General features: G+C 35.6%; 1 protein-coding gene and 1 long non-coding RNA gene across 8 annotated transcripts; one reads left to right on the forward strand and one right to left on the reverse strand.

Annotated features, from left to right (window-relative positions):
* The first annotated feature begins 127,752 nt into the window (after nucleotides 1-127,752).
* LOC147915212 (uncharacterized) lies at nucleotides 127,753-233,464 on the forward strand. Of its 7 annotated transcripts, XR_015554509.1 has the most exons (8): nucleotides 127,787-127,911; nucleotides 172,318-172,383; nucleotides 193,149-193,263; nucleotides 214,387-214,438; nucleotides 216,688-216,805; nucleotides 220,383-220,519; nucleotides 230,444-230,553; nucleotides 232,942-233,464. XR_015554509.1 is itself a non-coding variant. In XM_087440080.1 (5 exons), exons 1-5 carry the CDS (start codon nucleotides 127,802-127,804, stop codon nucleotides 220,442-220,444), a joined length of 408 nt encoding a protein of 135 aa, XP_087296206.1. In that variant the 5' UTR covers nucleotides 127,753-127,801; the 3' UTR covers nucleotides 220,445-221,074. The 7 variants fall into 7 exon arrangements, 4 of the variants coding, with proteins under 4 accessions (XP_087296206.1, XP_087296207.1, XP_087296208.1 ...); XR_015554508.1 differs by lacking the exon at nucleotides 193,149-193,263 and having other exon boundaries at nucleotides 127,753-127,911; XM_087440080.1 differs by lacking the exons at nucleotides 193,149-193,263; nucleotides 230,444-230,553; nucleotides 232,942-233,464 and having other exon boundaries at nucleotides 127,753-127,911; nucleotides 220,383-221,074.
* On the reverse strand, nucleotides 205,454-228,736 carry LOC147915213 (uncharacterized). The gene is made up of 3 exons (XR_015554511.1): nucleotides 228,384-228,736; nucleotides 218,410-218,509; nucleotides 205,454-205,620 (listed from the first exon to the last, which is right to left on the reverse strand). It is a non-coding gene; the product is annotated as an uncharacterized LOC147915213 (long non-coding RNA).
* Nucleotides 233,465-288,358: the final 54,894 nt, after the last annotated feature.

Raw genomic sequence — 288,358 nt, forward strand, 5'->3', positions numbered from 1 at the left:
CTAAAAATATCAAGCAATTATAACAGCAAATGGAGAATTATGGCAGGGAATATGAAAAATGGTGGGAATGAAGAAAAAAGCTGGGGACAAAGAGGCACTACAGGCATCTTATTCTAAAGAGAGCCATGAGCAAATGTGGCCAGATACCCCAGTCTTAGTAAGGGTCTCAAATCCAAAATATTTGGATGCTACTAGACAAAAATATTACTAGTACATTTATTTATCTTCCCCAAATGGTCAAAGATCTAGAAACTGTACCATGTGGACATAGTTGAAGAAGGGTGGATCCTTGGTCTATAAAAGAGGACTTTCATGAACACAGTAGTGGTATTTAAATTTTTTGAAGTTCTGTCTAATGAAAAGGGTATTAAACTGTCCATGCAACTATAGTGAAAACTAGGAGAAATAAGTGGGCCTAGAAGAGAGATGCTTCCTAGATATAAATATAAAAGAGGCAGAAAGTAAGCAACCCAGTCACTGGGAGTGTTCAAAGAGAGGGAGGAAGACCAGTATTGGGGCCCAAATGCCAGGACGCCTTCCACACAATGAATAATGGAAAGTTCATCCAAATAACACTGAAGACCTTTCCCACAAAGATTCTATGATTCGTGGCACAAAGTGAAGGACATGCGTAGCTCACCTGGCAGTGGACAGTCGAAATGGACAGTGGAACATAAAACAACTGGGTTAAGGGATCAAGTGGACTGTTCCTTCCCTTCTACTGAAATCATACCGTTCTTTAAGATCTGTTTTAGATCCATTTCTTCCAGGAACATTTCGGTTCCCAAGCTGACCTGCAATTATCTTAAGAACATTTACTGTGATGTATTGGTTAGGCCTCAGATACATCTTTTAGGGCCTTAACTTTCTTGTCTGTGAATGCTTACCAAACTCATTACCACTTACATTCAATTTGTCCTAATGATCTATCACATTCTGTTTCATGTGTTTCCACCTCACTCTCATAATACTTATCACAGTTCATTTTAATTAGTTATTTACACGTCTACCTCCTCCACAGGACCGGGAATGCTTTCAGAGCAAGAACATTGTTTTGTTATTATTATATGCTCCATGCCTAGACTGTGCAAGTCACCTTGAAGGTATCCAGTAAATATTGGTAGATTAACTGAATTAATGCATATGTAAATGAGTAAATAAATAAGAATATCATATATGAATAAATAAGAGTGGTACACTTAAGGGCTGAGATCATGTCTTATATTTCATGGTGCCACATAGCTCTTGTTCATTTGTGTAACATATTACAAATACTAAATATTGCTGCATGCTATAGTTTAATTAAGTCTTTAGCTTATTTACATTGTGTCACACTGCAGCATCATGTTATATATTACATTATGTTTTGATTTATATGCTTTATTGGTACACCTATATAAAGAGAAGCAAATTTAGAGTATATCATCTATAAAATTATTATAATTTATAGTCTGCAAAATCTTGAAACCTATTATCTTCCAGGCTACCATGTAAAGAACTCTAGAAATATACATCTACATGGAAAAAAATTAAAAATCATGTGACCTTGACTCTAATGGATATTTCATATGAGTAGAAAGTTACACTAAAAACAGAAAAGAGAAAAGGCAAGAAAGAAATTACTTTCATCATATCACTCACTGGTCACTCATTCAACAAACTTTTATCAAATATCCACTCTATAAAAAGCCCTATAGCAGCTGCTAAGGCTCTGAAGATAAGACTTTCTCTTTTCCTTTTCCTTAGGTAAAAATAGCAATAGTAAGGACTAACATTTATTTAGTACTTTTTTTTTTTGCCAGTCATTGTGCCAAGCTCCAAATATAAATCATCTCACAAAATTTTCACAGCAATTGAATAAAGAAAAGTATCCCTGTGTTACAGATGAGGGAACCGAGGCTCAGAGAGATGAGTGACATGCCCAATGTCCCACACTGGTAAAGGGTGTGGTTAGGATCCGCACTGGGGCAGGCTGGCTCTGCAGCTGCCTCCACAGAACACCCTAGTGAATCCAGTTAGGGCTCACCCTCCTTCTCTAGGGAGCCCCTCTGTCCAGAGCCCCTGTCTCCCCTGAAGAACCTGCCATAACTAAGCCTTGTTTAAATATATTTCATTGGATGATATACCTGAAGTTTCATTTTTTAAAATTATAAAGAACAAAGTGTCACAAGGGTTTCCAAGGACACTCTTTCTCCCTTCTCTCCCCCTATACCTGAGCACTCCTCCACTCCTTCCCAAGGTTTCACTTGGACTTGGAGCCCTTGTACCGGGTTCTGTTAGAGGGGCTGTTACTCTCCAGCAGAGGTAGTTTAATAAGAACTGGGTATGGCAAAATATCATATGTGCTGAAGTCCCGCCCGGCCACTTGCTGGCTCTGTAAATTGTCACGTAACTTGACCCAGCCTTTTGTTCTAATCTGTGAACAGAGCAGGAAGTGTCTATTGATGATAAAAAGCATCAGCCTCATTTAAGACATCTGGTGACAATGTCATGTGGTAACATCAGTGCTAGAAAATTCTCTGATGGGAAGTCTTGCTGAAGATAGCATTCATTCATTCGCGGCTGATGTCTAGTCATTATGCCATAAGCCAAAACTGGTGATTAAAATATTGAACTACTTCCTGGAAAGTAAATAGTTGCTTCTCTGGGTCCTGAGTGCCTCTCTGCTTCCCAGTATCCCCTCTCTCTGTCTATCCCCAGACCTCCATACTTCTCTCCTCAGACTTGCCTACTGTCCAGAAAATAACAGGTAATGCCTGCCCTAGCAGAACCCTCCAGAATCCTGCTCCAGTTCCACAGCTTACATCCTTTCCAACTAAACAGAACTCTTGCTATACTGGTTGTAAATTAGTTTAAAAAATACTCTTGCTTTTAACAAATACTTCTTGAGCATACTAAGTACCTCTTAGAATGAGACATACATGGCCCTGTCTGAGAATGAAAGGTCTCTGTTTAACCTTTCAGAAAAGAGAACCAGTTTCAAAGAAATAAGGAGCACTGCTGGCAACTGTTGTAGGACATGATTATATGTCTGACTTTAGAAAGAGCTGAGAGTCATCAGTATGCTACACAATTTTCTTCACTGTTGATACTGTTCTCTCCACCACCTAAGTGGCTTAGGCTTAATGAGAATTGGGGATTTAAGCACTCAGTTTTATTCTTTACTATAAGGTATAAATTGTTTATGTTCTTCTGAATAGTTTGTGAACCCACAGGAAGCCTTGGCACCTGCATTCCCATTGACATTTGGTCCGCGCTGAATGTTGCATGTGCGGCAAAGCCATTTATCACTTTACAGCAATTTTCCCCTCACCTTAGTCACTAATGACTCATTACCGATCTATTATGGTCCAGCTATTCAACTTCTTTATGGCAAAAGCTTGTATTTCATTTTCAAAAAATCTGTGCTTTGAATTTAAACCAGAGGAGCCATTGATGTACAGATGCAGAATATGCTTGAGTAAGCTTTCAGATGGGAAATATTTTTCTGCAACATAAAACTTGTTTCATTACAGGAAAGTGAAATGTTGACACCCAGAAATCAACTGATCAGAATCTTAGTCCTTAACAGATTACCATATCAAGTGTAAGTATACAGGAGAGAACAATTTGAGCAGAAGACAAAGCGAGTCCAAAAACTTGTGATATTAATAGTGAAATCTATTTTATAGTTAATACTATATTCACCTAATGGACAGTAAATTATACACTGAGAAATGAACTCTGTTGGGAACACTGAAGCCAGGTAGAAGAACCTAGAGATTGAGTCTGCCATTCATAGAAGTGTCTATAGAAGATCCAAATACTAATGTACTTATCATAATTGACTAGTTTATTGTAATCCTGCATAGAATTTGTAAAAGCCATCTTCCCTGCAGCTCAAAGAAGTTACAATTCTAATTACTTTCACAAGATTTTATGCATTAAAATAGTTTTCTCCATCAAATTTGGTAATTACTCTACATAATCATGAATTTAACTATAGCGCAAATACACAAGTAGATTAATTTCTGTGTGTTACCTCATAGGGCTCTCTGTGGCTGTGAAGTTGAGTGGACACTAAAGTTGCACTAAGCAAGGGGTTTGTTTGTAAATGTAAATTAAGCATAAAACAAGTTTAAACATGATGTCAGTCATCACTCTTCCCTCAATATGTATTGACTCCTTCCTGCAACTTTTCAATGAAAAGAATACAAAATCAGAAAAATCTCAGTGACATACATAAGAGTGAGAATAACAAACTAGCAGAGCCCAGAAAGATATTTGATAGTTGAAAATAAGGAAGAAGTATATAAGGGAACACAGATTAGATTGAATTCATTCCAAAACATACTGAAACTTATCTCTACCTAACACTGAAGAAACCAAAGTTTACTTTTCTGATACATACTTTTTGTGACAGCTTCCTTCCTGAAAAGAGCCTTTCATAGAATTGGTAAATATTAGAGACTTAAAGATTGCTACTTTTTTAGACTGTTTCATAGCTCTTCTCTCCCCTGAGTAATGAGTTTGCTTTTACCATTTCTCCTAAGTTGCTAAATGACATTTAGGATGTGATTTAAAGTATCCAAATTTTGTGATTGATAAAGAACATATACTCCAAAAAAATTCAGGGAAAAATAGGAAGAAAATACTTTACATAAGACAAAAAAAAAATTACTTAAAATCAATTAATAAATAATTCAATTCTAATTACTTTCAAAAGATTCATGAAATAGTTTTCCTTTTTTTTTTTGAGGAAGATTGGCCCTGCACTAACATCTGTTGCCAATTCTTCCTCTTTTTCTTCCCAAAGCCCCAGTACATAGTTGCATATCATCGTTGTAGAGCTGTAGCTCTTCTATGTGGGATGCCGCCTCAGCATGGCTTGATGAGCAGTGAGTAGGTCCATGCCCAGGATCCGAACAGGCAAACCCCAGGCTGCCGAAGTGGGACACATGAACTTAACCGCTCTGCCACCAGGCTAGCCCCTATGAAATCATCTTATAAAACAAGCATTGAGTTCTAACTCTACCACTTAATACATAATGTTTACTTCTTTAGCATCTATTTGTGATGCAGGGTGAATTAAACAATCAGCATTCATTGACCAGTTATTGTAGGCTGGTCACTAATAATGTCTAAAGCAATTTGTTAGAGTCAAATTACATGATCAGCTTCTGAGAAGTTTAAAATATAAATGGTGAGAAGACACAAAAGGTAATAAATAACAATAATTCAAGACCACGTAACTGATTTTGTAGTCTGAGCTTAATGATATTATAGGTTTTCAGAAAACAGAGAGCTTGAATTAGGATGAAGAACTCAAGCAAAAAAAGAAAAGAAAGAAAGAAAGAAAAGGAAAAAGAGACCCTCGTAGAGTAAGTGGAGCATATAAAGCCAGAATTAAGTACTGAAAAATGAGACAATGTTGACAAGCAGTAGGAATGCAGGAAGAATTTCAAGGGCAAGTCCGCTCCAAAATGGTAAATGACCAAGTGCACAGCTGGAAAAAAGTAGAGCACATGCATAGGACACGGGGGAGAGAAATCTGAAGAAACTGAAGTCTTTAAAGGGATGTTGACTTAAGAGAGAGATTTTGGTGTCTGCAGCAACATAGGCCAGCTGGAAACAGAAAAAAAAATAAAAGGTACTGATGGAACATACTAAGAAAGCTAATGTGCTTGGAGAGGCTGAACCATTTGCAAGGTACTAGATGTTTGAATGCATAGCATTGGCAAAGGCAAAGCAAGTGCAGCCATTATTTTGAGAGCCTGTGTGGCATTAAAGAGAAACAAATGCTCCAACTTAACATGTGATAGAAAATAGCAGAGGATCTCACAGAGCATGGTACCTTTAAGACAAATGCTTAAAAATGCACTATCCCAAGAAATCTATCCATTAATGTGTGGACTCCAACCAGGTGAACCAGGGTAAAGAGAAAGTAGAAACCACTCCAACTTCAGAGAACAAACGTGGTGTTAATGCCCTAGCAAAACCAGTCTCTAATCTCAGCAAGGTACTGGAATGCTAACAAGAAAAATCAAAGTATAAACTCTAGTAATTGGCAGAGAACATGAAGAGAAAGGACAAAGGCAGACAAATAGATAACCCTGAGATAGATTTTGTTTGCAGATACATTTAATTTAGCCTACTCAGTGTTTTAAGCAAATATTTACTGAATTCCTAACATTTAGAAATTAGAATAATTAATATTGTGAAGAAAAAACCCTGGAATTCTAGCTTTGCAAAAACCCAATTGTAACATTGGGATTATATTCCTGAATGGCAAGCAGCATGCCTTATTTCAGTAGGGCAACTTGTTTTGAATTCACCAGAGAATTCAGTCCCAATTTCATCTACTGAATACAGTTATGTTACCTGCCTGGCTCCTACATCCACCAACATTTGGGATCCCCGGTTTAAAACAGCAGTCTTCAAGCTGAGATCTACAACCTCTAGGGTTCACAAAAATTTTCCAATGTGTACATGGGTATGCATGGTTTTAAGAGAATCAAATTTCAAATCTTTAACACACATATATTCTCTTAAAATTTATCTGCCTAAGAACACTTCTGGTGGAGGCAACCGGCTTGTTTTCTTTCTCTTCACAAGTGTCCAACCCTACTTCTCATTTATTTCAAATCTTACTATGTTGCATTGCCCCAGGATGTCAAAGCCTCTAGGTCAACAAACTATGGGGGAAATTCATAGTATTGATATCAGTAATGTCTGCTATCGACCAAATAGGACAAACCATATATAGAGCCTCACATCTTTGCTAATCTTAATAACTTGAAACATGGCTTTAGAAATGATGCGTTTTGACTAGTGTTGGAATTTTCTGAATTCAAATAGTTTGTAGAGGGGAACTTAAGGAATATGAAAATTTTCATTTATCTTTATTGCCTCCTTACTCTGCACTAACTCTCTCCAATTGTTGTTGAAAAATGCAGTTTTATTGAAGAGAGACTCAAAGCAAAGCACTGATAAGAAATATTGATGAAAGCATTGCCTCTTTTCATTCAGGCAACAAATTTATGGTAAGGTTCCATGCTTTTACTGAGCTAGCCATTCATCCATTCATTTTAGGATTAAAATTCAGAAGTCAAATGGCTATCTCAGAGATTGATTTGTGTTGAAACTTGAAGTCATATTTTTCCTGGTAAAAACTTAATCTGATTTAGAAGGTTTTTTTTAAGGAGAAATGCCTTTGTCATTGAAGTTATAAGATAGACATTATTTTACAGATAGAATCAACCAAATCCAAAGACACAATGTCACAATAAGAATATTTTTAAAGCATGTGTTAATATAGAAGCATTTCATCAAATAATATTATACTCAATGTATTCATGAAATTTCTATTTTCCCAGCCCTTTTGGCTACTTTAACTAAAAGGATTATAGATATTTTAGCTAATAATCATTTGATAAGATTTAATAAAGTATTTTCACTACTTCTAAATAATTAAGAAAGGACTAACACATTCTTTTACAAACTAGCAGATTCCAAATCTTTAATTTTAAAAAAATGAAGAAAAAAAACCTGAGTCATGTATTGATAGATAATGAAAATATGATAACATATCACAATTTGACTTTGGGAATATAACTCAGAAGGAGTTCAAAGGATCTATAACAGTGCTATACCAATATTTCTTCCATTTCTATCAACTTAGTTATGTGAAGTTATTTCCTCAAACTTATATCTGTAAAATAAAAATAGGAATAGAAGTGATGCCACATAATGTCCCATATTAGTGGTAATATCCATATAGATATCTATAGATATGTAATCTAATTGAAAAATAAGACATAATCCTTTACATTTTAACTCTAACTTTGCATTATTTGTAATAATTATGAATGTAAACACAACATATATTTACAAAGTTATAATAAATATGCATTGATAATAATCATAATGAAAATACAATCCAAATTTTTTAACATTGATCCTATAGTAATATGAAATTTCTAAAATGAATTAAATTTAAATATATACCTATATTGTTGACATAGAGAAGTATGATAGGTGATCAACAAAACACTTTCAAGCATAAACGTATTAATATAGTTGGTAAATTCTGAATGCAGAAAATGGAATGGAAATGTGAATTTAAGGAGAAAAGGGAACATTGATAAATTCATACTCTTGTTTATTTATTTTTTAAATTGATGATATTAGGTATCAGATTGATATAGTATTTTGATTGAAATATATACATTTACTAGAGTGACATAAAAGTTTTATTTTCTAATGGCAATATTTACATAATGTAGGAAATTACACCTTTTCATACTATTTAAACTTGTAATGAAAGCTTTTTAGACCCCAATTCACAAATAAATGAGGGTGTGTATAATTTTTCACAAACTTTTCTGGAGGTATACAAGGAATAACAGTAGAAGATTACTTGTTGAGAGAAAATTGAGATTGGAAAGTTTCATTGGCTACCAAATCTCCTTCCTGATAAGGTAGTTAAAGGATTTTTAGCTGCCTGGCCTTCTCATATGGGAGTCTTAGGCGTTGATATATAATACTTCCTAATCTGGTCATAAATGAATTAGAAAATTAGGCAGGACTGAATTTTTGTGAGAGGTCCAGCTGTGAAAGCCTGGGGAATGCAGATAATTGAAGTGGATAAAAGCAACATGAAAATATTTAGGATCAGATTGTAGGGAAGTCTGAAAATCAAGCAGAGAATTTTTGATTAATTTTAAATAAAATGTCTACGAGTATTCTAAGTTAGCTACCTCAAAAGAATGTTAAGGAGAAAAAAAATAAAACTCAGAGTAAAGATATATATTTGGAGTAAATAATCTAAATGCTAGGTGAAATAACAGAATTAAACAATCCAGATATTATTGAATGATGGTAATGGATAACATCAAAATACTAAGATGTTAAGGTTGTACTAACAATTTGCAATCAACAGTTAATTTTACTATTATTGTTGATAGCCAAATTATTTCATTCTAATTTAAAGCATTAGGAGTAGATTGTGCTGGATAATACATAATATAGTATCTTTAAAACTTTATAGAATACATTCACACATCCCTTAACACAGGGATACTGAGAAATGCCTTGTTAGGTGATTGCATCATTGTGCAAACATCATAGAGTGTACTTACACAAACCTAGATGGTATAGCCTACTACACACCTAGGCTATATGGTACTAATCTTAGAGAATCATCACCATATATGCAGTCTGTCATTGACTGAAATGTCATTATGAGGCTCATGACTGTATTAAAAAAACTTTAAATCCTGATACTTAGTCAAAATCAATATTAGCTCAAATTTACTGACTGCTTGCTACAGACCAGGCACTATTCTAAATATTTACCTGTATTAACTCATATTAGTAACTCATTACCTTTTCCAGTCAACCCTCTGAGAATGGTACTATTATTAGTATTATGTTAATGATTTTTTAAAAACTGAGGCACAGTTCATGAAGACTGAATCGAAAGAAAAAGAAAATGCCTAAATCAGATAACTTCTTTTTCATTCAATTCATAAGACAGGAAAGCTTAAAATCTGTAGCTTTTTAGAACTGAAAGATAAATTCAAGTGTTTTAGCACAGAATCTCATTTTATTAATGTAGCAACTGAGCACTGTGCCTCGGCTAAAAGCAAGACCACAATTAGATACAAGATCTCCCAAACTCTTCATCCATTGCCTTAATGTAACCACATATTTCATTACTAATATGACAAAAATAATAATAATGTCAAAAATTTGCTTCCAGAAGTATATTATCAAAGGGTAGCTTTGAGAATTAAATTGGTTAATCCATATAAAACACTTAGAAGAGTGCCTGGTATATAATTAGCACTCAATCAATTTGAACTAATATTGTTGTGTAGACTAATGATTAATTTTATTTCATCTTTATTTCATTTCTTTTTCAATTCTCATATTTCTTTCATGTTGTTCCATCAACTTTAGGCTTTACATTTTTTTAAAGATAAAATTAGTTACATAAATTCTCTAAGCCTAAAATTCTTTGTTTAATGACTTAAAAATACAATTATTCAAAATTGTTTTTGTACTGTTAAAAGTTGGAAATGTATGATGTTTGCATGCACTGACCCTGTATTTCTGTCAATCAATAAATTGTGTCTAAACAATCTAATGATGTTTTGAACATAGCCATCATGTTGTATGCCTAATAATATACGCAGGATTGAAGTTAACCTTGAAACCATAATATATATTAACTTCCTTTTTCTCCTGGCATAAGATCCTTTTCTAGTGCACAATTCATTTTTAGTGCAGTGCTGCTAAAAACGATAGGTTAGGAGATCTGGGGAAAGAGGGACTACATACTCTAGGAATTTATCAGTCTCAGGGGGAGGGTGAATTTATAGTTTAAGAAAGTCCTCAACTCCAAACCAAATGTGTCCTCAGAGAGCACACTCCTAGTCATACCCATTAAGAACCTGACCCTAAGGAAAAAAGATTAATACTGAGGCTAAATAGGAATCTGGGGCTATGTTGTGTATATTTGTTAGAAAAAAAAAACATAGTAGAATGATTAATATTGAATAAATTAATGAGACATTTTAGAACAATACCCAGATAAAAATGAAAATCTTTAAGATAAATTTAAAATTTATGGGTTTGGAGTACTCAATAAGAAAACACCCAAATATTTGTAAACATTCAGAATTTCATCTGAAAATTTCTACTCTTCCAGATGGTTAGCATCATAAAACACAGATCCTCAGCTCCTTTAAATCTTTTGGGGGAGGAGGGGAACAAGTGGTTTATAGGGAGAAACTGATGTCATATCTATAATATTTTTTAGCATCATATCTTCAATTTCTACTCCATCTCCATTTATTAATTATTCTCTGATGGAAAATAGTGGTTTGTACTCACGTTTATTAAGAGTTTTCTAGAAGATTCCATGTAAGAAATAAAAAATTCCACAAGTAATTATGTGGATTTTTTTTCCCACTATGAGTTCACAGTTTGTGCTACATAAATCTAGAGTATATCATTTTAGCATTTACATAATTGACATTTACCACAGTTGTTAAATATTCAGTTAAAATGTTCACAGTACAGTCTTGTCAGCTTGAAAACTATTGGACTCCAGGTGCTGCTTGTGGGAATTTATGTTTTCAGTAAAATGTCCTCCCACATGAGCAGCTGTGTTTTGTCAAGAAGTTTCAAATCCATAATATTCAGTTCCTTCTTCTCTTCTTACATTCTACATGCACTCACATTCAGATACCAAAATATATGTCTGAGAAAGAAGAGATATGGAGAGATAGAGAGGGAGGAAAAGAGAAAGGGAAAAGGAAAGAGGAGGAAGGCAGAGAGGAGGAGAGGGAGAGAGAAAAACAAAAAAGACCGTGATCCACTCAGAACATTTTCTCGTGAGCTGTTCATAAACCTCATGTGGACAAGGAACTAATGACACTGGTTATTTTCATCCCCATGAGATATTATTGCATCATTTGGAAATTTTAAGGATTATGAGAGATTTTTCTTAATTTAAATCAGAACAGTTCAGACCACTTCTTTGAGCTTAACTCAACCGAACAATTAAATATTTATATTAAAATATAAGACCCTAAAGAATTTAATTTGTCTTACTACAGCCATTACTAACTCAAGTCACGTAATCCTCATCTTCAAGATGAGAACACTTGCACGTCTTCATGTTAAGCAGGGTGTTCTCTCCTCCTCTTATGATCTTGGCAGCCTGCTTCTATTTAACATTTTCTCTCTTTTTTAAATTTTGTTTCCACTCTACACATGACAGTGACAAGTAAATACTGAAGTTTTAAAAAATACTCAACACTTATTTTTATCAAAAAATTTAATAAGAGGCTTTCTAGTTAAAGAAGATAGAATGAAGGTACACATTTATATTTCTTCTATCCCCAAAACCCTATTAAATTGATAGTAAATGAGGTTTAAATTTTTTTTAAGTCACAAAGTACCTAAAAGAACAGAGCAAACAGGAGAGGAGATATCAAAACAATTTTAAGAGCTGTAGAACAGATTTATGAATGGTAACTTAACATACCCAAGGAAGCCCAATCTTAAAGCTCCCTTCTAAAGCCACGGTGTTGACAATAAAGCAACTCAGTTTACACTGCAGAGACTTAAAGGCTCAGGGATTGTTAGCATCTGGTATCTCTCAGAAAAAGAGGGTGAGAGTGAGGCTAAATTAAATCAGGATAGTTTGAAAGTTTGTTTAAGAAGTAGTCAGACCCCTAAAGTCTCTCCCCTACTCTACACTGCCAGGCAATTTCTCTTCCTTTACACTATCAGAAATCTGGAGTTTTATTCGCCACTATTTTCTATCAATAAAAGTATTGCATCTGTGTGAAAAGAACGAGATGCCAAATAAAGCAACACAGATTTAAAAAAACCTCTGACAAATTAATAATTTTATAGTATTAATGAAAGGAAAAAAGAATAGTTGAAGAATCTTCCAGAAAAGAGAGCAAAGGACATGGAAAATTAGGAAAGTAAGGATAAAAGTTTTAAAGAACTATTTCAGATGTTCCAAATAGAAATAACAGAAGTTCCAGAAAGATGAACTAAAATGGAAGAGAGAAAAATATGAGATGTTAAAATGTCTAAGAACTGAGAGACATGAATTTCCAGATTATGAGAGATCACTGATTGCCCAGCAAAATAAACATAAAAAGGTCAATATCAATACTTATCATCCTAAAATTTTAGAGCACACAGAATAAACTATTCTAAAAGTTTTTAGAGAGAACTAGTAATATCAGTTGTTAATACACAGGATCTGTAGCCAGAATGACTTGAAATTTTTCAACAGCAACACTAGAAGCTAAAGAAAATGAAGTAAAGCTTTCAAAATTCTGAGGAAAAATAATTTCCACCCAGAATTATATATCCAAACAAATTATCTATTAGATATAAAGGTAAACTAAGGACATTTTCAGTATGTAAAATCCTCCCAAAATTACCTATGTCACTTTTGTCAAGACTTAGAAAAATTTTGAGTGTAATTGTTTAGGTTTAAGTTTTATTTACCTAACAACCTTCTTAAACTGTGGAAAAAATGAAGTCAAATTACTTATGTAAAACATACTTTTCCCTTACATGTAAGCATAAACCAACAATCACATATCATTATATATTTCAGAATTATCACTAAATGATAAAAAAATAAATAAAAACTGACCTAGGGTAAAGAAAATGATGCCCATGACATAAATACAATGAGGTATGGATGAAAAATTGAAAACAAAATTGGGGGACTTATTTCTAAAATTAAGGAAGAGTTGAATTTTCCGAAATTGAAAGGGCCCACCTTAATTTAGGGAAAGCTCATCAAAGTCATCTATGCTGAGACAAATAATTATTTCAAGGATAAAGAACTTCTCTAACATTTAGAGACAGAAATAAGGAGAGTCATACCTCAGAGTCCTCCAGAGCCGTGATGACCCAGAGTAAATCTCTGGAGACAATGGAGCAACTACGGTAAAATTATGAAGGCCCAAGGAAGACGAAGAAAGGTGTGCCCATCCAAATGCGTTCAAGTGTGGAGGAATCAGGCAGACATTTGCAAACATAAAAGACTTTTTAGATATAACTACTAGGAAAATCTAGGCAATTCAAGGAAAAAATGATAAGCCATGATAAAAGACCAATGATCATCATTGAAATCATTCAAATATAAAACTATATTAAATGTGGTTACAGACATTGACTGTCATATACCGTATATATACGTATTTGTTATACACACACACACACACACACACACACACACAAGTCATAATAAGAAAAATTGGGAGACAGATAGAAAATATTAGAAAATGGGATTCTATTAATTTTCTCAACTTTCTTGGTGGAGAATCAACAAAATATTGAATAAACCTGAAAAGAAATAAAAATCTAATTAGTCATTTGTTGTTATAGAAGAAATGTCAGAAAAAATAATGAAACCAAGGTTAATGAGAGAGGGAGGATAGAAGAAAGTGAAAATGAGCTACTCTTCTTATTTTTCATAACATACAAATACTGTATAACTTAAAATCAGAGAAAATGTGCATATTGTATCTATATTTGCATCAATATCTATCTACATAGATTAAAATAACTACTAAAATAACTAACACAGTCAAAATGTATTTATATAGCTATCCGTCTATATCTATATCTTTTTATCTATGTTGGCAGATAAATATTTATTTGGAGGAATGAAACAAAACTTTTAACAGATATTATTTTGGGGAGAAGACATGGCGAGTGAATAGCTTTTCATTTTTGTTTTATACTTTTTGTACTATTGGAATTTTTTTTTCTCCCCAAAGCCCCATAGTTGTATGTCATAGCTGTACATCGTTTTAGTGGCTCTATGTGGCACACTGCCTCAGCATGGCTTGATGAGCCATTAGTAGGGCTGCACCCAGGATCCAAACCAGGGAACTCTTGGCTGCTGAAGTGGAGTGTGCGAACTTAACTGCTACACCACCAGGCTGGCCCCTATTGGAATTTTTCAAACATATGCATTTCTAGAAGTTTAAAAAATATTGATATGCATTTTTTTACTGGGGAATTCTGGACCCGTATTTGTTAGTTTTAGGCTCAGCAACATGTAACAAAACAAAATTAAAATAAAAGCAAACAAACAAACAAAATAAATAATCGATGAACAAGTTAGTGTTTTCTCTCTCAAGGCATTTTAATCCAGGCATTCTATTCCAGAACCGGGGTTCATTCTAGCTTGATATTCCAACATGATTTTCTCAAACTGGGCCATTATATCTAAATTCCAGATGAGGAAAGAGGTAAATAAAGAACCAATCATTCCTGTTTAAGAATAATTTCCAGAAAAACTTTTAAAGAAAAAAAAGATCTTCTTACCTCTTACTTGTCAAAATTTAGTAGCCATAACTGCAGGGGAAGCTGGAAATATATCCCTACCTGGATACTTTGCTTCCCTAAGTATATATATTTTTAACTTCCTAAGGCGAAGGGATGATATTGGGATAAAAACTAGCCATCTTTGCCAAAGAGCCTTATAATTTGTTCTTTATTTTTTTATGGATTTACAAACTTCACAGTATTCTGTTTAAATATACAATAAAAGGTATAGAAAATGCTTATAATAAACTGTTCAATGAAAAAGAAAAAGCATTAACTATATCTATGCTATGTTTAATAATATGTAAAAATTGTGTCTGCAAATGGACAATGGCTGAAATATTAACGTGGAAAAAGGAAAACCTCTGTAATTGCTGGGGTGATGAGGTTGTGAATTTTTTCCCCTCTCTTTTTTTTCAATTAAAGTTAATGTTCTACAATAAATATTTTTTAACATTTGGTCAGGAGCAGTTGAAACAAGAAAGAAGGGACCTTGAAATTTCATATTTTGACCTTTGCAATAAGATTTTTGGAGGCAGTGATCATTAGAACACTTGGACAATTGAGGGTCTTCAAATGAGCCAAGGAAAGAGTATTACACATTATGCACTTTATTTTATTTTATTCTTTTAAATTTTGTCTTGCAGTTGTGAGCAGTTGATGTTTTAGTGGGAGTTTAGAAGGCATTATCCAAATCATTTTTGCTCTTAAAAGGTTGCTGATAAATTAATTATCAGTAAATAAAGGTCTTTCTAACTATATAAACCAGAAATCTTTTTTCTTCTTTACTGGTTTGGAAAGAAACTTCTGTAATTTCAAGGGCCCCCAGAATCTGCCTTTCCCATCAGGTAAGTATAAAAGATGTTAATGTTGTTCACCAACATCTGACCTCTGTCACCTTCCAGGACGTGGGAAGATATATACTCCCTCTCTCTGAGGTGGGACAGGGCCAGCCATGTAACTAATTTTGGCTGATGATCTGTAGGTGGAAGCCATGTACCTCACTTTCTGACTGGAAAAAATTGCCAGAGACTCTACAGTCTCTCTTCCCCTGCGGTGGTGAATGTGAAAGACTTTACCAAGTGCCTGATGAGCAAAGCCCCCAGCAGCCCTACTGGACATGTGGACCAGATGAGAAATAAACCTTTGCTGTATTTAGCCACTGAGAATATGGGGCTATTTGTGCCCACGGCCTAACCCACCCTGTCCTGATATGAGTCTTAATATATAAATCAAGAACTATGTTGAGGTTGAAGTTTGTAAAGCCTGAGGAGACTAGGTTTCTCTTCTGCACATTAAATTTCAAGTTATCTACAGCAATTGCTAAATCAGAACTGTGTTTTTCTTTTTTTCACAGGAAGCATTGTGAATGTTACAATTTTAAATAGATTCATGAATGTCCCTTGTTATACGATCTTGAACTCCACTTTCATTAAAATTCACTGATTATTTTCCTGGTACAAAATATTATTATCAAACAATCTTAAAACAGAAAATGTCAACTATGATTTGCATTTTTAATATTTTTCTTAGATGTTTGAATTTTAGCAACATGGAGTTAGAAGGGTCAGTTTTAGCTTTAAACAATTATATTTTTATATGTGTATGTCTAAGTCTATACATGTGTGTTTGTATACAATTTGGGTCTAATATAATAGTAAAATACACCAGGCTTTAGGTGTGTGATTTGTTGAGTTCTGACAATTTGGTAACTGTGATCACCATCCAAAAAAAGATAAGAACATTTCATCATCTCAGAATATTCCCTTTTGCCCTTTCTGGTCAATCTCCCTCTTTCATTCTCTAGGAAATCACTTTCTAGTTTCTAATATGATACATTAATTTTGCCTGCTCTTAAATTTTATATGAATAGAACCAAAGAGATTGAATTCTTTTGGTCCTGGTTTCTATACTTGACATGATGTTTTTGCAATGATCTATGTTGTTGCATTTAGTGCATTCATTTTAACTGCTGAATAATATTCTATTGTATGGATTTTCCATGGTTTGTTTAAGCTTTTTTTGTTGATGGATATTTGGGATTATCTCCAGTTTTCAACTATTATGAATAAGGCTGCTATAAAGGTTTTTGTACAAGTCTTTTTTGGCAAAATATGATTTCACATATCTTGAGTAAGTAAGTGTGAAATTGCTGGATCATAATGTAGAGATATATTTAACTGCAAACAGTTCTATAAAGTGATTGTACCATTGTCATACATGTTATGGGTTGAATCGTGTACCTCCAAAATTCATATGTTGAGTCCTAACCTCCAGAACCTCAATATGACCTTCTTTAGAAATAGGATTGTTGCAGATGTAATTAGTTAAGTTAAAATGAAGTCATTAGGATGGGCCCTAATCCAATATGATTAGTATCCTTATCAAAAGGAGGAATTTGGAAACAGACACATGTACAGAGGGAGAATACCAAGTAAACACAAAGACAGCCGTCTATCTATAAGCCAAAGACAGAGGCCTGGAAGAGATCCTTCCCCCACAGCCCTCAGAAGGAACCAACCCTGCCAACACCTTGACTCCACACTTCTAGTGTCTAGAATTGTGCGACAAAAGATTTCTATGGTTTAAGCCATCTGCTTTGCACTACTTTGTTACGACAGCCCTAGCCAACTAGTACAATACCCATCAGCAATATTTGGGAGTTCCATGTGGCCCACAGGCTTGATAACATTTCGTATCATTAGTTGGGTTTTTTTTCCCTTTGGTTAGCCTTTCTAGAGGTCTGGATAGTATCTTGTTGTTGCTTTATTTTGCATTTCCTCAATGACTAAAGATGTTGACTATCTGTTCATATATTTATTGCCCATTCACTTTCCTCTTGTGAAGTGTTTCTTCAAGTCTTTTGCCACTTTTTTTACTGGGTTATTCATCTTTTTATCATTTATTTGTAGGACAATGTACATATTCTGAACATAAGTTCTTCTGGAAATCTACATATTCTAAATATATTTCACAGTGTATGGATTATCTTTTAAGTTGTCTTTTGATGAGGAAATCTCTAAATGTTGATAAAATATAATTTATCATTTTTTTCTTTTAGTATTGGTGCTTTTTGTATCCTGTCCAATAATTTTTACCTATTAAATACATACATTTTCCTAATATTAGATGTCACTTTTTGCATGTCTGGGAGGTGAGCTATATGGAGCCTCTGCCAAGCCTAATTCTGTCTTGATAAAGGTTAATATTAAGATGTGCCAGAAAACTAAAATATAAATTTTTTTTAAATTTCTTGAGAAACTACTTTATATTCAATTTACTTGATGCCTTCTTTTCAGAGTAAATTTAACCTTAAACTTTTAATGCCAAAATCAATTTCAAGAATTAATTTCAAAATGACTGATATTATGGATGGATTTATATATAAGATTTCTTCTTTCTTTCTTACTAGAAAGCAGCAAATGGTTTCTTTTAAAGCAATTCGATCCCATCTTTTTTTACGTAAAGTTTTTATAGAGTTTGCCATATACAATTTTGGCAACTAGGATAACGAGAAAGACACTTTTTCACCTAAGTACAATTTTATAAGTATTAAAATTTTACTGTGAAAAATGTGGTTTGACTATAACATAAGAAGAAAAACTCAGGTTTTAAAGTCTGAATTACTTTTTATTACGATTCATTTATGTTTTCTCACTAACCTGTACAAGTAAGCAGTCCCAGAACATTTCAAAAAGAAAATGGTAATAGGATAGACAATGTATAAAATCTTAATAAGATCAGATATCTTAAACAAATAAGTCAAAGATAAGTCACAATATGCAAACTTGTTGGATAATGATTTATACAAACTCACTGACACTACCAAAAGGCAAGTGTTTTGGGTTACATAAAATTCTCCTTCCTATTTTGGTGATTTATGTTAATTCATGTGATTGACAGTTTGAGAATATAAAATTTACTCTGGAAAGAAGATCTAGCTTCAGCTCTGGACTTTGTCATTACCTCCAGCCATTGAAAACATAAAATCTGATGCCTCTTTACAAGGTAATGTAAATATGGGCAATTTGGTGCCTAGGAAACGAAGCCCCCATAAATATTTACTACTTTAGTGTCCCAGTAGATTAATTCTCTTTTAACTATAGTTAATCAACATAGGTATGTAATTTCTACCATAAATAGTATGCTTACAAACTTTTTTCCCCTGAAACAATTTTCCCTTACCTCCTTACCTCCCTTCCCTATCTGGGCCTTGGCTGCCTTCAGATGATTCTGTTCTTTAAGCCCAGTTTCTTCTAAACAGTCTCCTCAGGCTATTTTTAGAAGAGGCAGCACATCTAGATTAGCCTGAGTTGCCCAGAAGCAAAGTCTGAAGCCTGGGCTTACCACTGCATCAGGGAGTGCATCGCTCTAGAGCCTGCGTTAGGGAAAAGGGGAGTGAAACAGGGAAGGAGGGAGAGCCAGTACAAGAGTGTCCTGCAAAGTTGGCTACCACTTTTAAGCACCACTGATTGCTTGATCTCATTGGGATTGTCTTCTAAGAAAATATAAAGACCACTACTTATTATGATAGCAGGGAAGGAAGAAGGAATAATTTACCCTCCCATCTCTTATTCTACCGTCAGAAGTTCATTTGTGGAGCATTAATTTCCCCTCACTTCCAAGTTGTAGGCCCTGAGTAGGACCCCAGATATCTCACACTTCAGCATCAACACGTAAGCCCCAGGTCAGGGAACAAGAGGTGTGTGGTGTGTGCACGGGGTGAGACATGTTTTGCTGATGTGACACTTTTTGAAGACTACCCAGAGTCAGCTAATGAACAACAACAGCAAGGATGGGAACAGTGGCCAAAAGTGCCAGAAACAGGTGATGCAGAAAGGATAGAAAGTAGCATAGAAGAGGTATCTGATACAGCATCAAAGCAAATTAATATTTTAAAAGGAACTCAAATTATAGTTACTTCCAGGGCATGAAAAGCCGTGAGGTTTACTTCCCCCAGGTTATATTTCTAGAGATAATCCTTAACATTCTCTTAGACTAATTTCTCTTCCAAACTGGGATTGTGTACTCCTCCTCAGAGAATTCATTTCATCAAAAAGTCTGACGATTACAAGCAGATGAATTCAATAAAACCCTCAGTCAAAATTATCTTCAGTCAGATCGGGTAAAGTCTAATTTGGTTTGTGTGCTCTGATATGCATCAATCTGTTTATAGTATTTTGGCAAAAAGTTTGTGGAGCCATTGACAGTCTTTGGTGACACAGGCCATGCGGAAGCAAGCATACTCCACCGTGGCAGTGGAATGAATAAAAGACAATGTAGCTTACAGAGGTAGGCAAAACTTAAGAGCCGGATTTGGGAAAAGGGTCTTAGGCATTTTCACTCTGAACTTGTTTGAGAAAATCTGAATGTCAATACTCAGAAGGGAAATAGAAATGAAAGACTCATTCTTCAGAAAAATATTTGGGTTAGAGGTGTAGACTTAGTACCATCTGTGTAGGTAACAATTGAGGCTAAGAAGATGAGTGCTGTCTCTACTGGAAAGCAGAAAGAAAGAGAAAGAGAACTTGAGAAGTGTCATTATTTAGGGGATAGAAAGGAGATGAAAATCAATTAAAAAATTTTAAAAAATAGGGGTAAAAAAGTGGTTAACTCTGATAGAATAGCCTCATGAAGCTGAATGAAGAAAGGATTTCAAGGAAGAAATGTAAATAACTTAGGAATAGTGTTACTGTGTCAAAGAATACTGTATGAGAGATATGATGTGGTTTTATATATATTTTTATGTTACCCAGAATCAGAACAACCTTTCTACTTTGAGGTTATCCTCAACTGTGTATGCCTGAACGGAAGATAGTACTAAATCAGAAGAAGCCAGTTAAACCTTTTCCCTGCTTTGTGACTCACCAGAGTGTGGATACTCAGACTCTGATAATTAAATGCTCATTCCTCCAGATTTGAATCTTGAAAAGGTGACCAAATGATATGGGTATATGGAGTCATTTTTTACGTGATATTGGCAATCAGGGCTATGAGAGATCAGCAGTGGAGACAGTGATAAGTACTCAGTGGCATTAGTGCCAGCAGTAATCTCTTCACCAGACTGTTCCTCACACATGATATTGGCTCTCTTTAGGAACTGCTACCTAGATGCTCTTGGTAGTTGCCCAGTATCTGAGCCTGGTTTTCTAACCTTCTGTGAATATTATGAGCTACCACATACCCTTTCAGCAAATTCCTTTCCTGCTTCAGTTTAAAAAAATATACTGGAAACTATTATAGTCATTCTGTTGAGGCAAGATGGACTCCCACCTAAAATTTAATCTTATATCAAAACTGATGACACCACAAACACACACTCACCAAGAAGATATGAAAAGCTTTACCTACTCACGTTAAGAAGCTGGCTGACGAGAGCAGCGCTGGCTCCCAAGCTGGTCAGAAAATGGTTTTAGAGAGCTAGGAAAGGAGACTGGCTTGACTTCATGGTGATTAGGGGTAGTTGGTTTGATAAAGGCCTCAGTTGCATGGTTTGGCCTTGCAGGTGCCAAAGGAAGTAGCATATGGGCTTTATATGGGCTTGCCTCAATGTGGGGTGGGAGGGACAGGGGAGTGAGGGGCTTTAAAGCTATTAGCAGCCAAACATCAAAACTGGAGCTAGACTTGTTATTAGAGGAACTATTATAAATTAACCCAGACCAAATCAACCAGACCAAAATTATAATGAATACTTTTTATTTATTTTTTTTTTTGTGAGGAGGATCAGCCCTGAGCTAACATCCATGCCAATCCTCCTCTTTTTGCTGAGGAAGACGGGCTCTGAGCTAACATCTATAGCCAGTCCTCCTCCTTTTTTTCCCCAAAGCCTCAGTAAATAGTTGTATGTTATAGTTGCACATCCTCCTAGTTGCTGTATGTGGGATGCCACCCCAGCATGGCCCGACAAGCGGTGCATGGGTACGCGCCTGGGATCTGAATCCGGGCCACCAGTAGCGGAGCACATGCACTTAACCGCTAAGCCACAGGGCCGGCCCCCAATGAATACTTTTTAAGGGAGTAAAAAGTAATGTTGCCTCGTTAAGAAAAACTGAACACATTTATCTAAAATGTGGTGAATGGAAAATTCAGATGCTTTTGAATTAGATATGAATTAAATTCTGATCCTCCCTGCATTAGCTAAGTAATCTTGTGCTAGTTATTTAATCTCTTTAAGCTTTAGTTTCATCATCCGTAAAAAAGGTATCTGCCAGTCTTGACAGGGTCACGTGAGCAGATCTTGTTTTAAACCAGGATTCACAATAGCAGCATCGTCCAATATTAAGAATGTCATCTCAAGAGTCGCAGGGCCTTTGTTAAAATCCCTTCCCTACCATTTCCCAACTCAATAAACTTGGGTAAAGAATCAGTTTCCTTATCTAAAACGGGGTAACAATGGTACCATTAAAAACACTGTTTGAGGAATGAATGTGGTCATATATTTGTTTCAGAATAAGAATTCATTCACTAAATATCAGTTGTTACTATCCTACCCACCAAATGGATCCAACTCCACCATGCATTGACAAAGACAGCAGAGTTTACTGAAGATACTGTGGGAATATGTGACCAGGTTTCACCTTACCCACACACAAAAAGCCTACTCAAATTGCCTATTTCATGCCTGCTTCTTCTCCATTAAGATTTTTTTCTATACCACTCATTTGTCCCTTTCTCTTCTACAGACACTAAAATCATCCCATGAATTGATTATTCTTATTCTCTATGAATAGTTCTTATTCTCTACTCCAATACTGTAATCAATCAAATAAAAGACCAGAGGTCATCATTGCATTGAAAATTTATCCTCTAACATGCTCATGGGAGAAGGTCCTATTTGCTACCACACTGCTAATGACTTACCATATTATTAACTCAACAAAGCATGTGTCTGTATGAAAGGTCATACGTTTCCTAAGAAAATGATATGTCTAAATAGTGTTTCATAGGAATTATTATACTTGCCTCATGAGTTTGTGGAGAGGATTTAACTAGGTAATTTCTGTAAAGAATCTACTACAGTACCTTGCTCATAATAGGTGAAAAATCTATATTAGTAATTCATATTAGTTACTCCTATTTGTGCTGTTAAGAATCTATTCCATATTTCTCAGGATAGTGTTTAATCTTATAATGATTTTGACATTTTTAAATCCTATTTGTTAAAAGTTATTTCTTATTTGTGAAGCTGGTTTGTTCAAGTTCAAATGCCAAATCAAATTTTATGCAATTGAAGGCAAAGTGAAAAAATAATTCCTTTAAAACCATAGCGAGGCGACTCTAGACTGATAAAATACACCATTTTCCTGGACTTTTAAAATCTTCATTAGTGTTTCAACTTTTCTTTTTCTCGTTAGATCTATGAAATATAAATTAACTTGGAAAAGAGAGAGAAAATTCTCTGCTTTTACACCATAGAAAATATTCTAAGATTCTAAAATGCTTAGTTCATTTCTTTGTCCAATAGATATTATTTTTATGCCTCCCAGAGCCTCTAAGTAAAAACTGCAAAGCATATTTAATTTATTAGCCTTTACACGTTTTGTGGGCATCTTTGCTTATTTATGGTTTTAAAAAATTGAGCAATGTTCAGTAATATTTTGGCAAAAATTTAAAATATTATAACCTCCTCCCCCAACAAAACAAAAAAATGTTAGATTTGCACATTCCCTTGCTGATGGTTTCTAGATCTCTACTATTAATGATATTGAAATTGAAGAATCCTAAATAAAATCCCATAGTCCTTTTCTCTCTCAAAGTACCAAGGCAGACTTGGGTCAAATGAGAGAAAAAGGGCAGCAAAGATTCTTGCGTTACCAACTTACCAAAATGCACTATCTCATCCACCTCAGGAAGAAAAAATAAAAGGTCCAGGTTATTTTTAAAAGGAAATACTATTGATATTGACACACAAGCCTCTTGGATCAAACCTGGAGTGCACATGCAAGAAGGTTAAAGCTTTGACAAGAGGTGGATAAAGGACGAGTATTGGTGGGTGATTCTTACCCTGAAACCCATTTCTTGAACATACATCCAATCACTCTAGTGCTACATTTCTGCACACTCAGTAAATTTCTACACTTTTGTCAGAGGAAAAGTTCTATGTTAAGGATATTGGTGAGGAGGAAGGGTTTTCTCAGCCTGGTTAATCTAGGTTGAAAGATAAAAATCTATAAACAAAGGTACTAAAAAAACCAAAAGCAACATGACTATTTACTGAGCAAGCAATCAAGAAGAGCAACAAGTGGCACATAAATATATTCACCCAGTGCCAAAGGAACGTGTGAGTCATTACTAAGTGCTAGAGCAATGTGTGTTAGACTCAGAAGTTACCGAGTAAGTATTTGTTGAATTTAATTGCATGGATATCTTCCTAAATTGCTTTGATCCCGATTTGGAAAGTGAGATCTATTTCTTCACAAATAGGACAGGGGAGCAACTCTTGACATGGTTAATATGAGTCCAGAATAGCTGATGGTTTTTCAGTGAGGCTGACTGAAAAATACTTAATGAATCCTAAGTCAAAGGTGACATCAGTCAATAGAAGGAAATCTCTGAATTCTGGGATGGCTTGATGGCAAAAAGACTTCCGAGGTACAGAAAATGTCCCTTTTACCAAGAAGTCACCATATGTACAGCAGAGCCAGGGGCTATGCACATCAGCCAAGGAGTGCCTGCTTCACACCGTGGGGACCCATTGTGCTTAGAGACATGGACATTCCAAGCTCCATTTCACACATCCTGCATTATGTAGCAGCTATGAAATTTTGGAAATCGACTCTGTTCTGCTCAGTAGTGTGACTTGATTAGTCTATTTATTCCTCTTGCCTGCATTTGGCTCAGATGTATACTGATTTAAGCCACTGTCAGCCAGTAAAATGTGTAGCGCTTTTGCCAGTGGAGCCATAGCAATTTGTGTGAGTCACAGTTTCTCTCTTCCTAGAGGTGAGCGCGGGAGCACGTCGCCTGCGTTGCTGCAGTAGCCATCCTGCAACCACAAAGCAAGTCACCCAATGACAAAGCCAACACAAGGAGGAGAGCGAAACGGAATCCAGACAACCCCAAAGAAATGGAGTCAGAGCCACAATTATGTGACTCCAGAAAACTCCTGTGGTTTAGGCCAGGTTGAGAGGAGTTTCTGCTATTCACAGGAGAAAGCATCCTGATACAAGATGCTACGGGGTAGCTCTTCCTCTGCCTGCCTCTGAGAGGCCAGTGTGCTGGAACACACAGAGAACTGGGCAGGACGTGGAGAACTGACCTGAGCCCAGTCTTTCATCTGCTGTCTCTAAGACTTGAATCAGTCACTTCATCTTCCGAACTTCAAATTTGTTGTTTGCTAAAAATGATGAGAACAATGATGAGTCAATGAAAGGACTTTGAGACAACTAAATAGTTTGTGTATTATAGCAGTGATTTTCAAAATTGAAAACATTAAATAGACATAAGCTCTTTTTGTCAGGCATGGCTAGATTTGCAGCCTTCGAATGCTGATTTTCCCCACATCTGAGTCCACTTGGTTCCCAACTGTAGAATCAGCCCCTTTTCTATCTCTGCCATCAGTGAAACATCCTTGCCCCTAAAATGAAGCAAGATGGCAATCTCTAGTTTAGGGGAAACAAAGTGGGGACTGAGTAGAAGAGAATTTAGCCTGAAAACCAATAACAATTTAATTGTCAAAATTAAATTGCCATAAGATTTATCAAAAATCAAAGATATATGTCTTCTCTGGAAAAAGACAATAAAGATCTGTCCCCTGGACCTACATGCAATGACCCCCTGGAGTCAAGGAGAGCTGCCACCATCCCATGGGGCATGCACTCTGGAGTTCACTTCCATTCCCATCATGTCCTGCTGTCTTGCACCTGGCCATTTCACTCAATTTTTTGCCTTTGGTTCTATAGACTTTAATTTTAGTACCGTGCTCCAACCCAATAGGGACTAATGCTAGAAATCAGCGACCTATATGCTAATATTATTTTGCTCTTTGCTTCGCAAATCTGATTTGGGAGCTTTTGCCCTATACCTGCAATCCCATTCCCACTTTACACCCTGGTTTATTGGATATTGTTTTGTACCCCTGGCCCCACGTTTCTACCATGGTAATTTGCCATGTGCATGTATATTCTAGGCCTTAATATTGCTAATTCCACCTTCCTCTCCAGAGACTGGAGCCTCTCTCTGAATTCCAGTTATGTGTTGTTATAAGTTCCTAATACTACTGCCTACATGCATGCTTCTTTGAAGTCTAAAATTTCCTGCTTTTAGATTCCCCAGAGTTATTCTCCATATAGTAGTAGGGGTCCCCCTCCCCCAAGTTAATGTTATTATATCACAACATACATGACCACATGGCAGAGCTGCCTGTCAGAGGAAGAACGCTGCCCACTGCAGCTCATGTTTTCTGCTTGTGTGAACTCCCATTTTCTATGCCTTTAGAACAGTCTCGTTCAGATTTGGCCACAGCCAAACCCTACATAACAATGTATTTGGAATTTCAAATCACTTAATTCCAATACTCTCTCACCAGAATTCCTAAAATCTGTCTCCTGTTTTGCATCTTTATGTATCTTCATGAGACCTAAGTAATTTTCAAAGGTTATGGCTAGCTGGTCAAAGTGTTAAGTTGCCCTGCCATTTTGGAGATGACTTACAAAGAGTGAGACAAAAAACTATAACAGTATAAAGCAGAAATATCATGATGTAAATGTCTAGCTGTTTCATCTGAAGAATGATGGGAGTCAGAATGACAATGCCCTGTTTATCACATTTCTTGACTTCCTGGAGTTCAGTGCAGATTTTCCTCATAGCATAGGAGACTGTAGCCTGTAGCATGGTATGCTTAAATTTATTTATTTCTTTGTGCTTCATTCTTTCAATTATTTTGAGTTACATTAAAATTTGATATGAATTTCAATAATCTGAACCTAAGAATGAGAATTGATTGAAATAAGGTCATTGTTATTGTTTTGAGTTTTTCCCCTATTTTATTTTCTTAAATATAAACATCACCGTTACTATACACCCATTTTTATGTTTTACATAATTTTGAGAAGTCTGAAATAGTAATTAATTATGTTTTATTGCATAGCTTAGTGTGAATTCTTTTTATTTTATCTTAGGCCAGATATATGAAGTTAGAAGGATAGATTGTTATTCTGAGAATTTTGGGTTTCTATATCAAATTTATCATACTCCCACAATCATTTTATAGCTTACTTTTGAGCTTTATTGTGTAATGACTTCATGTTTGTTAATAATTTACAGTATGTGTTATAAGACTATCAGCAGAATTGAAACTAATATTTTTGTTTTATAGAATTTAGAACACTTTAAAGAGGTAACCTAAAAATCAATGGATATCAGTGGATTATAAAAGGAGATATTTGAATTAGTATTTTAAAAGTCTGATGAAGGTTATCTTATCATTTGACAAAATAAACATTTTGTTTCAACAAAAGAAGAGACAATTTTGAGAATGTTTGAAACATTCAGATTGATATTTATATTGATGTTTGGAACTTAACATTTGCAGTAAGTTGAATAGATACCTGAATTATCATTCTTATTGAAATATCTGAAATAATTGAAATATGTAAATGGATAGATATAGATAAGTAGATGTGTGTGTGTGTGTGTGTATTTTTTTAAATGAATTGCTGAACATTTAAAATAATGACTCTATAGATCCCAGAAATAAAATGAATACAGGAAACTTAGAAGGCATTGACAAGCCAAAGCCATGTTTCTGCCAAAACCTGGAAACCTTAAGCATCTAATTTGGGGACTACACAGGATATTGAGAACAAGATCAAGAGCCTTTTCCCAATATTAGAAATATAATAAAATACCCCATCATAAAGCTGAGACCTGGAGTAACTACAGTCTCAGTATAAGGATGAATGAGAAATAAATCCCACTTTGAAGAACAATCATCAGTCATGAACCTGGTATTGAGTTAATGGGGTAAGATATTCCCTGGGAATTTGCACCACAGATTCATTATTTTGAGAGGTTTTCATCCAAATTCACACTAATTATGTGGTCTGGAAAACATCACAGATTTTGATGTAAAGTGCCACCTCATTGGCTAGCGGGAACAAGACAAGTGCTCTCTAGAGAAAACGTGCTTCAATCTACTCTTTAGAAAAATTCCACAAAGTTCTAAGGAAAATGGTCAGGCAGCTCATCTTCCATTTCTCAAGCATTCCATGAAACAATGCCCCATGAATCAAAGCTAACAGACAGGGTAGAGAAAAGTTTATAATCTCACATCAAAATCAAGCATAAGATTTACCAAAAACAGAATATAACTATGTATAATGTTTTGAAAACTAAAAGAGAAAAAAATGATATGCATCAAGAGGAAACAAATCAGCTTTGCCAAATAACAAAATAGAACTTTTAGAAATAAATAATTTAAATTAAAAACTTTATGAATGAATTAAACAATAAATTAAACACAGCTAAAAGAGAGTTAATGGAAAGAAGACAGAGCAAAATCAGTTATGCAGAATGCAATCCAGAGAAACAAAGCTAAGGTAAATATGAAAGACACGATAAGAAGCGTCAAGATAGAGTTTGGTCTAACATATATCTCTTTGGAGTTCCGAAAGCTATAACAGAGAGAAAACATGAGACAATAAGTAAAAAATTAGGAGGATCATTCCTTAAATGTTTCTGTAATTGTGAAAAAAGGAAAAAAACACCATGAATCCTCATATCTAGAAAGCGCCTCAAATTGCTGGTAAAATAAAAGGAAAAATTCCCCACCTAGCAATGTCATAGTGTAACTGCAGAACACACACATAAAAATGAAAGCTATTCTGACACAGAGAGTGAGAAAGAAAGAGAGATTTTAAAAGTAACCAGAGACAAACTGTAAATCATCTAGAATAAAACAATTAGACCGATAACTCTTTTCTCAGCAGGAACAATAGAAGCCAGAATACAATGGAATCATTGTTCTGATTCCAAACAAACAAGAAAATCTATCACATAGTTCTATGTAATGACAGAAAACAACTGTCAACATAAATTCTATGCATAGTTATGTGGAGTCACTGAAATGAATTGCCAAGATCCCTCTTCAGAAATAAAGGACTTATTACAGAAGCACCTGAGAATGCTTCGGGAAGACAGCTTGGAACTCTTAGCCCTCTTGGGGCATTGTCTCAGCTGGCAAAAGCTGCTTTACTGAGGTCGTGTCACCAACTAATTGCCCCAAGGAACTCAAGGGTGGGTTTGAGAAGCATTTAACTGTTTTTCCAAATTGTTTTTTTTCTTTTTATTATGTTAAGTAGATGCAATCACCAGCCACCCTGAAACAGCCTCACCACAAGAGCTATGCCCATGACCTTTGCCTTATTTTTAACGCTAAGACCTCTCCAGGAGGAGCTTGGGCCTTATTACCATAACCCAAAGTGTGTGTGGAAGCATTTCCCCAACTGAGCCTGCGCAAGTGAATACCCACCTCTCCCTTTTGAATATTCATTCTCCATCTGAAATAAAAGGTCCTGGCTTCCCTTTATTTGGGGAGGTATGACATTGGAAATGATTCTGCATGACATCCTATTTGCTGCAAATATACTTTAGCTTGTGTGATAGCTAATTCTGGTGGAGAGTCTGATTTAACTCCCCAGAAGGCAAACCCACTTTGGTTTTGGTAACAGTCACAGCTTCTTTCTCATGCAGAACATAGCCAATGCCAGAGTTCAAAGGCTCGGTATTCTGGTCCAATGAGAAATAGCTCTGAGGGGACATTCCATCATCTGAATTTCCTGTAAGGTTGACTGAAGCCTCCATTGAAGCTTGACTTCTCCCATTCCTTGATCCTATTTTCTTCCCTTTCCTTCCAGGTGTTAATCCCAAAAATTCCTAATACTATTTCATGGCTTTCCGTATATCAGGGTTTGTTTCTTGGGCAACTCAACCCAGGACAATAGTGAAATTATATTTCAAGAAAGAGGATGAAATAAAAATCCTTCTCAGAAGAATAAATTGTACCACCAAAAGACACACATTAAATGAAATTCTAAGGTATGTATTTAGGAAGAAGAAGAATGTTCTCAGATGAAAGATTGAAAATTTAAGAATGAAAAATGACTACAAATGTTGTAAATAATAAAGTAAGTATACTTACTTACAGTATAAATCAATGATACTTACAGTATAAATCAATGTTAACAATATCTAATTTTTGGGTTGAAAACAGATTAGAACTATAATACTGAACAACAGAATAAAAATTGGAAGAGGATAACTGAAATATTTTATATTATATTTTTATTCTTTCAAACAGAAGTTGAAGATGCTGATTAACTTTAGACTTTATTAATATTACTGTTCAAAACATTATTAAAATTATAGACATGAAGAACATAATTCTCCTCTCTAAAAGAATAAAGGAAAAAATGTAATAAACAAAAAATAATACCTTAAAAATTGAAACCAAGAAAAGGGCAAGATTAGAAGAAGAAAGCAACAAAGAAGTAAAAAACTTGAAAGAATATATTATATGATAGAAATAAGTCCAAATATATCTAAAATATCATAGTAAATTCAATAGACTATCCAATTAAAGACTGTTAGACTGGATTTTAAGAAAAAAACAATATCTGTTGTTTCAAGAAGCATAAGGACATTGAACAAATTGAAGTCACATGAGCAGTGAGCCATACCAAACAAATATCACCAAATGAATGGTTGTGTAGCTCTATTAACAATAATCAAACAGATTTTAACTAAAGCTTTGCTCAAAATAAAGGCAGAGGGATATAAACATAAAAGAATCAATTCCACAGGATAATAAAACAATTTTAAACATTTTAAAATAAAAATGAATTAAACAGATAACCTCAAATAAAGTAAAATAAGCATTAAAGAACAACTCTACATCAGTAATTAATTGATAAGGTGGAAAAATGGAAAGGATAGAGAAGATTTGAACAGCGTAATTAACGTTTGATCTAAAACGTATAGAAGTTTTTATTCAAGGTCACACAATTTTTTTATTAAGACATTATTTTTTGAGAGTAATTTCAAGTTCACAACAAAATTGAGGGAAAGGTACAGAGATTTCCCATATACTCCCTGCACTTATATGCGCACAGCCTTCCCCAGAGGAGGTGTATTATCAACAGATGTTGATAATACATCTCCCACCAGAATGGTACATTTGCTACAAATGATGCATCGACATTGACGCATCAGAGTCACCCAAAGTCCATAGTTTACATTACTGTCCATTCTTGTTGTGCATTCTATGGGTCTATGGGTTTGAAAAAAAATGTTTTTAATGACATTTATTCATCAATATGGTATCATATAGAGTATTTTTGCTACCCTAAAAATCCTCTTTGCTCTGCTCTGCCTATTCATCTCCCTCTAGCCCCAGTGCTTGGCAACCACTGCTCTCTTTACTGTCTCCATAGTTTTGCCTTTTCCAGAATGTCATGTAGTTGGAATGATACAACATGTAGTCATTTCAGATTGGCTTCTTTTAGTTAGGAATATGCATTTAAGGTTCTTCCCATGTCTTTTCATGGCTTGATAGTTCATTTCTTTTTAGAAATTTCTTCTTAGAAATTTTCTTGCCTTGGGCGGGCCCCGCGGCTTAGCGGTTAAGTGCTCGTGCTCCGCTACTGGCGGCCCGGGTTCAGATCCTGAGCCCACACCGACACACCGCTTCTCTGGTCATGCTGAGGCTGCGTCCCACATGCAGCAACTAGAAGGATGTGCAACTATGACATACAACTATCTACTGGGGCTCTGGGGGAACAAAAGGAGGAGGATTGGCAATAGATGTTAGCTCAGAGCCCGTCTTCCTCAGCAAAAAGAGGAGGATTGGCATGGATGTTAGCTCAGGGCTGATCTTCCTCACAAAAAAAAAAAATTAATAAATTAAAAAAAAAAAAGAAATTTTCTTGCCTTTTTAGCACTGAATAATATTCCATTGTCTGAATGTACCACAGTTTTTTTATCCATTCCCCAACTGAAGGACATTTTGATTGCTTGCAAATTTTGACAATTATGAATAAAGCTGTTATAAATGTCCATGTGCAGGTTTTTATGTGGACATGAGTTTTCAACTACTTGGAGTAAATACTAAGGAGCAGGATTGCTAGATCCTATGGTAAGGGTATGTTTAGTTTTGCAAGACACCTCCAGACTGTCTTCCAAAGTGGTTGTACCATTTGGCATTCCAACCAGCAATGAATGAAAGTGCCTGTTACTCCATATCCTCAGCAGCATTTTGTATCATCAATACACAAATCATTATTCTGGAGCATAAAGTATGCCCAACCAAGATGCCAACACAAAAAGACAAATTTGAGATTTCTACATGGTGTGGTGTGGGAAAAAATATCATTGTAGAATAAACAGCTCCTACAATTTAATAACTAATGGTAACTCATGAAATGATTTTTCTGATGGTTTAAACATACCCCTTCAGTCCAATTTAGCTTTTACCTTATTCACTGTCTACATTATCTTTGTGTCTTTATTTCTTAGATGCCCCTGTTTACTCTCAAAATCAGGTGTCATCTCTTGACACTGCCAAGGTTGAAAATGTTCTGCACTTCTTTGGACAAGAAAAATTCCTCAGATGATCCACTTTCTCTTAATGTTAGGTTGAATTAGTTATTTAAATGATAAAAAGTAATTAAAACTAAAAAGTTAAATAATGGCTTTTGGAGATGGGTGAAAGTTTTGTTACTACTAAATTCAAGCAAACTAAACATAGTTAGCCGGGAACTAAACTGGACACTGATAATGCAGGAGTGAATAAACTTGGTCCCTACTATTGGATTTTGACACTTCAAGGTTGAGAATAAATCTGGGGATAGAATTGCCTAAGAGTGAATGCCAGAAAGAAATAGTCCCAAGAATTAATCAAAGCAGGAAGGATGCTTACCTAAGGGAACCTAGGATACCAGAAGTGTTTTCTAAACTATCATAAATAATAGCATGGAAAATGGAACCAAGCTTCATAAATACAGAGTGAAGTGAAAATAAAGGCTAAATAATGAGCAGTGTGTTTCGTGTTAGCTGCATTTCTGAATTTAAGTGAAAAACAAGTTGCTTTCAAATGTGGTAATCCCCAGTATGCCTCCGGGGCCAGCATGGTGGATTAAAGGAACAGTTCATCTCTGAAATCTATTTCAGTTATCATCAAGTATTTTACAATTTCTTATGTATTTGTTCAATGCAAAATGTTCGAGCATTATTGCTGTATGCAAAGCCACATAAGGCATAAAAAAGAGAGCCTACCCCTTAGGATGTATTTACTCAAGTTGAAAAGACTCTATACCCCACACTGGGAGTAAACAGTTTTTTGATTCAGAACCAGAAAGAATCAACTGTGAAGACCTAGTGAGTCATCCTGAAGGCAGCTCCTAAATAGGCCTTACTGATTTTAGAGTCTGGATTCGTGGAGGGACTAAAACCATCAAGGAGCTGGAGATGAGGAAACAAATGAGGTTTTTGATGAATGAGAGAAAGAAACTTGACTTTCTGTTAGTATTGAATCCTATAGAACAAAGGTTTCAAGTCATTTGTGAATCACAGGATCATGGAACAGAGCACTTCTAAGGATGACCTTTAAGGAGATGGATGGGATGTTCCTGTTTTGAATGGTCAACAAGGTCCATGCCTTGAAAGATAGAAAAAAGCCACTTGTAGCTGAACTTGGCAAGAGGCAGCAGAGAAGCCAGCATAGCCCTCTGGCTCGGGCTGAAAGGTCAGGAATTAAAACCTGACGGCTTATTTTGCTTAGCATAGTGTCCTCCAGGTTCATTCATGTTGTCGCATATGGCAGGATTGTTTTCTTTCTCAGGGCTAAATAATATCCCATTGTATATCTACATATACCACATTTTCTTTATTCTTTCATCCATTGATGGACACTTAGGTTGCTTCCATATCTTGGCTACTGTGAATAATGCTGCAATGAATATGAATATGAGAATACAGTTGTCTTCAAAATCCTCATTTCAATTTTTTTTGGGTATATACCCAGAACTGATATTGCTGGATCATATGGTAGTTCTCTTTTTAATTTTTTGAGGAACTTTCATACTGTTTTTCATAGTGGTTGCACCATTTTCATTCCCACCAACAGTGCATAAGTGTTCTAATTTTTCCATGTCCTTGCCAACACTTGTTATCTTCTATTTTTTTTGATAATAGCCATCCTAATAGGTATGAGGTGATATCTCATTGTGGTTTTGATTCTCATTTCCCTGATTATTAGTGATGTTGAGCATCTTTTCATATGCCTGCTGGCCATTTGTGTTTCTTCTTTGGAGAACTGTCTATTCAAATCTTTTGCCATTTTTAGTTGGGTTATTTGTCACAAAAACAAATATTGCGTAATTCCACTTATATGAGGAAACATATAAGTGGAATGGAAACATAGTCAAACTCATGGAAACATAAAGTAGAATAGTGGTTGCCAGGGGATGTGGGGAGAAGTAAATGCAGAGTTGCTATTCAACAGGTATAAAGTTGCAGTTACACAAGATGACTAAGTTCTAGAGATCAGTTGTAAAACATTGTGCCTATAGTAACAATACTATATTGTGCACTTAAAAATGTTTTGAGAGTAGATCTCATGTTGTGTGTTCTTACCACAATTAAAAAAAAAAAAATCACACTTCAGATGGACCATCAGCACCGAGTTTGTTTGATAGCAGCATGCATGACTGCAGGGAAAAGGCAGCTGCAGTGACAATATCTGATGAACCCTAGTGTCTCCAAAAAGTCCCTCTTGTGTAGACCTAAGGACGGGTCAAAATAACTGACACTGTATTTCTCTTCTATTTTTGAGAATTGGTGCCCAAGTTGGATTTACTTTGGTTTCAAAACAGACCTTCTCAATTGAGTTTCCATGACAGAATTTCTCTAATGTCTGAGGCATCCATTGTGTATAATAAATTATCTTTTATGCATGTAGAATGGCACTAGCTATGTACCTTCCTTGGGAGAACTGAAAAAATAGTGGTGCTTAATGTTCTCAGAACTCTGTTGAGAAAAGCTGTTCTAGAGTCATGAATAAATATGACATGTGCTACACTCCAAGTGTTGTACCAAAGTTCACATATGTAGCATGTATTTGAACACATGGAGATGGTGAATATCCGAGACTACGTCAGGAACACTAGTTCTTCAGTTTTACTGAATCATAACACACATTTAGAGTTATGGTGAAAGACATACAAGACTTTTAAACTGGGTGAAAAAATTTGGCCATCATCCATTAGATGATTATGAGTATTTTAAGTTTTTTGAGAAGGATGTCAGGATGCTCCTTTAAAGCGTATAATCCCATTTCACTGCAGCTGCTTCTGTTTTCTCCTTTTTGGCAGACTCCTCCATATTCCCTTACAAACTCTGCTATATAGCCACAGAGAAATCAATTACAAGAATCTTCTCACTTTGGAAAAATCCTGTGCTTGCCTTAATATAATATTGTACAGGCTAATACAACTGGACACAATTGAGGGTAACTTACTCTAAAGTTCTTATAATTCAAAATTACTTATATAGGCTCCTTGAGGTACCTACTGCACTAATTCTCCATGTGTGACTAATTCTCTGCTTGGTGACTTCAAGCAGGTGACAGACTTGTCAAAGAATCTAACTGTGAATTTAGGCTGATTTCACCTGTATTGATTCCTTACCTACAGTTTATCTCTGGGGAGATGGCATGGTTCTTAAGCAATACTCCAAGTTAGGCAATGGCCCTTAGGTCTTCTAGACTTCACGCAGAATAGAGAAATAATGGGATCAGAGCTCAACTTTAGGAAGATCACTTTGATGTAAACTGGAGGAAGAATGACTACAGATGGGGAGAGTTAGGAGGCATTTACGCTTCAATCAGGGAGACAGGGGCTGGGATTATAAAAATACAAGAGATGGTGAATGCTTTTCCATAAGGAATTTATAATCAAGTTAAGGACACAAAATATATATTCAAACAAATTAGTGAATAATATGTCTTAAAATGGAACAGCTCACATATTTAATAATCCTTCAAGAGCAAAATTTTAATTCCTGTGACTAAAAGAAATAATTTAGAATGCACTGTCATGGTCTAAAACAATCTAATTCTCTCTTTTTACTCTAGAAATCAAGATACAAAACAACTTATTGATCTAGGTAACATGGCTAAATTGATGAATTTGTACGATGTGAATTATTTTCCTTTGTGAGAACAACATATCTTTTCTTTGTGTTCCTTCTTTTTTGTTGTTTCTGTTTTTTAAATTTTCTTTCCAGAAATTGTTTTCCAATGTCAATGAAGAGTCAATGCTATTGCTAGTTCTGGTCAAATTTGATAAAAATAAGAAAATTCATATGAATTGGAAAATGGACTGGCTTCTCTATTTCTTTTGCTCTTTGACCCCGTCTTTATCGGGTTAGGCATGGTGCTGGAAATTTGCAAGTTTCCCATATGCTGCAAGAACCCTGAAGTTCCGAGTGCCAACATATTTTGGTTGGCATTAAAATGTCACAGTATCCCAGCACAGTGGGACTTTCCATTCCTTTATTAACTCGTTATCTGCAGGCAGTACTGATGGTGAATTTGCTCACAAACAATCTAATAGTGTAATTAAAAAATATTTAAGGAGTTTAAAATGAAATTAAGCAGCAAATAAGAAAACTTTCTAATTTGGTCCATTTTAAATGAATAAATGAAAACTCCCCCCATCTTAAATAAAATGGTATTTGAAGTTAAATGGGAAATTTGGTATAGAAATAACATTTTATGGTAAACAACTTTATACTCAGCCAAGTAAATATATGTATGTGTCCCCAAAAGGAAACAGTGAATGAATATAATGCATTTAATTCAAAGCAAAGATAACTTCAGACAAAGATGATTTAATAGACTTTAAATAGCCATTCACTGTTTCATTTATGCTGGTGAAGTTTTAAGAATCTATTGTTGTATAGATTCCGGGATCCTGGGGTGCTAGGTAAACTATAAGTACCAAGTTAATTTCTGGTTGAAAGCCAAGAACCAGATTAAAGAGGGAAGAGAGACTCAGCTTGAATGTCCCTCTTGTCAGAATAAGCACTGTGTCTGTTCCTCAGAGGCCCTGAACATCAGTAGAGACAGTCCTGGGAGGGTCTTCGGCAAATTGTACATACATGCTGATCTTCCACAGAAGCCCTCACTTGACTGTCACAAAGGATCTCTTGACCCCAAGAGATGGCTGGCCTTGGTGAGTCACAGCGTTGTCTCTCTGGTTATATCAACCTTCATCACCCACAAATTCCACCCCAACTCTAAGAAACAGAGTTTCCCAGTTAATTTTCATAATGATACCTCATAAAAAGGATCAGATGATTTTTTATTTCAGATCTTCTTATACTGATATCTTTCTAATGAAATTAAACCCTGAGTAAAAGTTGCATCAATATTAAAATTTAAATATATACTCTACTTCCTCTTAAAGTACAAACTAATCAGCTTACTAGAAAGGAAAGTACTCAGGCCAGTCAGTATTTTATACGAGAATCTATCAGGCTGCAGAAATAGTCAGCAACAATTTACCATGGTTATACTATAAATCACTGCTAAATATATCTGTTAAGAGCAAACGTATAATTTACAATTTTCATTATTTTTTATCACTATTTCACCATGTAAAATTTTTAGTCTAAATTACATGAGTTCCTTATAGATAGCTTGATATTGATCCAGAGACAAAATTTGTACATTAAAACTGCTAAATCAAAATCAGTAGAAATGGTATATGTTGTTTTTTTAAATTCTCCTTTAAAAATATGCATTTCTTTTTCTTCAAACCACAGATTTAGTAGAATGGTTTAATGGTCCTCAACCACAGAAAGGAGATAGTCTTCTAAATGTGAATAATGTGGTTTTAGAATAAAAATTAGCATAATTTCATAATTACCTAATTGTAGCAAGAAATAATTCAAGAACAACACAAAAATAAAAAGAAAATTTTTATTTTGGACATACAAATGACACATAGTCATTTAATTGACTTGTAACTAGCAAAATTCTAGCAAATCAAATTATTTCATTATCTGTAAGTATATTTTGAAAAACTTTATCTTGGCAACTTGACAAAGTTACATGGCTTTAAATTTTTGTTTGAGGGCACTTTATTAAGGTAATTTATGTGATCATTTATAACCTCAATTTTTTTCTGATGTCTAATTATTATTGCAAGATTTATATCAAGTAATAATGTACTAGAAGTATTTCTTGAAAGAATCAAGTCATACATTCCTCAAAGCTTCTCACTCCCACCCCCATCTTAGTGTGAATGTAAAATATGTGTATTTCGCATCCTTTAGTTCATTTTAGAATGGCCTCTGCAGAATTGATGATGCCTCTAACCGGCTCTAAACAATGCTATAAGACACTATATTTATTTTATATTATATATTTTTACAGTAATTAAGCTATCGCTGGCAGTATAACAAGTTACATAAAATCTTCTTGACAAACTATAGGAATTAATTCTCTAAAAACACACTACCAGGAAAAGTTGGATTATCTTAAACAACTGGTTTATGTTGATCATCTATATGCACTAAGAATCTTTTAACTGAATGTGTTTACCTCTTTACTTTAGCTGTAGTCACCCTGAGCAAGAACACAGGACTTTATAGTAAAGATTTTCTGTACTAACCTTTCTTTTGGACTTATCATATGATGATGTCATGTTGTTTTTCCTAATCTCATGGAATTATCATGTTAGTTTTTCTTAATCCCAAGGAATTGTATGTAATCGCTCTGTAAACTCTTCCAAATCCCATGATTTTAATCGCAAAATTTAAAAAATATATATTTACAGCCTTATTGAGATATAATTGATGCACAATTTACTGCTCATATCTAAAGTGTGCAATTTGATAGGTTTTAAATTATGTATACACCAGTGAAACTGTGACCATGATTGAGATAGTGAACATATCTATCATCCCCAAAAGTTTCTTCATGTGCATTGGTAACCCTCCCTCTGTCTCTGATCTGATCCCCCAACATCCCTAGTCAACCACTTATCCATTTTCTGTCATTATGCATTTCCTGGAGTTTTATATAAATGAGATCCCATAGTAAATATTTTATATTGTATCTTTCATGCAACATGATAATTTAGAGATTCATATTGCAATAGTTGCTCTCTTTTATTCCTGAATAGTATTTCATTGGATGGATATATCAGAATTTTTTCTTGATTTATCTGTTGGTATTCATTTGAATTTTTTCCAATTTGAGACTATGACAATAAAACTGCTGTGAATATCCATGCACAGATCTCTATATAAACATACCTTTTTATTTCTCTTGGGTGATGACTTTGGAGTAGAATGGCTGGGACATATGGTAGTTCTAGGTTGGACTATTTAAGAAAATGTCAAACTATTTTCCAAAGTAGCTATCCCATTTTGCATTCCCATCACCACGCATGAGAATTTCAGTTCTCCACATCTTTGTCAACACTTAGTATGTTCAGTGTTTTTAATTTTAGCCACCTATAAAGTGAGTAGTAGTAAATAGTTAAGCTTTAATTTCCATTTTCTTAATGACTAATGATGTTCAGCATCTTTCCATGTGCTTATTTGCCACCCATAAATCTTTGGTTAAATGTTCAAATCTTTTGCCTATTTCTTAATTAGGTTGTTTGTTATCTTATTATAGAGTTTTAAGATTTCTCTTTAAATACATTTAGATTCTGAATATTAGTCCTTTAGCAGACATATGCTTTGCAAATAGTTTATCCCTATCTATGAGTTATCTTTTATTCTCTTAACAATGTCTTTCAAAGAGCAGAAGTTTTTTACTTTTGTTGAAGTGTGATTTATTAACTTTTTTCCCTTTATACATCATTTTTTCTGTCATATCTAAGAAATCTTTGCCTAACCCAAGATCATACAGATTTTCTCTTATGTTTACTTCTAGAAGTTTTATAGTTTTGCTTTTTACATTTAAGGTTATGAACCATTTTAATATATTTTCAGACGGTGCAAGATAAGGATTGAAGTTTATTCTTTGCACATGAATATCCAATTGTTCCGGCATCATATTTTTGGAGACTGTCATTTCTCCATAGAATTTCCTATTCACCTTTTTTTGAAATTAGTTGTTCATATATGTGTGAGTCTATCTCTGGACTCTTTGTTTCATTGATCTATTTGTCTATCTTGATGTCAATACCACACCATTTAATTATGGTAACTTTATGATAATTCTCAAAATAAAGTAGGGTTAGTCCTCCGCTTGCTGAGATTTTGATTGATACTACACTGAATATATAGATAAGTTTGGAAGGAATTGGCATCCTAACAATAGTCATCTGATTTTTCTTTCCATTAATTTAAATTTTCTCTAATTCATCTGTACTATGTATTCTCTTCATTGTACTGGTTTTACACTTTTTTTTTTCAGATTTATCCCTAAGTAGTTCGTTTTTTGGATGCTATTAAAATGGCATTGATTTTTAAATTTCAATATCTGATGGTTCATTGCTAATATATGGATAATACAGTAAATTTTTGTATATTAATCTTACATCCTGTAATCTTGCTAACTTCACTTAGTAGTTCTAGTGGTTTTTTGTAGATTCTATCAGATTTTCTACCTTCTTGCTTTTAACTCCAGCCAACCTGCTCAAGCACCATATAGTCAGCACCAGATCAAACGAGCTACGGGTGTCTCACACACGTACACAATAAACATTATCAGGAGTCTTTGGCTTCATTCACACCTTTTTGTTTTTAACCTAGAAAACCATTTTATTCTGGGATATGACTCTTAAGTACTTAATTTTCAATCCCATTCTAGTTTTATCCTTGTTCCTTTGAACTAATGAAAAATCTCACTTCTCGGGTTGCTAACATTATTCGATATGCATGTCCCAGTTTAATTCATTTTATGCCAGTTCTGGGTAATAACTCTTAGTCAATTTTTAGTCTCTGTTTTTTGTTTTGTTCTGTTTTGTTTGTAGAGGGCTTGCTACCGTGCTTAAAGGGAAATCTAACCCAACATTAGGCCAAACAAAATACTCTCCAAATGTCTACAATGTTCAACAGACCCTATTTATAAATTATTTATCTCAGAAATATTCTGCCTTTACTCACCTGAACTATCATCACCCAGAAAGTGAAGGCATATTGGCATCAACATCTCTGCCTTGTGGCTTGCTGGGCTTTATCAGACGGATTTGTCTAACTAGGCAGGTGTTCTCTTCTCACTACTGCTTAGCATTTTTTCTGAAAATAAGTGTTTGGTCAACATTTCTGGATGGAAAATATTGATTAATTTTAGTCTTCCTGTTGAGTTAGTGACAGGACTAAACAAAAATAAGTCTTAAAGAACAAGAAGCATGAGAGGATGATAGCTGAGAGAACCAAAGAAATGTGAAAGTAAATAAGAGATCATCTACTGACATAGAGCATATAAAACATCACGGTTTGTGTTGGAAAGAGGTGTTGAAAATCAGTTCACACAGAAGTTAAAGGCTAGGAATCAACGTAAGAGTGGAGAGAATGAAGATGAGAGTCACATCAGGGTTGAAGTTTAAAACGTAAGACATTACAGGGCTATAATCAAAGCTTTAAGATAAATATTAATATAATTTCTGTGAAGATAAGTGCTTCTCTGAACTAAATTCATAGATATATGTAAGGGTGTAAGGTAGATTGACATAATTTATTTAAATAATTCAAGATTACAATTTTTAAGCCTCTTAAAAATACAAATAATCTTTTGCTTTTATTTTTTTCTTTGTATTTTGATTGATGAAAACTCCAGTGTGAAACTTCTGCTTCTGGCCAAGATAGAATAATAAGGACTGAATTTATGCTTCTGCCTGAAGATAGAATAATAAGGACTGAATTTATGCTTCTGCCTGAAACAAACTTTGAAAAAACAACATGCAAATAAAATAAGAAACAATGATGTTTAGGTCACTGGACATTGGGCATCAGAGGACTACTGAGAGATGGGAAACAAATAAGATAAGTCCAACAAATGCTCCAATTCTTACTACCTGGGGCAGTTTCCAAACTGTGTGCAGGTAGGGATGATCCAGGCAGAGTTTGGTAGTCTCCCTCAGCTGAGAAGAGGGAGCTGGGAGCCCAGGAAGACCAAGGTGGCCAATTCATGGGAAAGAGCAGTACCAGAAGGTAGAGAGCTGCCAGGAAGAGAAGTCCAGAGATCTGCAGGGGGTGCTCGCTGATATTTAGCCGAGTACTGGCTAGTACATGAGTTGAGGACACTATTTAAGTGAAGAAAAACCCTGAGAGGCTTAGTGAGAACAACCTTGGAGCTCACACAGGTTCAGGCAGGGTGCCTGTCCCTACTATCCATAACAGAAAACCTAATAATTCATGGGCATCAGGTAGAGTAAGCAGAAAGGTCCTGCCACAGAAGTGGGCAAAATTAGCCCTAGACTGAATGCTGCTCGAATCCTGCCTGACAAAGTTTAAAAACAAGACCTAAATAAAACAAGAACTTTACAAGTAATTGAAACTTGTCCAAAAACAAAGCTAAATAATATTATTTATAGATATACAAAAATATTTAACTTTTAACAAGATAAAATTCAAAATGTCTGACATCCAATCAAAAAATCACCAAGAATAAAAAGGAGCAGGAAAATAAGATCCATAATTAGGGAAAAAAAATAGATCAATCCACAACAACCCAGAAATTATGTAGATGATAAAATTAATAATGAAGACTTGAATCATTATTATAACTGTATTCCATATGTTAGAGACGCTGGTGAAGAGACATGGAAGATATATATTTCAAAAAATGGAGCTTCTAGATAGGAAAAATACTATGTCTAAGATATATACTGTGATGAATTAACAGGAGATTGGACAATGCAGAAGAAAATACCAGTAAACTTGATGACATAACAATAGAAACTACCCAAAATGAAACAGAGAAAAAATAGTCAACAAACAAGTGATCAAAAATAGAGCGTCAGTAAGCTTAGAGACACCATCAAGAAGCTAAATATATATGCAATTGAAATCCTCAAAGGAGAAGAAAGGGGCAACTGAAAAAATAATGGAAGAAATAACGGTCAAGTTTTTTTCAAATGCAGTGAAAACTATCAACCCAGAGATTCAAGCAGAAGAAACAGGAAGAAAACTGCATTAAGGCATATCATAATAAAATTTCTCAAAATCAGTGATAAACGGAAAATCTTGAAAGCACAAGAGAAAGAAGATACGTCGCAAAAAGAGGAACAAAGATAAGAATGACAACAGATTTCTCATCAGAAAGAATACAAACCAGAAGGTAGTTACTTTACTATAAAGTAATTAAAGGAAAAAAACCACCTAGTAGAACAGATAACTATACCCGGCAATATGTCTTTCAAAAGCAAGAGCAAAATAAAGACATTCTCAGAAATACAAAAGCAGAAAGATTTCAACACCAGTAGAATTGCACTACAAAAAATGTTATAGGAAGTCTACTTCCCCACATAGGAATAAAGAACACCAGAAATGGTAATTACATGGGTAAATAAAAAGATATTTTGCTTCTTATTATTATTTAAAACTCTTAAAAGATCACTGAGTGAGCCTGGCACAGGGAATGTTAAGTGACCACTAATGGGCATGAGATTTCTCTGTAAAAGGATGAAAATGTTCTAAAACTGGATTATGGTGATGGTTGCACAAATAAACCCACACATATGTGGTCAATTAATTTATGACAAAGGAACTAAGAATATACAAGGGGAAAGGACAGTCTCTTCAATAAATAATGCTGGGAAAATTGGACAGCCACATGCAAAAGAATGAAACTAGACAACTATCTTACCTCTTACACAAAAATTAACTTAAAATGGATTAAAGACTTGAATATAAGACCAAAACCAATAAAACTCCTAGAAGAGAACACAGGCAGTAAGCTCCTTGACATTGATGTTAGTGATATCTTTTTGGATCTGACTCCAGAAGCAATGGCAACAAAAGCAAAATAAACAAGTGGAACTACTTTAAACTAAAAAGCTTCTGCACAGTGAAGGGAGGGAACCATCAACAAAGTAAAAATGCAACCTACTGAATGGGAGAAGATATTTGCAAAACATATATCCAATAAGGGGTTAATATCCAAGATACATAATAAACTCATACAACTCAATAAGAAAAAAACAAACAATTCAATTAAAAAATGGGCAGAGGCTCTGAATAGACATTTTTCCAAAGAAGACATTTATATGGCCAACAGGGACATAAAAAGATGCTCAACACCACTAATCTTCAGGGAAATGCAAATCAAAACCACAATAAGATGTCACCTCACACCTGTTAGAATGGCTATTATCAAAAGGATAAGAAAAAACAAGTGTTGGAGAACACATGGAGGAAAAGGAACACTTGTGCACTGTTGGTGGGAGTGTAAATTGGTTCAGCCGCTATGGAAAATAGCATGAAAACAGTTGTAAAAATAGAACTACCATATGATCCAGCAATTCCACTTTTGAGTATTTATCCGAAAAAACGTAAACACTCATCCAAAAATATATATGCACTCTTATGTTTATTGCAGCATTATTTACAATAGTCAAGATATGGAAACAACCTACGTGTCCATGAATGGACGAATGGATAAAGAAAATGTGGTGTGTGTATATATATAATAATATAAATATTACTCAGCCATAAAAAAGACTGAAATCTTACCATTTGTGACAACATGGATGGATCTCGAGAGTGTTATGCTAAGTGAAATAAGTCAGACAGAGAAGGACAAATACCATATGATTTCACTTATATCTGGAATAAAAAAAAATGAACAAACAAAACAAAACTCACAGATACAGAGAACAGATTGGTGGTTGGCAGAGGGGAGGGGGATTAGGTGGTGGGTGAAATGAATGAAGAGGATCAAGAAGTACAAAACTTCCAGTTATAAAATAAATAAGTCATGAGGATGTAGTGTACAGCATGGGGACTATAGTCAATAGTATCGTGCTGCCAATTTGAAAGTTGCTTAAAAAGTAAATTTTAAAAGTTCTCATTACAAGAAAAAAAATGTAAATTTGTATGGTGACAGATGGTAAATAGACTTAATTTCTCAATGTATACAAATGTTGAATCATTATGTTGTACCCTTGAAACTAATATAATGTTGTTTCAATTATACTTCAATTAAAAAAGTAAATAGATTTTTTTAAAGAAAAAGAAGAAAGAATCCAGAAAAAAGAAAGATCAAGTGAAATCAATAGTAAGCAGAAGAAAGGAAAGGGGCAGTTTTGTGGGATGAGGTCTTAACCTGCGGGATCTGATACTGTCTTCAAGTAGAGAGTGTCAGAATTGAGTTCAAGTTAGAACACTCAGCTGATGTCGCAGAATTGCTTGATGTGTGTAAAACCCACACATCTGGTCACAGAAGTGTTGTGTCTGAGTAGTGTAGGAGAAGCATGGGAGTGATTTTCCTTAGCAACCACCTATTAATTTTGATGAAGACACTAAGTGAAGAATGGAAGGCAGTTCAGAGTAAAGGCAGCTTAGCCTAGGATCTCTGGACTCAAACTGCCTGGCCTTGAATCCTGGCATGGCCACACATTGGCTGCATCACCTTGAGAAAATTACTTAACATCTCTGTGTCTCAATTTTGTCTGTAAAATGTGGATAGTATCAGCACCTACCCCAAAAGATCACTCTAAGGATTTAGTAGCTGTAAAGCACTAAGAACATGCCTAGTACTCTTAGAGAGCACTATCTGCTTGTTAAGTAAATATATTAGAAATCACCACATTGATTCCCAAGATTTTCATTAAAATTTTATTTCCATATTTTGCTCTAATCCTATTTTCATTGTCATTTTGTTCAAATATATTTAAGGGATGTGTCTCTTGAAATATTAGAAAAGAGAAATGTATTACAATCATTTGACTCCTAAAAATGCACATCAAATGGGCATGTCGTGTTATTTTAGGACAATCAACAATGAGATAGATGACGAACTGGAAAATGAAAACAGTTGTTTCGGTGACCAACAAAGTTTAAGGCTCCACAGAGTACAGAGTGTTCAAACAAGCTTTACAAATGAATCGGAAAAAAGGAGGTGGAATGTGCTCAACAAAGATAGATATATGAAGATCAGGATTTTCTTTCTATATTTTTCAGAGTTTGTTTTGTATTATTTTTTCCCATAAAAAATAAAAACATGCTTTTAACATTTTGGCTTATTGTAAAAGATTTTTGAATAGCACAATTAAAAATTTTTAGTCATAAAGGCATATAAAACAATGTATAAACACACTTATGAACCACTTAGTATGTAATCAAGAGATCCAAAGCAGAGGGATTCTATTTAAATTGAAATACCAGGAGTAGAAATAGAAAATAAATAGAAAAAATAAAAATCATTTATTTTAATATAAAAGGATTTCTTACCTCTTAATTATTCAGAAATAAAAGACAAAATATTTTCCAAAGTGTAATACATTAAAATTCAAAGAATTCTCAATGTTCCATGGAGGTACAGAATCAAAAGAAACTTCTCAGATTAGAAAATACAGATTTTCTCTGATAATCCTTCACATAATTTCTGCCCTTAATCATTCTCCTCTCTTCTTTAATTGGGTTGGATCTTAGAGGGTTTTCAGAAGGGCCTCATAAAATTAGATCGACTGATAAAATTAGATCAACATTGTTGCCTATTACAATTAACAGTATTAAATCTACAAACACCTCAAACACTTAGAAGAGTGAGAAGAAAAAGGGTCCTTAAAACTGCAGTTGGGCTCTGTATATCTTAAACATTTAATGTATATTTTAACTATGGCTGTTACTCATGCAAAATATTTTAATTTGACAATATTATTTTATTCTTATTTTTAATAAATTATTAGAGGGGCCAACCAGATGGCATAGTGATTAAGTTTGTGTGCTCCACTTCAGTGGCCCAGGGCTCGAGGGTTCACATCCCAGGCGCAGACCTACACACTGCACATCAAGCCATGGTGTGGCAGTGTCCCACATACAAAATAGAGGAAGATGGGCACAGATGTTAGCTCGGCGACCATCTTCCTCAAGTAAAAAGAGGAGGATTGGCAATGGATGTTAGCTCAGGACCAATCTTCCTCACCAAAAAACAAAAAATAAATAAAAAATAAATTATTAGATACATATATTTATACATGTATATGTCTTAAGAACAAATTGACTATTTTATTTCAGATAGTTATTTCTTTTGTAGCAGTTTCATTTCCCAAATAAATATAATAGTTTTTGTATAATTTTGAAAATGAAAAAATAAAGGAAACATTAACACATTGCAGATTGCAAAATAAGCAGGTAATAAATATAAATGTACTCAAATTAGACTGTATATTAGTGTTCTAAAAACTACTGAACTTTGAGTGATTGTATTCTGGTTATTTAACTTTTTCAAAATTACCAGCATTAAGATGATGCACTTTTTCCCTTGTTCTGTTGTCCTAATATAGCAGACGCCCCCCAAAAATCCAATGAGAACTCTTAATTAACTCAATAATTGCATATCAGCCCTTCACTCCAAAACTACTTCTTCCTGAGACGACTCCTTCTGAAAATAGCGATCACACAGCAGGAAATCTTGTTGACTGTATTCTTCTCTTTACTTTTAAGCTTTCTCTAACAATTAACTGGTAAGTCCGACTGATTTTATTCCATTGTAACTGCTAAAATAAGATTCCACTTGAACAATCTAACATAAGATTTCACGTATATATTCATGAGATCCTGTTTCAATAGTGCAAATCTTTCAATGATAATTCTATATGTATGTGACTTACATGAAAGGCTTTCCACAGCGTGGCATTGACCTATCTTGGCAGGCTTTATTTATTTATTTATTTTTGGTGAGGAAGATCGGCCCTGAGCTAACATCTGTTGCCAATCTTCCTCTTTTTGCTGAGGAAGGTTAGCCCTGAGCTAACATCTGTGCCCATCTTCCTCTATTTTGTATGTGGGATGCCGCCACAGCACAGCTTGATGAGTGGTGTGTAGGTCCATGCCCGGGATCCGAACCTGGGAATCCCTGGCTGCTGAAGCAGAGTGCATACACTTAACCATCATGCCACTGGGCCAGCCCCTATCTTTGAAGTTTTTTGTGTTGTTTTTTTTTTTTTGAGGAAGATTGGCCCTGAGCTAACAACTGTTGCCAATCTTCCTCTTTTTCTTTTTTCTCCCCAAAGTCCCAGTATATATTTGTATATCCTAGTTATAGGTCCTGCTAGTCTTCTATGTGGGATGTTGCCTCAGCAAGGCATGATGAGCGGTGAGTAGGTCTGTGCCCAGGATCCGAATCTGCAAACCCTGGGCCACCGAAGCAGAACTCGTGAACTTAACCGCTATGCCACCAGGCAGGTCCCTATCTTTGCAGTTTTAATTCCCACTGTTACTCCAGGAAAAACTGTGTGACCAGCCAAATATATATATATATTTTTATATATATATATATGGATATTTATGGATATATATACCTGTATCCATGTATATCTCCATCAAACCTGATCTACACACTTCCTTCTCTCTTCTGTTCTTCTAGAAGAACTAAAAGAAAATCTATATATGTATAGCCTGAAATATTGGTCATTACCAATTATTCATTTTTACATCACATTTTTGCTACAGTTTTGTGTATTTGTATTAGAACTGGTTGCTCCATACCATGCATTTGCCCCAAGAGGTGAAAAGGTAATTCAAAAGAAATTGGAACTCTAGCAGAGGCAGCTAGGAGAAGCAAGTATACCTCCTTCTCCCAGGCCCATCTTTTTTTCCTCCCTGTTTCATAATGATCAGAAATTCTGGTGGAGATGCTGCATGAGTCACACATTCTCAATATAACATAAAAGTTTTCCATTTCTAAAGCAAAATTCTTCAAATAAAAACAAATTTTTATACTAATTTATATTCTGCATATTTCATAATTTTCTTTTTTTCTTTGACATTTGAGTTATTTCCAGTTAAGAGTTATTATAAATAAAGCTACTGTGAACATTTGTACGAGTTTTTGAGTGTTCTTTTCCCATTATAAATACCTAGGTGCTGAATGAATGGGACACATGACAGCTGTATGTTTTCACTTTTAAAGAAACCACCATCCTGTTTTCCAAACAGAATCAATGATCTCACATCTCTTCTAGCAGTGGATGAAAGTAACAGTCCACATTTTCAATGACACTTGTGTTCACTCTTACTTTTTAATTTTTCTAAGTGTTTTGTCTTCCGAAAATTGAGATTGTTATGAAGATTAAATGAGATGTTTTTAACACACATACTATATCTGAATCAAATAAATGGCAGTCATTGTAGATACTACTTTTGTTTTTTTTTCAGAAAAATTGTTTATTTTCCCCAATTCTGTAACCCCAACACATCAACATAGTGGTGATTTTTGCATATAAGTAATCAATAAGTGTTTGTTGCCTATTGAGGCAATGGGTTATAGAGGGTAAAGAAGAGTATGAGAAGGTTCCTCAAAGCGACAATAATGACACCAGAGCATCTGCCCAAACGTGGAGACACGGAGATTATGGGGAGAAGGATGAGACAACACTCCTTTCAATAGTACAACTGGGGTCTCACCCTCATGCTTGGTTCAGTACTATGCTTTTTTTTACGTTTAAAAAAATTTTAGCTTTATTGAGGTATAATTGACATATAAAATTATAAGATATTTAAAGTGTACATTATGGATATTTGATATACATATACATTGTGAAAATATTCCCCAACTAGTTAATTTTCACATCCATTATCTCACATATTTATCTTTTTTTTTTTTTTGGTGGGAACATTTAAGTTCTATCCTCTTACCAAATTTCAATTGCAAAATATAGTGTTATCAACTATAGTCATCATGTTATATATTAGATTCTCAGACCTCACTCAATGTATAGCTGCAAGTTTGTACTCTTTTACCAACCTCTCCTATGTACCCCACCCTCAGCCCCTGGCAATGCTTTTCTACTCTCTGTTTCTATGAGTCTGACTTTTTTTCTTTTTTTTTTTAGATTCCACATAGGTGATACCATGCAGTGTTTGTCTTTCTCTGTCTGGCTTATTTTACTTAACATAAAGCCCTCAATGTCCATCTGTCCATCCACATTATCCTCGAAATGACAGGATGACAGGATTTATTTCTTTTTCACAGCTGAATAATATTCCATTATATATATGTGTATATATATATATATACACATATATATATCACATTTTCTTTTCTCATTCATCTGTTGATGGACACTTAAGTTATTTCCATATCTTGGCTATTGTAAATAATGCTGCAATGAACATGGGAGTGCAGATATCTCTTCAATATGCTGCTTTCATTTCCTTTGGTTATAAACCTAGAAGTGGAATTGCTAGATCATATGGTAAGTCTATTTTTAATTTTTTGAGGATCTCCCACACTACTTTCCATAGTAGCTGCAGCAATTTACATTCCTACCAACAGTGCTCAAGTGTTTCCTTTTCTCCACATCCTTGCCAACACTTGTTTATCTCTTGTCTTTTTGATGATGGCTATTGTAATAGGTGTGAAATGATATCTGATTGTGGTTTTTATTTGCATTTACCTGATGATTAGTAATGTTGAGCACTTTTCATGTACCCATTGGCCATTTGTATGTCTTCTTTGGAAAAGTATCTATTCAGTTCCTCTGCTGACTTTTTGATAGGATTATTTGTTTTGTTTTTCACAGTTGAGTTGTATGAGTTCTTTACGTATTTTGGATATTAACCCCTTATCAGATATATAATTTGCAAATATTTTCTCCCATTCCATAGGTTGCTTTTTCACTTTTGATGATGGTTTCCTTTGCTATGCACAAGCTTTTTGGTTTGATGCAGTCCCACTTGTTTATTTTTGCATTTGCTGCCTTTGTTTTTGGTCAAATCCAAAAAATCATTGCCAAGACCAATCTCAAGGAGATTACCACCTATGTTTTCTTTTAGGAGTTTTATGGTTTCAGGTCTTACGTCCAAGTCTTTAATCCATTTTGACTTCATTTTTGTATATGGTATAACATATGGGTCCAGTTTCACTCTCTTGCATTTGGCTATCCATTTTTCCCAGCACCATTTATTGAAGAGACTGTCCTTTCCCCATTGTATATTCTTGGCTTCTTTGTCATAAATTAATTGACATATATGCATGGGTTTATTTCTGGGATCTCTATACTGTTACATTGATCTATGTGTCTGTATTTATGCCAATACCACAATATTTTGATGACTATAGGTTTGTAATATAATTTGAAGTCAAGAAGTGTGACGCCTCCAGCTTTGTGCTTCTTTCTCAAGATGCTTTGGTTATTGGGGGACGTTTGTGGTTTCATGCATATTTAGGATTTTTTTTTTATTTCTATTAGGATTTTTTCACCTAATAATGTAACAAATATTTCCCTTTACATTTAAATTTTTTCATAAACTTAGGTTAAAAATATATATAATGATCTATCTTACCTAAATAGTCTTTATTAATGGAAATGGAGATGTTTCTAAAGCCTTACTATAATAACTATTCTGAATAGTATCTTTGGGCATAATTTCACTCTAGAAATAAAATTAATGAGTAAAGGAATGTAAAAAATTTTAAGACAGACCTATCTTACAGAATCTTCCTCCAAATAACTTACTGACTTGAGAAATAAATGCTCCCAGTCTGGAAAATTTACATTGGTCATGCTTTCAAATAATTTTCACACAATTATGTGCAGATTTTCTGTCTGTTCCTCTGAGATAACAGATAAGCATCTTTCTCTAACAAATTCCTTGAAAGTCCTTGCACCCTGCTAGAAACTATTAGAGAGAGGCTTGAGGAGAGGCAAATATGTGTGGCAAAGCTGTGGTTCTTGGTATTAGTAGTTTTAGCAATGACTCTTAAAAATTTTAAAAACTGGCTTCCAGCATATTAAAAACAAAATCCCACTTTTTCTGAAACTTTTATAGGTTTTCAGGCATTTTCATATTATATTTATCATTTAAGCAAATTAAAATTGCATAAGTGTAGTCAGGAGTAAATTTTTTAGCTCTGAATTTAAAGAAAACAAACAAAAGAATAATTCTTTGAGCAGTTGAAACTTGTTACAGTACTGTCGAATATATATTGTACTGCTACAACATACAGTAACTGCTATAGCACAAAAGCAATAAAAATTGCTATATTAATACCAAGCATCAAAGGTTCATGTGAAAAAACCAGACTAGCATTCAAGATACAAAGAATCAGGAGTATTTTTTTTTTTTTTTTTTGGTGAGGAAGATTGTCCCTGAGCTAACTTCTGTGCCAATCTTCCTCTATTTTGTATGTGGGACACCCCAACAGCATGGCTTGATGAGCAGTGTGTAGGTCCGCTCCCAGGATCCAGGCCCACAAACCCCGGGCCACCAAAGCAGAGAGCACAAACTTAACCACTACACTATAGGGCCGGCCCCTGAATCAGGACTATTTTTAAGGGATCACCTGAAATGTAGGAAGCAAAGAAGTGCCAGGGATTATCCCGGTTGGAGCCAGGAGTCATTGGGTTATAGATGGTAGTCAAAACCCAAGATGGGGAAGAGAGAAACAAAGCAAAATGTACAGTTAGTAACAAAAGAAGCTGGTAACAAACAGAACCCAGGGAACACCCACATTCAAGAAGGGCTAGCAGCGTAACAGCAGCAACAGAGACCAAAGATAAATCTTAGAGTCAGAGAGAAAACCCAGAAAGTTTGGTGGATGTGGTTGGTTATCTACACAGAACACATTTCTCCTTTCCAGTAGAATTGTGCCTTCTATCCTGGTAATCCTCTTTCACCCCCATGAAGGCCTCATGTTGTCAGTGGAATCCATCCCAAGCACATTCAGGGCTGGGCCTTGATTCTGAGCAGTTATTTATTCCCTTCCTTGACTTTGCATTAGAATCACCTGGAAATTTTTTTAAAAATAGCAATACCCAGGGTCCATCCCAGAGATTATGTTTTAATTGATAAGTAAGAACCCAGGACCTCTTATGTTGTTAATCCCTCTTCCCTTGGGAGCTCTTAAAAAATTCCAGTTTGGGACAAATCACCAATTAACTCTATCAGCACTTCTGAATGTGAGAATGAGATGCAGGCATTTTTTTTAACAAAACTCTCCAGAGGAATCTAATCTACGGAAGAGCTGAAAACAACTGCTCTAAAGTACAATTTCATCCCCCTTTATAGGGATCAGTTTAGAAAAGGATATATAACCAAAATTAGCCAAAAAATTACAAAGGGAAATTGTCAGTAGGTGGGGAAAAAGAAAAGATCTGTCTTAGGAGAAATATCCTCTAGAGCCAGGCTGTCCTATATCATAGTCACTGGCCACATGTGGGTATTGAGTACTTGAAATGTGGCTAGTACAACTAAGAAATGGAATTTTCCATTTTGTTTAATTTGAATTAATTGTAATTTAAATTGAAAAACTGATACTCAATTTCATTATTGGAAAACTTTTAAATATATTTGAAAAAAACTTTGGAGTGTGAGTCTACTTTCTCAACTGTGTATTTTATGAAATATACAACAAGTGTTTCTGATGAAAATTTGGTGTCCAAATTGAGATATTCAATACAAATCAGATTGCCGAGATTTAGCATGAGAGGGGGAATGTAAGCTATCTCAATGATTTGTTTATGTAGAGTATATGCTGGAATAAGACTACTTTAAATATATTAGGTTAAATAAAATATATTATTAAAATGAATTTCACCTGGTTCTATTTACTCTTTTAAACGTGGTTTCTAGAAAATTTTGTGTGTGTGTGTGTGAGGAAGGTCAGCCCTGAGCTAACATCTGCCAGTCCTCCTCTTTTTACTGAGGAAGACTGGCTCTGAGCTAACATCCGTGCTGATCTTCCTCCACTTTATGTGGGATGCTGCCACAGCATGGCCTGAGAAGCAGCGTGTCGGTGCGCGCCCGAGATCTGAACCCGGGCCACCAGCAGTGGAGCGTGCGCATTTAACCGCTACGCCACGGGGCCAGCCCCTAGAAAATTTTAATTACACATGTATTTTCCATGATATTTCCTGGACAGCGCTGGCTAGATATGAGTGAGGTTAAGGCATGCAGCTGCCACAGCCCTCTTGCTACCAGAGTAAGGATAAAAATCACAAGGTATGAGAAAGCCAAGCTGAGACAGAGGTATGGAACAAGAGCCCTGGTGGAAACCTACTGATTTTGCCAGGCTGCCAGACATTTTCAGTTATTTCTCCATCCTTTCTGTATTAGTTATCTATTGCCACTTGACAAGTTACCCCAAATTTAATGGTTAAAACAATAGGCAGTTATTATTTACAGTTTCTGTGGGGCCGGAATCTAGATGTGCCTTAGCTAGGTGCTTCTGCTTCATGGTCTCTCACAAGGCTGTTATCAAAGGGTCAGCCAGGGCTGTGGTCTCATCTGATGGCTTGGCTGGGGGAGGATCTGCTTCCAAGGTCACTCCTACCTTGTCAAGAGTCAGTTCTTCATGGGCTATTGGCCAAGAGCCTCAGCTCCCCACTGGCTATTGGCCAGAGGCCTCCCTTAGTTCCTTGCTACATGGGCCCCCTCCATAGGGCAGCTCACAACATGGCAGGTGATTTCCTCAAGCAAGAGAGAAAACTCAAGATAGAGGTCACTATCTTTTTACAACCTAATTCCTGAAGGGATAGTCCATTACTTTTGTTATATTTGATTCATTTAAAGTGAGTCACTCACTCCAGTCCATACTAAAGGAGAGTGATTATATAAAGGCATGAATATTAGACGGTTAGAACCATCAGGGATCATCTTAGAGGCTGCCTACCACGCTGCTTCGTGTATTCCATCCCCAACCTCAGAGGTAACCACTACACTAAAGTTGGTTAAGTATTATTTACAGGCAAGTATTTATATTTTTATGTCAAATTAATGATTCATAAATAATATATATTATTGGTTTTTTAAGTTATATACATTATATATAATTATTATCATATATCCACTTACTATTAATATATATAATAACATATATATCCACTGGCTCTTCCCCTTCAACGTTACATGTTTAAGTTACATCCATGTTGATACTGATACTGGATGATCTAGTTCATATAATTCACCTGCTAAATAATTCATTTATGAATAAGCCACAGTTAATTTATGCAGTCACCTACTAAGGAATACTTAGGGTTTGTTTATTTTGTCACATTTATTCTCCTACAAACAGCTCTACGATAGACACTTTTCTACATGGTCTCTGTGCATATATGGGAGAGTCTCTCTAGACCTGGGATTACCAGGATATAAAGTATATGCAACTTCAAATTTATTAGATATTGCAAAATCGCTTTCCAAAAGTTATGCTAATTTGTGGTTTTGCCAGCAAAGTATATGAGTTCTTGTTTCACCAGCACTTGAATTTATTGAATTTAACTACATTTTTCCATTTTGATGGCTATAAACTCACATTTTATTGTGGCTTTAGTTTGCATCTCCCTGATTACTCATGAGGTTGTGCACATTCAGCTCACTTTTATACGTGAATTTTTGTATTCAGAGTCCCTTCTCTGAGGCTTATTGTCTATATACTTTGTCGTTTTTCTAATCAGTTCTTTGTGTTTCTTCTTACTCAGTCATTAGAGATTTCTAATGTATTCTTGATACAAACCCTTTATCCAATATATGGGTGATAAGTATTTCCTTCCAATATATGACTTGTCTTATTTTTAAGTTTTTTACATGTCAATTCATGTCAATTAAATTTTAATGTGTGAAATTTATTGCAATATTTCTTTTATGGTTTGTAGTTTTTTATCTTGTTTAAGGAAATATTCCTACCCTAAATTCATAAAAATATTCTGATTTTTGCTTTCCTCTTTGTCACTCAATTATCTAATTGAAAAAATGTTTGTGTTCTGGTTGTTTGCATCCACTGTTTCTAGGCATTTAGTAGCAGGAGAATTTTCAGATTTGTGTCAGTCTTTTTTCTTACCTGAATCAGAGACAGTCCATGTTAATCTTTAAACTATTGCATGATATTTTTTATCACTTGTAGTAAAAAACATCCTTAATGAAACAAGAGACAAAAATGCATAAAATTTAATAAAGGATAGACTATTCGACAATTTAAAGTGCTACAGAAAGCTCAAGAAATATAAAGTTAAAATGTGTTCATTTGATTTGTCATTGGTGATAAGAAGTCCAGGGAGTAGTTTAGATAGAAACAAGATGTTGATGAGTCAAAAACTGTACCAGTCATTAGTGCCATTCTCTGAATATTTCCACCTCTCAGTGTCCCAGGATCTCGGTGAGATTGCAATTCCTGGCCCCATTGTGGTCTCCATCTGACTAGTTTAGGCCAATGAGTTGTGAGGGGAAGTCACATGTATTCCCTTCAGGTGGAATATCACTTTGTAGCATCCAGTGCAATCTTCCCTCCACCACGGCAACCACCAAGTTTCATGGTGTGTTCCTTCATCTGGATGAGTCCGGCAGTGAGGAGACTTGCATGAGGGAAAGTGAATCTTGCTCATTATAAGCTGCGGGGATTTTGGAATTTATCACCACAGCATATCCTACCCTATCCTGATAGTACATAAATTGACACAAAACGTGTAAACGTATGCCCATAGCATAAGGATGGGGTATATTACGCTGTATAACAAATAATGGGATAACGCAGCAGCTTTATACAACTAAGTTTCATTTTTCTCTCATGCTACATGTCCAACACGAGTTAACTGTGAGCTCTGCTCCACATTTTCCTCACTCTAGGCCCCAGGCCAACAGAGCAGTCACTATCTGGAATATTGCCAGTGCTAGGGTACAGGATAAAAGTAGGTGGCAAAACACACCCAGCCTCTTTAAGCCTGAATATGACACATGTCAATTCCACATATATATATATTTTTTACTTTGGGTTCCTCAGAAGTAGCCCCGGAGCTAATGGTTCATATGAAAGTAATATAAGTAATGTTCACAGCTAAAACCAGTAAGAGAGTGGGAAAGTGGGACTGAAAGGAAAGGAAGCCAAGAAATGTTGCAATATCAAGCAAAGCCCCCAGAAATTTTGGCTCCATCATCAGAGTAGCTCTGGAGACTGGGCAAGTCAAATCTGAAACTTGTCCTGACCAGGGGGGCACAGAACCTGCATTAATGTACCCTGCTATTTGTCAGTTACTTTTTTAGGGTTTCCACTGTGCTGATATAAAATTCCAGGCTTTTTGGGCTCCAGCAGCCCAAAGAGAGTCACAGACCTGGATTTTGGCAGTGAAAACACACAAGTCTTTGTGCACTAAAATGGCAAAGGGATACTAGGGGATAGGAAGGCACTGACAGCTCTGATATGCATTTCAATGCAAGGCACAGCACACCTAAGTTACTGAGGCAAAGAAGTGCAATCCTATCATATTAGTAGGAGGAGGAACTGACAATAGTCAGTGAATGGCACCCATCACAGCGACAATGAAATGGGAGATCAAACGGGAAGACTTAGAACTGAAGCTTTCTTGGAGAAACATTACTGGATAACTAGCTGTTTCCAAGGGACAGTGGAAGGGAGAAGGGAAGAAGAGGTGATAGAAGGAGAGTAAAGAAGAAAGATGAAAAAAGCACAGGTTGAAGACTGAAAGTGGTTTTTGTTTTTTTTTTACATTAAAAGTCTTTGAGAATACGTAAATGCTGATATATACAGTCAATATGGAAGGTGAGTTTGAAGGTGTAGGTAAGAAGAGATAATAGATGAGATAAAGTTTTCCAGGAAACACAAGAGAATGAAGTCAACTGATAGGTGAAAACTTTATTTTCAGCAAGGTGAAAAGAAACCATTTACTTAAGTGAGAAAACAATAGTAAGAGGGATTGGAAATACAAATACACCTGCAGACATGGGGCTGGGGAAGCAAGGAAGAGCTCTAGGGCTGGCCTCCCTTTTCTCTCTGAAATAAAATCAAGTCATCTCCTGAGAGGGTGGAAGAGGAAGAGGAGGGAACGGGGCGGTAGAGGAGAGGTGAGTTTGGAGTAACCACAGAGGGAAGAGTGAGAGGGGTGCCCCTAGGTTTGTGATGAACTGCACATGGGAACAATGAGGGACAAAAGAGGGCCCAGACATGAGTCTGAAATGGAATCGACCCCCAGGCACTGAGCAGATCTGGTGCTGTTGTGGAGAAGGGTATTACTGCAGGGTGGAGCACAGCATTGCAAGAGGGAAAATGGATTCGGGCTTTTGGCCAGAAAATGATTAAAGTGAGTTATTGTCCAGCGTCATCCTGTAAGGAAAAGACAAGTTAAGAGAGGGCTGGAAGATAGGGACATACAGAGTGTTAAGGGTTTGATCAGCCTGAGTAGAACTAATGGCGTAAGAGGCCCATAAGGCAAGAAATTGTAAACACACATAGTATCGAAACTTTGAATTTTAGGGATTCTGCTTTCAGAGTGATAACAAGATTAAGTGTATGGCATTAAGTTATGGTCAAGAAATTACGAGGTTAGGGTAGGGTGTTAGGCACTTTATTCACATGTAGAACTTGATTTGGTTAGTGAGATGACAAGGAGATCAGACATAATGTTGTAATTTTGGAGCATACTATTCTGTACTGCAAAATGCACAGAGTCAATTGTTGAGACACCACTGTTGGAGTCCTGGATCTCTAGAATTCAGTGTCTGAAACTACAAATTGTGATTAATCTTATGTGCCCTACCTACTTCACTAGTTGTTATTACTAATGATATTCTTTCTCTTGAGAATTATATGCAATAATGAATGTGATCTTATCTAATACATAAAGTGTTAGGCAAATATTATGCTGCCTAGCTAGATTGTATACTCAAACTTTCACATAACAGCAAGCATAGTAGAGCAAATCAGAGCTGTCCAATGCGTGCTAAGTTGAATTGAGCCAATATTTGAAAATGCCAGATATCTTTGCTCTTGTTCAAATACAGTGTGATTAGAGAAAAAGAGGTAGTTGGCCTCAGATCATATGGTATTGATCAACGTTCTCCTTAGAGAAACAAGAATAATTTGATGTAAGTTACTATCTGTCTTTACCTAGGAAATACAATTGAAGAGTCAGCAGGAAAACCAAATTGCAACTCCATTTAAGTAACAAGACACAGCAGGGTATTGTATTGTCACATTAAACACCCTGAAGTGAGTTAATATGATTATAATGTGGCTTCTCTAAACAAACCAATTATAGTACGCACAGGTAATAAATTATCATCAGTATTAGTATATGAAGCTTAATCTTGCGTTTTCTGTTTATATATATATACATACATGAAAATTTAAAGTGCATTACCATAAAATATAAACAATCTTATTTTACTGTTTTACGGTTCACTCAACTAGAAATGTTTTACTCTTCGTTGAATTTTAATTCTCTCATTCACTTATATATAATACTTATCAATTAAGACTATATGAGGGGGTTCAAATATGATACATGCTATATATGTGGTCCATATGTGTGTTATGATTGTTTTGTTAAAAGAAGTCACATTATAACCAGTGAGTGTTAACTCACTGGTGGGGGAAGAGGGGATTCTAAAATGACAATAGCCCAGCCTGCTGTGTCTTAATAGTTAAAAGGAGATGTCTTCAAGGAGTTTATAATCTCATAGGGGAAAAAACATAATCAGAACAATAACTCAAATACCAGGGAAAAAAATGTTTTAAGCTCCACAGGGAGATAGAACTGGAGTGTACACATGGAGAATTAGGGGAGGGAGAAATAGCATTTCTTTGGAAGAATGAGAGAAACTTCCTAGAGAACAGAATATTTCAAATTTACCGTGAAGGAAAAGCAAAATTTCCACAGCCATAAATGAGAAGAGTCGTTAAGAGAGGTAGAGTATACAGTTAAGATAGTGCTGAACAAGTTCATTATGTAACAAGTATCCCCTTTTACATTATTTTAGACTAAAATAAAATGGGAGCATCTTCACCTTTCTTTCTATGAATACATGCATACATAATTTTCAATCCACTTTCCAAGAAAAATTCACTGAGCATTGACTGTGTTCCATACACAACGGAGAGAGATCAGGGTGACGTGACTTAACTATGTTAGTGATAAAAAAGGGAAGTAATTAGGTTTATAATCTATTTAAAGTTAAAACCGATCGGCTTTGCTGATGGACTAGAAGAGTGTAAGAGGAAAAGTCAAAAATAACTATAAGATTTTGACTTGACCAACTGAATGAATGCTGCTGCTGTTTACTAAGAAGGATGACAGGGACAGCAATCAAGAATTCGTAGACCTTTGGCCGGCCCCGTGGCTTAGTGGTTAAGTGAGTGCACTCCGCTGCTGGTGGTCCGGGTTCGGATCCCAGGCACGCACAGACGCACCGCTTTCTCTGGCCATGCTGAGGCCGCATCCCACATACAGCAACTAGAGGGATGTGCAGCTATGACATACAACTATCTACTGGGGCTTTGGGGGGAAAAAATAAATAAATAAAATCTTTAAAAAAAAAAAAGAATTCGTAGACCTGTTAGTCTAAGACACACAGGACCTCTCTCTTACGAAAAAATGCTATCACAAATGTTTTCCGACATAGAGATTTTTCCATACTTAGGGGGCTGTAGACTTGAATGGGTCCATCTTTTTACCTCTCATGAACTTGGAAGTGAAGTGGGTTGGTTCTTACACCTTCACTGCCTGACCATTGAAAGAATCCACCTCTCTTCAGTCTCAGTACGATTCCTACACTAGCAATAAGGCAAGTCAGCAGGCACCATTTCTCAATATTTGTTGCACCACATAAAAAGATATTGACCAAACTTCTTGGAAATCCCTCCCCTCAGATCTGAGTAGGGAGACCAGCCATGTTTTCCCCTTTCTTGCAGCTCTACAGGGAGTGACAGCCTCTTTCACAAAAGTTTTCTTGACAAAAGGTGACTTCCTTTCTCTCCTCAATTATCAAACCAATTTGGTCCCTCTCACACCTCAGAGGAAACTGGTACTCTCATTTTGAGAACTTGGCCTTGGGAAATTTAATAATTTTGTTTTCCACACGATGCTTTCTATATTGTAAGTGCTGAACAATTCAGGAATCTGTAAGAGCAGGAAAATACTGGTAACAGTGTGCACTGGGTTTATCCCTTTGTTTTCACAAAAAGCAAATACCTTTAAATAGATCTCTATTTAAAATTTTATATCATTAATTGTTTACCAACTAAATTAATCACCCTAGTTCATATAGTAAGCAAATTATTACTTCCTCCTCCATGAAGAATCACTAGAATTCACTGTTGCAGGCATAGCTGTGGCTTTGGCCTCCAGTTCTATCTTCCTTTTTCATATCTGGAGTTGATTATCATCTTGGCCTATGATTTTCTGATGTACTCACCATTACCCCTCCAACAAACACACACACACACACACACACACACATACACACATTCACACAAACAAACCAAAACCAAAACCAAAAAATAAACCCTATTACTGGTTTAATCAAAGAACCTCAACTTGGTGAGATTTATTTTTCCAGTAACTGCTATCAAGTGTGCTTTTTTGAATCACCCTTTCCAATGGGTTTGATATCCCCTTAACAATATATCTTAGTTGTATAAAATTTTAGTTATATTAAGAAGCTTGGACTTACTCTTAAACCTAGGAGAAAGTATTTGTGAGTGTTAAGCTAAGGAGAGACATAACATACTTAGTGTGTTGGAAAAATTACTCTGAGTCAACATAGAGAAAGAATAGGCCTGGAAATACTAAAAAATACTAGTTAAGAGACCTTTTATGTTGTCACAGGGAAAAAATTTTGTTATCTGAATTAAAAATGTGACAGAGGAAATGGAGATAAATGGAAGTTTTTAAAATAAAATTAGGAAAAAGGATCAGCAGGAATTCAGGAATTAGAGATCTACTGATTGTGCAAAGCAAGAGAAAAAGGGAAAGAAGGATGCTGCTGGGTTTCTGGCTTTGGCAACGGGGTAGATGACAATGGCATTCTCTGAGACAGGACATACATAAAGAGAAGCAAGGAACAAACTATTGTCAGTTTTAGTCATGTTGGTCCTGAGCTAACTGTGATGTTTAGTATTCAGTTGGACACATGAGTCTGAAGCTCATTAAAGAAGTGGTGTCTGGCTATCTAGATGAAGGACTCCTCAGAATTGATGGGAACTGAGTCATGAGAGGATGTGTAAAAACTGTGAATATAGTGAAAGATGAGATAAGAGACGAGAGAAGGAAGAGTATTCTACAAGAAACCTGATAAAATATTCCAAGATAGAAAGAGGGGAACTCTGGAGGTATAGTGACAGGGAAGTCCTATTACACTTATGTCAAGAAGGAAGGTAAAATGCACCAGGGATTGGATAAAACAAAGGTGTCTGTCCATTGTATTTCTCAAGAATAAAGATATTTGTGATATCACAGTATAAGTTTCGGGGGAAAGAGTGAGGACTAAAGCCAGATAACAGTGATGGGGTTCAGGTTAGGCTGCCCCAAGAGGTCCCGCACTGGTATGTGGATTATTTCCAGCAGAAGACAATAAAGGCTCAGAAGACTCAGAGAGAAACATTGACCTTCCTCCCCACTAACTGCCTAAAAGGATTTAAGATGGAAGGCCTGTCTCCAGGGCTGGCCAGTACCATAGATAACTCAGGGTAGGATAGAGTGGGAGAGTCTTTGCTAAGCTCATCCTTATCAAAGTTCTGTTTATCAAACATTTACATTTGTAAGGGAAATCTCCTTTTGTAATGGTATCTCTCTCTCTGTACTGAGGTGAAGGGGGGATGACCTCAACTCTAGAAACTTGTCAGTGTGGAAGGTGAGGCTTTAAATCTGCATAATAACCTTACTCTTGTTTACTGTGCTTTTCTGGTAATCTCCCATAGCTGACTCCTCCCACCCCCAACACCTTTTATTGTCTTTCTGTCTCAGAGGAGAACCTCTGCCATTTTGTCAAGAAATTCAGTTTCCCTGGTCTCTCCCATGTATACATGTTATAAAACTTTGTTTGATTTTCTCCTGCTATTCAGTCTCATGTCAATTTAATTTGTAGCCCAGCCAGAAAAGACCCAGAGTGGGTAGGGGATAGTCTTCCCCCCTTCAACAGTGAATTGTGGTATGAATGGAAGTGAAGAAGTAGGGACACAAAGGAAACCAACATTTTGAAGGAATTTGGCAAGGGCTAGGATAGACACTGGAGGAGAAGATGAGACCAAAAAAATGCATAAATATCAGAGATATGAACATATTTAAATGCTTATGAAGAGAATATAGTAGAGAGAGAAGTTGAAGATATAGAAGATACATGGGTAATAGGTAGTGTGATCCTTTAGGAGCGAAGGTTATAAATTTCAGTGGCCTGGTGGAACGATTACCTTTAGAGTTGGGAAATCTATTTCTATTCCATTTTAGAGGAGAAAAAAAGAAGATGAGTGAAATTACTGGTAATTGTTCAGGTTTGGTAGTTGAATTTGTAAGGAGAGCCCATCTAACAATCCTAGTTGTAAATGAATAAATGATGAAGTCATCTCCAGAGTTTGACTAAGGATCCTGGTAGAATCAGGTTTTAGAGAAGTGAAGAAGAAATAAAACTTCCTTTCTGAAGAAAAGGAGAGGGAGCTGACAAGACAACATAAAGAATTTCTAGGTTGCTCTGCAGACCCAATCAAGGTTAGATAGCACGGATTTATGAAGGAAACCATCTACACAGTTGATCAGTGTTTTTCTTTCCTTTCTTCACCTTAAAGTGAAGGATAACCTGGTTATTGCTTTATTAGCTGGTTGAATTGATTTGGTTGGAGATTTTCCAGGTGGTGCTTCAAAAAAACAAGGGATGAGGATATTGGCCAGTGTTAGGAGGTGGACATAAAGAATCAAAGATTGTGTTTTATTTGATAAAATAATAAAAATGCCATGTTGTTGCACAAGGTTTATAAGTTTTATAAATATAAAATGACAGCCAAATTTGCTGTGAAATATGATCTAATTTTGTTCTTTTGATCTTCAAAAGTTATTTAAAATACCACAAGGTGCTTACATTTGCCCTAAAGTCACGTTAAAGACTTACATTCTGGTCTGAATTAATGATTACTTAAAGATAAGTTTTTATAAATGTGTAATTATTTTCTTTAGGATAATACTAAGAGTTATATTGTTATATATTTTGTGCTGCTGTTGAAATAAAATAAATTTTGGAATACATAAACATGTGTATATATTTTTTTGTTTCCAATTTCTACCATATCAAATGTGGTTAAATCTGTATCTAACCACTGTATGGTTAGAAACTGTCGGGGGAAGAGGGAGAATCTCCCTCTGCCCTTTCCCTTAAGGTTCTTCTGGCTGGCCAAATAATCAACAAGACAGGTTAGCAGGAGAAAATAATACCAAGTTTAATAACATGTATACACGGGAGAAACTCAGAAATGAGCAACTCGTCCCTCTGTCTAAGCTGCTTGCTTAAGTATTGCAGCTAAAGGCGAGGAGCGTGTTGGGGGTGGGTAGTGGCCTGGGACTTCAGAGGGCAGGAGGAGAATTCTTTTTGGGATCATCTATAGATAATGTGGTCAGGGAGAGACAGAGTTTTTGATAAAAGGGGCTTGGTGCCCCTCCCATTGTAACATCTATTTTACATTATCTTTATAGCCATCATGATAGAAGATCTGTTCCAGGAATGAGCCACCATGTCAAATTCTTTAGGCAGTTAGTGGGGGAGGTCAAATGTCCTTCAGAGAAAACAATCAAGGTAAAGAGATACATTTCAGGGTGGCCAAATTTTGATCTCCCACAATATCATCTAACAAATGATACCCCTGTATCACTTAGGAATAAAATAATAATTATTTGGAGATCAGCCATGCCCTAAAATAATTACATTTTGCTTAGGCTAGATTTTGTTCAGTAAAGTTAAAAAACCCATTTTACACATAATTTGAAAGTTAATGATTCTCAATTTATATATCCAGCACAAAGAAAACAAATTACTATGTCAAAGCATAATTGTTGTATAAAAATAAAGTGAGTATCCTCTAAAAAAAATCTCAAAGTCTGGTCTTTTTTGATGCTAAAAGATGGCCCTTCCCTTTGATATGTAAAAGGTCACCTGGAGCTGAGCTTGGATGTAGTGACTGGAGAGAGCCCAATCACTCTGCCTGACAAAGTGAAAAGAATTTGTATTCTTGATAGTTCCCAGGAACAAGATCCATAGAGTCTGGAATGGCTTTACCATTGATGGAGTAGTAGCCAGAAGGCCTTTAAGAGGAAGAATATCTAATCTAATAAAATTTTAATAAGTTTTTCACTGAAAAATATAGAAATAAAAAAGTATAGAAATAAATAGACAGCTAAATGAATTTTCAAAGGGAAAACATGTAACCAGCACCCATGCCATTTAGAACAATTGCCGTTATCAATCATCCCCTTCTGGGACCTTCTAATCACTGTTCTCCTTCAAAGATAACCATTAAGCTGACTTCCAGCATCTTGATGGATTTGATTAGTTTGGTCTTGAAGTTTTCATAAATGGAATGATTCAGTATAAAACCCCTCTGTGTCTGGTTTCTTTCGTCCATGTGGTTGTATGTAGTTTCCTTCATAGTTCCATAGCAGGGTTTATCGATCTTGTACTATTTACGTTTTGGGCTGGATAATCCCTTGTTATGGGGAGGCTGAATGTGCATGGCAGGATATTTAAGAGTTCCCCTGACATCTACCCACTAGAAGCCAACTCCCTTAGTTGTGACAACTGAAAATGTCTCTAGACATTGTCAAACAATCCCAGAGTAAAATTGCCTCCAAATGAGAACCACTGCCTTATAGGATTCAATTGAATATACCAAAAATTGTTAATCCACTTTACTGTTGATTGACTTTTGAGTTGTTTTCCTTATTTTATTTGTTATTATGAACATTCTGGTACATGACCTATGGTAACCATGTGCAAATCTGTTGAGTATAAACATGGGGGTGGAATTACTGGGTCAAAGGACATGCTTTAGTAGATAAGTTAGTTTTCCAGAATAGTTGTGCCAATTTATTCCTCTACCAAAAGTGTGAGTTACAGTTGCTATACAACACTTAGTATTCTGGCCCTTAAATTTTAGCACTTCGAGTAGGTATTGTCGGGGGAAGAGGGAGAATCTCCCTCTGCCCTTTCCCTTAAGGTTCTTCTGGCTGGCCAAATAATCAACAAGACAGGTTAGCAGGAGAAAATAATACCAAGTTTAATAACATGTATACACGGGAGAAACTCAGAAATGAGCAACTCGTCCCTCTGTCTAAGCTGCTTGCTTAAGTATTGCAGCTAAAGGCGAGGAGCGTGTTGGGGGTGGGTAGTGGCCTGGGACTTCAGAGGGCAGGAGGACAATTCTTTTCGGGGTCATCTATAGATAATGTGGTCAGGGAGAGATAGAGTTTTTTGATAAAAGGGGCTTGGTGCCCCTCCCATTGTAACATCTATTTTACATTATCTTTATAGCCATCATGATAGAAGATCTGTTCCAGGAATGAGCCACCATGTCAAATTCTTTAGGCAGTTAGTGGGGGAGGTCAAATGTCCTCAGAGAAAACAACCAAGGTAAAGAGATAGATTTCAGGGTGGCCAAATTTTGATCTCCCACAGTATGAAGTGCTATCTCGTGGTTTTCATTTGTGGTTTCCTTTAAGTGATTAAGTGGAGTGTTTTTTTCATATGTTGAATGGATATTTGGATATCTTTTTTTATGAAATGTACGTTCGAGACTTTTGCAGTTTTTTTAATTAGTTTGACCATCTTTTCCTTACAAATGTGTGAGAGTTTTATATATGCTAGATACAAATCCATTGTTGGATACATGTACCGTAAATATTTTCTCCTAGTGTGTGGCTTGCCTTTTCACTTTCTAAATAGTGGTTTTTGATGACCAGATATGTGTAATGTTAATGCCATCCAATTTATGGTATTTTTTTCATTTATATTTAGTGTTTTCTGTTTCCTACTTAATATATTTTTCTACACTAGATATTGTCATATGTTTTCTTCTAGAACTTTTATTGTTTTAACTTTCACATTTAGGAGTACAATCCATATGAAATTGATATGTATATAGGGTGAGATAGGGGTAAAATTTATTTAGTTCTATATTGATATCCAACTGATATAGATTTATTAAAAGACCATTCTGCTGCCGTTGCAATTCATACATATGCAATCCACAATGTTATGACATTATGACATCTATGTTTTAAATCAGGTGACCATATATGTGTGGGTCTGATTCTCTATTTGTGTTCCATTGGTCCATTTGTGTATTTTTATGTCAATACCACACTGTCATAATTGCTGTAGGTTTATAGAAAGGCCTGGTGTCTAGTCAAGTCCTTCAGCTTTGTTCTTCTTCATTAAGATCATCTTGGTTACTCTTGACTCTTTATATTTTCACAAGAATTTTGATTCAGCTTTTAAATTTCTGCAAAAAAAAAAAAACTGCTAAGAATTTGATAAACAGTGTATTGCCCATCTCTTAGCTGGAAAAATAGACTCAAGTCACACTTCCAAGCAAGTAGCTGCTCATCTGCCCATAATTTCTATTAACAAAAAAGGGGGAAAATCTCATGCAATTGCAAAACTGGAACATTGTTTTTTTTTTTTAAAAAAAAGCTTTATTAAGTTATAATGATATACACAAAACTGCACATATTTAGTTTATACAATTTGATGAGTCTGGACGTACGCATACATATGTGAAAACATAATGACAATCAAGGTGATAAACATATTCATCACTTCCAAAAGTTTCTTTGTGTTCCCCCTTTTTTGTGGTAAGAATACTTAACATGAGATTACTCTCTTAATAATTTTTCTATGTGCATAATATATAAACTATAGGCACTATGTTGCTCATAGATCTCTAGAACATATTCATCTTGCATAATTGAGACTTCATGCCCATTGATTAGCAACTCTCCATTTCCCGTTCCCCCCAGTCCTTGGCAACCATCATTCTACTCTCTGATTCTACGAGTTTGACTATTTTAGATATCTCATGTAAGTGGTATCATGCATTACTTGTTCTTCTGTGACTGATATTTCACTCAGCATAATATCCTCAAGGTTCATCCATACTGCTGTATATGACAGGATTTCTTTCTTTTTTAAGCTGAATAATATTTCATTGTATGTATATATCACATTTTCCTTATCCATTCATCCATCAATAGACATTGAAGTTGTTTCCATATCTTAGCTGTTGTGAATAATGCTGCAATGAACATAGGAGTGCAGATAACTCTTCAAGATGTTGATTTCAATACTTTTTGATATATACTCAGAAATGGGATTGCTGTATCATATGGTAGCTCTATTTTTAACTTTTTGAGGAATCACCAGACTATTTTCCATAGTAGCTGCACAATTTTACATTCCCACCAACAGTGTACAAGGGTTCCAATTTCTGTACATCCTTGCCAACATTTGTTATCTTTTGTTTTTTTGATAACTGTCATCCTGACAGGTATGAGGTCTATCTTATTGTGGTTTTGATTTGCATTTCCTTGATGATTAGTGATATGAGCATCTTTTCATATACCTCTTGGTCATTTGTATGTCTTGACCAACGGAACAGAATAGAGAGCCCAGAAATTAACCCACATACACACAGTCAGCTGATCTTCAACAAGGGTACCAAGAATACACAACAGGGAATGGAACATGTCTTAAATAAATGGTTTTGGGAAAAATGGATGTTCACATGCAAAAGAATGAAATTGGACCCTTATTGTACACCGTCACAAAAATGTCCATGGAGGACATACAAATGGAGAATTCTATTTCTTGTTGATTCCCAGGGCTACACTCTCTTCTGTAAACCATACCATCTTTCTATCATTTATTTTCCAGAGTAACAAAGAAGCTTTATTGGTAGGAATCTCAAATAACCCACAGACTCTGTTTTTGTCTCACTAACTTCCTGTCCCTCTGGAACTGGTCAATATAGTTTTCTGCTTAATGATTCCATTCCAATGAATCTGTGGGGGCAATAGCTAATTGGAAATGAGATGCCATTATGAAAGATGAACCAGATGGCCTTTTTCTGAAAATCCCAGAAGGAGATGAATCCCTGGCCCAAAGTTTTATGATAGCATAATTTTATTACTCACTCTGATGCCTCCATTATTGACATCTCAGACCTTGAATCTGTTCCTAATAGCCTCTTGGCTAAAGATAGTTCATATCTAGAACATATCAAAGAGGTTGAACCATAAAATTCTCCATCAATCCATCTATAGCCTTACTGAAACTAGCCTAATACATATTAATAGAAGAGACTATGAAGGCCTGTGGCCATCATATCATATACCTCTAAAAGAGACTCAAAATTCTCTTATTAGCTCTTGCCGTGCCCTTCCGCCCATTAAAAAAGCAAAGGGGTGTGGTTACCACCTTCTACAAGATTTATGGGCCATTAGCATGTTCATACTTCCTCAACTCCCTATCGTCCCCAACCATAATACCACTCTATTCTCAATCCCTGAGACGGCTAACTTTGCAGTAGATCTGTATTCAGCATTTTTTGTACGTATACCTTTCCAACTGGACTCAGAGTATCTTTTTTGTGTTTACTTAGGGAAATAAAAAATATATGTGACAGTTACGTTCCTGTCATACAGAAGCATCCTCTCACTTTTTGCAAATATTCAGCCAGAACTCCACTTTTATATTATATATAATCTTCTGTTCTGTTCTCCAGATTGAAAGTTTTGCAGAAATGATTCTCTCTAGCTGCTGCCAAAGCTTTTAAAAACAAACTCCAATTTTGTCAGAACTAAGTGCATTTTCTAGGTCATGACAACATACAAAATGTACCTACAGTTTCCTCAAAAATTGGGATCTATTTATCATTTTCCCTGACCGACTATTAGAGGAAAACTTGGAGGTGTTCTTGGTCCCATAGGATACTGTGTACTGGATTTCTAACTTTCCAGAGCTGAATGCCCCTTTACACAATCTGATGAAAGCTGACAAATTTGAGACTTTGGTTTGGACAGAATCATTAGAGATTAGCTTCAGTAACATTAAGTATTTCCTTCAAAGCTCCTTACCTTGAACTACCCAATAACTGTAAAACTTTATTTCCATTTGCATATGAAAATTTGGGACAAGCACTGAGGATTCTAACTGAACAGGAAGATAGATATCGGAAACCCATTGTTTATTAAAGCTTCTCACTTAACCCCACAGCAAAACCTTACTCTTGTTTATGCACAGCAGCAGCAGTTGTACAGTTACCTGGGTCTGTGGAGAGCTCTACTCAGGTCTTGGGGCAACTCCAGCACCAAGTACTCCATTCTGAAAAAGCAAACAAACAAACAACAACCAAAAACCCCACACACTTGGGAGTGGATTAAATTATTTATTCCGCGCAGATGGTCTCAGGTCACACTAAGAGAGCTCTATGGACTCCCTTGAAACGTCGAAATGAAGTCTCTCAAAAATTTTAACCCATCATGTAAAAGAAACTAAAATCCATCTCCAATGAGCCTTGGTTAGAAAACTTCAGTAAGATCACAGAGGATGCCTCTAGTGTACGTCCCATCTATGAACCCCACAATCCTGAGAAAACTAGAAAGGTGAGTCATGAACATAAGACAACATCTTTAGGCTCCTTTGAACATTTACAAATGGACTTAATTTAATTAAGCCTCATATGGCTATAAATATACTCTTATTACTGTCTGTGTATTTTCTGTTTAGCTAGAGCCTTTTCTTGCCATAAAGCAGCTGTATTGATGGCAGCAAAGCAACTTTTAGGCTTCGCAGGTCCCTCTTCCCTTCCCCAAAACTCGTCTATTTGTCCAGTGCTGGGGCACCCATTTCATTGGAACAGTAACTAAGATACTTGGTAAGGCTCTGCCTGTTGCTTAGAAGCTTCACTTTCACAGTCCTCTGAGAAAGTGGAATAAATGAATGGTACACTAAAATTAAAATTTGCCAAACTATCTGAGGATCTTCAATGGCTGTGGCCAAAAGTTTTCCCTTAGCTCTCATGGCCATTGACTCCACTCCAACAGGAACTCAGAGGCAATCCTCACATGACCTTTTTACTGGATGCCCCATGCATCTGGTGATCTCACCCCTGTTTTGACTTCTCTTTTATAGTAGGCTGATGCAGACAAATTTTGTAAAGGCTTAATGCAAGCTTACTATCAACTTGTCTTTTCCCAAGAGTAAACCACAGGAACCCCTGCATGATCTTCAGTCCATAAACCCAGTTTGCTAGAAATTATTCCAGTTTAAGATTACTCTTGAACCTTATTGGAAGGAACCTTATAAGGCACTGTTAATTTTAAACACTGAAGTAAGATTTTGGGGAATTGATCCTTGGATTCATGTTTCCTAGTAAAAAGAAATCATGCATCCACTTCCTGAACTTTTTTTTTTTTTTTTTTTTAATGTGAGGAGATCAGCCCTGTGCTAACATCCGCCAATCCTCCTTTCTTTTTGTTGAGGAAGACGGCCCTGGGCTAACATCCATGCCCATCATCCTCCACTTTATATGGGACGCCGCCACAGTATGGCTTGCCAAGCAGTGCTTCAGTGTGCGCCCGGGATCCGAACCAGCGAACCCTGGGCCGCCACAGCGCAGGGCGCGCACTTAACTGCTTGCGCCACAGGGCTGGCCCCCGTACTTCCTGAAATTTTATGCATCAAAAATTTTTCTTAGGAAACTTGGGTCAAAAGCAGACTATTAGACACAGCATTTACCCAGATCCTTCAGATCAAAATACTTGAATGCAGGGAGCAAAAGCTGCTACAACTACCTTTGTCTCTTTCTCTTCCAAATTTTAATAAATTTGTTTTTCTCTGTGTGTGTGTGTGTGTGTGTGTGTGTGTGTGTGTGTGATGGCTTAGAGTTCTTGCTTGCTAATAGGAGATTTTAAAAGTTTCTTGCCCGATCTTGTTAGTCTGAGTACCAGAGATTAAACCTTGACATTTAGATTACACTTGGTACCAATGAACTCACTTTCTAGCTAAAGAGTTTAATTAATCAGGTTGCTGGATTTGTACCATTTTCCCTGGAAACTGTACTTTGTACCAGACAATAATGTCACTTTCCTTTCACTATATACTGATAAAGAGACTTTAGGATGATTAATATCAAGAAAAATTAAAGGAGAAACACCATAAAATGTCATCCCCCATAAATGTCACATGCTTGATTTAAGGTACCTGGGAAGTACCTTCTCCAAAGTGATCAAAAAGAACTTCCTTCTCCTAACCTCTAGTACCAAACTGAAACATTCACTGCCTTCTATAACCCTATAAACTACATTCCTATTTGTGCTACTGTTAGTCTTATTGCCATCTCTGCCCAATGTTAAGACTCTTTCAAGTTCAGGAGACAAACAATCTTGATACATGCCTACAACCACAGTCCCACCAAAGTTCCTGTATTTCAAAAGGAACTGCATGTTCCTGTGACAAAGTGTTATGGTTTTCATGCTCACAACCTCCTCAAATTTATGCAATGATTAGAAAAAGAAAGAATTTAACATTCATCTGGGAACTTTCATTCTTGAAAATCATTCAGGAATATGAACAAAACCATCCAATTAGTACTTTTTGATACTCAAATATGGCCTCTGAGTCACATTGTTTTAATATTCCTGGATCTCTGGGACACAGGTTACTAGAAAGTTCCTACTAATTGGACAGGTAATGGTACCTATTTCCAATCCCACTGGTTTTCTGGTTTCTAATAATGTGACCAAATTCCTTTTAACGCTGCAAAAACTTTAGTCATCTTTTTATTTCAGATACTGAATCTTAATAATTATAGCCCCCATGTAGTAGGACATGATTATAAATTTCCAGGAGAGTATTGACTGAAATTAGAAGAAGAAAAACTTCTAAATTTTCTTAGCCTGAAGAAAGACATAAACTCTCTCTACCAGTGAATCCTGGATTGCTGTTTTCTCCCCTAGTTTGACAGCCATGCAAAAAGCTCAAAAACAATTCATTATGCCATGATTACAACAACAATTAATAACCTAGGGAACCTAAGTAGAACGGTAAGTATAGGTATAAATTCGACAAGCTATAGTGCAATGTAGACAGACTTTAAATGTACTGAGCACACAGAGCAGTACGTGTGCTGACTTAGGGAAAGAAGGATGCACCTATCTACAAAGAGATGTATTAGATAACTTTTTTAACATAAACAAGGTTAGGGAAGCTAATGAACAAATAAGAGGGAGAAAAACAAGTGTTAAGCAAACTTACTGATATCAAATGTGTCTTCTTTATAGACTCAGAGTAGGAATGGGATCTATTCTCTTGGCTTAGTCAAGGATCTTAACTAAGAGACAACTGTCCAAGGCATTCTGATGATTCTAATGTTAATATTTGTTTTCTGCAGAATTGTTTGCCTTGTTCTCTCCAGAGTCTTCTGCACAATAAGTCATTGGCCAGATAATTTAAATCCAACCACAAGGACAAAAGTCACAAGAAGCCCTAATGACAACCATCATCAGTGAATCTGGGACCACAGTCAATATGAGTCATGTCGGTGTAGAATTCTGAAGAAATCTACATGTGATCAAATTATGAGATTCAGTTTCCCTCCTGAACAAGAGGAGGGACTATGAGGGATACTGAAGGCCTAAGAATTTTCCACTTGAGCCTTGCATGACATTAGCACCTACCTTTATTTGCCCACATGGTTTTGGTAGCCCTCTCATGACCTTAACATCCACATGGCTGAAGACATATTGCTCAAACAACTGCCATTAAACCACAAGAACAAATTTTCCTTCTTCCAAAAAGTGTTTTTGACCAGCAGTTCTCCCAATTATTATTCAGAGAATAATTCCCTCTTGCTTAAACTCTGTAAAACTTCACCCATCTTCTCCAATTCAGAACTCTTCTTTGGAATGGGACTCAGACAACAGCATATTAAAAGAAGGATTATGATGTTCTGGTTTATTTTCTTCCACAGAAATAATTGATGTCTTGGCAATACTGATCTTTCCAATCCACGATCATGGTATATCCTTCTGTTTAAGTTTGGTCTGTAATTTACCTCGAAAAAGTTTTGTAGTTTTCAGTTAGGGTTTTCCCACATCTTTTGCTAGAATTTTTCTTACTTATTTAATTTTTTATGCTACTGTAAATGGTATTTTATTTGTAATTTATTTTCTTTTTGTTTCCCATTGCCATATAGAAATAAAATTGTTTTTTTATTTTGATTTGTATACAGACACTGTACTCTCTAACTCAATGTGATTTTTCCACATGGTCTCCTTAACACAATAGATTCAGGGTACCCAGAATTTTTACACGTCAGCTCAGTGTTCTCAAGGCACTTTTCCCAGGAGAGTAATCCAGGTGGAAAATCTATAGTCTTTCCTATCTCAATAGGTATATAGCATCACTCCTGCCACAATTTGTTGGTCATTACACTAATTTCCCAGGGTTGACATAACAAAGCACCATAAAGTGGGTAGCTTAAAACACAAAAATTTAAAAAACTATATTCCAACAAATTGGACAATCTAGAAGAAATGGATACATTCTTAGACTCATATAACCTCCCAAAACTGAATCAAGAAGAAATAGAGAAACTGAATAGACCAATCACAAGCAAAGAGATTGAAACAGTAATCAAAAACCTCCCCCAAAATAAAAGTCCAGGACCAGATGGATTCTCTGGAGAATTTTACCAAACATTCAAAGAAGATTTAATACCTATCATTCTCAAACTATTTCAAAAAATACAGGAAGATGGAACACTTCCCAACACATTTCATGAGGGCAACATCACCCAGATACCAAAGCCAGACAAGGACAATAAAAAGAAGGAAAATTACAGGCCAATACTGCTGATGAACATAGATGTAAAAATCCTCATCAAAATATTGGCAAACCGAATACAGCAATACATTAGAAAGATCATACACTACGATCAAGTGGGATTTATACCAGGGACACAGGGATAGTTCAATATCTGCAAATCAATGTGATACACCACATTAACAAAATGAGGAATAAAAACCACATGATCATCTCAATAGATGAAGAGAAGGCATTTGAGAAGATCCAACATCCATTTATAATAAAAACTCTCAACAAAATGGGTATAGAAAGAAAGTACCTCAACATGATAAAGGCCATATATGACAAACCCACAGCCAACATCATACTAAACGGGGAAAAACTGAAAGCCATCCATCTGAGAACAGGAACAAGACAAGGGTGTCCACTCATGCCACTGTTATTCAACATCGTGTTGGAAGTTCTGGCCAGAGCAATTAGGCAAGAAAAAGGAATAAAAGGAATCCAAATAGGCAATGAAGAAGTGAAACTCTCCCTGTTTGCAGATGACATGATTCTATATATAGAAAACCCTAAAGAATCCATCAGAAAACTATTAGAAATAATCAACAACTACAGCAAAGTTGCAGGGTACAAAATCAACTTACAAAAATCAGTTGCATTTTTACACTTTAATGACAAACTAACAGAAAGAGAATGCAAGAATACAATCCCATTTACAATCTCAACAAAAAGAATAAAATATCTAGGAATAAATTTAACCAAGGAGGTGAAAAATCTATACAATGAAAACTATAAGACATTATTGAAAGAAATTGATGATGACATAAAGAAATGGAAAGATATCCTACGCACATGGATTGGAAGAATAAACATATTTAAAATGTCCATACTACCTAAAGCAATCTACAGATTCAATGCAATCCCAATCAGAACCCCAAGAACATTCTTCATGGAAATAGAACAAAGAATCCTAAAATTCATGGGGCAACAAAAGACCCCGAATAGCTAAAACAGTCCTGATAAAAAAGAACAAAGCTGGAGGCATCACAATCCTTGACTTCAAAACATACTACAAAGTGATGGTAATCAAAACAGCATGGTACTGGTACAAAAACAGACACACAGATCAATGGAACAGAATTGAAAGCCCAGAAATAAAACCTCACATCTACGGGCAGCTAATTTTCGACAAAGGAGCTAAGAACATACAATGGAGAAAGGAAAGTCTCTTCAAAAAATGATGCTGGGAAAACTGGACAGCCGCTTGCAAAAGAATGAAAGTAGACCATCTGCTTTCACCATACACAAAAATTAACTCAAAATGGATCAAAGACCTGAAGGTGAGATCTGAAACTATAAAACTCCTGGAAGAAAATGTAGGCAGTACACTATTCATCATTGGTCAAAAAGGATCTTCTCGAATTCCATGTCTAGTCAGACAAGGGAAACAAAAGAAAAAATAAACAAGTGGGACTTCATCAGACTAAAGACCTTCTGCAAGGCAAACGAAACCAGGATCCAAATGAAAAGACAACCCACCAGCTGGGAGAAAATATTTGCAAACCATATATCTGACAGGGGTTAATCTCCATAATACATAAAAAACTCACACATCTGAACAACAAAAAAACAAATAACCCAATCAAAAAATGGGCAGAGGATATGAACAGATGTTTTTTCAAGGAAGATATACAGATGGCCAATAGGCATATGAAAAGATGTTCAACATCACTAATCATCAGGGAAATGCAAATCAAAACTACACTAAGGGGCCGGCCCCGTGGCTTAGCGGTTAAGTGCTCGCGCTCCGCTGCTGGCGGCCCGGGTTCGGATCCCGGGCGTGCGCTGACGCACCGCTTCTCCGGCCATGCTGAGGCCGCGTCCCACATACAGTAACTAGAGGGATGTGCAACTATGACATACAACTATCTACTGGGGCTTTGGGGGAAAAATAAATAAATAAATAAAATTTAAAAAAAAAAAAAAAAAAAAAACTACACTAAGATATCACCTTACACCTGTGAGAATGGCTATAATCACCAAGACAAATAATAACAAATGTTGGAGAGGATGTGGAGAAATGAGAACCTTCATTCACTGCTGGTGAGAATGCAAACTGGCACAGCCTCTATGGAAAACAGTATGGAGATACCTCAAAAAATAAAAATAGAAATACATTATGATCCAGCTATCTCACTTCTGGTTATTTATCCAAAGAACTTGAAATAAACAATCCAAAGAGGCTTATGCCCCCCTATGTTCCTTGCAGCATTATTCACTATAGCCAAGACATGGAAGCAACCCAAGTGTCTATCAATAGATGATTGGATAAAGAAGATGTGGTATATACATACAATGGAATACTATTCAGCCATAAGAAAAAGACAAAATTGCCCCATTTGCAACAACGTGGATGGACCTGGAGGGTATTATGTTAAGTGAAATAAGCCAGACAGAGAAAGACAAACACTGTATTACCTCTCTCCTATGTGGAAGATAAACTAACACATGGACAGAGAGAACAGTTTGGTGGTTACCAGGGGGAAGTGAGTTGGAGGGTGGGCACAAGGGGTGAAAGGGCGCATTTATGTGGTGACTGACAAATAATAATGTACAACTGGAATCTCACAATGTTATAAACTATTATGGCATCAATAAAAAACAACAACAACAACAAAAATTTATTGTCTTACAATTCTGGAGGCTAGGCGTCCACAATCAAGGTGTCAGCAGGGCCATGCTCCCTCTGAAATCTGAATCCTTCCTTGCCTCTTCCTAGCTTTTGGTGGTTTTCCCACATTCTTTCGTGTTCCTTGACTTGCAGATGCATCACTTCAATCCTCTGTCTTCACATAGTGTCTTCCTTGCGTATCTCTGCCTTCACATGGCCATCTTCTTATAAGGACATGTTCACATGGCCATCTTCTTATAAGGACATGTTCACATGGCCATCTTCTTATAAGGACATGTTCACATGGCCATCTTCTTATAAGGACACCAGCCACATTGGAGTAGGGCAGGCCCACCCTCCTCCAATATGACTTCATCTTAACTGCACCAATTACATCTGCAATGACCCTGTTTCAAATAAGGCCACCTTCTGAGGCACTGGGGGTTAAGACTTTAACATATCTTTTTTGAGGGGTGTGGAGGAAGGGAGCACAATTCAACTTAGAACAGTTGTGACAGTCACAAAGGTCTGCTCTGGTTAGGGACATAGACTTCATCTCTTAATGGAGAAATGGCAAACATATTGAAAGAAGAGAATGTAAGATATCGACTTATTTAGTAAAATATAGTCTGCCACAATATCTATCTCCAGGCATTTGACTCCTGACTTCTTCAATTTTGAATAATTTTAATTACATCTTTAAGTAATATCATTTTAGGAAGTCATATGTATGCTTATATTTTTTAAATTTTAAATAGATGATTACCTTTTTCATTTACTCTTTAACATAAAACTATGCAATATAAAATTCTGGAAATCTCATACTATCAAAAGTTTTATAGATATTGCTCCGTTTTCTGAGATTTAGTTTTTATTTTTATTTTTTTTAATTCAGACACCTATATGATTTTTGTCTCTGTAATTAAGTTGCATTTTTTTCTGTCGGAAGCTTAGAGGATATTTTTTAGTTTTTAAAATTTTTAAAAATCCAACTTTTATTAGTTTATTTCTATCAGCTGTGTCCAACACTTTGATCTTTGAGGTTTCTTTTTTTGGCATCAGGAAATTTTTTAAAAATTTTTCTTTTTTTCACTTCAAATTGATTTGATACTGATTTTACTTGGTTAGCAAATAGTAATGTTTTGTTACTTGTGTTTCACTAACATGTAATGCACATTCATGTATATTGGGGCTTGCCTCCTTTAGGAACTATTATTACCTGAATCTGGACCTCTACAGTTTGTCATCTATAGCAATTATGTTCCTTCTTGTCATTTTTATTTTTTTGACTGAATTTTCTCAAGATTTCCTTCCTTTGATTTGTTTGCTTCTCTTTAAGATCGCTTTTACTATTTATTGCCTCCAATGGTTTTGAAAACTTTTTCATGTTTTTCATACTTTCAGCAATTTTTTTTGCATTTTATCCTCAATGTTTTGTGAATGTAAGAATCTTACCATAGCACAAATAAACTGGACCTTGGAAAGATCAATAAATGTTTGATATTTTATTTGTGATAACATGTGATAGGGCATCCTCAGGACTACCCAGAAAGGAGGCCAGAAATCCTGTCCATGTCAGTCACTGCTGATTTTTCTTTTCAATAGGAATTTAAAAAATTCATATTATAACAAGTATTTTAATCAAGGTAGATCAAATCCATGATGTATAAAATCTTAATTTAAATAATATAACATATCTTAATTGTACTGAGAATGAATGAATAAACTTATCCCATTCTAATTTAATTATATGACTTCTTATCCTATTTAGAGGGATCTTTAGACTAGCTCTAATTAGTCTTTGCCATGGTTGGGGTCTAATATGATCGCATTATGAGTGGACATTATAAATTTTACCACATATGTCAGAAACTGGGAAATGTAGGGAAAAAATGATTAGATTAGATTAGCTTTGCAAGAGCTATAGCCTAGAAATTTCCTGTGGCTATCCACTGATGTCCTGAAAGCAAACCTCCGTCATTTGTCTTCAATGGCTGCAAAGAATGCCAACTCTGGTCTGAGGATGTCTTGATATCTTTGAGTTGTTTGAGTTTTTAATTCACAGGGACTTAAAAGGGTAACTGAGTTTAATTCATTGGACCTCAGGATATCTTTGAGTTATTTGAGAATTTAATGCATAGGGACTTAAAAGAAATATAAAACTCTGACCATTTTCTTCAACTCCTGAAATCTGTATCTCAATGTGATAAAAAAAGAAGTAAAAAAACTGTCTAGCCTGGAAAAGGAAAGCATCCTTAATTTGGGTAGATGATAAAATACCTGGGAAATTTGAAAATCATTAAGTTAAAATATTTACGCAACCTCAACCTAAAGGAGATTGCCTAAATCTTGCCATGATTATTACCAGATGCAAACTGATTTATTGAATCATAATTTTTAAAAGTATAAGTTACAGAAACACAGAATGATCGTTTTGGAAGTGGCCTAAAAAACAAGTACATCCCAGTTATTTTATATCTGAAAAAAACAGAAAAACTGAGGCCAGACCAAGCTCTTAAAAGACTTGGTTAAGTTCATGGAGCCAAAATTCTAGCAGCCTTGTGCCTATGTCGTAAGTCCACTGACAGCAAAGTAAGCTCTTTTAAGTAAATCTATTTTATCACATACAATTACATGAATGGAATATTTCAGAGTTTTTTAAAATACGATTTTTTTAAGTTAAACGAGTGTGAAGATTCCAATGCCTCACAACAATCCTAAGTGCGAAGCATTATTTGTGTCACAGCAAGTCATGTCACGATGTCTTAGCTCATTTCCTACAAACATCCTGAAAGATTGTTTTTCCAAAATGTTATTATAAGAAACGTAGAGATCTATGGAAAATCAAAAGAAACAAATTTATCATGTGTGTTGGTCTTGAAAAGACCTTAAAAACCAAAAAAACTAAGAATAACAGCATCAATTGTCCTAAAATTTAACTGACAAGGCAAGATCTGTAACTACGAGTTTTTTCAAGTTTAAAAAACAAGGTACAGAACATAATAAAATGAATCTACCACCCAGGATTGATAATTAATTGTGAGTCATTGTGGGTCACTTTTACTTAAGATTAAACTAAAAGAAGAAGAAAATATATTGTTTAAGTTACTTTTTTTGTCTTCCCAGACCTTCTAAATTCATATTTTGAATAAAGGGAAAACAAAGAAAAAAATTGACTACTTCAGTAATATTTAATAAAATACTTTTAAACATTTGTAATAGTAGCCATTGAGTGGCTCTATATATAAATGGAAAGAAGTACCAAAAGGGCTAGAGAGGAACACAGAGAACTAAAATCTGAATTCCAGATTTTGTTTTCCCCCAATTCAAAATAACCACATTTGATCATATCATTAACCAGCACACCAAATGCTTCCCAACAGATTGGTGCTCAATTATGTCAAAAGTACACTGAGTACTCATTTTAAAATAAGTGACTATTACAAGAGATACAGGGACAACATGAGGAAATGGATACAAGAGAAAACAAAACAAAAAAATTTAAGTATTCATCTTGATACACAGAAGGAAGAAGGCTCAGACTTCAGCTGCACCAGATTATTGTCTTTCACAGACAAAAATCTTGGCTAAATGTTGTGGACATGGAAATCAAGCTGATAAGTGCTAAGGATTCTTTCTGTTTCATATTCATAATAACTAGCCAATGGTTCCAGTCTAAGTGTATGTCCAGCGCCAAAACTGCCGTGAGACTGTGGGGATGTAGGTGTCTCGCCCATTTGCGGGAGGTTTAATGGGTTTGTGATTCACAATCACCAGTTGGGTCTTTGATGTATAAATGACACAGTATATGAATTAAGGGCACACCCTCCAGACAGTTTCATTCATCAGACTGGAGAACTAGTGTTCATTGAGCTGCTACTGTACATCTGTTCTGTGTTTACTGTTTTATAAATATTACCTAATTTAATTTTCCTTACAATTCCAGGAAGTATTATATAATAATAATAACTTTTTTTAGATTGAATAATTGAGCTCCAGGAATTATCTAGTCCAAACAAGTAGAAAGTGATAAAGCCTTAATTTTCATGTAGAAATCCCTAAAACTACAATCTTCATTCTCTTTTCTAAGAGGAAAGAAACTCCTTAGAATGTGTGGTCTTCAGAAGAAATCTGCTGCACCTCTCTCCTAGCAAAAACAATTAATTGATAGAATTTGATCCACATGTAAAATAAACTTGGAAGAAATCATTTATTTGAGCTGAGAAACAAGCTTTTCTTTTCATTTTCTGCTTCAGAAATGTTATTATGGGTTCTTGGCTTTAAAAAAAATTGTCCATATGACTTAGATTTCAGTTTGTTCCTCTCCAGAAATTTCCAATGTCGTCCATAGGCCTTTCCCCAAATAGTTGAACTTGGGAAGGCAAATGACGAGATGAGCTAAAAGAAAAAGTCAACTAGATTAATAGCTTTAGAAATTTATGCTCTTTTTATAGTGACTGACAAGACTTAAGAATTTTCTGAGGCAAAGAATAAAGTTTTACAAAAGCTTGAAAGCTGACAAAAAAAAGATACAAAGCCCAGTTTTTTAGCTTCCTCAGTTTTTCTTTTTTCTTTTCTATCTAGTGACCCTCTCTACTCCTTCAGCGTTTGCTGAGAAGATTCCCGTCCCTTGGAGTAAATGCTATGGTTGGAAAGAACACTGTGATTACAGTGATCTATATAATCTGTGCAAATATTTTTAATTATGTTTAGTAGCACATATTGGCCATGTTCAACACACAGCCATAACCATGTTGAAAAGATGAGGGGTGAAGATGGGGGGACAATCAATTATATGTGTCAGGGATACCAGGCAGAAATTAACTGTTTGAAAGCCAGTAGTATTCCATAGCCTGTTAATCAATAGCTGTAACATCAAATTTGATTTCCAAAAATCTGGCATAGTATTAATGATTACTCCTTCATTATTTAATGAATTAATTCAGAAATGAAGGCAGCATGGTCTCTGTTCTGAAGCAGAACATAGCCTAGCGAAGAGAGGTGAAAATGTATTAAATAAATGCAATATAATATTGTCTGTAATATAATACGATGGCAGTACAAGGTCCATTTAACTCTAGGAGATAAGGATATCAGGATAGACTTTGTAAAGTAGGAAACTCCACATATTTTGTATCTCTTTCACAAAACTTATATTCCCTCCTATCATAATCATTTGTCTGCAATGCTGTCCCCTCACTCCATTCAGCATTACATTACATGCTCCTCCAATGCACATGCCTTCTGCATTGCACGTGCCTTTCTATAGAAAAGAGTTGAGATTCGTCAATATACGGTTTAATCTCCTAGTTGGATATTAGTTTACCAGATATCATTGAAAGAAGGAACAACCACAGATAAAATATTTTAACAAAGTAAAAAAATATTTTGGTGGGCCACCACCAGTGGCCTCATGGTTAAGCTCAGCATTCTCTGCTTTGGCAGCCCAGTTTGGGTTCCCAGGCACGGACCTACACCACTGGTTGTTGGTCATGCCATGGTGGCAGCCCACATATAAAATAGAGGAAGATTTGCCACAGATGTTAGCTCAGGGCGAATATTCCTCAGCCAAAAATATATATATATATTTTGTTAAGATTAATTGGCTTATTAAGAATCTAAGTTATCATAGTTTATCAATCTTTATCATATATTCCTTAAGTTGCTCATCTTGAAGATTTCATAGGGAAGTAGATTTGCTCAAAGCTAGGTGTTCATTTAGATTTTTTTTACTTGATGATTATTTTTGTTAGTGACTACACTTTTGTCATTGGGAGGTACTACTAAGTTAAGCTTTTAGTTGTGCTGCTATTAAAATTTTTCAAAATTACACTATGATGGTGATGGGGTTGAGGGCAGGCTATCCCAGAATATGCCACTTTGGCGTATGGATTATTTCAAGATGAAGACAATCAAGGCCCAACAGACTCAAGAAGAGCTTTTTACCTCACCCTTAACTGCCTAAAAATATTTAGATAGGGGGCCTGTACCAGGAAAAGAGCTATTACCAGAGATAACATTTTACATCAGAAAGACTTATCTGCATGGCATGGCAAACACTTGTTTACCAAACATTCACTCTTCCCATCTTCCTGTGAGTTGTCTCCTTCGCCTTTGAAGTCCCAGACCCCCACCCCTTTCTCCTTAGCTCAGGATGGCATATAAGCCTCAATTGCCTGACTGTCTGGGAGCCACCTGTTTTGGGGGTTCCCATACATATGAAATTGAATTTGCTTTTTTCCCCTCCTCTTAGTCTGTCTTATGTCAATTTAATTACCAGACCAGCCAAAGAACCTAGACGGGAAAAGTTTTCCTCCCCTACAATAGCCAGTGCTCACAATAGTTTTTTTGTTTTTTTCTATCATAAGCAATTAATAAATTCTGATTGAATATCTAGCTGACTGCTGCCTATCTTATATAGAGTATTATGTTTGAAGGCAGAGATTATCCTGTCTTTTTATTTTCTGTAGTACTTCACTTTCTGTAGGTACTCAGAAAAATTTGAAGTATATTTCATTTTTTCATGTTTCATATTTTTTCAACTAGCTTTCTCTGTGCTTTGAATCGATATATTAAGCATAAGAAAATGCATAGAATGTATAATAATATAGGACAAACTGAATGCCAATTTTTAATGATTTAGTCCTGACCCATTATACAACTCATACCATATATAATTCTGTTCAGCTATGCAACCCTTTACACAGTCACACTTTTGTTACACAAGTTCAGTGTCCTCAAAAATGTTCCTGCTCAATTTCGTCATTTTATCCCATTTTTACTTGCACTATTTATTTTACTATCCCATTATCCTTTGGCCCCTATGCCCTTATTTTACATTTATGAGTTCCTTTCTTCCAGAGTAAGTTTAAAAAATTCCAGTACCATGAATAGTCTGTTGTACCTAATGGTTCTAAACCATTGCTGCTTAATTTACCAACTTTTCCATTACCCTTTAGGCTTTTCCTCATTGTTTTACAATCTAAATGGTACTTCTGTTTCCATCACTTTTTTTTTTCCTCTAAGCACCCCATCCTGGACAGAAGTTCTCCAGTTTGTTGCTGTTTTGTTTTTCACCATTGAGATTGAATTGAATTTGATATTAAATGAAAAGGTAAAAAGTTAAGACTTACAAAAAATCATGTAAATACAATTATTATGTAGGAGAAAATATTTTTCTTTAAATATTGGCCACTTGCTTTTTTTGTATTATTAAAATACCTTCAGCCAATTAATAAGTAGTTGTGTGTCAAGTCCTCTGTTACACAGTTAGGGAAATATAATTAGAAACAAAATTTCCTCTCAACTGAGAAAATGTTCCACAAAGGTAGAAGAGAAAGAAAACAGTTTTATTATTGAATAAGCGTTAGAGAAAATGCTATGCACATTACAGGCAATCCACTGAGAGATTGTCAAGACAGAAAGAATTCTCGCCCTATTATATAACCAAGCAAACAGAACCCATTACACGTCACTAGTCCTTAAGTAAGAGGAATTGACAACACCATTTGTCACATATGGTTCATCCTAAATTCATCTGGAAACAGGATGACCATTAGTGTTAGCCAATTGGTTTTAACCAAAGGAAAAATAAACTCATATCTTTATGGCGGGAGGTAATTTTGGAGCAAGGAGTTCATGGATGTTAGGCTCCTACTCTCCCATAGAAATTGAGAGATAGGGGATGATTACATTTCAAAAAGACAGCTCCCAGGTCCTTGAGAGAGACATTTCTGGTTTGTAAAGCTGCCAAGAAGTTTACTTGGGTTTCAAAAAGATTACATACATCTCCAAGGGACAGAAAAAGAATTCATAATTATAAGATTTTTAAATAAAATGCTTTGAAAGAAAAGGGATGGGGAAAGAAGTCTCTTTCCCTTTTTGTTCCAGGGACGTTTGTTTCACTGATTTGGCGAACAGTTGCAACACCCTTGGACTATATATTGTTCTCACCAGGGAATAAATGTTGGTGAACTAATGAAGATGACTTGAACAAGATTTTCTCACACACACACACCCCCCCCCCCACTAGGCTGTATTTGGTGCTAGCAGATTGTGATTTCTGTTTCTGACGTTTTTGACCTTTTTAGATGTGTTCATTCTAAGGAAAGACATATTTATATACTTTATTTAGTGATAGTTTACTTAAATAAATCCCTTTTAATAACGTATACTTCTTAATTTTTTTTTGTAATTTCTGTTCAACAAATAATAATTGGAGCGTTTCTTTGTGCAAGGTTTGCTCTAGATTGGATGGGCATGATATACTTCCTGCTGTCATTATTTAAGGTATCATACATTCTTCTGAAGTTTAAAATAGATGTTTTTTAAAAAGTCATACATACACAAAAAGTCTATTTTTAGGTTAGAAACTTAAACAAGTGATCTTTTGAAGAGTCTTAGAATAACTGTAACATTATCTTATTAATGCATTTATTATACAGAAATTAATTTGTCCTCTCTGAGAATAGTTTAACATTTGTCCTTTTCAGTTTTCCCTTTTCCTTTAGTGAAATTATACTTTTAAGTGACAATTAACAGTCAATGTCATTGCTACTTCTAGATATAGTTAGAACATCTGATGTAAAACCATTCACTACAAAGGACATTCTGATTCTGACAATGCTTGTATTGTGAGCTCTTAATTTCCTCTCTCAAGTCCTGCAGGATATAGACAATCCACACAACATGGGCATATTTATTAAAACACTCCTTTACTGTAGCTTGAGGGTATTTTTCTTTTTTTTTTTTTTAATTTTTATTTATTTATTTTTTCCCCCAAAGCCCCAGTAGATAGTTGTATGTCATAGTTGCACATCCTTCTAGTTGCTGTACGTGGGATGCGGCCTCAGCATGGCTGGAGAAGCGTCGGTGCGCGCCCGGGATCCGATCCCGGGCCGCCAGCAGCAGAGGGCGCACACTTAACCGCTAAGCCACCGGGCCGGCCCGGGGGTATTTTTCTTGATAAATCGATCAATTTATATAATTTATGTTCTCCATTTGATAATATTATATTCAAATACCCTAATTATAAGTTTAATTCTGCTGTACAATCTCCCTCTTTGTTTTTCCCCTCTCATCTCTTTTCTTCTCTCCTTATCTCACTCTTTCATTCTACCATTTAAACATTTAAAGATAGTCTTTAATACAACAGTGGAAGGTACATGTTTCCCATGGGCTATCTTATAGTAATATTGAGAGTATTCAAAATCCTATCTGTTTTGCACTCTATTGCCACAGTTTGGACTTTTATCATTACTTAATTCTGAGATTTAATTGGATTTCATATTCTTTGTGTGATCATCAATTTTTTGTTATTACTTAATATTAATTGTATTTGTTTATTTAATTATGTATTTGTTTACAAATTATTACCTAAAGTTATTTATCTTACTAAAAGGAGTCCAGTTGGGTGTTATTGCCATTATTGTGATAATAGTGGAATTGGTTGCAATAATCATTTCTCTGATTAGGAATTAGAGCATAGCATTCAAAATCTTTAAAACCACATTAGAAATCCTGATATTTAAAGATAGTAAATCTTAGAATTCTCAAGTAATTTATAAGAGGATTTGGTTAATTGTGAAAACATTATGCCAAAACATAATTTAAAAATAGCAAGTCTCAAATCAGGTTAGATTTCTCTAATTACTGATAATTTTTCAAATCCTTGGCTAGAATAAGTTATTTTATTCTTCTGAAAGTAGTAGCATACTCCAAACAAAACAAAACAAAGCACCACTATATCTAAATTCAACCTCTCTCAAGCAGTATTTCCAAAGAGATTATAGATTTGTTTTTTAAGTTAAGTGCATCAGTCAATTGCCAGAAGGCATTACCCTTTATTAAGATGGGCTCTTATGCAGTGTTTTTCTCTCCTATGTTCAGAGGCAACAAATTAGGCAGAAAAGGGTAGACACTGAAAAATCAGATTAAAAATCCTTGTAGGAAAATTCCCATAATATCCAAGACCCTGAATCTGATACCTCTTAGTAAAAATTCATACATTTTATCAGTCATCAAAGTGTCTCCTCTGGGATTTATTATCACAGCAGTTTTTTAAAAAACATATTTCCTTCTTCACCTGATGTTGAAGTTCCTATTTTAGTTCACTCCAAAATTACAAGAGCAAGCACAAAATTCCACAGTGGTTGAGAAGTATAATTGATTCTACAGGATAAAAGGAAAGAATTCTGTATGAAAAAAAACAGGTTATTTCCCTACATGATGTTATCAATATCAGGGAAGATTCCAGAATTTCTATGCATGTATCATTAGAGGCAGTGGTTTTCAAATTTTAACTTGCATCAGAATCATCTGGAGGGCTTATTAAATCACAGAATCGTGGGTCCCACTCCCAGAAGTTCTAAGTCAGCATGTTTGGAAGTGGCAAGGCAAGAGTTTGCATTTCTGACAAGTTTCCAGGTGATGCTATGCTGCTGGTCTAGAAGTCATTCTTTGAAAATCACTGTATTAGAAAACAAGGTGACTTCTCTTGAAGTGTCATTTGCATAGTAACCTCATTGTTATTAATTAGATGGTAAAGTTTTTATAAATACTATTTCGTTCATATTTTACATTGAGAAAATGTCAAATGCCCACGTTAAGAATTTTTTTTTAATTTGAAGTGACTTCAGGGGAAATATAGAAATAATGTGGGAAATGAAGCCTACTTTGGAGATAACTATGAATCTACACTATGCTTTTTGGAATATAGTATTAACGTTTGTAGAAAAAAATTCATGTTTGATGGAGTCAATGGGAATAGTATTAAAGGAAGGGAAGACTATAAAGTGTTTAGTAAACCAAACAGTTCCCGATATTATAGAGCTCATAAATCCTGAAAGACAGTGTTGACACATTTCTTACTTTTGTCTCTATTCTGATTTATTTTTACTTTTTTCTCCTGGAAAGAAAAGACTAGACTCTCCATTTCATGGGATCTATGTGATATATAAACAAAACTCAGTGACAAAATTTTTTTTTTCCCACTGAGGAAGATTTTCCCTGAGCTAACATCTGTGCCCATCTTCCTCCTCTTGATATGTGGGTAGCTGCCACAGCATGGCTGATGAGTGGTATAGGTCCATGCCCAGGGTCCAAACCTGTGAACCCAGGCTGCCAAAGTGGAGCGTGCCAAACTTTGACCACTACGCCATGGGGCTGGCTCCCTGAGAAATGTTAAAAAGCCTTTTTTGTTCTAAGGAAATTGTTTTTAATAGAAGATCGCAATTTTATATTTAATCTGCAAAGGACAGGAAGGTTGCACAACCAGAATAAATCAAATAATTCAAAGGAATAACCTAACTTAATGAAACAAGTTTCTTCTCCTTATTATTAAGGTCATATTTCTATAGTTATCCAAAGATATCCTGGGCCTAGAAAGTAGTAAATTAGCAGTAATTTTCAAAGCACTTAACGACCTTGGAAAAGACCTTGGTGGTCTCATTTTCCCCCCACTCTTTACTATAGATTCCGTATTTTTTTACTATCATTCTAATTTTGTCTTTTTTGAATAATCATTTGATAATGATTATATGTAACTTTCTTCCATTTATAAAACCTCTACTCTTGCTTTATTATGCATGATGTATGCTATGTTAAGCGCAAAAAGAGATCCCTTATGAATTAATAACTTGCAGCAATATTAACAGATTGTTTTCTCAATAAAGAAAGGACAAGTGCTCTATACGTAAGTTACTAGTATCTATTGTTCTGAAGAATAAAATAATAGGCAACCTTTTTGTTAGTGTTGTTTGCAAAGAAGACATGGTACCAAATATGCAATCATTTAACTGATGGCATGATTAGCAAACTCAACGCTTTAAAAATCCTCTAAAATTCATTCATTATTTATAAATATTTACCTTACATTCTTTTGGATCAGAAGTTAGAAAAATAAAAATACCCAGAAGTAATATTTTTCTTAGACTTCTATTTATAATCTTGAAAATAAAATAATCTTACTAAAACAAAGGAAATTTAGAATTGAAAGAAAACTTAGACATCCCCTGGTTGAACATTTTATTTGATGTATGAATTATTTCTTCAACATTAATTCATCCATTAATTTAAAAATACTTATCGAATCCCTGCTGTTGGGGGGTGCACTGTTCTATGTACTAGGTTTGTAAAAATAATTAATAAATAGTTTTTATTTGAACAAATTGGCAAACATCTAGGGCAAAGAGTCAAGTAGATAAATCACTATTGTATTAAGTGTAGAAGTGAAGGGGGCACAGAGAAAAAGGGTATGCTTGACGCTGTTCACTCTTTCCTTGTCTTTCCTGTGCAAACTCCACTCTGTTCAGTTCATACTGGAGACCCTTCATCTCAAGGTTTCCTCAAGGGGTGTTGTTGTTGATTTAACCGAGACGTGGTAGTATGGTTCCCTTTGACCAGCCACGTATTCCAGTTAATACAAATGAGGTCTTGGCAGAAGTAAACTGGGTGGGATTTCTAGGAAAACTTTTAGTTTCCTCATAAAAAGATAAATAATCAACTGGCATTGCCCCCTTTTGCCTTTTGCCTGTCGTTCTATTTCCTTTCTGAAATGTTATTGAATACCTTCAGGTGAAAGAGCCATTTTGTCACAAGGAGACAAGCAGAAGAAAGGTCCAAGGAATCTGGAGATCTCTGTCCATGACCGCCCACCCATTGTGTCAGTCTTACGAGCTGGCTCTTTCTGGACTCCTTGGCGTCACATGACAAGATGTCTACCTGCTTCAACTAATAGCAATTAAGGTTTCCGTTACTTGCAGTCAAACTCACTCTTAATTCATACTGAGGAATAATCTCCATCATATATCCTGTAATCTCTGCATGAACACTATCAGTTACAAGTCTCATTATTGACAAGGTGACATGTTCTGTTCTAAAGAGCAAATATTTTAGTGCTTATTTCATTAAAGTTAAGGGAAAGTTGATTGCTTGAATTTCTATTCAAAATAACACTGTAAATTCATGCTTTTCAAAGCCAGCAACAATAGCTTAAAAATTTTTAAAGAAACACACACCAGAGACTGGCAATTGATCTGGGCCTGTGGGGTTTTAAGTTCAGATACAAGTAGTAGTAATCTTGACTCTATCAAAACCTTTGTGGTATTTGAGAACCTAAACACTTGAACCCCAGTGGAATACTGAAAGAGCAGGAAAGAATACTGTTATACACTCTCTCTGTACACAACTGAAGAGTTTTTCTAGATCATATACAAGAAGTAAAATTTCTGAGTGTGCAGAGTATGCTTATTTTCAACTCAGTTAAAAATTGCCAGTTGCTTTCCCAAGTTGTTGTTATGATTTATAGTGTGGTCAACAGTGCTTAAGTCTTCTCACTCTATAGATTTGTAAATAGTTCATATTGTTAGATCTTTAATATATTTGCCCATCTGATGAGTGTAAAATTGTATCTTGCTGTTTTAATTTGCATCTCCCTGATTACTAGTTGGGTTAAGTAGCTCTTCATGTGTTTATTAGAATTTGTATTTTATCTTCTTTGAAATATCTGTACATATTCTTTGCCCATTTTGTTACTATTATTTTTTTTTATTATTGATTTATAAATATTCTGTCAATGTTATTGACACGAATAGTTTCTCTATTAGATCTGTGGAAAACAGCTTATTCCAGTCTTTCCTTGTATTTACCTTTGCAGATGTGATATTTTGTTGTAAAAATGTTTAATATTTTATATAATCAAATATATTAACCTTTTCCCTATGACTTCTGTTTTGTATCTTGCCTAGATATCATTTTTTATTCTGAGTTTCCCAAGACATATATTATTTCAATACTAACAAGTATCAGTCTATCATTGTTTATCATCTGTATATCAATTGCTTATCCCAACTAGAATTTATTTTATGCCTAATATGAAATAGGAATCTATTTTTTTTTTCCTCCAGAAGGTATTTGCTTCAGTGCAGTTTATTGAATAGTCCATCCTTTCCTCACCAATTTTTTTTTTTACCAAGTTCCCATATATTTCTTTGGAAAACAACTGGTAATGTTTACCCTGGTGGAAAATAATCATACAAAGACTTATTTTAAGAACATCCCACCACCTTCAATTTCTTTTCTTTTTTCAGAATTGTCTTGGGCAATCTTGATCTGAACATTTAGAACACTTTTATAAGAATTTTAGAATCAATTTATTAGGACTCCTCCCATAAAAAAGCTATTGGGATTTTGATTATAATTATATTACCATATTTTAATTTGGGGAAATTTAATGTTTTCAATATTAAGCCCTAATATTCACAAACATGAATATCTTTTCATTTATTTAAATTTTCTTTAATGATTTTCAATGATGTTTTATAATTTTATCTCTAGAGCTCTTTAACAGTTTTTTAACCATGATTTATTACAATATTTATCTCATTAATATAAAGTAAAAGTACAATCAAATATGCAGAAATTTTAATGAACTATTTAGTGTTTTTTTTAATGATGTATATAGTATTCTTATATAGAGTTAATGTATAAACATAGAGTTTGGATTCACATCAAATTAAGAAAATAGTGGTTTCCTTGGGGGATAGAAAGAAAAAAACATGAGATGAAGGAAAACACAGAGGATTATAGCTTCATCTGTAAGCTAGTATTTCTTTAAAAAGAGAGAGTGAATAATCAAAAGTAAGTATAAAACATTTTTTTAACTTTTGAATAGTAGGCATATGTGTATTAATTGTATCCTTGTAATTATCTTTATTTAATTTTCTATATAATTAAAAAAGAAATATAACATGGCAAGACTCTAAAAATGAAACATAATAAAATCAAATAAGCAAACAAACAGCTAGAAATGGAATATACAACTGTGAACTAGCCATTGCTGATTTATCCAAGAGGGGTATTCCCCGGTCATCAGAGGAGGGACCGTTCAGGGTCAGCAACATTCAATATTCTCTTCCATGTTCTACTTAGAATCCTAAGCAGCTACTGTACACTGCTGGGTGTCAGCAGATCGCCACTCAACCTGACATGGCAAGGCCAGTTAATAGCACCATGCTTCACATCCTTCTAAATCTTACATAACCGATATTCTTATACCCAGGCTGCCCTGTGCTTCCTCTCAACCACTTCCCCAGCGATCCCTGAAACCCCTGTTCATTACAAAGTCAGCCTCCTTTAACCTGAAACTCCTCACAGAATTCTCCCTTCCTGTCCTTGCCTGAGGCTAAGACCTGACTTTTTTTTTATCCCCTGAAGCTTTCTTAAGGGGAAGATGTTCCTTCTTCCATACTTTATGTTATCTCCAGACAAGGAGATAATTTTGTTAGTATTCTCTCAGTGTTTCATTGTCACATCCAGACAATTTTTCCTTAAAACATGTCAAGAAGGCTAAGCTTATAGACTCTGAGATCAGATTTCCTGAGCCTGAAGTCTGGTTCCACTATTTCCTAGCTATGTGATCTTGCGAAATTAGCAATTCTTTCTCCATCTCGATGCCCTCATCTGAAAATCAGAGATAAAAAACACTTAGCTTCTAGACTTATTGTGAGAATTAAATGAGTTAATATACATAAAGCATGTAGAAAGTGTTTTTTTGAAACATAAGCCGATTACAATATTTTTTTCACACACATACATTCATTACTAAAATGTTTACTAGAAGAGCCCAATCTGTATCTTCTAATTCCCACTATTGGTTTCATATATGATCTCTGTAATAGCACAAAATCTCAAATATTTCAATTTTTTTAAATGCAACTCTAATGTTTCCCTTTAGTTTTCTCTATTGATAATTCTAGTCATTTATTTCATGTATTCTCTTGTGATATGATTTCAGACAATTTATAAGCTTATCTACTCCATATTTGAATGATGGTTTGATACTAATTCACATCCGAATTTTCAAAATGACGTACAAATATAAAAATACTGATTGGTTATAAGTAGGTAAACTAAGAAAAAAGCTTATAAAATAATAGTTTAAACTATATAGCTAATAGTTTTTAAATGTACAGAATCAAGAAGAATTAAAGCAAATACATGAAACATAAGAAAAGGTAAGTTCTCTTTTTTTATTATCCATAAATAAGCAAGGGTCTACATTATAATGCAGACCTAGATACATTGCACTACAGTAAATGCTCCATGGCTCAAGTTGGATAATTTACACTAAATTCAGCAGGACAGAATCTCATCTTGTGGGAGCTGTGGCCTACTGAATAATTTTGGTTGTCTCCCAGAGCCCACTAAATCAGGATAAAGACCAAAACCAATGAAAATATAATTATGGCTCTAGAGATTATATCTACAAGTTTATTGTTTACTACAAGTTGTAAAAACTTCAATAAAAGTTGGAAAAACGCATGTATATTAACATAAGTAGCTTGGTCTAAAGCTTTATAGATTGTTCCCCCTTGAATGATATAACGAAGAAAAGGTACACATTCAAACCATTATAGAGTTAAGACACTTGCACAACTTTCCTCAATTCTCAAGCAAGAATTCTGTGCTTACAATAGTCTTGAACTGGCACTAATTCTGTGATAGCTCCCAAAACGTAATGATAGCTCCCAAAATGTAAAAAATTAAGTTGGACCAACTTGATGTGTTACATTTGTTTCGTAAAAGTCCAAATTTGCTATCTAAGTCTGCTGCTCTGAGCTTCCTTGTCACTGACTACTTTAACAAAAGGCACTCTATAACATTACAATAGCAGCATTAGTCTTCAAGTCTTGATCATTTTTAAATAAGAATTAATGCTTCTCAGAGCATAGTCTATAGACACCTGGGTATCCTCAATATTGTTCCAGAGGCATCCAAGAGAGTAAGAAAATTTTGCTAGTAATACTAAGATATTATTTGCCTCTTTCACTGTGATGGCATTGATAGCTCAAAAGCAATGGCACATAAAGCTCCAGGCTCTTAAGCATGAGTCAAAGAAATGGCACCTAACTGTGTTGGTAGTCATTGACTTCCTTACAGCAACAAACTTGAAGTGAAAAAAAAAATCCAGTTTCACTTCAGAATGTCTTTGATCAAACAGTAAAAATTATTCATTTTATTAGATACTGATCATCTAGTAAATTTTTTTTCAATATTCTATATGATGAAATGGAAAGTGTGCATAAAGGCCTTTTATTCAGAACTGAATCACTATGGTTGTCTGGAGGAAAAGCACTTGCACAACTGTTTGAGTTGTGAGCAGATCTAGCCACTTTTTTTGTGAAACACCATTTTATTTGAAAGAACTATAGAAAAACCAAGTATATTTGTTCAGTCTTGGATATTCAACAAATATTTTCTTCAATATGAATTGAACAATCTGCCCTTTCAAAGAAAACAATTGAATTTAATGATTAATGATAAAATTTGAGCTTTCAAGTAAAACATTAGAAATTTGGAAAACAGATATTCATCATCATAAGCTTGATAGCTTCCCAATGTAGAGACTTTTCTGATGAGATCAGCAGTGATAAAAATGAAGGTGATCTAATTTTTAGTAATTTTAAAAAATGTCATTATTGGGATATCTGCATAATTCAATGAAACCACATTTTTTTGTGTGTGTGAGGAAGATCAGCCCTGTGCTAACATCTGCCAATCCTTCTCTTTTTTTGCTGAGGAAGACTGGCCCTGGGCTAACATCCATGCCCATCTGCCTCTACTTTGTATGGGACGCTGCCACAGCATGGCTTGCCAAGAGGTACGTCAGTGTGTGCCTGGGATCCGAACCGGCGAACCCCGGGCCGCAGCAGCAGAGTGCGCGCACTTAACCATTTGCGCCACCGGGCCGGCCCTTGAAACCACATTTTTTTTTTTTAAATATTCTTTTTTTTGTTTGTTTTAATGAGGAAGATCAGCCCTGAGCTAACATCCATGCCAATCCTCCTTTTTTTGCTAAGGAACACTGGCCCTGAGCTAACATCCGTGCCCTTCTTCCTCCACTTTATATGGGATGCCACCACAGCATGGCCTGACAAGCGGTGTGTCAGTGCGCACCCAGGATCTGAACCTGGGCCGCCAGCGGCCGAGCATGCACACTCAACCGCTACGCCACAGGGCCAGGCCCTGAAACCACATTTTTTAAATGATCAATCCACGTGTAAAAGGATGCATTCACAATGCAAGATGGACCATCGGATTTTAGTGTAATGGAGTATGAAAAGGTCCATGATGTGGTTTCAGAATCCACACTGCAACTAACTTTTAAGAAAGTATCACTTGTCTAGTTTTGACATAGTAACAAAGAAAAATATTCTTAATTATATGAAAAGGCTATTAAAATACTCTTCAATTTTCTAACAACATGTGTTGGAGGCTGAACTTTCTTCATATATTTAAACGAAAATAAAACACTGCGACAGATTGAATACAGAGCAGATATGAGAATCCAGGTGGCTTCTATTAATCCAGATATTAAACAGATTTGGAAAACTATAAAATAATACCAATATTCTCTTTTTTTTTTTTTTTTTTTTGACAGGCAGAAAATATAATAAGAAAAGACAAAAGAAAAGCTGGCAGAAGATATTTTCAACAAATACCATAAAGGATGAGTTTCTCTAGTATACAAAGAATTGTTAAATTGAAAGAAATTATTAAAATTTAGAGAACCCAATAGAAAAATGGGCAAAACACATGAACAGACTTTTCACAGAAAAAAAAGATAATTTTTTCTTAAACATGGATAAAGTTATTCAAATTAAAATTATACTGAGATACTATTTCTTACCTATTAGACTGGCAAAAATTCAAATGCTTGACGACAAATGACTATCCATAAAAGACAGATTGAACCAATATTCTCTTTAATGTTTTCTCCTGTTTTGGAAAAACATAGTTATTTTTCATTAAAAAGGGGGTCTTTATGTTAACATATGGTAGATTTATTATTATTATTATTATTTATTTATATATTTTTGGTGAGGAAGAGTGTCCCTTAGCTAACATCTGTGCCCATCTTCCTCTATTTTGTATGTGGGTCACTGCCACAGCGTGGTTTGATGAGTGGTGTAGGTCTGTGCCTGGGATTCAAATCCAGGAACCTTGGGTCGCTGAAGCGGAGCACACCAAACTTAACTGCTACAACCACTGGGCTGGCCCCTGTTATTCTTATTTTTAATGAGTTGATTCTGAGCTGTAATTGTGAAAGAAATCCCAGAAGAAGAACCTTTGCTGTTAGTCAATCTGGCAATGTTTCATTCATTCACTAAATTACTCATTCAAGAAACAGTTTTGTACTAGATTCTGGGAATACAGAGATGAGCAAGTCACCATTCTGTTGTCTAGGATCCCACACTCCTGTTGAGGGGCAGATATGTCAACAGTTACAAACAGTGGAATGTTAAAGGTGCCACGGGAGAATTAAAGAAAGAGTGCGGAAAGGACCACAGGAAGGCAGGCACGGTGTCCATTTGATCACCACTTTACCTTGGCCTGTAACACAGAGCCTGTTACATAGTAGGCATGCAGCATATTACTGAACACAGTGTTTAGGCAAAGCGTCATGGATACGGTTACCTGGTAACCTGAGCCTTGACCGCTGATGCCTCTGGTTAGTGCCTCTCTTCCGCTTGCCCTTGTTTTCTCCTTGGTAACATCAATAACTTTTAGGTGCTCTCTGACCCACCACTAACTTCACTCTCATCACATCCACCACATGTCCTTGCATTTTTATTTTCGCCACAATGGTTCTCTAATTCTGCCTTCATTTCAACTAAACCTGTTCTTTCCTCCTAATTTTCTGCTCCTACTTCAAAAATGCCATGTCTTCATGTGTCCTAACAAAGATGCAGATCAGTTTTCTAAAATTCTCTCCTGGTTCCTGAAGTATATTGTTTTTAGAAATATGTTCTTCCTCTAGACTTCAGGATGACAGTTCATTTTCTTTAATCTGCAACGTTCTAGAACTTATCTTGCGAGGAAGGGAGATGTGTCCAGATCTACTAATTGCCAAAAGATATGCTGTGGCTTTTTCTCTTGAAACCCCTCACTGTCCATTTGGATGTTGGTGGAATCTTTTTCTCAGATATTCAACTGGAAGATAATATAATGTGCACAGCTGAGTGAAATTTCTGATGTCAGAAAATATTTATTCCTTTAGTGTAGCTTTGTAGGCTTGAGTTAGAGTCTTCTCCTGCATCTTGTATGAGGCTAGTTGACATTCTGACTAGATGAAATGTGCACACACATACACAAAACTATAGTCTCCAGAACATAGTATCAGAACTCTTTCTGTATCTCTTATCACCAAAAGCATGATATTTGTTGGAACTATACTTCCCCCAGTGTGGTCTATCTACCATCAGACTATGCCTAACTACCTTCTACCATCATGCACATATGTACACAGATTTCTGCACTATTGTTTTCTGGAAATATAATTTATTAAACTACGACTTTCAGTTCCTAACTAAACGCATAAATAGAGAACTGTTGGTGAGGTCAGGAAGAGGAGAATAAGATTCCGCCTTGAAACACAGAACCCAAGTAACTGAATAATGGATTTCCAACATTTTGGTCAATCCAGACCCTAGGCTTCTAAGCCAGAGGACAAAAATCTAGAGATAAATAAAATGTCTAGCTTCCTTCTTTGGCATTATAGGCTTGTTTCATTTGAGGTGATGGAGCATGCACTGTTCCTGACTTTGATTCTCAAGTTGGCCATATAAGACAGAATTACTCTAATTTCTTCCAAATTCAGGCAATGGATTTTCAAATTGTCTTAGATTCTAGTGGGATTATGAGTTCTTACTGTTTTGTACATGCTAAATAGGTATTTTAGGAGAAAGTTGACAAAGGTTATATTAGGTACTGATAAGCAAATTCTATTTAAAATCAGAAACCCTGACTTATTACATCTTTATTCATTCATTGATTCATCCAACTAATATTTATTGGATACAAACCACATGCCTGGCACTATGGTAGACACCGATAACAAAAATCCAGGCGCTGTACTTTTGAAACTTATAGTCTAGAGGGTATTTTAAACTGCAAGGAATTACAATTCAAGGTAATAAATGCTTCAAGATAAAATACAAGGAGCTGCTTCTTTACTCTACGTTCTGGTCCATGAATTAGGTACAATGGGAGAAAACACTAGAATAAGAGGTTGGGGCTTGGTATTGAAGGGTCTTGAATATCAAATTAATAAGTTTAGACTTTGACGGGGAGCCACTGAGGAATTTAGTGCAAGAGAGTGACCTATTTAAAGCTGTGGTTTAGGAAGTTACTCCAGTAGCCAAGTGAGAGATGGAATCAAACGAGAAAAGAATGGAGTAGGAAGAAGCTAGCCCCGTCATCCAGTACAGATGTACTGAGAACTTGAATTAAGCACAGGAGCTGTCAAAACAGAGAGGAGCAAGACGTGTTAAAGAACGTGGCAATCAACTGCAGGTGATGATGAAGAGCAGGAACACTAAAGATAACACCAAGGTTCTAGGTACCTGGGAAGATAGGGGAGTCATGCACCCAAACAGGAAAGCCAGGAGTAGAAGCAGCACTGGGAGGAGATGGAGAGCGTGGCTTTGTACTTGAGAGCAATAGTACCCACCTGTCTACTCTTTGCTTTACACTTTTATTCACTGTATTAAATCCACTCTTAGGTTCTAACATGAGGGTTAGACGGGGTAGAGGATAGAAAGGTTCTACAAAGAAAAGTCCAAATAAACTGCTTGAAGAAGAGATCAAGGCAGAATCAATGCAATTGTGCACACACATCATTTGCTTGGAGTCAAATGTAGCTAGCTGGTGATTTTCATCATCAAAATGCCCCCTACTTCAAACAAAGCAATTAACTTTCTTTGCACTCCCAAAGGGTAGGTATTAGTCATAATTTTCCATATGGCACCAGTTGGGGCAGAAATACAGGGGCCTTTGCCCAAATCACAAAGAATGTCAATTGTCAGAACAGAAACAGTGTTCCAGAAATCTGATTATTCAGTCTTAAATATTAAAAAACTGTTACTAATTTGCAGAGAGAGGGTACAAATAAACTGTACTCTGCTTTAGATTTATTAAAATCTGGTTTAGTCTCCAGCATTTGGGTTCCCAGTGAAATTCCACCCTGATTTGCCAATCCCTTAGGTCTGGGGGTATAATAAATGAGAAGTCACAGATTAATTTCCATCATGAGATTCAACTCTTGATTTTCAGGGAGAGAATACAGAAGGAATGACATGGGCAGTTAAAATCCACAGACAGCACAGACACCCACATTTAACCAGCAATTTCAAATCCTCCTCCACTGAATTTTTTTTTCATTAGAGGTGCCAAATAGCAAGGCACAGCCCACCTTCTGGGGCTTGATCTAAAGAAAAGTGAACTTATCAGAAGGCCAGCAGGTGGCCGCAAGAAGAACAAGGAGAAGTTGGGGATTGTTGGCTTTTCTGAAACGGAAAATCGTCCATTCTTTCTCACTCCGTTGGTTTCTTTAAAAGAATCACAATATCAGCATTGTTGGTGTAAATTGGGGGCTGCCAGGGAGAATTCTTAAAAAGGGCAGCTTAATCTTTGCTCTCCACTAAAAAGCAGCTCACAGATAGAGGACCCTCTTGCGTAAAATGGGTTTTCAGTGATTGCAGGCGGAATGAAGTGATGGAGCAGAAGCTGGCCTCCCAGAGCAGAGGCCCTTCTCATTTGCTTCAAGCTTTAAACTCTACCAGTTTGAGCCTCTAATATGACACAGATCCAACCCAGGCTGCGACTGCCAGCACTTTAGACTTCCTTAGACCCAGCTCTTCCCAAAGGCCTTCATAGGGGCTCCCATTTGCCTGCCATTCAAGGCTGCACATTATCTAACCAGAGTCAGACCTTACTTCTCACTGTTCTCTAAACCACCCACATCAACCTCTGCCCAGATTTACCCTCTGGTGCTGGAACCTATCTGCACTTCCCACCATCTTTCCTTTGCTCTTCTCATTCCTTAAACCCCCAAATATAGGTATTTTTCAAGGTTAGCCCTTCCATAAAAACTTCCCTATTTCCCCAAACTCAAGGTGATCACTTTCCCCTATGACAGCACTTTATCAGTGTGTCTTTTATGACACTTACTATATTATGCACTCTATTATATCACGGTAGCCTATGTCCTTTATGACTTGAACGTTCTCAAATATATAAGTCATGACCCACTAGTGAGTTTGAAATAACTTTAGTGGGTCATGACCTAAATTTTATTTTATTTTTAATTCATTCAAACTAAAAAAAAAACAAAATAGTTTACTCATTTTTCCCACCCCCTCCCCCCGACCTCTGGGGAACCACCAATATGTTCTCTGTATCTATGAGCTTGGTTTATTTGTTTGTTTATTTTTAGATTCCATATATAAGAGACATCATACAGTATTTGTCTTTCTCTGTCTGTCTGATTTCACCCAGCAAAATGCCCTTGAGTTCCATCCACGTTGTTGTAAGATTTCATTCTCTTTTATGGCTGAATGATATTCCATTGTCTATATATACCACAGTTTATTTATCCATTCATCTATCGATGGACCCTTAGGTTGTTGCCATATCTTAACTATTGTGAATAAAGCTGTTATGAACAAAGGGTTGCATATATCTTTTCAAGTTAGTGTTTTTGTTTTCTTCAGATAAATACCCAGAAGTAGAACTGCTGGATCACATGGTAACTCTATTTTTAACTTTTTGAGGAACTTCCATACTGTTTTCCATAGTGGCTACACCAATTTACATTCCCACCAATGGAGCACAAGTGTTCCCTTTTCTCCACATCCTCACTAACATTTGTTATTTCTAATCTTTCTGATAATAGCCGTTCTAACAGGTGTGTGGTGATATCTCAGTGTGGTTTTTTTTTTTTTTTTTTTTTTTTTTTTTTTTTAATCCATTTAGCTTTCAGCTCAGTGTGGTTTTGACCTGCATTTCCCTGATGATTGATGATGTAGAGTGTCTTCATGTACTTGCTGACCATCAGTATGTCTTCTTTGGAAAAATGTCTATTCAGAGCTTCTGTGCATATTTTAACTGGATTGTTTTTTGTTACTGTTGAATTGTATGAGTTCTTTATGTGTTTTGGATATTAGCCTCTAATCACATATATGATTTTCAAAAATTTTCTCCCATTCACTAGATTGCCCTTTAATTTTGTTGATGGTTTCCGTTACTGTGCAGAAGCTTTTTAGTTCGATGTAGTCCTACTTGTTTATTTTTGTTTTTGTTGCTTTTGCTTTTGGTGTCAGATTAAAAAAATCATTACCAAGACCCATGTCAAGGAACTTACTGCCTATGTTCTTTCTTTTTTTTTTTTTTTTAGGAATTTTATGGTTTCAGGTCTTACATTCAAGTCTTTAATCCGTGTTGCGTCCATTTTTGTGTATGGTGTAAGATAGTGGTTCAGTTTCCCTCTTTTGCACGTGGCTGTCCAATTTTTCCACCACCATTTATTGAAGAGACTGTCCTTTCCCTATTGTATATTCTTGGCTCCTTTGTCGTAAATGAATTAACCATATATGTGTGGGTTTATTCCTGGGCTCTCTATTCTATTCCATTGATCTGTGTGTCTGTTTTTATGCCAATACTATATTATTTTAATTATTATAGTTTTGTAATATAGTTTGAAATCAGGCATCGGGATGCCTCCAGTTTTGTTTTCTTTTTTTTTTTTAATAATTTTATTTATTTATTTATTTATTTCCCCCCAAAGCCCCAGTAGAGAGTTGTATGTCATAGATGCACATCCTTCTAGTTGCTGTACGTGGGACGCGTCCTCAGCATGGCCGGAGAAGCGGTGCGTTGGTGCGCGCCCGGGATCTGAACCCTGGCCGCCAGCAGCAGAGCACGCGCACTTAACCGCTAAGCCATGTCGCCGGCCCATGTTTTCTTTCTTAAGATTTCTTTGGCTATTTGGAGTCTTATATTGTTCCATAAAAATTTTAGGATTTTTTTTTCTATTTCTGTGTAAAATGCTATTGGAATTTTGATAGGGATTGCATTGAATCTGTATATTGTTTTGGGTAGTATGGACATTTTAACAGGATTAATTTTTCCAATCTATGAGCATGAAATATCTTGCCATTTATTTGTCTTCTTCAATTTCTTTCATTAATATCTTGTAGTTTTTGACAGATGGGTCTTTCACCACCTTGGTTAAATTTATTCCTAGGTATTTTATTCTTTCAGATGCAATTGTAAATGGGATTGTTTTCTTAATTTCTCTTTCTGATACCTTATTAGTAATGTATAACATATAATTGTTATATATTTGAAACAAACGTGAACAGTACATACACTTTTACATACTTGAAAATTGATATTTGTAACTACATACTTGGCTAAATAATTACTCTGAACAGTTTCATGAACTGTAAAATGTTTTGGAGGGACCTGACAATTTCTAAGGTCATCTTCTGTTTTAAACATCCATTACTTACTTCATCAAAATTCTGGCTTGCCAAAGTTTAGTTATATATAAAGACTAATTTAAGTGCTCCCTTTAGATTAATGAATTTGATTATATAAATATTTTGTAAGGGAAATATTTATGTTAAGAAAAGTTAAAACTTCCATCACATTTCTTAAAAACCTCTTAATTTATAATGGAAAAATTACTTAAATTTTCTAAAATTATAACATGTAGTTGTGCCTGAATGTTTCAAACTGTTTTAATATGAAAATGTAATGGTATTCTTTCTTTTCTTTGCTATGTTAAAAGGATGGAACATAAAATTTCTCCTCACTTCTACAGAAACTTTAAATATTAAGCTTTCCCTTTTCCTCTAGGAAAGAAGAAATGGTTTTAGGGTTGTTGATATTTCCAAATCTAGATTTAATAGGTCTTAAGTGTGTCTTGGTAAGAAAGAATAAGAAGAAGAAAATATATATATTTTTTTGTGTGTGTGAGGAAGATCGGCCCTGAGCTAACATCTGTCAATCCTCCTCTTTTTGCTGAGGAAGACTGGCCCTGGGCTAACATCCGTGCCCATCTTCCTCCACTTTATATGGGACGCCGCCACAGCATGGCTTAGCCAAGCAGTGCTTCGGTGCATGCCCGGAATCTGAACCCGCGAACCCCAGGGCCGCTGCAGTGGAGCACACGTACTTAACCACTTGCGCCACCAGGCTGGCCCCAGAAAATATATTTTTAAAAGAGATACGAGATATATGGTCCTTCTGGGGGAAGCAATAAAGAAGGAATAATTTCCCCTCAGAGAGGTCAGTCAGAGTATTAGGAAGACAGCTACCGAGCCAGAGAGTTGATCCTGGTGAAGTTCAATATTACTCATAGCCTGGAAAGAGCTGAGTGGACCAAGTAAAGAGCCACTGTGAAAAGCCTTCTGGGAAAGCCCTGGAGCCCTCCTGGAATGGAAACATTGCCCAAACGCTTCACAGTCTTAACTTGATAGAGAACTCATTGTCTTAGCCCAAAGGATTATTATCATCTCCAAGTGGTCATTATCAAGATGCAGTGAATAAAAAATCCACTTATTATAGCATATTTTCCAAACAACCTTAATAATACATTTACTCAGATTGGATAAATTTTAAATGTACAAATTAAATCAGGACAACTGGAACTTTCGAGATGATTGCCTAGGGATCATGTATAATAGCCATTTATTCTGCACATTATTACTTTTTCAAAGAACAACTAAGCTCATGATCTTATTTACTCTCCATAATAAAAGCTGACAGTGAATTACAATTGAAAATTTCTAGCCTAGGACTCCGGAATCAAAGACCCAATTTGGCTTTGTTTCCAAAGTCACTTAACTTCACTGTGAAAAGTCACTTAATTTCAGTATGCATCAAGAGCTGGAACGTAGTCCTGTTGTTTTTGCCTGTCCAACATCAAATCCCACTTATTTGGTAACAAAATACCATTTTCCTTAATTTAGTAGAAGTTTGTGTTGTTTATATGGGAGAAGCCCCTTCATTGGTCAAGAGATGAGGTCATTGCCTGGATATCAGTGATTTATTCATGAATGAACATACAAACCAATTATGAACAGTAACAGTAATACCTGGGACTTTCATTAGAGCTATAGAAAGGAGATGTTCTTTTCCTTGGGTTTACTGAACTGGTAGAATGTAAGCCTGGAGGCCTGGAAGTCCCCACGTAGACAGCCTGCCAGTATACAAGGCCAATGTGAGGGAAAATAGAATAGGTACTGGGAAAGACAGGGACCTCTTGATTCAACATGAGTTCCTGTATTCAGCCATGTTTGCCCAATAATTGTTTTTTTAAAGCCAGTTTGAGTTGGAATTCTGTCATTTACAAGAGGACAAGTCATGACTCAGTATATATACTAACTTCAGCTATAAAAATCATAGAAGTAACTAGATGATGATTTCTAAAGTTAAATCACCGTAACGCAAATCCTAAGGGAAAGTAATTCAATACAAAATCTAAGCTCTCTACATGCAGGGATTTTTTTTTTTTTTCCTTACACTGCTAATTCATCAGCACCAAGAACAGTAAATTGTAAATGCTCAACACATATTTGTTGAATGAAGGAATGGGTTTTCCTCTTAAGATAGGGAAGTTACTTTCTAATTCTGCCCCTCTAATCAGTCTATTAGAAGAAAAAAAAATACACTATCACATATTTGCAATTGAGTGTGGGACTAAATTAAGTCTTATCATTACTTGGCTATCAGGCTTCCTAAGCAGTTTGGGTACCCTGGGGGTCTTTCTTATCTTCATAAAATGAAAAACACAGACAACTCTGTACTCTTCTTACTGGTATGGCTGACCATGAATAGGGTTAATCATATCCATGAAGACAGAAAACATCTATTTTATCACAATTAGATCTTTATTTCAACACATATTGTTTTACAGGTTATATTATGCATGACTAATTCCATGGTTATCAAATATTTATTAAGCACTTAATATGTGCTAGGAATTGTGCTATCTTATGTAGAAATAGGAAAATAACTCCTCAATTTCCTTCTACATTAGATATGAACAATATAATGTTTACTTAATAGAGTTTGTAAGGATAGAAAGACAAAAATATATATGTGAAAATGCATTGCAAACTGCAAAAAATAATATGTACATCTAAGGTGTTTGTTAAGGGCAACCCAAAATAGGAATTAAAATTGGGTCATATTTCATGGACATGAGCAGTTGCACTGCTCCATGGAATGTGGGACCATTTCTGTAGAATATAGTATGAACATAGAATATGGTAGAATGTAGAATTCTACAGCATGGTCCCCATAGAACACAACTCTATAAAGTATCATTCACAGGAATGACACAAAGTTGTTGTCCTGGGTCACATCAGTAATAATGACCCATTTATCTCAATTGTCCCCTCATCTTGCTGTCACTGAAACTTTACTCCCTGTTAAAGTATCCTAAAACATATGTATATTCCAAAGGCTACTTTATATATACTCATGGATAAGTCCTGCAACCACATGGATTCTGCCCACTTTCTCATCTCAATTCAGCTTCCCACAGGGATGTCTGTTGCCAAGGCCACTCTGTTTGAAAACTGTAGGAAGGCACTTTGACTTGCACTCTGCCCCCAAAGGCTGAACAGTCTCCATAAGGCACTGATATCACTTTTACCCATCTTTACTGCTGTCATTGGTACTGTCACTTTTGTTGGGCATTATTGATACCACTTCCTCTGCCAGGAACTTCCAACCCTGCTGAGATGGATATCTCAGAAAGCCAATATGGCTCTTGTAGAAGGAAAAAAACATTAGCTCAAGGCATTTATTAAAATATGGCAACATGGGAACAGCTCATGACTGTTTTATGGAAAGCAAGAAGGTCAAAGCCTTTATAAGAAAAATTGAGGTTGACCAGGCAAAGTCCAATATTTTCAGAGAATTTTCACTGTTCAAATTCCTGAAGATATGAAGAAATTGAGGTTGTATTAATCATGGGACAAGATGCAGGGACAACAAGACTGAATCCGTGGTTTAGTAGCTATTGATTAACTGGGTTTAGGAATAGATGTGGGGAGGAACAGGTGGGAGCTAAATTCTGGCTAGTGTCAGTGGAAATTGTTTATTCCTTCAGTGTCTTTAACTCTCTGACCCCAGTAGATTCTCCATGGGCACTACGTTCAATGTAAAAGTGAAGAATGCTTCTCTCACTTTTGCTGTTATGTTTTATCACAGGGTTATTATAGTGTCTCGCAACCCACATCTCTCAAACTCTCCAGAGGAATTAGACATAAATCTATGGGCATCAGAGTCAGGGACTAATTTTTTGAAAAGTACAATATTGTGCTTAGAATAATCTCTTCTAATATGAGCTGAATGGTATTTCCCCAAAATTCATGTCTTGAAGTTCTAACCCCCATACCTCAGATGTAACTATTTGGATATAGGACATTTTAAAGAGGTATTTAAAGTTAAAGTGAAGTCCCTAGGGTGGGCCCTATTCCAATATGATGGATGTCCCTGTAGGAAAAGGAAATTTGGACACAGACATGTACAGAGGGAAGACCACGTGAAGACATAGGAAGAAGATGGTCAACTAAAAGCCAAGGAGAGAGGCCTGAGAAAAAAATCAACCTTGTCAGCACCTTCATCTCAAATTTCTAGCCCCCAGAACTGTGAGAAAATAAATTTGTGTTGTGTAAGCCACACAGTCTGTATTACTTTGCTATGGTAGCCATATCAACTAATATATCTCTCTTCTTAGATCTAAAGTTTTGTTAATGGAGGAGGCCTGTTCTCATGTCCCTTAAAGTAAATTCTCCCTCAACGGCCTCTCCACTCCTCTGCCACATGAATCCCCTTGACATACCCAGCAGGTCTGAATCCCAGCGTTGGATGTAGTTTAAGTTTGAGATGAGCCACACGTTCCCTCTTCTTAACCCATACATTCTTATTATACTTTTAATGAACTGCCACAGCACTATTGTTGGCCCCATCATTATAATAGATGCTCCTTTTAAAAGGTAAGAATGGAGGAGAGAAGTGCAGATGGCGGTGTAAGCAGACTCTGAATTCAACTCCTCCCGTGGACCCAGCCAATTTACAACTACTCATGGAAAAATTACCCCTGAGATAGAACTGAAAACTGGATAAGAGGAACTCCTGCAAGAAACGACAGTCCTAATTGAGGTGAAAGAGGCAGAAATTCCCTTCTGGAGAGGAAAAACGCCACCTTCACCAGCCGCAGTACCTCACGGCCACCCGGGAGCAGCCCACAGGTACGCAGCCCTCCCTGGAGGAGAGGGGCCCTGAGCCGGGCAGAGCCCCCGCTGTGGGCATTTTGTGGACCCAGCACAATCGACACCAGCGGCATAATATCTGACTTTGCCTGCTACTAAAACATAGGGGAGTACCCCCAGAAAAGCTGGTTCACAAAGAAATTAAAACCGGCTCTTAAAGGGCCCACACACAAACTCACCCATTTCAGAAAGCAACCTAAAATCACCAGAAAGAAAGGTGCACAGTGCTTTGGTGAAAAGAGACTCACCTAATAGGCCCTGAGTGCATCTCGGTGAGAGGTGAGACCTCTCCAGGGACTGGGACATTGGCGGCAGCCATTGTTGTGGCCTGGTGTGGGTGTGCTGACACAGACGCCATTGGAGTTCTCCCTGGGGCCTGCTAGCCCAGGTCTGCCCCACCCGCTAGAGCACCAATTTAATCCAGCTCAGCCAGGGCAGGCAGCCCACCCTAGAGACTAGCCCCACTCAAGAACAAGCCTTCAGGCAACTTGTGGGCCTGCATAGATTGGTGACTGGATTCTCTGCAACCTGGCAACTGAGCCCACTTCAGTGGGGCAGGGCATGCACAAGGAGCCAGTGGAGAGTGTGGGGTGGTGGTGGAGTGTGTGGGGCTCCCGCCGTGGAGAGACTGGGTCCACTTCAGGAGGTTGGGGCGCTCACATGGGGCAGGACTGTGTTGATTGTGTGATGGACCTGTGGGTGGCAGGGCTTGTCAGCTGCAGAAGACTTGTGCTTCTCCAAGACTCACATAGGGAGTTTGCCCCACCTTCCAAAGCCTGAAACAATTGGGTGCTCCTGTGCCTGAGACCAGCGTGACCAAGCTGCAATCCTCAGAGAGCTGACAAGAGACCTAAAGGCTGGAGGCTTATAGCAATTGTAAGCCCCTGAGCCTAACAACCTGCCATGCTAGGGGCCTCCGCACTTAAAAGAAATACTGCAACACAAATGTGGTATTAGAACTTGCAGCCAAATGTGCTGGGGCTCCCCACATCTGATAAAGAGACTGAAGGGCCCACAACAACTACAAGCAGCTGAGCATTACAACAGCTGGCCAGGAACATAACTCGGCCTCCCTGGGCACCTACAGGGAGAGCAAACAGGCGACAACATAAGGACACACGAAGCCCACATAGGGGTCAACCCTGGAACATTGAGAACTGAGGAAAGCACACTGCAGGCCTCCTAAGGCATCACTTATATAAGGTCACCTATCCAAGAGCAGGAGACATAGCTGACCCACCTAATACATAGACACAAGCACAAGGAAAGAGGCAAAATGAGGAGGCAAAGGAATACATTCCATGTAAGGGAACAGGACAAAACCCCAGAAAAGGAACTAAGTGAAATAGAAATGAGCAATCATCTACCGACAGAGAGTTCAAACAAAGAGTGTTAAGGATGCTCACTGATCTGGGGAGAAGAAAAGATGAATTCAGTGAGAATGTCAACAAAGAAATGGAAGATATAAAAAAGAACCAATCAGAAATGAAGAATACAATACTGGAAATGAAAAATTCACTAGAGGGACTCAAAGGCAGAGTATAAGATACAGAAGAATGGATCTGTGAGCTGGACAAAAGACTAGATGAAATTACCCAAGCTGAACAGGTAAAAGAGAAAAGAATTAAAAAGAGTGAGGACAGTCTAAGGGACCTCTGGGACAACATCAAGCGCACTAACATCCATGTTATAGGTGTCCTGGAAGGAGAAGAGCAAGACAAAGGGGCAGAGAATCTATTTCAAGAAGTAATAGATGAAAACTTCCCTAACCTAAGGAAGGAAACAGACATCCAGGTACAGGAAGCACAGAGAGCCCCAAACAAGATAAACCCAAAGAGGCCCACACCAAGACACATCATAATCAAAATGTCCAGAATAAAGATAAAGAGAGAATCCTAAAAGCCGCAAGAGAAAGACAAGTTACATACAAAGGAAACCCCATAAGGCTATCAGCTGACTTCTCAGCAGAAACCTTACAGGCTAGAAGAGAATGGCACGATATATTTAAAGTGCTACAAGGAAAAAACTTACAGCCAAGAATACTCTACCCAGCAAGGTTATCGTTCATAATGGAAGGAGAGATCAAAAATTTTCCAGACAAGCAAAAATTAAAGGAGTATGTCACCAAGAAACCAGTGCTACAAGAAATGTTAAAGGGACTGATTTAAGGGGAAAAGAGAAGACCATAAATAGGAAAAATTATCTATTTCCATGATAAGAGGGTAATGGATACAAATGCACAAAAAAGAGGTTAGATATGATATCAAAAACATAAAAGGAGGGAGGAGGGTGGTTAAAGAGTACAGCTTTCAGACAGAGGTCAAACTAAAGAGACCATCAATTCTGTATAGAAGGAGAAAGGAACAGAGAAGGACTACTAAAACACTGAGAAAAAAAAGTTAAAAAATGGCAGTAAGTACATACTTATCAATAGCTACTAAAACATCAATGGACTAAATGCTCCAATTAAAAGGCATAGGGTGGCTGAATGGATAAAAAAACAAGACCCATATGTATACATACAAGAGACACACTTCTGACCTAAAGACATTCACAAACTGAAAGTGAAGGGATGGAAAAAGATACTCCATGCAAATGGCAGTGAAAAGAAAGCTGGGGTTGCAGTACTCATATCAGACAAAATAGACTTTAAAACAAAAACTGTAAAAAGGGAAAAAGAAGGGCATTACATAATGATCAAGGGAACAATCCAACAAGAGGATATAACACTTGTAAAGATATACGCATCCAATGTAGGTGCACCTAAATATATAAAGCAATTATTAACAGACATACAAAGAGAAATAGACAGTAACACAATAGTAGTAGGGGACTTTAACACTCCACTTACACCAACGGATAGGTGATCCAAACAGAAGATCAATAAGGAAACATTGGCCTTAAATGACACACTAGAACAGATGGACCTAGTAGATATATACAGAGTATTCCATCCAAGAACAGAAGAATACACGTTCTTTTCAAATGCACATGGAACATTCTCCAGGATTGATCACATATTAGGCCACAAAATAAGTCTCCATAAATTTAAGAAGATTAAAATAATACCAAGCATCTTTTCTGACCACAACAGTATGTAATTAGAAATGAACTATAGGAAGAAAATCAGAAAAGCTACAAATATGTGGAGATTAAATAAAATGCTACTGAACAATGACTGGGTCAATGAAGAAATCAAAAAATACCTGGAGACAAATGAAAACAAAAATACGACAAGCCAGAATTTATGGGATACAGCAAAAGCGGTTCTAAGAGGGAAGTTTATAGCAATACAGGCCTATCTCAACAAACAAGAAAAATCTCAAATAAACAATCTAACAACGCACCTAAAAGAACTGGAAAAGGAAGAAAAAACAAAGCCCAAAATCAGTAGAAGAAGGGAAATAATAAAAATCAGAGCAGAAATAAATGAAATAGAGACTAAAAAAATCAATAGAAAAAGTTAATCAAACGAAGAGCTGGTTCTTTGAAGAGATAAACAAAATTGACAAACCTTTAGCTAGACTCACCAAGAAAAAAAGAGAGAAGGCTCAAATAAGTAAAATCAGAAATGAAAGAAGAGAAATTATAACAGACACCTCAGAAATACAAAAGATTATAAGAGAATACTATGAAAAACTATATGCCAACCAATTCGACAATCTGAAAGAAATGGATAAATTCTTAAAATCATACAACCTTCCAAAACTGGATCAAGAAGAAATAGAGAATTTGAATAGACCAATCACCAGTAAGGAGATGGAAACAGCAATCAAAAACCTCCCCAAAAATAAAAGTCCAGGACCAGATGGTTTCCCTAGTGAATTTTACCAAACATTCAAAGAAGACTTAATACCTATCCTTCTCAAACTCTTCCAAAAAATTGAGGAGGGGGGGAAGCTCCCTAACTCATTCTACAAAGCTGACATCACCCTGATATCAAAACAAGACAAGGACAACACAAAAAGAAAATTACAGGCCAACATCGTTGATGAACATCGATGCAAAAATCCGCAAGAAAATACTAGCAAATCACATACAACAATACATTAAAAAGATTATACACCATGAACAGGTGGGATTTATTCCAGGGATGCAGGGATGGTTCAACATTCGCAAATCAATCAACGTGATACACCACATTAATAAAGTGAAGAATAAGAATCACATGATCATCTCAATAGATGCAGAGAAAGCATTTGACAAGATACAGCATCCATCTGTGACAAAAACTCTGAATAAAATGGGTACAGAAGGAAAGTACCTCAACACTATAAAGGCCATATATGACAAACCCGCAGTTAGTATCATCCCCAATGGTGAAAAACTGAAAGCTATCCCTCTAAGAACAGGAACCAGACAAGGATGCCCACTGTCACCACTCCTATTTAACATAGTACTGGAAGTCAACCAGAGCAATAAGGCAAGAGAAAGAAATAAAAGGGATCCAATTTGGAAAGGAAGAAGTAAAACTCTCACTATTTGCAGATGACATGATTTTATATATAGAAAACCCTAAAGAATCCACCAGAAAACTTTTAGAAGTAATAAATGAATATGGTAAAGTTGCAGGATACAAAATCAACATACAAAAATCAGTTGGATTTCTATACACTAACAACAAAGTAGCAGAAAGAGAAATTAAGAATACCATCCCATTTACAATTGCAACAAAAAGAATAAAATACCTAGGAATAAACTTAACCAAAGAGGTGAAAGATCTGTACATCGAAAACTATAAAACTTGCTGAAAGAAATTGAAAAAGACACAAAGAAATGGAAAGATATTCTGTGCTCTTGGATTGGAAGAATTAACACAGTTAAGATGTCCATACTTCCTAAAGCAATCTATAGATTCAATGCAATCCCTACCAAAGTTCCAACAACACTTTTCACAGAAATAGAACAAAGAATCCTAAAATTTATATGGAACAACGAAAGACTCTGAATAGCTAAAGGAATTCTGAGAAAAAAGAACAAAGCTGGAGGTATCACACTCCCTGATTTCAAAATATACTACAAAGCTATAGTAACCAAAACAGCATGGTACTGGCACAAAAACAGACACACAGATCAATGGAATAGAATTGAAAGCCCAGAAATAAACCCACACATCTATGGACAGCTAATCTTTGACAAAGGAGCCAAGAACATACAATGGAGATAAGAAAGTCTCTTCAACAAATGGTGCTGGGAAAACTGGACAGCCACATGCGAAAAAATGAAAGTACACCCTTACCTTACACCATACACAAAAATTAACTCCAAATGGATTAAAGACTTGAATGTAAGACCTGAAACTATGAAACTTTTAGAAGAAAACTTAGGCAGGATGCTTTTCGGCATCGGTCTTAGCAACATATTTTCAGGCACCATGTCTGACCGGGCAAGAGAAACAATAGAAAAAATAAACAAATGGCACTACATCAAACTAAAAAGCTTCTGCACAGCAAAGGAAACCATCAACAAAACGAAAAGACAACCTAACAATTGGGAGAAGGTATTTGCAAACCATACATCGGATACGGGGTTAATCTCCAAAATATATAAAGAACTCATGCATCTCAACAACAAAAAAACTAACAACCCAATAAAAAAATGGGAAAAAGACCTGAACAGACATTTCTCCAAAGAAGATATACAGATGGCCAACTGACACATGAAAAGATGTTCAAAATCATTAACTATCAGAGAAATGCAAATCAAAACTACAATAAGATATCATCTCATGCCCATCAGAATGGCTATAATTAACAAGACAGGAAACAACATGTGTTGGAGAGGATGTGGAGAGAAGGGAACTCTCATACACTGCTAGTGGGAGTGCAACCTGGTGCAGCCACTACGGAAAACAGTATGGAGATTCCTCAAAAAATCAAGGATAGAACTACCATACGATCCAGCTATTCCACTGCTGGGTATTTATCCAAAGAACTGGAAAACACCAATGCGTAAAGATACATGCACCCCTGTGTTCATTGCAGCGTTATTCACAATAGCCAAGACTTGGAAGCAACCTAAGTGCCCATCAAAGGAGGAATCGATAAAGAAGATGTGGTATATATACACAATGGAATACTACTCAGTCATAAGAAACGATGAAATCCAGCCATTTGTGACAACATAGATGGACATTGTGGGATATTATGCAAAGTGAAATAAGTCAGAGGGAGAAGGTCAAATACTGTATGATTTCCTCCATTAAGTAGTAAATAATAACAACAATAAACAAACACATAGAGACAGAGATTGGATTGGTGGTTACCAGAGGGGAGGGGGGAGGGTGGAGGGTGAAAGGGATAATTCGGCACATGTGTGTGGTGATGGGTTGTAATTAGTATTTGGATGGTGAACATAATGTAATCTATGCAGAAATAGAAGTATAACGATGTACACCTGAAATTTATACAATGTTATAAACCAATGTCACTGCAATAAACAAAAAATTAAAGGAAAAAATAAAATAAATAAATAAAAGGTAAGAATGACTTTGCAATAAATCAGTCTATCATTATAGTTCACAGACATGACCTAATATAGAGTAAAGGGCAAACTCTTCTTAATAGAGAGAGCAATGCATCTGTTCAACTGCTTCCACTTTGCAGTAACATATTTAGGAGAACCTCCCAATTGCTCTTCTGTTTGCAAGTTTTGGTCAATACCTGAAGTAATGGTCTTGTCATTAGGATCACTTAAATATATAAGCTTTGTGGTGTCAGAGAGAATGCTCATTGAAAAAGGAATTGACTATATGGCACACCTGAATGTGCTTGTACTTCTAAATGAATTTGTAAGCTCATCCTGACTGATGGCACATTGGGCAATACCTTGCAGGGTTTGAGAAGAAAATTAAATACACTCAGATTGCACACTGATAAAGGGTGAGTGCTCTTTTCTTTGCTCAGTGTAATTTAAACTCTTGTTACATGTTAGAATAATTCATTTTTATCTCATTATAAATTAATAGGTAGACTATAAACACTGGAGTTAAACAGAAAAGAATTTATTGACTCTCCTACTTAAAACTGTAAGACCCCTCTCTCTCCCATACAAATTAGAATATCCTGATCTGTAAACTAAGGATAATAATGCCTATTCCACAGTACTTGAGAGATTTATTAATGCATAGTGCCTGAAAATTCAGAAATAGTCAATAAATGTTAGTTGCTTTCAATAATGTTAATCAGCAGAGGCAAAAAATTTGGCATTACAATAAAATTAAATTGAATATAAAATGTGCTTATATTGCATATTTTCTTTGAGAGAGTATAATAGTTTCCTAGGGCTGCTATGACAAAGTACCACAAATTAGGTGGCTTAAGACAACAGAAATTTATTCTCTCACAGTTCTGGAGGCTAGAAGTCTGAATTCAAGGTGTTGGCAAGGTTGGTTTCTTCTGAAAGCTCTGAGTGAGAAACTGTCTAATGCCTCTCTCCCAGCTTATGGTGGTTACCAGCAATCCTCAGTGTTCCTTGGTTTCTAGCATCATCACTCCAATTTTTGTCTCTATCCTCACATGGCCTTCGCCCCTGTGTATCTTCACATGGCCTTCTTATAAGTACATCAGTTATCAGATTTAGGGCCCACTAATCATGTGTGACCTCATCTTATGTTAACTAAAAACATCTGCAAAGGTACTATTTCTGAATAAGGTCAATTTCTTAGCGTCTAGGTGGGCATGAATTTTGGGGGTAATACTATTCAACTACATACAGTCTGCCCTCTATTCCACCCAAATTCTCATCTATCCCACATGCAAGACATTCACCCCCTCCCAACATCCCTGAAAGTCTTAACCCATTCCTGCATTAACTCTACATCCAAAATTATTAACTCATAATGTTCCAAATCCCATCATTTAAATCATCTAAATCAAGTATGGTTGAGACTCTGGGGATGATTCATCCTGAGGAAAGATTCTTCTCTACCTACGGACATGTAAAACTAGAAAAGAAGTCGTCCGCTTCCAAAATACAATGGTAGGACAAGCATCCAATAGACATTCTCATTCGGAAAGACAGAACCTGGAAGGAATAAAGAGGCTATTGGTCTAAAGCAAGTTCACAACTTGGTAGGGCAAGTTCCACTAGGTTTCAAGGCCTGAGAATAATCCTCTGTGGCTGAATGCTTTGTCCTCCGGGCCTGTGCAGTCCCTTTCCTGGCCACTACCACTGAGCCACCCTCAGTCATTCTTCCTTCATTTCATCCCACCTCTGTCCCTTTAGTCCAGGCTGTCAGTGTTTCTACCAGTAAAAAAATTAAAAAACCTTGTCAGTCTTCCATGTATGTCAAGGGGATCTACAACATTAGACAGAATTTTCCAACGTTTCTTTCTGGATCATCCTCTTTGCTTCTGCTGAGATGGTTCATTGGATCCATGAATTACACACCTAAATCTCTTCACCAAAAGGTTGTTCAGCCATAGTCTTGGAGTTTTCTCCAGTAAATGCTTTAGCATCTTTTACAATATGGATAGGCTGAGATTTTTCCAAATAATCAAGTTCTGGTTACTTTTTACTTTTTAGTTTGTTCCTCAATTTACCCCTCTCCTCTTTCATTTTTACAATATACAGCAAGGAGAAATCAGGTCACAGTTTTCCACGTTTTGCTTAGAAATCTTCTCAGCTAAAAGTATCCAAGGTCATTGCTTACAAGTTCTACTTTCCACTCAAGAATAGAACACCATTCAAATAAGTTTTCTGCCACTTAATAACAAGAATGAAGACTCACTTTCCATCCAGTGTCCAATAACATGCTTTTGCTTTCCTTCTGAGAACTCGCTAGAAGCACCTGTAACATTCATATTTCCGCCAACATCCCGTTCATGATGAACATTCTATTCACATATTCTCTAAGAAGATAGAAGCGTTCTCTACTGTGCTCTTCACGTGCATCTAAGCCTTCACCACAATCACCTTTAATATCCATTTCTACCAATATTCTCTTCAAGGCAATAGAGGCTTTTTCTATGAAGTTCCTTTACCCATTACCCCATTCCAAAGCCACTTCCACAGTTTTAGGTATTTGTTACAGCAGCATCTCACTCCCCAGTACCAAAATCTGTATTAGCTTCCCAGGGCTGCTGTAACAAAGTACCACAAATTGCGTGGCTTAAAACAACAGAAATTTTTTCTTTCACAGTTCTGGATGCTAGAAGTCTCAATTCAAGGTGCTAGTAGGGTTGGTTTCTTCTGGAGACTATGAGAGAGGAACTGTCTCACGTCTCTCTCCTTGCATCTGGTGGTTGCTTGCATTCCTTAGTGTTCCTTGTCTTATAGACGCATCACTCCACTCTCTGCCTCCATCTTCACGTCTGTCTTCCCAGTGTGTCTTCACGTGGCCTTCTTATTTCCAAGTAAGGTCACATTCTGAGGTTCCAGGTGGGCATGAGTTTTGAAGGACACTATTCAACCCAGTACAGGGGGATATGTGTTTCAAATTAGGACATAAATCCACAGTTAATGTAGTGTCTATGATGAATGGAGACCACTTAATAAAGCATTGATTAGGACAGAAATTACCAAGAAGAAGCATTATTCTCCTCCTTCTACTTCCTGCACAAAGAATTTTTTCAATACAATATGCTTTGATAGGAAAATTTAACTTTGTTAGCTCAAAAGTTTTTCAGGTTTCCACAGAAAACTGGCATTGAAGATACAGTCATGAATATATATTGAGCAAATACAAAACAATAAAAAATTAAAAAGATTTTTCTGCCCTTAATTTCAGAGTAGTAAAGGCAATAAATGCTAAAGGAATTTAGGAAAACAAAATTAACTATAGGCTGAAATCATCACTCCTTCCAATTCTTTATATTATGTTTCAACTTAAATGTAATATTTACATAATAGAGAATTAATTTAAAGTTGCTTATTGTTTGATATTCCAAACGAATAATAATCTTGCAAGGGTAATGGCTGCTTTAATCCCTGACCACGCAGACTTGAGGTGCAAAGGGACAGGGAAGGAGGGCAGTGGAGGAACATGCTGCTTCCTGTGGTGCTGGGCTGCTTTGAAGAGACTCCTCCAGGTGGTTGGCCTGGTCCTCCAGGGAGCTGCAGAACCGGGAGGAAGGTCTCCCGCGCCTCCTGCCAGCGCCACTCCCTGACTAGGGCAAAATGACTTTGAACAAGGACTCAGAAGAATAGCATGACTGAAGCAGAGTATTGTGGGGGATAGAATAGAGAAGCTGAAAGTAAAATGAAGCAGAGTAAGCAGGCAGGAGTGGGAAACTGATGAAATACCCAAATGCCACCTGTTTCCCCTCTTTCCCAACGCCAGCCATTCCTCACAGTGACACTGACTTAGATCTCAATCCTGAGTATTTGGGTTAGAAGCAAGAATATTCCTAAATTTATCAGGTGCTTCTTTTGCTTGGAGGGGCCATTTTTTATGCGTTGTTTTAAAATTTACTAATATCTGAGGACTTGGGCCCAAGTATGAGCTCCTGGGTAATTCTAATACACATTTTTTGTTGTTGTTAAAAACTGCTAGAAAAGAAGTATAATTTGTTACTCTATGTGCCCTACCATGATCCTTTTTGCCCTGACCACACTAGCTTGAGCAGCACAAGCATTAATACTACTCCCCAACCTGCTTGTGTAAAACCTCCAGTTTCTTGCCAAGTCTTCCTCCGTTTCAGGGGTTATCCAGGGGTAGGGGTGCAGAGGGATTTCACACATGCTGGCAAATAGTCCTGACAGCCTCAAGGTGAATTCACCTTCTTGTCATTTTCTTGCTGAGATTTGTCTTTCGTTGTATTCATTGATAAGTTTTTTGCTGCCTACATGAAGCTGCCCTGCCAATGCTTCCAACAACATTAGTCCATCAGCCTCCATCCAGGCACCACTGCTGTGGCCGTTGGGCACTGACTCCCTGCTGCAAATGCGTGGATGGAAGGAGCTTCCCTTCTCTGCAAGACTCATTGTGCTTGCGCTAACTGTCCACCATGCGGAAGTGGAGAAAAGACCTCTTTCTCCCTTTAAATTTATTGTCCTCCATTGGTTATAATGCAATACCACCCAATGTTCCAATGTCTTACAGAGTTTTTGGTGAAATAAGCTACCTTTTTCAATTTCATTGGTGTGAAGGGAGGGTTAACAATAAATGCATATTTCTGGGCAAAGAATTCAAAAGATTCTGCGGTCAAAAGTACTTCTCTCCCAGGGCAGGCCCAGTGGCATAGCAGTTAAGTGTGCGTGCTCCAGTTCGGCGGCCTGCGATTCCAAGCCGGGGCGTGCACCGACGCACTGCCTGCCGAGCCATGCTGTGGCGGCATCCCGTATAAAGTAGAGGAAGATGGGCACAGATGTTAGCCCAGGGCCAGTCTTCCTCAGCAAAAAGAGGAGGATTGGCAGATGTTAGCTCAGGGCTGATCTTCCTCACACACACACACACAAAAAGTACTTCTCTCCTTAAACCATTTAGTTGACTTCAGTGGCAATAATTTTTACACAGATCTTGTGAATAATACATCTATATGTTTTCCCACTAAAATCATAGCATAGAAATCACACTTCTGTGCAATCATTTTTCTTTAAACTTAACATAACTAGGACATTAGTAAATACCTTATTATTTACAATAGCTGCCTTCATTATTTCATTTTTTTATTGTACTATAATAATGGATATTTTAAATGTTTTAATCCTTGCTATTTCCAGAAATAGCCAAAACTGATAACCTCATACATATATATTTTTCCACTTATGGGAATATATCTGGAGGATAGATTCCTGGAAGTAGAATTCATTGGTCAAAGCCCATGTGCATTTAAAATTGTAATAAATATTGCCATGTTGCACTCCATAGAAGCTGTACCCAAACAAACTCTACAATAATGTTGTTTCCCTAGTTATGCTACTTTCTGATCTCTGCCAGTTAGAATGGTAAAAAAACAGAATTTCTCTATAATTTTAATAAGCATTTCTGATAATATAATTTATGTCGAGCTTATTTTCATGCATTTTAAAGCCATTCTTTTCATTTGATGTCAATTTTTTTCATGTATGTAACTCTTTTCCAATTATGTTTTTTCTCATTAACTTGTTAGGGCTTTAAAATATTTAGGTAAATAGTATTTTTTCTATGATAAGTACTCAAAACTTTTTTCCTTTTATCATTGTTCTTTGATTTTGTAGGTTGTTTTCCATATCAAGTTTTTAAATGGCTTCAGATCATCAACTGTCCACAATGGACTACTAGAAAAACTTTTTGATCAAGCAAAGCTGAATGTAATAAACTTACTACAGCAAGTTACTACTATATTTACTACCTTGACAGAATCTTAGTAGTGTCTCAAAAGGAGGATGGTAGGAAATGGTATTCAGGGAGTTTATGGGTCTACACTCAAATGGTTTAAGGCGTGTCTATCAAAATGAAGAACTGATTGGAAATGGGCAAAGTCCATGACAGCAAAGCAAGAGTATTGAAGCAATCCTTGGTGAGCAAATTATTGTCCCAATAGCTGAGTTGTTCATTCAGGTAAGCAAACTGTTTGCCCAGATGAATTGATTTGCAAAAATTTCCTAAAGCAAACAGAGAAGTTTTTTTTATTGATTTTCCATCTTATCTTCCTGGGCAAAAATTTTATGGAGCAAACAGTTAAATTATGTTGACACAGGTGGACTCAGTTCTCAATCCTAGCAATTAGTTATATCAATGCAGGTGGTCTCAGTTCTTGTGCTTTTTGTTCAATATTTATAGAGGCCTTCCCTGTTTCAAAATTATTTCTAAAAATCAAATTTTCTTCTAATAATTTTATACATTCCTCTTTCTCTCCCTCTCCTCCTTCTCCTCTTCTTTTGTATTCTTAATTTAATTATTTGCTCCAACTGGAATTGATTATGATATAAGAAATGAAGTTGTTGTACAAACTTATTTTTTTACATGCCTAACCAATTGCACAACACCATTATTTATTAACCTACATTTTCTTTACTGAGATAAAATGCTACTTTTATCATATACTAAATTCCCATTATAAATAATTTTAACTTTGCCTTCACTTTTCCAATTTTTATACCTCATTTCTTTCTCATGCAAATTCCATGAACTAGCACATTTACAAAAATGTTAAATATAAGTGATGGTAATCAATTTTCTTATTTTTTCTCAACTTTAATACAAATTCTTATTTTCTCTCATAAAAGACATATGTATATATATACTATGTACATATAGATATGTTCACATGCTATATATATATACACACACACACACACACACATAAACATTTGTATACACATGCAAAATATACACCTAGAGAGAGCAATTGCCTTTATCTATACAATATAACATATTAAGGAAGTATATACCTTAGCAATCTTATCCAATATGAAAGTAGCCTTTGATCAAAATAATTCTAAGTATCAATAGATATAATCTTTTCTCTATATTTATAGTAAATTGTGCCTATTGGCTTATTAAGATTGAATCATCTTTCAACTGCTGATGTAAACTCTAATTGGTGGTTTTTTATTATCCTTTTAATTATTTGGAATCACACTAAAAAATACATAATTGCATAATTTTCATGAAGATAAAGTGATGGGATTGACTAAAAGAGCCCAACAAAGGAGGCAATTTATCTGCTCATGGATAGCTACTTGTAGCCTTACCTTCTGTTGGCGGAGCAAGTTGCTAATTATATTGACTGTTCAAGGTGAGGATATTGTCAGGGCCTTCAGAAAAACTCACTCCCCAAGTCCTCAAGTAGACTTGATACCTTCCTGATTGCTTCAAACTCTTCTAGAGACTGTGATTTGAATATCCCTGCTTATAATGTGCACATCCCATGCACATTTCTGGGTATTTCCTGAGAATCGCGGATAATGGAACCTCAATTTCTATTTCTATTTCTGAAGATATATATCAACTAGATATACTTTATATATTACATAATTTTGGACTATTTATTTTTGATCTACTTGAAATGCCATTGGCAAAAGAGACAAATTAAAATATCCTACTCCTGAAATGTTACTGAATATTTCCTTATAGTTTTTATTTCACGAATTTCATTGTTATATTTATTTATATATTGTTATATGTAACTGTAAAATTTTTATGAATTGAATCTTTTGTATTATAATGCACTTGCCTTGAATCAACCTTACCTCATTAATATCGTATCTCCTGCTTTTTTTGTTGTTGTTGCTCTATTCACTGCTAACTCCATCCATCTTTTTTTTTTTTTTTTTTTTTGAAGTTGATTCTCTTTATTATGCTTTTGTGTATCCTTATTTTTCTTTTTTTTTTTTTTTCTTTATTAACACTTTATTGCAGTAACATTGGTTTATAACATTGCAAAAATTTCAGGTGTACATCATTGTACTTCTATTTCTGCATGGACTACATCATGTTCACCACCAAAATACTAATTACAACCCATCACCACACACATGTACCGAATTATCCCTTTCACCCTCCACCCTCCCCCCTTCCCCTCTGGTAACCACCAATCCAATCTCTGTCCCTATGTGTTTGTTTATTGTTGTTATTATCTACTACTTAATGAAGGAAATCATACGGTATTTGGCCTTCTCCCTCTGACTTATTTCACTTTGCATTATACCCTCAATGTCCATCCATGTTGTCACAAATGGCTGGATTTCGTCGTTTCTTATGGCTGAGTAGTATTCCATTGTGTATATATACCACAGCTTCTTTATCCATTCGTCCCTTGATGGGCACTTAGGTTGCTTCCAAGTCTTGGCTATTGTGAATAAGGCTGCAATGAACACAGGGGTGCATGTACCTTTGCAAATTGGTGTTTTCAAGTTCTTTGGATAAATACCCAACAGTGGAATAGCTGGATCATATGGTAGTTCTATCGTTGATTTTTTGAGGAATCTCCATACTGTTTTCCATAGTGGCTGCACCAGTTTGCACTCCCACCAGCAGTGTATGAGAGTTCCCTTCTCTCCACATCCTCTCCAACACATGTTGTTTCCTGTCTTGTTAATTATAGCCATTCTGACAGGCGTGAGGTGATATCTCATTGTAGTTTTGATTTGCATTTCCCTGATAGTTAGTGATTTTGAACATCTTTTAATGTGTCTGTTGGCCATCTGTATATCTTCTTTGGAGAAATGTCTGTTCAGGTCTTTTGCCCATTTTTTAATTGGGTTGGTAGTTTTTTTGTTGTTGAGATGCATGAGTTCTTTATATATTTTGGAGATTAAGCCCTTATCAGATGTATGGTTTGCAAATATCTTCTCCCAATTGTTAGGTTGTCTTTTCGTTTTGTTGATGGTTTCCTTTGCTGTGCAGAAGCTTTTTAGTTTGATGTAGTCCCATTTGTTTATTTTTTCTATTGTTTCTCTTGCCCGGTCAGATATGGTGTTTGAAAAGATGTTGCTAAGACCGATGTGGAAGAGCGTACTGCCTATGTTTTCTTCTAGAACTTTCACAGTTTCAGGTCTTACATTCAAGTCTTTAATCCATTTGGAGTTAATTTTTGTGTATGGTGTAAGGTAAGGATCTACTTTCATTTTTTTGCATATGGCTATCCAGTTTTCCCAACACCATTTGTTGAAGAGACTTTCTTTTCCCCATTGTATGTTCTTGGCTCCTTTGTCAAAGATTAGCTGTCCATAGATGTGTGGGTTTATTTCTGGGCTTTCGATTCTATTCCATTGATCTGTGTGTCTGTTTTTGTGCCAGTACCATGCTGTTTTGGTTACTATAGCTTTGTAGTATATTTTAATATCAGGGAGTGTGATACCTCCAGCTTTGTTCTTTTTTCTCAGGATTCCTTTAGCTATTCGGGGTCTTTTGTTGTTCCATATGAATTTTAGGATTCTTTGTTCTATTTCTGTGAAAAATGTTGTTGGAACTTTGATAGGGATTGCATTGAATCTATAGATGGCTTTAGGAAGTATGGACATCTTAACTATGTTAATTCTTCCAATCCAAGAGCACGGAATATCTTTCCATTTCTTTGTGTCTTCTTCAATTTCTTTCAGAAATGTTTTATAGTTTTCGGTGTACAGATCTTTCACCTCTTTGGTTAAATTTATTCCTAGGTATTTTATTCTTTTTGTTGCAATTGTAAATGGGATGGTATTCTTAATTTCTCTTTCTGCTACTTCGTTGTTAGTGTACAGAAATGCAACTGATTTTTGTATGTTGATTTTGTATCCTGCAACTTTACCATATTCATTTATTACTTCTAAAAGTTTTCTGGTGGATTCTTTAGGGTTTTCTATATATAAAATCATGTCATCTGCAAATAGTGACAGTTTCACTTCTTCCTTTCCAATTTGGATCCCTTTTATTTCTTTCTCTTGCCTGATTGCTCTGGCTAGGACTTCCAATACTATGTTAAATAGGAGTGGTGACAGTGGGCATCCTTGTCTGGTTCCTGTTCTTAGAGGGATAGCTTTCAGTTTTTCACCATTGAGGATGATATTAGCTGTGGGTTTCTCATATATGGTCTTTATTATGTTGAGGTACTTTCCTTCTATACCCATTTTATTCAGAGTTTTTATCATAAATGGATGCTGTATCTTGTCAAATGCTTTCTCTGCATCTATTGAGATGATCATGTGATTTATGTTCTTCATTTTATTAATGTGGTGTATTACGTTGATTGATTTGCGAATGTTAAACCATCCCTGCATCCCTGGAATAAATCCCACTTGATCATGGTGAATAATCTTTTTAACGTATTGTTGTATGCGATTTGCTAGTATTTTGTTGAGGATTTTCGCATCGATGTTCATCAGTGATATTGGCCTGTAATTTTCTTTTTTTGTGTTGTCCTTGTCTGGTTTTGGTATCAGGGTAATGTCAGCTTCGTAGAATGAGTTAGGGAGCTTCCCCCTCCTCAATTTTTGGAAGAGTTTGAGAAGGATAGGTATTAAGTCTTCTTTGAATGTTTGGTAGAATTCACCAGGGAAGCCATCTGGTCCTGGACTTTTATTTTTGGGGAGGTTTTTGATTACTGTTTCGATCTCCTTACTGGTGATTGGTCTATTCAAATTCTCCACTTCTTCTTGATCCAGTTTTGGAAGGTTGTATGATTCTAAGAATTTATCCATTTCTTCCAGATTGTCGAATTGGTTGGCATATAGTTTTTCATAGTATTCTCTTATAATCTTTTGTATTTCTGAGGTGTCTGTTGTAACCTCTCCTCTTTCTTTTCTGATTTTACTTATTTGTGCCTTCTCTCTTTTTTTCTTGGTGAGTCTAGCTAAAGGTTTGTCTATTTTGTTGATCTTTTCAAAGAACCAGCTCTTGGTTTTATTAATTTTTTCTATTGTTTTTGGTCTCTATTTCATTTATTTCTGCTCTGATTTTTATTATTTCCCTTCTTCTACTGTTTTTGGGCTTTGTTTGTTCTTCTTTTTCCAGTTCCTTTAGGTGCATTGTTAGATTGTTTATTTGAGATTTTTCTTGTTTGTTGAGATAGGCCTGTATCGCTATAAACTTCCCTCTTAGAACCGCTTTTGCTGTATCCCATAAATTCTGGCATGTCGTATTTTCATTTTCATTTGTCTCCAGGTATTTTTTGATTTCTTCTTTGATTTCTTCGTTAACCCAGTTGTTGTTCAGTAGCATTTTGTTTAATCTCCATGTATTTGTGGCTTTTCTGATTTTCTTCCTATAGTTGATTTCTAGTTTCATACCGTTGTGGTCAGAAAAGATGCTTGGTATTATTTCAATCTTCTTAAATTTATGGAGACTTGTTTTGTGGCCTAATATGTGAGCAATCTTGGAGAATGTTCCATGTGCATTTGAAAAGAACATGTATTCTTCGGTTTTTGGATGGAATGCTCTGTATATATCTACTAGGTCCATCTGTTCTAAGGTGTCGTTTAAGGCCAATGTTTCCTTATTGATCTTCTGTTTGGATGATCTATCTGTTGGTGTAAGTGGAGTGTTAAAGTCCCCTACTATTATTGTGTTACTGTCTATTTCTGTTTTTATGTCTGTTAATAATTGCTTTATATATTTAGGTGCACCTACATTGGGTGCGTAGATATTTACAAGTGTTATATCCTCTTGTTGGATTGTTCCCTTGATCATTATGTAATGCCCTTCTTTGTCTCGTTTTACAGTTTTTGTTTTAAAGTCTATTTTGTCTGATATGAGTACTGCTACCCCAGCTTTCTTTTCATTGCCATTTGCGTGGAGTATCTTTTTCCATCCCTTCACTTTCAGTTTGTGAGTGTCTTTAGGTCTGAAGTGTGTCTCTTGTATGCAGCATATATATGGGTCTTGTTTTTATCCAGTCAGCCACCCTATGCCTTTTAATTGGGGCATTTAGTCCATTGACGTTTAAAGTAGCTATTGATAAGTATGTACTTACTGCCATTTTTAACTTTTTTATTTTTTTTCCTCAGTGTTTAAGTAGTCCTTCTCTGTTCCTTACTTCTTCTATACAGAATTGATGGTCACTTTAGTTTGACCTCTGTCTGAAAGCTGTACTCTTTAACTACCCTCCTCCCTCCTTTTATGTTTTTGATATCATATCTAACCTCTTTTTTGTGCATTTGTATCTATTACGTTCTAATCGTGGAAATAGATAATTTTTCCTATTTGTGGTCTTCTCTTTTCCCCTTAAATCAGTCCCTTTAACATTTCTTGTAACACTGGTTTCTTGGTGACAAACTCCTTTAATTTTTGCTTATCTGGGAAAATTTTGATCTCTCCTTCCATTTTGAACGATAACCTTGCCAGGTAGAGTATTCTTGGCTGTAAGTTTTTTCCTTTTAGCACTTTAAATATATAGTGCCATTCTCTTCTAGCCTGTAAGGTTTCTGCTGAGAAGTCAGCTGATAGCCTTATGGGGTTTCCTTTGTATGTAACTTGACATTCTCTTGCGGCTTTTAGGATTCTCTCTTTATCTTTAATTCTGGACATTTTGATTATGATGTGTCTTGGTGTGGGCCTCTTTGGGTTTATCTTGTTTGGGGCTCTCTGTGCCTCCTGTACCTGGATGTCTGTTTCCTTCCTTAGGTTAGGGAAGTTTTCATCTATTATTTCTTGAAATAGATTCTCTGCCCCTTGTCTCGCTCTTCTCCTTCCGGGACACCTATAACACGGATGTTAGTGCGCTTGATGTTGTCCCAGAGGTCCCTTAGACTGTCCTCACTCTTTTTAATTCTTTTCTCTTTTACCTGTTCAGCTTGGGTAATTTCTTCTAGTCTTTCTTCCAGCTCACTGATCCGTTCTTCTGTATCCTCTACTCTGCTTTTGAGTCCCTCTAATGAGTTTTTCATTTCCAGTATTGTATTCTTCATTTCTGATTGGTTCTTTTATATCTTCCATTTCTTTGTTGACATTCTCACTGAGTTCATCTATTCTTCTCCCCAGATCAGTGAGCATCCTTAACACTCTTAGTTTGAACTCTCTGTCAGGTAGGTTGCTCATTTCTGTTTCACTTAGTTCCTTTTCTGGGGTTTTGTCCTGTTCCCTTACTTGGAATGTATTCTTTTGCCTCCTCATTTTGCCTCTTTCCCTGTGCTTGTGTCTACGTATTAGGTAGGTCAGCTACGTCTCCTGCTCTTGGATAGGTGACCTTATGTAAGTCATGCCTTAGGAGGCTTCCAGTGTGCTTCCCTCAGTTCTCAATGTTCCAGGGGTGGCCCCTATGTGGGCTACGTGTGTCCTTCTATTGTGGCCTGTTAGCTCTCCCTATAGGCACCCAGGGAGGCTGAGTTATGCTCCTGGCCAGCTGTTGTAATGCTCAGCTGCTTGTAGTTGTTGTGGGCCCTTCAGTCTCTTTATCAGGTGTGGGGAGCCCCAGCACAGTTGGCTGTAAGTTCTAATACCACATTTGTGTTGCAGTATTTCTTTTAAGTGAGTAGGCCCCCAGTGTGGCAGGTTGTTAGGCTCAGGGCCTTAGAATTGCTGTAAACCTCTAGCCTATTAGGTCTCTTGTCAGCTCTCTGAGGATTGCAGCTGGGTGGGGTTGGCCTCAGGCACAGGAGCACCCAATTGTTTCAGGCTTTGGAAGGTGGGGCAAACCTCCTATGTGGGTCTTTGAGAAGCACAAGTCTTCTGAAGCTGACAAGCCCTGCCGCCCAGAGGTCCACACACACAGTCAACACAGTCCTGCCCCGTGTGAGCGCCCCGACCTCCCCAAGCGGACCCAGTCTCTCCACGGCGGGAGCCCCACACACTCCGCCACCACCCCACACTCTCCACCCGCTCCTTGTGCACACCCTGCCCCGCTCAAGTCAGCTCAGTTGCCAGGCTGCAGAAAATCCAGTCACCAATCTATGCAGGCCCACACGTTGCCTGAGGGCTTGTTGTTAGGTGGGGCCAGTCTCTAGGGTGGGCTGCCTGCCTTGGCTGAGCTGGATTAAATCGGTGCTCTAGCGGGTGGGGCAGACCCTGGGCTAGCAGGTCTCAGGGAAAACTCCAATGGCGTCTGTGTCAGCACGCTCACACCAGGCCACAACAATGGCCGCCGCCAATGTCCCAGTCCCTGGAGAGGTCTCACCCCTCACCGAGATGCACTCAGGGCCTATTAGGTGAGTCTCTTATCACCAAAGCAGTGTGCACCTTTCTTTCTGGTGATTTTAGGATGCTTTCTGGAACGGGTGAGTTTGTGCGCGGGCCCTTTAAGAGCCAGTTTTAGTTTCTTTGTGAACTGGGTTTTCTGGGGTACTCCCCAATGCTTCAGTAGCAGGCAAAGTCAGATATTATGCCACTGGTGTCGATTGTGCTGGGTCCACAAAATGCCCACAGCGGGGGCGCTCCCCGGCTCAGGGCCCCGCGGCTCCAGGGAGGCTGCGTACCTGTGAGCTGCTCCCGGCGGCCGTGACGCTGGCGGCTTGTGAAGGCGGCGTCTTTTCTCTCCAGAAGGGAGTCTCTGCCTCTTCCACCCCAGTTAGGATTGTCCGTTGTTGCAGGAGTTCCTCTTATCCAGTTTTCAGTTCTGTCTCAGGGGTAATTTTTCCACGAGTAGTTGTAAAATGGCTGTGTCTGCGGGAGGAGGTGAGTTCAGAGTCTGCCTACGCCGCCATCTTGACTCCGCCCTCTCCATCCATCTTTTTAATTTCTACTTTCTCTATACTGTGTTAACACATTTTATAGATAATATCTATTTGATTTTACTTTGTCATCCAGATTTTTTTTTTAGTTCTTTACACTAATTTACTTTAAAAAATTAATATATACATTCATTGCTTGATTTGTCAGTTTTAAAAAACCTCTTTTGACTCAGCTATAAAACAAGAGGAAATCATCAGTTATAATACCTCTCCCTTCTCTCCCACTTATATTATTGACATTTGATAGTAGTGATGATTTTTTCTGTATTGACAGACTTTATGATATTTGTAACTAAAGTCTATTGGAAGCTATAATTTCCACAACTGGATTAATTTTCATACAGCAATTAAATGAAAAAAAATAAATAAATGAACACAATGATCATTGCCAATCTTGCACCCTAATGTCTATATTTACTACTGTGTTGACCAAGTTGTCCTCTAGACATTTCTTCCACAGAGCTCATGAGGAATACATTCTTTGTGTTCTTCTGTATTTGAAATTGTGTATCAGGATGAAATTTTGACAGTATAAAATACCCAGGTTCCTCTTTGCTTGAAAATTGAAAAGAGTTGGAATATGTGAGGTTTTCTGTTCTTTACCCACTATAGGCATCTTTATCCTTTTTCCTCAAAGCCTGAAGGATTATTCTTTAACTGTGAACTCAAAGAAGTATAGTAGGCATTGTCGCACAGTTTTATTTTAGACGTAGTTTGCCCATTCAATCTACACATTAAAGCTTTTCTTATCAATTTATACATTAAAGATTTTTTTATTGTTCTAGGAAAATCTTTGAATTATATCTTGAAATTTTTGTTTCCTTTGGTTCTTTTATTCAAGGATACCAATTATATGTATTTTGGATCTGCTTTGGGTGTCTTATTTATCAGTCAGTTCTCCCTAATTCCTTTAATTCTATTCATTGTCTTTCTACTTTAATTCTATTTTAGTCTATTTTCCAGTCTGACCTTCCCCTCCCTTCCCAGCAGAGTCTATCCCTTTGATGTTTTCTGTATGGACTCATTTCTCTGAAGGTTTTATTTTCTCTTCTTCTTGTCTCTTGAGCTCTATAGTTTCTTTTATGTATATATGTATGTATTTATCCAATATCTTTCACATTCTCTTATATCCCTGCTTTGAGCTCCTACTTTATATTTTCCATATAGTTTGGTCAAAATTTTGCATCTTCTCCAAGGTGATATTTTTCTGCTATGTTTTCCTTATTTGCCATTTTCGTTTTTTCTGTTCCTTATTTTTTAACTTGCAGAATATTTGTGGACGCTGTGTTGAATATTTTAAAGTATTAATTATCTTTGAGTGAGGTGAATTCCGCCCATACCACCATCTCTTGGTAGGAGGTTTCTGTGGCATAAGAATGAGAACAGTTTACAGGCTACCAGGATATCTCCCTGGTTCATGAAGAAATTTTTTTGTGTGTGTGTGAGAAAGATAAGCCCTGAGCTAACATCTGATGCCAATCCTCCTCTTTTTTATGAGGAAGCTTGGCCCTGAGCTAACATCTGTGTCCATCTTCCTCTACTTTATATGGGATGCCGCCACAGCATGGCTCGACAAGCAGTGCATTGGTGCGCACCCGGGATCCGAACCAGCGAACCTCAGGCTGCCGCAGTGGAGCACGCACACTTAACCACTTGCACCATCAGGCTGGCCCCCATGAAGAAATTTTTTATACCATAAGGTTTCAAGTTTATGTGTGTGTATGTGCATATGATTTACACAAGCACACATGCACATATACAACAGAGAGAGAAATATACAAAAATAGAGAAGAATTATTTAGCTTTTACTTCTCCCAGCTGAGAGAAAGCAGCAGTGGCAGGGCTGCTTGCAGCATGTTTGTGTGTTTTCTTCTTCAGCCTCATCTCCTTAGTTCTCTGTGATGCTAAACAACATCTAGAAAAGTTCCCACAGCTCATCCTACCATTCTAGAAATGCAGTGTTGGTGATATTTTATCCCTCAGGGTGACCACCTACATTGGAGAGTTCTCTATGCCAGCATTATCTGATGGTGCAGCTGTAGGTTTCTTTTCTTAGCATTTTCTTACATCATATTATTATTGTCACTGGATTTAGTAGGCATTTTTCATGTTTTTTTTTAGGGTTACTGACAGTTTCTAGCTTCACCAAAGATGGAGCTGTATTTCTCGTCTTTTTCTTACAATTCTCATTGTTTTGGAATGATTTCGGAGAGGAGAGGCAAAGACAATAGAGATGTCATTATTATGCCATTGTAAACCACAAGTCAGTTGCTAAAATTTTATATTGTTGTTACCTTCTATGTCCATTGTCAATTGTGGACTTAATCAGTCTTTGGTCCATTGAGGATTAATGTGGGGAGAAGTCTGAGACAAAGCTATTGGGTCAAACAAATGTCTTCAGGATACTTGGGGTATGCCTTTATCAGGAGACTCCTGATAACCTGGTTCCAGTATAACACTTGTCCTGCCAATATAGAGGTCATAGCTTCAGTTTAAAATCAGAATACTATGACTCTAAAATAATAGACATAGGAAACATTTCATGTTAGACAATGAAAGCCACTGGGAGGAGAGTGATGAAGCTTGGGGAAACAAACTAGCTTGGGTTGAGAGAAAGGTGTTTTGCAGAGGAAGAATTGCTAAAGAAAGTAATGCATGCATTGGATCTTAAAGGATGGCTGAGTATCTACCAGGCAGACGTAGACTGAAATTAGAAGGAACAATGGGTGAAAGGCAAGGAGAACTGAGAAAGCGTAATGGATTAGTGTTCCATTGCTGCAGAACAAATTACCACACACTTAGCAGCTCAAAAAAACACCCATATATTATCTCACAGTTGTGTAGGTCAGAATTCTGGGTATATTTCCACTGAGCTGTCTGCTTAGTCTCTCACAAAGCAGCAATCAAAATGTCAGCCTGACTGGGGTTCTTATCTGGAGTTTTGAGTCTGTTTCCAAGCTTATTCAGGTTGTTGACTGAATTCAGTTCCTTGTGATTATAGGACTGATGTCCCTTGTGGCCAGGAGGGCATCTGCTGTAGCTTTGAATACCTCTTACTTCTTCCATCTCTGACTTCCACATCTTCTTTTAAAACGGCTCACCTGATTGAGTCAGGCCCACTCACACTCAAAGGGAGGCATTATACAAAGCGTGCACACCAGAAGGTAGGGATATTGTGAACCATCTTAGAATTCTGCCTATTGGTTTTCTTCCAAAAAACATGGTTTTTTGGAAGAGACTGGAGATCTTGGGTATGATTATTTTACAGACTGGAAGGAGACAAGTTGGATTAGCAGGTAAAGGCCTGATGTCTACCATACAATGCAGTGTGAATTTGCCTTTGTAGGCACTACAGTAGAGTGCTATACTACACTACTATAGTATAGTACTATATACTACATGCTATACTATACTACTATAGTATAGTACTACAAACTATATTATACTACTATAGTAGGGCACTGTAGACAGATTTTAAGCAGCTAGGATCTTTTCTGCTTTAGCAGCAGTGTGGAAGATGAATTGATGGAGTATAAACTATAGAAAAAGATATTTTGATAGAGAATATTAAAGTATTTCTGGAAAGAGCTAATAAACTAAAGCTGTGATAGTAAATGAGAAGAGAGATGTTTACCTTTAGATATTAAGGATATAAATTTGATATATTGAATGTATTCATCATATATTTTTACATATTTATTCAGTATCTACTATGTGCCAAACAACATTCTAGACATTGGGTCAGAAGTGAATATAAAATAGACAACGTTCTTTGTCTTAAAATGCAGGGAGACAGACAAAAAAAGGAAATGCATAAATAAGCATGATAATTTCAAATTTTGTTGCCTGCATTAAGACAACTGGACAGAGTAATGAACTAGAAAACATATCAATTAAGCTACTTTGGTCTACAGTTAACATGAGACCCAACTTTAAATGGCTTAAGTAGCAGGGAGATTTATTATCTCATATAAATGAACACTAGAGTTAGTGTAGTGTGAGTAGTTGGCAGGGTCAGTTCCTGTAGTCCTTGAAGGTCCTAGTGAGGAGCCTGCACTAGGCACAGTGACACGTTATTTCAGAGGATGAAGCATGGCAGTAGCGGGATAGGATTTACTTTCTTTCTAATCACTAGGGTGTGAGGGAATGAATCACCCAGAGCACTTAAGTGAGAAAGGGGAGTCCATCAGCAGTTTATTCAGTTGTCCCAGTGATGCTTTGGAGATGAGTAAAATGAATAGATTTAAGAATAAAACTAGTAGGTTTTGCTGATGAATTGGTGAGAGGTGAGGAAAAGAAAGAAAAAAAGATACTGGATCCCTCCTATGTTTAAGGGGCTGAACAACTGTCCAAACGTGGGATGGTGTGACTGACTAACAGAGGAACAAAATGAATAGAAAGTTAAAAACAGATTTTTTTAAAGAAAATTAATATTGGAGAAAGATATCAAGGTATCAGTTGATAGAAATAACAAACATGCTAACTACTGCATGTAAATCGAACCAGGCACCATGACAAAAAACACACAAGGCTCTAGGTTATCGCAAATCTGAACTACAACTTTTAAAAAACCAATCCAAGAACAAACTCTGATGAACATTCAAGATAAACCCCAACAACTTGTAAGGGTAGTTTAAGACTAAAAAGTATCAAAAAAGTCCAGAACATTTTAGGGAGGTTGTTAGTGCCATACGCTATAAAACTGTAGGCAAGAATTTCACCAAAGTTATCAAATAGAAGAGGCCATTTGTGTTGGAAATATTTATGAAATCACTGCCTGGAAAGGAAATTAGAGAAGTTCTTAGTTCCATCCAGCCCACCACGCTCCTTCACAAGCACACTATTACATATTCATGCATTATGCCCATTACTTTAAGATTACCAAGAAAGAGCAAATCAGATTGTACTTTATATTCTTGACAAGTTAACTGAAAACTGAAGAATATATCAACTACTACCTTTAGGAATTTGTTGGCTAAAAGAAGGAAAATTTGCTAAAAGCTTATTTTTCCTGTTAGTAGCTGACTTGCAAAAATTAAGAGTAACCACATAGTGGAAAATGTACTTTTCAGTTACCAATACTGTGGCAATATCTGCTAGTTATTCAGATTTAAAAGAATATCTATGAAATAATTTTTGCAAGCCCAATTTTACTAACTAAAGTTAAAAAAATAAAAATACCATAAATGTCATGCTCATAGAGATGTACAATAGCTGTTTATAAAATTGAAACAACTAAGATATTTCAGGATCTTGTTCTATGATATCACAATGTTCTGTTTGAGGGATAAAAAATATGACATCATTCATTCATTCAGTGAATATTTATTGACTGCTTACATTCTACAGACTCTATTCTGGGTACCGAACAAACATAAAATTCTAGTTCTCATAGAGTTCATATTCTAGTGGTGTAGGAACAAAAAATAAACAAACTCACAAAGAAAAAAATAGACAAAAAAGAAAAATACCCAATATAATCTCTATGTAGGAATTAAAGTAGGCTGATGTGGTGGGGAGTAAATGCCTGGCTACTTTCATTTAGGTCCTCAGGGAAGGTCTCTGGCCTAAGTCCATAAGGAAAAGCAAACGCCAGCCATGGGGGGATCTGAATAAAAGTATTCCAGGCAGAGTGAACAGCCTATGCAGGACTCAAGGCAGGAAAATACTTCATGCATTTGAAGATCTAAAAGAAGGCGATTATGGTTGGAATGTTGTGGATGATACAAACTGTATTAGTTTCCTAGGGCTGCCATAACAAATCACCACTAACTGATGGCTTAAAGCAAAAGAAACTTACTCTCTCACAGTTCTGGAGACTAGAAGTCTGAAATCCAGACATCAGTCGGGTCATGTTCTCCCTGAAGGCTCCAGGGAAGAATCTTTTCTTGCCTTTTCGTAGCTTGTCATGGTTGCAGGCAATGCTTGGCATTCTTTGGCTCCAGCAGTATCACTCCAATTTCTGCCTCCATCTTCACATGGCCGTCTCCTCTCTGTGTGTGTCTGTGTCCCTGCATCCAAATCTGCCTCTGCTTAAAAGAATACCAGTCATTAGATTTAGGGGCGACCTAGTCCACTATGACCATATTCTAACTTGATTATGTCTACAAAGGTCCTATTTTCAAATAAGGTCACATTCTCAAGTACCAGGGGTTAGAACTTCCACTTACCTTTTCGGGGAACACAATTCAACCAACACCAGAAACAAAAAAATCTGTTAGGAGCTAAATATGAAAATATGACATCGACTAGGTGAGTGGAAACATATTCACAGTTTTCTCTTGTGAAAATGTAAAACATATTTTTTTCTCTAAGTAAAAAAAGTGACCACAGAGTAATATTGTAACTGCCATCTCATGGGGGCTTACTCCTATTACAGGAGGTTATGCTCCCTACAACTCTTTTGGTAACTTACATCTCTAATCGATCATATTTAAAAACATGCATATTCACTGTTTTGCGTATTATTAAAGGCAAGTCAAAGACAAGGAGACAATCAGTTATATGAAACTCTTGCCAATGAAGAGAAAATATTCATTCCTGTTCCTCAAGGGAGGTACATTTTTTCCCTAGAACTCTGCTAGGTAAGCAGCTTCTCACTTGGCGGTACTTGGAGTGGATTTACACCCTCCTGTTGAGGATTATATTCCACAGCAAGGTTCAAAGGTTGTTTCAGAGAGCAAGTCAAAAACCCAAGCGAAGAAATCTACTATTTAGTTAGTTAAGGTCACGTGATGCAACCCTACTTAAATCAATGCTTCTAATCTTTTTCTGCCTTCACATCATTCACATTTACAAGGCAGTACTGTAAGTAAGATCTCTCCTTAGAACATATGATTCTCAACTGGGAGGAAGATAAAGAACTTGGTGTGGGGTAGGGTGGAGTGGGGAGAGAGAGATTTATAATTTCCAGGGAGATTTAAATAAAGAAAACCTTTTCTCCATCCTTGCTTTGATAAGTCACCTTTTAACAATTAAAAATCAGTGATTTAAAATAACTAGTGTATCCTTCTATCTCACTTAGGGGTATCTACATAAAAACCATAATAATAGTGACTAACAAGATTTAGTGCTCACCATGTGTCAGGCATTGTACTAAGTGTTTAAGTACTTAACTTTTTTAATCCTCAAACCAACCCTTGATGAGAAAACTGAGGCACAAAGAGGTGAAGTGGCTTTGTTAAGGTCACACAGCTAAAAGTGACAGATTCAAAATCAGGCACAGGTACCAGAGATTGTGATGTTAACCACTATATTATTCTGCTTGTGATTGCACAGAGATCTACAATGATTAAAAAACATAAATACATAACCACAGTAAAAACACATCATCATTCAATTGCTCATTCATGAATGCTTTCATATTTAGTCCATTTCTTTTTGGTGAGATCAGGAGAATCCAATCCTATATTCTTGTGAGTATTCAACAAGCCCTTGAAGTTTCTACAGCTCTGATTTGGATGCTGTGAGCTAAGCCCACACTTCTGGGTTTACTGATCACTTTCAAGAAGTCTTGCCTCAAACTGGGTTCTCATCCTTCAAGTGGCAACACTTACTTATTGTTCACTCGAACAACTTTACTGATTAACAGTATCTTGATTTGGAAGTCCAGTAGATCAGGAAAACATCAACCATAACAATAAAAACAACACTAGGAGCCACCCACTTCCTCCTTTGTGTCTAGACTTGCATCAAAAGCTGTCTGGGATACAGTGATTAAATTCATAGGCCCTGTTCTATGGCATTGTAGAGGGTCCTGTACCTCTTTGTGACAGTTTCCTCATTTATAAAAAACCACAGGAGGACAGTGAGAAATAAATTTTAAAATATGAATATATAAACACTTGGCAGAGTGCCTGGCATATGTAAATAATCAATAAATGGCATATGTCAGTTTTATTAACCTACATATCTATCAGAAACAGGTTTTTGGCTAATTAATAATTTTATAGAGTGCCTACTCTTAAGGTACTCATTAACAGAAAATAGAAGGTGCTTGAATATAAACATCAGTTATTGAAAATAATTATTTATTCTTATAAATTTATTATTTCACTTTTTTGCACTTTTTTAGCTCATTTATAGGTGCAGAACTTTTATATAACACATACACACACTGTGTATAAACACACACACACACACACACACACACTGAATATGCAGGTAGACTTATTTTGACATAGTTTGCTTTCTTTTTTATACCTAATTACTTATGGTGCTCCTTCCTAAGTCCTAGAAATTTATCTTGTTTTTTCCCTGCCTACTGAAATTTAACTGTACTTCATTATTCTCTTTCAGAACAAAACTCTCTGCTTTCAAAGCTGTTACTTACCAAGTCTGATGATAATGTCCCTGTTAATAGTGTGATGGCAAAGTGTTCCAGCACCTATTTCTAGATTCAGATAATACATAACAGTCCCCAAAATATACAGCATGTTCCTGCTAAACTCCCGAAGACAATGATTTCATGTCTGCTGTCATTTCCACAAGAGTGATTTCAATAGCGGGAATTTAAAGCCAGCAAAAAGAGGAAACCCACAAGGAAACCCAACAAGGTGGGATGCAAAAGGCAATTTGAGGATTCTCAAGGATTCTCCAGTTTCGTCTTTATAATTTCTTTCAATTTAGCAATGATCATATATTTACACTAATTCAATAAAGTTACTTCATACTCACTTCAGGCATTGCTAATATAAAAAGTTTTAGGATTTTTAGCAAAAAATGACAGAGGTGTTTTTAATCACACAGAAAAAGAAAATTACATGAACAGCATTTATTATGTACCCATTCAAACACTCATTCCTTTGAAACAATATCCTATGAGTGCCAGAATGTTCAAGGCACCATTAGTTACTATGTGCTCCAGAATACATATGCTCTGTGGGCAAGAAGCTTACAGTCCAATTGAAAAACTAAAAGCAAAAAATGAGAGTAATGATACATATGGGCAAACATTAAATTATTTGATTCACATTACAAGGACTCCGGATGGCTACCAATGTCTTAAGTTTGACTTATTCAAATCCCAATCCCATCACATGCTTCTCAAAAGATCATTGTACCTGTATCCTATACTTCCGCTCTTCCATTTGGGTTCCTCCCAAGCGTTTTGCCTTTTTGCCTTCTATCCTTCTAACACCAACTTGACCACCAAAACACTCCTAAATTCTACCTCTGCCATTTTGATTTTCCCTTTTTCTGATCTTTGCGATATTTTCAATTGAATCTCAAAAATCCACCGGCACTCTTTCACAACTCGGCAGTTATTTTATGTATTAGTCTTGCTTCTTCAAATAGATGCAAACTCCTTGAAGGCAGGAACCACGTCTCTGTTTTTTGAAATATAACTAAGAACATCTTACCAAGTATGTGCACACAATAAAATTTTGATAAACACGTTAATTGAAAAGATCAAAGAGCAGCATTTCTTTTAGTATTTACTTTTTTCCATACAACCGTTAAGCATTATTAACTTTAAGAGTCCTCTGCTTCAATATTTTATTTTTCATGTTAGTAGTGCCCAAAATTCACTCAAAATATTAAGGCTAGATATTTTGGATTCCTATGAATTATTTCTCAAGTAAATTATATTGCTATTGTTATTTGACTAAATGATATAAAATATATATAGCCTGAAGAATATGAGCATAAATAAAGATGACTCACATCCACAAGAATAAACATGATTCAGTTGATAACCAAGTGGTACCCTAGTACCCACAGGTAATACTGATGGTCACGAAGCAACATTCATGATATGTCACACTTCAATGAAAATGATTGCAATCAGAATAACATGCAATTTAGTTGGCTCTGATCAGATGATGACTATGACTGACTAAATCTCAACAGATTTCAGTAGACGGCCTTAGACAAAGGTTGCCACCACCAACATTTTCACATATAACTAGAACATATTCATGTTGTGTAATATTTTCATTCTATGGCTTTTATTCACAAATGGTATTTTAATAGACGACTATTCCATTAGTAAACAGACTAGTCTTGCTGACACATATTTCCTTTTAAAATATACTTTGGCTGAATTCTAACAAAACCATTTTGAATGCAAAAGGGATGCTTTTCAAGCCAGATGGTTTATCTAATAGGAATGTTTTCTGATTAGAGAAACAGCAGTAGACTCATGATCACAGCAGGTGCCAAACTGGTCCTATAGTTTACATGAATTTGCAACTGAAAAAGTCATGAACTAAAGGGAATCTATTTTATAATGTGCCACAGTCTATTCTGAGAGAAAGAGGGAATGTAATAGATGCTACCGTATCAGACGGAGTTCATATATCATTTCTTGCTATGATGTAGCCATTATTGCATTTGTATAACAAAATTTATCTCTATACTAAATTTCTTGAGTATTTTGTGATTATTAATAACATTTCAAAATCATAAAAACTTTCAGAGGATTCTATGATGGAATAATAATCCAAAGTATATTTTTTATCAAAATAATTTGGAATCTTTTAAATTAAAAATATATCATTGTTTTTCTTTCTCATTGTCCTTATTTCTTGTACCTGTATTTTCCCTTTGTTTCAAGAAACAATTTTTCCAGGTACTGGTAATTAGAGAAGCAGAATATTATTGGTATGATAGGCCCAGCTACGCCTAAGTGTGCATAAAAGTGAACCTCCTAGGTCCTGCAGAGATGGCGTGGAGATGAAGCTTCCTGAAAAATGGAATTACTGCCTTTTAAAATAGTGCAAGTTTTTTCTGAGTGCAAACATGACTATCGGGACACAAAAGCCAGTGAGCCCACAGGTCCACTCTCTGACTCAGCAGCATCTCATTCCCAATGGTTTGCCAAGACCATCAAACCCTGAAGCACCTCCCTGAGGTAATATACTGCCTCCTATACCTCATTAGTACCTAGTGCTAGTACCTATACCTTCTATACATATACCTCCATTAGTAAACAGACTAGTCTTGCTGACACATATTGCTGACACAAATAATGAGGTGGTATAGGTATAGGTACTAATGAGGTATAGGAGGCAAAGTGTGTTGTCATATCCACCCACCTACTATCTTACCTCATTTTCATCAGGTGCTCTGTTTATTTGCTGCTTTGGAAGAAAATTAAAGTAAAAGTAACCTAGAATTGACTCCAAGTTATCATTCTCAGTCATCCTCACCCGAGAAAATTCCATGGTCTGCTCTAGAACAGTTAGTTAAACAGTAGAGACTCTTGGTACCTGGAAAATGTTCAAATCAGAGATGTATTATCCAGAAGAATCATAATTTCCTAGTTGTTTTAGTAATTATATAATCTTATAAATATAATTATCTAAATTAATCCTCTCTAGAGGTGTTAAGTAAGCATCAAAATATGTCTAAGTTAAAATTGGAGATCCCATTTTTTGATGAAATATAATGGCTTGGCCAGTTTTTTTCATACATGGATTTGGTATTATAGTAATAAGAATTTTACTATGATTCATTGTTATAAGAATCTTTACTACAGCAAATTCCTGTATCTTATATCATTTGTCCTGTATCTTATATCATTGATTAGTTAATCAAATTCCTTTAGAATTTTTAAAGTATTTATTATTTTTACCACTTATTTTGGCAGTTGTTCATACACAGACTTGAAACTCTATACTACGTAACTATTTGATGTAGTAACTTTTGTTATTTTAGGTTAGCTATAAGCGTTTGCAGTACAGGAAACATATCTTCCATATTCTGTTCAATTCCTTCGTAATTCTGTATTATGCAGAATTGACAATTAATGTGCTTATTTTATTAAATTGGTTAGGTTGCCGATAGGAGGATGGATACTGTTGTAATAGAGGGAACTGTTTGTGACTCTGCTCAAGTTTTAGAAGTCTATAATAAAAGCTGCTCCAGCATTAAGTAACATTATAGCATCTTTCACCCTTGCCTTACTGAATGAACTAAGTGACCAATAACCTGCGCTTCCTTTCTTTTAAAATATTTTTGCCTTTGCTGTGGGTCAGCTTTTCTTAAACAGAATGGTGTGCAAATGTATTTTGGTAATCTACAAGTTCTCAATGAGAATAGTTTAATTTTCCTCTTCATTTTAGTAATATTCTAATATACATACATGAGCTCATATCAAGTCACCTGGATGGTCATTATAAACAAGGACTGCCGTGGGGTTCCAGTGCCTGCATCGCATACCAGTTGGGAAACGAGTTGGTATCATGAGGGAATACATTAATGGTCCTGAGAAAAGGAGAAAAGAACAGAGGCAGTTTTAGAACACCAATTATCTGATCTTTCTCCATCTATAATATGCTTACTAAAGAAGTCAAGCCCAAATGATGCCATTTTTTTCTGTTCTAAAGCAGGTTTCATGGCAACGTTAATGGAGAAAAACAGAGGGATAACTAAGGCATCACAGGGGGTGCAGTAGGGCCTATGTGCCAAGCTCAAAAGACTGTCATTCAGGTGGTGCCGTTTTCATGCTTCAAGCGCTGATTTAGTTTGTGCACAATGACATCATCGTTAAACCCACTTAATGTTCATTTTGTTTCTTAGTACTTTAAATGTATCTTGGAATAAACTAAAGCTATAAATAAAAAGAAAGTATACCTAGTTATATGTTTATTCATATATATAATAAAAGTAATTTAAGTCATTACTCATGGTCCAGAATAGTTTTTATCTTTCAAAGGGATGATCTACATTTCTCAAGTATAAGAAATGCCGCTGTAGCCCATGTGTACGCTCCATAGTTTCTGGGTATTAGTTTATTATGGTGACAGGGCAGGACACAAGGGTCAATGAGTTCAGTTCAGGAATGAACAAATGTTTTCTGTAAAGCGCCAGATAGATTTTAGGCTTCGCAGTCCACATAGTCTCTGTTTCAACTACTCAACTCCACTGTTACAACGAAACAGCAGCCATAGACAATATGCAAACGAACAGGCCAATGTGTTCCAATAAACTTTATTTACAAAAACAGGCAGTGGGCTACGAGCTGTAGTTTTTTGACCCCTGAACTAGTTGAGCGGACACAGGATATAGTATTAATAGAATATTTCAAGAGTAAGTTACCTATTACCCAGCTTCTAAAAAGGGGAAACTAGTGCTACTAGCGTAGTTCTCCAAAAGAAAACTGAAAAGCAACACAAAATTTTCCAGTTGTTTCCTACATTGACTTAGAAATGGTTTATTATTCAGAGAGATTGAACAAAATCTACCTGAAGTAAAAAAGATAAGCTTTGTACAGCTCAAAAATTTGACAGTGGCATAAATTAGCCACCCTATTAAACATTTAAAAGGAAGCGATCACCATTCCTAAAGCCCGCATTTTATTTTCCTCTCTTACACATAAATTTTCAGAAAGTTTCAGGGTTATGTTTTTATGAATGTGTCTACTTTTCTTGGAAGAAACAACATGGTAAAGTAACACATTTAGTAATGGGAGCAAATCAGCTTTCTGATGTCAGCATGGATGTGTCTAATGCATTCTAAGCACCCTGGGTTCTGGACCATGCCTTTTACATCTTTTGAACAGTAATTACCTATAGAAAAAATAAACGTAACACATCAGGTACTTTCCCTTCTTGCCAACTGAAAGCTACTAATTGAAAAGCAATACACAAATAACCAAGGAAAGTGTATAATTTTTAAAAATAAGTTTTCATATTAAATATGGTTAGTTTAACTATGATATGAAAAACTGATGTCAATTATTTCAGCAAAATAGCAATTTTTCTACTCACGATAACATCTATTAATTATGAGAAAATTCTAATGCTTTGAAGAAATCCAATGAATGAAATGTGTTATTACAATTTAAGCAACTTTATAGCAAAGTTATTTTGTTATATTTAATAATGTACGTGATCATGTTCTATTTTGTTTGTAAAATAGAAAAAAACTAGTAAATAATTTCCATCAATGTCTAATTGCTATTACTTCCACCTAGTTAAATTTTGATGTTTAGCATGCTTTTCATTTTTTTAATTCTTTGCAGAAGATTGTAACTTTCTAATATGTCATACTCATTTTTCTTATTTCCTCTACTATTACTTTATTCTTTCATTTATCCTTTATCCTACTAAATCATTTATTTATACATTATTTTTTATTTATTTCATTGTCCAATATTTACTAATAATTTTATATTGAATTAAGCATTAAGGGTATTTTGTGGTCATAACACACCTGGTATGCTGTACCTGATGGCTTACATAGAAAGCAGTCATGTATAGAGTGATAAATGACATAACAATGGCAGGAGCATCTAAATTTATTGAGGCAAGGTGTGGAGGGTATTAGGTTTCCAGTAACACTTGCCTACAATTTAAAATAAGTAACCTTAAAAGAAGTGACTGCTCATTGAAAATATTCAATAACACGGAAGTGTGTAAAGTGAAAATAATTTTTCCATATCTATCCCTCCAAGTTGTTATACACTAGTTATAATCTGTGAGCATATTGATGTGTACAATTTAGAATTTGCACATGCAAGTATATATGTGTATATGTATGTGTGTATATGCATACATATATGTATGTGTCAGAAAAATACACAAGAATATATTTATTTTTACAAAATGAAACCTGACTATGTACACTCCTCTGCAATTAGCATTTTTCTCCACCTCACAAACAAAATAACATGGGCATCCTTGCACATCAGTACATCTCATTCTTTTTTATTTTTATTTTTTTGATTGGTATCTTGCAATTAATTTTATTTTACATTTTTTCTATCAGTAGAATTGCAGAATGACTAGTCAGAAGGTTCTCTATTCCATGATTTCAAATACAAATTTTCTTGTATTCTGACATTTCAATATTACACAATGTTAAGATCACCTTCCATGAATTTCTATCAAAGACTACTTTAATTTTAAAGTTCTAAACCATTGTTTTTATTTGTGAATTGAGTTTGCTAATGTTCCATTTCAGATAACAGGGATGCATATATACATAGTTTTTAAAAATAAGTATATGTATTTTTTTTTTCAAAGTCAATTTCTTTTTTTTTCCCAGGGTTTCTGATTTTATAATTTTATTGCTAGTGTTTTATATGTGAAAAGTATTATAAAATTATTAATATTTTAATATTATTAAAATTGTATTTTAAAATCATCATGATTTATTTTCTTTTTACTTTATTTTTTATTTTTTTTAATTTTTAGTTTATTGCAGCAACATTGGTTTATAACATTGTATAAATTTCAGGTGTACACCATTATACTTCTATTTCTGCATGGATTACATCATGTTCACCACCCAAATACTAATTACAATCCATCACCACACACATGTGCCTAATTAGCCCTTTCGCCCTCCTCCCTCCCCCCTTCCCCTCTGGTAACCACCAATCCAATCTCTGTCTCTATATGTTTGTTTGTTGTTGTTATTGTCTACTACTTGATGAGTGAGATCATATGGTATTTGACCTTCTCCCTCTGACTTATTTCACTTTGCTTAATACCCTCAATGTCCATCCATGTTGTCACAAATGGCTGGATTTCATCGTTTCTTATGGCTGAGTAGTATTCCATTGTGTATATATACCACAGCTTCTTTATCCATTCGTCCCTTGATGGGCACTTAGGTTGCTTCCAAGTCTTGGCTATTGTGAATAACGCTGCAATGAACACAGGGGTGCATGTATCTTTATGCATTGGTGTTTTCAAGTTCTTTGGATAAATACCCAGCAGTGGAATAGCTGAATCATATGGTAGTTCTATCCTTATTTTTTTGAGGAATCTCCATACTGTTTTCCATAGTGGCTGCACCAGTTTACACTCCCACCAGCAGTGTTATGAGAGTTCCCTTCTCTCCACATCCTCTCCAACACTTGTTGTTTCCTGTCTTGTTAATTATAGCCATTCTGACAGGCGTGAGGTGATATCTCATTGTAGTTTTGATTTTCATTTCCCTGATAGTTAATGATGTTGAATATCTTTTCATGTGTCTTTTGGCCATCTGTATATCTTCTTTGGAGAAATGTCTGTTCAGGTGTTTTGCCCATTTTTTAATTGGGTTGTTAGTTTTTTTGTTGTTGAGATGCAGGAGTTCTTTATATATTTTGGAGATTAACCCCTCATCCGATGTATGGCTTGCAAATACCTTCTCCCAATTGTTAGGTTGTCTTTTCATTTTGTTGATGGTTTCCTTTGCTGTGCAGAAGCTTTTTAGTTTGAGTACATCTCATTCTTATAACAGCCAGCTACTCCAAATTGTAAACGTCTCCCTTTATTAAACCATCCCCATATTAATAAAATATACGATGACTTCATTTACTTTGTTTCTTAAAAATGACTCAATAATGAACAGCTAAGTGGGAGAATTTCTATGGGATTAAATTCTGAAAGTGGATTTTTTTTTTTTGTGAGGAAGATCGGCCCTGAGCTAACATCTGCCAATCCTCCTCCTTTTGCTGAGGAAGACTGGCCCTGGGCTAACATCCATGCCCATCTTCCTCCACTTTATATGGGATGCCGCCACAGCACGGCTTGCCAAGCGGTGCGTCAGTGCACGCCCGGGATCCGAACCCGCGAACCCGGGCCACTGCAGCGGAGCGCGCGCACTTAACCATTTGCGCCACCGGGCTGGCCCCTGCAAGTGGATTTTTTGATTCAAAGTGTTTGCACATTTCAAACATTGGTAGGAGAACGTACTTTGTTCTTCAATTTACTTTTCCACCCACTGTGTATATTTCCCCACTCTGTTATATTCACTAATCATTGCTTTTTTTAAAAAAAGTTAACCTGATAGAGAAATTTTGAACTACATTATTTTCAAATACATCCCTTATCACCAATGTTTGACTTTTTCTTATGATTGTTGCATTTATTTATTTCTTCTTCTATGAATTACTTTCACTTCATCCATTGCTCTTGTATGTTGTTTAAGTACTTTCTCACTGATTTGATAATTTATTAATATATAATGGCCATTAATCCATGGTTTACTATGTTGCTTACCATTTAGCAACTAACCATGGCTATACTTATCCACAAATAACTTTTAACATAATTATATGTACGGATCTTTCTCAACTTACAATAGGGTTATGTCCTGATAAAACCATCATAAGTTGAAAATATCATAAGTTGAAAATGCACTTAACACACCTAACCTACCAAACATCATGGCCTAGCCTAGCCTATCTTAAACGTGCTCAGAACACTTACCGTAGCCTACATTTGGGCAAAATCATCTAACACAAAGCCTATTTGATAATAAAGTGTTGAATATCTCATGTAATTTATTGAATACTGTATTGAAAGTGAACAACAGAATGGTTGTCTGAGTACAAGACGATTGGAAGTTATTGGTTGTTTACCCTCATGATCGCAGCGCTGACAGGGAGCTGCACCTTGCTGCATCACGAAAGTATTATACCCCATATTGCTAGCCTGGGAAAAGAGCAAAATTCAAAATTCAAAGTAGTTTCTACCAAATGCATAGTGCTTTTGCACCACCATAAAGTAATGGAATTTCCCTCTTCCTCTTTTTGCACATGAAAGACCCAAGAACGCTAGTAGCTTACTCAGTCCAAAACTGTTGGGAGCAGCTCTACTGCTTCCTACTGCTGGTCCCACAGATAGAGAGCTGTGATAGTTCATACTCATATGGACAGCCATTAAAGCAAGACATAGTTGTGATAGTTAATTTTATGTGTCAACTTAGGTAGGCCATGGTACCCAAATATTTGCTCAAAAATTATTCTAGATGTTTCTGTGAAGGTATTTTTTTAGATGAGATTAATATTTAAATCTGCAGACTTTGAGTAAAGCAGATTATCCTCATAATGTGGGTAGGCCTTGTCCAATCAGTTGAACACCTTAATAGGAAAAATCTGACCTCCCCAGATGAAGAGGAAATTATACTAACAGACCATCTTTGGACTCAAACTGCAACTCTTCCCTGGGTCTCCAGCCTGCTAGCCTACCCTGAGATTTTGGACTTGCCAAGTGTCCACTACCTCATAAGCCAATTCCTTAAAGTAAATCTCTGTCTCTCTGCATATATACATATATATATGTCTATACATACACATACACACACATATACATATATATACATACACCGAAATACATATACATATACATATACTATTGGTTCTTTTTCTCTGGAGAACCCTGACCAATACCACAGTGTCAGCTTGACTGGATCCAGAGGGCCTTCCTGTTTCATTCACACACATTATTGAACCAGCCCTGACCAATAAACAACCCTGAGGTTCTCGAGATGCTGCTGCCTTCACTCCTGATGAGTTCCCTTCTATGGTCTCTGGTGACCTTCCCTGCTAGCAGACCTTGGTCAGGGCCATATGAGTCCATCCTTTTAGAACTATAAATCTTCAAATCTCAGGGTCCAGGAACTTAAGCAGGTATTTTCCTTCCCAGAGTATTGCTATAATCTTTATGCAAATTATATTTCTCCGGTGTATATACATGCTTTACTCTTCCTCTGTATTGTTTTAATTAATATAACTGTATAGAGTGTTTGCTGTCTACCAGAGACATCCCATCACTTTGAGTAATTTATTTCCTACATTCCAAAATATTCATGGTTAAGTTTTGGTATTTTAAATTACTTTTTAAAGAACTTTTTTATTTTATTTAAATTTTCAAATATGTACAATAAAATTCTCGATTGTTATTTTAAAATCAGCTCGGATCTTTGGTTATGCCCCTTTTTAAGTACTACTTAATTTTTTCTCTTTGTTTTTAGTCAAAATTATCAGACGTATTTTTTTGTATTTATCAAGTAACTTTTCTTTTGTTTTCAGTTTCAATACTTTATTTGAACACTGCTATAACTAAACTCCAGACTTATTTGGATTTCATCAGTCCTTCCTTTAGTGTCCTCTTACTGATCCAGGATTCAAACCAGGCTACCCCATTGCTTATAGTTGTCCTATTTCCACGGTATCCTCTGATCTGTGATAGTTTCCCAGTCTTTCCTGATTTTCACGACCTTGAAACTTCTTGGGGCATACTGGGCAGGTATCTTGCTGAATGTCCCCAAATATGGATCTACCTGTTGTTTTTCTCAAGATTAGACTGGGGTTCTGCATTTGGGGAAAAAATGCCACAGAGTGCCCTTTTCCTCACATCATATCGGGGGCTAAGGATGTCCACATGGCATCACTGGTGATATTAACGTTCATCATTTGGTTAAGGTAGTGTTTGCCAGGGTTTTCCATTGTAAATTTACCCTTTTTGCCTCTCTGTATACAATTCTTTGGAAGATATCAGCCTCATCTAGCCCATCCTCAATGGGGAGATGTGGGGAAGGGATAAGAATTAAGCTCCACCTCCCGGACGGGGGCATGAGTATTTCCATATATTATTTGGAATTCTTCTGTGAAAACGATTTGTTACTTCTCCCTCATTTAAATAGTTTTTCATATATATTGATTTCTTTCTTTTTCTTCCCTTGACTGTTAACTCCCTAAAATTCCTCCAGAAATATCATCAGTCAAGCAAAGTTGAGTTTATTAGACCTAATACAGTAAAGAAGAATAACACCTGGATAGAGTACTAGTGTAGTGTCTCAGAAAGGGAAAGTCAGAGGGAGAGAGAGATGTTTATTAGGTTGTAGTGTCTGGACTGAATGATTTTAAAGTGAGTCTTGCCAGGAGGGAAACTGGTTGGGATTTGGCAGGTTTAAGAAATAAGATTGATGGGCACCATGAAGTGAGGATCTTGAAGTGAGTATTGATGAACAAGTGACTAGTTTTGATTAAAAAGCTATTTTAGTTAGTTCACAGTCTTATCTTCCAAGAACAAGTATTTCCTAGAGCAAGAAACTGACTTGTTTTTACTTGTTCTCTGTATTGTTTAATAGAGGGTCAAAAAGGATGCTTAGACCTAGTTTATGTAACATAATAATTTCTGCTGGTTTTGGTTCTCAAATTTTTTTTTTTTGGTTTATTTTGTTGTTTTCTAGATTCTTGAGGTGAATGCAAATTTCATTTATTATCAGGCTTTTAAAAAAATGCATTTAATGTGTAAAATTTCTTTTGAGTATGATTTTAATATATGATTTGATATGTAGTAAAATTCATTTCTAAATAATCTTTGATTTTGGTTTTGATTTCTTTTTTGACACGAAAATATAGAACAGTATTTTTATTTGGAAAACATTCATTAATTTGGGGTATTTTTGCTTTTAACTTTTAATTTTATTCTGTCTTCCATTATTACAACACATGTGAATTTTGCTTGGATTTTATCAAATTTTTTAACTAATATATTCTATGAGCATTTTGGCAAAAATTCTACATTCTCTGTTTACTGGAAATTTTTTAATCTATTATTTTGTGAAATTCTTCTATTTCCAATAGTTTTGCTTCATATGATTTGTAGCCACGTTTTTTAGTACATAGATGCTTATGATGGCTGCATCTTCCTGGTGGGTTGTACCTGTTGCCTTTTTGTTCCAGCAATTGCTCCTCTAGCGCCACTCTTCACCTCTGCCACCTAGCTCACCACTGCTGCACTCAGAGTCCCAGAAGGAGTCTCAGGAAAACAGCTCCTTTGCTTTTCAGTATTTAGTCTCTAATTTTCCATCAGCAAGTACTCAGAATTCTCCACAGGACAAGCTGTTGTTTTCTAGAACAGTCAAGTCTCATCCTATTAACAAAAAAATCAAATGTCAGTCTGCAGAGATGTACCATAGTGACCATATTCTCCATTATTATACAGAGCATTTTTACTGCTTATAATGAATAATTTGAAATAGCTTTTCTGATAGTAGAGTCTGCTTTTTATTTACCTAGTTATAGGTTCATTCAAGTGATTTTTCTGAAAAAAAAGGATCTGTCTTAAAGATATATCTGTTACCTCTATTTCAAAACAGAAACTCACTATTTCCTTTGAAACATCACAAGAGTCATTGCGGTTCTACTCTCTCTTTCAAAATTTCAAAGAATCTAGGGGCCACATCCGAGTTCAATTTCAAAGCAACCAGTCTTATACTCCCCAAAGTTTCTGCAAGAAAGAAGCTTCCCCCAAGCTTCTCCTAAGCCCGTGGGAGCAATTTAATATAGTAAATGATGTCAGTCATTAGAAGCAGGTGGCACCTGGTTGAGTTTTTATTGTTCTGCCATTTATTGTGAGACCTTGAGCAATATACCTAATTTCTTTACAACTAAACTTATTTAAATGCAAAATGGAAATAATACCAGAACTTGCCTTACACCACTGTTGTCAGGATTAAATGAGATAAGATCTGGAATGTGTTTTGCAAGAGCTTGGCACAGAGTGAGGGCTTAATACGAGATAGCTATTACTAGTAATGGAAGTTCCATCCTGAGATGATAAATATATGCCTGGCTTGCATATCGTGTTCCCGGGATCATTACTTTCTCCCCGGGCAGAGATCACCATTACACCTAGAAGTAAGGGCCAAGGACCCATCAGTATCTGGAGAAGCACATGGAGTAACAGAAGACAGGATACCGGAAGCAGGTGCTGAGTGATCCACTTCATTCGGATGGATGGCCTGTGTCTGGCCTAGGGCTATTTTTAACAGGCCCAGCAAAACTGCAGCAGATCTTACTCTGCAGCCTCTTAAAAGCATTGCCAGCACTGCCAGGCTCCAGGACCAACGGGAGCTTCGTGTAAGCTGTTTGTTATCCTTTCTGGCCAAGGACTGTTCTTTAATTATGACTTAAATCCCTTGTCACATTATTTAATAATATGCTTCATTCTCACTATTCATCTATCCATTATAATGCAAACGGTAAAGAACACATCACTAGTGCTAGATACTCATTTTCTTTTTTATACTCCTTAAGTTTCTGCGAGTTGGCTGCTGCCTCACACCAGCGAGGTGAGTCAGCAGATAAGTGACCACGTGTGTGCACTGCAAAATTCTCTCGTTATCCTCCTGAGAATAAAAAGAATATGGTTGCTGCTTCACTTCTGCCTTCCAAATCTCACACAAAATGTCTCTTTTGACCCATCTAGAACTATTCAGGGAAGGGAATTTTGGGAAACATAATTCTCGATTAGCTCAATTGACTCCCAATACAAACCACAATGACCTCTAATTGGATGTCTTTAGGCACCTCAACTCAACATCTCCAAACATAATGTCTTGATTCCTATTATTTTCTGCCCTCAACTTTCTTGTCTTCCAATGTTTTCTATGAAAGAAAATGGCACCACCACTTATCTAGTTGCTCAGGATTAAAATGTTGCAGTCACATTTCATCCTTCTTTTTCTCTTAAACCTCATATCTAATGCCTCAATGAACAGTAGTCAGAGCAAAGGTAATCAGAGCTACCTCAAGCATATGTTCTTATTTTCACTCTTCTCACCACATCCACCACCACTACCAACAATAACCCAATTGAAGTCATCACCTAATCTAATGTGGAAAACTTCTGTAGCCTCCTAACTTGTCTCATTGCTTACTGTCTTGCACTTCTCAGTCTATTCTCCACATAGCAGCAAGAATGGTACTTCTAAGTGGCAAATCACATAATGTTACTCCTCTGCTCAAAACCTTTCAATGATTTCCCATCATACTTAGAATAAATTCCTCAGTTCTTACCACTGCTTACAAGTCACCAGTTGGACTGATCTCTAGCTTTCTCTGGGTCTTCATGTCCTACAATTCTACCAGTTGCCTACTTCACTCTAGTCACCATGGTTCCCTTGCTATTCCTTAAGTACTGTGAGCACACTTTTGTCTCAGGACATTTGCACTTGCTACGCCCCACCCCGCAATACTATTCCTCCACAGAGCTTCATGGCAGGCTCACTTACTCACTTCATTCAGATTTCTGTTCATATATCCTCTTACAGAGTAGCTTTTCTGTTTATATCTCCACTCCTAAGAGAAGTTGTGTTTTTTTCCTAAGATAACATCCATGTCTGTCTACCCGATTATCCTGCTTTACTTTCCTTCATAGCACTTTTTACTCCCCAATGTTTTGCTCTATTTTTTACTTTATTATTATCTGCTCCTCCCCATTACACTAGAATGTAAGCCCCAGGAGAGTGCGGCTGGGCCTGTACTATTCACTTTTGAGTTCCCAACACTTATCATATACCTTGTCTCCTTGTAGACACTCATCAAATGAATCTTCTGTTTGTTGGTAGGTATAGGTGTGTTTTCTCTTTGTAGTAGTTGGAGTATGTTCTGCTAAGGGCCCTAATAGAAACTGTGCACTTCAGAATCCCAGTGGCACCCCTTGGATATGCATCATATGCAAACTCTGTAGCTGTTCACATTGGCCAGGTAAACAAGAAGTAAACGATTGGACAGAGACCCAACCTTGAGACTGACAGAGATACACCAGGGAAAACTGATAACTTCCGAGCAGGTGGAGTAATAGCATCCTTAAGTCCACTACTAGGGACCATGATCTTTATGGAAGTCATTTTTTTCCCAGATAGGTAAAGTATAATAAATGCATAATTTTAGACCCCTAAAATGTGTGTGATTAAGATTTAATAAAAAGACTGTGTCAGCTGAACAATATCATGTTAGGTAGATAAGGTTAAATAACATATGAAATTGAATTTATGAAATGTATCTGGAGCAATAAAAAGAAATGGCAAAAACTGATATAAAACTAAACATGTTCATGGTACTTTTGCTTTCAATATCTTAGGAATTTTGTGAATTTGGGAAGCTTCAGGAAAAGATAAATGCTCTGTATGTGTTTTTTTCATCCGTCCCCATGCAATGAGGTCATACAGATTTCAAATTGAAATGCACTTTGAAGTTATCAGAATAGAGGAGTCATCAATTTTAAGGTCTTTCCCTCTTTTTATTTCTACTGTTCTTCAGGTCATTTTATGCCCTGGACCATTTAACTCCCTCTTTCTTAGGTCTCTATCACTCATCTCAGTTCTCTCTAACTTCTCTATTCTGGCATTTCACCCCTGCCTTCCTCCCATTAAACTCACTACAAGGGCCACAAACCATGGCCTCTGGGGAGTCATTTATCTCCCGTACTTCAGTTTCATCATCTATAAAATAAAAATACTACCAATCTTTTAAGTATTTTACAAATATAGTATGGCATAAAGCAAATAATATATGTGAAGAATGATGGAAGACACTATGAGACCATCTGAAGGTAAGGAAAGTGGAGGAAGCTAGATCACCAAGGGAGCTGTCCCTAATAGAGGAACAAGACCAAGCAGGAGTCTAAAGAAAAAGACAAGGAGCCAACAGTGGGAAGCAGAGGATGGAGAAGGTGACTGTACATAACAGCTTAAGGGAACAGTATGGAAATCAATGGAACATCTTGTGAAACAGCAAGATAAGCACAAGTAAATATAATCTTTTTGCTCATCAGGGAGAGTTAGGCACCATGATAAGCTAAATATATGTTAATATTTAGGTGCATTGGAAATTGGTTAATAAAAGCATAGGCTGGCTTATTTACAGTGAGTTAGGAATTAGAATTAAGTAATGATTGCTGTTGCTGTGTTTGTGTTTAAGTGGAATTGCATTATGATTAGGCTAATAAAATAAGACATAAGTGCAAAATCTATTAAAGGCGCAGCCTCTCGCTCTTATCAAAGGCGAAAGAAAATGAGCAAGAAATAATAGCCAATTAGAGTCTACCAACTACTAATCCCAAGAGATTCTTGTGCAAGAGCCAACAGTAGAGGTTGTTCAGAACAGGGATGTGGATGATCAGAGTAGAAGACTGTCTGCTGGCCTAAGGCTGTGACTATTCTTCATGCTTCTTAAGCCTAAAAGACTTGGTGTACCTCTCTCAGTAGGATATATCTCAGGAAATCCCAAGGAAAGTGGATGAAAGCTACAAACATTAGGTTTTGATATAAACAGATCCCCTGATTCTTTCAGAATTAGATGCTAATGAGATTTCAGACTACTGTCCCTCCCCAGGGAGAAAATCACTAGGGCAATTCCTCTTTCTTATTTTGTGACTCTGAAGAGGTGGCTAATTCTTGGTGAGAAGAATTATTCTAACTATATTTGTGCACTCAGTTACCCAAGCTTTGGAGTGCAAGGAAGTAAATTCCATGTAAATAATATCATTTTTCTATTTTACACATTGATTAGATAAAAAGCTATATCACTGCTATGCCATGGATCCACATCCCAAATTCTTGGAAATTGGAGTCTTTTCTTTTATTGACTATTATCTATACATGTTTTCCTCTATGGAAAAGAACTTTTAACAGTTTAACACTCAACTCCAAACATGACATTGAAAAAAAATTGCAGAATTATATTTTTATTTGCCTTGCAGGAAGTAAAAGACTCATATCAAGAGAAAAAAATCAAGTAACTAAATATGTCAAGTTTTATCTGACAATTTTATTTTATTTTGTACTATTTATTGATATGGAGGAAGTTACAGAGATGATCCAAGTGGTATAGACTTCAACTTAATTTTCAAAATATCACAAAATTGTGAACCTTTTTGTAAGTCAATTTAATGGATTTAATTTAAAAAGAAAGCACCATTTTTTCTAGGAAATATGTATTATATTAAATCTTAGATTTCTATTTTGCTTTATACTGTAAAACTGAATTAGTATTTATTTCCATTGGTTTGTTCACTCAACAAACATTTGTGTAGTACCTACTATGTGCCAAGAATTGTTCTAGGTAATGGAGATAGAGAAGAAAACAAGAACAATGTCCCTGTTCTCAGAGAGCTTGTTTTAGTAGTGGGAAGAATAGATAGACAGATAGATAGATAGATAGATGGATAGATAGATAGACAGACAGATCGATTAGATAGATTAGATAGATAGACAGACAGATAGATAGATAGAAATGTCATCATAAAAATACATAGGTAAATGGGCTAGAGTTTTTGGTAATCTATAAACTTCAACCTGAATTGTAAGATTTGGAGAAAGAATATTATCAGGAGGGTGACAATGACAAAGTCTAAAGAAAAGAACTAGCTAAATTTTAGAAAAGAGGAGAAAAGTCAGCGTGATTGGAACAAAGCGAGCACAGTAGAGAACAGTATGACATGAGGTTGGGGAATAGGTGGGAATAGGTAGAAAGATCATACAGGGCCTCATAGGATGGGACAGGAGTTTGATTTTATTCTGTGTTCAATGTTGTATCAGTTGTCTATTCTGTGTAACAAACCACTCCAAAACTTAGTAGCTTAAACCACAACATTAATTTATTTTGCTTACAAATCTGCAAGCTTCCATGCAGCATTAGCTGAAAGTGGTTCAACTGGGGGCTGAAAGATTCAAGATGGCTTACTCACATAACTGCCAAGTTGGTGCTGGCTATCAGATGGGAGCTCAGTCTGGTCTGTAGGCAAAGGTCCTACGTTCTTTACATGGCCCTCTCCACACAGGTCTCTTAGGATTATATAAACCTAGTGGCTAGGTTTTAGGAGCAAGCATTCTAAGTGAACTAGAAAGATGTATCATGCTTTATAACCTACTCTCAAAAGCCATATGGCATTCATTGTCACAATCCTGCCCAGGCTCAAGGGAAGGGAATAGCTCTTGATGGGAGGAGTATCAAAATCATATTGTAAGAAGAAAAAGTGAGATAGGAGATCTAGTTACAGCCTTCTTTGAAAAATACAATCTGCCACAGTTTGTCTTCAGGCTACAACAATTTATATCCCTCCCACATGCAAAATATATTCATTCCTTTTTCCCCAAGACTGAAAAGTCTCATTCCATAATTGCATCAGCTCAAAGTCAAGAATCTTATCATCTAATCATATCTAGGTATAGGTCACACTCTTTGTGTGTAGTTCCTCAGATACAGCTCTTTGAGTACTCTTTCCCATGATGTAATGAAATGTGACACCTCTGACCTAAAGAGAGAATTTTTCTAGGCCTCAAAATTTAATGGTGGCACAGGCTTTGAATAACTGCTATAGACACTACCATTTAAAATGGCACAGTAGTCACCGGTCCATATCAATTCTGAAATCCAGCCAGGCACATGTTGCCAGTTCGTTTTCAGTCCTACTCCCTGGAATTTATTCTCCATGGCACTGGGCTCAACTCAGCGAGCTCTTGGTCCTTCCCTCTGAGTCCACCTTCTTTTTCCCTAAGCATCTTAAGCCTATTTCCTACTTTTAAAGGTTTGAGGGTTCAGGGCCCTTTTTCATGTTGTGCTGTTTCTTTTCCTTTTATTACAAGCTGATACAATTCCTTTAACAATTTTGCTGGGCTTTCTGTGTATTGATTTAGAATTCACTTCATCAGACAAAAGATATAACCACAAATCTTTTCTGGATAAGCCATTCTCTTCCTTGACCTCACCATGACACTGCTGTGGGATGACATCTTCAAAACTCTTATAAGCCTTATTGTATAATGGAAAGGACTGCAAATTACACTATTATGATCCTTTGAAGGGCTTTTGTCTGTTTGAAGGATTCTATGAGGAACTCTCTCAGATTTAATAATGGATTTTACAGTACACTTGATCTTCTCCCTTAAGCCAGTCCTTAATTTGAGCATCATTTGCCATCTACAGAGATTTGGAAAGAAAGTAGATTTATTTTGACACTAAGAAAGTTCTGGATCCCTTATATTTAAGAGTTCATTTTTAGCACGTTCCTCTCTTCTCACATTATATCTTAGGCAATGAAAAGAATTCAGGTGACACTCAATATTCTGCCTCAAAATTCCCTTAGCTTGATCATTGAGTTCATTGGAACATTTCCTATCTTCCGTGTACTTCAGGCAATAGTGTTGCCAAAATTTCCATCATTACAACCATCTTCCAATCACATTTTCCTTATTTTCCTTTGAGCTGTCAGAGACAGACTCCTCAAGAATCTTCAGGCTTTTGTTAACATTTTGCCAAGCCTTCTAGCTTCCTCATATGGCCTGTTCCCAAGCCAATGAGACATGTTTTAGGGTTTTTACAGCAGCATCTCACTTTCAGGGACCAAAATTTGTATTAGTTTTCTATTACTGTATAGATATTTTAAAAACTATCCCACAACTTAGGGACTTAAAAGAAGAACAACAATAATTTCCTTTGCTTATAGTTCTGTAATCTCAGCAGGGCTTGATGTGGCTAGCCCATCTTTGTTCCAGATGTCAAGATGGCTCACACACATGGCTGCAAATTAATACTGGTGGTTGGCTGGGAACTTAGCTCAGACCGGGGGCCCTCAGTTCCTCTCTATATAGGCCCCTCCACAGGCTGCATGGGCTTATTCAGGGTTCAAAAGCAAGTATCCCAAGAGAACCAGGCATGGTTTTATCTGATTTTATTACATATGGTATCACTTCCACTGGAATCATGGGGCTATCCAAATTTAAAGGAAGGGGACATAGACTCCCCCCTTTACGTGGTAGGAATATCAAGTCACATTAGAAGAGCAGAATGTGGGAGGCATCTTTGGAAAATAAATATTTGCTCATATGAGAAGACATTGAATGGCTTTGAACCAGATTAGCAATGTGATCTAATTTTTGTTGAAAAAGATCACTCTGGTTATTATGTGAAAGATAATGTGTGGTAAGACTAGAAGAAGGGATACTACTAAAGAGGTTATTTCCACAGTTTAGGAAAGATATAATGGCAGCTTGTCCTAGGGAGAAGAAGGAGATGAAGAAAAGTTTGGAGATATGTTGTAGACGTATAGTCAGTGGAAATGGATTAGGTGCAGTCACTGAGAGAAAGGAATCAAAATTTACTTCTAAATTTTATGCTTGAGAAATTGTGTGAATTGTAATCCTGTTTACTGAGATGAGGACGACTAGGGAACGAACACGTTTTATGAGGACGACTAGGGAACGAACACGTTTTATGTTCTGTTTTACAGGAAGAAAAGTTCAAGAGCTCAGATTTGTATGTGTTAAGTTTGAGTTCTTATATAAATATCCACGTGTCAATGTTAAGTAGGCCATTTCATACATATGCCTAGAATTCAGAGGAGACATCCGAGATAGAAACGCAATGTGGTGGGTGAGAAGACGTCATCTGCATATAAATGCCATGAGCTATGATGAAATAAAGCAATGTAGATAGTGTATATAGAAAAGAATGGGCATCCCAGGATCTTGGAACACTAATAGAACGCTTGTCACAGAAATAGGAGCCAATGGGAGAGAATTAGAAGGAGCAGCTAGTGAAGGTGGGGGAACTCCAAAATGCCTATTATTTTAGAAGTCAAAACAAGTGTTTCAGTTACTATGGCTATGTAAAAAAACACTCAAATACTCTAAAACTTAGGCTGCTAATTTTTTTTTTCTTTTTTTTTTTGCTATGAATCAGCAACGTGAGCAGCGCTCTACTCTACTCATTTTACTAAATATCAGCTGGGGCAGTCTGGGGCAACAAGCTAAAATCACGTGAAAGCTTGTTTTCTCACTCATGTGTCTGGTGCCTGTACTGTAAAGACTCACAGCTGGGAGCTGGAACAGCTAGAGTTCCTAGGGCATCTTTCTCTATTATTATGTAGTACCTCCACGTTATCGCTCCAGCATGACGGCTTCAGGGTAGCTACACTTTTACACATCAGCTCAGGGCTCCCAATGTGTGCATCACAAGAGAGAGAGCCAGGTGGAAACCACATCTTTTATTACCTAGCCTCACAAGCCACGAACATTAAATCCACCACATTTTACTGGTCAACTCCCTTTCAAAGATACACTGAAGTTCAAAGAGAGGAAACATGGACCTTATCTCTCAGTGGAAGGGAGGAGACATAGACACCATCTCTCAATGTCACTTCGTTGAGAGCATGTGAGAAATATTGGTGCAGCCACTTTTGGAAAATATAATCTGCTACAATAAGTAAAGTATATCAAGTAAGATCAGGAATAGTTGATTCCATTAAGAAATCTAGTAAATTGAGCCTATAAGAGTGAGCACCGGATGTGGCAACTGTTGGAGGTCACCGATAACTTTGGAATGAGCAATAGCAGAGGAGATAAAGAGATGAAAATTAGACTGGGGATGGGTAAAAAAGGAGAGAGAAAGTGAGAATAGTGACTATAGACGACCTTTTTGAGAAAGTTTGCTGTCGAAGCGAGCTACAAAATACAGTAGAAGCTGGAAAGATACGTAAGTTCAAGGGAAGTCTTTTTGAAAAATAGGAAATATTTCTATGCTAATGGGAATGATTTTGGAGAAAGAGAGAGAGATTGATGATGGAAAGAAAACAGGGGGGAGGTGGGTGGACACAAAGTCTTCAAGAAGGAAAGAGAGCCAGAGGTGCAGAGAACAGCTGAAGGAAGTGGACTGTTATGGGAGAGTGGACTCGATCCATTGCCTCCTGAGGGAAGTTAGAGGGTGTAAGTAAAGATGCACTATTTACTAGTTCAATGAAAACGAATTGTGGTTTTGGGTATATAGGGAAAGAAAACCCACTCCAAGAAATTAGCTATATCATTTTTGATTCACGTATTTTTAAATTTAAAATTAAGGTAACAGCCATCGTAGGCAAGATCACACAATTATTCCTTCATCTTAATCATGTCTCTCCCTCTAACGATCTGAAACAAAACTCCACACTTCCTCAATTTAACTCATCTTTACTCTACTAGCTCTTTGGCTCTTGCATTTCTGCAAAATTTTAGCTGAAAGAATATAATTGGGAGTCAGCCAAAATAGATTTTGGTCTTTAATTTGTTTAGTTAGTGTTGACAACTCAATTTTGTTAGTCTTCAGTTTCTTCTTCTGGAATGGGATTTTTAGACTACATGATAATGGTGATAAAAATAGTATCTTGCTTTATATAACAATGAAAAATTTTAACAATTTTAGATACATCTCTTTTTGCTCTAAATTATTATGCTCTAAGAGAAGGTGTAAATTTAAGATAAGACTAACTTCATATTTCTCAATACTTTATATTTTAACCTCATATGCAATATTTTTTTACGATATGACTCTATAATTAATCTTGTGGTTTACGTGTAATGTGTGAATGTTTAACTTTCACTATTATGTCGTAAGTCTCATAAAACTGGAAAAGCTTGCCTCCTCTTTTTCTTTTCCTTTAAAGTCCTGAAAGCCCACGGCAGACACATAATATTCACTTAGTGATGGTAATGAAGGCAGTGTGTCAATACACTGTTTTATTTTTGATAACGAAGACATCACTTTGTTTATGTCCAGTACTCTTCCAAGTATTTGAAACACATTATTTCATGCTAGCAACAATATGAGATAGGTACTATTTCTGCAGCAACTGAAACGAGGTACAGAGAGGCTAACTCAGGTTAAACAACTAGTAATTCTGGATGCAATGTCATAATCTTAACCACTAATCTAAACTCCCTCTCTGATGACGGTGAAGTTAATCATGATGATGGTTAAGCAAATGATGCTGAGAATTGTCTAGCTGAGAGTTAGTTAAATAAATGAAGCTTAATTCTAAGAATAAAATTCTAAGAATAAAGGTAAAAGAGAGTTGTGCAGAGGAAATTAGCTTGCAAGTGGACTAATACCTCAAGAACACAGAGAGTGGCAGGGAGAAAGACTAGGTAACCAGTTCTCTGAAATGAAGGTGTGAAATACAACACCTTTTATGCCATTATTGGTGTATAATTGATCAAAATTTGATCATTAAACAAAATCAACCTCTTTCATTATGGATCCATAAGGAAAACACATTTAATCCCTATTTCTAGCAAGACCCAAAGTTAAGTTGAATTGATGATCAAAAATATAAGGCCATAATTATTTTTGTCACTGGTATATATATATATTCATGTTTGTATTTATATTTATATATATATTTATGTATATACACAGACTAATACAGAAATATTAGAATATAATATAAATACATATATGATGGTCATATATATTTATATAGATATATAAATACACAAAGAGATTTGTTATAAAGAATTGGCTCATGCAGTTATGGAGGCTGAGATGTGTCAAGATGTGCAGTCAGCAAGCTGGAGACCCAGGAGAGCTCATGTGTAATTCCAGTCGGAGTCCAAAGGCCTGAGAACCAGGAGAGCTGATGGTATAAGTTCTGGTCCAAAAGCTGGCAGTCTCGAGACCCCAGAAAAGCCAGGGTTTCAGTCTGAGCGCAAAGGCTGGAAAAGAACAATGTCCCAGCTCAAACAGTCAAGGCAGGAGGAGTTCCCTTTTATTTAGCCTTTTTGTTCTGTTCAGGTCTTTCGTTGATTCGCTGAGGCCCACCCACATTAGGGAGGACAATCTGTTGTATTCTGTCTACAGATTCAAATTGTTAATCTCATCTAGAAATATCCTCACGACACACCCAGGATAATGTTTGGCCAAATATTTGGGCACAATAATACGATGATTTTATTAAAAATTATAGACTGGCATATTTTCATTAATTATTCTGTAAATAAGATAAATTTATATGTATTTTCTAATTTATTGAGGTAAACTTTACATACTGAAATGCATAGATCTGAAGTACACAATTCAATGAGTTTTGATAAATGTATACGCCTGTGAAACTCTCATCCCAACAAAGAAAAAGAACATCTCCACCATTCCAGAGAGTTTACTTCGACCCTCTTCCAATCAATCTCCCCACCCCTGGGTAACGACCTTTCTAATTCCTATCATAACAGATGTGTTTTGCCTGTTTTTGAACTTCATGTACGAAAATATAAAGTATGTACTTTTTTGTGAATGGCTTCTTTCATTTAACATAATGTTCTTGAGATTCTTCCAGGTTGCGGTGTATATTAGTAGTTCATTCTTCTTTTATTACTAAATAGTATTCCACTGTGAGCATTTATCTATCCATTTACTAGTGGATGCACATTTGGGTTGTCGCCAGTTTGGAGCCGTTATGAAACAAACTGCTTTGAACCTTTTTGTACAGGGCTTCTTGTGGACATATGTTTACATATCTCTGATAAACAAATAGGAGTGAAATTGCCAGGTCAGAGGCTAGGTATATGTTTATTTAAAAGGAAATACAAAACCACAAAGTAGTTAATCCATTTTAAACACCCACCAGCAATTATAAGAGTTGCAGACATTCCACATCTTTACCAAAATGTGATGCTTTCAGTATTTTTAATATTAGCATTCAACTAGGTGTGAAATAGTATCTCATTGTAGTTAATTATAATCTAAATAAACCAAATAAATGTGCTGACACATTTGATTGTCAAAAAACAGAACTTGCAGTACCTAGTGGCAAATTCCCCAATTACAAATGTGAGGTCTTTGAATAAAGAATATAGATCTTGAATATTTAAACTGCAAATATGAAATTAAATTGTGATAACTTAGACTCCATATCTGAGACCTTCAAAATAAGAAATAACTTGTTTTATCTCCTTTCCTTCCTTTCTTTTTTCTGTCTTTCTTTTTTGTACAGTTTGCCCTAAATCTTATTTTTGCTCACCTCCATGATTAAGGAAATAAAAGTTTTTAATTCCATTGTCCTTATTGATTAAAAGCAAATACCGTTGCAAGATTTTGTTTAAAGTTTATTTGGTATATATTTCCTAACTCAAACAAAACCACTTTGATGACTTCTGGTTGAAGGTATTTTTTAATTAAAAAAAACTGAAACAATTTATGAACAAGGATGACACATTAGGGTCTGAATTCTGTCAGACAAAAGTAGGAGAAATACATACGGGCTTTACATGATTTTTAGATTAAATTTTAGCCTCTCAAGTGTTAGCCAGTGTTTATGTAAAAGTTGTTTGTGGGTCAAAATCAAACCAGTCAGTTTTTAGTTATCTCGTTTAAAATCAAAACAGATGATGGGATCCTTCTCTGCAGTCATGTAAAGCTAGGAAGGATTTTGAGACTGACTGACTACAGACATGCTGTGTTTGACTTGCACAGTATTTAACACTTAAAAAAATCCCAAATTTAAAAATTTGCTTATTTAACATAAAAATCCTGATCTGACCCCCCTTGAAAAACGAGGAGATCTGATTGGAATGGCACTATTACATTCCCACCAGAAATCCCCCGAGGGTGGTAGCGATTTCCACCTGCACAGGAGCAGCATGACCTTGTCTCTACTTGCCCAAGCACTCCCATTTCCTCATATTCTGTTTCACTAATTTATCTTGTTTATCTAGGCCATATAGGCATTCGAGTGTGAGACCTCATCTAGAGTGTATCTCTGATTTAAATAAAAAAAAATTGAGTCATAGAGATATCATTATTGCTAACACTTACATTACTTTTACTATATGCCAGGCACTATTCCAAGCGATCAATAGATATTTCCTAATTTAGTCCTCAAATTAACCCTTTAAGGTAGTATCTTTATTATCTCCATTTTAAAGTTAAGAAAACTGAGTCACAAACAGCTTAAGAGACTAGTCCAAGGTCTCACAGTGAGTTTCTCATGAACTGGTGCTAGGGCATGGGTATTATGATTCTCAGTGTAATTGTTTGTCAGCAACATCCTAGATGCAGTCCTCTGATCACTGATTTAGTTCTCAACAGAGAATTGATACATTATGCCCAGCCACTTAAGCTGAGGTGGGAAGAGGATTAAATCTAGAGGATAGGTTATCCAATATTGCAATTTTTTTTTTAAAGTCCCAAGAAAAGGAAAGTATACTGTTTTTCATTTGTCTGGAGGGTTTTCCCTTCTTTTCTGGTTTCAGCCCCATCCTTTCTTGTTGACCACAGGGACATGCACATGACTCAGGCTTTTCAGACTCAGTTAATGGCCCACATGTGAGCAGATGACCCAGGAACTCCAATTCTTTACTGGGATTGATTTTCAGGTGTGGTGGAGAGCAGCTTTCTTTTTGCTTCCTCCTAGATCCTAAACAGGCAAACCTGAATTTGCTGCTGGCAGTAGTCACTTTCCCTCAAAGTAGAGAAGGCCTATCGGCAGGTGTAACCAAAGAACTACAGAGGACAGTGGAGGCCAGGAAGTGGGGATGGGGGAAGCTATGGAAACCACTCTTTCCCCTTTAATTTTGCTTAAGCTAGCATATTTTGGAATTTGGCCATTTGTCTTTGCCATAGTACTGATTAATACAGTAGAAAGTCAGACAAGCTGAGAATCCTGGGAAAGCAGCTGGCAGTCCTAAAGTCAAACTGGTATAAAGCTGAAAAATCTAATCACCAGCCAAATACAGAGACCTAGAAAGATCCAGTTCAGGAGATTCAGGACTGGGGCCCAGATCTGGGAATTCGAATGGACCACATAAACCCCGAATTCTGAGCATAATGACAAGAGGAGGATGTAGTCCCTGTAGCATTAACCAATATCAGCCTGTGGCTTGAGATCACAGTTAGCACTTCCCTAAGACTTTAGTTACCAGGAGCTAAAAGAGAAAGCCCACATATTTTTAAAATCTGAGCAATAGGAGGCTATTTTCACATTCACTTAGCAACACCACAGCAAGTCCATGTCAAGAGAACACGGGAGGGTCTGGAATTGCATGAAGCTACTACCATTCACTTATCTGTGAAGAAGAGGTAGCGCTGCCAGTAAACACCTGTCCGTACTTCTGGGAAATAGTTGCAACAGGGTAACAGCCTAATAACATATGCTAATAATTGCAGATCATTTAAAAAATAAAAACAAAAAGCCATCTTTGACCTCCAGCTTGATTTTTTTAAAAAATTCTCAAGAGTATTATGGAAGCCAATTGAAAATAAACATCAAATGCCCCTGAACTGGTCTCATTATGGCAAACCCACTGATTGTGGATATGGCATAAGAAGATGCTATACCCACTTGCCTCCAAGCTGATGGAGTGCTTCCAAACTTACCTTTATCATCTACTTTCACCCTAGCCATACAAAGGTCTCCTAAAAGCATGATTTTGTGTTCTTAACTCCCTTTTCTTGCTTTGGCGCTATTGGATTTTGTAGACAGTGTTTCTTTTAGTTCTTTTCCTACGTATAGTAAATGGCAACCCTCTACCATGCTCTTTCATTGGGCCATCATCAGTCTTGACTTCTTACCTATTCAAGAGGGGAAGAAGATGAGTAAATATAAATATAGACAGACAAAGAAATCCATGCACAACACAAAAACTAGAACTGTTACTGAAGATCAGCAAATAAGACTATTTTCCCTCTTTCAGATAATAGCCAGAGAATCTGAGAAAGAAAACTCAAAAGCACACAAATGAGACTATGCAGTGAAGATAGCCATTGAGACAATTCATGCTGTCTTTTTATTTCAAAATAAGCAAAGTGAGTAGAAATTCCAGCTGAGCACTGCTCATTTAAATTTAAGATTTTTTTTTTTTTTTAAAGATTTTATTTATTCATTTTTTTCCCCCCAAAGCCCCAGCAGATAGTTGTATGTCATAGGTTCACATCCTTCTAGTTGCTGTACGTGGGACTCGGCCTCGCGCTGGACGGAGAAGTGGTGCCTTGGGGCGCGCCCGGGATCCGAATCCGGGCCGCCAGCATCAGAGCGCGCGCACTTAACCGCTAAGCCACGGAGCCGGCCCTAAATTTAAGATTTTTAAGAATTAATAGGAGACCATCATTGCACTCTGGCTAATGGCTAAAATTCTTCTATTTACATTTTCGGTTGTGTTCACTCTCAGTCCCTCCTGGAGGTTATTGAGGAAAAACAATGTGTCTACAAGCTTTTAATAGAACAAAGAGTGTATCTGTCAGCTCTACCCACGATTTTAGGCATTGACGCCTCTGATCATCAATTTACTTTAGCTTTGCTTCTGACTCACAAGAATGTAAAGCACTCAAGAGATTAAATTCTAGTCCCTTGGGGTTTTGTACACAAATAGGCTGATTTGATCTAGTAATTAAATGAGATTTGTTTCACAAGTACATACGAGCACAATTACTGAAACTAAACACAAATAGAGGAGAGAGTTGCCAAGACAAAAAGAGTGTCTGTGTTTTAGCACAGGGAGATAAAGACTATAATAGGGCATCCACTATGAATGAGACAACTATCTGCCCAGTTCTAGAAGCAAGTCCTGGCTAAAATCCTCCTCTTAAACATAGACATTTTATAACATGCAGTGATACAACCCTATTTAAATTCCCACCTTTTTTTACTCCCTACTAACAAACATAGCTATAGCTTAATTCAGCAGTATCGAGACTCCCAGAAGAATTTACGAGTAAAAGAAATGAAAATACATCCAAAAATGTGGGAAGACTACTAGAGAAACATAAACAACTCTTCTTTTCATTCTCATATTTTTTTCCAATATCTTGTATTTTTCTAATTTATGCCCACATCTAGGGACTGTTGGAGGGGGAAAGAGATGAGGTTCTATTTAATTACTTTGCACACAGATCTCAGCTGGAAGCTAAATAATTTAATGTTAATTTATTCCACGTATTAGCCTAGCACTATGCATATTGGAGGATTTGCAAAATAATAAACAATTTTATAATAGTGTGGTTTATAAATACAAAAATAACATAAATAGTAATAAATGATGAGCCTAATAATATCAAAATGATGTTTAATACATATTTCAAACAAAATATAAATTAAAAAAGATGCTTTTTGTATACATTACGATTACAATGAATCAGAAAATAAGCTAATTTCTTATTTATTGCATATATCAGTGGCTGGTTCCTTTTTATTGCTGAGCAGTTTTTCATTGTACAGATTTATCTCAATTTGTTCATCCATTCACCTGTGGATGGATGCTTATATCGGTTTCAGTTTTTGGTTATTATGAAAAAAGCTACGGTAAACATTAATGTATAAGTCACTGTGTGGACATACTGCTTTCATTTATCTTGGGTAAGTACCTAGGAGTGATGTTCTTGGGTTGTAAGGTAAGCATATATTTTATTTTACATGCAGGAGCCAAATTGTTTTCCATATTGGCTGTATCGTTTTCCATCTCCCTCAGCACTGTATGCGAGTTCCACTTGCTCAGCAATTCAAATTCTCAGGGATTTTTTTCCTGTCATTCATTTGCTTGTTTGCCATTCCAATAGATGTGTGGTGGTACTCACTGGGTTTTGAAGTACATTTCTCTAATGGAGCTGCTTGTGCTCCATCATGCAGAGTGATATGCAAAGGAAGCCTGTCTGGAGAAAGCAAAATCAATAAAGATGAGAAGTAGAGATGTAGAGAGAACACTCTCAAGTCTCCTCCAGCCATCGCCACAGAGACTGATGCTTCAAGTTCTGAGATTCATCAGTCTACTTCCCTTGACTTCATGAAATTCTCAGTGAATTTCTTAGTGATTAGTTAAATTCAATCCCTATAATGAACAGTTGTTTGTTTGTATAAACCAGTTTGAGTTGCCAATTATGTTATACCAAGAGTCCAAATTAATACCCAAAGCTAAGACTTGTAGTGGTCAAATTATTTCAGTATATAAAAGATAATTTTGTTGGGAGATTTTTGATTACAGATTCAATCTCCTGACTAGTAACAAGTCTATTCAGATTTCCTATTTCTTCACGATTCAGTCTTGGTAGGTTGTGTGTTTCTAGGAATGTATCCATTTACTATAGCATCAAAAAGAATAAAATATTTAGGAATAAATTCAACTAAGGAGGTGAAAGATCAGTACACTGAAAACTGTAAAAAATTGATGAAATAAATTGAAAAATACACAAATAAATGGAAAGATAGTCCATGTTCACGGATTGGAAGACTTAATATTGTTAAAATGGCCATACTACTCAAACTGATCTACAGATTCAATATAATCTCTATCAAAATTCCAATAGCATTCTCACAGAAATAGAAAAGACAATTCTAAAATTCATATTAAACCTCAAAAGACCTTGAATAGCCAAATCAATCTTGGAAAGAAGAATAAAGCTGGAAGTATCACACTTCCTGCTTTCAAATGATATTACAAAGCTATGGCAACCAAAACAGTATGGTATTGGCATAAAAATAGACGTATAGATCAATGGAACAGAATAGAGAGCCCAGAAATAAATCCACACATATATGGTCAGTTTCTGACAAAGGAGCCAAGAATATGCAATGGGGAAAGAATAGTCTTTTCAATAAATGGTGCTGGGAAAACTGGATATCTATATGTAAAAGAGTGAAACTGGACCCCTATCTTACACCATACACAGAAATCAACTCAAAATAAATTAAAGACTTAAATGTAAGACCTGAAACCATTAAAATCTAGAAGAAAACATAGTGAAAAAGCTCCTGGACATTGGTCTTGGCAATGATTTTTTTCGTATTTGATACAAAAGCAAAAATAATCAAGTGGGACTACATCAAACTAAAAAGCTTCTGCACAGCAAAGGAAACCATCAACAAAATGAAAAGGCAAACTATGGAATGGGAGAAAATATTTGCAAATCACATATCCAATAAGGGGTTAATATCCAAAATATGTAAGGAACTCATATACCTCAATAGCATAAAAAAACTAAATAACTCAATTAAAAAATAGGCAAAGGACCTGAACAGACATTTTTCCAAAGAAGAAGATATGCAAATGTCCAACAGGTACATGAAAAGGTGCTCAACATCACTAACTATCAGGGAAATGCAATTAAAAACCACAGTGAGATATCACCTCATACCTGTGAGAATGCCTATCATCAAAAAGACAAGAGATGGGCTGGCCCTGTGGCTTGGTGGTTAAGTGCGCGCGCTGCAATGCTGGTGGCCCGGGTTCGGATCCCGGGTGCGCATCGAGGCACCACTTCTCTGTCCATCCTGAGGCCGAGTCCCACATACAGCAGCTGGAAGGATGTGCAGCTATGACATACAACTATCTACTGGGGCTTTGGGGGGAAAAAATAAAATAAATAAAATCTTTAAAAAAAAAAAAAAAAGACAAGAGATAACAAATGCTAGCAAGCATGTGGAGAAAAGGGAGCCCTTGTACACTGTTTGTGGGAAGGTAAACTGGTACAACCATTTTTGGAAACGATATGGAAGTTCCTCAAGAAATTAAAAATAGAATTAACATATGACCCAGAAATCCCACTTCTGGGTATATCCAAAGGAAACAAAATTATTATCTTGAAGAGATAGCTACACTCTCATGCTCATTGCAACATTATTCACAATCCAAGGTATGGAAACAACCTATGTGTCCACCAACGGATGAATGGATAAAGAAGATGTGATACATATATATAATGTAGTATAATTCAACCTTTAAAAAGAAGTAAATCTTGCCATTTGCTAAACATAGATGGACGTGGAGGGCATTATGCTAAATGAAATAAGCCAAACAAACACTGCATCGTATCAGCTATATGTGGAATCTAAAACCAAAAAATGTCAAACTCATAGAAACAGAGCGTAGAAGGGTAGTTGCCAGTAGCTGAAGAGTGGGGGAAATAGCAGGAGGTTGGTAAAAGGTGACAAACTTTCAGTTATAAAATGAATAAAGTCTGAGAATCTAATGTGTAACACAGTGAATCCAGTTGATAATAACTGTATTGTATAATTTGAAATTTACTAATAGAGTAGAACTTAAAAGTTCTCACCAAAAAAGAAAAAAAGTAAATATGTGAGGTGATAGATGTGTTAATTAACTCACTGGTGGGAATCCTTTCACAACATATATGCATATCCAATTATCACATTGGACACTTTAAATATATTACAGTTTAGTTAAATATACCTCAATAAAGCTGAAAGAAATATTAATAAGGTACTCTGTTCCCTAAATTTCACCCTTAAAATATAATCCTATTTTACCTTTTGATTTTAATGATGTGAACAAAAACTCTGGTCATTAAGAAAGTAACAGGCTATGTATTGCACGACATCATTAATGATAAATTATTTCATAATCCAGTATACTAAATATTTTCCCAATGGCAGCTGTGAGGAAATTTGGAGCATATATTGATGCTTTCAAGCAAATAGATTATGATCAAATACATTGGAATAATGGTTAGAAGAATATGATTTTGAACTGAATTACGTTGGTTTTAATTTAACTTTATACTTTTCTGTGCTTTCTTGTTTGCAATAAACATAATAAATTTCCAATAGAAATAGGCGTACATGAATCTACACCTATGCAGACACATGCGCGTACACACACACACACACACTAGCTGGTGTGCTCACACACAATAGCGCTAGCTGGGCTATTATTTCTCTGAAAAATCATTAACTATTATTACACAAAGAAATCTGCAAGGCTGTTTACAATGTGCTACTGAGAGTTGCCCCTATTGCAAACAGTGCAGCTGAAAATCAGCACTTGCAGTTCTGAGTATTTGCCTTTGTGACTTTGATTTGGGGGATCATATTTCAAACCCCTATTTATTTTCTCTAAGATTTCTTTTTCTTTTTAATTGAGGTATGGCTTTTAGCAAGATGCACAAACCATCAGTGAACATTTAAATGAATTTTTACATATTTATTCATATGCCCTTATTAACAACAAGGCACATTTTAGAATATTTCCAGCTTCCCAGCAGGTTCTCTCACCCTTTTCCCCAGTCAATAACACCACTTCACTCCTGAGATAATGGTTATGACGTCTTAATACACACTGTCTCTCTCTATAAGTATAAAAGGTTTCTTACATTGCCTCATGTTTGGCTGCTCAGGAGAATGACTGCCTTTCTGAGGTGTTTCCAGACTTTACCTTCCAAATGAATTTTGTATATTTCACATAGCACATAATTTAATTCATACCATTCTAAACATATTCACTAAATTTGATGAGAATTTAAGATTCGTTTTTCAATGCTGTTGGAAGATGACTGCATCTCTCTGAGCTCCAAAAAACAAAATTTCAAAACAGCAAGTTTTGAAAATAGCCAATCCCAAACATATTCTCCCAACTTGGTAACAATCTATCTAGCTGATTTCTAATGAGATGATAACAGATAAACAGGCTGAAATTTATAGACACAATATATTTTAATTTATATTATATCTATACTATCTGTAAAATAGAAGTCAGTCTGCAAAGGCTGACAATTTCTCGTAGAAAAGTTGAAGATGGTAATGAGATAATACAAGGGGAATATGGAGAAAGTTTGTTCTTCACCTACTAAGGCCAGAACCAAAATAATAATTATAATCATCATCATCATCATCATCATCTGAAACCGAAACATGAGCATTTTAGGTTAGGAAGAATTAAACATTTCTGACAGTAGAATGGTTAAAAATATAGAATCTCTCTCTCTAGAGATCTATAAAAGTAGAAAAGATATCAATCTGTTGGAGATGATTTAGTTGCAGTACTTTCTGGAAACTGGATAATGACCCCTAAAGACCCCTTTTATCCCTAGGATATTTCATTTCATTTTAAAGACATATTTTAAAATATATATATTAAAAATAAAGTTTATCCTTAGCAAGTTGATGTTAAAAAATCAACTTATGTAATATCAAACTTTCTTCACCCTGTTAATATTCAGTTCACAGCATATTTATATGGAGTTACAATGAGTCACAATTGGAAAGATCAAAGAGTCAGATTTTGTGAAACAAGAGAGAGGCCTTTATTTGACATAAACTTAAAATCAAGTTATTCTTCAAAGAGCCATATTTCCTAGTAAACTTAAGTGAAATTGAACATGTTACCCTTTGGGAAAGTATATACAATACTTTTGTTTTGTCCTACAAAGAAGTTTTATACAAAATGCTTTAGTAGTTACTCATACTAATAGATGTTAATCATCGATTATGTAAGTTATTTTCCACAACTTTTGCAGATGGGTCAACATGTTCACAGAATATTTTAAGAGTTTTGTTTTCCAATCAGAATTATAGTCATACACTCCAAATGTAATAAACAATTAATCTTCCTCAGATACTATTTAGCAGTAAAAATGACTATTACGATGAGCTACATTTTTTTATTTAGATTTCAGAAGTTTTGTTTCTGTTTGTATCTGTGTGTGAATGTTCCTCCGAGTTATCTGTTAAGAATGGAACTAATACAAATATATCCAACAGCTGAAATTTTTAATATAATAATAATAGAATATATAAGAATATAACAATGAAGGGAAAACAAAATATGACAATATACATCCTTACTTGATTGCTAAAATATAAAATACAGAAGCATTTAATGGATTCTTGGTATGTTACGGATTCTCAATAGTAATTAAAATAAAATAATGAGAAAAACTGATCCAGATATTTCCATTTATAAACCCTATCCTAGGAAAATATTTCACATATTTGATAAGACAGCATTGCAAAGAAAGACATATCCTTGGGCTGACTGGAAAAAGAGAAAGAAGCTGATAACAGGGACCAGAAAACAAAATACAGAGTGAAGTGTCTAGCTTGAGGTCACACTGCTAGCTAATTACTGATCTAGTAGTAGATAAAATGCTATTATGCTAATAGTAATTTGTGATTGTTTGAATAATCATGAGTTACATATTTTGTAGCTGCAGGATAAAATAATGATTCTAATTCAAAATAGTGAAGGCTGCAATATGATTTCAATTGTAAGAGAAAATCACTTTATGGAAACAGATTATAAAGAAAGAAAATGAATGAATGAAAAAGTTTGTAAGACAAATATATGCAGAAAATTTCTGTCAAAAAATTTCAACAAAACCTATCATACAAGCGTATTTTTATGCAAAGAGACACCGTGTAGCTGCTGTCACCAGACCACAGAACAACAGCAAGACATCCTGAACCCTGGAAATAAAAACTAATTATGCGACTTTGCATCAAGCATTGGTATGGCAGAACTGGAAAGTGTCAATCAGGGAAGCACAATTTTTAGACCACACAGAAAACAGAAATGATCACCTTACACAGGTATCTTTACACCCAGTAAAATGATCTCTAACCATGGTAATTTCCTGGAAACATTCTATCAAAACATGACTAAAGTTATCTCTACTAGACGGACCTTGTGGTCAACTCACCAACCCAGGGGAACTCTGAACTGAATGTGTGTTGTGGGGATGAAATTAAGGATGAGACTTATATAATGGACCTCTAACTGAAACTCTGTATCTACTGTTGGTTATTCCTAGGATTTTTAAAATATAACAGTTGTTTAATTTAATGATAAATATGAACACAGGAATAGTTATATAATGAATTGTTATTTGTGATGTTTCAATAGGAAAGAAAAAGAGCACTGTGGAATCCTGATGGAGGTCGTTAACTACTCTGTGAGGCAAAACTGTAGGTAGGTAGCAAATTCTGATAACCAAAGAGTTTGAATGTATTATCTGTGAATGATTTGCTTTTCATGAATTGTATTCTTTAGTGCTTTTTTGTACAAAATATATCCAGTAATTAGTGGTTCAGTCCAAAGGGATAAAATCCTATAACTAAATGTTTTCCATTAAACATTCTGGATTCAGTCAGGGCAGGGTTATAGGAAATTATTACAAGTAAATCTTTGGAGAAGATTGGCTTGCCTTCAAAACTGGTGGCATTCAAATGGGATATAACATTTCAAATACTCAAGGAAGATGATACAAAAGAACCCTATGTCTTTAAAAGCAACGCTTTTTAAAATTATTATTATTTTTACATTAGGAATCTCTGAGTATGATCTGATCCTCAATGAATCCCACAATGTTTCTTAGAAAAGTGAGCCAAAGGAACATACTATGCCCCTTGGTGCACAGCATCATCAAATTCCATGTGTGACATGGCCAATGATAGATGACTCCAAAGAAAATGTAAAAGCTCCATAATTCATGTAATTTAATAATGCTAAACCACAGGGAAATTCCTTTTCAACCAAAGTTTATGCAGTAATCCCTGAAAGCACATTCTTACTTCATCCTAATTCTAGATACAATTTTACTCTACATAAACCTTTCATCTCTCAAAATACTTTGTCTTAATAATATTAGAGTATCTCTCAATGGCTCAAAGCGCTGCTTTAATCTTTCTAAGCAACATTCTATTCCCAAATGGTGAATTTAACTCAGATCCATGGAAAATTCTGCCCCAGCAGCAATAACAAAAATTATAAAGAGAAATGCCAAAAAAACGCTTTTAAAACAAACATAATTATAAACAAATTATCAACTGTGAAAAATATGTTATTACGTTAACATTTTTAATTCTATAATCACTCGATGTACTTACTGTGTTTCATGATAGATTATAATATTGTTAACTTCTAGATATACCCTAATACTGAAAATATATAAAATTGTGATCACCATCATCAAACAAAATTCTAAATATTTTTAAGTACATGACGGGAATATATGAAAATAGATTATTTCTTATGCAATGTTTTTTATTTTTTATCTTAAAATATGATCTAAACATTAGTTAATCTAAACAGTAACTAATTCACATTAACAAAATTGATACTCACATTGGCCCTCCCATGCCTATCCTAAGATTTTCACACCAATAAATGACTATCTTAAATTTATACCCTTAAGCATAAACTTTCCAATCACTAGTCTTAAAGAGCAATTGAGTCGAAATGTTTATTACATAGCATCAATTATGATGTAATCCTTAATTGAATAGATTTACTCTGTCTACTAGGAATGTTAGTCAATATGTGACATAATAACAGGAAACCAACTTACACTTTTCACAATAAAAGGTCATACATTTATTTTTAAAAATCAAGCTACCTGCATGATTACCACTACAGACTAAACCTTTATTTTTAATATAAACAAAAAATTAAATTATATTTGACATTTATGAGAATTGTCCCTTTAAGAGTTGCCAAAAAAGTGTTAATCTCAAATTCTGTCAGCCTACCACCACCATTGCTACCCCAATAATCACCCAGTCTTTATTGGCATTGACCCTAGACATGGAAGTTTCTTGGATCAGGTGATGTGATGTTATTTCTGTGTTTAATAGTAATATCACAGGCAAGCCTTTATTAATCATATGAGCAGAGGTTTCCCATTTTGTTGATTCAGTCTTTAAGCTCAGTTCCAAATGTGTGCCTTTTTCTCAGCTGTAAAAGTAGTCCTCATACTTTCAAACTGTTTAACATAAACTTTTAAATTCACAAACACAGATCTCCCACAAGGACTTTTACTCTTATCTTAAACCACGTCTAGAAACTACAAATGTCAAAATTATTTCTACTCTGCTGAATCAGCCCAAAAATAAAATTACATTTTGGAGATAGAAAATTAAAATGATTTTTTTCTCTTCATATAATTGAAGTATCTTAAAGATATGTTGAATATATAGTACATTCAATATGTTGTACAAAATCTAATTTACCCTTCAAATCTTCCTAGCATAATGAACTGACAAGGCATGTAATTTTCACTTTCATAATTTAATGCTCTTGAAATATACACATACCAATATTTTCAGAAAACCAACTTTTCAAACAGTAATCTTGGCAAAGGGTAATGAAACTGTTTACTTTCCTATATAAACAATGAAGTTTATTATGAACATTTGAAGTCTAGTTGAAATATCTCAGCTATTCTCACTGGAAATCAACCACTGTAATTACCCCAAATCCCATGATAATATCTCCTTGTGAATCAGAATTGTATGTTGTAATCAGAACTCCAATACAGACAAACTACGTTACCCCAGATACGATTTCTTCTTAGGTTGTGTTCAAGCGCATTATTCTTATTGGCTAGTCTGATAAATATGTGTTGTTTCATCTGGTTGATGCTTCATTCCCAGTCTTCTTGTCCCTCTGTCACACTTACAGCTAAGTAAGTGGCTGGGGAAAGAGAAACTGAAAGGTATTTTTAAAAATGCCTTGGCATCTAAAAAGTGGTGGAAACAAGGCAAAATTTAGAGGTAAATAAAATAGATACCGTGTTTCCTTAGCAATTTGTTATCCTGTGACCCTCTCTGAAGTGTGGGCTTTTAATTTCCTTTCCTTATTCTGGTTTCTGATTAGAGAAAATCTCCCACTAAACATTTTACCCAATTCCACCATATTGAAGATGTTTCCCATTGTATTTGTTAACTATAGTTGTGTAACAGAGTTCCCAAAACTTCATTGCTTAAAACAAAACATATTCATTATCTCACAGCTCTTTGGGTCAGGAATTTCTGTACTGCTTAGCACAGTGGTTCTGGCTCAGTATCTCTCAAGAAATAGCACTCCAGGGCTACAGTCATCTCAAAGCTCAACTGGAGAAAGACTCCCTTCCAAACTCATGCATGTGGCTGTTGGCAGGCCTCAGGTCCTCAGTGGCTCTTGGCTGAAAACATCAGTTCTTTGTCATATCGGCTACTTATAACATGGCAGCTGGATTCCCTTAGAGCAAGTGAGTGAGAGCGCAATAGAGGGCACCCAAAACAGAAGTCATTATCTTTTTGTAACCTAATTTCAGAAGTACCAACCTAGACTTTTGCCCTATCCTATTCGTTAGAAGCAAATCAATAAATCAGCCACACTCAAGTGGAGGGAATTACACAGAGCACAATACCAGGAGGTGAGGGATCATTCGAGGTCATCTTCGAGGCTCTGACCATACCCATGTTCCCAAAAATGGGTTCTTTTTCCACTCCTCAATTAAATATTATCTTAGAGCTAAAATGGAAAATTCACCTAATTAATTGAGAGTCTACTATGTACCATGTTTAGGCTCTGGTAAAATGGTACAGCTATGTATAGCTTTCATTTTAGAGAAGAGAGAACAGAAAAATCGGAAGCCAAAGTGCAAGTGCCATAAAGAAAAAAAATAAAACAGAATAATAGAATAAAATGACTGGTTGATAGGATGACGGGCTAATTATTTTAAATAGTTAGGAAAAGTTCATCTGAGGAAGTAATTTTGAGATGAGAACTGCATGGTAAGAAGGAACTAGCCTTATGTTCTCATTGGCACATTTTCAGGAGTAGAACATTACAGGCAAAGGGAAGAACAAGGGAAAAGATTCAAGAATAGGAAAACCCTTGACAATTAGGAAAACTGTGGGATGTCCTTGAGACTTATATGAAGTTAAAGGGACCAGATCATATAGAACCTTGTAGGCCATGGTAAGGATTTGGACTTAGTGAAAGTACAATGGGAAACCACTGAGTCTCCTAAGTGGTCGGATATCAATTTTTTTTTTAAAAGATCATTCTAGCTACTGTGTAGAAAATGTATTGATCGGGGGAAATGTGGCCACAGAAGATCAGTAGTTATATTAGTGTTCCACATAGGAGATGATGGTAGCTTGAACTATGGTGATGCAGTGGAGCTAAAGACATGGATACAAGATATATTTTGAAGGTAAAGCAGAGGATCTTTTGTAATGGATTATATCTGGGGAGATATACTGAACTTTTGTCATCTTTCAGCCTCCAGCATGTTTAAACATATTTCTATAATTTACATTTGCCAATTATGAGTCCTCTCTGACTAAAAGATAAGTCTGAAAATTCACTTTCCCACCTGTCTTTGGAGGTGAAGATCAAGCATGTGAACTAGGTTTTGCCAATCAGACATACAAAGGACAGACTGATAGAGAAGAGCAAAATCTGAGATAAGAGGTACAGATGAGTCATCTGAAAAGCCAAGAGAACAGTGTGTGTCCAGAAAGTAGGGAATGTTCAACTATGTTGAATGCTGCTAGAAGGTTTGAATACAAAGAGGACAAAGATGTGAATGTTCTTTTCACCACAAAAAAGCCATCAGAGGCAGGAGGATAGGTGTAATTGGAAACCTTATTTGAGCAAGATATGGCATAGATGAGATGTTAAGAAGAGGAGACAGTAACTATACAGAGATATCTTTTACATTGTTTTGCTATTAAAAGAGCAGAGAAAGTGTGTGGTAACTAGGGGAAGTTAGAGATTTAAGGGAGATTCTCTGTTTAAGGTGCGAGATATTAAAATCATGTTTGTATGCTGAATGGAATGATCTAGAAAGACGGAGATGCTGATAATGCAAGAGAAAGAGATTAGGTTCATTATTCATTTTTCAGCAACTATTGATCGACTATTACATGCCAGGCACTGTTCTATACCTAGGAGATATGGAACTTATTTTCTAGTTTGGATGAAAAAATAATAAACAAAGAGTATTAAGTAAAACATATGATGTATAGGTTTACTAAAGAGAAAAATAATGCAGGCAAATTTAGATAGGGTGGCCAGGTAAAGTCTCACTGAGAAAATGATATTTGAGTAAAAGTTCTGAAAAATGTTAGGAACTATATCATGTGGAACCACATCATGGAGGGAAGAACTTTCCAGAAGAATGACCAGCAAGTGCAAAGGTCCTAATTCAAGAGCATGCCTACCATGCTTAAGGAACAGAAAGAAGGTCAATGGAGCTGAGGTCAAGTAACTAAGAGCATGGAGAAAACATCAGAGAGATAACAGGAAGCCAGATCTTGTGGACTTGGTAGATCAGTTAAGATTTTTAGTTTCTATTCAGAATGGGAAGGGAAGCCACTGGAGGATACTGAGCAGAAGAACAGCACAATTTCAATATATTTTGAAGGTAGAGTTGTGATTATGAAATATAGATGTGAGAGAAAGGAGTCAAGTATGATGTATGGGTTTTTGACTGAACCGAAAAAATGGAGTTGTCATTAACTGAGACGTGGAAGACTGAGGTTGGATCTATTTGGGACAAATGTCATGAGATTAGTTTTGAATATATTAAAGTGAGATGCCCATTTGACAGTTAAGTGGAGATATCGATTAGGCAGTTCTATATAGAAGTCTATAGTTCAAAGAAAATGTCTAGAATGGAGATAAAAATTTTGGAGCCATTAGCAGATAGATCTGTGAAACTGGATGATTACAGAGGAAGTGAGTGTAGATATTGAAAAGAAGGATTCCAAGGCCTAAGCCCTGAGGAACAAATACATATATTATATAAAATATATATAAATATCAAGGAAATGAAGAGGAATCAGCAAATGAGATGGGAAAAAAGTAATCAGAGAGGTAGGAGGGAAATGACAAGAGAGTAAAGTCCTGGGCACCAAGTAAAGGTTTGGTCAGGAGTTGTGCAGGGTGGGGGTGAATGGTGGAAAGTAAAGCCAACATTTCAAGAAGGAGAAAGCATATAATTGTATCAAATGCTGCTGAAGGGCCACGTTAAATGAGATCTAAGAATCAACCATGGCTTTTAGCAATAAGGATGTCATTGGTGACCTTGAAAAGAGCATTTGTGGTGGACTGTGGGAACAGAAGCCTGATTGAAGTGAGTTCAAGAGACAATTGTATAACAGTAAGAAAAGACTCTTTCAAGAAGCGTTGCTTAAAGAGATGGAAAAAAAATTGTGGTGAGAGCTGGAGAAAAATGTGGAATCAATGTGAATCCACGTGAGTTTTTTAATGGAAGAACTATCAAAACACTTAACGCTAATAGAAATGGCCCAGTAGATCAATGTCTTTTTCCTTCATCTCTGACCATATGTTCTTGGTCTCCTTTTCTATGTGCTCTTTCAATTCTATAACTTCTAAATATTGGAGTGGCCCAAGTCTCAGTCCTTGGACCTCTTTTCTTCTCCCTTTTCACTAACTTTCTAGGTGATTTGCTCTTGACTCATGGTATCTATGTGGTGATGGCTCCCAAATTTATATCTCCAGCCCAATCTCTTCCCTGAGCTCTAGACTCACATACACAATTTTGTTTTCAACATCATTACTTGAATGTTTAAACAAACACCAAACATAGCATGTCTAACACTGAACACCTGATCCACCCCCACCCACACTGTGGACAAACCCTGACCACACTGCACCTTCCACTGTCTTCTTCCCCATAATTTAAGTAAATAATCATTCAATCCTTTTAGTTGTTCAGGCCTACATACTTGGAATTCTCCTTGAAGTTTTTCTTCATAATCTTCATTCAATTCACTAGCAAATGCATTCAGTTCATCTTTGGTATATAAAACAGTTCCAATCACTTCTCACTACTTCCACTGCTACCCTTGGCCCAAAACATCATTTCTAACTTGAATTATTGCAATAACTTCCAACTAGGCTCCCTTTATTCACTCTTACTCATTTATAGCCTATTCTCAACCAATAGCTAGAGTAATCCTATTGAGACGTAAGTCATGAAATTTTATTCCTATTTTCAAAACTCGCCAATGGCAACCCATTTTATTCAGAATATTCAGTTTCGACGTTATATTTCTACATGTTGATATCTTCTGTAAAATTTTTATAAGCATGACTCAAAGTTAGCCCATGAACTACTTTTCAATTCTTGGACATGGGCCTCAAGAATCAATGATTTAGGGAATATGGCTCTAAAAGCTCCCTTTTACCAAGATCTTCTGGTGCTTTTATGCACACTAGGGTTTGAGAACTACTGATCTATGTCTTCACATCTGACCTCTTTTCTGAGCTTCACACTTGAATATCCAACGGCCTATCTGACATTTCTGACATTTGGGTGTCTCTAAAGCAGCTCAAATTCTACATGTCTGGTGCTAAACTCATCATCTCATCTACCCCCTAGATCCTCCTCCTGCTAGACCCTTATCTTGATGAATGGTACAGTTATCCACTGAGCCAGAAATCAGGATATAATTAGTATTTCCTTTCTTTCCTTTGCACCCACATTCAATCACTCACCAGATCTTGTTGTGCCTCTACAATCTCATTGTATTTAAATTCCCACATCATCTCCAATTGAAAATATTATAATAACCTCCATGGTCTCACTCTTGTCCACATTTACCTTTTTTTCTCCATGCTCCTGCTAATTTGATTATGTCAAATTTCTTTCTTAAAGCCACTTATATAGTAAAATATCTGTTCTATTGAGGATACAGCATATATAATGAGCATTGTGATAGATAATTCAAGTGCGTTATCTCAGTTAACAACACAGAATGCTTTGTATAACGTTCAAGATGATATCCAGAAGTCTTACTATGGTATATACTGCCTTTATAGTCTGACTTTAGCTCTCCTTACTGACTTCCTCATCTCTTCCCATCTCACATGCTACAAGTGAAATAAGTTGAATCATTTGCTGCTCTCTGAATGAGAGATGCTTTCCTTGGATCTTTGTCTAAGCTGCTTCCTCTGCCTTCACCCCTTTTTCAACCTCTCCTGGCTACTCAGGACAGACCCCTCCTTTTCCTATGTCCATGGTCTGTGTTCAAAAGTGTCCACATCTTTCATAGTACAAGCACAGTCTAATAACATCATCTGTCTACCCATCTTACTCTGATGGGTAGAGTAATAAACTCTCCAAGGGTGGTATAATAGTTTTTTGATATGTCAACTTGGCTAGGCTATAGTCCCTAGTGATTCAGTCAAACACTAATCTAGGTTTTGCTGTGAAGAGGTTTTGCCAATTCCTAATCAGTTGACTTTAAATAAGGGACATTATCCTGGATAAACTGGGAGGACTTGGCTGAATCAGTTGAAAGGCTTTTAAAGTAGGTCTGAGGTTTCTCTGAAAGAGAGAAGAAAGCCGCCTGTGGATGAGAGCTCCAACCCGCCTGTGGAATTTCCTCCTGCTTGGGATCTTTCCTACTGGTTCTGCTTCTCTGGTTGAACTCTAACTGATACATATGGGTTCTACTTTTTTTGTTATGCATGTCCTGTGCAAAACTCAGTGCCTGGCAAATAATATGCACTCAATGCCCTTAAATGAGTTAAAATGAAAGAATAAATCAATTCTTGAATAGCCAAGACTTCTTTCAGCAACTAGACCACTGAGAGCCCTTGGAGAAAATTACACAGGTCAGTACCACTGCAAATACATATGCTCTCTAACTTCTCTGGGGTCATAAAAATTGCTTGGAAAATTTTTAACTGTCTCTTAACTGCTCCCTCTCCAATTCTGCTCAGCAAAAATTTGCTTCATTTCTCTTATGTTCCTCAATAGTCTGTGACCCTTATGTTAAACAGATAATTTAGCCTCCTATGTCAGAAAGAAAATGGAGGACTCTAGGTAGGAAATCCTTTACCTAAAAACATAAACTTATATACCTAACTGTACTCCTTTGCCCCAAGTTTCAAAGGAAGAAGTTTCTCTCTTTCAGTCCAAATCTAAATCCCAAATCTTGTCTTAAATTATTTGCTCTTTCATCTATAAAATTTTGCTTCCTCAATTTCACTATCTCATATTGGTTTTTTTTCCTGATAATCTCTGTTCTTCTACTAAAATTATAAATAACTTGCTCTTTTTACTTGTCTATCCCATACATTTCTCTACTGAATTTGCTCTTACTGAGGTCATAAACAACCTCCCAACATGATGGACTTATCTTAAAGAACACAAAATTAGTAAGAGAAAGCCCCTTTCAAAAACCAAACAAACATTGCACACCCATGTTCATGGCAGCATTGTTCACACTAGCCAAGAGGTGGACGCAAATAAATGTCCATCAGTGGATTAAAGGATAAAGAGAATGTGGTATATACATACAATGGAATATTATTCAACCTAAAAAAAGAAGGAAATTCTGTCATATGTTACAACATGGATGAAACTTGAGGACATTATGCTAAGTGAAATAAGCCAGTCACAAAAAGACAAATACTGCCTGATTCTACATATAGGAGGTATCTAAAGTAGTCAGACTCTTAGAAACAGAAAGTGGAATGGTGGTTGCCAGGGGCTGAGGGGAGGGGAGGAAGGAGAATTATTGTTCCATGAGTATAGAGTTTCAGTATTCAGTAGAGATCCATTGCAGGGCAATGTGCACATAGTTAACACTGTACACATAAAAATGGTTAAGATGTTATGTGCTTTTTATGTTATGTTTTTACCACAATAAAATAAAAAACCAAGAAACAAAACTAAAGAAACTAACTCCTGTGCTGTTTGTTAATACAATATCTGATGATTCAAAATTTGAAAAGATGCACCTATAGAGAGAGGCATATTAGTATGTGATTGCAGGTATGCAAAGAGAGAGCTTTTAGTGTAAGAAGAAATGTACCATTAGTACCAGTTTCCTTTTGTTTTGTATCTTTCTTAGAAGTGATGAACCACCTTTATCACTTACTAAAACTCTTGCTCCAAAAAATAATACTATGGATACTTAGAGGTTGGGATCCACCTCATTTAAAAGCCAGGATGATTCATACTCTATCAGTCATCTTGAGCATTCTGATTTCCTGGATCATACCACTTCTTGCATTCCCTTATTTGTGCCTTCTTCTAGTCACAGTCATCTTCCTGAGTATTCCTCAAAATACTGCCCCATATCCATAGAAAAATCTTGTTTCTCACTTTTGGAACAAAATGACTTAATTAAGGCAACATAGACACCAAAAGTGAGGGTGGTGGGAGCAAATTTGGAAAGTGATGACAGTTCACCCATTGGTCAAGGGCATAGAGCGTCCTTCACTTTCAGGCAAAGATAGTAACCAAAATTAGGTTTAGATAATTAATCTTACTGAAGCCTAAATACATGTTAATACACCAAAGGACCAGAGGAACAAAGTATTTGAAAGAAATTCAATCTTCAAAAGCCCTGGAACAATAAAGATGTCTGCAAATTTTAATACTGGTTCTTTTCCATTTATATTTTATGGTTTGCACACACACAATTAAAGATATACTTATTCAGAAGGCTTTGGTATAAGGTAGGGTGAAATGTCTCTGAACTGAAAGGTTTTGTTTGTCTTTTGTTTTTATTCTTTAAAAGTCTTTAAAATTGCTTTGCTTCTTTACAGTCTGGAACTTTTTTGATCACTGCTTCAAATGATCATTGGAGGAAGTTTCTCATCCATTTTAACTTTTGCCTATATCCTTGTTATTTAGATGTAGGTGCATCCTCTGGGGCTAAGTGCAGTGGTTTCACTTCGTGGCACTATCAGTGTTGCTACAAGCTTCTTTCCCTAATATTTTGGACTTCTCTGTGTGCAATTGATGACCCTCCACACCTTGATTAATTGTTGTGATAAAACGGCTACAAAATCATTAGAATTCCTTGAAAAAAAATTTTTTTTTGTATACTTGGCTTCTATAAGGTGTTTTAGCACTTATTGAATTCTTGAATACTTAAAGTAATTATATAATTATCAAGGCTTTTGGAATCCTGGCCTGAAACTTCATTTCTTCATTATCTCAATTTCCATAATTTCTCAAGTAAAGTTGTTTTATAGTATACTAAATAATAAATTGGGCCGGCCCCGTGGCTTAGCTGTTAAGTGCACGCGCTCCACTACTGGCGGCCCGGGTTCGGATCCCAGGCACGCACTGACGCACCGCTTCTCTGGCCATACTATGGCCGCATCCCACATACAGCAACTAGAAGGATGTGCAGCTATGACATACAACTATCTACTGGGGCTTTTGGGGAAAAATAAATAAATAAAATTATTAAAAATAATAATAATAAATTGTATTAGTGTTGGCTTATACTTATTATGTGATAGAAAGAATAAATTCTCCCTAAAATAAATATGAATTTTTTTTTTAAATGAAAATCAATTTCAAGCGTGGGTTTATTTTTAAATGATTAGCAGAAACAAAAATTCTAAACTAATATTTGTTTGATTTTTATATTCTAAATGTATAGATTTTATGCTTATTATTATGCTTATGCAATTAGGAAAGTAATTCATAATTATCTTCATTGTAGATCTTTGTGGTCAGTTACTCAACCAGATCATTGCTCAACCCTGTATTGTACCTCATTCAACAGTAACAATAGAAGGAATCTGTAAAAAGTTCTAACCCAGGGTTAGACACAGGTTGCTAATTTAACTGGCAGTAGAACAATAAATCTACATAGGCTTCATATGTCTTGATACAGCACCCAATTCTTGTCCAAAGCAACATATTTTACATCTTTCTCAGGAATCTGCAGCATAACATTCATGTAGCTGTGCAGGAGTGGATGTCATCTGCCAAGAGCAGTTCCTAAAAAGGAGGGGGATTCACTCCAGGCCCCACACAGTTTCTTTGAAATATAGTGATCATCACTGTGTTTGGATTTTTCAAATGGCTCTATTTTCCTTTTTTGGTTGATGAAACTCAATTTTTCAAAGAAGTCAGCCCCCATTGTCTAATCCTAAATGTGGGGGCAGCTTTATCACTTACATTTGGCATGTAAGGCTATACAAATCTATTTGGCTGATTTAATTCACTTGAAAGAGGTAATTTTCTAAATAACCTCTATTGGCCTAAAAGAGTTAAGGTGCTGCCAGGTGGGTAGTGTAGTCCTTTCTCACTGGCACAAGCACATCAGGACATAAATGAGATCCTTACTATGGGTTTCTATATACACAGACAGTGCAACACCTAAATAAGCAAATGGATTAGTACATTTTCTATATTGGTAGACTTCTTTTAATCTTTGGAACCAAAATATTTATTTTAAAAAGTATTTCTATTATAGTAACAATCAAGATTTTTAAATGTTTGTATTATGAAGTATAATACAGACAGAAAAGTGCACAAAACAAATCTATTGTGCAACAAATTATCACAGAGAACAACCATGTAACAATTATCCAGGTCAAGACATAGACCGCAAGCAGAGAAGGCCCTCTATGTGTCTTCTCCACACTTACTACTTCCCTCCTCCCCAAAAAGAATCACTACCCTGATATCTGATATTATACTTTTAGCCAGTTTTTGAATTTTTTATAAGTAGAATAATACAGTTTATATTCCTTAGTATCTAACTTGTATACTTAAGACTCACTTTTTTTTTGTAGCCATAGTTCACTCATTTTCATTGCTGCATATCTTCCCTTGTATGGGGGCAGCTATGAACATTTTTATACAGTCTTTCTGTGCGTGCCTTTCTCTTGCTATAGACCCAGGAGTGAAATGGTTGGTATGCAGATCGGCAACACAACTAGACAATGCTAAATTGTTTTCCAAAATGTTTGCACCTATTTAGCCTCCCACTAGGAGCATATGATAATTCCTGATGCTCAATATCTTCTCCAATACTTTGTATTATAGTTCATTAAATTCTACTCATTTTGATGGATTAAAATATGGTAATTTGTGAATGACTTTCCTTGTATTTCCCTGAACATTAGTGAATTCATTTTTTAAATGAATTTATAGGACCTTTTTTTTTTTTTAATTTATTTTTGTGAGGAGATCAGCCCTGTGCTAACATCTGCCAATCCTCCTCCTTTTTTGCTGAGGAAGACTGGCCCTGGGCTAATATCCGTGCCTATCTTTTTCCACTTTATATGGGACGTCGCCACAGCATGGCTTGACAAGCAGTATGTCAGTGCACACCCAGGATCCCAACCGGCGAACCCCGGGCCGCCGCAGCGGAATGCACGCACTTAACTGCTTGCGCCAGCAGGCCGGCCCCTATAGGACATTTTAACATTGTCTTTTGTAAAGTGTCTCCTCATATTTCTTGTTCATTTTTCCTATTGAGTGGTAAACACACTTAGCCTTTATCAGTTTCATGTATTGAAAATATTTTCTCATATTTTGTTTTACAATCTTAACCTCTTAACAGGGTTTTATTCTGAATAGATGTTCTTAATTTAACATACTCAAATTTATCATTCTTTGACTTTATAAATAATGCTTTCTTGGTACTACTTTAAAAATTTTTCCATCTCCAAATATCATGAAGATATTCTACTCTATTATTTTCTGGCTATACTTCTTGCATGTCATATTTAGATATTAAAATCTCCTTGGGATTGATTTTGGAGTATGGTGTGATATAGGGGTCAGGTTTACTTTTTTATCAAATTGATATTCAATTGATTTATAAAATAGATTGTCCTTCCTCCACTGCTCTTCAGTCTTACCATAAATCAAGTGTCAGTGTGTATGTGGGCTCTCTATTCTATTTCATTGATCTATGTATCTAACTTTGCTTTAATATCATAGTCCCTTATTTACTGAAGCATTGTAAAGAGACTTGCTGAAAGTCCTCGAACAATGTTATTATTCATCAAGAATGTCTTGTCTAATCTTGGCCCATGGCATTTCCCTATGAATTTTAGAATCAGCTTGTCAATTTTCACAAAAATGCCCATTGGAGGTTTCACTCAGTCTGCAGTTTATCTATATAAAAATATGTGAGGAATTTAACACATTTACCACGTGCAATCTTCCAATTCATGAAAAGAGTGTATCTATTCATTTATCTTTCACTAATACTTTAAGCTGTCTGAGTAGACTTCTTGACTGATGAATTAATCAGGGTTAAAATAAACTATCACATATGGTTTTGACTAATTTCTATATAACAAGTATTTGTTATATTTTATGCATTGAAAATGGTGTCTTTTCAAAGATATTTTATTTTTCCATTTGTAATTGGTATGTAGATATACATTTTTCTATTCCAAATATTTTTATTATTTTAAGTTATTTTTATTAATTGCAATTTCACTGAGCCTTTGGCCTAACAGAAAGGATTTCCAAATATTTATAATACCACTTTAGTCTGGCTATTCTGTATTATTCAAAAGACGACTTTGCACATTTCAATATTTTCATTTCTCTGGCTATATTTTTTCCAATGAAATCTATTTTAGGAATGTGATTAAAAGTCATAGTTTTTAATTTCCTTATTTCAAACTAAAACATCAATGTGACATGTTAAACATTTATCCATTTGCACCTGTAAAATTTCAGTTTTAAACAAAAAAAATTCCATAGTTGGGAAACTCCACAGCAGTTTTTGTGATATTTAGAATGGATTACAATTTCATAGTTTTATAAGTTTCCAGTTTAAAGTGATCCTTGACCTAGCACATTTAACAAAACCTCTACACTCACTATGTCCCAAATAGAAGAATATAAATCTTTTTAAATTTAACTTTTTGATAAAAATTGTATATATTTGGTGTACAACAGGATAATTTGATATACATATGTATAGCAAAATGATTACTACAGTCAAGCTAATTAACATATGGACTCCTCACATAGTTACCGTTTTTATGTATGTGTGATGAGAGCCCCTGAAATCTCCTGTCTTCGCAAATTTCCCGTATTCGATACAGTATTATTAACTATAATCATCATGCTGCACAGTGGATCTCTAGACTTGTTCATCCTACATAACTGCCAGTTTGTACTCTTTGACCAACATCCCTCCATTTTCCCCACCTTACTGCCCATGGTAACTACCCTTCTATTCTCTATGTATTCACATTTTTTAGATTCACCATATAAGCAACATCATGCAGCTTTTTTCTTTTTTGTGTTTAGTTTATTTCACTTTGCATAATGTCCTCCAGGTCATCCATGTTGTTGTAAACAGCCGTGTTTCCTTTTTTAAGACTAATATTTCACTGTTGATTTTTCTCGTTCTGTCCATTTCATCTAGATTTTAAAATTTAGAGTAAAATTGTTCATGAGGGGCTGGCCCAGTGGTGTAGTGGTTAAGCTCACATGCTCTGCATCCGTAGGCCAGGGTTTGCAGGTTTGAATCCTGGGCGCACGGACCTATGCGCCGCTCATCAAGCCATGTGTGGTGGCATTTCACATACAAAATAGAGGAAGATGGGCACAGATGTTAGCTCAGGGCTAATCTTCCTCAGGAAAAAGAGGAGAACTGGCAACAGATGTTAGCTCAGAGCCAATCTTCTTCACCAAAAAAAAAAAAATTTGTTCATGATATCCTCTTGGTGTGTTAATGTTTACAGTTTCTGATATTAGTTATTCCTTTGTGCTTTCTCTCTCTCTCTTATTTTCCAGAAATTTTAATGTATTTTATGTAGGAGTGGTTTTCTTTCCTTTTTTTTGGCATTCATAAGGTCATTGTGGTTTGTTATTTGTTGTGGTCAGTTTTGGAAAATTCTTGGAAATTATGTCTTTCAAATATTGCTTCTACCCCATTTTCTTTATCTCTTTCTGGGACTTCAGTTACGTACTTATTTGATCATCTCACTTTGCCCTGTTTGTCTCTTAAACACTCTTCTGTGTTTAAGATACTTTGTCTCTCTTTGCTTCATTCTGGAAATTTCCTTCTAACCTATTTCAAGTTCACTATTTTTTTAGCATGTCTATTTCATTAGTGAACCAATCTATTAAATGCCTACTTTTAATTGTTGTGTTTTTTGGGGGGTTTTTTTGGTGGAGAAGATTGGCCCTCAGCTAACATCCCTTGCCAATCTTCCACTTTTTGCTGAGGAAGATTAGCCCTGAACTAACATCTGTGCTCATCTTCATCTATTTTGTATATGGGATGGCGCCACAGCACGGCTTGATGGGTGCTGGGTAGGTTCGCTCCCAGAATCCGAACCTGGGAACCCTGGGCAGCCAAAGCAGAACGTGCGAATTTAACCAGAACGCTACCAGGCCAGCCCCTAATTCTTGTTTTTTTAAGTTCTGGAATATTCATTTGACTATTTAAAAATTTTTTTTCTCGTAGTCTTCCGAAAATTTCAATCTTATCACTTATCTCCCTGAATGTAGTAAGCATGGTTGTTCAAACTCTTGAATGCAGCTAACGGTACCAGCAACCTGGGATTACCTTAATTCAGTTTCAAGTTTGAGATATTTGAGATTAGGCATCAATTCATGGGAGAGCTAAACTACATGCTGTTCAAGTTTTCCCTCTAGCCTTGAGAGGTTCACAGGACTGCTTAGGTTCTCAAACACGGAGCTACCTCTTTCAGAATACGCCAGTGCTCCTCAGGAGAAAGTGGCACCAAACATCAACCATCTTTAGATTTCTACTTACCAAATCTTTGCCTTGTAACTTTTCACAGCCTTGTTAGCTCTACGGTGCTTTCAAGCAATTTGTTTTTAACTTTTTCCAGCTTTTTGAAGTTGTCTTCAGTATGAAGATTGGTTCAAATTACCTAATTTGCTATTACAAAAATTGTAAGTCTCAATAATCAGTTTAAAACTCTCCGAAGAATAACATCAAGACAAAAGATCTTTATAAGTCTTCATAATTTTCAGGTGATATATTTCTAAAATATGAAGAAAAGAATATTTCTACAGACTGGAGAAGGATGAATTATATTAATTGTTTTTTTAAAAACTTTATAATACATGAGCACAGAAACATTCATTTCCATAGCATTTTCTATTGTAATTTTTACACATCTTCCCATAATATAGCACATAGCACTGGTAAAGCATGTCATCGTTAGTGTCTCAGCACAGCGGACAGTGCCTGGTATATTGTAAGTGCTCAATACATCTTGCAAAGTTGAATGTATTTGATAAAATTAAAAGAATTTTTATCAAAGAACTCAGGGGCTACTTTAAAGTGGCTACTCTTACTCTAGCTGTCTACAAAGATACATATAAAAATACAACTAAACATCATTGTAAAATTATCTCTTTGTTTTAGTAGGTTCTGAGGCCTAAATTGTGAATATAACAACCCAATAAAGAAATTCATAATGTCAACTTTATATGCTATAAATATTATATACATTTATCCAAATGTATCAGTAAAAATAATAATTTCTTTAATAGTCTATAATGATCTACAAAAATACATGCATTTTAAATATTATATAATATTTATTGATAATTTTCTAGCTTCTCTGTGATTCCCTAATTCACTCAAATTCATGAACTACACAAGTTCAAGGTTTTTTGTATTCAAGTATTAGAGTCACTTGAAGATGTAGCCTTCGTTATTATCCTTTTCAAGATAACTGGTCTGTCTGCTTTCTTTTGAGTCAAGAACTAGACAGGATTTATCCTTGGCAGCATATACAGTCCTGCTATGGCTCATAGTGAAATCGCTTTTGGTTGTGTTTGATTCCATCTTGCTCACCAATATACTGTCTAACTCCTTCAACCTATGTTCATGATATACTTAATGGTGCAGGACTATTGGACAGAGTTTTGTCTCTAGGTGATAGACTGGCAAAGAGTCCATACCTAGAGAAATGTTGGTGCTCAGCCCCTTTTGCTTGTGGCTCTAGCCCTTGAAAAGAAAGGTACCATTTCCTCTTTTTCTTTCAATGTCTAGGGTCTCCTTTCTCTTGTTTGAGTCAGAGTCACCCCAACCCCTCCTCATTCTCTTCTGTATGCAGTCTACTCTTCTGTGGTCTTAGGCTGCTCTGTAAGCATGTGGCTGAACCTCTCTGTCACATACATGTATTTGTTTCTGCTTATCCACCAACAAGTTGAGAGGGGATAAGACGGCCTTGGAAAACAACGTGAAGTGGAGGAGGAAAATACACAGAAAACAGACATTAATATTTAGAGATATAATCCTGTCATGTACCTTATTCTATTTATGTATCTAAAAATATGAAAAGACAGAAAAGTAGCCTTTATTTTATGCCTACTATGTGTCAGACAGCATGGAAAAGGTGTTTAACATTTAATAGGAACCACAATCCTTTAGGGCAGACGTTTATAGAAGAGGAAACTAAATTTCAGAGCAGTTAATTTATTTGCCAAATGTCACACGTGAGTAAGAATAATAGTCAGAATTTAAACCCAGGTCCTGCTGGCTTCTAAGTGAGGCCACCATTTTTCTATTTCATACTTATATTTCTGTAGGAGATATAAAAATCCACATGTCTTAATCTATGTCTTTTCTCATTTTAGATGTTATATGTGGCTCCTTTCTCACAGACTAAAGTAATTTTTCACAGGCCTAAATATCTGGAACTGAAGAATTTTCATAGGCAATGAATTATTCTATATAAAAATATCAATAAATATTAGATATTTTAATTAGGTTAAGCTAGGATCCTTTTTTCTTATTCTATTCCCTATGCTCTGGCTAAAAGAGGGACAAAACATGGGTTGCTTCTCCTCCTGATCCACTGTGGCTGCCATTTCAAATGATTAGTTGCACCAGAGTACCCAAGTTATTATACAGATGTTATTTAAAGAGGATTACTGGACAAATAGGAGAAAGGAGTCCTTGTAGAGGAATGGGCTAATAAAGAATAATATTGATCATATTTACATTTGATAAGCATTTATTATTAGCCAACCAGACAGCTTTACATGTATTATCTAATTAATAATGATGTGGGTCATTAAATCTTCACCTTAACTATATGAAATAGGTGGTATATTCTCCTCATTTTACAAATGATGAAACAGAAAGGAGAAGCATAAAAATCGTTTTACTGTAGTATAACTTTAAGTAGTTTCGAATTTTAATTTGGCTGCCTTTCCAATTTTTGTTGTTTGTGCTTTAGATTGGTGCTTCTAAAACCTTAGGGTACACATGAATCATCTGGGGATCTTATTAAAATGCAGATTCCAACTTAGTAGCTGTCAGGTGGGGTCTGAGATTCTGCATTCAAACACCTCCCACAGACCATACTTTGAAAAACAGGGCTTTAGATCACTGATTTTTCCATCAAACTAAGTCTCATTCCTAAAGAGCCTTCATACTGATTTTATGTTCGTTGAAAATTAACTGAGTATTAATATTTAGATTTAGTAAATAAAATTGATGACCAGATAGATTTAAACACCAAAAGACTGTTTTCACAAAGACAACAGTTTAATTTAGAGAAAATTTAAGAAGAGACATCTCCCTTTCCCCCTCCCTCAATATGCTTTCTGTATACAAAGCACTCTGGCATATATACCCTATACCAATAAAAAGCAGTTGTCATTTATAAAGCATTTCCTATGTGCCAGAGACTATACTAAGGGCTTTAAGTGTATTATTTTATTCAGTACTATTAGCAACCTATGAAGTGCTATTATTATCCAAATTTTACATACAGAGAAGTAGAAGCATTAACAGTTTAACTGTCCAATGTTGCTAGCACTGACTAATTTCAGCTTTTTCTGATTCAATTCTTACCTTGCATTTCATGTTCTCTCTCTCTGAATTTTGCCATATACCAATCTCACTGTTTACTTCTGCTCTATACTTTGCCTCCTGATATTAAGCACAGAGATCTTTCTGAGTTATCTTCTGGGTCCAGAGGTCAAGGTGAGAGTCTTATAAGATAGGCTGGAGCAGACAGTGGAACAAAGCAGTCTGCAGGAGAAGAATCAAAATCATAGTCAAGCTGGGACTGGATTAAGTCATAGCTAAGGTGACAGCCAGTAAAGCTGTGGCAAGGTTCAAGGCAGCAAACAAAAGAATGAGTGACAGGAACAGAATATGGCAGGATCCAGAGCAGAGAAGCGTCAAGTACATGAAGCTGGTTATAACAAGAACCAAGGCATACATGATAGAGCATTGGTGGCCCATGTGGACTGGGTGCTAGCTCTGTAATCCCACAGCACTCCTGATGATGGATAACAGACTGTGCAAGAATAGATGATCATAAACTTTGTACTTCACGACTATGGATCTGGCTCTCCATCCTATCTGTGTCTCCAGAGACTGGCTTGACTTTCCTGGCTTTATACACGTTAGACAATGTTCTCAATCAGGCACTGATCCATGAACTACTGATTTTGTTCTAGTCTTGTATTAGTTTTCTATTACCATAAATTTAATGGCTTGAAACACTACAAATTTATTATTTTCCAGTTTTATAGGTCAGAACTCTGGTGGGCTCTAGAGTAGATTCCATTTTCTTCCATTCAGGTTGTTAGCAGAATTCAGTTCCATTCAGTTGTAGAACTGTCTCCATTTCCTTGCTGACTGCCAGCTGAGGGTCACTCCCAGCTTCTGGATATCACCTGCATTCCTTGGCTCATGGCTCTCTTCCGCCATCTCCCAAGCCAGCAAGCACAGACAGAATCATTCTTATGCTTAAAATCCTTTCTACCTCTTCTGTCACATCTGTCCATCTTTCTTTCTGGACCTAGACAAAAAAAGGTCTCTGCTTTTAAGGACTTATGTGATTAGATTGGGCCCACCTGGATAATCCAAAATACTCTCCACATTCCAATGTCTGTAATCTTAATCATATCTGCAAAAATCCCTTTTTACCATGCAACTTCATATATTCACAGATTCCAAGGATTAGGACATGGACATCTTTGGGAGACAATTATTCTGTCTAACACTATCCTGCTATGTAGGCTAGGTTTATTTTAATTAGGTTTAGTAGCTGCAAAAAGAGAACAAACTAGGTAAATAAGAATATTAAATGATATAAGGTAGTCTTTAGAAGTTCCTTGAGTTTAAACAATTGAGTTTAGAGATTACACCACCAGAAATAATACTAAAACCACACCATTAAACTCCTCACAGGCTTGATTTCAGCACAGGCATTGTACCCCATGAACATGGGACCCTATCCTCAGCAATTCTGTCACAGTTGCTTCTCAGACTCAGCGTCTCTGCCAAGCTCTACCACATTCACCAGGTATGACTTTCTCAAAAAGCCTGTTTCTTCTGTTTTTTTCCCTGCTGAACTGGTACATTTCACTGGAGGAAATCTTGGTCAAATATCTGTCTCAACGCCAAGAAGGTAGGGAAATTCAATCTTATAATCTTTGGTATCATTTTAGCCAAGCATAAAGGGAAAATATACAAAAAAGAAAAAAAAATGCCAGGCCACAGGTATGACCCTACATACTTACATGATCCTCTTTCTCAGATGAAGCTCTAAGAGGGTTGGCCTGGCTAGTCTTCACCTCCAAGGTAGAATGATAATGCTTATCTGGGCTTCCCTAAATGCCAGAGAGTTCTGTCTACACTGTGCTAATAATCATGGTTGTACTTTGAAAAGATTATACCATTTAAAGAATCAAAAAAATCATAGAATCATAAAAGTTAAGTCCTAAATATTTAAGAGCTCCTATAATTCTTCAGCAGGGATATTTTTGATATTTGTAGAATTTTGTATCAACTCAGGAGGTTTTTCCCCAGTTGCTATACTCTGAATCTTGGATTATATGACACTAATAATAGCTTGTGTTGCATATGTTACTTTTCAGCTTACAAATCACAGTAATATTTTCTGTCATATTTGATGTTCATGAAATACTGTGAGCAATATACTTATTGTCATCTTTATTTCACCGAAGAATAATCACTTAAGAGTAAGTGTTTAAGTTGGGAAGACCTAGGTTTGAATTCCCTCTGTGTCTCATTTTCCTCATCTCAATGTGAGATGTTAGTATTTATTTCATGGACTTGTTTTCAGAATTAAAAGAGATAATATGTACATAACCTGATTGCTATTAATTTAATATAAATTCAGAACCAGGAAAGAGTTCATAGAATATTTAAGATAATTTCTTAACAAACAGTGGCCCAGTTGGTCAACTGATGATTCAAGGTTGGCGACTAGACAGGGCTGATGTTTACTCACATTTGGTCCAGGATTTTTCCTGTAGAACAAGATAGGCATTTCAGCTAGAGATGAAACTGGGGTTGGGGGTATGGACTCTGTGGAAAAAGAAAGTTTCCCTGGAAAATCTAATTTTCCCTCTGAGAATTGAATCAGTGGCCCTAACCCTAAACTCTCTAGAATCATGATATGCAGTATAAATTATAACTTAAAGGCATTTCCATAAATAGCTAACCATGAAATCTTGTCACAAAAACAGATCAAGTGATTTTGTCAAGCCACTCACTATACACATGGCTTATTCAATAGTAATGTTTGAATTCACTGAGAAATATATCTGTGAATTTTATGCTCACATCCTGTCTGTTACCAAAACTGACAAATATTCAAAACAGTCCCTAAAGCACTGAGCATGGAGTTAGCAGCGTGGGCTTGAGTTCCCTTCCCTCCCAGTTACTAGCTGTGGGCCCACACCGTCATTTAATTAATGATTGATTCCTTATGGAGTGCCTGCTGCATGGCCCTATGCTAGGGGCTGCGGCTGGGTTCACCAGGCAGACACCATTTCAACATTCACAGAGCTTATAACTTAGGCATGCTAGTTGCTGAATGACAGCCATTCAACAACTAATTACACAATTCAATTACAGTTTTAATCAGAGCTATAAAAACTAAATAATATATTCTTCTCTATAACAAATCTATTCCTAACTGCAAAATCTAGAAAATAGATTTCCTCCAAAGCAAATCATGTCCTATGCTACTCATTATAAAAAGAATAAAGTAGAAACTATAGTTTCTAAGTATACTAATTTTAGAAGTGGTTTAAGGATGCCAAGTAAAAGAAGAAGTTACTCTCTAACATTTTACCAGTGAACTCTTTTCTTAAATGTCACTTTTAATTTGAATGTAGCTTCTTTCAGTTTCTTACAGCTGGGTCAGAATTTATTCCACACTGCACTACCATACAATCTAAAACAATAGCTTCATTATCAATGTGCAATAATAATTGCTGTCTGATTATCAGCACCAATCTATGATAGTTGGGCTCATAGTGTTATTGCTGGTCTTATAAAGTGAGTGCATGAATACTAATATATTCTAAAAGAGTACAAGCCAATTAAACCTTTGACATACATTATCCTATTTTGGGTGCTATGGATTCTATTATTTTAATTCCTTAATTGTTAATAAATATAACCTGTCTTATTTATCTACCTGTCCTAAAATAGCACTGTAATTTGAGACACTAGAATTTAGCACCCTTAAATAAATAAGGTTTAGGATGACCATCTCAAAGCTAAATATTAAATATTTTTGCATAAGTAAATGTGATTAGGGAGTGATGTCAGCATCATGGCAGAGAGAGTTGTTCCCTTAGTCTCTCCCCTTTAAGTTACAACTAAATAGACATTCCTTAACCAGCAGAAGATTCCCTGCACAGCACAACAGGACATCTGAGAGATCCACGGAGCATACCTCTGAGGGTGTATGGACTGGATCTCTAGGAGGCAGTGGAACTAGGTGAGCACATCCATTTCCCTTCCCAGTGGCAGACAGCCAGGTCGCAGATCCTCACACAGTGGCCAGAGCAACTATAAGTGGAGGCAGGGACAGCCTAGCCTGTGCAAATGCTTTCAGAGTGGCAGTCCAGCCCACGGGAGCACCCACCATGCTATGGCAGCCCTGCCAGTGGGAACACTCTAAACTCAGAGGTGGTGGCTAAGCCCTTGCAAAGGCACCGCCTGCTGCGCATAGCACAGGTGAGAAGGCATCCCATCCACTCAGAAGGTGACCTTGCCCGCAGAGTACAGCAGTCTGTGGGATCCACTAAGTGGTGGCTCAGCCCCTGCATGAGTGCCCCTTCCCCCTAGCACAGCACAGGCAAGAAGGCACCCCGCCAGCTCAGAAGATGCCCCACCTGAGGAGCACAGCAGCCCACAGGACCAACTGGGTGGCAGCTCAGCCCCTGCATAGGTGCCCCTCCTGCCTACAATACAGCAACTCAGCCAGTCCCCTGCCAAGCACAGAGGCCCTGCCTACAGTACTTGACCCGCCCACCCAGCACAGAGGCCCTGTCCACGTGAGCGCAACCTGCAGAGTGGCTGCAGCCAGCCGAGCAAGTGAAGAGTAACCCTACCTGCACAACTTCCAGCAGACAAGACGGGATCAGAAAACACAGCTCCTGCTCCCCTCCAACGGTGGCAAGTGGAATTTGCAACCTGATACTACCACAAATGTACTGGCAAAGGATCAACTTATTAAACAGCATGAAGAACTACAGTAACACTTCAGAGCAGAAGGAAAATGGCAAGTCTCCAGAAACCAATCCCACAGCCATAGAAATTTACAATCTAAATGACAGAGAATTGAAAACAGATGTCATAAAGAAACTCAATGAGTTATAAGAAAACTCAGAAAGACAGGTCAATGAGCTGAGGAATAAAATTAATGAGCAGAAGGAATACTTCACCAAAGAGATTTAAACTCTGAAAAAAAAAAACAAACCAGAAATTCTGGATATGAAGAACACAAGTAATGAGATAAAAAATAATCTAGAAACCATAAAAAATAGAGCTGATGTTATGGAGGACAGAATTAGTGAATTACAGGACAGAAATATAGAAATGCTTCAGGTAGAGGAGGAAACAGAACTAAGATTTTTAAAAAAATGAAGAAATTCTTTGAGAAGTATCCAACTCAGTTAGCAATATAAGGATTATACATATTTCAGAGGGAGAAGAGAGGGATAAAGGAGCAAAGAGCTTGTTCAAAGAAATAATAGCTGAGAACTTCCCAAACCTGGGGAAGGAACTGGACTTACAAGTACTTGAAGCCAATAGAACTCCTAATTACATCCATGAAAAAAGAACTTCTCCAAGGCATATAACAGTAAAAGTGGCAAAAGTCAATGACAAAGAAAAAATAGTAAGGGCAGCAAGGCTGAAGAAAATAACCTACAATGAAACCCCTATCAGGCTTTCAGTGGATTTCTCAGCAGAAACCTTACAGGATAGGAGAGAATGGAATGATATAGTCAAATACTGAAAGGCAAGACTTTTAGCCAAGACTACTCTATCCAGCGAAACTATCCTTCAGATATTATGGAGAAATAAAAGCTTTCCCAGATAAACAAAAGCTGAGGGAGTTCATCACCACTAGACCTCCTTCACAAGAATTGATGAAGGAAGCACTTCTACCTGAAACAAAAATGCAAAGGTTTACACAGCTTTGAGCAAGGAGATAATAGACAGACAAAATCAGAATACTGCAGCTCTCTATCAGAACAGGTTAGCAAATGCTTAATTATAACACAAAAGATAAAGGGAAGAAAAGCACCAAAAATAACTACAAACAATTCAATGTAGTCACAAACTCACAACACAAAAAAGAAGAATTTGTGACAACAATAACTCAGAAGGAGAAGAGGAAAGGGATGGAACCTGCTTAAGCTAATGGAGATAAGCTATCAGAAAATGGACTATCTCATCTATGAGATCTTTGATACAAACTTCATGGTAACCATTAAACAAAGAATCAGAATAGAGCCACAAATCATAAATAAAGAGAAAACCATCACAGAAAACCACAAAACCAAAATGGAAGTCAGAAATACAAGGGAAAAGAAACAACAGAAATATAGAAGAACCAGAAAACAAGAGATAAAATGGCAGTATTTAGCCTTCATATATCAAAAATCACTCTAAATGTAAACGGATTGAATTCTCCAATCAAAAGACACAGAGTGGCTGGATGGATGAAAAAACAAGACCCAACAATATGCTGCCTCCAGGAAACACATCACAGCTCTCAAGACAAACAGAGACTCAGAGTGAGAATATGGAAGACAAAACTCCAAGCAAATGGCAAGCAAAAGAAAGCAGGTGTTGCCATATCTATATCAGACCAAGACAATGAGAGACATAGAGAAGCAGTATATAATGATAAAAGGGACATTCCGCCAAAGGAAATAACACTTATGAATATATATGCACTTAACATAGGAGCAAAAAGTATATAAAGCAACTACTAACAGATCTAAAGGGATAAATTGAAAGCAACACAGTAATAGTAGAGGACCTCAACACCACAGTTACATCAATGGAAAGATCATCCAGACAGAAAGTCAACAAGGAAACAGTGGCCTTAAATGAAACACTAGACCAGATGGACTTAGTAGATATATATAGAATATTCCATCCCAAAACAGCAGAATATACTCTCTTCTCAAACGCACATGGAACATTCTCAAAGATAGACCATATGCTGGGAAACAAGGCAAATCTCAATAAATTTAAGAAAATTGAAATCATATCAAGCATCTTTTCCAACCACAATGCTATGAAACTAGAAATCAACTACAAGAAAAAAGCTGGGAAAGCCAAAAATATGTGGAGACTAAACAACACACAACTGAACAATCATTGGATCAATGAAGAAATCAAAGGAGAAATAAAAAAATACATAGAGACAAATGAAAATGAAAATACAACATACGAACTCTTATGGGATGCAACAAAAGTGGTTCTAAGAGGGAAATTTATAGCAATACAGGCCCACCTCAACAAAGAAAAATCTCATATAATTAATCTTAAACTATACCTAACAGAACTAGAAAAGAACAGCAAACAAAGCCCAAAGACAGCAGAAGGAGGGAAATAATAAAAATTAGAGAAAAAATAAATGAAATAACGACCAAAAAAACAATAGAAAGGATCAGTGAAACTAAGAGCTGGTTCTTTGAGAAGATAAACAAAATTGAAAAACCTTAGCCAGACTCACTAAGAAGAAAAGAGAGAAGGCCCAAATAAATAAAATTAGAAATTACAATGGATAGCATAGAAATACAAAGGATTAGAAGCAAATACTACGAAAAACTATATGCCAACAAACTGGATAACCTAGAAGAAATGGATAAATTCTTAGACTCATACAACTGCCCAAAACTGAATCAAGAAAAAATAGAGAATCTGATTAGATCAATCACAAGTAAAGAAATTAAAAGAGTAATCAAAAACCTCCCATAAAACAAAAGTTCAGAACCAGATGGCTTCTCTGGAGAATTCTACCAAACATTCAAAGAAGCTTTAATACCTATCCTTCTCAAACTATTCCAAAAAATTGAAGAAGATGGAATAATTCCTAACTCATTCTGTGAGGTCAACAGTACCCTGAAACCAAAGCCAGACAAAGACAACAGAAAGCAGGAAAATTACAGGCCAACATCGCTGATGAACATAGATGCAAAAATCTGCAACAAAATATTGGCATATAAAATTTAATTTAACACATTAAAATTATCATACAACATGATCAAGTGGGATTTATACCAGGGATGCAGGGATGGTTCAACATCCACAAATCAATCAATGTGATAAAACACATTAACAAAATGAGGAATAAAAACCAGATGGTCATGTCAATAGATGCAGAGAAAGCATTTGACAAGATCCAACATCCATTTATGATAAAAACTCTCAACAAAATGGGAATAGAAGGAAAGTACCTCAACATAATAAAGGCCATCTATGACAAACCCACAGCCAAGATCATACTCAATGTGGAAAAACTGAAAGCCATCCCTCTGAGAACAGGAACAAGATAAGTGTGCCCACTCTTGCCACTCCTATTCAACATAGTACTGGAGGTTTTGGCCATAGCAATTAGGCAAGAAAAAGAAATAAAAGTTATCCAAATTAGAAAGGAAGAAGTGAAAACTCTTACTGTTTGAGGACTCTATATCTAGAAAACCCTAAAGAATCCACCAGAAAACTATTAGAAATAATCAACAACTACAGCAAAGTTCCGGGTACAAAATCAACTTACGAAAATCAGTTGTGATTCTATATACTAATAACAAACTAGCAGAAAAAGAAGACAAGAATACAATCCCATTAACAATCTCAACAAAAAGAATAAAATATCTAGGAATAAATTTAACCAAGGAGGTAAAAGACCTATACACTGAAAACTATAAGACATTATTGAAAGAAATTGAAGAAGACATAAAGAAATGGAAATATATTCCATGCTGAGGGATTGGAATAATAAACATAGTTAAAATATCCATATTACCTAAAGCAATCTACAGATTCAATGCAATCTCAATCAGAATCCCAATGACTTTCTTCATAGGAATAGGACAAGGAATCCTAAAATTTGTATCAAACAACAAAAGACCCAAAGCAATCCTGAGAAAAAAGAACAAAGCTGGAGGCATCACACTCCCTGATTTCAAAATACATTCAAAGCTATAGTAATCAAAGCATCATGGTACTGGCACAAAAACAGACACACAGATCAATGGAACAGAATTGAAAGCCTAGAGATAAAACCACACATCTATGGACAGCTACTCTTTGACAAAGAAGCCAAGAACATACAATGGAGAAAGGAAAGTCTCTTCAATAAATGGCGTTGGGAAAACTGGACAGCCACAGGCAATGAAAGTACACCATTATCTTACACCATACACAAAAATTAAGTCAAAATGAATTAAAGACTTGAATGTAAGACCCGAAACCATGAAACTTCTATAAGAAAACATAGGCAGTACACTCTTTGACATTGGTCTTAGCAGCATCTTTTCGAATACCATGTGTACACAGGCAAGGGAAACAAAAGAAAAAATAAACAAGTGAGACTACATCAGACTAAAAAGCTTCTGCAAGGCAAAGGAAACTATGAACAAAATGAAAAGACAACCCACCAACTGGGAGAAAATATTTGCAAATCATATATCCAACAAGGGGTTAATTTTCAAAACATATAAAGAACTCATACAAGTCAACAACAAAAAAACAAACAACCCAATCAAAAAATGGGCAGAGGATATCAACAGACATTTTTCCAAAGAAGGTATACAGGTGGCCAACAGGCACATGAAAAGATGTTCAACATCACTAATTATTAGGGAAATGAAATCAAAACTACCATGACATATCACCTTACACTTGTCAGAATGGCTATAATTACCAAGATAAAAAATAACAAATGTTGGAGAGGATGTGGAGAAAAGGGAACCCTCAGACACTGCTGGTGGGAATGCAAACTGGTGCAGCCACTATGGAAAACAGTATGGAGATTTCTCAAAAAATTAAAAATAGAAATACCATACAATCCAGCTATCCCACTACTGGGTATTTATCCAAAGAACATGAAATCAACAATACAAAGATATTTATGCACCCCCATGTTCATTGCAGCATTATTCACAATAGCCAAGATGTGGAAGCAAACCAAGTGCCCATCAACTGATGAATGGATAAAGAAGATGTGGTATATGTATACAATGGAATACTACTCAGCTATAAAAAAGACAAAATCATCCTATTTGCAATAACATGGATGGACATTGAGTGTATTATGTTAAGTGAAATAAGCCAGACAGAGTAAGACAAACACTGTATGATTTCACTCGTATGCAGAAGATATAAACACGTGGATAAAAAAAATAGATTAGTGGTTACTAGAGGGGAAGGGGGGAGCGGGAGGGGTAAAGGGACACATATGCATGGTGATAGATAAAAATTAGACTATTTGTGGTGAGCATGATGCAATCTATACAGAAACTGATATACAATAACGAACACCTGAAATTCCACAATGTTATAAATCAATATGACCTCAATAAAATAATTGAAAAAAAAAGTACATATGATGATTACTTATACTCCATCTAGAGTACTTTTACTAACTCAAAACTATTTTATTGCCTATAAAATTAATCATTATACTCTAAAGTTCATTTTTTATTAAAAAATAAATTATATGAAAACTCTTTGGCAAATTTTATTTCTTTATAACTTTGCCATGAAATTTTAGCTAAGTCCCTAAATAAGAATGTCTCCTTCTTTCAAATTAGGTTGCTATTGTAAAATCTAATCATTCATGTCATCACTTGTCCTGATTCAACACATTAAAACTATAGCTCTCTGGCACTGACACCAAGAATCATATGCTTCTCTTTAACACCACAGTGTCTTCTTTTGAAGCTGTTACAATATTACTGGACATGGTTTATCTTGTCTATGTGATACATTTTCATTAAAAATATCTCATTTGGAGTAAATCATAGTGACTCAACTGACATCTGCAAAAGGCAATAATGCACACAGCTGATGAGCGTTAATGTTACTTTTAATACAGGGTGTTTTACTTTGCTGACAAAAAGATTCCGTTTATACTAAAGGAAAGAGGATTATCATTTAGTGTCACAAATATTTTGCATAATTCAAGATGTTAAACAAACCTTCATGTTAAAGAAACAAAGCACTTGGCTTTTGTGATTTTCTTGAGCATTCAAAATGAAATGCTTCTGACTTTAGAAAGAAATGTTCCTACTACATTTCTATTTGACAGCATAGCCCTGTTTGAAAACTGATTTAAGATTCAGCAAGTTACTAGAGAGCAGCTTTAGCTTTATAAGCACATGTGAGGAAAGTATTTTTTCCATCACGATATCGCACAAAACTAATACGCATGCTTATTTAATTACTGCAACACATATTAGAGGAAAAACAGTTAAAAGAGCTTTCTGTCATAGTAATTATTAAGGATAAATCTTTATCTGCTTAGCAATGGGAGCTTGTCCAATTGGTTTCTGTGGCTCTCAGGTTCTGCATAAATATGATAAAATTTGCTTGTTTCCATCGTGATTTTTCTGAGGCTCTCTTTCCTGGGCGAATCTCCAGATTGGCAAGCTCAAGCAGATTTTAAAATATCCTTTCCATACATCACCCACACTTGTCCTGCTTGCGGATGGATTGACGTCTAAGCTCAGAGGGTTTGTAACTAAGCTGCTTTTCTCGGCAGAAAAGTTCATTTTGCTTCAGCTGTTGCAGATACCTCCCTTACCTCCCACTAACTCAGTGTTTTCTGATTGTTTCAGCCTGTTTCCAACTGCTCAGGCACACTGTTCAAGGATTACAGTGAAGAATGCCAAGTAAGGGCATCCTTTCCAGAGGGCAGGTCCAAAGTCATTTTTCTCTCTTGACACATTACATAACTTGTCTACATGCATAGGGTATGATAATGTATTTTATTTGTCGTTCCAGTTCAGGCAGGGACCAATTGATAGACTGGCTGATTTAAGGTTTGTTTTTAGAAATTTAGACATTTAATTTCTTATTAAGTCTTTGTAAATTAGCTTGTCAAATAATTTAAAAATACTCAAAGAACTACCTCTATTCACTCCATGCACTTTGGTTCTTTTCTAAGATCAAAGGTTTCCAAACGAGCACAGAGCCAAGAAGAGGATCTCAAAACGGAAATTAAAAATTAAAAATCTCAAATCCAAGAGTATCTGTCACATATAAAAAGCAATCTAATGATTTCATTTGCGCCTAATTTTGACTATTAACACACCACTAATGAGGCCTAGGTCATAGAATCATAGAATGTCAGAATAGACCTAAAGGGAATCTTCCAGTTGATCTAGGTCAAAACTCCAACCTCCTCACTTTAAGGGAGAGAAAAATGATTCTCATAAAGTTAACTGACTTGGTTAAAGCCAAATGGCTACTTACAAAGCAGAAATTAAACCTAAAGCCCCCTGACTTCTGTGCCATTGCGCTTTCTTCTAAGAGTGATTGTTACAGCCTATGCAATCCCTCACTAACTGCAAACCCAACCCCACAAATATGCCCTTTGATGGTGGATCAGGACCATCATCTTCAGATTCACATAGCAAACTGCATTACTCAAAAACTGATCAAGAGTCGTGCAAGCACAGGATTTTCCACTTGATCACTAAATTACATCTAACAGTCCATAGTTTTACGTTCACAAGCAAAACTAGAAACGCAGTGAAATAGTATTCATAAGTTCATAAGTCTCTGGCAAATGTGTATGAAAATGGTTTAAGTGTGTATTCAGGTGTTTTAAATAGCAGTAAGGTGTTCACAGTATATTTGTTGTACAGAAGAATATAGTGGTTGAGAAGATAATTTTGTGAGCCAGAGTGACTGGGGTCACATTCCAGTTTCCCCACATGTAAAATTTGGGGGAGGGGGAAAGTACTGCCCTCAAGGGATTGTTTGGGCATTAAACAAACGAATATGCCTATGCTGTTGATGTTGTTGTTGTTGCTGCCATCATTATTATTATTTTCTTCAAAGATTTGTGATGATAAACTATTTTTAAAATCATGGCTATATTTTGTTCCTAGTGGTCTGTTCTCTATAAAGGATACATTCTTTTTAATAAAACATTTACCAGAAAACTGCATCTGAGGCATTTTCTGAGTTGAATTTAGAGCCATGAGCAATAAGATTTCAACATTAAAAATGTATTGTATATAAATGACTTTATACTGAGCTCCAACTAAAAATAATTGCTGATCAAGGTGTTAAAAATGTAAAGTAAAAAGCTATCTCACATATATCCTCTGTACCTCAGTTGACTTCATATTCTCTTCCTCAGTGTACTTGTCTGGAGAAAAAGTATATTGGACAAGTTGATCTCGAAGGAACTTCCAGTCCTAAAGGTTTATGATTGTATTCTTTGATTCTATTATTTTCAAAGGCAGCTTTTCCACTCTCAGTACTAAGTAATCAAGCATCCCAATTTTTTCTAAGAAGTATTTTACCTTCAAATAATAAATTGATCATCTTTTGGATTATCTATGTCATTTTTAAATGTCTTTCTGAATTTTTCAGAGACCTCAGTCTCCAAAAAGAACACTACAGTAATTTGGCACAGGGAATAGCTTTGTTGAGAGTATAAGGTAGGGAATCTACATAAAAATTAAGTAAATTTAGAATCCTAAAAATCATTTTAGAATAAATTATGAGCTAAATATGGGCATAAAATTCATAGGAAACAAAATTTACTCTAAGATAAGTTGAGATTTTTATAAGTGCATACAGAGAACTTCAACCTTCACAAGGATTGGCTAGAGTATTGGTTGGGAGAAAAAGGCTAGATGGAGATGCTATTTGTATGTAGGCAGTTTTCTAGAATACATAAAGGAGAGCCTAAAGTGATATGAATCACCTAATAAAAGCAGGATTTTCACTTGTAGCAGATATTGTTGTTGCCCCACCCAAATCCCTTGGGATTGTTTTTACTGCTTCCTGGGGGTGATTCTGCCAATGCCTCACACTGACTGACATTTTCTGGAGGATTTTACTTAGGTTATGGAATTCATCTCTCACTGTATTAGTGATGGTTCTCCAGAGAAATAGAACCAATAGGATATATATATATAGAGAGAGAGAAAGAGTTTTTATAAGGAATTGGCTCACCCAATTATGGAGGTTGACAAGTCCCAAGATTTGTAATTGGCAAGCTGAAGACCCAGCTACGTCGATGGTGTAGTTCCAGTCTGAGTCTGAAGGCCTGAGAACCAGGAAAGGCAATGGTGTAGTTCTAGTCCAAGAACTGGCTGGCTTGATATCCAGAAGGAGTCAATGTTTCAATTCAAGTCTAAAGGCAAGAACAAAGTGAATGTACCTGCTGGAAGGCAATAATATAGGAGGAGTTCTTCCTTACTCATGGGAGAGTGAGCCTTTTGTTCTATTCAGGCCTTCAACTGATTGAATGAGGCTCACCCACATTGGAAAGGGTAATTTGCTTTACTCTATTGATTCAAATGTTAATCTCATCCAGAAACACTCTCACAGACAAACTCAAAATGTTTGACCAAATGTCTGGGCACCCTGTGGCCCAGTCAACTTGACATAGAAAATTAACCATTACACTCATCTTCCTAAAAGTAACTAGGAGTTAACTCGGGCACCCTCTCCCTCCCTCCGCCCTGAAACTCATAGTCAATGACAAACTGGGATGTTGAAAGTGTACAAAAGCCCTTCTTCCTGACCTCAGGTCATGACAGACCATCTTGCCATTTATACTCCCAAGCTCCTAGGGGATTAGAGAGAACACAGACTTTATCTGAAACCACATCTTGTGCAGCTCCTTCCCCTTCCCTATCCTGCTTCTCTCATTCTCTTATTGATTTCTTCTGAGACCACCCCCTTAATAAATCACAAGCATAAAATTTCCCATTGCAGGTCTGCTTCTAGAGAACTAGACATAAATGATAGCTTTGCAACCTTTGAGGAAACCTTAGGGGAAAACTGAGAAATTAGACCGTTTGTGCTTTCTTCAACCTCTTCTCACCTATTCATCACCCAATTTTTGTATTGATAAACTTTAATTATATACAGGTATTACATATAAACAAATTAATATAATTTAAATATATAAAAACTACTTATACAAATTAATATCTAGTATTTATGTACTGGTTTGTATTTATACTTCTCTTCGATGCTTTATTTATAGGTTTCCTAAAATGAAAGACCATTAAACAGCATTTAAAATCTAAGACCATGTGAACAAGTATCCAATGTAGAATCAAGTCGTGGGATTGGATCTATAGGGAAATAAATATAATCTGATATTCTTCAAACATTACCACTCAAAGAAGACTCTTCCAAGTCTAAAGTCAATAGATCTTCTTTTTGATCTCCTATCTTCTGCAATGTCACGGTTAGCTCATGCTGCCTCTCATACGCAATGTCATCTGCTCTGTTTCCTTTTTTCATTTTGCTGAAGTAACTTTTTTTTCAAATAATGTCCTTGGTTGGTTAACATTCCACAACCATGTCTCTTTAATAGAAAAGAGGAACACTTTCCATCTCATTTTATGAGACCAGCGTTGCCCTGATACCAAAGACAGACAAAGATACCACAAGAAAAGAAAACTGTAGGCCAATGTTCCTGATGAACATAGATATAAAAATCCTCAACAAAATACTAGCAAATCACATTTAACAGCATATTAAAAGGATCATACACCACAACCAAGTGAGATGTATCCCTTGGACGCAAGGATGGGTCAACACATGAAAATCAATATATACCATATTAATGGAATTAAAGATAAAAATAATGATCATCTCAATAGATTCAGAAAAAGCATTTGACAAAACTCGATACACTTTTATGATAAAAACTCTCAACAAACTATAAACAGAAGGAAATTATCGCAAATTAACAAAGGCCACATATGAAAAACCAACAGCAGATATCATAGACAATTGTGAAAAACTGAAAGGTTTTCGCCTAAGATCAAGATCAAGGCAAGGATGCTCTACTCTCGCCACTTCTATTCAACATAGTACTGGAAGTCTACCCAGAGCAATTAGGCAATAAAAAGAGAGAAAAGTCATGCAAATCAGAAATGAAGAAGTAAAATTTCCTTGTTTTCACAGGACATGGTCTTATATAAAGAAAACCCTACAGACTCCACAAAAAAACTGTTAGATATAATAAATGAATTCTGTAAAGTTGCAGGATATCAAGTCAACATGCAAAAGTCAGCTGCATTTCTATACACTAAAAATGAACTATCTGAAAAGGGAATTTGGGAAACAATCCTATTTACAATAGCACCAAAAAGAATAAAATACTTAGAAATAAATTTAACTAAGAAGGGGAAGGATTTGTGCACTGAAGGCTAAAAAACACTGAAGAAAGAAATTAAAGAAGATACAAGCAAATGGAAAGACATCCTGTGTTCATGGAGTGAAGATTAATATTATTAAATGTCCATACTACCCTACCTGATTTACAGATTCAGTACAACCTCTATCAAAATTCCAAAAGCATTTTTTACAGAAATAGAAAAGACAATACTAAAATTCATATAGACCATAAAAGACCCTGAATAGACAAAACAATTTTGAAAAAGAACAAAGCTAGAGGCATCACATTTCCTGATTCCAAAATATATTACAAATCCATAGTAATTAAAACAGTATGGTACTGGCACAAAGACAGACATATAGACAAATGGAACAGAATAGAGAGCCCTGAAATCAGTCCACACATATAAGATCAACTGATCTTCAATGAAGGTACCAAGAACATACATGGGGAAAGGATAGTCTTTTCAACAAATGGTGCTGGGAAAACTTGAAATCCACATGCAAAAGAATGAAATTGGACCCCTATCTCACACCAAAAACAAAAATAAAATCAAAATGGATTAAAGACTTAAATGTAAGACTCGAAACTGCAGAAGACCAGAAGAAAACATAGGGTAAAAGCTTTGTGACATTGCTCTTGGCAATTATTTCATCAATATGACACCAAAACCCTAGGCAACAAAGCAAAAATAGACAAGTGGGACTGCATCAAACTAAAAAGCTTCTGTACAGCAAAGGAAACAATTAATAGTGTAAAAGGAAACCTACAGAATGGGAGAAAATATTTGCAAACCATATGTCAGATAAGGGATTAATATCCAAAATATATAAGGAACTCAAAGAACTCAACAGCAAAAAACCAAATAACCTGATTTTACAACAGGCTAAAGATTTGAATAGACATTTCTCCAAAGAAGACATACAAATGGCAAACAGGTATACGAAAAGATACTCAATGTCATTAATCATCAGGGAAATGTAATAACAAATCAAAACCACAATGATTTTTACCTCAAACCTAGTTAGGATTGCTATTATCAAAATAAATAAATAAATAAATAAAGACAAGTGTTGGGGAGGACGTGGAGAAATTGGAATCCTTGTATACTGTTGGTAGGAATGCAAAATGGTGCAGCTGCTATGGAAAACAGTATGATGATTCCTCAAAAATTAAAAATAGAACTACCATATCATTCAGCAATCTCGTTTCTGGGTATTTATTCAAAAGAATTGAAATCAGGATCTCAAAGAGATATTAGCACTCCAATGTTCATTGAAGCACTATTCACAAGAGCCAAGATGTGGAAACAACCTAAATGTCCTTTGACAGATAAATGGATAAAGAAAATGTAGTATAAACATACAATGGAATATTATTCATCCTTTAAAGAGAAGGAAATCTTGCCATATGTGACAACATGGATAAACTTGGAGGACACTATGTTAAGTGAAATAAGACAGTCACAAAAGGCCAAATGCTGCATAATTCCACCTATATGAGGTATCTTAAATATTCAAACTCATGGACTCAAAGAGTGGAATGGTGGTTGCCAGGGGTTGCGGGGAGAGGAAATGGAGAGTTACAAATGAATGGGCATGAAGTTTCAGTTATGTAAGATGAACAAATTCTAGAGCTCTATTGTACAATACTGTCCCCATAGTTAACAATATTGTATTATACACACAAAAATTTCTTAAGAGGGTAGATCTCATATTATGTTCTTACCACAACAAAATAAAATTAAAAATAGTGGAGGTGGGCCAGCCCCGTGGCTTAGCGGTTAGGTGCGCGCGCTCTGCTACTGGCGGCCCGGGTTCGGATCCCGGGCACACACGAACGCACTGCTTCTCCGGCTGAGCTGAGGCCGTGTCCCACATACAGCAACTAGAAGGATGTGCAGCTATGACATACAACTATCTACTGGGGCTTTGGGGAAAAACAAGGAGGAGGATTGGCAATAGATGTTAGCTCAGAGCCGGTCGTCCTCAGCAAAAAAAGAGAGGAGGATTAGCATGGATGTTAGCTCAGGGCTGATCTTCCTCACAAAAAAAAAAAAGTAGTGGAGGAACCATATATTACAGAAACCACTAAAACATCAGTTCAAAAGAGTTAGATAAATGTAAGATAAATTCCTAGTCCAGTGTGTCTCAAAGTGTGATCCACAGAACAGTAATCCCACAAGATGTCCTATAGGGGAGAAACATTTTTCAGGTTCAAATAGAATAGGGAAATACTGATTAGTATACTTCCACTTTTAGAAAGTCACACTGCACAATGGTATATTAAATACTCTAAGCTTTTCCACATTTAAAACAAGGCAAATCAAAACTAAATGAAAAACTAACAACAAAAAAATTTCTGTTTATCTTTATTCAACCAAGCATTACCTACAATGGATCTGGGACATTATTTTCAACTAACACCTATTTATAAGCCCAAGAGTTCTGGGTACTATATTTTGGGTAATCAATAAGTTGGGTAATAGTTTTTAGTTTTACTCTAAAAAACTAAAAGTTATTGAGGATTAGGGCCTTGCCAATCATTTTTAAATACATAAGAGAGTCTACTAATTAGTACTAGAATCTCCTTGATTCAAAGAACTAACTGAACAACAGACAGGACCCGTTCTGAGGTATTTTTGACATTACGGAAAGACAAATTCTTGAAGCCATACAGTTTCTACTTTCGGGACACATTTACCACAAATAATTGTGTATTTCATATGGTGTACTATTTTTTAGACATTATTTTCATGAAATGAGGTAATGATATTTGTGGCTCTTACATAATTATTTAATATCGTCAAAATTTCTCAACTAACAGTAAATTCTGATGCCTTAAAAAGTCCTGTTTACGGAGCCGGCCTGGTGGTGCAAGCAGTTAAGTGCGCATACTCCGCTTTGGTGGCCCAGGGTTCTCAGGTTCAGATTCCGGGCATGCACCGATACACCGCTTGTCAAGCCATGCTGTGGCGGCGTCCCATATAAAGTGGAGGAAGATGGGCAAGGATGTTAGCTAAGGGCCAATCTTCCTCAGCAAATAAAAAAAAAAAAGAAAGAAAAGGAGGAGGATTGGCATCAGATGTTAGCTCAGGGCTGATCTTCCTCACAAAAAAAAAAAAAGGGCCTGTTTACTTACTAAGTAGGCAGAAGACCAATATGTAATCATAGTTCGTCAGTTAATTCAGTGTTCTCAGAAAATTCACTTGAGCTTGGACAATTTAGCATATACATTTATTAAAAGTCACACTTGCTTTATGCATCTTCAGAATTATTGCTAGGATCAAATAAAATATAGAAAAGAGTACTGAAAAGTATTACAAAACATGGTATAATGGAAGACACTTATTTAAATTGTGGCTTTCTCTTTGAAGTATCTTAAGTTCTGTTAATCTTAGCATTCACATAGAAAACAAAATTCACATAGTCAACAAATATTTATTGAGCTTAGTGTCAACTATGTGCTAGTCCTTGTTCTAGGGGCTTTAGCTACATCATGGAGCAAAATAGACAAATATCTCTGTGGAATGATTATCTTGCAGGATAACTTGGTTATAAATCTTACCACGCTTTCTGCCAACTCCAGAATAAGAAAAAGGTTGCCAGACAGAGAATTCTCAGTTAATGAATATAATTTTTTATAACTAACTGTTGTACAACTAATACCGTGACATAAGTAAGAACACTCATTGAAATGATCACTTTAGGCTTATAAGTTGTGTGATGTTGAATAGTTAAATTTTAATTTCAGTTTACACAATAGTAAAAATCACTCATTCATTCAACTAATATTTATTCAGTATCTTCTATGTTTCCAGCACTGTTCTAGGCTCTTTAGATATGTCACTGAAGAAGTAGACAATACTCTTCCCCTAGTGAGCTTTATATTCCAGTGCAGGATACATGCAGATCCTATCTCCCTTGTAGAAATTTTGAGAAAGAAATAGGAAAATGAAAACTACTTAGCACACTGCCTGGCAAGAAGTTGATGTTCATTAAATGGTAACAAAAAAATAATCTTTCTATAAATTATGTTTCATTATCAAGAGGAAAATTTACTTTTAATATTTTGAACTCTCGAGATGAATAATTTTTTTTTGGGGGGGGGAGGAAGATCAGCCCTGAGCTAACATCCATGCCAATCCTCCTCTTTTTTTTTTTTTTTTTTTTTTGGACAGGCCCTGGGTTAACATCTGTGCCCATCTTCCTCTACTTTTTATGTGGGACACCGCCACAACATGGCCTGATAAGCAGTGCATTGGTGCGCGCCCAGGATCCGAACCCCAGGCTGCCAGGAGCGGAGTGTGTGCACTTAACCACTACGCCATGGGCCCGGCCCTCGAGATGAATAATTTTATTAGTCACAAACTTAAGACTGTATCTATTCAGATTTTTTTAAGGTTATTGTTGTAAAGCAGGGAGATATTAGGTGAATTCATCAAAAACCAAATTTCAACATTTTGAAGTTATACAAAAATAAACTATTTCACCAACTGAGAACTTTGTGAATGGTCGCCTTTTTCTCATTATGGAGTTGGCAGGTAACGACTGGGCAGAATGCATGGTGAGATTGCCAATCAGCAACAATGCAGGCAACATGACATTGCATCCAGTAAGACACCAATTCTGCAGAGCAAATTACTAAGAGAATGTGTTTGTGGTAGAAATTGTATTTGTATTGTCCAGGAGATTGAAAAAGACCACTATGCAATCACAGGCTGCTTAACACCAGCCCTCCACAGGTGTAGGGAAAGCCCTGAATTACAGCATTTGCAAATGTCTGCGGTGCTCTGATTTTGTATTGTTCAATTATTATAATGACTTATTTATTCAGCATTCCCAGGGAATGAAGCAAAATTATTATTGAAACATAGATACACTTAAGAAAATATTTTACACGTGCAGAAAGATAGAGACTATATAATGAAACACTCATGTCTCCATGTCCCAGAGAGAAAAATGTTAACTTTCTGTCATATTTCCTTTAGATAAGGATATCTTAGGTTGTGAAAACTATATTCTCATAAAATAAATAAAATAATTCATTAAAGAACATTGAGAATAACATAAATTAGCCTTAAAAATTTTTTTAAACAATCAAGACAAAAATTCTAAGATCTGGAAATATCCTTGATTATTTAATGTAAAAATAATGCAAAACTTGAAAAAATATGAAGTAACTCCAGGTGTTATTTATCTTTACCTATGAGTCAAAAGGATAAGAAAAAAGGTACTTTCTATATTTTACATATGTATGTACGTGCATGTGTGTATACATATATATATATATATTTTTTTTAGGGGAAGATTCGCTCTAAGCTAACATCTGTTGCCAGTCTTCCTCCTTTTTTCTTCCTTTCTTCCCCCTCAAAGCCCCAGTACATAGTTGTGTATAGTTGTAGGTTCTTCTGGTTCTTCTGTGTGAGTTGTGGCCACAGCATGGTTACTGACAAGTGGTATGGTTCCATGCATGGGAACTGAACCCAGGCCTCTGAAGCGGAGCATGCCAAACTTTAACCTCTAGGCCATCAGGTCTGGCTCTCTCTATTTTGTTAAAGTATGTTTTTGAAGTAACTTCTGACACCAACTACCCAGAGTTGGGCCAAACTTCAGAGGTGAAGGACACACTCCTCCAAAGGAATGCCCTCACTTCAGATACCAGCGGCAAGTTTGGGGGTCCCCAGGTCACCCACCCTTCTGACTTCTGACTAGCTGACTACAAATTCAGGGGTTTCCATTACCCCCTCAGGTTTAATAGTTCGCTAGAAAGACTCATAGAACTTGGGAAAGTGCTATACTTATGATTACAGGTTTATTATAGCAAAAGGAGACAAATCAGAACCAGCTAAAAGAAGAGATGCATAAGGCAATGCATGGGAGGGTCCCAAATAGGAAGCTTCCATTGTACTCTCCCCATGGAGTCAGGACATGTTACTCACCTGGCACATCCACGTGTGCCAATATACAGATTATTGCCAACCAGGGAAGCTCACTTGAGCTTTAGTTTCTAGAGTTTTTATTGGGGTTTCATTACACAGGCATATGGATTCAATCATTGGCTATAAGATTAAACTCAATCTCCAGCCACATTCTCCTACCCAGAGAGTAAGTGATTGATCTCTTTGGCTTGGCCAGCTCCTATCCTGAGTCATCTCATTAGCACCAACTATCTAGGGGGCCCCCATTAGTCACCTCCTTAGCATAAACTTATCTTCAGGGCCACCATGAATAACGAAGACACTCCTATCACTAAGGAAATTCCAAGGATTTAGAGACTATCTCCCAGGAATTGGGCACAAGGGCCAAATTCCTTATTACAGAGGAGTTTACTTTGATTTTTTTCTCCAATCAACATACTCTAAAACATATTAATTATTATTCAATACTATGTCAACTATTATTATTGTGGATTGAGTATTGAGGAAATCAAAAATACCCACTTCTACAAACGTTATTGTAGTAGGAAAGCTCTGGCTAGAAAGGCTATCACCAAGTTTATGCTTCAAGGTGGTGGAAAAGAGTGTGATGTTCAAGTCAGAGGCCACTGGTTCCAGCTCTAGTTCTGCTATAGTAACAGGATGATCTTGAATAAATTAGCCGTTTGGGTCTTGATTGACTATTGTGAAATAGATGTAATAATAATTCCTACCCTGCCTGAATAATAAGCTGGTTGTAAAGTTTATAGGAAATAGATACAAACATAGATAACGAAAATAAAATTGTAAGACTCTTTATAAATGTTACTTTTAAATTCCAGCTCTGCCACTCTTTACCTGTCTGACCTGATGACACTTGTAAGGAATGAAGGGGTACGTAAATGTCCTGTGACCACAATGTCTGATTGATTCACTTAAATTACTCACTCAATCTTTTAAACAAACCTGACAAGAAGGTGTGATTATCTGCATTTTTACAGTAAAGGAAAGGAAAGTCAGAAAGATTAAGTACCTTGGCTGAGTTCACATGAGAGACTGCCAGAGCCTACTTAAGTTATGCTTTTCCATATGACCTATGTAAACGGCGGAGTTGAACTACATAATCCCTAAAATCTCTTTCAGCTCTAAAATTCCATGACTTTTTTTTTCACAAGGGATTACAGACCATGTGGCCCAAACATACTAGTGGCCATCTGACCTCAGCAGAGTAGAGGGTCAAGGTACTAGGAGGGGGTGAGAAATGGTGTATAGCTCTGACAGCAAACAGTGCAATTGTTTTACACAGAAAGCTGTGTACTTAAGTACTACTTAAGAAGGTTATTTTAGCAGTTGATATAGGCTGGGTTAGGCGAGGTTATGTTATGATAACAAAGTACATTAAAATCTCAGTGGCTTAACATTATTACTAAAATTGATTTCTCACTCATGCTACATAAAGAACAGCAGGGGTTCCACTCATATTAGATACTTAGCAGCCCAAGTTACACAGAAGTTTAATCTTGATTCAAGCTTTCATGGAAAAGGAAGGTGGAAAATCATGGACTGGCTTGTAAAGTTTCTGCTTTGGCCATTTGTTTAACTTCAAAGGGGCAACAAAGGATAATTCCATTGTATGTCCAGAAGAAGGAAAGCTGGACATATTTAGTAAACAGCTGTAATGACTACTATTTTGATTTGTAGTAGTTTTACTTTCAGTTTTATGATATTTTATAAGTTACAAATCACTTTCTTACACATCATTTCATCCATGATGACAATGAGAAGCTACACTGGTGATGGGCTCAGAAATAAGCAGACATCCCAAATATAACTTGAATGCAGTGCATTAAAATGTACCTATCCCCTTTCCATTTCACTAGTGTTCTCCTGGAAGATTAACTAGTTTTTCTGATCATATAATTCAAGCAGAGAGCTGGCATTCAATGCCTTGACTCAAATAAGTTAATGATATGAAAATTTTGGCCTTAGGTTTTTGCAACCAAAGTAATGTTTTGAGGTAGAAACTGGTCATATCCATATAAGAACCATTTAGTTCAGGGTCTAGGAAAGAAACGAATATAGTGAAGCAAGCAAGGTGTTTCTCTATTCTCTCTCATACACTCAAATACAAGTAGAAGAACCATATAACTTAATTGCCCTGTGGGCATATTTGAGAGTAAAAGGAGATATTATTAATAGTTACAGTAGGAAAACAAGGATAAAGCAGGACTGTTCCACATAAAGCAGAATATATTATCATCTTAAAAGAGTTCAGAGGAAAACTATCTATCATTTAAAAATCAGTTTATCTTTTCTTTTTCTTCTAGGCCATAAATATATATACATAATAGTTCCAGTTGGGAATGCATTTGTTCATCTGCTTGCTCATTTGATAAACATTTGTCTGTATACTTGATGCCAGGCACTGTTCTACTACAGAGGAGAGAAGTATTGTTTGGTTTAGATGAGAATTACAAAATGGAATTCATAGTTAAGATATATTCAGCTGATATGTTTTATATGCTTAAAGGTAGATGATGATGTAATAATTTTGAAGGAAGCTCTAAACAACATTTTCCAAGTCTTATGGTTAAATTATTTTCTTCAATTTAAAAATTTAAATTATTTTCAGTATAAATTTGAACCTAAATATATATGTATATATAATGTATATTTTTATGTTTAAAACTAATATAAATATAAATAAGGTGAATTTTCAACTACAACCTTTGCTTAGTGATCCAAGTCTCATTAAATACCTTTTATTTGTCTTAAAGATATAAAATTTAAAAACAAGAACCATGCAATGGATAGAACCTTTTTAAAAAGTTCAGTAATGGTGGAAGCATTTCATACTTGAACTTGAAATGTAATAACATGAAGATTTTTAAGGCAGAATTTTCCAGCTCTAACATTCTTAAGTCTACAATATATCTGAAAACCAGCCATAGATGATTAAGTAGCTAGGAACTAAAGTTTTTTTCCTTTTTGTAATTACTGATTATAGCTCTTAGCTGTTTACCCACCCATTGTTAATTGTGCTGTTTAGGCAATATGCTGTCTGACTCCCACTAGGTTCCTATAGATAACATCTTCCTGGAGCCTGGGTCACCATGGTAATGGGTATTTGAGCTGTTTTTCAGGAATTAGAACCCCTTGTCCACTTCAGGCCAGTTGAGACCACCAACCCATCAACTGGGACCACACAGATGTCCAATAAGCGATCTTTTGATGTCAGGAGGCTAAAAACTCCACCCTCAGGTACGCTAATGCCATCATTTTGTGAACGTCCATCCTACGAAGAGGCATGAAGTCTGACTACGCTTGCGCAGATCATCAATTACCTCACCTCTCCTCACCTCCAATTACCTGTCTCCACATTTCAGACCACTGTGCCCCCTACCCCATAAATACCACTGAGTCCCCATTATCGGGGAAGCAGATTTGAGACTCATTCTCTCATTTCCTCACTTGGCTGCCTTGTGATTAAAAAACCTTCTCTCTGCTGCAATCTTGTCGTCTCGGTGTTTGGCTTTCTGGGCAGTGGGCAAAAACAAACCTGGTTCAGTAATATATTTTTGTTTTGTCCTTTTTTCTTTTGAAAAAGTAACATTTTTCTTAAATTATTTTTAATTATTTCTAGACAAATTAATAAAACATGGTATTATTTGAGGTAGTGAATACTTGAAAAAATGTTACTCTATTTTAAAAATAGGAAGATCAGTTTTTGAAAAAAATTAGTTGTGAGATTAAAAAAGGTTATGTGATTTTAAAATGACATGGGAATTTGGAATATATAGAGAGTTTAATGTAAATATTTTGGTAAAAGAAATATTTTAATCATGAATCACTTTTAGTTGTGAAGAGGAGAATTTAAAAGTTATCTAAAAATATAATAAAGATAAATCCAAACACAATAACCATAGTAAATGATTCCCTGAAAAATAAATAATGTATATGAAATATTTTAAAAGCTAATGTAAAATAGTAGTGATGGCTTGGCTACTCACTCAGGACTTTCTGCACTTAAGAAACTTAAAACCAAGGCACCCAGCAAATAGACACAAAACCACTAACATATCGGATTCCCACAAACACAGCTAATAGCTCATAGATAAATGTTAAATAGCACAGAGGAAATCCACCTCATGAGAGTTAGCAGACACAACAGTTGATTTTACCTTTTATTTGAAAATTATCATTTAATATTACCCTAAGAGACATTAAAAAAATATTTTCAAATAGTTAATAAGGTGGTTTGATAGCAAAGGATAAGCAATCAAGAGAGGGGATATTATTCCCAGCAACAAAATATCCAAGAACCATGGCAAAGAAGACAGACATATGTGATTCAGAGGTCTCTGTGGCACAGAACTGCCGAAAACACCAGAATGAGTGGATGTCAGTGTAACAAGGAAGAAAACGAAGTGAAAGAAAGGAGGGAAAAGAAAGGTTGTTCAGTAACTTATTGCAAAAGAGAAAACAGATGTAGAGACTATGAATTTAAAAAAAGCTACCAAAAGGATCTGATAAGAAAGACAATAATATGTCTGTGAATGACAACAAACACCTCCTCTGAAAGTTCTAAAGACACCAGGAGAGTGAACAGGAGAGTGATAAGGCCCAATTTCCCTTTACAAATGCAAGACGAGGTAAACCACAGAGGAAACACCAGATGAAGATGAATAGAAATAGAAGAAAGTCACATTTCCTTTATCATTAAAATTCTTTCAGATTGCACCAAACTATCAAATACTTGCACTTCCTCTTCATCCTTCATCCACCACATTCACTTTCCCATGCTCTTGAGTAAAATGAGCATCTTCTTTTCCTTGGCGTCACTCCACCCTCCTCATCCTTCTCACCTCTTTCTCCTTTCCTTTCAACTGTTATCTCTTAAAGAGATTCAGCGCCAGTCAGCATTGCAGTTTAATGCAGGAAATCTTCAATTTTATGAGTACAAGTCTGAAACAAAAATTCAAAAGAAAGTGTCAATGGAAGTGTAATACATGAACAAGGAGGTTGTTTTCCATATTTTAACATTAACACAACCACAAAACAAGCAGAAGTCACCATTCCAATAGTCTTTATAAGGACAGATTATGACTGTTTTCTCAGTACTAGTAACAAACTCAGCCAATACATATGGGTTTGAGTATTGTCACATTACCCGTGGTGGCCTGTCTTGTATAATGTCTAAGAGGACACATTTTAAAACTTTCCTGGCTCTTAGATTTAGACTCTTGGAAAATAACAGCAAATTTTAGCAAAGTATAATTAAAGAAAAGAATCAGATTACCAAACTCCAGTACATGATCAGGAAACTGTTTTTTTATCTATAGAAAAACGTGTAACAGGCAAAAATGCATGCATCACCTTATTTGAAATTGTTTTCTCATCATTTTTCAAAATATAAATTTCATATTATAATAGTAGTAAGAGTAATAATAAAAACAATGGCAAGGAACATATCCAGATATTCTATCAAGTATTTCATTCAGAATAACATATGAGCAGAAAGAGTTTAAATCAAGTTTTTGTCATGGTAATCATTCTCTTGAGAATTAAGCTTTATTAAAATTTTATAAATTTTCTTGTAAGACATGTTTTTAAATCATGCATTTAAAAAATTAAGATACTGATATTGTTACTGCCCAAGGTGGCGGCGGGGGGTCATCTGTGCACTGCAAGACATCCCAATAGTCAAGAGGCAAGGTGGTAGGAGAGAAAGGGCTTGTTATTACAGCCTGCTAGCAAGGGGGAAGATGGCTGACTAGTGTTCAAGAGAACCATCTTACAGCACAAAGACTACAGGGCTGGTCTCTGGGTGGGGGAGGTAGCTGGTCTTAGTCCCTGATAGTCTTTTGTTTTACTGGATATGCATCAGAGACCAGAGCAATGCCCTATACCCATATCTTTTAGTTGTCATTGATGATGGCTATCAGCATAGACTCTCTGCCCAGGGTCATCACATTCCTAAGGAACTCAAAAGAACAAAGTTATCAACTTATAGCAGCTGGGAGGGGCCATAAAATCTACAGAGCATGTCTGGGTTAGTTAATCATAGGTCATTCAAAGTTACAATAGGGTTTCTTTTCTACAATATGGCTTCCCTTATGTCAACCTTGTGTTGAGCTGGTATCAATATTGGTTACATTTCTACTGTTATTGATAAGAATTAGCTAACATTCAATTCATTTATATTTATAATTATTTCATATTTTCATATAAACTGAGAAAAAGAGCAATGAAAGAAATTTTCCTAGAATGTATTTGTATATTTCTAATAATTTACTAATTTTATCTGTGTTATGCCCTGAACAATTAATTTTGTTTTCAATTCTCATCCCTACCTTAGAATTCACATGCTTTTGTTTTTAAGTTCAATTCAACCTAATTAAAAATTTCCAAAATGTTATATAAAGCATCTGTGGGGACCCAGTTGGACTCCAGAGTTCGTATCAAGACTATTATAAAGCAAGAACATTTGAACTATAAAGAGTGTAAAAAGAAAATTTATCTGAACTTCCCTTATCTGACTAAAGCAGAGCCTCCTGAAAATACAGCTGCCATTAACCCTCCTCTGGGGGAGAGTCCTGTGAATTCAGCTGCCATGGAGACAGACTTCCCATTGCCATTAGCATCAAAAAAGCCCAGTAGAACCTTTCCTACATTCCCATTGATGCCTTAAACATCCCCCCTCTTTTGTTAAGTTTGGTATATAAACCTTTATCTCTGACTATTCAGTTAGTAACATCACTGAGCAACTCCTGCTTGCAAGTGTAAATAAACTTTGTCTCTTCTCCTGTTAATCTGTCTATTGTCAGTTAATTTGCAGGCCTCCATCACTGGACCCAAATTGGAAGACGAAAAAGTTTTTCCTCCCAAAAGTTCTGTTGACTAGGATCCAATGGTTGGGACCCCTCCTTGCTCCAGAGACTGCAGCTGAGATCCCAGGACCTCTGACAAACAGAGGTAAACTGCTTTTACTAGTCAGACTCCTGGATCTGTGCTCAGGGGTTCTGGTTGAGCAAGAGCAATAAAACCTTCTCCTTGTCTTTTATAAAAGGGATTTTTAAAAATTTAGATTTATAGTTTGTATATATAGCCACTCTGTCCTGTTTGTCTCTGTCTTTTGTGCTGTTGTTTCTCATAAGGAGGAGAATCATAGAGTAGAACACAGGAATAGGTCTCATAAGTCTGCTGTGCAAGCCGGCCTCATAGGCTGGTGAGTTTGTGGGTCACCATTAAACTACATGAGGTTCTCCTTCCATCTTGATTTTGTGTTCGAAGAACTTGGCTCAGATCCAGAAAGTGTTCTCTGTGGTTTTCTGCCGCCTGGTTGGGGGAGAAGATTGTCATATCTGTGATTGGAGTTCAGGTTGGGGGCTAAGAATTTGTAGCCAGCTGGGCAGAAATGCGGGCAGCATGAACACCCCATTTGTGGCTGGCATCTTACTGACCATTGTCAGCTCTTGGGAATTTCATTTGACTCTAAATAAAGGGTCTCAGGGGCCGGCCGGGTGTTGCAAGCAGTTAAGTGCTCGCGCTCCACTATGGCGGCCTGGGGTTCGCTGGTTCAGATTCTAGGCGCACGTCGACGCACTGCTTGGCAAGCCATGCTGTGACGGCGTCCCATAGGAAGTGGAGGAAGATGGGCACAGATGTTAGCCCAGGGCCAGTCTTCCTCAACAAAAAAAAAAAAAAAGAGGAGGATTGGCAGATGTTAGCACAGGGCTGATCTTCCTCAAAAATAAATAAATAAATAAATGAATGAATAAACAAATAAATAAATAAATAAAGGGTCTCAGCCCAAAGGACTCTTGCCTGTATTCTTTGCTTACTATCTGTAGCAATGAGGGTCCTTGCTTTCTTTCCCCTTGGCTATTTTTGGGCATGGGGGCTGCATCTTCTGAGCCTTTTGTGTCCTTAGTTAAGCCATAAAAACGCTTATTGGTTTGAGTCACATTTAAAATCAGTACACTTTCTGAAGCTAGGTTAGAATCTCAGGCTTCTTGGTTTGGAAGGTACCTCACTTCTAAGGATATTTTAGAAATTCAGTAGCTCCTTTAAAAAAAACATAAATCTCCCAAGCTGGTTCCACTAAGACCCTTCCTCCTTACAAGTTTCCATAGTTATTGGAACTTTAGACCCCCTGGAGACCCCTCTGGGGCTCAAGGGACTCAGGGACCCTCAAAAGATTAAAAAAAAAGGGGAGAGCCAATCGGAAACAGAATTTAGTCCACAGTCTCCATAAGTCTATATATCAGGACAAAAGAAAATCTTAAAAGTCTCCAGAAATATTGATGAAAAGCTTTAGCCCTCATATCGTGCAGGTAACAACTGTTCCATCTGCCAGAAACACAATTCAAATAAAAATATAAAGTGAGGCAAAGATGAGAAGCAACTCATATATAAACTAGTGAATTTTGTATTACTGTATTTATGTCTGCTCATTGCTAAAATTTTATAATGAAAGCCATAAAGCTCTCTACTTGCATTTGTCTATCTGTATGTATGCACGTCATGTATATGTGGTATTTTCGTACATTCGGATGGTTACCAAATAACTAACGGAGTTCTATTCTCATTGGCTTAGAGAAAATAAGCACTTATATAAATTAACTATTTCTAAAACTCTCAGAAATATAGGAACTAATCCAAATGCTTTTCAAATTCATGTGATTTGGATAAACTTTTGGTAAATAAGACTAGTTTAATATTGTTGGCTTAATAAAACAGGTATGTCTTCAGAGTTGTCAGCATTAACTATAATACAGACATAAATTTTTATTCTACCTGAGCTTACAAGTCAAAGTAATATTATATCTACCGGATGTCTAAGATTATAAAACTTATAGATTTGATTTTAATCAAATTGAGTCATGTTCTGACAAACTTTATTTCATAAATAATTTTATTTTATAATATGTCTGCTTAAAAGTAGTCTCCAAAATATTTTTGATAACTTGAACCCTTAGCATTATTCTAAGTAATAGATATTAAATAAATACCTAGATTATTTCTAAATAAGATAACATGCTGAAACAGTAGTTACTAAACATAAGTTTAAATATATATATTTTGATTTTTTCTTACAGAGAAACTAAGGATATTTGGGTCAGTTAATAAACATGTTCTCCCTATCACATTGAAAAATTGTACCATAAAGAAGCATATGCCTCTAGAAATTGTGAGATAATGCATTCATAAAATTTGCTATTCTACTACAGAATGCTGGTATATGACAGGCAACTCATAATTCTCTACTTCTTAGTTTTCTCTGTAAAATAAAGATTACTAATGGTTAAAAATTATAATCAATATATGTAAATGAAACCAATATAAACATTGAGGATGAGGGAAAAAAACTTTGTATGAAAAGTGTATATTAGTCAGCGTTCTCCAGAGAAACAGAACTATATATATACATGGAATTGGCTTATGCAACTATGGAGGCTGAGAAGTCTCATGACCCAGGAAAGCCAGAGGTGTAGTTCTAGGAATAGGAGAGTCAATGATACAAGTCTCTAGAGGGCAGGACAAGACTGATATCCCAGCTCATCCAGTCAGGCAGAGAGAGTGAATTTGTTCTTACTCTGTCTTTTTATTCTATTCATGCCCTCAGTGGACTGGATGATGCCCAGGCACAGTGGGGAGGGCAATCTGCTTTATTCAGTCCACCATTTAAATGCTAACTTCATCCAGAAGCACCCTCACAGACACACCCAGAAATAATGTTTAATCAGGGTACCCCATGTCCCAGTCAAGTTAACAAATAAAATTAACCATCACAAAAAGTATTCAAGGAATGTAGGGTGTGTTTTTGTTAAGGGAAAAAAAGAGTAATTTTGTCCTAAAGTAGTTGTTTACAGGTTGTTCAAAGGTTATTTCAAAATAAGGAAAAGGATAGCGTAGCACAAAAACCTGAATGGATATAGAAAGTTGTAAAGGGTCTGAAGTAAGGGGGAGAGAGAGACAGAAAGAGAATATCTTATCTTGCATGATCAAGATAGCTAAGATTGAATGGATTTATTATAAGGTTTTAAAATGGGCTTTAATATCAATAGTGTACCAATGCAAAATTTGAGTTTCGTTTTCTCTCCCTTAAAAAGACAATGTTTCGGGGCTGGCCCAGTGGTGCAGTGGTTAAGTTCGCACATTCCGCTTCGGTAGCCTGGGGTACATGGTTTTGGATCCCGGGTGCGGACCTACACACCACTCATCAAGCCATGCTGTGGTGGCATCCCATATACAAAATAGAGGAATATTGGCACAAATGTTAGCTCAGCGACAATCTTCCTCAAACAAAAAAGAGGAAGATTGGCAATAGATGTCAGCTCAGGGCCAATCTTCCCCACCAAAAAAAAAAGACGAGGTTTCTTAGATTATTGGTCTGCTCCAAATAAGAGAGTAAAAAGTTTTTCTTTTGAGTAATCTGCCTAGGAAAGAAAGATTCTGTATCTTATCAGAATGATTTCCTGTGCTTTATGTTGTCTTTATCACATCTTTGATTATTTAAGAGAAACAAGTTTTCTGCTAAAAGATTTAAGTTATTTTGTTTGTTTGTTTTACAGCCATGTTACCTCCTACTTATACTTTCTAGATCTTTTATGGTCACTTTGGTTGAACGGATAACCAAGAATAGTTCTATAGTGACCTGTGTTCCTATTTAATCAAGTGTTCAGAACTTTTGACATTTTTGATGACTTTTGATATTTTGCCTTCCCAAAATCAAATCCTAAGTAAAATCTTGATCTTGAGCTGATTTGAGGCTTCCCAGAGGGCCTCAAAATATCTCAAAGAGTTTGCTCTTTCACCTTGTAAAAAGAGATGTTTAAATAATAGTTAGGCTTATTTGATATATTGACTGGCATGTAAAGCACAGTCAAATAAGAAGAGATGCTTAACCTTCCTCAGGTTTTATTTGTATGAGTAAATGTTATCAATATAAATATTTCAGGAATTATATGAAATTCCTAGAAGTTGTTCAATGCCCTTGCTGTCCACAATAGGTGCTTATGCTGCTTTGTCTCATAGTAGAAAACAACGGCATAATGTTATCACTCAAACTTCCACTTATTATGTAAAATGTTGTATGTCACAGAAACAACCAAATTTCCTGTTGATTACATTATTTTAATAAACTCTATTCAGATCTTTAACCGCAGTTTTTTCAAGGCTCTTGATATATACAGATATTTATTGTTTTACTCTGATGCTTTCCTAAAAGCTTACGCAATCAGCTACAAGCCAGAATGCTTCATCTTCAACAAAAGGTTATGTCTCAGAAACCCATGGAAAAGCCTATGGCAGGTACTCTGGGGTGTAGGCTTCTGATAGCATTAGTAACTTTGAAATCATGCCACTGAACTGAGTAAGGATTTCTGGAACTCTAGCGGAGAAGCTGATTGTTCATGAAACTACTAACCCAAGATCGAGCAGGACAAGAATTAATTACATGGGATTAAATGAAGTGATAAATAACTGTTATAAGTTATTTATGAACTTTTTTGGAAAATAGCTGGTTCTTTAATGGTCTATTTTCCAGATTTAAAGAACCACTTTTCTCTTAAGCTATCTATAACTTACAGATATTTAATAGATTATACTTTTGTAAACAGAAATGAAACATTTATCTTTTCTCCCTGCCTAATCCCTCTAGAATTTAGAAACTTTCATTGAGTATTGTTACATGGCAATATAGTTATTTGCATAAATTCAAGAAGAATCTGTTCTCCTTGTAACAGCACATACTTGGGAAAATAGATCATATTATCAAAGCTTTAACTGGAATGTCATATTTGAGAATGATGTGCAGAGAAATAGATGTGCCTACACAGTTTTAAGGAACTAAGTTCGACTTTATGAGCCAATGCTTACAAAGCCCTCTTGGGAAAAACTGGCCTGATACTTGGCATATAAGGGTTCTGATCCTTACAGGTAAGTGAGGAAGGTCACTTCCTGGCAGGCCCAGGAAACTTAGCATATTTGGGGGGACCTTGAGAAGAGAGGAATTCACCCAAAATCTATAGGTACTACAGGTGAAGCATGATGATGAGTACTTGGCTTGGCTTCTAAAAGTTCAATCTTAGGCCCAGCCCCGTGGCAGAGTGGTTAAAGTTCCACACGCTCCACTTCGGCAGCCCAGGTTCACAGGTTTGGATCCTGGGAGCGGACCTACTCTACTCACCAGCCATGTTGCGACGATGTCCCACATACAAAATAGAGGAAGATGGGCACAGATGTTAGCTTAGGGAGCATCTTCCTCAGCATAAATAAATAAATGTCCAATCTGAGACTCAGTATAAAAAGTCCCAGTGAAGCAAACTTTTAAAAAAAGCCTTTGTGGTCAATTACTATTCTTCCCACACTTATGTAAATAATTAGGCCAAATTTAATAAGAATAGACTTAGTTTGTAAACAAAAATCATCTTACTTTGATTATCTTTGATCAAAATGGGAGTTATTTTAGGGATAAATTTTATGTTTCAATGGAAAACTATAATCTACTATGTGGCTTATCAGATTCTGGTTTTGTTCATTGCCTTTGAGCTGTTTTTCACCTCTTTGTAAATTGGATCCTGCTATCTTGAGCACTTTGTCAGTGATTAATTTGTCAATAATTAATGTTTCCAATTGTTCTTCTACCCTCTCAACTTTATGTCACTAAGAACTAAAAACTGATTGCCCAGATATTTATTGAGACTCTAGGTTGTACAATAGCTTCTCTTTTCCTAAAGCCCTGCATGCTAAAGCTGGACCGCTTGAGATAAACTTCGAAGGACTTACATCACAACAGAAAGTTCACCAGAATGCCTGTATCTTTCACGTTCTCCTCCCAAAAATAATCATGACTATGACATTGATGTCTACGTTAGCACCAAAGACACTCAAGCTATAAACTGGGAAATCCACCAGATTGCCATTGCTGTCTTCACTCCATCACCTAAAGACACTTTGAGCCTAACATCTAGAGTCTTCTTGACTATCTGCACTCTGGACTCAAAAACTAGGTTTATAGTTTGCTCCAATTATTGCTCTTTATTTTTTAAATCTTTTTTCCTAGAGAAATGCCCCTCATAGAATGCTTGAGTGCTCCCACCATATAGAAGCCTAACTCTGAAGTGTGCCATGCTCCCACCTGCACCACTGCCTCCTTTCAATGAGACACAACCATTTAACTGGACTGATCTACCTATTCCCAGGACTGGGAGACTGGTTCAACTGGTTATGGGACAACGTCCTTAGATTTGTCCTTTTCTGTTTATTCATCCCTGTTTTAATCAATGCTCTCCTTCCCCTTTGTGAATTTCTTACCTAACAATTTCTAACCTGAATCTCTCTCCACATCAATCAATATAACTTCTTCTTTTGTGAAACTTCTAGGGAAGTTTCAAATGGCGGAAATGTAGGGACCCCCTTGGACCTTAGGAGTTGGTATAAACATCTCTGTAAAGTGAAAACATTTGAGCTACAGAAGATGCAGAAAGAAATCCTATCTGAACTTCGTTTATCTGATTAAAGCAGAGCCTCCTGAAAATACAGCTGCTATTAACTTCCCTCAGAGGGAGTTCCCTGTGATTTCAGCTGTCATGGAGACAGACTGCCTATCCATTAGCATTATAAGAGCCCAATAGAACCTTCCATTCCTTTCCAATGAAGCCCTAAATGCCCCTCTCCATTTTTGTTAATTTTGGTATATGAACCTTTATTTCTGGCTATTCAGTAAATCACTCACCACTGAGCAACTTCCACATGCAAATGTGAATAAACTTTGTCTTTTCTCTTGTTAATCTGCTTATTGTCAGTTAATTTGCAGACTCCCAAACACTGGACTCAAGCAGGAAAAGGGAAAATTTTTTCCTCCCAACACATCTTACATATATTCCAAATATTTGTACATAGTGAAAATAATAGATTATAACAAAATACATGTTTCTGTTATTCAACTGTACATTTAACAACTTTATTTCAATATAATTCATACTGTTTAATCAAAATAAAAATGTGTTAGGTTATGGTAGGTTAAATTCTGGTTGAAAACAGCAGACTAAGCACAAATATTTTCCTACTCTCCATTCTAAGTTTTGAATTTAAATGACAAAAACATATTGTAAAAATAATATTAAGTTAAAAAATAATGAAACCACAATAGCACTGGGAAAAGGAGAACTTCCATTAAGAGCATCTGAAAGATAAAAGGCATACGTAATTGGACGGTGGAGAAATCACAACTGTAAAATCTTAGCCTGAAAAAAACAAGGTACGTACTGTCCTTTCCAAGAAAACTTTGGGGATACCACAATCTCAAAATCAACAAATACACAGAGCAGGAGGATGAGGAAGAACAGCATTCAGAACAGCTGATCGAGTTGGGCCTTGGCCTCTTTTCCCTTCTTAAACCAACTAGCAAGAAGGAGTGGACTTTGCCTTAAGGCCTATCCCTCTACAGAAGGAGGGCTTTTTGTCTGCAGAGGACTCCGGGTTAGAGCTCTGAGACTTGAGAGAAAAGCTGAGCAGAACTAAGCCACTTTATCAGTTTGCAAAAAATCCTAAAATAAAAGGAAAGCAAAGGCATCCAGGGAAGAATGACATTAAAAAAACACCATCTCACAAATCCCCTTTAATTTGGAAATGGTGGATGTCACCAACTTAATCGACCTCTTGCTGTCCATCCATTCCACAGGAAACTCTGATTGTCAAAATGTACAATCCACTTACACAGAACATGCAGTCACTGTCCCACGCAAAAGTGAGGCCTGTTAAGGAGATAACCCCTAATGCCACAACAAACACCATTGCTAGTCGCTTATACAGATCAACCTATTTTACCTACCAATGTGAATGAAGAATCAAGGATCATTAGACATGTCGGGGGAAGAGGGAGAATCTCCCTGTGCCCTTTTCCTTAAGGTTCTTATGGCTGGCCAAATAATCAACAAGACAGGTTAGCAGGAGAAAATAATACCAAGTTTAATAACATGTATACATAGGAGGAAGCAGGGACGCTGCGTTTCTCAACACAATCGCAGAAATTCTCGTCTTAAATACCATGTTCAGCCAATGACAAAGGAGGATGTTGGAGGTGGGGGGGAGTCAGTTACAGGAGATTACCACTAAAGCACAGTAAACAAGAGTAAGGTTATTATGCAGATTTAAGGCCTCACCTTCCACGTTGATAAGCCTCTAGAAATGAGGCCATCCCCCCCTCTTCCCAAAACAGAGAGGGAGATACCTTTACAAATGGAGATTTCCCTTATAAATGTAAATGATTGTCTGGCAAAACCTCGCAGGGCCATCCAGAGAATGTGGCCAGAGAGACAGAACTTCTGATAAGAGGGGCTTGTTGGTGCCTTTCCTATTGTAACCTCCATCCTACATTATCTTTACAGCCATCATGATAATCTGTTCCAGGAAGGAGCCACCATGTCAAATTCTTTAGGCAGTTAGTGCGGGAGGTCAAATGTCCCTAGAGAAAACAACCAAGGTAAAGAGATAGATTTCAGGGTGGCCAAATCTTGATCTCCCACAGACACTGGGGGTAAGTGAATGAAATGAATGTGATGGACAAAAATGAAAAATGGAATAAGTGATACTAAGAGACACAGAAAAACTTCAGGACACAAAGATAACAGAAAAGATTCTAATTATTATACTCAATGAGATTTAACATAAAACCATTAAGCAAGAAAATAAATAATAGAAAAGGAACAATTTGAAATAGAAAGATCCTGGTGAAGAAAATTACATAACACATGGAGACAGAGAAGACAGGTAAAACATGGAGATTATTAAGTGCTCTTCAGTGCGGTACTGGGCCAGACTTTCTATTTACTGGGCTCTTTTATAACTCTAAAGGGTCTGAGGTTAATGTATGACTTTTTGACTGGAGGAAATGCAAATATTTTTTTTCTGTTAAAAAAGATCTCTCCAAAGCTTACAGGTTATGGGCATTAACCAGATTGAATTGAACCCAGCAATATTTTGCTATCATTGTTACTACCCAACGTGGGGACTTCTGCTTGCCACAAGCCATGCCAATAGTCAAGAGGCAAGGTGGTAGGAGAAAAAGGACTTTTTTTTATTACAGCTTGCTAGCAAGAGGGAAGACAGCCAACTAATGTCCGAAAAAAACCATCTTAAAAGGGCACAAAATCTTATAGCAGTTATATGGGCAGGTGAGTTATAAGGGGAAAGGGTTAGGAATGTTGACATTCTAGTGTTACAGAGGGGAGTGCCACACCAGATCTTTTGGTTTTCATTGATGATGGCTATTAGCATAGATTCACTGTTCGGGCATCACATTCCTAAGGAACTCAAAAGAACAAAGTTATCATCTTATCGCAGCTGGGAGGTACACATACAAGCAGGGGTCATAAAATCTACAGAGCAATTAGATTTCCTGGAGGGTGCAGATCCGGCTGGGTTAGTTCGTCAGAGGTCATTCAAAGTTACAACAGAGTTTTTCTTTTCTACAGTATGGCTTCCTTTATGTCAACCTTGTCTTGAGCTGGTATCATCATTGCCTAAAAATCCTCACTTCATAAATGCTCCTTGGTATGGCTTTATCATGGTATTGGTTCCCTCATCAACTATAAAGTTGAATAAAATCTTTGACATATGTCTACTTTATATTTGCATGAGAGTCAGGTTTTTTAACCTTTAACAATTGTGGAGGTCACTTGTTTGTTAAGTCCAAGTGGACTTACCTGATGATGTCAAGAAAACCTACATTGCCAGAAAAGTGCACCTCAGGGGCTGCTTAAGCCCTGGTAAATCTTTTTTGACTCTCAGAATGAAGCCCAGAACTTTATATTTCCTGACTCACTGGTAGTGCTTTCTAAATAGTTTTTTCCTGGTAATTTTGTGTTTTGCTTTTGTGTCCAATTTGTGCAGAGCTGATACGTTGTTCCCATTGACGGCTGCAGTAATCAGGAATTTGGTTTTACGGTTTAACCATTTGAAGATCTCTGTAGGATGGATGATGGTGATCTATTTTCTATTGGGTGAGAGATGACAAAGAATGTTTTGCTAGTCTTAATTTATTTGTTATCTACATATGAATTCAAATCTTTTAGGAATGCTGTGCCCACTGGGAAAGGAAATAGCTTTTTGATATCTGAACTGGTGAATTTTGTGTTTATGGGTTACTTCTGACCTGTGATTGATGTTGTAGAACTAAAACTATAAGCTCTCTATGTGTCTGTAGTTCAGAAAAGCTTTGCTCTTTCCTGGTGTGTGAGTGACATCTTTTCCTACCGCCAGAGGGCATTAATAAATAAGATGATTAGGTTTCTTAAAGTAGCTCTGCTCTGATTGTTTTATACAGATAAATACACTTATACATAGATCTAATTCCAAAAATCCCAAAATCCACAGAAAATAAGGAAAGTGAGCTTCTAAGACCTTAAGGATGCTAGACATCTTAAGAAAAAACTCTTCTTACAGAAATTGCTATCTCAGAAACATTTTAAAAATCCAAATTCACATAATTAAAGGGAATCTTTGGACAAATCAGGCTTATTTAATACTTTGGATTTAAAAATATAAATAATAGCTCTATGTCTTTGGCTTGGGTTTATCACTATGGGAATAATGTAAACATATGTTCTATTTTTAAAAGATTTGGGCCAGTTTTTTCATGAAGAGATTAATTAACCTGAACTCCTTAAACTTCTTATAATGGTTTATTGATCAAATAAACTAATATTGCTCCTACATAATGTTTAAGATTATAAAAAAGTAAATTTGTATTCAATTAAATTGAATCATAATTATGACAAACTTTTCCATGATAGTAATTATATTTGTAGCATGTCAGACTAACCAGAAATTTCAAGATTCTTAGGTAAATTACAACTATGGATATTCATTAGAATCTTAATTTCAGAGTATGATTGAATATTGAAGCACTGATTACTAAGCATCATTTTAAATTTATATAGTTTTTGCTCTTATTTATATACTACAAAGAGGCTATATCTTTGGGTTGTGATAATGAGTGAGTTCATATTTGCAACTTTAAAATGGTGTCAATTGACTTGTATGTCAGCCTTGGTGATCTGGTATAATGCTTATACATGATAGATCTCAATTATCTACTTCTCAGTTTGCTGTGTGAAAGAGAAGTTAGTTATTTTGGTTAAAAGTTATAATTAATACAGGTGGTTGAGACTATACTTGGGACAATGGTAGCAGCGACATTTGAATATGTAGCCAAAGTAATGGAGTATATTTTTGTTCATCAAGATAAAAAGACAGTAGCTGGGTCTTAAATTGTCTGCAATCTAGAATGTGAAAGAGGATAGTGAAACACAAAACTGGAATACCTGTAAAAAATTGTAGGTTTGCAGAAAGGGAATTTTTATTTGCCTTGGTTTAAACTACCTACATATATTAAGGTTTGAAAAGAAGCCATGAAATGTGTTAAAATTTTGCCAAAGATCACTCTGTTTTGATGAGTTTATTCATAAGAAATAAAAGCCTATATTCTTTACTGCCAAATGTTATATTTGACTTTTTATCTGTCAAAATGATAGATTGGTTTTAGGATTATTAATATAGAATGGTAAAATTACTCATTACCGTTTGTGTAATTTACCCAGATAGACACAAGATTTCAGGTCTCTCTAGAATAATTTTTTCCATTTTGTGTTACTTCCTCATATCCTTGATTATTTAAAATAAAAACAACATAAAAAAACACAAAGAACAAAGCTTTCTCCTTTGTGAAGGACTAAAGTTCCTTATAATATTGCTACTTTCTTCAATGTATATTTTCAAACATTTCATCGCTATGATTAAATAGTAAATAAGTACAGTTTCTCAGGCACCTAAGATCCTAACTTTATTAAAGGACCAAATCTCCTTTGACATTTCTTTTGATTTTGTCTTCCCAAGATCAGATCCTAAGTTAAAAACTAAACTAAAATAAAATTTTTAGGTTATCTTTCACAGACAAAACTATCTTTGAGTTTTCCCAGAGGACCCCAGGAAAATCACAAAGATTTGTTATTTCATCTTATTAAATGGGGATGGGTTCTAAAATGATTAGGTTTATTTAGCAGGCTCCATATTTCTTAATTAGCTCAATATCATTATAAGAACTGCATGGGAAGAACTGTCAAATCAGAAGAGACACTCGCCTTTCCTAGGTTAACTTTACAGGGAAAATATTATTAATGTTAATATTTCAAAAAATGTATTCTTTTTAAGAAGGCCCTGTAGTTTGGTTAATGTCCTCACTCTCCATAAAATATTCTTGTCCATCATGTGAAATATTACTCAAACTCTCATAAAACAGTTATTTACAGTACCCCAATAGAGAATTTTGCTTTTTTACATTCCAATATTATTGGTTGTTGTAATAAATTAACACTCTCATTATCAAACAGGTTTTCCCTTCCTGATGTTTGCCAGAAGGTTCTGCTATCAGTTACAGACTAGAATTAACGTCTTCAACAAAGACAGTCTCAGCAGCTCATGGAAAGAACTATGCCAAATATTCTGAACTATTAACATTTCAACAGTTCAAAGAATATACTCTTGGGTAAACAGTTTTATGCTTACATTGCTTATACAACTTTCAGACTATACTACTGGATTGAGTCAGAAATTCCTGGAAATGGACATACTGCGTGAAAGTTCACTGCTAACCCAAGATTCAGTGGATCAAGAATTGATTAATATAGGATTGAATAAATGGATAAAGGGAATTTTATTGTGGTTATTTGTTTGGAATATTCTTAGAATTATATTAACTTATATTCTTTTATGTATATATGAAAAGGCCCAGTCACTTTCTTTTTTATCTATCTCTAATCCTCAATTTAGTAAACCATACTTTTGTAAACTGAAATGAACCTTTCTAAATGGTATCTGATTCTCTCTAACAAATCATAATTCAGAATACATACTTTTACTGAGTTTCATTATTTTTCATGGCAATATAGTTATTTGCATAGGTTCAATAGAATCTATCCTATTTTACCAGGACATATTGAACAAATTGTGCACCTAAGGCCATAACTGGAGTTTCATATTTGAGAATAAATCTCATTTACTCAGGTAGGACAAGCCTACTACTAACCACTGGTTTATTGATAAGTGGACTCAACCAAAGGTGAAGAGAAACAACTTCATTCTTTTGCACTACTCTCCCTGAATGTTGCTTTGTGGACTTTTCCTACGCCTCCCAAATGAAGATTTTTCCCATAGTTTTTTCAGTAACTTAGTGAAAACGTCTGTCGAATTTAAACCTCCAAACTTTCGTGCAATTAAATCTTCTTACTTCTGCCAAGTGTAACCTATCTTAGATCAGATAATCTATGATGTGGAAACTTGGAGTGATTTTTTTAATTTCCTTGCTCTAATTTATTCTCCTCTCACTAACTGCTCTTTTAGGCCCTTCCAGGGTCAGAAAAGGAGCCATCCTGATAACGTCATAAAGAAATTCCCAGTGGGCCTTTTCAACTTTCTTCCTTTTATATAATTTCTAGGTTGTAAAGATCAAAAGCTAGGTGAAAGGTCAAACAAACTCACTATGTCCTGTATAGATGAGTCAGCACCTTACTTTGGAACGAGGGGCACTCACACCCATCGTATTATTCTTGGCCTCAGGGATCTCTGCCTCAACCTGAGATGACAGAAAAGTGACAGTTAACATCCTCCCACCCTACAGATGTTAATGCTTATCACAAGACAAGCACTTTTAGGCCCACTTTATGTGTATTAACTCATTTAATTCTCAAACCACTGACAAACTTAACCCATTTAAACCTCAATCTTACTAAAAGTTCATATAATTACCCCCATTTAAATATAATCAAACTGTGATATGGAGACATTAAGTTACACATCTACATTAGTGGCTGGGTTAAATTAAAACTTTTCCCTATACTGAATTTAAGGGTAAGGAGGTCATCATATACTGAAAATAGTAATAATAGGATGTAACTATCATGATCTCCTGTGGTCTAACAGAATAATCTTAAACATATTAAACACCGAACAAAAATAGAAGAGATTTATAGTCCAAAAACATAGTGAAAGATTTTAATGCACATCTTAGAAACTGATAGACTAAATACATTTTAAAAATTAGAAAGGATGTAAAATATTTAAATCACACTATTATAAGCAAATTAGATATTATAGTCAATTAGAGGCCATACTTTCTTTTTTTTCCTCCTTAACTATGGTCCAGAAAGATGCACTCCAATTACAGGAAAGAAAGTATGTGTGAGAAGAGAGGGGGAAGAATGGGATGGAGAGGGGCAGGCTTTAGATATATTTGTAATGTTTTATTTTTTAAAAAAGAAAAGCCATCAGAAGTAAATATGGTAAAAATCTTAACATGTGATATCTAAGTGATGGGTACCTTAACGACTGTAACCTTACGCTTTTTATTTGTTTTGGCTTTACTATGTATTTAAAATATTCATAACTTAAAAATAATAACTAAAAAATCTTCTGAGGTAAACATATTATCTTCAGTATCTCTGCCAGCTAGAAGAAAATTCTAGTTATAAAACATACTGCTTTTCTTTCACAAAGTGCACTCTGTCTGCCTGTGCAGGAAAGTTATTTGCATCAGTTGGTTGCAGTTGTTGTCTGTGCAGTGGCCTCCTGGAGGAAACTAAGGCTTTTACTTCTTTATTCTTAGCCATACAGCTCCCATTCAATGCTTTGGGTCAAAACTGGCTTCTCAATTTGTTGTCCTTTTTGCCAAAACAAGGGGTGAGTGTGTGTGTGTGTGTAAGATGGAGAGAGCAGGTGTGCAGGGTTGGAAAACAAAATTAATCATTTTTGTATGCTCTTACATTAAACATGTAAGTGTATAGTAACTAATTTAAAGGAGATTATGTTAAGTTAAAGATGCATATTTTTAATCCATGGAAAAATATGGAAGATAGATGATTATCAATAGCTCAAAAGTGAACAGAGTAGATAGAATGGAACACTACAAGATATTCACTTAGCTCAACTAAGTCCATAAAGATGAAAAAAGAAGTAAAATACAAGTGAGACAAATAGAAAACAACTAGAGGGTAAATTTAAACTAATCCATATGTATAATTACATTAAATTTAAGTGGCCTAAACCTCTAAAATGTAGAGACTGACAGAATGGATAAAAGCAAGACTCAACTATATATCGCTTACAAGATATGACTATCAATATAAAAACTTAGGTAGAGAATAAAAGGATATGGAAAAAGATACACCATGAAAGCACTATGCTTAAGAACCTTAGTGTGGTTATAATAATATAAAACAAAGACTTCAAAGAAAGAATTGTTAATGGTGATAGAGTCATTTTTATGATAAAAGTTGAAGTCACCAAGAATAAATAACGATCCTGAATGTTTAACACTTAATTACAGAACTTTAAAATACATGCAGCAAAAATTAAACTAAAGGCAGAATTGAAGGCAGGAATAAACAAATCCATAATCTTAGATATTTTTAACATCCCTCTCTAAGTAGAAAACATAGACAAAAAAATCAGTAAAGGTATTGAGAATGTGATCAAAACTATGAAACCACTTGACCTAAGTGTTAGAATGATAGCATATATAGAATGTTCTACCCAACAGCAGAAGAATACATATTCTTTTCAGGTGCAGATAGAACATCCACAAAGAGCAACCATATGGTGGACCATAAAATGAGTCTCAATAAATTTCACAGTACTGAACTATATAGAGTAGGTTCTCTGATCACAACAAAATTAAATTAGAAAGCAAGAAAAACAAGACAGAAAATCCCCAAATAGGCATAATTTCTGCAATATACTTTTAAATAAGAAATCAAAAAGACCAGAAGTGAATTAGAGTTTATGTTGAACGGAATGATAATGAAAACACAGGACAGGAAATAGAAAGGTAAGAGTAAAGTAGAAATCAGTGTAATAGAAAACAAAACATAGAGAAAATTAACAAAGTCAACATGTGTTCTTTAAAAGGATTAATAAAACTGGTAAAATTCATAGAAAAACTGAACAAGAAAAGAAGGGGAGAGAGGGAGGGGGAGAGAAGAAAGAGAGAGAAAGAGAGAGAGGTTTACCAATATCAGATAAGAAAGAGGGAATATCCTACACATATACTGAAGGAAGAATAATGAGATATTATTTAAATTTTTTTCCAATAAATTCAAGAACTTATATAAAATGGACAAAAATATCATGGAAAATAAAATTTAAAACCAACATAAAGGGGGGAATAAAAGAAATTTTGAGATCCCTATACATGTTGAAGATACTGAAATTGTAATTATAAACCTTTGCAAAAATAAACTCCAGGCCTAGGTGACATGACTGATGAATTTTATCAAACATATAAAGAGAAATTAATATCAATATTACACAAATTCTTTCAGGAAATAGAAGAAGGACTATTTCCCAACTCATTTTTTGAGGCCAGACTACCTCAGATATCAAAACCTAGCAAGGACATTTCCATAAAGGAACATTATATATCAATATCTTTCATAAACATATATGCAGAAATCCTCAACAAAACGTTAGTAAATCAAATCCAGAAATACCTAAAACAGATAATACTTCATGAAAATACCAGGCTTACTGGAGGGATCAAAGGTTGGTTTAGAACTTGGAAAACAGCTAGTACAATTCACCACATTATCAGAATAAAAATAAAAAATTATATGATGATCTAAATAGAAGAGAAAAGGCATCTGACAAATTTAACATTCATTCATGACTTTAAAAAAATCAAATTAGAAATAGAGGGAAACTTCTTCAGTCTAAGAGGACAGCTCTGACAAACCTACAGCTAACATCATAGTTATTGATAAAATATTTTGTACTTCCCCAGAAGATTGGAAACAAGACAAAATATTTACTCTCGCCACTTCTATTCAACATTGTACTGGAGTTCCCAGCCAATGCAACAAGGCAAGGAAAAAAGTCATAATATTTGGAAAGGAAGAAGTAAAACTTTTTATTCAGAGATGACTTGACATATACAATATGTCATAGAAATCCTAAGGTATATAAAATATAAAGGTATATTAATGTATATATAAAATATACTAAGGTATATATAAAATATAAAGGTATATAAAATATAAAGGTATTTAAGGACATAGAAATCCTAAGGTGGATAAAATAATCAAGTGAATTTAGCAAGGTCTAAGGATACAAGGTCTACATTAATAAACAAATTGTATTTTTATATATTAACAACACAAAATTGGAATATAAACATTTTAAAAATACCATTTATTAGCATAAAAATCATAAAAAGGAATAAATGTAATAAAAGGTGGACAAAGATTCAACAATGAAAACTACAAAACACTGCTATGTAAAGTTAAGCAAGGCCTAAACACATGAACAGATATACCATGCTCATAGATTTCAAGATTCAGCATTGTTAAGATGTTAATTCTTCCCAAGTTGATCCATAGATTCAATGCAATCTCACTCCTCTAAATCCTAACAGGTTTTTTTTTTTTTTTGGTAAAAAAATGACAAGCTAAAATTTGTATGAAAACGCAAAGGAATAGAATTGCTGAAATAATCTTGGGAGAGCAGAACAAAAGTTGGAAAACTTACATTATTTGACTTCAAAAGCTATAGTAATGAAGATATTTTGGTACCGGTTTGAGGATAGACAAATTGACCAATGGAACAGACAAGCAAGTTCAGATATATGTATATGGCTAGGCAATTTGACAAGGACTCCAAGATAATTTCATGTTGAAAGAAAATTATTTTCAACAAATTGCCTAGAACTGGAACAATTGGATATCTGTATGGAAAAAAATGAACATCACCTAAAATGAAAAACCCAGTCTTTCCCTCCTGTTATAGGGAAAAACCTCAGTTCAGCCTATCTCCTGTGTGTTTCTTTTACTATTCACACAAAACACTTCACTTTTGACACTTCTGGTCACCAAATATGTGGGGGATTTTCCCCCCAACAAGAAAGCCTCGGATGCCATCTGGGTGTCCTACAATTTAATTCAGTTCTGACACTATCTACTCAGAGATAGCATCAGATCCCACAGGTAAGGGCTCTGTCCCACAAGACTGCCCCCTTCCTGTCCTCACTTCAGAGGCCAGTCACAAGCCCAGGTTACCACCTGTGCTTCTGATCAATCAGCTATAGATCAGAGGTTCCAATGATCCCCTCCTCAGGTTCGATTAATTTCCTAGAGCTGCTCACAGAACTCAGTTACATTTACCAGTTTATTAAAAGATATGATAAAGGACAGATGAACAGCCAGATGAAGAGATACATAGGGCAAGGTCTAGGAGGGTCTTGCGTGCAGGAGCTTCTGTCCCTGTGGAGTTGGGGTGTGTCACCCTCCCAGTGTGCATGTGTTCACCAGCCTGGAAGCTCTCCTAATCTCATGCTGTGGGAATTTGATAGAGGCTTCCTCATGTAGGTATGATCAATGACTAATTCCATTTCTAGTGCCTCTCCCCTTTCTGCAGGATGAGGCGTGGGGCTGAAAATTTCAAGCTTCTAATCAGGGCTTGGTTTTTCTGGTTACCAGCCCCCATTCAGGAGCCATCCAAGACCTACCCAGAGTCATCTCTTTAGAACAAAGATGCTCCTAATGCTCTTATCACTTAGGATTTACAAAGGTTTTAGGAGCTCTGCATTGGGAACTGGGAGCAGAGACCAATATATGTATTTCTTATTATTTCACATTAACACATACTGCACTTTATACAAAAATTAATTTGAGATGGAGCATAGATGACATGTTAAAACTAAAACTATAAGGCTTCTAGAAGAAGATATAGGAGAATATCTTTGTAACTGTGAAATAGGCAAAAATAAATAAATGAACAAGACAAAAAATACTAACCAAAAAACAAATTGATAAATTAAAAATCCATAAAAATTTAAAAATTTTGTTCATCAAAAGGCACCATTAAGTAAAATCTTGCAGAGTGCACAAAAAGAAAATGACAGATCAATGTCACTTATGAATATTAATACACATTTCCCAAATATCACCCAGAAGAACACTAAAAGGTTTATTATCATAACCAAGTGCAGTTGATTTCTGTAAAGCAAGATTGGTTCAGTATTATGAAGTCTATTAACGTAATTCATCAGATTAATAGATATAAAGAGAAAAATCATATCATTAACTCCATAAATGGCAAAAAAGAGTTTGACAAAATTTAATAGCCACCCTTGCTAAAAATATTGAGTGAAATAGGAATCAGTGGGTATGTCTTTAAAATCATGGTAGTCACAAAGGCAGGGTTTCACATAATGCACGGATGCTCATAGGCATTGCTATAATTTACCACTGTACTGGGGCTATCAGCCAAAGAAATTAAGTGAGAAAGATATTAAAGTTATAAAAACTGGAATAGAGGATGTAATACTCTCATTATCTGCATATGCTAACTGTATGTCTGGAATACACCAGAGAATAAACTACTCACCTACTATCAATAACAAAATAATGTGATAAAGTATTAGGGTACAAAATTGATATGCAGAAATCAATAGCCAACTTATCACACAAAATCATTATCCATTAGAAGATACAGTAGAAGAAAAAGACCTATTAAAATAGCCACAAAAAAGCATAAAGTACCTAAAACATACTTAAGATATACAGATACCTTCTATGAAGAAAACCTTAAAACACAAAAGTCATAAAAGTACATTTGAACAAATTGAAAGTCATAACATATTCTCATATGAGAAGACCCATCTTCATAAAGACGTCAATTCTCCCTTAGCTAATTTTTAAATTCAACATTACCCAACAAAAAAAAATAATAAAACACACACATAAATTTGGATAAGCTGAATCTAAATTTCATATGAAAAATTAAATAAACAAAAATAATTAGGAAAATCCTGAAGGATGACAATTGAAGAAGAATGTAATAGCCCATCTTCAATATGGCCCTCAATGATCCTGTCTTGGTATTCACATCATTATGAAGTCCCCTCCCATACTGAATAGGGCTGACTTGTGTTATCAATTGAATATATTGTTATAGTTGGCCCTCCAGAGCCATGAGCTCCAAGTCTGCAGATTCAACCAACCACGAATCAAAGACTTACAATGGTTGTGTCTATACTGAACCATACAAACGTTTTTTCTTGTCATTATTCCCTAAACAATACAGTATAATGACTATTTACACGGCATTTACATTGTGTGAGGTATTATAAGTAATCTAGATGATTTAAAGCATATGGGAGGATGTGCACAGGTTATACGCAAATACTACGCCATTTTATATAAGGGACGAGCATCTGCAGATTTTAGTATCTGTGGTGGGGGAGGGTTCTGGAACCAATCCCCCATGGATACCAAATGATGTGTGACAGTCAAGGATATTTCACAAAAGACTGCTACTTCCTCCTTGCTCTCTCTTAGATCACTATCTCTCAGGGAAGTCAGCCACCACGTAGTGAGGACACTCAAGTTGCCCAGTGGAGAAGCACGGGTGGTGAAGAACTGAGGCCCTGGGGCAACAGCTGGTATCAACTTCCAAGTTACCTGAGAACCAATCTGAAAATAGATACTCCATTCTCAGTCAAAACTTCAAATGACTACACTACTGGGTAAAACTTGGACTGAAACCTCTCGAGACTCTGAGTCAACTAAGTTGCTCCCGAATTTCTGACCCACAGATATTGTGAAAGATAAAAATATGTTTATTGTTTTAAGTCAATATGTTTTGGGGGTAATTTTCTATATGGCAATAGATAACTGGTAAAAAAGTGGAGGTGGCCATACTGTATATTCAAAAATTTTGTAAAGTCTCAATAATTAAAATGGTTTGAAATTTGCTGCAGCATTTCATAAACCTCTGAAACATCTACATGGAAAAAAAAAATTTTAAACAGTCAAAAAACAAATGATAGCACTTTTGCTTTTAGCTCTGACATGTCTTGGAAGTTGTCACCCCCATCCTTACAATAAGAAAAATGCTGAACAAACAACATTAATGACTCTTCTTGGACCCATAAGCGAAACCAGGTTGCTGGGTAATTGCCACCCAGAAATCTGGTGAGACTCGTATATATAGAGAATCACAGCTGAGATTAGCTTACATGGAACTGAAGTGGCTGGAGCCATAAACTGATAGGAAAACTTAAATAATAAATTTGACAAATTGTTGAAAGTTGAGTGTGGACTAGTATGAGTGTGAGAAATTCCTGGGGCCACTGTCTTAGGAAGACTCTCATGCTTTTGTGTGTTTTACTTACAGAAATCCATGAGATTATCAAAGATAAGCCAAGAAAAATTCCCTTGGGTCCCTGGCAGGGATAGGAGAAAAAAACATTTTAAAATATACCCAGAGCATTCTCTATAACAAAGTCCTTTTCTTCAAGGGAAAAGACCTTATGTCTTCTAGGAGGAAGGGCATTTACCCAACTCCAGCTCATCTAGCCTTCCTATCTCACCTAAGGGGGTGGGGGCGGAGGGGGGCAGGGTGGGGAAGGTTAACAATTACTTGTGAAGGTCACAGCCCAGTGATACAGGCCCAGTAAAAGATTGAGATTAAATCATGAGATTATAAAATGCTTCCCCTCCCCTGCAACTTCTGCCATACTGACAGTGGATTAAAATTGAAAGACCTACAAGGCCTGATTTCGTGTAAGGAGGAGTTCTTTGAGAAACTCAAAGACAACAGGAGAGACAAAAACAAGGACACTAGAGGAATTTGAAGCTTCTGGCACCTGTAGCCATAGCAAACATTAAAAAACAGCCCAACCTCTAGCCAGATTAACTTCATACCTTATACTAAAGGCCCATTTAGCTTAGTTCTTGTTATCCAATACATCATGTCTGGTTTTCAAAAAAATATTATAAGCCATGCAAAAAGGCAAGAAAAAATGCAGTCTGTAAAAAAAACAAACAAGCATCTGATATGACAGATTTTGGAATTATCAGACAGGGAATTTAAAACAATTATGGTTAACATGTTAAGGGCTCGAATGGAAAGACTTGACAACATGCAAGAACAGATGGGTAATATAAACAAGGAAATGGAAATGCTCCCCTTGCTCCTGGTAACCACCAAACAGTTCTATCTGTCCGTGTGTTGGTTTATCTTCCACATATGAGTGAAATCATGCAGTGTTTGCCTTTCTCTTTCTGGCTTATTTTGCTTAACATAATACCCTCCAGGTCCATCCATCTTGTTGCAAATGGGACAATTTTGTCTTTTTTTTATGGCTGAGTAGTATTCCATGGTATATATATAGCACATCTTCTTTATCCAATCATCAGTTGAGGGACACTTGAGTTGCTTCCATGTCTTGGCTATAGTGAATAATGCTGCAATGAACATAAGGGTCTATCAGCCTCTTTGGATTGTTGATTTCAGGTTCGTTGGGTAGATACCCAGTAGTGGTATAGCTGGATCATAAGGTATTTCTATTTTTAATTTTTTAAGGAATCTCTGTACTGTTTTCCATAGAGGCTGCACCGGTTTGCTTTCCTACCAGCAGTGAATGAGGGTTCCCATTTCTCCACAGCCTCTCCAGCATTTGTTGTTTTTTGTCTTGGTGATTATAGCCATTCTTACGGGTGTAAGATGATAAGTTAGTGTGGTTTTGATTTGCATTTCCCTGATGATTAGTGATATTGAGCATCTTTTCATGTGCCTATTGGCCATCTGTATATCTTTGAAGGGTCTGTTCATTTCCTCTGCCCATTTTTTGATCGGGTTGTTTGTTTTTTTGTTGTTCAGTTGTGTGAGTTCCTTATATATTATGGAGATTAATCCCTTGTTGGATATATGGTTTGCAAATATTTTTTCCCAGGTGGTGGGATGCCTATTCATTTTGATCTTGGTTTCATTTGCCTTGTAGAAGCTCTTTAATCTGATGAAGTCCCACTTGTTTATTTTTTCTTCTGTTTCCCTTGTCCAATTAGACATGGAATTTGAAAAGATCCCTTTATGGCCGATGACGAATAGTGTACTACCTATTTTTCCTGCAGGAGTTTTATAGTTTCAGGTCTCACCTTCAGGTCTTTGATCTATATTGAGTTAATTTTGTGTATGGTGAAAGCAGATGGTCTACTTTCATTCTTTTGCAAGTGGCTGTCCAGTTTTCCCAGCACCATTTATTGAAGAGATTTCCTTTCTCCATTGTATGCTCTTAGCTCCTTTGTCAAAGATTAGCTGCCCGTAGATGTGAGGTTTTATTTCTGGGCTTTCAATTCTGTTCCATCGACCTGTGTGTCTGTTTTTGTACCAGTACCATGCTGTTTTAATTACTACCGCTTTGTAGTATGTTTTGAAGTCAGAGATTGTGATGCCTCCTGCTTTGTTTTTTATCTTAGGATTGCTTTAGCTATTCGGGGTCTTTTGTTGCGCCATATGAATTTTAATATTCTTTGTTCTATTTCCATGAAGAATGTCCTTGGGATTCTGATTGGGATTGCATTGAATCTGTAGATTGCTTTAGGTGGTATGGACATTTTAACTATGTTTATTCTTCCAATCCAAGTGTATGGAATATTTTCCCATTTATTTGTGTCATCATTGATTTCATTCAATAATGTCTTATAGTTTTCATTGTATAGGTCTTTCACTTCCTTGGTTAAATTTATTCCTAGATATTTTATTCTTTTTGTTAAGATTGTAAATCTTCTTGAGTTCTCTTTCTGTTAGTTCATTGTTGGTATATAGAAATGCAACTGTTCGTTGTTGGTATATAGAAATGCAACTGATTTCTGTAAGTTGATTTTGTACCCTGCAACTTTGCTTTGTTGATTATTTCTAATAGTTTTCCAATGGATTCTTCAGGATTTTCTATATATAAGATCATGTCATCTGCAAACAGTGAGAGTTTCACGTCTTCATTGCCTATTTGGATTCCTTTTATTCCTTTTTCTTGCCTAATCGCTCTGGCCAGAACCTCCAGTACTGTGTTGAATAAGAGTGGCAAGAGTGGGCACATTTGTCTTGTTCCTGTTTTCAGAAGGATGGCTTTCAGTTTTTCCCCACTGAGTATGATGTTGGCTATGGGTTTGTCATATATGGCCTTTATTATGTTAAGGTACTTTCCTTCTATACTCATTTTGTTGAGAATTTTTCTCATAAATGGATGTTGGATCTTGTCAAATGCCTTCTCTGCATCTATTGAGATGATCATATGGTTTTTCTTCCTCGTTTTGTTAATGTGGTGTATCACATTGATTGATTTGCAGATGTTGAACCATGCTTGTGTCTCTGGTATAAATGCCACTTGATCATGGTGTATGATCTTTTTAATGTATTGCTGTATTCAATTTGCCAATATTTCGTTGAGTATTTTTGCATCTATGTTCACGAGTGATATTGGCCTCTAGTTTTCATTCTTTGTATTGTCTTTGTCTGGCTTCGGTATCAGGGTGATGTTGGCCTCGTAGAATGTGTTGGGAAGTGTCCATTTTCCTCTATTTTTTGGAATAGTTTGAGAAGGGTAGGTATTAAATCTTTTTTGAATGTTTGATAAAATTCTCCAGAGAAGCCATCTGGTCCTGGACTTTTATTTTTTGGGAGGTTTTTGATTACTGTGTCAATCTCTTTACTTGTGATTGGTCTCTTTAGGTTCTCTATTTCTTCTTGATTCAGTTTTGGGAGGTTGTATGAGTCTAAGAATTTATGCATTTCTTCTCGATTGCCCCTTTTGTTGGCATATAGTTTTTCATAGCATTCTCTTATAATCTTTTGTATTTCTGTGCTGTCTGTTGTAATATCTCCTTTTTCATTTCTAATTTTATTTATTTGAGCCTTCTCTCTTTTTTTCTTGGTGAGTCTGGCTAAGGGTTTGTCAATTTTGTTTATCTTCTCAAAGAACCAGCTCTTTGTTTTATTGATCCTTTCTACTGTTTTTTTTCATTTCAATTTCATTTATTTCTGCTCTGATGTTTATTATTTCCCTCCTTCTGCTGATTTATGCTTTGTTTGTTCTTATTTTTCTAATTCTGTTAGGTATAGTTTGAGGTTGCTTATTTGGGTTTTTTTTTTTTTTCTTAAGGTGGGCTTATATAATTGCAACATTCTTGATTGTTAATTCCAGTTATTTAGAACATTAACGTAAAGATGTCTATAGAATATGGATTTATTCTGAAACACACGCCAGTTTTCTCACTCAAGGGGTACTGTTTAAAAACGTAGGTTCTGAGTCTTAACTCCTGAAGATTCTTCATCAGTTGGACTAGGGATGGGATTGAGGATTTTTTTTCAACAAGTGATTAATGCAGGTAGTCCTTGGAACAGACTTTGAGCAACAGTGTCCTTTTATTTTTTTTATTTTTTTTTTTTAAAGATTTTATTTATTCAGTTTTTCCCCCCAAAGCCCCAGTAGATAGTTGTACGTCATAGGTTCACATCCTTCTAGTTGCTGTACGTGGGACTCTGCTTCTGGGCAGAGGAAGAAGATGCAATAATTTGCTAAGTCTTGTTCTTCATGTGTGAATTCAGACACAAGATGTCCCTTGGTGCTTCAGCTGAAGTCAACCCTTGAATGTCCAGGCAGATGGAAATTCTCAATTACTTTTGCTTATCCATACTGGGATCTACAAAATACCAAAGAACAGCAATCATTTGTGTGACTGACCCTAATGCAATCTCTGATCTGAACACTAGACTGGCTTGCAGGCAATGTTTTGTAAACTGGAGTTGTAAAAAAAAAAAATTAGTTAATTGAATCATGTCCAGCATTTTTTTTAACAATGTTGAATAGAAAATATCAGAGTAGATTGCACGTATTAAGTGTAGAATTGTTCAGTGAATATTTTCTTTCAATTGTGTGTGCAATGTATAATGTATGTCTGTGCATGATGGATCCCAATGTAAAATGTATTTCTTATGTGGGTCATGATCTAAAATTTTGAAAAGCTCTAAGGGGTCTTATGATTGAGTTTGAATAACTCATATTTTCTAGTCCAATAAGAACGTGTCTATATCAAACCTGACTTCAAAAAGCTGTGGCAAAATTTTTATCACTTCTGGATCCCTTGGTCTATTTTGATTTATTTTTTTCTGGGCTTTAGTTTGCTTTACTCTCTAAAAGCTGCCATAGACCTCTCTCTCTCTCTCTCTGGTATTCTTTCTCTCTTTCACTCTCTCTCTCTCTCTCTCCATAGATTATTTTTTAGAGCAGTTTTAGGTTCACAGTAAAACTGAGTGGAAAGTACAGAGAGTTCCCCTACACCTTTCCCCCCATAGTCACAGCCTCTCTCACTATCAACATCCTCCACCAGAGTGATGTATTTGTTACAAACAATGAACCTACATTGACACATCATTATTACCCCAAATCCATAGTTTACATTAGAATACACTCTTAGTGTTGCAAATTCTATGGGTTGTGACAAATGTATAATAACATATCCACTATTATATTATCATACCTGTTAGTTTTACTGCCTTAAAAATCCTCTGTGCTCTGCCTATTCATCCGTTCCTCTCCCCAGCGCCTGGCAACCATTGATCTTTTTACTGTCTCCATAGTTTTGCCTTTTCCAGAATATCATATAGTTGGAATTATATAGTGTGTACCTTTTCAGATTGACTTCTTTCATTTAGTAATATACATTGAAAGTTCCTCCATGTCTTTTCATGGCTTGATAGCACTGTATTATAAGCTGTGGTACAAGCAGACAATGAAATACTCATCCATTCACATACTGAAGGACATCTTGGTTACTTCCAAGTTTTGGAAAGTATGAATAAACCTGCTATAAACATCTGTGTGTAGGTTTTTGTGCAGACATAAGTTTTCAACTTATTTGGGCAATTACCAAGGAGCGTGATTGCTGGATCGCATGGTAAGCATATGTTTACTTTTGTAAGAAACTGCCAACCTCTTTTCAAAAGCGGCTGTACTATTTTGCATTCGCCAAGCAGTGAGTGAGAGCCCCTGTTGCTCCACATCCTCACCAGCACTTGGTGTTGTCAGTGTTCCAGGTTTTGGCCGTTCTAATAGGTACATAGCACTTTCTCATTGTTGTTTCAATTTGCATTTTCATGATGGCATATGAGGTGCAGCAGCTTTTCATATGCCTATTTGCCATATGTTTATCTTCTTTGGTGAGGTGTCTATTTAGATCTCTTGCTCATTTTTAAAATTGGGTTGTTCATTTTCTTATTGTTGAGTTTTAAGACTTCTTTGCATATTTTGGATAATGGTCCTTTATCAGACATGTGTTTTGAAAAGGTTTTCTCCCAGTCTGTGGCTTGTCTTCTCATACTTTTGATAGACGTCTCTTTTTGTTCCTAGTAAAAATGAGTTTCTCCAAAAGCAAGGATTAAAGTAACTGCTTAGGTTGCTGAAGGAGCCTAAGAGAGTTTTTCTTTTCCTTTATTTTTTCATCTTTTAAATTTGTGATTATAAGTTGTTCAGCATTAATGTCATTGATGTCCAAACGTGTGTAATTCTTCCAGCTATGCTCTAACCGTCTGTGTCCCACTTTTGCCAGGTCCCTCATAAGCACAGGGACTGTAGAATGCAGTCCCTTCATGCTAAACACCTATCCGAACATTTTCCCTGTCTGTTGATGTATGGTTATGAAATCAATAAATATACCTCGGGTACTCTTCACTCTGCTGAGTAATCTTTTTAAGTGTAGAGTCTGTAAGCCTATTCAATTCCATTCTTATGATCATTTAACTCTCAGTGACAGAAAATAAGCAGTAAAAATAGGCAGTGAGGAGAAAAGAGGCTTGGGAATTCTCTGTGAATTTAATTACCTGTATTTATTATAACTTAACCTACAGGGAGAGATTTGAATACACTATCTCATTTGTTCTCAAATTACCCCTAGTATATTAAGGATTTAAATAATATACCTAAGCTACCTGTTATATTATTTTTCCACTTTTACAAATTGTCTCTTAAAGGTATCTTGCATGGGTATGTTTTAAAATTACGTCACCTCAAAAGCGTTTTGACAGTAGGCATGAAACAAATAAAAAATATATGATGTATTATAAACTAAAGAGGTATTTTTCAGTTTCTCTTTGATATTTTTTCTCATTTATTTGAAAATTTTAATTATTTTGGCCAATTTGCTTTACTTTGTAAATGAAATAATGTTCACAATGAATTAACCAATTCTAGTAAAAATTTACCCCAACTTATTACAATCATTGTAACTGACTTGGCCATGAGCAACCTGCATTCAATCATATTTTAATATATAATACTAATAAAAATATTATTCTAAATTATAATTAATGATGTTTTGAGCATATTTAAATAGAATTACAAGTTAAGTCAAGTAAGTTTAGAATATGGTAATGGTCTGTCAGAATGACATTAATTCACTTATGAATTTACATTTAACCTTTGGTGATTGTTTTAATAAAAATATATTAGGATAAAAATAAAATGCATTAATAAACACTGTAGCCATTGAATGTTTATATGCAATATTTTATTTATTTATTTTTATTTATTTATTTTTCCCCCCAAAGCCCCAGTAGATAGTTGTATGTCATAGTTGCACAGCCTTCTAGTTGCTGTATGTGGGACACAGCCTCGGCATGGCCGGAGAAGTGGTGCGTCAGTGCTTGCCTGGGATCCGAACCCTGGCCGCCAGTAGCGGAGCGCGTGCACTTAACCGCTAAGCCACGGGGCCAGCCCCTATGTGCAATATTTTAAATAATGTGTCTACAATCAGTAATAAAGAGAGAGTAATAAACTTAGGAGACATTTTATTTCTGTGTTTTCTACCACAGTTGTTTAAAATAATAATGATAAAAGAAACCTAAAGACACAAAAGTGTACTGAAATTGTTTTTATTTCCCATAAAACTAGCATTGTTTAACTTCGAAGAGGGGAAGTAAATCCCAGACTTGAAATATGTTAGCTTGACTAAAGCTCTTCCACATTTTAGTTTGGCCTAGTTTAACTATTTAGCTGTTGGGAAATAAAAACTCCAATTCACTTTACATATCCTTAAGAAATAAAGTTTACTATTTGCTACCACAGAAACAACAAAGAAGAGATTTACCATGCACTGCACAAGAAACAAGACAAGTTCCATACGTATAGTATAGTTAAGTGTAGTTTCTATTAATCACACAGTGAAATGTTACTCTAGTGTGACTAGAGTCTTAATCTACTCAAGTCTTAAACCCAGGATGTGGAATATTTCAAAATATCTTCTAAAACTTATCTGACAGATTTTAATCCTTTACCTAGTAATTGATTTTATAAGTCACACAGTGATAGGGGCCATTGTATAAGTCAAGCAGAAAGGAGAAATGAAAAAACATCTACTTTAAACCTCCTATATTGTGATTCCTTTGTTTTTTTCAAATTTAAAATAATCATTTTTATTGCCATCAGTAAGATATCTACATTTTTTGGACAATCTCAGAGGGTTACAATGCCAAGACTGACCTGAGTATTTCAAGTTTTACGTGGAATTTTGCTGTTTTTTCATAATTTCAGCTGAATTGAATTAAATTTTGTTAAAACATCTTAGATCTTTCCATTACCACTTGAGTGCTTTTGACATCAAAAACTGATCATGGATGGTCTGAACCACAGGAAAAGGAGACTCTATTATATATAATTAACCAATTTGAGACAAGGAAGGTAATTTGCTATAAATGTTAAATGTGAATAGGAAATTAATGAATAATGATCAATAATGGAATGCCCATTTAAAAAAATTTAATACGATTTCATTTTATGACATAAATAATAGGCTACAAAACCTATTGCCTAAAAATAATTTCAAAATGAATAACTAAACTGAAATAAGAAAATATTATTACAAGACAATAAATGAGAAAAGTGGAATTAAAGGAGAAGAAGACTACTTTGTACATTTAGTGTTCTTTACATATTTATAAAGTGAATTCCTAATTCCACAAAATGTTAATTGAGGAAAGGCATAGAGCATTGTGGATACAAATGTTTACACTACACATTGTGCTATCACAAAGAATACAAAGAACCAAGTAAAATGTTTCTCCTTAAATGTTCACTTACATTGTAATACTTAAGAAAATCTTAGATCTTGCATCAGAATTGGACATTGTTAATCCAATTTTCTCATTTTACAGATAAATAAACAGAGATCCTGAGATGTTGATTATTTTCAGAATAATAGGGCATTGTGGTTAAGAAGGTAGATTCTAGGGGACCAGCCTGGTGGCACAGCAGTTAAGTTCATGCCTTCCACTTCAGCGGCCTGGGGTTCACTGGTTTGGATCCTGGGTGCGGACTTACTCACTGCTCATTAAGCCATGCTGAGGTGGCGTCCCACATAGAAGAACTAGAAGGACCTACAACTAGGATATACAACTATGTATTGGGGCTTTGAGGAGAAAAGAAAGAAAAAAGAAAGAAGAAGATGGGCAACAGATGTTAGCTGAGGGCCACTCTTCCTTAAAAGAAAAAGTTAGATTCTAGAGTCAAACAACCTGGTTTTGAATCCCAGATCCTCAGTTTATGAGCTGGGAAACTGTTGGTAAATTTCTTTTAATATCTTTAAGCTTATTTCCTCATTGGTAAAAAACAGGTAACAATAGTATTTTTCACATTGAGGATATGAAATCAAATAAAATTCTTAAGGCAAAATGCTTAGCACAATGCCTGGCCATTTTTAAGTGTTTAGCAAATGTTAGCTATGGTAGTAGTAACAGTAATTAATATTAGCATTAATATTATTATGATTTATCACTGTTATTATTACTATCAGAGCAAGAGTCAGATTCTCCTAATGACAAAGCCATTAAATTGGTATCTTAGTCTTAACTTTGTAATTAGCTTCAGTGGATATTTCTCATGTTTTAAAAAATCTATAGTCCCTTCATATTTTAATCAAATCACTAAATATTTCTTATTATTCTTTTCTGATTCTGGTAACTTGGTTATTTCAAGGGTTTATATTTTAACAGCTGTGGCCTCTATCTAAAATGTTGATGTAGTCAGCACTTGGTTAAAAAAAGCAAAAACAAAAAAACAATGAAAAAACTATGCCTATTTTTATTTAACAGATTAAGTTGTTGCAATTAAATAACCTACATGATAATAATGCACAGAACCATCCAGGAGGATCTATGGAGCTTTTCTTCAAGCAAGGTCAAATGTACTATATTACATTAAAATAATCTTCAAGTAAATATTTTTTTCTTAAAGAAATGAATAAATCTAATACAGATAGATTATAGGTAGATAGGTAGGTAGGGATGGACGGATGGATGAATGGATAGATGGACAGATAGATATAGAAAGTCACCACCCAAATTGTGGCTTATCTATGTTTACGATGACAAAGCCACAAGTGCTATTGAAGCCTCATGCCTTCACTATTTCCCCCAGAAGAATATAGATTCTAGGGAGATTTTGCAGAAGGAACTATTATGGTAAAAAGTGGGATGTAGGAGAAATTCACTTTCAAGTAGATAATTTAATGGATAATTTTGAATTTCACTTCTTTACGAGCACAAAGAAATTAAATTGTTAGACAAAAATAATCTCAATTTCTAAGAAGAAAGGCTAGACTCTGTGTTCACAGTCTTCTGTCTCACATATTTAAATTTAATTTAGACATATTATCAAATTTTGGCACTTTTAAATTATAGATTTTTAAAACAGTATGTTAAGATACATATATATATATATATATATATATATTTTTTTTTTTTTTGTAAGGAAGATCAGCCCTGAGCTAACATCCAATGCCAATCCTCTTCTTTTTTGCTGAGGAAGACTGGCCGTGAGCTAACATCCATGCCCATCTTCCTCTACTTTATATGGGATGCCGCCACAGCATGGCTTGACAAGCGGTGCATCGGTGCGCGTCCAGGATCCGAAACTGTGAACCCCGAGCCGCGGAAGCAGAGTTCATGCACTTAACTGCTGTGTCACCAGGCCAGCCCGAGATTCATATATTTTTTATATGAAAAATTAATAATTGAAATTTATAACAACAATTACACAAATGCCTTTGAAGTGTATACTTTGTAACATTATGTATGCAGCATGCTATTTATTGAATTTAATAACTAATGATATTTAACATAAGGGATCATTTATGATATTCAATAAAGAAGTTACATTTATAGACAATAAAAGTTATACTATCTTCTCAATCTCTCAGGGATAAATTTATATCCATTTTTGTAGTTAAGTTTTATTTGTTCTTGAAAATTTTGCCTATATACCCATACATATATATATGTATATATATATACATGTGTTTGTATACATACCCACTAATTTTAATGAGAAAAATATGATGAATTCCATCCCAATCCAACATACTCAAATAATTTTTTGCAGAAAAATATATAAATTAAACAGTGAAAACATATTTACATAAGTAATAAACAACAGTTTAGAAGTAAATAATATAGTTTGTACATAAAATGCAATTTATTCTGGATGAAGAAAAGATTTTATAGGGACTTATGGCTAGTGGAGGAGGGGTGTGAAGGACTCTTCTTTAGAAGGTGATAGTCAGGTGATCGACCTTCCGGCAGGCATTTAATGTCAGAATCAGAAGTAATTGATGATAGATATAAAAATGACATTATTTGTTTCTTTTTTCTTTTTTTTTTTTTTAACATCACATTAGTTTTTTTTTTTTTAAGATTGGCCCCACTCTAACATCTGTTGCCAATCTTCCTCCTTTTTTTATTTCTTTTTTTCTCCCCAAAGCCCAATACATAGTCGTGTATCATAGTTGCAGAGTTGCAGCTCCTCTGTGTGGGATGCTGCCTCAGCATGGCTTGATGAGCTCTGAGTAGGTCCACACCCAGGATCCAAACCAGCGAACCCTGAACCCTAGAAGCAGAACGCGTGAACTTAACTGCTACATCACCCAGCAGGCCCTAAATCCATTTCTTACACTTTTGTTTTTAGTGAAAAATTTATTCAGAGTTAAATTTTCAGCTCGCGGCTTCCTGTTAATAGATATTACAGAAAAGCAATGGAAAATATAATTCTAAATAATGACATAGGCAAACATCTGTCAGACATGTAAATGCCACATTCATAAGCATGACTGTAACTGTGGATCGACAATACGCTGGCTATACATTTTATATCATTTCCACTATTGTGTAGGGAAGAGCAGAATAAGTCTGATTGTGAATTCAATGCTAATTTTTCCCAAGTAAAGATTATGAAGGGAAAAAAAAAGACAGACAAAAATCTACTGAAACAAAATGAAATAGTCATAGCTCCAGGGAGTTTTTGATTCAATACAGATGTCTCTTGGAGATTGGTTCATCCAGTGCTTTGCAGGAATAGTTTGACAGGTTCTAAGCAGACTGGTACACAATTTTCTAAAAATTTCATTTTGCTGTTATACCAATATTAACTGACAGAAGAAAGAAATTTAAATAAGTGATAGTTTAGTATAAATGTAAAGGATATACTGCATGTATAGGAATGACACTGAAAGATAAAAGAAGGTTTTTGCTGTTTGATATCCTTTCTCTGACCTTAGTAGTGTGCATAATGATATGGTCAGCTAGGGTATAATAAAAGGTCTGGAAGAGATAAAGAATCTGCTCCAGGAATAAAACTCACTTTGCCCAAGGAATTTCTTCAACTGGCCAGTATAGGGAAAGAAGATGGGTGGTGCATAAGACAAAGAGTAATTAAGTAACTTATCCAAGGTCATGTAGCTAATGGATGGTAGATTTGAAATTTGATTCCCAGTCTCCCTTCAATAAGTTCTCTCCTTCAGAAAAAAGTTACTGTATATGCTTATGCTTCTTGAACCTATTAAATTATGTGTACAAACACACACACCACACACACATACCAACTGAACAGTGAAAACACATTTACGTAAGTAATAAACAATAGTCTGGAAATAAATTTACATAAAATTTCATCCTACCATTAAATCTTCCTGAGGCTTAGGAATATTAATTAGCTTTCCCAATGTCACTAAATAAATAAACAGCAAACACAAATTTGAACTCAGGTATTTCTAACTACAAAGCCAATGGCTCACATATTCCCATCCCTTTCTTCAGACTATAAAAAGTATAAACAATTGAGGGTCTCAAAATATAAAATTATATTTTCTCATTCGAGGCAACCATTTCAGTATGTAAAACTGGAGGCCTATGTCAGGATAGACCAGGAGAGTTATTTTGTTATACTAAATTATGTTGAATTGTGCTTTTCTACTGTTAGAGTGTCCTTGGAGAGTACAGAGAATTTGACAAGAAAAGCAGCTGAAAGTCAGAAGAGGAGAGGTTATTAAATGTGCAGAGAACAGCCTCATTCTGGTTCTCCTCATTGATTTTCCTTTACTTATCTCAGTGAAAGAATTAACAACTCTAGATAGGTTTCCCTTCCCCTATTTATATAATAAAGTAAAAGCATGACTATAGAAAAGTTAGAGTTCAAAGTTTATAACTTAGTGCTAAATCACATAAATTATTCTGTGGATAGCACTAAAATCTATGGAAATTTACTATTTTCATATCACTCTTTTTCTTCTCATTAAGAGAATTCTAAAACTAAATATCTTTGAGATTTTTTTCAATGAGTTTTTCTAAATCCCAAAAAAGGAATATAGAATTACTTAGTCCCATCTATATTTTTAATAAGTAATAGTTGGAAAAAAAGCAGATATTATCTAAATCTATTTCCAGATGTTTCAAAAGCAAACATATGAATGTACACTAGTGGATATTGTACAAACTTACTAAGAGGCAATTACTTTGTTTCATAATAAACTTGGAAAGAGACAAAGAAAGAAAGAGAGAGAGAAAGTGTTTAGTCTAGTGATTTTTCTCACAGGAATTTATCCTCAGGAAGTAATCATAGAAATTCCCAAGGAAGTACTTATAACGATATTTATCACAGTGTTATATATAATAGCAAAAACAGAGGAAATTTAGAAATAGCATAAATAATTTGAAATAAGCAAATAGCAAGTTATTGTTCATTCATACAAATATATACTAATTAAGACGATGTTAAATAAAATAGTATATATAATATGAACTACATTTTGTGAATAAATAATGAAATAATGGCAGAAGATAAGGGATTTAAAAAGCATAAAAATACAGAACTGGTTAACATATTCAAGAAGAGGGTCTTTAAAATAAAGTAAAACACAATATACACAAAACTTTGGCAAGAATAATTAGGAGAAAATGAGAAAATAAAAAAAATTATGAAATAGACATATGATCATAAGAGATATGAAGGATACTTTTTTAATTATAAAAGTATACAATTCTCCTGGTAATTCTAAAAATTATTTACAACTCTGTGATTAAAACAGATTTAAAAAATAGCAAATAGAAAGCTATCAACTGAATTATGTAATATATTAAGAGTCATTAACCTGACCCTACGAGACTCAGTCCCAGAAATCAGAGATGATTTTAAAATTTTAAAAATACAAAAGGCCCTTTTAAAAATAATAATGTCATAATCTCAATGCTGAATGAGCATTTGATAAATTCAATACTCACCCCAAATATACAGTTTTTGAAAATGGTGATTATCGGTGAGTGTATAATTATACAACTAGATAATAAAAGAAAATTGATTGTACTTTGTTTAGAAAGTTTGTTAAAGGGCCTAGATTTAAAATAAATGTAAAATGATTATGATTATTTTACATTTTACTAATGGATTATATAATGGGGGTGATCATTCCTGCTAACAACAACTCAATATAGATAATCATAATAAAAATCCTTGTGTCAAGATTTTAGGTTGCTTCTGGCTATATATATTAAAAAAAACAACTCAAATGTTATTCTTTAACCAATAAGGAAATATATTAGCATACATAACCACGTCTACAAACTAGAGCAATTGAATCAGTTGATTCAGTCCAGAGTAAGTTCACCAAGGACCCAGGTTGTTTCTGACTCTCTACTCTGCCTCCTCAGGGTTGACTTTACCTTCCCTTATTCTTCGTGGTAATTGTATGCTTGGAAAATTCAGCATATTATCAAACACTGACAAAATATTTTGTGTATGTAAAAGAAAGTTAGGATCTAGTTTCAGTCATGCAGCATATAGTACAATTGTCTATTGTTGGGCACTCTCTTAGTCATTGAAAGAACGTTTAGCACACCTGGACTCCTCCACTGACAAAATGACAATAGCACCCCCATCATAACTGTAACCACTAAAGTACATATTTCTCCTACATATTTCCAAAATGATAGTACTAACACCACTGTTGTGACACACTGATATGGACAATTTGTATTTGAATGGCAAAATTAACAAACTTGATCTAAAGGACATACTTAGTACATCATATACAACATGTAGAAAATACATATATTTTCTTTGCAAATGCATATGGTACATGTCCAGAAATATCCATGTGAAGTAATGGTTTCAGAAAATTTGAGGAATCTTTTCACTTTCTTGTGTGATTATGCCCAAGCTCTTCCACTAATATACTTTTTCTTAGCATAGTTTGGCCCAAAAAGGAAAGTCTGAGACAAGAGTTTGCATGGAGTAGTTTATTTTGTAAAATGATTCCCAAGTAATTTGAGTAGAGAACTGGGTAGAGTAAAACAGACAAAGAGGGAAACCCACTCCCAGGATGGTCGTTGAGATAAACACCTGGGCTCAATTCCACTGGGGACTCTCTGAGGAGCCATGTAAAATGTGTTTAATATTTATCTACCTCCGGAATGGACAAGGGAACTATTTACTTACCAGCTGCTATCCCTATTTGTCAAGATCCCTTTTTGTCCTGTGGAGTGTTAACTTTCTTGTACTGCCAAGTTTGTGCATGCGTTAGGATGGCTAAGTGAATTTTGGCAACTGTCCCCCTAAAAATACATTCTGTGTTTTTACATTTGTATGAAATATGTATAATAATGGAAAGTAGATCAGAGGTTACCTAAGGCTGTGGAAAGTGATGAATAAAAAGGAGCGTGAGGCAACTATATGGGACGATAGAAATACTCTCTATCTTGACTGGAGTGACGGTTATACGGATGTATACATTTGTCAAAACATACCAAACTTTATACCTCAGGTGGGTGAATTTTATTTTATGTGAATATACTCAAATATATTTGATTCGAAAATATTGTATTTAAAGTTAAATCTAATCTTTATATTCTTAAAGTAGTAAAAAAAAGGCTCAAACTTACTAAATTTTTCAACCTAAAAAATTAGAAAAACAGCAGAACAAATTCAAATATAGAAGCAAACAGATAATATAAGAACAGAAATTAATGAAATAGAAAACAAACACATAATAGGAGGTCAGCAATGATAAAAATGGATTCTTTGAAAAGGCTAGTAAGCAGACAAATCACTGGCAAGATTAATTTAAGCAAAACAGAGAGGGCAAAGCAGAGAAAACCACAGATGCTAAAGAGAATAACCAGCTAAGAAAATTTCAAGAACAAGTTTATATCAACACACTTAAAAAGTTAGATGAAAGGAATAAATCCTTAGAAAAATATAATTTTTCAATTCTGACTTGAGAAGAAATTAAAATCCTGAATAATTATAACCATTAAAAATGTAATAAGCTAAATGTCTTCCTACAATGAAGACACAAGCCCAAATGTATTACAAGTGAGTTCTACCAACATTCAAGAAATAGTTCATTCCACTGTGTACCAGTTAGGGTTTAATCAGAGAAGCAGAACAACTAAAAGTGACAGGGAATAAGGGATTAATCATAAGAATTAAACAGGGCCATCTACATAATTTGGAAAACAAAGTGCAAAATGAAAATACAGAGCCTCTTGTTTAAAAAGCAGGAAGAAAGTCTTCTTTTCCACCCCGGTTTTTCTCTCCCTCTATTGTGCTGTCTTATTTGCTATTTAACGTCATACTCCTTTGGGCAAAGGAAAATTTGTGGGTGAGTGCCGGCCCTCACAGGCACCTGGGGCCAGCTCTGTGAATTGATGCGTGGGGTACATGCACCCAACCTCAACCCTTCCTGCACTCGTGCCCAGGGGCCTGCTGGGTCCAGAGGATGGCAGCAGTCACTGCGCAAGGGCCAGGCAGTGGATGGCCAAGAATTCCTCTCAGGAAGGCAGGTCCGCATGTTAGCCAAGGCTCCGAGCATCTGGGTCATGCTCCATTGTCCTATCAGACTTTACTTATACAACAAATATTCAAAGATAAAATTACTAAGAATTACAAAATGGCAACAGCTGAACACAAGCACCCTTCTGAGTGTGGGCCCTAAGTGTGTGCACTGCCTGGAAGCCCACGGGGCAAACTCTGGAATCAGTTCTTACACAATTGTGGAAGAAGATGAAAAAGTCTACGGAAAATGGGGGAGGCTATGCATGGGTAGGTGCAGGAAATCGGGAATCTCTGTACCTTCTGCTCAATTTTTCTGTGAACTCAAAATTTCTCTAAAAAACAAAGTCTATTAAAGTGCAAAAAAAGAAAAATGCCTATGGAAAGCTGTTACCTCTGCATCTTGTGTTGGGCCTGAAGTCACTATAAATCCACATGGGTGGCAAATTGGAAGATCACATCTGGACATGAAGCAGAGGAGAGCAAGGATCAACTGGAACCCAGGAGGACAAACTGGATAATCTGAAATCCATGCACATCTCTCACTACCTTCAATCTCCTGAAGAAGGAGCTAGTGCCCTTAGCTACATGCATCTGGCTCAGGAGTCAGAGGAGCTGAAGGAGGATGAAGTATAGAAGCTGAAAGACCTGAGGGCCCAACAAGGTGAGCAAGTGAATCAACAAAAATATGTGCAAGCTGCAATGGTGCCTGGTACTCTACACCAACCTTCAGAAGATAGTGCCTGCTACTTAATCTTCTCTTCTAGTCACACGAATTTTTCTCACGGCCTACTCTTTCATGGAACCAAAAAAGGAAGGGAGTTCTGGGAAATGAAGTTCCAGCTCAACTAATTTAACACGGTACAAAATTACCACACAATATTACATTAACCCTCTCAGAGAACTGGTTAAGAAAGAACACTCCTTTACTTGTTTTCAAACTTAAACAAATATAGTAGGGGGCCGGCCCCGTGGCTTAGTGGTTAAGTGCGCGCGCTCCGCTACTGGCGGCCTCGGTTTGGATCCCAGGTGCACACCGACGCACCACTTCTCCGGCCATGCTGAGGCTGCGTCCCACATACAGCAACTAGAAGGATGTGCAACTATGCCATACAACTATCTAATGGGGCCTTGGGGAGAAAAAGGGAAAGAAAAGGAGGAGGATTGGCAATAGATGTTAGCTCAGAGCCGGTCTTCCTCCGCAAAAAGAGGAGGATTGGCATGGATGTTAGCTCAGGGCTGATCTTCCCCTCAAAAAAACAACAACAACAACAACAACAAAAAACAAATATAGCAGGAGATAGCAAATTTATAAATCATTCTCATCCATGCATATTGAAGGGTCCTATGCAAAATATTTACTAAACCAACCATCAGATACTACAATGCACACTTTAAATAGCTTACAATTTTATATGTCAATTATATCTCAATAAAGCTGAAATTAAAAAACCAAAAAATTTAATATAATATGAAAAAACAAGAAAGAGCTCAAAACTTTACACTTAAGGAACTAGAAAAAGAACAAACTAAACTGAAAGCTAGCAGAAAGAAGAAAATAATAAAGTTAAAGCAGAGATAAACAAAATAGAGAAGAGAAAAATCAATGAAACCAAAAGTTTGTTCTTTGAGAACAACAAAATTGGCAAACCTTTAGTTAGATGGATTAAAAAAAAGAGAGAAAGAGAGATGATTCAAATTACTAAAATCAGAAATGAAATTGGGGACATTACCATCAATTCTACAGAAATAGAAAGGATTATAAGCAAGTAAGATGAACAATTGTATGCCAACAAATTGGATAACTTAGATTAAATGGACAAGTTCCTAGAAACACAAAACTTACCAAGACTAAATCACAAATACATAGAAAATCTGAATGGATCTATAACTAATAAAGAGATTGAATCAGTAATCAAAAATCTCCTGACAAAGACAACCCCAGGATCTGATGACTTCACTGGTGAATTCTACCAAGTATTTAAAAAACTAATACCAATCCTTCCCAAACTTTTCCAAAAAATTGAAGTGGAGGGAACACTTCCTAACTCCTTCTATGAGGCCAGCGTTATCCTGATACCAAAGCCAGACAAAGACACGACAAGCAAAGAAAGCTATAGACCAATATCCCTTATGAACATGAATGCAGAAGACCTCAAAAAATGCTAGCAAACCAACTTCAGCAGCATATAAAAAGGATTATACAACATGACCAAATGGAATTTTCAAGGATGGCTTAACAGATGAAAATCAATGTAATATACCACATTAACAGAAAGAAGGAAAAAACCACATGATCATCTCAATGGATGTAGAAAAAGCATTTGACAAAATTCAGCACTCTTTCATGATAAAAAACAGTCACTAAACTACAAATAGAAGGAAACCATTTCAATATAACAGAAACCATAGAGGAAAAACCCAGCCAACATCATACTCAATTGTGAAAGACTAAAAGCTTTTCTTCAAAGATCAGTAACAAGACAAGAATGTCCACTTTTGCCACTTCTATTCAACATAATACTGGAAGTTCTAGCCAGAGCAATTAGGCAAGTAAAAAGAAATAAAAGGCATCCAAATTGGAAAGGAAGAAGTAACATGACCTCTCTTCGCAGATGATATGACCTTATACGTAGAAAATCCTAAAGATTCCACAAAAAACTATTAGAATAAATGAGTTCAGTAAAGCAGGATATAGTCAACACACAAAAATTAGTTTCATTTCTATATGCTAATGTGGGAGATCAAGATTTGGCCACCCTGAAATCTATCTCTTTACCTTGGTTGTTTTCTCTGAGGACATTTGACCTCCCCCACTAACTGCCTAAAGAATTTGACATGGTAGCTCCTTCCTGGAACAGATCTATCATGATGGCTGTAAAGATAACGTAGGGTAAATGTTACAATAGGAAAGGCACCAACAAGCCCCTCTTATCAGAAGTTCTGTCTCTCTGGCCACATTCTCTGGATGACCCTGCGAAGAGTTGCCAGACAATCATTTACATTTATAAGGGAAATCTCCATTTGTAAAGGTATCTCCCTCTCTGTTTGGAGAAGAGAGGGGGATGAGCTCATTTCTAGTGACTTATCAATGTGGAAGGTGAGGCCTTGAGCTACATAATAAACCTTACTCTTGTTTACCGTGCTTTAGTGGTAATCTCCTGTAACTGACTCCCCCCACCGCCAAAATCCTCCTTTGTCATTGGCTAAAAAAGATATTTAAGACGAGAATTTCTGCTATTGTGTTGAGAAACGCAGGGTCCCTGCTTTCTCCCATGTATACATGTTATTAAACTTGGTATTATTTTCTCCTGCTAACCTGTCTTGTTGATTATTTGGCCAGCCAGAAGAACCTTAAGGAAAAGGGCAGAGGGAGATTCTCCCTCTTCCCCCAACACTAACAATGAACAATCTGAAAAGAATATCATAAAAATAATTCCATTTACAACAACCCTCACAAAATTGAAATACTTAGAAATTAACTTAGGCAAGGAGCTGAAAGATTTATAAAATGAAAACTACAAAACATTGCTGAAAAAAAATTAAAGAAGGTATAAATAAATGGAAACACATCCCATGTTCATGGATTGGAAGACTCCAAATTCTTAAGATGTCAGTACTACCCAAAGTGATCTACAAATTCATGCAGTCCCTATCAAAATCCCAATGATGTTTTTTGAAGAGATAGAAAAAGTCAATCCCAACATTAATGTGGAATCTCAATGTACTCTGAAGAAACAAAATAATCTTGAAAAAGAAGAACAAACTTGGAGGAGTCACACTTCCCGATATCGAAACTTAACAACAAAGCTAACAATGTTTTGTCTTACGATCAAAACAGTGTGGTACTAGCATAAAGGCAGATATACAGACCAACAGAAAAGAATAGAGATCCCAGAAACAAACCCTCACTTATATGATCAAACGGTTTTTGACAAGGTGTCAAGATCATTCAATAGGGAGAGGACATATTTTCAACATACAGTGTTGGGAAAACTGGATATCCACGTGCAAAAGAATGAAGTTGGACTTTTATCTAACACCATACACAAAAATTAACTCAAAATGCATCAAAGACCTAAATGTAAAATGAAAAACTATAAAACTCTTAGAAGAAAACATAGGACAAAAGCTTCTTGACATTGGATTGGCAATGATTTCTGGACACCAAAGGCAGAGGCAACAAATGAAAAAATAAATTGTACTTCATGAAAATATAAAAAATTTTGTGTATCAAATACACTATCAACAGAGTAAAAAGGCAACCCACAGAACGAGAGAAAATATTTGCAAATCATATATCTGATAAGACATTAATATCCAGAATATATAGAGAACTCTTAAAACTCAACAACAACAAAAAATTCAATTAAAAAATGGACTATTTGAATAGACATTTCTCCAAAAAAGATATACAAATGGCCAACAGACACATGAAAAGATGATCAACATCACTAATAATCAGGGAAATGCAAATCAAAACTACAATGAGATAACACCTCACACTCATTAGGATAGCTATTATAAAAAAAACAAAACTAGAATATAAGTATTAGTGATGATATGAAGTTGTAACCCCTGTGCACTATTGGTAGGAATGTAAAATGGTAAAGCCACTGTGGAAAACAGTATGGCAGTTCCTCAAAAAGTTAAAAATAGAATTATCATATGATCCAACAATTCCATACACAAAAAACTGAAAGCAGGGTCTCAAAGAGATATTTGTACACCCATGTTCATAGCATCATTGTTCATAATAGCTAAAATGTGGAAGCAACCAAAGTGCCCATCGATGGATGAACAGATAAGCAAAATGTAGTATATACACACAAGGGAATATTATACAGCCTTAAAGGAAGGAAATTCTGAAATAAGCTACAGCATGGATGAACCTTGAGGACATTATGCTAAGTGAAATACACCAGCCACAAAAAGATAAATACTTCATGATTCCACTTATATAAAGGATCTAAAGTAGACAGACTCTTAGAAACAGAGAATATAATCGTGGTTGCCAAGGGCTGGGGGAAGGAGGAATGAGGAATTATTACTTGATGAGTACAGAGTTTTGGTTTTTAAGATGAAAGGAGTTATGTAGATAGATTGGATGGTGGTGATGGCTGCACAACATTATGAATGTATTTAATACCACTGAACTGTATACTTAAAAATGATTTAGATGGTAAATTTTATGTTGTATGTATTTCACCACAACAAAAAAAATTGGGGAAAAAAACATCAACAAAAGTTTTCTTTTTCAAACTAAACAATATCCTCAAAGGGACTATAATAGGCCCTTTTCCCCAGTCTCAGAGGATTAGAAGCAATCTTTAGCCATAAGGCCATCTGGAGGGTTTGCAAACAGCAGCAAGAGAGCAGAGGTTAATGGGAATACAGTTACTTCCAGCTGGCATGTCAAAATTAATATAACAAAACAAACCTACAAAACCATCTTTTCATTACCTACTTTGTTTTTATGTACTGCCTCCAGAACAATATGCACATTTACTTTCCTGACAAAATCTCTTGCCCCCTCCTCTGTTAAAATAATAACATCCGCATAAACCCGCCTCACTGGTAATGCATTCTTTACTCTTCAGTACTCTCTCTTTCATTCAAAATCTCCAAAGAATAAAAAATGCAGAATTATATTTCAATAATCTACCACTCTAAATTTTGGAATTATCAAGTACTGCCACCTAGGCAAACCTGAGGAGACAGCTGTCTCAGTCTTAATTCAATATTCTTCACAAAGATATCCATTTCACATTGCTTGTTAGTTCTTGCATTTACAATAAAGAGGCTATTGCAAGTTCATGGGGTTATGAATTTATTCATGAGATACAGATAGAGGATATGACCTTTTATATTTATAATTAATCCAATGAAGTACATCACTTCCATCATTTTAAATGACTATTATCAGGATACTGAGTCATCAATAAAAATGTAAATTGTTATTACTATACCACTTACTAACACACACAAATATGTACTACAGTCAGTCATGTGTTGCTTAATGACGGGGATACATTCTGCAAAATGTGTCGTTAGGTGATTTTGTTGTTGCGCAAACATCATAGGGTGTGTTTACACAAACCTAGTGGTATACCTACTACACACCTAGGCTATATGGTACTAATATTATGGGACCATCATCATATATGCAGTCTGTCACTGGCCAAAACACCATTATATGGCACATGACTGTATATTTTATAAATACAACTATTAAATCAATCCATGGATGAAGGATTAAGTCTGTAAAGCTGCAGTGATCATGTATACAAATATTCTTAACATAGCCAGTAATTTTGATATTACTAATATTGGAAGTTGGATTTTGTGTGATTTAATATTAGGGTTTTGTTCTATAGTAGCTCTGTGATCAGATTCCTAGGTTCAGTTCTCAGCTCTGCCACTTATATTTATGTGACCCTCATCGGTTGCCTGATCTCCTTAAGCTTCAGTTTCCTCATCTGTAAAATATGTATTACACTTGTGTTATCTCATAGTGCTTCTGTAAAGATAAAATGAAACATAATTTAGGACTTAGCTTAGTGTCTGAAGTATAGTCAGTGTTTAATTAATGTTGGTTTCTATTATTTTTAATGAACCATAGAGAGACATAAGTCTATAACTTTCTTCTTATTAAACATAAACATTATGTTATAGTTCCTACAAAAATAATGATATAGTTCCTCCAAAACTGTCAATCTATGGAGTTATACAAGACAGGAAATACTTGTTTTTTGCCTGGTGCATATATGAAGATGCATAGAAGCAGCCTTTGGTAAAACTGTTGTCCCACACTCCCAGTTCTTCCTACAAATCTTGTTTTATGGCATACTCACAAAGTTTTAGTCTCTGACTCATTATTTTTCTTCTCACTAGCCTTAAAACAAATGTATACCTGTTTCTTCTTCTTCAAGTCTATTTCTTAAAAAAATTATAGAAGGCAACACTAGGTGCTTAATTTTATTCAATCAAGATCTTCATACTATTTCCTTGTTCAGTTCCTTTCATTCTTCTCTATCTGTCCTTTCTTTCCATCCTCTAATATTTGCTTCAGGAAATTTTAAATTATTAACTCAATCTACGTAGTCTCAGAAAGTTTGATCATCTGACTACATAGGAAGCTGTTTTCCAATATTAAGAAAAATAATACCAGAACAAGGGTCTCCTATTCTCCCATTGGCATTTTTTCCTTTTCTTTTTTTTTTTTTAATAGTTTGTGTATCAACTATAGAGCTCCATTCCTTAGCAAACACGATCTGCTTAATAATTTCCTATTAGGAATTTGCTTAACTTTGCTAGAGCTAGCATATTCAAAATGACTCTCATAAAATAAAATATATGGTCAATAAGTAATTAACCAAGCAACTATGTTCTTGTGTCCTCCTTACTGCAGGTAACATTGGAAAGTTCAAAGTGTAGAGACTTTTTTGGGAGTGAAGGCTGCCATATTTGTGAATGGACAAAGCTAGTCCCATAGACTAGCTCATGCAGATAGGGAGATCTAGGGACTGAAGATGGGTGGTCATCCAAAGTGGTCAAAAGGAAGAAGAGACACCGGGTTAATACATGCCCTTTGAAATCAGGCAGCTGAATTCTAGAACAAGAAACAAAGAGGAGACTATGCTAACATCATCTGAAGCTGGGTAGAAAGAAGAAAGAATATAGAAGTAAGGAATGAGGACAACTGAATGATATATAAGTGGGCTTGGTTAAAAGCATAGTTTAAGAAGACCCTGCAAAGGATTATATTAATAAAATAATTAATGTGACAATGTCAATTAATGACATTGACTTAATGTGATAACCCAATTTAGCAAACATTTACTGAAAGCCTATTATGTATTATACACAGTATTAAATAATACATTAAGGATTATACTATGTGCTAAGAACATAAATATGACATTCTTATCCTGTGCCCAATAGAATAAATCAGTAAGGTTTTCAAATTTGATTTAATTTTGGAAAACTGTATCTTCTAAATTAATGACATGGAGTATGAATTAAGCTGGACAAGTCAAAGATGATTTGTTATTTTGATGACATATGATAAACTGGTAATATTAAAAGAAAGAGAAAAATAATTCTATATGAATTCAAAACTTTAAAGTAATAAAAACAAAAATATAATAATATATAAATGTATATTAATCTGAGACACGGAAAGCAAGTGACATTCTAAGTATAGAAGCATTTGAAGATATCACAAAGGGAAATGGTGACCAATGTGATGCATAAGATTAAACCTTTTAAATTTCTTCCATTTCTTAACATTAGTAAGATGTAACAAACTGAAAAATTTGTCACAAAGATGATAGACAAATGCTTAATTCATAAACAAGTTTAAAAACCATTGCAAAATTTATACTAATTTATCAATACAAAAAGGGGTATAGATATTCAACAGACAATTCACTGGGGTAAGAAATGAAATGACTGCTAAACATTTAAATTTCCAATCACATTATTCAAGAAAGGTCAATTTAAAGAACAATGATATGTTATTTCTCCTATTGATTTACCAAAACTTAAAAAAAAATGTTAGCCATGATCAGGACATAAAAAAGAGTCAATAGAAAAGGAGAAATTAAAGATAATAGAAGAAAAGTAAATAATGACAATTACCTTCTTAAGAAAACAAAAGGGGATTTGAGATAGAGCTTAAAGATATTTGCTTAAAGTGCTTTTTTTCCTTCAGACCTCAGGGAAGGATTAAAAGATCCGTACGTAGAGACAGTGACTGATTGAAATGAGAGAGCCTGGGCCAAGTGTCTTAATTTTGGCTAAATGAGAGGCAAGATTAACAGCTAGAAGAAAAGAAGGATATGGAGAACTCAGAATAGTGAAAACCCTGAGCAGTTAATGAAAGGAGGCTGCCAAAGAGCAGCAAGAATAAAAGTTATACTTGGACTTTGTAAATTTATGGTGGGTCAAGTTTGTTAGTGTAGAATTTTCTTCTTCTCATCCCTTGTCTCCAGCAGCTACTCTGTCATCTACTTATAGATTGGATGCTTAAGCGATTAGAGACCAATAGTGTGCCAGGGAAGGGCATCAATAAAATAAATTACTCAGAGCCGCTGGATGGAAAAATTCACTGAAGTGAAGGCAATGCTAATATTTGAAGAAAAGGTGTTGAGCCTTTGAAGTTTGTGGGTGAAATGAAAATAAAATGATTTCTAAGGAGAATAGCATAAGTTGAGAAGTACATAATTGGGAATTCTGAAGGGTGAGGTGATGTTATGGTACCTTTAAATCACATAATTATGAGCTGGAGTAGTCCCATTAATACTTTGATTTTTACAGCGAACTACCTAAAACTTGAACTCGTCTTTTGACTATGTTTCTTTTAGTTCCATGAGAGGCTAAAGCTTAAGTATGCCTATATTTCTTATGGGCACTTATCTAAAAATCCCCAGGTCTATGCTTACTAGAAATATAGTGGGATGCTAGGGAACTCGTCAAGTTCAAAACCTTGACTAATTAAAAGGCTAACAAACATCCCATTTCTTCTGAGCCCTTTAGATGTTGTGTGTTCCCACAACTGTCACAAATGGTTCCAAGTATGAACAGTTTCCTGGCCTGCCTCTCCTCTCCCCCACTCCAATCACACATAGACTTCTACCATTGAAATGACCAAAATTTTCTCAAGTCACTTGCCATGTTTTCCACTCTCAAAGATTCACCTTTTAATCTAGCTTTTTTTTATTTTTATTTTTTTTTAAATTTTTTGTTTATTGCAGTAACATTGGTTTATAACATTGTAAAAATTTCAGGTGTACATCATTGTACTTCTATTTCTGCATAGATTACATCATGTTCACCACCAAAATACTAATTACAACCCATCACCACACACATGTACCCAATTATCCCTTTCACCCTCCTCCCTCCCCCCTTCCCCTCTGGTAACCACCAATCCAATCTCTGTCCCTATGTGTTTGTTTATTGTTGTTATTATCTACTACTTAATGAAGGAAATCATACGGTATTTGACCTTCTCCCTCTGACTTATTTCACTTTGCATCATGCCCTCAATGTCCATCCATGTTGTCACAAATGGCTGGATTTCATCGTTTCTTATGGCTGAGTAGTATTCCATTGTGTATATATACCACAGCTTTTTTATCCATTCGTCCCTTGATGGGCACTTAGGTTGCTTCCAAGTCTTGGCTATTGTGAATAAGGCTGCAATGAACACAGGGGTGCATGTACCTTTGCAAATTGGTGTTTTCAAGTTCTTTGGATAAATACCCAACAGTGGAATAGCTGGATCATATGGTAGTTCTATCGTTGATTTTTGAGGAATCTCCATACTGTTTTCCATAGTGGCTGCACCAGTTTGCACTCCCACCAGCAGTGTATGAGAGTTCCCTTCTCTCCACAACCTCTCCAACACATGTTGTTTCCTGTCTTGTTAATTATAGCCATTCTGACGGGCGTGAGGTGATATCTCATTCTAGTTTTGATTTGCATTTCCCTGATAGTTAGTGATTTTGAACATCTTTTCATGTGTCTGTTGGCCATCTGTATATCTTCTTTGGAGAAATGTCTGTTCAGGTCTTTTGCCCATTTTTTAATTGGGTTGGTAGTTTTGTTGTTGAGATGCATGAGTTCTTTATATATTTTGGAGATTAAGCCCTTATCAGATGTATGGTTTGCAAATATCTTCTCCCAATTGTTAGGTTGTCTTTTCGTTTTGTTGATGGTTTCCTTTGCTGTGCAGAAGCTTTTAGTTTGATGTAGTCCCATTTGTTTATTTTTCTATTGTTTCTCTTGCCCGGTCAGATGTGGTGTTTGAAAAGATGTTGCTAAGACTGATGTCGAAGAGCGTACTGCCTATGTTTTCTTCTAGAACTTTCACAGTTTCAGGTCTTACATTCAAGTCTTTAATCCATTTGGAGTTAATTTTTGTGTATGGTGTAAGGTAAGGGTCTACTTTCATTTTTTTGCATATGGCTATCCAGTTTTCCCAACACCATTTGTTGAAGAGACTTTCTTTTCCCCATTGTATGTTCTTGGCTCCTTTGTCAAAGATTAGCTGTCCATAGATGTGTGGGTTTATTTCTGGGCTTTCGATTCTATTCCATTGATCTGTGTGTCTGTTTTTGTGCCAGTACCATGCTGTTTTGGTTACTATAGCTTTGTAGTATATTTTGAAATCAGGGAGTGTGATACCTCCGGCTTTGTTCTTTTTTCTCAGGATTCCTTTAGCTATTCGGCTTTAAGGCTCTAAAAGAATACCCACTCACCAATCAATGGACTCTAAATTTGCCCTTGATACTTAACAGCTGCATGACCTTGGAAAAATTTCATCTTTCTGTACCTCAAATTTTTTGCCTCCAAAAATGAATATTATAAATGTTTTTTGAATAACATATGAAAGTACCCAGCACACGGTAGGGGCTTGAAAAATAGTTGTGTCCTTTCTTCTTCTCCCTCTCAACAGACCTTCACTGCTCAGTACCTCCTAGATTTTCTCTTCTGATCACTCCTCTCCAACTCTTCCCTCAGTCCTACACACAGGTCTCCTCAAATCTCAAACCTCCTTTCCTGGAAGACTCTTGCATAAACATTTTCCCATATTTCCTCACCACCCTTTACCCTTTAGAATTTGACTTCTTTTGAAAAAAAAAGTCAAACTCCTCAAAATTAGTTGATCTTCTCTCAGTTAAGAGATTGCCAGTCAGTCGGACACTCAGAGTGCGATACTGCCTTTGTGAGATGCTTCATCACGGTTGAGAGCGAGTGCCTGTGGCTCCTTGTGGTTTGCTTTGGCTCTCAGGTGCCTAGAATTAGGAGTTGATGGAGGCTGAAAGAGCACATGGTAGTCAATGATTTCACATGAAGTCCTGTTGGTTTGTTGCTGTGAAATGGAGAAAAGCAGCAGTAAACAGTTTGACTAAATATGGATTACAATAGAGCAAAGTACATCTGTAGAATAAAATTGAGCATTTAATTAGTGTGCAGTTTTCAGAAATTTTAATTATTTGTAAGAAAATAGCAATTTCTCTACAAGATGAAGAGATTTAAACTTACACATTCTAGAAATGGAATGTTAACTTCACATGCAATTTTAAATTTTCTAGTAGCCATATTGCAAAAAAATTTTTTTAAGTAAGATTATTTTAATATATATTATTTGATACAATATATCCAAAATGTCATTTAAACTCATAATCAACAAAAATGATATTTTACATTACTTTTTTTTTTTTTTTTTTTGGTGAGGGAGATTGGCCATGAGCTAACATCTGTGCCAATCTTCCTCTATTTTATATACGGGATGCCGCTATAGCATGGCTTGATAAGCAGTGCGTAGGTCTGTGCCTGGGATTTGAACCCCCAAACCCCGGGCCGCTGAAGTGGAGCACGCGAACTTAACCACTAAGCCACTGGGCCAGCCCCTTTACATTACTTTTTTTGGTACCAAGTCTTCCATATTCAGGGATGATGATAGAGATAGGATGAAAAATCCAGACATTGATGTTGATTAGGTAGATACAAGTTACGGTAGGCTGATAATAGCCCCCACACAGAAAGAAATCCACATCCTAATTCTGGAATCTGTGAATGTTACATTATATGCAATAAAGAACTCTGTAGATGTGATTCAATTAAAGATCTTGAAATGGGAGATTATCCCAGATTATCAGAGTGGGTTTTAAATGTAATCACATGTATCCTTAGAAGGAAGCAGAGGGAGATTTTACCACAGAGGAAGAAGAGAAGTAAACAATGTGATGACAAAAGCAGAGACTGGAGCGAGGTGGCCATGTGCCAAGGAATGTTGGCAGCCCCCAGAAGCTGGAAGAGGCAGGGAACATATTCTCCCCTAGAGCCTCCAGAGGGAATGTGGCCATGACAACACCTTGATTCAGGTACAGTGACACTGATTGTGGACTTTTGGTATCCAGAACCGTGAGAGAATAAATTTCTGTTGTTTTAAACCACCAAGTTTGTGGTAATTTGTTACAGCAACTACAGGAAACTAATACACAAATCATTTAGAGTAAAGTAATAACATTACATTCTCTCCTTTGTTGTCAATATCCAGGCAAAGACCATTGGTCCTGTTCCCAGAAACTGCCAATGAAATGCTCAATAAATGTTAGTGCTGAAAATGTCTTACCTAATCTTTCATCTTACATGGTATTGCTGTCTTTCACCACTCTACTGTTCTCCAAAGTGATATTTCCAAATATCTCCTGGGCATTGCCACCACAGTTACCAACAACTCATCATATCCAGGTTGAACTTATCATCATAACTTAAAACTATTTCTTCGTTACCTAGATCAGTTAATGGACCACTCACCCATATCTAGGATGACTTTACCTATTGGTTAGCCTAAGAAAGCACTAGTTTATTCTTGTTGTTCTTGCACCCTATTCAGTTTAGTACTTGTTCTAAGTTTTCAACATATTTTTCAATTTAAGAATTTTTATTGTTAAGAATTGCCTTAAAATAACATGGATTTGGTAAACTTTCACTTTTTTGTTTCCAGGTACTGCCATGGTGTCATTTAGTAGTGTGTGACAACCAATTAAGTCAATAGAATATTCACTTTAACATGTAATTAATCTGGGGAAAAAAGACTAGTAGTAACACATCTTTCTTTTCCTGATCCTTTCCAGAGACAATAACCACACATAGTATTGTATGCATGATAAAACAAAATGTTCTCAGACATAAGCAGCACAGATAGGTACCTTTTTTTTAGTCGCAAGTGGTAGTGGAAGAAGTAATAGAAACTATTGTCCTTGCTGGCCACTTGATATCCCAGCCACTTGTGCCTGGCCTGTCCCACGGCCTGTGAGTTTCACAAAATTGCTGAAACCTCCACTTAGCAGGGGTTGCATGAAATGTGGCAAAGTAAAGGTTAAGTGTACATGAAATGTATGTAGGAAATAGAGGCTAAGGGGTCCTGCCATACGGTGTATAGTAGCCATCACACCCTTGCTATAGTGGTTTTGTTCTATATTTTATCTGAATATTTATAACAAATTCCACTGATTGCTGGAAATTTCATTTTGCAATAAACTCTTAGCAGCAAACAACTAAAAAATTTAAAATCTAAGAAATAGATGTTTAGTGAAAAATACATTACTTGCACAAAATACTTGTTGACATTTATCGTCCACCATAAATCTGCAGAAGTGACAGCATTTAGTTTAAAATTTTGAAAAGAATACCATGCCAGTAAATCATAATTTAATTAATATAGTTATAGAAAGTAGGTTTACATAATACTCTGTGAAATGTGACTTTTCATTTAGATAAATGACTATTGTAAATTAATTTTACTCTTTTCCAATCTCAAGTTTTCTTGCGTATATACAAAACGTATAACAGCAATAACTGTTGCTAAAGGAACAGCAACAACTGTTCATGGGTTGGCTCTATTTTCCAAAGAAGAATTTTCTTTGGTTAAATGATGAGTGGTTTTTATTAGTCTCAACAGTTCTTTCAAATAGAAAGTCAGTTAGACTTATTCCAATAATAGTTATATTTTCATGTAATTCATGGACTCTAAGCAAAGCTTTTGGAAGTTCATTATTCTATGGTGAAACACCTGAGGTTACTGTGATTATGATTCTAAAACAGTTAAAATTTCAACCTTGAAGATTAAAATGATATGCTTTTAGAGAGAAAATATAAATGTTTGTAGATCACGAAGTTGTAGTAAAGACAATATTCTTTTTGAATTAAGAAATATATGGAGAGTAAATATATTTGGAATTGGTTGTATACACACAAAATTAATAATTATATCCAATCTGTAATATTTTACCAATCTAAATACCAAGCTGTATGCTCTAGCTTCTGTACATACACAAACACACTGACTCATTAAGAGGCTTTTCACATTTTCCCTCTTTGCTGTCCATCAACAATAAATCTATAGAAATGTTTTAGCCTTTAAAAAATAACTTTTTTTTAAACCAATCTAAGTCTCCTACAACGGTATGAAACTATATTGTGAAAGGGTTTTCTAAGTTTTGGTTACTTTTTTTCCCAAACATTTTTTTGTTAGAAATCTTTTTAGGGGCCGGCCCGGTGGCGCAAGCGGTTAAGTGCATGTGCTCTGCTGCAGTGGCCTGGGGTTCGCGGGTTTGGATCCCGGGTGTGCACCGATGCACCACTTGGCAAGCCGTGCTGTGCTGGCATCCCATACAAAGTGGAGGAAGATGGGCACGGATGTTAGCTCAGGGCCAAGCTTCCTCAGAAAAAAGAGGAGGATTGGCATCAGATATTAGCTCAGGGCTGATATTCCTCACAAAAAAAAAAAAGAAAAGAAAAAGAAATCTTTTTAAATTGCCAAAAATTGTGAACTTGGACACTTTCAGAAAATTGAAACCATAACTTGGAAATAGAAAGAATACAATATTTTTCCTACAGAAACAAACACAAAAAAGGAACTTGGAAAATCAGATGATGAGAGCTCAAACAGGGTACATAATTTATTTTTGGAAATTTGAAAATCTACACTTGAGTTCCAAAATAACTTGTGTTCTGAAAAAAACTTTTAAAGGTTCTCTTTTTTTTAATTGAATAAATTTATATTCCGTACCAGAATAGAATGAAATTGAGAAGGCCTTTGTTTTTTCGCAGCATCTAAGTTTGACAAGACATTGAAAAGAATTATAGAGACATCTTATTAGATGAATTTTATATAAAACTATTTGTTGAAAAAGTTACTTCGAATAAAAGTGAAAAGGCAGTGCTGTTGAAAACACTTGAGCTAAAATTTTTACGTTTCAATAAAAAATGTAGAGTGAAGAATATCATTCATTTAGCAGAATTAACTCTGAGCTTACATGTACCTTAGGAAAAATACAGAAGGATTTTCTCATCTAAAAATATTTCTGGCCTATAGAATGTTAAGAATAGAAGCAGTCAATTACTTCAAATTGATTAACCATAAAATGCAACTTTGAAAAAGATTACAAGAAATTTTATTTAAAATAAAACAAAACAAAAATTGGACACATTTAAAAATACATTCTTCAGTGACATGGTTTTAGAGACAGATATGGCTAAGAAATTGATTAAAGTATATGGATGTGAACCAAAGATAATCATTCCACCTATGTAAAGTTTTTTAATGTTTGCTTTGCTTTGATATACATAGGTGCACATTTTTATTTATACAAATAATTTTATTTTTAAAAATAGTTTTTGAATAAAAGTATTTTATGTCTTCACTAATATAAAAGCCAACAAATTCATTAAGAAATAAATGTCAACATAATAAATGTTTGATTATTTTAGAACCCCCTTTCACTTTCAGAAGTTTTCTGATTTGGATAAAAAATTATATTGCCTTCCTATCCAAACCTGAAATCATAGAGTCGTCGGGCAGTCTTCCTTCTCTCTCACTGTCCTGACTTCACATGTAATGGATTACTATATCCTAACAATTTTTTTCACCATATTTTCTTGTTTATCTTCACTTCACTGGCTTAATTTAGGTCCTTATTATGTTTTGTAAAACTATGTGGTAATCTCCTAGTTCAATTCTCTGCCTTTACTCTACACACTCGCAATTCATTAGACCTACTGCTCTCATATGAATTTTCAAAAATGAAAATGAGACTTTGTTATTCAAATACTATATTAGCATCAGGGGTGCTATATTAGCTGTAGTCTAAACTCCAAACTCCTTAAATGAAATTACAAAGTTTTCCATGATTAGTTTCTGCCTTTGTCTTCATCATATACCTTGTCTCACCTCATTCATCTCAGGCCATATGCTCCTCCTCTCTGCCTTTGCACATGATTTTTTCTCCCTCCTGGAGTAAACAACTCGGTCTTAAGTGCTTGGAAATCCCCTTGTTAGACTTCAAAACCTAGTTCAAGTGATTTTTCCTCTCTAAAGCCTTCCTTATCACAAAAAGCCTTTCCTGTCGCAAAGTTGAAATTACACTATTCTTTGTCCAACACTATATATGCTGTGAGTGTGTGTGTGTGTGTGTGTGTGTAGTAACACTTATCATACTAGATTTTAATCATTATTTTTAAGTCTTCCTTGCCTTTTGGACTATGAGACACCAAGCCGTGACATTTAGTCTTGTATTTACAATGTCAACTGAAAATAGATACTTAGACATGTTCGTTTTCTCAGTGGATGGATGGATAGATGGATGGATGATTGAATGACCTGACTATTCACAAACTATTCAAGCTTAGTTTTTTATATTTTAGCATGTTATGTGTTTCTTATGTATATATGAAAACACAAAATCAACGCAAAAATCAGAAAATATACAGTGCAAAAACTGAACTGATAATGATAAAGGATTCACAGTTTTATTTGCCAGATTTCTGTGTGTTTTTCTTTATTTTGCATCCTATATTTGGAATTTGCCCTCAACAATGCTGATCACTGAATTTGCCAAGAACACTTACATTTGTGTATTTAATTAGACAATTTTTGGATTATTTAATAATTTAATTTTACATTACATTAATATTGTCCAGCACAAATGGTATGATTTCAACTTGGTCATGAAACAGCCTAGAAGCACCTAATAATTTATTTTACTTGAATTAAACATTTGTACCTTCCAAATCTATAGCTTCTGTATCGCTTTTATTTGTCCAAGATAGTTGTTGAGAAATTTTGGCAGTTACAAGTATAGACTAGATCAAAAATAGTCAAAATTATATTTGCTAGTTGATGGTGTATTAATTCTGAATTCTGCCTTCTAAACCCATAAATAGTGGGTTTGGATTTGTATATAATGTTTGTGAGTGTGACAGTTCTGGAATCTTCCAGGGACTCCATTAAATTTGATGATAATTATAATGATGTAAATTGGTTATGGTGAAGATGATGATGATAGTAATAATTCTTTGCATTTTTTTACAAACAATATTATTTCATAGTAAGGTGTATTAATTAGACTAACATTATTAATCAAAGAACTAAATTTAAGAGAAGTGACTTGACCAAATACACTCTACCTGGAAGAGGCAGGACACAAGCACAGGTCAAATTTAATGGTCTTTCCACTACCTACGAGTATAATTAATGAGACTATTCGATTACATCTAAACTTTACAAAAATGAAATTAGTATCCTAATATGATTTTTTCAAGATAATACATTTATAATTTTGAAGTGATGTCTTTAGTATCAAATTCTCCCTTGATGACGAAATAGAAAAATTCCAGCAGTTTCAAAATAGCAGATATTCCCACTTTAAAATATAATGTAGTCCACTGAGCATTATCCATTATGAGGACAATAATGGAGATCCAGAGAAGGAGACTATTTATACATAATATCAACTCTCCTAAATTTAAGAACACATGCTGCATTTCCCAGGATGTGGGCAACTTTGGCAAATTTGGGATTTTAAGAACTATGAAAGTGAAGTTCTTTCCAAACAGCAACGTTGACCATAAGATCAGCATGCAGATGAGACAACAGAGATGTAGGAACCACGAATGTATAGAGAAAATTATTTGAAACCATAATTATCTTATTAGTTGTCTTACAGAATCAACATTTAAAATTGAAAAGTTCTTCAGTAAACACTAAGATCAGGCCTATCTGTTTGTACTAGAAGGAAAGAAATATATAAATAGTCCAGAGTATGAACACCATTCTGAATATTAAGAATCTGTAGCCAAAAATAATTCCTAAATTGATATTCTTCCATTTCTGTTTCTAAGTAAGTTATAACATAACTTGTTAAAAGCTTTTTTGAAAATAGTTTGCTTGAGAAATCCTATTTTGTGATTGGGTACTGTCCCCAACCAGCTACTCCTGACATCCAAACAGAGAGATATGCTGCCTAAATCATGGGCTCCATTTCACTGCATGAACAGCCAATAGCTTTTCAGCAGAGAAACCAGTAATGATCATACAGTTAAATAATAGCTACATACCTGCCAGGTAGTGAGTTTTGGCATCCTTGGCATACAGTCTTAATTTGGCCAAATACTATTTCAGTTGCTGCCATGTCGTTCCCAGAGGTACTCTTTGGCTTTCTAAATTGATCTGACATCTGCAGTGCTTCCAGGAATGAGGTTTAAAAATATAACAGTGATTCTGTGGATAGGTAGACAGCGACCTTGGAATTCAAATATACAGTTTTTTTCATTTGGGAGTTACAATACATTCCCTATCTATGACAAGATTTTCTTTAACATATGTATTTACTCCTCATCTAAGCTTTAAAGCAAAGTATAAATATATGATGAAAATTCAAAGCACTATAGCCATGTTAGTAAAATTTTATGTTGCTGAAAATCAGATTTTTTAAAAAGAAACTTTTTAAAACTATCCCTCCACATCGTGTAAAATATAAATTTCACGGACTTATTTCTCTCAATTTAATCTCTTGAATCTCTCCCTTGATTTAACTTTGAACTTCTGGTTTTACATCAACTTTCTCTAACTCTAACCAGGATATTCATCTTCATGTTATTCTATCTTTTATAGGTTTTCTAAAGAACAAGTTTGATAGTTATACTTTTTTATCTGACTACATTACTTTCTGTTCAAAATCTCCCAATATTATTCTTGTAAATCTGTAATTATTTGAAAGTATCCATTTTTTCCTCTTTTATTTTTGCTATTGTTATTGTTTTGTGGATTTCTACTCAGTTACTTATCTACTGTGTACTAAATTTTCTCTTCAGCATATTTTTTGTCTCTTCTCTCAGTGTAGTTATTTCTAATTCTCTACAAAATTCTCAAAACACATATATCTTTTTTAATTCATCAAGACTTTAAACAACTTCAAAAAAAGATGTTACCCTCTTGTTACCTTACTTCTTTTCCAAGTGGGATACCGTATTGATTTAGACCAGCATTTCCAAAAGTTAATATGTCAAAGAGCGGAAAAAAATCTTCCGAGCGGAAAAAAATCTTCCAGGGCCAACTAACTTTAGGATTCATTTGATTAAATATGATTAAATAAGCTTCTTTACCGTGAAACTTTACAGAATAATAGACTAAAAAATTTTATAAATCTCTAACAGAATCTTCCAAACTCATTTGCCCAAAGAATCTTTTTGTGTCCAAGAATGCTATAGACTAATCCTATAAACTAATCCAGTTTAGGGGGAATGTGGATTAAGTATCAATCACTTCAGTATCATACTATACATACACTATCTCTGTCTCTCTGTCTCTCACGTGCCCCTACCCTCCCAAGGATAAATATCTAGTGTGTTTCAATTATTCTTCTCAGGGTTGGAGATAGAGTGATGAAAGGGCAAGAAAGGTCACTGTTCAAAATAAAGTTCATATTTTAGAGAAGAGAAAAATAATATACAAGCAAGATAAATTCAGGTAGAGATGAGTGCCATGCATAAAATAAACCAGTGCATAAAATAGAGAGAACTGAGGTACTTCTTTAGATTGATTGTCAGGGAAAGTCTCTCTGAGAAGAAGACATTTGGGCTGAGACTTGAACAAAAAAAGGAAGCTAGGCATGTGAAGATCAGAGGGTAGAGAGCTCCAAGCAGGGTGAAAAACAGATGCAAATCTTCAAGGGTGGAAATAATTTTGGTGTTTTCCAGGAACTTAAAGCATCTTAGTGTGGTTAGAGCAAAGTCAATGAGGAGGAGAGAGATAAGCATTAAGACTGGAGAGGGAGGCAGTGACCATATTACGTAGAGACTATATTATATACAGGTTAGATTTTATTCTAAGTGCAATGGGAAGCCATTGGAGGATTTTGAGCAGAAGGATGCCATGAATTGCCATGAATTTTAAAAGATCACTCTGGCTGCTGTGTGGAAAATAGCTAATTAGGGAGCAAAGGTAGAAACAGACAAACCATTAAATAGACTATTGCATCAGCCCAGATGACTGAAGATTTCTTGGACTAGCACAGTAGCAATGCAAATGAGAGTTATTTTGGAAAAAAATAACAGGATCTGCTGGTGGGTAAGGTATGGGAGCTGAGAGAAAGACAATAATGATAATTCCTAAGTTAGTTTAATCAACAGAGTGATGTGATACTATTTATTGATATGAGGAAGAGTGGAGGAGGAGAATGGGAGGACAACAGGAAGATGAGAGGATAATTATGTTTTGAGACCCAAGTGGAGAAATCAAATAGACACTTTATTTAATTTATGTTATTGATGGAGACATCAAATATAAATCTGAAGCAGAGAAGAGAGAGAAAGGCTGAAGAATGTTCACTATAGATAATATTAGAAGTTAGGGGACTGGATAAGTCACCTAGAGGGGTAAAACTGATAGAAAAGAAGAGATGACCAAACCCTGGGAGATACATATATTTTGAAATTTTAAATGTATAAATTATAAGTTTTTAAATTACTTTGTATCTTGAGAAGTGGGCATATTCAAGAAGCTTCAGTATCATATACAGATCACAGTGCTGGGGGAACCAAAGAACCAAGCTACCAGATCAGACCTTAACCAGATATTGGAATTATGTTTTCAACCAAAGAAGGTAACTCTGTGAAGGCAAAAATCTGAAGTCACATCATTCAGAAAAAAGCACAACCAGTATGTTTCCTGATCTCTTATTATTTTCTATAAAGAATTACCATTTAATTTCTGATATATTAAGGCATAACATTTAATTTTCTGAAAGCAGCACTGCAACATCATTAGTACTGATCTTGGTAAGGAAATTCAGCAAAGTTATCCAGGTCATGTACTAAGCAAACCTTTACATTAAGAGATCTATTAGAACAGATGCTTCATTGCCATAGGTAATTTAGCGATTTCTTTTAAAATGCTGCTACTATTGCAATGCATATAATATTTGATAAATTCCAACCTGAAAATCTATTTCAGCAGTTAAATCCACAATAATGAAATTCACTGGCATATAAATATCTATGTATGTACCTATATATCTAGGTATCTATCCATCTATCTTTCTATCACCTAGTGCACCAATATATTATTCATAATCAATTAGCCAGTTTATATTGTCTTCCAAATTTGATCTTTAAACAGCTTAAACATCTTCAAAATGTTTTCTTTTTCATTTCTAGAATGAAATTCTTACTACTGTTATTACATTGTTCCCAAGACAACTAAAAAACAAGCATAATGAAGTGATTCTATTTAAATATCTGCCTAAATTAGCATAGCTCTTGGGGAAACTTAAGATTGTGTCATAAGAAAAAAAGACTAAAAATATTTAGTGAGTCATTAAGAAATTAATTACTAGATATATAACAGTATACATTATGGCTATATATATATATATATGTATCATACAGATATATTTTCACTGGGAAATAACTACTGGGTTGAGTTGTCAGCAGTTCCCATTTTACAAAATATGTGTAATCACACTCTGGCTTTGTGTACTATAGATAATGATCAACCGTACAGCTGTAGCTCTGGGGATTTACAAATGAAGAATGGATTTCTGGAACCAGGGAGTGTTTACAAATTGTATCAGACTCTTATTTACAGTCTAAATCTGCTTTAGATTAGGTAAGTTCAGTTGTGATCATTTTTTTGAACAATGACCTAACATAGTGGTGGTGAAAAGTAGTGGAGCAGAGAAAAACAGTAATAAAACTGAGACTGAAAAGAAAATATCTGAATCATTGCAGCAGGTTCATGGAAAGGGAATAAAGTATCACCAATAACTGGTCAGACATGATCTGAAGGCATAGCTCATTTGAAAATCAGTTGCTGTGATAAAAAGGAGATTTTTCTACACAGAGAGTTATAAAGAGATACAAGAAAACATTTTTGTTTAATTCTATCAACATTTTCAAATAACACATCACTGCATCATCTTTACCTTTTCACTCTTTCTAGTTTTTTCCTCTTTAATGAAATGCATAATTATTCACTATTAGACATTTTTCATAGCTCTATTATAAGAAAGTACTTAAACGCTGGCATATCATTATTACTAAAAAGAAAATATAAATTTAATTCTTATGCTTATATTGTTTTAATCCCATCTACATTTACTTTAGTGTTTATAAATCAAATCAGATTAACACATTTGGAAGATTTTATTAGGCATAGCACCATCTGAGGTAAATTGGGGTTGTGATGAATAATAAAGAATGGTCCTGTCCTCAAGCATCTTGAAACTTAGCTTGGAAAACAAAATTATGTGGAAATGTAATTCCAACAGAACCGGAATTATATTGCAGTTTAAATAAATATTTTAAAAGACCATAAATAAATAAATAAATATTACTAAAATATAAATGGCTCAGAGTGACATCAGCAAGATAGTGGAATAGGAAGTTCCAGCCCTCAACCCCCACAGAAGCACTGATTTGAACAACTGCCCATGGACAAGAATAACTTTATGGGAGTTCGGGAGTCCAATTGAGAGGTTCAAGCACCTCATTAGAGCAAAACATCCAAGAATAGATGCAGGTGAAGGTAAGAAGAACAGTTCCACTTTATCTGTGTTACCCTTCCTCCAAGGCATCACAGCTCAGTGCCAAGAGAGACCCCCTCGGCCAGTGATTTCTCCCACAGGGAAAAGTGAGAGCTAAGTGAATGCCTGGCTTCCCCAGCATTGTGAGGCACTGCTTAGGAGGCCCACATCTACCTTGTCCAACTCAGTACACTGAGGGAATCAGAATGGCTCAATCACTGGGGGCAGCTATGAGCACGGAAAAGGGGAGGAGGCTCACAGCAGGGGGAAAAGGGGAGAACACTCCCAAACTCATTTTATGAGACCAGGATTATCCTGATACCAAAGCCAGAAAAGGACACAGCAAGAAAAGGAAAATACAGGCCAATATCCCTGATAGACATACATGTGAAATCCTCAACAAAATACAAGTGAATTGAATTCAACAGCTCATCAAAATAATCATACACTTTGATCAAGTAGAATTTATCCCTGAGATGCAAGGATGGTTCCTCATTTGCAAATCAATAAGTATTACACACTATATTAACATAATGAAGGATAAAAATCATAATATCATCTCAGACGCAGAAAAAGCATTTGACACAATTCAGCATTCATTCTTGATAAAAACTCCCAACAAATTAGGTATAGAAGGATATAACTCAACATAATGAAGGCCATCTATGATAAGCCCACCGCTAACACTATACTCAACAAGGAAAAGCAGAAAACTTTTTCACTAAGATCAGGAGCAAGTCAAGGATACCTACTTTTACCACTCCTATTCAGCATAGTACTGGAAGTCCTAGCCAGAGAAATTAGGCAAGAAAAAGAAATAAAAGGCATCTAAATCAGAATGAAGATGTAAAATTGTCTGTTTGCAGATGACATGATTTTATACATAGAAAACGCTAGAGTCTTCTAAACATCTGTTAGAACTAATAAACAAATACAGTAAAGTTGCAGGATACAAAATCAACATGCAAAAATCAGTTGTGTTTCTATACACTAATAACAAATGTCCAAAAAAAGAAATTAAGAAAACAATCCCATTTATAATAGCATCAAAAAGAATAAAATATTCATGAATAAATTTAACTGAGGAAGTGAAAGATTCATACATTGAAAACTATGAACTATTGATGAAAGAATTTGAAGAAGACTCAAATAAATGGAAAGATATCTCATGTTCATGCATTGGAAGAATTAATATTGTTACATTGTTACAATGTCCACACCACCCAAAGTGATCTACAGACTCAGTTCAATCCCTATCAAAATTCAAATGGCATTTTTCATGTAAATAGAAAAAAGACTTCTAAAATTCATATGGAACCAGAAAAGACTTCGAATAGTTAAAGCAATCTTGAGAAAGAAGAACAAAGCTGGACACACTACACTTCCTGATTTCAAATTATATTACAAAGCTATAGTAATCCACACAGTATTGCGCTGGCATAAAAACAGACATATAGGCCAATGGAACAAAATGGAAACTTTGGAAATAATACACACATATATATATTCAACTGATCTTCCACAAGGGCTCCATGAATACAAAATGGGGAAAATATAGTCTCTTCAATAAATGGTATTGGAAAAACTGGATATGCACATGCAAAAGAATTAAATTGGACCTATATCTTACCAAATCAACTCAAAATTGATTAAAGACTTAAATGTAAGACCTGAAACAGTGAAACTTTTAGAAGAAAACACAGAGAAAAACTCCCTGACGTTGGTCTTAGTAATAATGTTTTTTGGCTATAACACTAAAAGCACAGCAACAAAAGCAAAAATAAAGTGGGATTATATAGAACTAAAAAATTTCTGCACAGCAAAGGAAACTATCAACAAAATAAAGGGCAACCCACAGCATGGGAGAAAATATTTTCAGACCATATATCTAATAACTAGTTAATATCCAAAATATGTAAGAAACTCATACAATATATAAGGAAAAAAAACAAATAATCTGATTGAAAAATGGGCAAAGGACCTGAATAGACATATCACCAAAAAAGACATACAAATATCCCACAGGTAAACGAGAAGATTTTCAATGTCACTAATCATCAGAGAAATGCAATTCAAAACCACGAGATATCACTTCATACCTTTTATGATGGCTATTAAAAAAAACAATAATAACAAATGTTGACAAGAATGTGGAGAATAGGGAATCCTTGTGCACTTTGGTGGGAATGTAAACTGTTGCAGCCATTATGGAAAACAGTATGGGGTTTAAAAATATAAATATAAATAGTTCTATTTAAAAATAGGACTACCATATGATTCAGCAATCCCACTTTTGTGTATTTATCCAAAGGAATTGAAATCAGAATCTTGAAGAGATACCTGCATTCCTTTGCTCATTGCAGCATTATTCACAATAGCCAAGATACGGAAGCAACTTCAGTGTCTAGTGATGGATAAATGGAAAAAGAAAATGTGATATATAAGTATATATATATATAAATAAATATTATATATATATGTATATATATATGTGTGTATATATATATATGTATATATATATGTGTGTATATATATATATATATACAATGGAATATTATTCAGGCTTAAAATAGAAAATCCTACCATTTGTAACAACATGGATGGATCTGGAGGACATCATACTAAGTGAAATAATCTACACACAGAAAGACAAGTACTGTATGATTTTACTTATACATGGAATCTAAAGAAGTCAAACTCATACAGGCAGAGACCAGAATGGTGGTTACCAGGGGCCATATGGAGGAGGAAATGGGGAGCTGATGGTCAAAGGGTACAATGTTTCAGTTATCCAAGATAAATAAATTCTGGAGATCTACTATATAACATAGTGCCTATAACTAACAATACTGTATTGTATAAAAGAGGGTATAACGTTGTATTTTTATCACACAGACACATGCACACACACACAAACAATAAAAATAATAAAGGGGGTGGGAGGAAACTTTGGGAGGTGACGGATATGTCTATGTCTGTGATGACGGTGGTGATATTTTCACAGTGTATACTTAGCCCTAAATGCATTGAGTTGTATACACTAAATATGAACAGATTTTTATGTGTCAATCATACCTCAATAAACTGGTAAAAAAATGAAAGGCAAAAATCTTAATATATTTCATTCATGTAGAAAGGATTAGGTGGAAAATAGCTATATGAAAGAATTCTGTGTTCACCTCCAGAGCTGTCAAAAATTCTAATACTTTTATTATCCAAGTTTTTGGCTTTCCTTCCTTAGGAGGCCTCATAGTGAAATAGATGAAGAAAAAGGAAATCCTACCAAGAAAAAGATTTCAATAAATCCATCTCCAATTCTTTTGATAGAAGCATCAATCAATTAAATTCAACAATTATGCATTTTGTGTTTAATATGTGCAAGGCACATGCTAGCTATTTTTCTAAAAAGGTTCTCAATATATTTCTTAACTTACAGAATCAACCAAATATAGACTGTTGGAACTGTGAAAAATACTAGGCTGCCAGACTGACTTAATCCAGAAAGGTCATTTATTTGTTACTTTCTATGAAAATGTCTAGGCTAGTTTGCATATCAAACAACTCTGACTTGGAAAGACTTATTAAGTCCATAGAAACAGCATTAAAATGTGAACATAATACAAATTGAACCTCACCATCATTTTCTATGAAGGTATATGGACAGAGTGGCTGTAGTTTACAAATTAGGCACTTGTTTGAAGGCTTAAGATTTTCCTAATTGAAAAAAACAATAAAAGTATGAAAATATTTAAATTTGTATAAAAAGAGCCATAATCTCACTCTCCTCTTTTTAAAGATTTTTTATTTATTTATTTTTCCCCCAAAGCCCCATTAGATAGTTGTATGTCGTAGCTGCACATCCATTCTAGTTGCTGTATGTGGGACGCGGCCTCAGCATGGCCGGAGAAGCGGTGCGTTGGTGCTCGCCCGGGATCCGAACCCGGGCTGCCAGCAGCGGAGCGCGCGCACTTAACCGCTAAGCCACGGGGCCGGCCCATCACTCTCCTCTTTTTACAGTTTGGCACACTAAAACATAAATGAACACTTTGTCTTAACAGTTGAAATAATAGTGTATACGTTAAGAATATTTCTACTTCTCTTGAATATACATCTATAATCTGCCCTGCCCAAAATGGAAGCAGCTTGCCATATGTAGCTATCGAGGTCAGAAAAGTGGTTGGTCCAAATTTACATGTGCTGTAAGCCTAAAATATGCATCAGATTTCAAAGATTTAGTAGCAAACAAAGAATGGAAAATCTCTCATTGATAAGGCTTTTATATTAATTACAGGCTGAAATAATAATATTCTGGATATTTTGACTAAATAAAATATATTGCCAAAATTAACTTTACCTCTATTTACTTTTATAATGTGGCTACTAGAAAAATTAAAATTATATCTTTGGCTCACATAATATTTTATTTGAACAGTGCTGGACTATATAAGACTCATGTTTCACTTTTAATGCTCAAATAATATTCCTATTTATTAATTCATGGCAGCATTATTTATTAAATCATTCTAACATTGGATATTCTGGCTGCTTCCATTAAATTTTTCTATTTGTGGATAATGTCACAATGAACAGTTTAATGTTTATAGCCTTCTATTTCTATTGAATTATTTAATGACAATTAAGTGGTAGAAATGTATCAAGACAAAGGTCATAGATATCATAAGTCTTGTTGCATATAAATATATTGCATTTTATGAAAGGGTTATATACATGTATAGTGCTGACAGTAATCAATTAGTACACCAGGTTCACCAAGACCACTCTAGAATTAGTTATATGTTTAAAAAGATTGCTACTCTAATGGATACAAAATACTCTCTCAAAGTTACTTTATTTTACATTTTTAGTTTTTACAGAAGATGAATATTATATTTTTATATTTATTAATTAATGCATCTTCTGTAAATTGTCTCTTCTTATCCTTTGCTTGTTTATTTGAATTTTTGTAAGTTTTTTATAAATCTGAAGAAAGTGTTTCCATTTCAGCAAAGGTGGTGAGGATGTCAAAGGAGATTTGACAATTATTGAATGACTACTCTATTTCCAGTCCTGTCTAGTAACTTTACATATTTACTTTATATTTAATCTTCACATTAACCTTAGACATAGGTATTATTAACCCATTCAAGTAACTGAAATAGAGAAGTTTTAATAAGCTTACTGAGAATCACAAACCTTTTACAAGAAATGGCCTAGGCAGATTGTCTTCAAAGCCTGTATTCTTTCTAGCACATGATTGTGTCTCTGTAATAAGTAATTACTTTTGTCTATTACTTTTATGTAACTATTTTCCACTTTTTGCTGCCATTTAAATATCCATATTGCTATTTAAAAATAATACAGATAGACAAACAAATAAAAAACCCTCTCTTAAACTCATGGCAGTACTTTCCTGGAACTTTTTAATGTGGTAAAAAGTTTGGGGAGAAATTCTTGAAAAATCAGAAAAAAGAGGTAAAAAAGCCAGATTTTGGAAAAAGACTAGGATAAAAAATGAAAGTTTCAGTTGAATTGGGGCAAAATTCTATAACCTAGGCATTTGTGGAAAGATTATACTGCATTCATTCAGCAAATACTCACTGAATATATAAATAATCTAGGTGCTGAGGAGATGAGGCACCTTACCCAAGTTACTTATTCAAGCGACAAAGAACTATATAATAAGAGCAAAACAAAGCTGCCTAAATGTCACAGCATAATGCACAAAAAAGTGACATCTAATCTCTATAAATGAGGAGGAATTTATTTAGTAACCAAAGCAGAAGAGAATATTCTAGGCAGAGGAAATAGCACAAACAAATAGATAAGAAAAGATTAGACATAACCGAAAAATGCTGAAAATTTCAGTTTTATTGATGCTTAGATTGCTGGGTTGGATGGGAACGGATGTGTTAGAACAGATCGTAATTACAATTTATTGAATATCTCCTATGTTCTTAACACTGTGGTAAGTCGTTTGCGTATATTTTCTCTAATTCTCACAACAGTTCTTTATGATCCCATTGACAGATGGGAATCCTATGCTTCAAAGAAATAACTTGTTTAAGCTCAGACACAGTTAGTTAAATGGGTACATCCGGTGCTAACCCAAGTGTGTCTGACTACAGGGTTCCACTTTTTTTTTCGGCTGAGGAAGAATTTCCCTGACCTAATATCTATTGCCAAACTGCCTTTTTTTTTCTGCTTGAGAAAGATTAGCCCAGAGCTAACATCTGTGCCAATCTTCCTCAATTTTGTATGTGGGTCGCCGCCACAACATGGCCACCAATGAGTGGTGTAGGTCCACACCTGGGAACGGAACCCAGGCCACTGAAGCGAAGCACTCTGAACTTAACCACTAGGCCATGTGGCCAGCATTCCCACTTTTTAAGTAACATGTCTCTAGGTTGTGAGACGGTGTTTTAGATATTGTGATATATTTGGGGGGTTAAT

This window comes from Ceratotherium simum, chromosome 15 (assembly GCF_057802395.1).
Source record: "Ceratotherium simum simum isolate JZ-2026a chromosome 15, ASM5780239v1, whole genome shotgun sequence".
In the NCBI taxonomy this organism is placed as follows: Eukaryota; Metazoa; Chordata; class Mammalia; order Perissodactyla; family Rhinocerotidae; genus Ceratotherium; species Ceratotherium simum.

Bases quoted from the DNA above. Each gene is read 5' to 3' on its own strand.
- LOC147915212 (XM_087440080.1), top strand. From the start codon at position 127,802: ATGGCGTCTGTGTCAGCACGCTCACACCAGGCCACAACAATGGCCGCC. The intron at 127,912-172,317 runs GTGAGTCTCTTA...ATGTTTCAATAG, and splicing joins ATGCACTCAGGGCCTATTAG to GAAAGAAAAAGAGCACTGTG. The intron at 172,384-214,386 runs GTAGGTAGCAAA...TTTAAATTCCAG, and splicing joins TCTGTGAGGCAAAACTGTAG to CTCTGCCACTCTTTACCTGT.